Raw genomic sequence first — 241,114 nt, 5'->3', positions numbered from 1 at the left:
GGTAAAGAAGAGGAACACACTTATGCAATAAGATGAAAATCATCATCATTATCATTAAAATGTTAATCTTTCCATTTCGAGCTTACAATCTATAAAGTCTCTACACTCAGACGAATTCGTAAAGGTCCAGTCTATATCGTTTTTTCTGGTAACAATCAGCAAAATTTGAAAATTTGCATGTGTAATTTCAGTGTCATTATGAAGTATCCTACATGAAAACATCGTGTTTTTACAGCGAAGGTTACTGTCGTGGAACTTGAATCCCATTTATATATATTTGCATGTGCAAAATGGTAGTAAATTATTTTCAATATAAAATTGAACCATGTACATGTCCTAACTAAAATATCATACAATATGACTAGGATGAATGTTCAAGACTGTGGAAGCGCAATTGGTATGTTACAAGCTGGTTCATCTATCCGACAGGTACGTCACTTTATGTATAAAGTACACAGTTGAGCGCATTTGATTGGTATTTGATCAATATGAAACATAATTATTTACAATAATACAACTTTCTTGCCCCGAAGGAAGGAAAATATTTTCTAACTGTCCATTTGTCCTTGGGTCCAACAATCAGTCCGAAAACCTTAACACTGACCATAAGTGACTAATTAAACAATAAATTACCTCCTGCAATAATACCTATCCCTCCTATCCCTAAACCTGGAAAGATACGACCCACCCTACAAATTATACAATGATAAATAATCGCTTAATTTTGTATCTAGAATCTAATGGAATAATCACTTATTTTCAGTCAGATTTTCGTAAACAACGAAGTACAAACGACAATCTTGTATGACTTGAAACTTTTATTAGAGAAGCCTTTGTAAATAAACAACACCTGATATTAATTTTCTTTGATCTTGAGAAGGCTTATGATATTACTTGGGTATCCTAAAAGATCTGAAGGATGCTGAACTTAAAGGCAGACTTCCTCTTTTCTTTTCTGGATTTTGAAATCGATAGACACTTTATAGTAAGACTTGGTTCAACTTTTTCTGAGGACCACCAGCAAGAACAAGGTATTTCTCAAGGAAGCATACTTTCTGATACACTTTTGGCCTTAAAATAAACAATATTGCTCGCGCTCTTACACCAGGCATAGATTGTTCTCTATATGTAGAGGATTTTCTGCTATCGGTCAAAAAGTATGAGAACAATTAAAAGGCATCTTCAACAAAATGTAGATAAAAATCAAAAATGGGCAACAGAAAATGGTTTTAAAGTAAAAAAACTCAATGTGTTAATTTTTGTCGATTACGGAAACATTATAATGACCCTGAACTTTACATATGTGGTTCTAAAATTCCAGTAGTTGATGAAGCTAAGTTTTAAGGAACTACATTAATTTTGATAAAACATTTTTTTATACCACATATTAAACAACTGAAAATTAAATGTCTAAAAGCTTTAAATTCACTTAAGGTTTTATCAAGTTCAAATTGGGGATCAAATTCTTCCACATTACTGAAATTATACAGAAGTCTTTTCCGATCAAAAAAAGATTATGGTTCTGTAGTATTGGATCTGCAAGAAAATCATATCTTAAAATGCTAGATACCATACATCACCAGGATTTACGATTAGTTTTAGGTGTTTTTCGCACCTCACCTGTAGAAAGTCTATATGCAGAAGCTGGGGAACCGTCACTTCATCTTCGTCGAAAAAAGCTATCACTTCAATATGCAACTAGAATTTCATGTAATAGCAAAAATCAAGCTAAATATATTTTTTACAAGTTATACTGAAAAAATTGTTAACAAACCAAGCAAAATTAAACCATTAGGCCTTCGTTTAAAAAATTATTTAGATAATTAAAACTTAAAATTAATCCAAACAGTATTCTTCAAAATGACGAGGAGGATGTTCCACCTTGGACATATAATTCCCCGAAAATTAATATTAGCTTTTCAAATTAAAAAAAGTCATCAAATTCACCTGAACATTTCAAAGAGAAGTTTCTAGAAATTAAGGAAGAACATGAAGATTTTATACATATTTATACGGACGGTTCAAAAGAAGGTTGCAAAGTTGGTGCAGCTGTGTATAGTATGAGGTTACCAGATGATGCATCCATTTATACCAAAGAAGCAAAATCTATATAGCATTGTCATACATAGTACAACATACCCATGATAAAATTGTGATATTTTCTAACTCGCTTTCTGTTTTAATATCCATTAAAAAAATAAAAACAATCTGACAGTATCATGATTCAGAAACTTCTTAAACGATTTCATGATGTACATAAAACCTGTTAAAATCTGTAAAATTATATTGGATTCCGAGTCATGTAGGTAAACTAGAAATTGAAAAGAAAATGCTTTAGCTAAACCATTATTAAATTTTCAACAAACTGACTACTTGTTTCTGCTTCTGATTTTAGACCGGCTATAAACAATTTCATATCATCTGAATGGAAAGCAAATTGGGACAATGCCGTTTTTAACAAACCTAACGATATAACCACATCTCTTGATGTGTCACCATCTCTATCTATGTCAAACCGCCATGATCAAAGTTCTTCTTCGATGCCGAATTGGACACACTAAAATTACCCACACGTATCTCCTCACGAATGACAATGCCCCTTTCTGTGTAGCTTGTAATAAAAATTTTACTGTAAAAAGTTTTCTTCTTGAATGTTATGATTTTTCACAGGCCCGTAATAGATTTTATTGGGTAAATTCACTCAAATAACTCAAAAAACATCATTGATTATTTAAAAAAGATAAACTTGTATTCTAGGATCTAATCGACTCATTTTTATTGTCATTTACAAAAATTTTATATAACTTTTACATAACTTTTTAAGCCTATAAATTATAGCATTCGGCACGAAATTGCCAGTTATGTCTTGACGTGACGTAAAAAACCAAACAAAAAAGTAAATAATAAGGTATACTGCAATGATGACTTTATACTTCACTGACTTGTAGACGCTGAATGTTTGACCCCATCATCTCATTATATTAATAAATGAAACACACAAAGTCATTTTCGAAATATTTAATATAATTCATGTTTCCAAATCATAACACAATGAATGAAGAAAAGAAAACACTTACGCATAACCAACCCTAGAACAAACCGTATCAGCTTCTTCTCCCCCCCCCCCTAAAGAAAAATAAATCACAAATTGTTCCCACGTGTCCATAACATTTATCTCAACTCGATCATTACTCGGCTTATTCCCATATTTTAAACGAATATCAATTATGTCTAAAAGGAACTCTGTAACAGAGTAAGAGTAGAACATTTGTGTATGTATATGTTCTGGATTCACTGCTCTCTTGGTATATGTTTGCAAAATATTTCCGAAGTTTTCAATTCTGTTATTAATGTCTATAAAGCCATAGCTTTGAAACCGTCAGTGGTTGATTTGGTACATGAGAGTAGGAAACAAACTGATTGAATTTATTGTATTTCATGTATTTGCTTTAAAAGTTTTATTAAGGTCAATAACTGTAGGTTAATAATATTCATCTTTATTAGCACATATTACTTAACAAAGCAATGAACATATAAAGGATATTTTAGTTTTTTTCTATAAATACACAATTTATTTCTATCGAGTTGTATCAAAACATATATTTCATAAATGGCGTTAATAAATTATGTTTATGTAAGTATGCTAAATAACAATAAGCATACTGTATTCCTGGCATTCACCATCAGTCACCCAGGACTTTGTTACGTTATCACATGTCATTTTCAGCGTTCCTATGTATGTCCTGTAGTAAGAACAATCGGCATAAAGTGTTGTTCCATTGTAACTAAAGTAACCAACATCCCAGTAGTATATCTCTGGCTGGCCACATTCTAAAAGACATGCACATATGAATGAACAACAATCAACTAATTTTTTTTCACTAATTTTGTGTTATTTGATTTAAAAAAATACCGCTCACTTTACGTGTAGAACAGTGATGTCTCAAATTATTATTATGGTTCAAAGAGCTAGCCGGATGCTGTTTATGAAGTTACATCATTTGAAATATAGAACTAGAAATATAGGTAAAATGCTATAAAATAGTATTACAAAAACATTGTATTTGGTATGGAAACAAGTTTGAGATAAGTCCTTTTGATATAGAGACATTTGATATAAAACAAGTGCGTATTTATATAGTTAACATGTATACTCGTAAGAAAACAAGTTTACTATAAAGTGCATTTAATATAGAAATGAGTTTGTGATTTTTTAATGTATTTGATATAGAAATGAACTTTTGTTACAGTATATTTGGAAATGTCTTTTAATAAATAACGTTCACTTGACTGGAGATTAGCCAATGCTTTATATTCAAACTTGTTTTTATATTTTATATTAACAACTTTGACATTATCAGGTTTAAGTCAATCAACGTTGTAAGAGCAGGTCTTTGATGTTCAAAAAAGAAACAATAGTTTGTCAGCAATCTCAGTCATCAACAATTATTTATTAGCAGTAAATAATATTTCTCTCAAGAAGAACATTGAAAATTTACTACTGAGATTATGTTCCCTTTGAACTCAACAGTTCGTACTATTAAAACGTCAGTCAATAATATCTCATTCTGGTTAAGTATATAACTTGCCGGTTAAATGTTTTACTTAAGCATGTGTCATAAATCTAAGACAAAGTACTGTTACAAAACATTTTAAATAACACCAATATAAAGAAGTTGATGTTATTTGCATAACGATAAAAAAAAACTCCGTGCAAATAAATATTTTGTTAGATGACACAAGCATCATGCAATCAAAAGTTTGTCCGTTTGAACTCATTTGTTTGATTTAAAGTACGCTTGTTAATACTAAGACACTTACTGATGTCGGTGTTTAATTATTTATGGCAGATGAATGTATCATATTTTTTTGATCACTTGAAGAGGCGATTGAAACAAATATTTACGGTGATAAATATTTGTAATCTTCAATCGCTGAATATATAACCATATTTGGCCATCATGAATATCTATTATAAAATGTTCTAAAAAGCATATTCTCTTCCTAGTTTTACAGAAGTGAATAAAAACCTAAGCTACCACTACTATATTTATATGTCAGAAACGTTGTCTTGTTGATGACTTTGTTTTTTTTATTGTTTCTTTTCCTTTTGCGGTTTTCCTTATTTAAGAGATCTTTTTTGAGTTTAATGGGTCTTATTTTGTTTGCAAACAAATTATAATGCCAAGGCAACATTTCAAAAATATGATTTTACAACAAATGAACGCATAAAAACGGATTCAAGTAACATAAGCACATACCATTACAGACAACAGACACGTCTCTTTCATACGAGCATGAGTTCCTAAACAAATATTTACAGTTACTTAGATCGGTACCTTTCGCAAATAATTCATTAACACACACTGGACCTGTCCCTTAACAATGTGTTGCACCGATGAGATATTGTTCACCTCTGAAGTGTTAAATAAGTTTTCGTTAAATTTATTTTTCTCTTGATATAATTGTTTTTACTGTCCACCTTTTCAAATTATTATTGCAAAAACAAAATAAATTGATTATACAGAATTAATAAACTCTTTGAGGGAACGATTTGCACCACCAAATCACACTGAACTATACAGAGTTCAGCTGAGGGAACGTAGACAGACAGCAACTGAGTCCCACGGCATGACATCAGAAGGCTAACACATTTAACCTGTAGATGTTAGACACTTGCAAAAAAGCAATTTGTTGATGTCGTGATCTCTTCAGATATGTGCCTGCGGGTTAAACGAGCAAGGCCTGTTGCTTTAGATTATGCCTGAATTGAATGAATTTAACAATGCAGAGAGGAATCAATCGGGAGGCCAGGGCTATATGAGAACTTCTTCGGAACGGAAAATATTTCAAAAGTTTCAACAGAAACAAAGAGACCAGTTCAGTAATAGATATAGAGAACTACAAATAATCTAATAGCCAAGGTTGTGTAATTGTATAAAATAAAACTTTACAAAATGCAAAGAATCGTTTTTTAATATAATTTAGAACACACCTGATTGCTACATTTTTTTGTTGGAAAATGTATTAACAGGTATTGTTGAAATGCCATCAATGTCTAAATATTTAAATGAATTTAAAAGTAATGAAAGAAGCAAACATTATACCAAGAGCTTGTAAAGCATATACAAATAGTTGTTAACTATCGAAATAATGAATTGACCATTTGTGTTTTCAAGACTTGTGCTATTGTAGAGAGTTACAGGAGAATTAAAGAGCTTAAAGTGACTTTGTCATGTGTTGTTTGCAGAGACTTTAATTTGATCTAAACATTAAACAAAATGTCTTTTAAACAGAAATAAAATGATAACAAAAACGTATTGATTGCTTACGTATTATGTGACTTTACATAGAATATACAGTTTAAGTAGCGTTCTTCTATCATCTTTCAAGAAACATGTGCAAGTTTAAGCAAATACTTGTTCTATTCAAGTGTATACAGTACAAAGAATAAATCGCAAGACTTGATTTGACGGCAGCAGACAATTTAAGAGATTATGAAGTGTCACAAAACATTCATAATAGTCCAGTCTCCATATAGATAAGGAAACTGGCAGAGCAGGTACACTGAAATTATTAATATACACTAACTGATTATCTTATTGGGGGCTATTTGCATGAAGAGAATATTTCATTTATATTGTAAAAATATATTTGATTTGACCTTTATGTAAAGAGGCATACACCATGAAAGCTAAATTTAGGGCTGATTTAAATCATATGATTTAAAAAATAAGCATATTTATTACTAATAACACTTCTAGGTACATTTTCATAAAGATACATAATTACTATATATGCTTCAATTTTCTATTTTTATTTTTTTGAGTGATGCAGCATACATTACACTCCTGTGTACGCGAATGATGTACATGAGAGTCCTTTCGGTTTAAAATGGCACTAATTCTATTTCTTCACTGCTTAGCACAGCACAAAGCGAAGCAATTCTTTTTCAAATGTCGCAGCAATATGGTCAAATTGTCGCAGCATTATTGCAATGCTTTTATGATATTGTCATTGTAATATGATCAAAATGTTGCTGGCGTATAAAAAATGTCGCATAAATATGATTCAAATTTTGCAGTGATATGATAGAAACGTCAAAGCAATTTTTCCAAAATGCGCAACGATTTTATAAAACATAATGCATGGATATTATAAAATGTTGAAGCAATATGACCCAAATGTGGATATTATAAGAATATAGCAGAATATTATATATACGTCGAATCAATATCATAATAATGTCACAGCAGTATGAAAAAAAAATGTTGAAGCCATACATTCACAATGACGCAGTAATAATTTCAAATGTTGCTAAAAACTCTCTGTACTGATCCATGATTTTGTCAACTGTACCTTCATATCCTGGAATGTCGTTTGGAACCGTCGATCCTTGCTTAACATTATTGAATTTCAGAAAATGTAAAACAAAAAATATAAAAGGATGTTTGAATATGTCCGTTCTCATTGTTCAGGGTCATTTAGGATTGTTGACTATTGCATAACAATGTCACGTAGTTGGCAGTGCAATCGACGAAGTGACAGTGACATAATGTTCAATGTTATTGCGGCATTAGGTTTATGAATGAATGCATAGCAACAATGTGCAGTGACATTTTAATGATGTAACCTGTTTAATGCAACACCACAAAACGACAGTGCTTTATTTAAATAATGCATCGCTTTGCAAATTCGAGAGTTTGTATATCCTTTATCGCGACGGACGACATTAAAACAGATACAATAGGGACATCGTTGTTTTAAAAATAGCAAAATCTCTAAAAATGGTCAGAATTCGGAATAAATAGGGTAACATACATGTTACAAGGATTGAACAGAGTTGTTACAGAGTTGTTACAAATGTTACGAGAATTGAGAGTGAAATATAAATGTCACACTTAATTGTTGCAGATGTTAAATTGGCCAGAAATAGGAATTAATGGAGTAACATATATGTTACATGGTTGTTATATAGTTGTTACAGCATTTTTAAAAATGTTACCAAATTGGGATTAATTAATTAATTAATTAATTCATTCATTCATTCATTCATTCATTCATTCATTCATTCATTCATTCATTCATCCATTCATTCATTCATTCATTCATTCATATGAACATAAGATATGTTTTGTATTTTTCTTTAAGACATTTAAAGTTATCAACATTGCATATTGAAAGGTATACTGTTCCAAATGTTCATGGCATAATACGAAAATGTGTCTTTAATATAATTTGTTTTAGGTATTATCAATAATCTTTTCGTGACCTAGATTTTTAGTTACGTATATATTTTGTGGCCTGATAAAGTCATCAATTATGTCATATAAATTGGTGTGCGTGTGCTTGTGTGTTTGTGTGAGTTTATTTATACTCGCCAGCGGTTGCCCTTATGGGCAAGTCCTCCAGAAGAGTGTAAGTCATTTTAGATTTTGGAGGATAGTTTAAGATACAGATACAGGAAGATGCCCCAATTCAAGAAGCTTCCCTTGGTTCTTTAACGTGCCAAGTGTTTCAGCACTCATACTAGGGACCTCGATTTAAAGTCTCATCCGAAAGACTGATTATGAATTTTAGTTGGTCAGCCCGAAATCGAACCCACAATGTCGAGAATACAAGTCTCGCGCTTTAACTGATTGAGCTATGCGTCGGTGCCATGTTATTTACAATTTTATGAACAAGCAGTGCCGTGTGGTATTTACATCTGTCAATGAACGGTTACCAGTTAAGAGCTTCGAAAAGCTTCATTGACGGAGAACTTTGTGGTTTGCTGTCACATGATTTTAGCAATTCGTTTTTCTGTTTCATTTACAAACATTATAAGAGGTTTGTGAGTCCTTTTCCCAATATAATACATCAATAGTCAGTTATGGGCAAATATATATGCATTGTTAAATATTAATTTCGTATCAAAGGCAAAAAACACGATTTTTTCCGATAAAGCTATTATTTCGTTAAGTTGTTTATAAACATAGTTAATTTGCAAATGCCATTTTAAATTGTTATCTATGCAAATATCCAGGACTTATTTATCAGTCACATTTTCAAGAGCTATAATATTTATTTTAAGATACAATTTTCTCATTATTTTTACTTTTGGTATTGTTCCTTTTACCAAACATTTTGATTGTTTCGGATTTATGGCCATATTATTGATTTTGCACCATTTCTCAATGTCATTTAAATGATGTTGACGTTTTACTTCTACTTTTGGTATATTTTTTCCGGACTCATAAAGAATCGTCTGCGAATAGATCAATGTTAATATAATGAACAATGAAAGCTAGGGCATTTGTCTATATGATAATCAATAAAGGTCCTAATATTGAACCTTGTGGAACACAAGAAATTATTTTATTTTCATTGTCTATGATTGAATATTACCAAGATTGAATATTATCTATCTGAACCAGTTGTATTCTGTTAGAAAGATATGACTTAAGAAATTTAACGACATTTTCAGAAAATGATAAAGCTTAAGTTTATGCAGAAGTATTCCGTGATCAACCAAAATGAAAGGGTTTCTTTAAGCCTAAGAATATACAGTCCCGATAATGTTTCTACTGTCCGCATCTTTTAAACATATATCTATTAAACTAAAGAGTGCAGTATTACAACGATATCTTGATTGTTTATTATGAAATATCATTTTTTTCTTCAAAGAATGAGTGTATTTGTTTGGCAATATGGCGATCAAATAGTTGGATATAGTTCACAAAATTTATATCGGTCGATAGTTGTTTGCTTCATTCTTATCCCCCGATTTAAAAGTAGGTAAAGCTTTTTTAAAATCACCTGGGAAAATATATGCTTTAATACTATAATTGATAATTAATGCAATTATTGGAGTAATTTAATCTCCACAATGTTTGTTAATGTTTGGCCCAATTCCTCGTAATCCTGTAGATTTTTTGATATCCAGTTTTTCATTAATACGCTTTACTTCAAACGGTGTAATTAATCCATTATTTAATCAATATAAATCAGCTTTTGTTCTAAAGAGTCTTTCAAGTTTGCAGACATTTGTATTTTAAAACTTTGATTTTTGTATGACATTCGAGATATTGACAAAACGCTTTGACGAAGAGTTTACAATATATATATAAATGAAAACACTTGACACTTGATTTTGGCGGCATGCACTACTAGCTCGAAAGTAATGATAAAGCAATTTACCGTATACCTCCGAAAGCGGTAGCTCTAGTATCAAACCTGTGTTGAGAAAATGATTAGAGAACTTCAATTCTTTAATAGATAAATTATTTCGAGTGTAAGGTGGCACCATAGACAGATATGCCATTTCCAAAAGTAGACGTATGTGTGTCTCATCCTTGTAGTAGAAAATTGATTTGGCTTGTTATCGGGGTCAAGTGTTGCTTTATCAAAAACAAATAAAAACTAGAAAACAAACAAGCATTATACAGGTTTTAATTATTTGTGTACTTTTACACGGATAGTTTCCTTGTATTTAACAATTTGTGTTTCAATAAATAACCCTGCTTGAAAAATAAACATACAAAACTGTGACCAAAGTTTAAGATTTAAAATTAATATTCAACAAAACTATTTATTTGCTTTCTTTATATTGTTAAACCTGTGTGATAACACTTTTTTCAGTTGAAGAGTCTATAAATGTAACAAATTCGATAAGACATCGACAGATAAGTATTCAAAATTCGATGTATGCTTTTCTATCTCTTTCTATTCATACAAGGTATATACAAATCAATGCCGTACACGGCAAATATTTGTAAGAAATAAGAAAGGCAATAGATCCTAATTATCATAATTTTCTTCATTTTTCTTAATCCAGAAGATTCTGTGATGAAAATAAAGAAAATTAACTGAAAAAACGCGCTGCTAAATAATACCTGTAAAAAATTAAGTAATTAAAACAAAGATACACTACTAGTTAAAAAAAAATACTACCAAGAAATGAAGAATCACACTGCCATAATAAATTAAGTAACCACAATATGTTATATCAAAGGGCACTTGTAGATTTACATATCCATTTATATGTGTATACCAAAATACGAGTACCTGCGAAGAATAACAATATAAATATATACATGAACGCTAAAAATTGCATAATACCCTCGGAGTATAACAATATAAAGATACACATGAACGCTAACAATATCATAATGCACGCGGAGAATAACAATAAAAAGATATACACGGACGCTTGCAATATCATTAAACACGCGGAGAATAACAATATAAAGAGACACATGAATGCTAACAATATCATAATGCACGCGGGGAATAACAATGTAAAGATAAACATTGGCGCTAACAATATCATAATGCACATGGAAAATAACAATAATTTATAAAGATATACATGAACGCTAACAATATCATAATGCACGCGGGGAATAACAATGTAAAGGTAAACATTGGCGCTAACAATATCATAATGCACGAGGAAAATAACAATTTAAAGATATACATGAACGCTAACAATATCATAATGCGCGTGGAAAATAACAATATAAAGATATACATGAACGCTAACAATATCATAATGCACGCGGAGAATAACACATAAAAAATATACATGGACGCTTGCAATATCATTATACACGTGGAGAATATCAATATAAAGATACACATGAATGTTAACAATATCATAATGCACGCGGGGAATAACAATGTAACGATAAACATTGGCGATAACAATATCATAATGCACGTGGAAAATAACAATAGAAAGATATACATGACCGCTTACAATATCATAATACAGGCGGAGAATAACAAAATAAAGATATACATGGAAGCTTACAAAATCATAATACTCGTGGAGAATAACAATGTAAAGATATACATAAACGCTTACAACATCACAATACAAGCTGAGAATAACAAAATAAAGATATACATGAACGCTTACAATATCATAATGCACGCGGAGAATAACAATATAAAGATATACATGAACACTTACAATATCATTATACACGCGGAGAATAACAATATAAAGATATACATGAAGTTTACAATTACTTCAATAGCTATGACCATTTAAAATAATTATTTTACGACATTATTTTTACGTCATTATGGTTACGAGACAGTGTTTCATAACATAACAAAATACGTTTGTTTCAATACAAAAATTTCCTTTAAATCATATTTTGTTATCACTTTATGTCAAAAGTTTTTGTCAGTTAAGATGTGGTGATAAACAATTTAAGGGACTATATTCAGTGTTAAAAAGGCAACATAATAAATACAATAACATTACAGTAACAAGTAAGTGTTACAAAGCACATAATAAATAAAGTTACAGTTACAATTAAGTGTTGAAAAGGCAACATAACAATTAAAGTTACAGAAATAATTACAGTTATATTTTTTCCCAAAAAGTTACTAATTGGCAACATTGACCTGTAATTAAGTATTTTGTATCAATAGAAGTCGAAATAGCAGTTTGTTCACATTTTGCTACTTTATGATAATATTTTTTCATATTCATAGTTATTTTGTTCATTTATTTTGATAAATATTTGACATTTTCTTAATGTATCATTTAACGTTGCAAAACGCATGTTTTCACTTTCTTTAGACAAAAAAAGGTTTTCATTTCTAAGACAAAATTTGCTTTTAATTGTTAATGTACATGAACTTAGGCATTTGAGTTTTAGTTTTATATTCAACAAATGATTTGATAATTTTAATTATTGTTAAGCCTGTTATATTAGGCTTATGTTTTAAGAAATGTTTTTTATAGTTTACCGTTGTATAAATGAACACAATTTTAAAATTAGATAAATATGGTGGCTGATTTGTGTTCTGGTTTTCGCCCCGCGATCCCGCTGAGCACAAAGTCGAGAATTAACAAGTTAAAATTTTATTTCTTGAATCTCGCTACGCACCCGGCGATGTTTTATTTATTAAATCGCGCCCCCGCTAATAAGCGTGTTTTTGCTCCGCGCCCGCGCCATTAACTTGTTACTTTTCGACTTTTCACTTGGCGGGGGGACGCTGGGCGAAAATAGGAATGGCACAAATCAGCCACCATATATGAAGGATCAATAGATTAAATGTCCAGAAAAACGGTCATTCTATTTATTATGTATAAAGCTACATTGTAAATCTTACGAAATATTTTGATAAAATTTATCAACAGTAAATTATATATTATTTCCATAATCTAATGGTCTGTTATTTAAAGAGTTAAAACATAAAATATATATGTTATTTCATGCGCATAAATATAACACATAAAGAGAATAAATAGTTAAGGGACAAGTAATTATGGTGTTTTTTTCCTAGTTTTTTTTACAGTTTAGCAATTGTTTCGTGAACGTGTTTTTCTCTTTTTCTTTCTTACTTGATTAAAGTTGTATGCCTTATTTTTTTACAGCAAATAATACATTGTAGCTTAAGACACTGTAAGAATTTAAGAGAACAAGAAAATCTAAGAATCTTTAAACCCTGCACATTTTCTTAAATCTACTCAATTCTGTGATCTAAAGAAAAAAAATATATCCTAAAGACATACATAAATATGCGTACAAAAACACCACACAAATGGAAAAATAAAACAGTCAGAATTAATAATAAGAAACCTTTGTATAATTTATGTAATTTAATATTATACTTGTACCCGTTTCACAATATCATCAAAAGGATAATTAACATTAGTAATGTGGAAGCGACGTCAATGACGTAAACGTAAATAAATACGAAATATGCCACTCTTATTGACTTCAACATACAAAACGAAGGAAAAAAGGACGCCACTTTAAGTGACTTCAATGTAAAAAGATACAAGAGACGCCACTCTTTGTGAATTCAACGTAAATATATATATAAAGGACTCACTTTTAGTGACTAAGTTTTTGTTGTTGTTGTTGTTGTTTTTGGATTTTATGAAGGCAAAATTGATTTATTAACTAGTAAGAGAATTTAAAGTGTAAACACATTTTGTCAACAAATACATTTTAGTCAAATATTATAGCAATACATTAAAATATGATTGTTTGGAGAACAATACATTGCACAAATCATTGATCAAAATACAATATAATAAATAATGGAACAATTTGTCAAGTGTCATTTTGCTTTGTAATTGTGGAAATAGTCAGAAAAACATGATTAAAATATTCTCACGTTAAATGAAATTTCTTTCATACCTCAAAAAAGTTTTACTCTTCTTTTTTGTATCCCTTTCCCCGTGCACATTGGTTTAAACACATGCATAATTTGATGATTTGTCAATTCGTTTCTTATCTTTATTTAAACTGTACGAACCTTCTAAAATGAAACAAAGTATAAGTACTTACACTACTCGATAAAACAAATATAATACAGTACTTAATTACATTAGGCTGTCTGGTGATCACATATTTATTTTGACAGCAACGAAGTTGGAACAATGATTTGCTTTCTTTCTGCTTTATTTATCGTATTGATTGTTTAGAATTTATGTACCATGATGAGAAGACGATCGTGTTGTCTGGTGATTAAATTGATAATGCGGAAGTGATCAAAGTTTATTCAGAGAGTTGATCAATTTTAACCCTATACATGCCATTTATCACAAAGATTTTGAAATTTAAAATCCCCAAATTGATAAGAGTACTAGCAACAAAACTTTCCAAACTTCCTTGTTCAGATAAAATGCTGTCTCAAATCGATTTGATAAATATCTAACTTTTAAATTAGTAGAGTATAGCAACAAACTGAGATATGAGAACAATTATTATCTACTATATTACAATATTCATTATTTTACAAACTTTATGATTAATGATGTTTTTATAAGGTGGACATTAAGGCTGTGAGTGTCAAAATCATTACTACGATATACCATTCATTAATAAAAAAGAAATTATTTGTTTTCACTTATAATCTAGTGATTAAAATTTATAATATACTTATAGATGAAATATTGAGAAAAACGGAAGAGCAATTGTGCCAGATGCATGCTTTTTATCAACTCGAAATTTCGAGTTACTTACTTGAAATTTAGACTTACTGACTCGAAATTTCGTCTTGCTAACTCAAAATTTCGACTTACTTACTCGAAATAGCGAATTACGTAACACGAAATTTCTACTTACATTGCACGACTTTCATTGGTTGTCAGTGAAAGCAATGATTGAATTCAAGATACTTTCTTTCGTGTTCGTGTGTAGCTGATGCACATTGACAGAGCCCCTATATATTTAACAGAACAATTTAAAAGGGTTAATTGTCCACACATACTGAACATATCCTTAGCTTTTTTTGTGGAGGGGTTGGGGTGTAAAATCACACTTTCCACATTTCCGTGTTAACCGGATGTTTTTTTTTCTAAAGCACGCATACAACCATCAAGTAGAAATACAACAAGTCCAAAACCCACCCTATTGTAAACTGTGCAATATTCATGCGTAAATAAGTTTTAAATGGCGTGTATACGCCAGTTAGTCTGTCACGTTTCTTTATACTAATAATGTTTTTGTAACATTATTCATTATTTACTAAGAATTTGATCCATACTGTGTTGATAAAAGTTGATAAAAGTGCAACTTGTTGTTATATACATGTTGGGAATACTATAAAAGCATCTAAGTTTACAAGAAATATAGTCCGTCCAATTAATTTTACAAAGGCCTCAGCACGCCGTATTTTAGCCGCTCCGCGATAGGTTCCTCAGATGTCCCACACGTGAAGTATAGGATCGTTTTATTCACAGGGGTGAGAAGAATATGATTAGTGAAAAGATATGTTCGAACAGGTGGGATACAATACAACGTCTGAAGAACGCATGAACGTACAAATTAAAGGAAGCCTTGTGTTTTTTAGGTCCGGCGTGTACATGCCATTACTAAGTTTAACTTTAACTTTAATAGTTTGTCCAGATACACGCTTCTCCATCTCCATCGTTCAACCGCACTCCGTACCATATCTTATATTATCTAAACTCTTGGTAACTCATAACTTTGGCCATTCTAGTAATGTTAATAAGTCGAAATTTCAAGTAACTAAGTCGAATGTTTTAGTAACTTAGTCGAAATTTTGAGATAAGTAACTCCAAATCTCGAGTTAATATGTCGAATTTTTGGGTTAGTAAGTCTATATTTCCACTTAGTAGCTCGAAATTTCGAGATAAGTAAGACGAAATTGCCAGTTTGTATGTCGAAATTTCGAGTCAGTAACTCAAAATTTCGAGTTAGTAAATCGAAATTTTGAGTTAAAAAAATACACACCTGACACTAATGCTCGTCCGTTAGAAACATTGAACAAATAAAATGCATTCTAATTTTCGTATTTTCACTGATTTTTAAACTGCAGTGAAACATGTTTTCCTTTTTTCACTGGTGTCTTGCCGGACTACATTATTCTACATTCAGCCAAGACCTCAATTCTAATGGAAAATTCTGTCAAATCGTAAGGTCAAAAAAAGAGAAAAGTATATAATAAACAGAAGTTCATGTTTCTTTTTCTATAAATAGAGGATTTATTTCCATTTCATGGTATAAAAATTATCATATTTCAAACAGAAAATTTGAGTTTCTTTTTCTATATATCGATGATTTATTTTCATTCCGTGGCATTAATATTATCAGATTTTACGTGTGGCTACTTTTTAACATTGGAATTAAAAGTCGTTGCTATTTTCAGTCAACGGGAATGCGGTACATTATTTGCTTAAATAATATCAATTATGACAATTTCTTGGTATTGTATCGGATATGTTCTTACTTGACAAAATAAAACGTTTGTTTTATCAGGTAATCTCCAAAATCATGTTGATAGAATATACTTTCAAAGAATACTAAACGAGCTTTAAACTATTAAAGTGAATTACGAGAAATTTATTAATTAAAAATTATTCCAATCTTTCTGATAATGTAAATAATTTGTATTAATGTTTACACAGAGAATTTGTCATAATTCTACAATTTTTTTTGCTGTTGTTTTAAAGATGATGCTGTGCTGAATAAAATAATTAATTTACCAAAGGATATTGTTTACATTTTAATTTTTGCATATTAACGTTTTAACCATTAGAATTATGCAAACTTGGATAATTGACTTTTGTTCATTTTGTCCAAGAGAAAATATGTTGAAGCAATTTGATTTTGAAATCTCTTTAGCCTCTTTTTTCGTATATCACCAAATGTCTCGGTTGTTTATTTTTACGTTATCTAGATTATTGAATAAAACCCATTTCGGTGAAGAATTTACAGATGTGCCTAGATCTTTTTTTGTTTACTTTTCAACATAATAAGTTTGGTTTGAGAAATGGATTTTATTTCGGCTGAAAACCGTAGATAGCTATATAATTAGCTGGCATCTATGTGTCGGACAGTCAAACAAAAACATTTTTGTGCTATATCAATAAACATTGTCATATTTAAGAGTGTGAATATTTTAATAAGTGGCAACGGCAACGCGTTTTTTTTAATTAAGTTATACCTGTGGAAAATGATAAGACGAGTCCTTCAAAATATTTACCACGGACCTCTATACATTTTTCAAACCTCAGAATCCTCTCCGAAAAAAAAGCATTTTTAAACTGTTCATTGGGTAAACTGTTTATAAACTGGTAGAGAGTGATTCCAAAGGCAATACGGGCGTCGGACCGGCGACCGCCAAAGCTAGATTTGATGTTTGGAATTAACCAAAAGTCACAAGGAGACAGGTCAGGACTGTAAGCGGGATGTAGCAAAACTTCAATTATCTGCCCCTCTAAATAAGCTTGAATCAAGACTAGTCGGTACGTATGTGCATTCTCATTGAGTTATTTAATACTGTGCATCCGGACCTTGGGTTCTTTGAAATGTAGTGATTAACTACAATAGTGAGAACATGGTCACGGTTAAATGTTCAAGTGATACTACCTCCCTCTGGCACAGCGACACAGGCCACTATTCCATCACTGTCAAAATATAGCATACATAACTTTTCTGCTACGTCGAGCAACAACTGGGCTGGTTTTCACCTAGTACCTACATTTTCTTACTGAATTTACAGTCGGACTAAAAAAACATAAAGCCACGTTTCTTTCCCTGTGACAGTTACTCTCAGGCGTCTAGGGTCTTGATCTTTGAACCAAAGCAATTAGGCATAGGCTTTATCAACTTTTGTTAACTTGGTCCCTTTTCTGGTCAGAAATTAGAAAACATGGGATCCAACGGGTGCACACTTTCCTTAACTTTAACTTTTCTTTCAAGGTGTAAAACAAATATGAGGCACAAAGGCCCGATATGTCACTCCACAGTATATATTGCATCTTCATCAACTATGGTTTTGGCAGTGCTGATGTTATTTTTTCCAGGGACAGCAAAAATTTGTCTCACAGGGTGGGATCATCCTTAACATTACTTCTACATTCCTTAAACATTAACGCCCACTTGGCAACTGATCGATATGGAAGAGCATTTCCTCCATAAACACAATACAATCTAGATTCGTCCTTTTTTTAACGCGCATTTACGCAATAACCCACGAATTTTGCAATAAGCTATTTGCTCTTCTTTCAATCTACAGTGCAACTCAGACATGTTAACAACCAGTATACAAAACCACACGTATCTAAACGACCTGCTAAAATTTTATTACACGTGCAAATCGTGCGATAATCGAGTGTTGGATAAAATATTATCTTTCCAACGATATATAATACGTGTACTTTCACGTGCAAATCATTGTTAAAAGGAGTTGTTGCATTTACAGTGAACATTATTCATGTGCAATGTTGCGAATAATATTTATTTATTTTCCGTTTAATATAAAGACAAAATATAACTTCCAGTTCAGTACCACTGTGGAAATAGTTGTATCTAGCTTTTTAATATCTTATGTTCGTATGTTTGTTTGAATGAAATAATAGAGGAAACATTAAACCGATATGTTTGCACTTTGTGATGGGTGGGGAAGAAACAGACATCACCTATTTACTAAATTAACATTACGTCGATCTAAGCTTTCTATAAAAAAAAGTTGAAAGTCATATACTTTCAACATCCATGAATCAATTTGTCGTGTTGTCATGGAGGTCTGAATCACAAACAATAAATCATACATTAAAGGGGCATGAGTGCATCATTTAAGCATTTAATTCACATCTTTAGGTATTTCTGCATAACAGTTGTCAACATTTGCTTTGCTTTTACCAGATGAACTCATAAGTCATTTTTGCTGCTTAGGTTTTTCGGACTTTACATGGTATGACTTCTTTTACATTCTGGACTGATTTTGATATAGCCTAAGAAAATAAATCATTATGATCTCTTTTGGCAATCAATCTTGTGAGGCCCATGGTGAATTCTCCGTATTAAGGAGATTTTCAATAGAAGGTGCTAAAGTTTAGAAAAGAATATTCTTGTATTTCAATTTTACCAGAGGAACTCATAAGTCATTCTTGCTGCATAGATTTTTCAGACTTTACATGGTATGACTTCTTTTACACTCTGGACTGATTTTTGTCAAACCATGTTTCATGTTCTGGACGAAGTAGTTTACTTTAATCAACTTTGTCCTTTTGATCATTCCAAATGTACATCTATCATATTGACACTTGAATCCATTTTTTACGCCATTTCGATACTGTTAAAATAATCTTAAGTATTTTAAAGCTTTATTTGTATCCACTCAATCAAACTGATCATATGATGCGTATTTGCGACATTTCTGTTCCTATAAAAAACCAAAATGTTATTAATTTTTCAATTGCTGTGTCAATATTAAGAAATTTAAAACCTCTTTTATGTAGGTTTAGGTATATATTTTATCTTTTTTATCAAGTGGTTGTCGCGAGCACTCCACATTGGTCATGTTCATCTAAAACTGGTACCATATATAAAGGGCCGTGTAAGAGCATCGGTATAACCGACGAAAGTTTTGTTATAAGAAAGTCTGTGATAAAAATTTCAAATGTTCATTGGAATAAGAGTTTAGAAATAAGTTTATATCGTTAACTATATTAATAAGACTGTACGCTTATTTTTGTAGCCTATTTTCAGATGTGGGTGTTTATATTTTTATAATTTAAAATGAACTTAAGAGCACTTGTAGCTCTTCTCGTGGTACTTTTCCTAAAGACATCACAAGGTATGAAATTTAATTTTTTTCATATTAAAACATTGTTCTTATTTTAGATAATCTCCCTTTTAATCCGTTTAATCCATTTTTTTCATAAACTTAAATAAGATAAAATTACTTGTTGAAAACGAATAGCTGAAAGTTGTCTGAATAAATATTTTAAATGTTTTTTTCGAACGATTGGTGAATGCACGAAATTATTGTAACATGAACCTACTTAAATAGCAGCTTAACATTTTTTCCGGAACATTATAAGCTATTCTATTTATATGTGTTAAATAGCAGAGACATTCAATGTTTGGGGGATATACTTAAGAGTATGGAATAAACATAAACTTGCCGATCATAATTTGTATAATTCGGAGGTTTGTCAGCATTAATTAAAGATTCATTGTAATGTGTTTTAGAGACATTTTAAGAGAGAGTATTGTATAAAGAAACATTATTAAATTGATTTTTAAACGTCTATACTTAGGTAAAAATGCAAAGATAATACTTTTAATTTAATTAAACTTTTCTTTTCTTAAAAAAAATAAAATCATTCGAATGAAAGCAACACAAAACAAAATTACAGAGTGGACTTGATCTATTCCTTATTTCTATATATATTTTTTCAACTGTACATGAGTCTAGGATAGATTTTGGATATTGAAGTGATCATTCTATTGTTTGCCTTATACTAAAAGGTAATACCATCAAACGAAATAAACCCTTCTGGAAATTTAATAATGCTTTATTCAAAGACATCAAATACATCGATCAAATTAAAAAAAAAAGACTTTTTAGTAATAAAAGATATAAAAAAAATTTATGCGGAAGAAAACCAAAACTTAAAGATTATTTCTGATACTGACATAAAATTAAAAATAAACGATCAACTATTTTTCGAAACATTACTAATGGAAAAATGCGGTAAATCAATTTCATACTGCAGTTTTTAAAAGAACTTAAACAAACTACAGAAAAACGAACAAAATAATAAAGAAGAAATTCAAACTAAAACAACGGAACTGAATAAATAAGAGAGAGGAAACAAGAGAAAAACCTAATAAAGAAACAACTAATACCAAAGAAAAAATTATAAAAAAAGTTCGGAATTTTCACAAAGATCTTTATTCAGGAAGAAATGTCACAGATATAAATCTTCAAGAACATTTGAAAACCAATGATATTCCCAAACTTTGTTAATTAAACGAACTTGATTGGCGTAAAATTTCGAAAGAAGAAGCATCTCTTGCCCTTTTAAATATAAAAAAATCTAAAAGCCCCAGTTCAGATGGATTTACAGCTGAATTTTACAAAGGGAAAAGGGTTAAAGATTCATTAAAAATTGGCGCCCAATCTCCTTATTAAATAGCTTTTACAAAATTGCGTCTGCTTGTTTTGCAAATAGGCTTAATAAAGTTCTTTCTTTTTAATAATCGAGGATCAAACTGGTTTTATTTCTGGTCGCTTCATAGGAGAAAACACAAGGACCTTATATGACCCTTTTCATTATACAGAAAAGAAAATAAAATACCAGGCATATTATTGCTAATTGATTTTGAAAAAGCTTTTGAATCTTTAAAATGGTCAGTCATATATAAAACGTTAGAATTTTTTTAATTTGGTTCCTCCATTAAAACTGGCTTAAGGTTTTCTATGCGAATATAGATTCGTGTATTTAAATAAACTGGCAAATCTCAGAATGGTTCATTATAAAACGAGGCTGCAGTCATAGAGACCCCCTATCCCCGTATATCTTCATAGTCTATGCAGAAATATTGAACCTCTTAATACGTAAAATGAAAATATTACTGGTATCAATATTGGCAATAAAGAACACCTAGTCTCACAAAATGAAGACGACACGTCTTTGACCTTGGATCGTACAGAAAAATCTTCGCAACATGCGATTTTGGTATTGAAATTCTATGTCAATGCCTCCGGTCTTTGCATCAATATAGAAAACTTAAGGTTATTTGGTTTAGAAACATGAAGGGTTGTGATATTTAATTTAAAAAATATATCATGGGAAAATTAAAATTTCAATGTTATTGGAAGTAAATACTCGCTTAATTTGATTGAGATGATCAATCTTAACTTTAATGATAAAATAGCAGATATGAAATCAAAAATCAATCATCTACTTATTTCTCTTCCAAATCCGCCCAACGACATAATCAAAAAACCAGAAACTTTATTTTTTAATTTTCTTTGAAATAACTCAAGAGACAAGATTAAACGAGAAGTTATTTTTAGACGATTTGTGAAGGTCGCTTAAACATGATTGAACTAAAATCCTTCATTCAATCTTAAAATTGGATTTGATCAGACGTAGACGTATTATTCAATGAAAACAAAAATGGAAAAAACATCATCGAACATTCTTTTCAGGATATATATAAACTTAGGTCCTGACTTTATATAAAAAAATCGGTAACATAGAATCGATAACCCATTTTGGAAAGATGTTTTCTTATCATGGTCTATGTTTTATCCGAAGATTCAAATAACTAATTTGGAACAATATCTTAATCAACAAATCTGGTTAAATCTAACAGTGAATGTCGGAGTCGATTTTTTTTTATAAATTTTATTTTCAAAAGGGTATAAAATTTGTTGCTGATTTGATATATAATGATGGTCAATTTCATTGTTTACAATCTATACATAATATTCTACAAATAAACATAAAAGTCCTGCAATACGAGAGACTTTAAAGATCCCTAACAAACTTGAAATATTTACTGAACAATTTAATGCTTTGAAACCAATCATTCCCAAACAAATTAAAAAAAAAACACACAAAATATAAAAGGCTGTCATCCTATTTTTGAAATATTAGTTAACAATAACAAAACCCAACATCTCAAAATAAATGGAACCATGAACTATTATTACGCAAGACTTTTGAATGGAAAACAATTTATACAACAAAATTACGTCAGATACTTACTTAAGGTAATTCAGGATCAAATTGATGAATAGAATCCTTGCAAGAAATACTTTTTTTAACTGAGATTGGAAAAAAAGATTACAATACGTGTTCTTTTGTAGGGAAAATAACGAAACACTCTTGCATCTATATTATGAATGTCGGTATGTTAGTCAATGTTGGCAGAAGAAAAATCATCAAATCTAAATGTCCGAATATAACAGATTATATACTCTCAATAAATAAATTCTTTTCGGTAAAACTGATCCAAAGAGAACGGATAAAACCTTAAATTTTATTTTTTCTTGTTGCAAAAAGATATATTTACACGTGTAGGTGTGATAACCAAAACTTCAATATACAAACTTTCCATAATACGTTAGTTTTTCATCATAATGAAGAAAAGTATATCCAATTTTCTTCCTGTAACTGGGATAAATTCAATAATACATGGTCTCCTTATCAAACTCTGGTCAATATAACAGCCCCTAATTGAGTAATTATCTGAATTAACTCTCAACTCCAAAGTACTCACTAGCTTCATTTAAACACAAGGAAATTTAATGTTTATAACAATCTTAAAAATAATAATAATAAACTTTAATACCATCCAGTGTCAGTGAGGTTTAATATACTTGTACATGTAAAGTATTTTTCTTGCAATCTTCTTTCTTTATAATGTAATACATAAATTTCTGTGACACATCATAAAAAAGGTTTCGGGCCACCAGTACATACATATTTAACACTATACTCTTTATAGGCACTTTTTAGAAGAAAAATGTTTTAATTTCAAACAATTACAGGTAAGAAGTTTTACATCAAGATACAAAATTATATTGAGATTGAGATTGATGGAGCTTTCACATACATGTTTTACGCTTCGTGAAGTTGGGGCTATTCCTGACTCCCCTCCTTCATTAGGGGTCGAGAATTTGGAGTGCAACTGGCACGGCCTTGGGCGCGCGTTGACCGTTTGAGCTTCCAGGCCCCAGGTCGTGCTCTGGTTGAGTTGAGGTCCACAATGGAGTAGGCGGAGACAGTTCTTGCTGATTTTAATATAATTTGTTTAAATAGTTTTATGTAATAATATGTATTTGTGTACACAAAATATCTTAAACCAGGAAGAAAAACTCAGCAATTTTGTACTTATAATAAAGGGAAGTAAATGTGTTAACATATGTAAGGTAAACTATAGCAGTTATCCTTCTTAATCAGACACGACTGACACTATTAATACATATAAATTTTTTCTGATAATAGAAACATGTCTATAAACTATTCTGTTAGGAGACATGAAATTGTGGTTTATTTTTTAAAGATAACCGTTGTCCATGGTGTTAATAACTCTACCTACTATATAATTCTACCTACTATATAATTAATTATGTGAACTATACAGTCACATTATACTTTTTTACCTATTTTCTAAACCATAATCCAAGGGAAGACCTGATCTGTTTTTCGTATACACTTTTCGTTTAGGTTTATGTAGCTGGGGGCACTATGGTGACAAGGATGAGAAAATAATAATATATAAATGAATGTAAAAACTATCTCATAAAATCGTCACTTTATAAAAATTATGAAATAGAATTATTAATCAATAAATAGAAGAAGAATTTTTATTTCAAAATCCACATGTAAACAACAACAGTCTGGTTTAGGCTAATAAGCCCTTGACCTGACACAAAATAAAAATTACAACATTCTCAGAAATACAATACATTACACAATACATTACAATACAATGACGGACATTGAATAATAATATTACTCACTTTCAACATATAGTTACATTCGTATATTATCAAAACTATATGATGTCATTTACATTTTAATTCATATCAATTATAATTTCATACATATTTATCTCTTTGATTATTTGGTTTGTTACCTTGTTCTGTATGTGTTCTTTTTACTAAACATTAATGGTTATAAATATTTACTTGTTTTATCATAATATGCTCATATATAAATATTTATAATATTTGGTATCAAATTTATATATATATATATATGATCGCATTTCAAAATTATATTGTAATGTAATGTGAATTTTTTAAAATTGTATCATATCACATGTTTCCTTTTCTTTAAGTTTTTTAACTGCTCGTTTTTATATGATTGTATGATTATGTACAATTGTATAATTGTATGTAAGTCTTTCCAATAAATGGGGTTCCACATTTGTGGACCCGAAGCTGAAAAAATAAAACAATAATAAAATTAAAATAACAATAATGTTTTGAATATTAAGGGGACCAAAGGCTTAACGTAACTGGAATTCGACTAACTGGTGGTACTGGTGCATTTGAAGGACGTGTTGAGGTGAATGTCAATGGAATTTGGGGAACGATTTGCTCCAAATCATTTAACATGAATGACGCGATGGTATTGTGTAGGACGATGGGACTTTCGTAAATATTTTTTTATTATTTACTTCCATCTATCCTATTTGACACATCTTTTATAATTAATAAAAGAAGTGATAGTTTTGAATTTTGAACAAATATGTTTCATGCACTAAAGCTGAAATGTTGGAAATATATTTTCTCTTTTTTACGTATCTCATAAGTTTTAATGGCAAATAAATGATTGTTTACTTTCCTGCTCGTAATATACAGTATTGTTATGTAGTGAATTATATACAGAAATTAGCCGATATATAAAAATGCCAGTTGTGTAAACATGAATCAAATAAAAGAGAACTTGGTGAAAACATTTGCAAGCTGTAAACGTGTGTGTATTGAAACATAATAACCAATGACCTGAGATGTATTTCTTATAAAGGGGAGGTTTAATGTTCAATTTGATAAAGATCTAGATCACTAACTTGTGTGCAGAATTAAATTTGCTCTGTTTACCCTGGATAATAATTTCAATAGTGAAAAATGATTTATTGAAAAAATATATTGAACATATTTTTTTACGAAAGTGTGACATCGCTTTTCGCTGAAATCGGGATAAAGTAAATACGACATTTGCATATTCTTCTGTTTTAAGTCCCCCAGCTGATCTATGTAAGAAATTAAATTTTGATTTAACTTTTGGATCTCATTAGAGTTGCTTTAATATCTTATATTTTACTTTTATTTCGTTATATTGAAAATTCAGGGCGACGGCATATTTCTCCGCTACTTCATTTGGACAGGCATTCGGTCCTATTTTTGCGGAACAACTGAGCTGTTACGGACATGAGTCACATATAAGTCAATGTCAGTATTTTCCACGATTTAGTTGTGTACATAACCAAGATATCGGTCTCATCTGTACAAGTAGGTATTTACGTGATAATAAACTTTATTTCTGCAGATAGAACATATTGACAGGGTAGGTAAGAAATACAATTCAGTTGTCAATATATTTTGATGAGAGCAATAATAAGTGTTTCATTTCAAAACTTAAAGTCACATTATACTCATATTTTCATACTCAAGTTGAAGAATTGAATTTTTATTTCAAAAGATTGACTGTTAAAATGGTGTTTGACCAACAGTTTATTTTGGAAAATGTCAAGGATAAAATTTAAAATCTGCCTAAATATAAAAAAGACTGCCCAAGTCTTTTTATAAACTGAACGTTTCGGGTAAGTACTTATTTATATTTACAGAAATTCCGCTTCTATCCAGGGGTTATTTATTGTATATGTAAAGTAAATTATTACATTAAAATTAATCATGGCATTATAAAAAAACTTATTTTGACTTTCACCTGTTCACTCACTGTACATACCCTTGAATGGACGTAATGTCACTTTAAAATTATCATTTTGAGATGCAGTATAACGCTAATTAATTCTAATGAAACATTGCTAAAGATAAACATTAAAATAATAAATGCAATTGACATTAAAAGAGTGTGGACAGTTTACCATCACAAATGGAAAAGTGACTTCAGTGTCGAATAACGGACAAATATTGACCACATCGTGCAACAGCGGATACAGAGCTGACACAAACACTTATACGTGTAGTGACAATGGCAAATGGTCCCAGCAAAGCGTTACATGCTCTCAAATAGGTTCGACTAAACACTATAATAATCTATTTCTCATAATATATATGTATATGTTTATAAAAGGTATAGTTATTAGAACACAATTTCACTTAGTTATATGCATCACGTCTGCATAATTGTTACATTTCAATGATAAGTTTTTACAGAATTTATGTAAAATATGTTAACCTTGTTTTGGCTTACGAGATCAATATTTTTGTAGACGAATAGTGCAAACTGTTGTCATGTCCTCTTCAACACTACATTTTCAGGTTATCCACTGAATGTCACGGATATTAGATTAGCCGACGGGATAGGTATACATGATGGAAGAGTAGAACTACTTGTCAATAATACATGGGGGACAATATGCAGCCGTAATTATTTTGGTAGTAATGAAGCGAGAACAATTTGTTCAATCTTAGGATATAGGTAAAGAACCCTTGTCGTGATTATTATCAAATTTTGAAAAGTTAGTTTTAAGAGTTAGTTAAGTAAAATGCTTAATAACAAATGACAGCAGACCGAGATGTTTTTATTCCCCCAACACACAATGTGTGTGTGTGGGGGGGGGGGCTATAATGGATTCGCTTTGTCGCGTCGGTCGGTCCATCCGGCCGTCTCCATAATCGTGTCCGCTCTATAAATCCTATAAAAATTGAAGGACTTTCTTCAAACTTGGCTCAAATGTTCACCTCAACAAGGAGGTGTTCAGAACCCATATTGCACATGTGTCAGCTCCATGTCAATGTCACAATTCTGAAATAATATGCTCTTAATATTTGAAATATTTTGTAAAAAAAAAAATAAGAAAATTAATATGATATATAGAGGATCTTGCATGAGTGTCTTTTCATATTGAATTTATTAAACGAGTTGAATATGATCAAATACAAGGCTCTGCCATCAATCTGTACAGTATCGCCGTCGATAAACGCACGGTCCGCCATGTTTGTTTAATTTTTTTTGAAAGCGCGTATGAATAATTAAACATAGTGATCAGACGCTTAATTTGCATAGTTGTTACACTAGTGTAATATCGGTTTTATTAAATGGCTTTATAACACTCCTGCACCGCAGTTTATGTGATACACATTTGTAAGAATAGTTTTTTATTGTATACATTTAAGCGGCATGTACACATATTTCACGTCATCATCACCATTTGGATATGGAAAGGGTCCAGTTTATATGAACAATCTTGACTGTACTAGAATCGAAACGCATATCAACAACTGCAGTTATACAGTTAAAGTATCATCGTATTGTAGTCATTCTTATGACGTAGCAGTTATTTGCCGTAAGTTAATTTAAAAAAAAAGATTAAATGCATTAAACTACTGAATGTTTATATCATATATAAACAGGTCGACCAACGTTAAAATGTGCATTATACATGGAAATATGATGGGAATGAAAGTCATTATATTATAAATAAATCAAAGAAAATAAAAAACGTCTCCATGATGATGGTGTGAGACAGATTTGAAATATTCCATGGTTTAAAATTAAGACATAACCATAAACATTTCTTTGGATATTTTAAATAGTAATAATTTGATAAAGTCAAACTGATTTGTAATCTTTCGTGAATGAAGTTACTGTGTGAACGTGTATTTTATCTATATAAATAAACAAACATTAAATTCCATTATGTTGGAATAAAGAAGTTAAATGGGCCAAACGCATAGTAGTTTAGTATTGGCACTAGTTCTTGTAAGTTGTCTTTGTTAATTACAGCTGTACATTGTAAAATGTATAATTATGTTATGCTAATATTTCTTTCATCTAAGGATATGACCTAAACGTCACAGATATTAGGTTAGTAGATGGTACAGGGCCACATGATGGTCGGGTAGAAATCCTGATGAATGACACCTGGGGAACAATTTGCAATAGAAATATAGATGACAATGATGCAACAACGCTTTGCAGGATGCTTGGCAAAAAGTAATAACTGTAATTGTTATAATATGATTTCAATTGAAGGACATTGATTTTCTTTTCTCCTTTATGGGGCGACCATGTGTAAAATAATGCTTAAGTAATAGTTTTATTGCAAATTAGATTCTTATCACCGGAATAAAATATCGGTGATGTAAAATAATTTTTCGTAAAAGTAGCATTTTAGTTAGTTTTTTTTATTTCCAAACAAAATGCTCAATCAGTTTAATTGGGCTAATGGTTAAAAAGCATAAAAAGTTCATATAAATGGCCAATATGTACTTTGAGGAAATTATCACAGGTCACCAAAGAAATAAAAATAATAGCAGTTTAGAGGGTTTATTGAGCCTTTATTAAATTATTTTAGACTGTCGAGAGATTATCAAAACAAAATTCACAGTTGAATAATGTGGCACAAATAAAGATCTGTTCACTTAATTCTAATATTTGTAGCTATACCCATTTCTTCAACACGGCTAAGTACGGAAGCGGATCTGGTCCAATGTATATTGCAGACCTAAGCTGCTCAAGTAACAAGAAGCATATAAATGAGTGTGCCTTCAATCCACCAAATCGCCAGACTTGTAATCATCAAAACGACTTGTCATTAGTTTGTACAGGTATCAATGTTGACATTGACTTACATCAGTGCTTCAAACAACAGTTAATTAACACTACTAAATACTGTTTTAATACTATCAAACCCATTTTGAGCTGTTGATTTTAAATTACTGACTCAATAAAGCACTGTGTGATTTTTTTTTCAAATTTGTATTTTCTATTTGATTGATTTTTACTCGTGCCAATGCTTATATCGGTAAGAAGGTGGCAATAATAGTGTTATGTCTTTTTCAAGTATGTGGACCTCTTACCTTAACAAACGCTATTGTGACGTCGTTTAATGGTTCTATTTTGACTGCAACGTGTTATGATGGATATTTACCAGGGACATTAACGTTGGAGTGTTCGGATGATGGTACTTGGCAAGGAGAATCCATTTGTAAATTACCATACGGTATTGCGACATTTAGCTTACACGTTTATATAAAGTATCGGTATATTGTAGGATCACAAGGCGTTATCATTAACATGAAATATGAAAATGTATGAATGCTATTTTAAATAAAGTATTCTACATCTTAAGTTTGTCTACGACGTTTCAAACTTTATAAAACTAATTAAGCCTTTAATTTAATTTGATACTTAAATTTTGCTGTGAATAAAATTCAACGAAATTTCACGAGAAGATGAGTTTTGTTGAAAACATATAACATATATAAATAAAAGTATAAACAACCAATTTGATTATTTAAAATCAGAATACCCCCTAAATATAACTGGCATTCGCTTAACTGGCGGGAATCAGCGAAGTGGTATGGTCCAGTTGAGATTTGACAATAAATGGGGTTATGTTTGTGGCAAAAGTTACGATCAGCATACTGGGAGTGTCATTTGTAACATGTTAGGACTGCGGTGAGTAAAGAATCTTATTAATTGATAGTTTTTAATAACTATTGATAAATCTTCGTTTGTCCTATTGTTCTTTTATTGTTGTTGTTGTGTGTGTGCATGCATGTGTGCGTGTATGTGTCTGTGTGCTTTGTTTTTTATTATCATTATAAATGACCAAACATATACCTGAATGAAATAAATCATAATTGTATGTGACTATTCATATATGAAACAGATTTCAGTCAAGTAGTTCAAGACAGTACAGTGACCGCAAACTTCCAGAAGTTGTTGATCAACTCCAATGTAATGGGACAGAATCACATATTAACAACTGCAAATATGAAATACCGTTATCGTGTTCATCTCCAAGATATTATGCTACAATCCAGTGCAAAGGTAAAGCCTTTCGAGAACAATTTAACTTTCCTACTCTATGTTTTCTCGTTTAGGAGACACTCCTTCTCTTACTTGGAACTATACGGCGTTGTTTTATTACTCACGTCCGTAAACGTCAATTAGACCGAGCCTACATTACATGTTTTTTAAATTTTATTCTGCCTTTGACTTTATATATGATATTATTTATCGCTTTCCAGATTGTGGACGGCCTAGCGTTATAAACGCTGCTGTTTCATTATATAACTCAACGGACGCCATAGCAAACTGTTTCAGTAGTTATAAACCAGACGTTATTTCACTGCATTGCTTAGTAAATGGAACTTGGGCAGCAGACACAAAATGTTCATTGCCGGAAGGTATTTCCTTTCTCAATAAAAGGCGTTATTAGCTGAGCTCATTATTTTATTATAAGTTGTGAATAAAATTCAAAATATTGAAAAAAGCGTATGGTTACCAATATTGATATTTATTCTCAGAAATGCTCTGCTTAAGTCGTATCTTTATGAGTCTCTACAAAAGCTCAGTCAGTGTACAATAACAACTTATTTGCTTTAGATTAATATTCCTATAATTTCTAAATAATAAATGAAAAAAATATATATATCTTATTTATTAACTAAGTAGTAACGTAATATGACGTAAAGGTATCAGCTACCGTGGTAAAGAAGATGAAAAAATGTATTTTGTCGCAAAAACAACAACTATACCCTTTAATATATTTTGCCTGTCGTTTAAGATTATCCGCTCAATATCACCGATGTTCAGTTGATCGGAGGATACGGGCCTTATGAAGGAATTGTTCAGATTAAAGTAAATAACCAGTGGGGTTACATTTGCGGCAATAACTTTGATCAATCTGCTGGAAATGTAATATGTCACATGTTAGGATATGAGTAAGTTTAGTATTCTTATTATTCGCATTTTTTTCAATTTCATGGATGTTAAGCTCGGTGTTTCTATTTATCGACTCGATAAAGCAATATCAAAATCTTTTCTTTAATTTTAAATGAATTACAAGGAATAATTATGTGACAAAAACAACAATAACATGGAATTTGACATTTGAGAAATATGTTGAACACACGAAAGTACGGTCTTCACGCAATTCATTGTTTGACATAAAGAGTGAATGTTACTTCCAGATTGAAAGTAGGACAAGTCCATTAAAGATATTTAACGTGATGAGGGTTGATATGGTTACATATATTACTTTATTTACTAACTGATGCTTTATAATGCTGTTTTATAGGCTTTTAAAAACGCAGTCCACGTACCTCTCACGTTCAAATATGCCCGAATACATTGATAGCATCCAATGTAATGGAACAGAAACGCACATCAATGATTGCAATTATGAAGTACCGCATTCCTGTTCTTCTTCGAATACTTATTCTTACTATGCATATGTTGAATGTACAGGTATGATATTTTAACTCAGGTTTAACTTAAATATTTTTTATGAAACCATCTTCTGAAAACGAAGTAGATATTTCATATGCGTCTGTTTTAATAATAAAATTAGCTACTCTATGAATTATTTGTTTCAAAAGTTTGCCTGAGCATTTTGTTTACATTAATTTATCCGAGTTATCACTTATTTTTCAACCATATCAGTCAATAGAGATGTAAGAAAACAACCCAGTATCATCCGATCTCGAATTTCTTATTGAACATATTTTTTATCATTAAAAGTCGCTATTATTATATTTCTTATTTTATTGTTTTTAATTGTTCCATTCGTCTTCAATTTTAAGGCTACCAACTTAATATATCGGGCATCAGATTAGCAGGAAGTACCGGGCCATATCAGGGTCGTGTGGAAATTGAAGTCAATAACACATGGGGAACTATATGCGATTCTAATTTCGGCCGCGATGAAGCCATGGTCATTTGTAAGATGCTTGGACTCAAGTGAGTGATTACAATTAAATCTGGGTTGATGTGTGGTGCAATATTGGTTACATTGTGTATTTTATATCTTTTTCTGATTATTTATAATTGATCATTTTTTTTTATTTTTTTTACAGTCTCTTCACCCATTATAACCGGGCCCATTATGGTCAAGGCAGCGGACCAGTGTATATTGCAAAACTTGAATGCTCTAGCTCTCATAATCACATCAACGATTGCAAATATTTAACAGAACACAACTGTCAGCATCAAAACGATATCTCTGTAGTTTGCTACGGTATATATTATTATCTACTAAATAATATATACTGCTTAGTTTCTTAATATTGAATTATTGTTTAATAAAATATATGGTGCTTTGTTTCGTCACATTTTAACACAATAAAATGGCAGATATGTTATAATCTCATTTCTTTACTTGAATACATAACTTTATTACGCTTAATATTTTCAATCTTAAATACTCTCATTAAATATTTGTTTAAGTCTCTAATACGGATAAATGCATTCAACGTGCAACTACAGCTAAATTTCCTCAAATGTGTCTGCTATTCACATACGTTTACTAAATAAGGAACTAAATATTAATATCTAAATGTGTTAGCTACTTGTGCGAAGAAGATGAATAAGTAATGCGTTTTGTCTTTAGCAAATGTTTTTATGCACAACCTCGTTTACTGCCTGAATGCATTAACGTTTGTCACACAATCTATTTAAAACTAAATAGAACTATATATATCCTGTTCGTAGTTTAAAACATTATTGTTTGATTGTGTGTATTATGAAAAATAAAGCTTTTAAAATATCAGTTTGATAAAATACGTATATATATTCCCTTAGAGCGAATGACGCATGCACAAACCGCTGCTAAACGTAAAATATAAGTAGCATAATATTTTGCTCCGGAACATTTTGTTCTATTTACATAAAATATGCATATGAATTAATCGTTCATGATTTTAATAAAAAAAAATTTCTAATATAACATTAGACCCTTTGATATGTTGCTTCTCGTTTAAGATTATCCGCTCAATATCACCGATGTTCAGTTGATCGGAGGATACGGGCCTTATGAAGGAATTGTTCAGATTAAAGTAAATAACCAGTGGGGTTACATTTGTGGCAGTAACTTTGATCAATCTGCTGGAAATGTAATATGTCACATGTTAGGATATAAGTAGGTTTAGTATGTTTTAGCTGTATCGATTAATTATGGCACTATTTATCAGATTGATTAAACTGATATCAAATGATTTTCTGTAAATAAATCGTGAATGAAAATTAAACGTACATAGAAATATAAAAAAGTGAACATTTGACTTTTGAAATAATTATTGAGCACACAAAAGTTTACATGCATTTAGAGTAAAATTTGTCTGCAATATTCATTTATATATATTGACAAATATTTTTCTGAATTGATTGGTCTTCCTTATTGTTTTCTTTTTTAACATTTTAACTTAACAACATTTTAATGTTGTTTGAGATTTATCTTTCAATTATTTATGAAAAATATTTCATAATTCTCTTAACTAGCCTTTCAAACAATTGCTTAAAAAGTACCAAATAATTTGCCTTCAACACTGTGGGGAGGGTTGTTGCTAATGTTGTTATAAATTGTAGCACGAGCCATTTGCACTATATCTCTTTGTGAATATTTGTTTTTGTATTATTAATGTAACGTAACCTTAAATTAACATACTAGGTTAGTGACAGCGCGATCCAAATATCACTCATCAAATCTTCCAGAATACGTTGATAATATTCAATGTAATGGTACGGAATCGCACATCAATAATTGCAGTTATGAAGTACCAACCTCATGTTCTTCTCCGAACTCTTACTATGCATACGTTGAATGTACAGGTATGATAACTTAACTCGGGTTATTATTTTTCATGAAAACGTCTTATTTGTATGTCACATATATCTATATCTGAAATGAATTGTTCCCTCGGAAGCAAATTAAATGAAAAGTGCAGTGTCGGTTTGATGAATACTGTACATGAGGGAAAATGAAGAAGTGCAACATCCGTCATGCCCACTAGCATCAGCTTGAGTTGTACTCAATTTTCAACACTAAAATGTGCTTGAATCAATGATCCTGAATGACCAGAAAAATATAATAACACTGAAAGTGAAAGCGTCTTCTCATTGCTCAATAAAATAATTTACAATACTAATTATCAATCCACTACATTTCCTTACGCATTTTTCTTACAGTGTTTTGTGTCAGCAATCATATATTTTTTCAACAGGATCGATTGAAAATGAAGAAAAATATTCAGTATTGTCTTATATCGAACCATTTATTTGAATATTTTTATCATTTAAAGTTGATGTTAATGTTTTAACTATCTTTTCATTGTATTCGTCTTCAATTCAAGGTTACCAGCTTAATATATCGGGCATCAGATTAGCAGGAAGTACCGGGCCATATCAGGGTCGTGTTGAAATTGAAGTCAATAACACATGGGGAACTATATGCGACTCGAATTTTGGCCGCGATGAAGCCATGGTCATTTGTAAGATGCTTGGACTCAAGTGAGTGATTAAAACTTAAATCTGGATTGATGTATGGTTCAACCTTGGTGAATTAGTGTATTTGTGTACCTTTTTCTGATTTTGTTTTTACAATTGGTCAAGTCATTATCTATTGATTTTTCTTTTATTTATTTATTTATAATTATTATTCTTTTTTTTGTTACAGGAGCTTCATCCAATATAACCGGGCCCATTATGGTCAAGGCAGCGGACCAGTGTATATTGCAAATCTTGAATGCTCCAGCTCTCATAATCACATCAACGATTGCAAATATTTAACAGAACACAACTGTCAGCATCAAAACGATATCTCTGTAGTTTGCTACGGTAATCTTTACTTATTTATTTATTGATTATTCGTAGACCTTTGTAGTCATTTTACTCGGTTCATAAAAACAAACTGGACTGATATGAATCGAAAGAGTGTCTTTATTTCTAAAAGACATTTTATGGTTTTACAGTAAAATTGTATTTCCTTTACGAAATAAGTGCACTTTAATGACCTTGTCAGGACGTTAGTAACGTCAATTGCAAAAGAAATACTTAAAGATGGACAGTTTGAAACGTTTGTGAGCTTTCCGGCATGTTTAATGTCTGCATTGAGTCGGCACATTCAATTCTGACCAAACAAATTTGTTTAAACAATATTTTATTTATTCATCAGGATATATGCGTATTTCCAACAAATAAATGTGGTTACTATTAGTATTTACCTTGATTTGTTTGTTGATAAATGCTAACCGGTGTACTGTAAATTAACCGTAAAGAATAACTGTTTGTTGATCAAATATTCTTTCTATTGTAAATATTAATCGTAATGTTTCAAAACATCGGACGATGGCGTTTTTAAATTGAAACTATAAATCCCCAATTGAATTACTACATAAGACTGCCCGTTAAACTATAAATGAAGCACACGGATATAAATTTGAATACTTAATTATCCGAATGTATGTTAACTATATTAAGCAAAGTCTCAGACAAGACACAACCACGCAATGTGTTGGATTTATCCGTTCTTTTCCCTGTATTGTATTAGGTAATTATTATTGATACGCCCAAACAAATTTTTACACCTTATATAATCATTAAGTGATGCACTCACATGTTTAAGTGACTGTCTATTATTATTTATTATTACAAAAGTATTTGTCTCATATTTTTGCATTGTAAATATGCAAATTAGGATATATATTCAATAAAACTGTATGAAAACTACATATAAAGTGTCGAGATGACTAGAACATTTCGATACAGAGCGGAAAGTGGCCGGCTCTCAAAATGGAGCGAAAAGGTGACTTTCTTTCTCGCTCATTATTCGAACAGAACAAGTGTTTATGGTTATATGATGCGGAGACAATGACACCCGGAAGAGTACGCTCAAAAATATTGACGCTGGTGACATTTTTTTTAAAATTATATTTGGACTTCATGAAATCTTTAGCGTGCGCCGGGTGGCGCACGCTTTGAAATTTGTCATGTTCACAGTAATGTTATTTGTTAACATATTGTATTATTTTTTTCCACTTTATATTCAGGACAGGTTCCAATATTTGGCTCTTGTAAAATCATGTACGCAAATTAAAAATTGTGATCAGTAGAGCCGCAGTCCACGAACTTTTTGAACACCCCTCGTATTTACACAGCTTATTTTCGTATTTTTATTTTCTAATTTACTTATTATTTAAAGTACATGATTTCGTAATCTTTAATTATTTATTCATAATTAATAGCGTGTATTTTCTGAATATTGGTTGCATTTCTTCACCTGAAATTAAATATCAATTAATTACGCTTTATATTTTCATTCTGAAATACTCTCATTATATATTGTATGAGTCTCTACCATGTCTACTATGCGCTAAACTAAAGATATTCTTGTCGAGAATTGACAAAAATAAAAAAATAAAAAAATAAAAAAACGATTAAGGAAACAACATGACTTAACCGTTCATACTGACACGGAATTATATAATAAAAATCCTCAATAATGATAATACTTTTTTTCATTGAATATAACCGTTTACCCTTTAACATATGTTGTTTCTCGTTTAAGATTATCCGCTCAATATCACCGATGTTCAGTTGATCGAAGGATACGGGCCTTATGAAGGAATTGTTCAGATTAAAGTAAATAACCAGTGGGGTTACATTTGTGGCAATAACTTTGATCAATCTGCTGGAAATGTAATATGTCACATGTTAGGATATAAGTAGGTTAAATATTCTTATTATTCGCATATTTTCTGTTTCAATATGTAAAGCTCGGTATTATTATTTAACAACATGATACAATATCCTTTCAAACCTTCAAGAGAATACATTGATAAATGGAAAGGTCCATTAAAGACATTTAGAATAATTATCACACAAACTGCAAAACAGGAGTGTAATAAAACCATTTATTTAATAAAAACGAAATTACACTTGGTTTAAACATATTTTATTCAAGGTAATATATTCATGCTTATAATTTACAATTTAAGCAGAAAGGAATTGGACTGAGAGCTACAATAGCTCATGGTAGCTCATGGACATTACACTTGTGTAATAACACTGACGTGAAGCTTTTTGCGTTATAAACATACGTAGCGTTAAAACGCGCTGATGTTAGCGTTGCACTATAGGCGCGTCCATGAAAAATACTCTTTTTTACAGTTAACCATTCTTATTTTAGATATGTGATAAATAGAATATCATATTCGTGTACATTCAATATAAATTTATTGAACTCATTGAACAAAACAGTATTATGCTCGCCAGAGTCTCGCATACTATGATTTTATTTAACTCGTTCAATGAAATTAGTATTAAATAAACTCTCATTCAATATCATCTATTTATATGCTTTTAAATAGTATATGTATTTCTTTCTTTATAACCTACATAGGTTGCTGAGGACGCAATCCAAATACCACGTAGCACATCTTCAAGAATATGTTGATAAGATTCAATGTGATGGAAATGAATCTCACATCAATAATTGTAGTTATGAAATACCATATTCGTGTTCTCCATCGAATACTTATTCTTACTATGCATATGTAGAATGTACAGGTATGAATATCTATTTCTTATTATGTCTTCCGAATGTTTTCATTTTGCCGTCTGTCTGTCTGTCTGCCGGTGTCAAACTGCTGCCCAGATTTCATTAAAACTTCACAGTTCCCTGGTTGTGCAAATTGCTGGCACGATCCACTTGGCGGCACAAAATGGCCGCAAAGCTATGAATACAAAAAAGAAATATTGTCCAGCTATCACAAGTTTAACTGCAATGTGGGATTACAATGAAACTACACAGGAATGATCAGTACCATAATAGTTGTGCATATCGCCGGCACGTTCCTCTTCGCTGCACAAAATGACTGCAAGAGCTGTTGAAAGAAAAATCTTGTCCGGCTTTCACATGTTGAGCTGCATGTGGAATTCTAATGAAACTACACGTTCAACTCCGCTGCACAAAATTGCCGCCAGATCTATAAGTATGAAAGTCTTTTCCGGCTTTCACTGGTCAAACTGCTGGGATGATTTAAATGAAACTTCATAGAAGTGGTCATTGGTCAGTACCATCCCTAGTTGTGCATATCGCCAGCACGTTCCATTCCGCTGCATACAATTGCCGCAAGAGTTAAAAATAGATAACTCTTGTCAGGCTGTTACAGGTTGAACTTCCTGTGGGATGTCACTGAATCTACACAGGTGTAATCAGTATCCTAGGTGTGCATAAGACCGCCAAGTGTGCTTCACTGAACAAAATTGTCACCAGATCTATAAATATCAAAATCCTATCTGGCTTTCACAGGTCAAAATGCATGTTGAATTTCAATGAAATTTCAGAACTATCCCTAGTTGTGCATATAGCCGGAAAGTTCCTCTTTGCTGCAAAATACAAAATAGCCCCCAGAGCAATTTATAGAAAAATATTCTTTCGACTTTGAAAGGTCAAACTGCTGGTAGAATTGAGCAAAATTTACAGAAGTTGTCAGTACCATACATTGTTTTGGGGAACATATGTTTTTGTGACAAAATCCGCTTTAAGTTTTCTTTTGATATTGATTAAACATGTCTGTTTTACAACTACTTGCCAACAGTTATGACCATTACATCATTTCATCTATAAATTCGCATTTTGTTTCAGTAACCGCTTAGTATTTTAACGGCATTGATTATATAAGGTATATTATCCATCAAATCTTATTCAATCGTGAAACTTTAAGCAGCTGTAAAACGTTGCTCCGTACTTCACTTCAGTGTTGTTATATTTTTCTGGTCATTCGGGATAATTGATGCAGCACTATTAAGTGTTGAGAGTTGAGTACAGCTCAAGTCGGTGCTAGGGGCGTGAGGGATGTTGCACGTATTCATTATCCCTCATGTACAGACTCATTCAAACCGAGTCTGCAATTCTCTAGTAATTTTGTTGTGATTAATGCTTCCGAGGGATCACTTTGTTTCCAGATTTGTAATGTAAAACCTTAATTATTTCAAAATTTCTATTTATATGTTCATTTAAATGCGAAAATATTTTCATTGTTTTGAATTGCTCTATTCGTCTTCAATTCAAGGCTACCAACTTAATATATCGGGCATCAGATTAGCAGGAAGTACCGGACCATATCAGGGTCGTGTGGAAATTGAGGTTAATAACACATGGGGAACTATTTGCGATTCTTATTTTGGTGGCAATGAAGCGATAGTCGTTTGTAAGATGCTTGGACTCGAGTGAGTAATTTTTCTAAAGCTGAACTGAGGTTCAAAATTTGAAAATATTTCGTGCGATTTTTACAAAAGTTTGAGTTTGTACAATAAAAAATACTTTTCTGGAAATACTGAGTGGATGAATTATCTGAATTTTTGCACACATCTTCTTGATAAAAACGGTTGCAAAATTGGTCGATAAGCCCCATAATTTACTAAACGGTCTCAACATTAACCAGTCCGGTGCTATTTCAATTGCTTCATATTTAATTTTATTTCATTGTTTTGCTTTTGTCAGTGATATAAGTAACATCTATTAAGTTCATAGTATAGAACAGTCACAGTGTATACACATGTATAGGAATTATGATTATGTTTAATGTCTTCAAAAATCCTTGTATTTGCAATGTTTTTTACTAAATGTTTTTTACATATATTTTTCTATAATGTATCTACATGTATTTGTTTTATGCAATAGCACAGAAGTGAATTGATTCAATTGTGATCAGAAAAACGCGACAGACAATTAGAAGTCAATTAATAAATAAAATGTAAGGTGAAAAAAACAACAAATGTTTCTCTCTTTACAGATCCTGTAACTCATTTTTTATGGTTTTATATCCTACGATGCTCAAATTAAGATTGATCTTCTATAAAGTCTAAGTCAGATTTTTCACAAATATTTTAATGATTACATATAATGTGCACAAATATTTGCAGTACATGTTTTACATATTCATATTGATATAATATTTCACTTAAGTGTGGTAAGAACCTCAAATACAACATGCATGATTTTTAACGATTTTAATGTATCCGTTTTCTAAGTATTAACTAGATACTTAGTTCATGTATGGATATTGTGAGGTTCTTATACATTGTTGCGTTCAATATTGAATTTTATTGAACGAGTCCATAGTTTTCAAACATATTTTGCACCTGTAAACAAGTCCAATTGATTTTATTAATGGCCAATTTATTTCACATTTTTGATATTTTGGCAGAACACTTTTACTTCAATACAATAAAAAATTGATATAAAATTTGTCCGTGAAAATTTAAATGAGGCTAGATGGGATACGATTTGAATTTGATATAGATATTTTGGATTCTGAAATTGAAAACGAGGCGATATGGTCAACTTCACACTAATAGGTCAAAGGTCAGTACTATGCATCTTTTGTCCTGTAAAAATGTTTAATTAACTTGGCACAAAAGGGTAGCATGGTGCGTCATGCACAATATTCAAGATCAAGGACATAATTAGAGGTTATAGCTCAGTAGTAAAATAGTAAAAATAATACATTAAAAACACCATCTTGAGTCTTATGTGCTGTTTATTTAGATTATTCAAACACATAAACTGAATACTTTTAAAAGTTCAATAGATCAATCAAGAATAGATTTAATCTATTGCATACAGTATCTTGTATGTTCCCGGGTGTTGGTCATAATATTTTTATTTAACAACACCTTTTTAATGAGGACCACAATAATGAAAATAAAAATATTTGGCCGGATCGACTTTGGACCAGATTGACTTAATTTTGACCTATGTAACTTGAGGCTGGAATGATATTTGTCCGAGGTGACTTGTTTCTGTCAAATGGTATAAAAATATTGAGAAAAAAATATTGTCAATTCTATCATGTCAAAACAATTGTAGTATCTCTTTTATTATATGCAATATTACTTTTATGTATTTTTTGTATTATTTCTTATTTTCTTATCTATACTTTTTGTTTTAGGAGCTACACATATTATGGCAATGCCTATAATGGCCAAGGCAGCGGACCAGTGTATATTTCAAAACTTCAATGTTTAAGTTCTTTTAATCATATCAACGAATGCAAATATTTAACCGAACACAGCTGTCCCCACCGGAACGATATCTCTGTAGTCTGCTACGGTAAACATCAATTTTCTACTTATTAATTTATTATATATTGTATTATTATTATCATGTGTTATTATATATCTAATAAAAATAAAGAGCCAACGTAATACACGGAACTAGCAGACGACAGACTTCTTTGTAGAATTGCGAGTAAAGATAACCAGTTGTGTATATCACTGTATGAAACGTATGCAAAATGGTATGACTTGTGGTAGGTTTAACCGTAAATTTAAATACATTCAGTGTCAAACAATGTGTTGAAATATATACTAAGACGAAGCTAAGATCAAAGCTTTTCATTGGTATAATACATGTAGATTTTAAAATCGGACATTAAATCGCCACAAAAGATATCGATTTTACTCGAAGATAAGGGAAACAACTCATGTTTTTTTTTCACTCGATATACCTAGGTTATTTACGTAGTTCATATAGAAACTGTCAATGGATGTATTTGTCTCTTAGTGCTGTTTCGGAAATCATGTGGGATTAATAGCTGGAAACGTGCGGAGAAATTTGTAGTTACTGGTAAGTTATCCAGGAAAGCCTTTGTTGAAATATAACCATAACATTATTAAAATCTGTGTAAAAAACAGACAAAGAATACAGACAACCGGACTTATTTCTTTGAGAAAGACATTATCTTATATTTAGCTAGTCCTGGTGTAGGGGAATTATTATCAATTATAACATATTCAATGTGAACGTTGTTTTTAAGGTCCTAAACTTAACATTACCGAAGCTCGTTTGTCTGATGGTACAGGACCTTTTGATGGTCGAGCTGAAATTAAGGTCAATGATACATGGGGTACTATTTGTGACAACAACTTTAACATAAACGATGCTGATACGTTTTGCAAGATGCTTGGTTTAAAGTAAGGTTTAAAACTGAATATTAAGCCACAATTACTTCAATGTGTGTCTGAATCATAATGAGTTGTATAAAATTCTATTTTTAAAATATTTCAATCGCGACTTAATTGCCACTTGCTAACGAAATATCAATTTTATCACACTCTATTTCACTTCAATGTATTATCTTTACTATTTGAAAAGGAATTTTGTAATTTTTGGTTTTTGTGCGGTTTGTAAGTGTTTAATCATTTTACTTCTGTTGTCATTTTACTGTTTCTGATTAATCATAAATGCATAAACAAAACATATTTTGATCACTTCAGGGGAGCACAATATTTCACATGAGAAAAGTATGGTGAAGGAAGTGGTCCCGTACTCGTGGACGAGTTCTTTTGCAATAGTAATTACAACGATCTCAATGACTGTAAATACCTGTTTCGTAACTCATGTAAACACGACAGGGATGTTTCGGTTGTTTGTAACGGTTGGTGCTTTTTTATTTAATCATTTTCTTCAATCTTTCTGTACAGTCTTCAATCCTTTTGTACAAATGCTAATCGTTGTATGTTTTTCTCAAGTCTGCACATTTGTTTTTTCTTATGTTTTGTAGATTCATGTAGACTATAATTTAGGGTTCATGCTATCTTTTATGATAAGTTTTTTTGTTCTATAAACAACTCATATACGTATCTGTGAAATATAACTTTTTATTTAACTTTATGTCTTATATTTTTATTAAATCTTTTCATTAACTAACATCTATTTAAATTTGATACAGATACAAATCATAAGAATGCAATTTAGAGGGGACCTTTAAATACAAAAAGGTACTGATTAAGTAATCATTAGGATTCGCCGAAAAAAGGTTTTCAAATCATTTCCATATAAAACTATAGATTCATGACATACACTTTATTTTGGTAGAGATAGTAATAGCGACAAAATTGCAAAATTAGGCACTGGTTCCGTTTAACCATTAAATAATGAATGTTCTTTATTCTAATCATTTGTCTATTTGTTTCAAGAATGTGGACAACCAAGCATATATTACTGGGATGTTGGTTACTTTAGTTACAATGGTACAAGTTTATACGCTGATTGTTCGTACTACAAGACATACATAGGGACTCTAAAAATGACCTGTGATAATGAATCAAAAACATGGGTGACTGAAGGTCAATGCAAGGAATACAGTATGTGAAACAATTTCCCTAAATATCGTCGCTTAATAACTTAAAAAGCGTGTTCTTTGTTTAAAACTTGCCTACAGTTTATTAAGGTAACATAATCAAGCAACTTTCAAGGGGTTAAATGACATTTGATAATATAATATTATTGAAATATTGACAATTCTAAAATATGTGTTATAGTGAAAGATTTATATTTAGCATGTTCGATATTGTATAAAACACACTTTCATCGTTTTGTAGCTTTTCCATTGAATATAACGGACATTCGATTGACAGACGGAACTAAGTCCAGTAATGGCCGAGTTGAACTAGAGGTAATGGGCACATGGGGAACAGTATGTGATAATCATTTTGGAAAACATGAAGCTGATACAATTTGTCGGATGATTGGATATGCGTACGTAATAGTGCAATTGTTATATGCAAAAGGCATATTAATGTTGTTGAATCATGTTAGAACTACACACATATAATTATAATTATAGTAAATTGTTTGTTCACAGGGTATGAATACAAAAGCTGATTATGTATACATTAAAATGATTTATCATATAAACCATGACATAGGAGTGTAATAAATATTTAATAAAAACGATTAAACAGTAGTGTAATAACTCTTTGACGTAACATTATTTGCGTTATATACAAATATAGAGCTAAAGCGCGCTACTTTTAACGTTAATCTATAGGCGTATCAACGAAGTAGACTCCCTTTAATTCTGAACAGTTTTTATTTAAGATATGTGATTTAAGCAATATTATATTCGTGTAGATTTAAAACTAGATTTTTGAACTCGTTGAATAAAGCTATATTATGCTCGCGAGACGCTCGCATTATATGGGTAAATTCATATTCTTTTTCAATAAAGTTAGTATTAAGTCTCTCATTCAATATTCTCTGATTTTAGTTTACGTCCGTGATTTGAAGTATTGCAGGACTGATTGATCAGTTGAAATAACAATCTATATTGTCAGATATTATTCTATTTTTAGGCCTGCCTTTGAAGTTTATTCTGGTGCTTACTTTGGAGAGGGAAAAGGTCCCATCTTTGTTGATGATCTCAAATGTTCACCGACTGCTTCTCATTTAAACAATTGTACATACGTTACCTACGATAATTGTCAACATTTAAATGACGTGTCAGTCGTTTGTACAGGTATGCTGTTTGCAACTTATACAGTTGAACTGTCTCTTGTTTTCATCATACCATTCAAAGAAATTAGTGTGGGTATATTTAAATTAAGGATTTAAATCAAAGAGAGATAGGTAGATGTTAACTTTTAAGTCCTCTGTTCAATTTCATTATCTTATTATATATGTTAACCGGCATATAGCTTTTAGGTTGTTTATATGTTTGCGGCTTTCGGTCAGTCTGATATGCCTGACTGTCGAAGCAATTCGAAAGAAAACTTAAACATTTTCGTTCGTCTTGTAAACTTAATTGTCACTCTTATTAAATGTTTCATTTTTTGATCCCAATTATTTTCCAAAAAGGTGTGTTACGACAATAATCTTAAATATATTTAACAATGTGTTGAATAAAAATGATATTCAAACTGTTACAGTTTTTCAAATTTGAACTGTTGTTATTTAAGTTACTTGTAATAAAATAACATATACATAACTTACATTTAATGTATGCTTTCTCATTAGACTGTGGGGATCCAACACCAGCAAACGGTCACATAAATTAGTCTGAATCAAGCTATGGAACTGTGATAGAAGTGATCTGTGATGACGGATATTTAATCCTTGGTGATGCAGTGATTATGTGTACACTTGATAACAATTGGACCGATAACCCATCTTGCAAATTAATAGGTAAACTTAAATTGACAAAATGCTCAATTGTTTGTTGTTATGTTGAATGTTTCAAGATCTTCTAATAACTTTGCATGACCAATAATTGACTAATGATTAGATAATCAAAAGGCTCCTGCAATTTATCTAGTCTGCAACATTGATAAGTCTGTTGTTTAAGATTTCCAGGTATTCAAGTGCATAAGTAAATCAAGGTTTAGCAAGCCTGTTACACAGTTTTTATAGTAATTAATTTATTTATTGTATCGGAACTGTATCAGTTGATTTGTAAATGAATTATCTTCAGATTGTCAAAACCCAGTTCCAGCAAATGGACAAATTAACACTACTGAAACTGCAAATGGGACAATTGCTAAGATAACGTGTGATACTGGCTATAATTTGTTAGGAAATGACATTATTACTTGCCAGTCAAATGAAACATGGACAGACTATCCGTCATGCAACGTAGTCGGTGAGTACTTTGAAAATATATTTGATTGCAATATTGCATTTTTTTAAATTTATTTTTTCTTTGTTAAGGTAATCTATCATTATGGTTTATGTTTATCTAAAATTGCGTGTAATTATAAAGTATTTAAGATGCAATAAATGTTTTTATTTACAACGAAAAAATGTACGAGAGTTGTCCATTTTTTTTTCCAAATTATAAAAGATACACACCATACATTTTAATGATTGTAATTTTGATTTACTACAGTTCTAACTTTTGCTTTGTTTTATTTTTTTAAGATTGTGGAATACCATCGCCAGATAATGCAAAAGTCGCACTCTCAGATAACAAAACAATGTACGGTGATGTAGCTGTTATCAGCTGTAATATAGGTTACAGACCAGACGGAAGCACGCCTGTTTCTTGCTCAGCAAATGGCACGTGGGGGTCATGGCCCCCGTGCAATATCATAGGTACTTGTTTCTTATATCGTGTCTTTCTACATTTACATAAAACCATTTATAACCATTTATATCATTAATGCCATGTTATATTATTGAAAATTATGCCTTAGGAAATGAACTTGCTGTATACAACAATTTTAATAATGATAATAACTGTTCTAACTTAATTGTTAATTTTCATTCAGATTGTGGTGATCCAACACCTAATAACGGTTATAGAAATTCCACCGTCACAATTTACGGCTCAGTAGTATCAATAACATGCGATCATGGATTAAACATCACAGGGAATTCAACAATTATATGTCAAGCTGACGCTACATGGAGTGATAACCCAGTTTGTGACGCTTCTGGTAAGTATAAATTGACAACAGATACTTTCCTTGTTTTGAAGGCATTAAGCAATGGGGTCCTTTATCCAAATCTTCTATTGCCCCACTATTTAGGACTGTCTAACTGAAGTATGTATTATGAATAAGATCAACAAGGCACGACGACGTTCACAGACCCACATGTACGTCATTTGTTAAATTGATTTTAAAAGGGTATCACTTAGATATAAAGACGGTAATTGTCTTTTGAATAACATACGCAATCGCTGCTAGAGCAAAAATCAAAATTAAAGCATATAAGAATATAGAGCCTTAAGAATGGCGACCTTCCCGAAGGCCTACCGCTGCTGCAAGCTCAGAAATAAGTGAAGGATAATGTGATGGGTGACAGTTTAATTGACATACAGAGGATGTACGATAAAGATTAAACAGAGTATTATTCATTTTTGCCGATTTTGGAATATGAAAACTCCGACCGTTGGGTACCAACAAATTCTGACTGTCAGTTAAGCAAAAACATTATATTATGTCAATCTAAAATTTATAGAGACATATCTTGTTAACTGGTGACTAGATTGAACGTGAGTTACTTTAAAGATAGGCGAGAAAGCATACAATGCAAGTACCTTTGTTCACCCTTCAAAACACCCAATGGCTTTTTTTCTGACAGATGATCATATCATATATGCACAGAAGAACCTTCTGGACGGGTTAGACATTGACTTTGGCATATCTGTCCTGAACCATTACTTTAAATAGAATATTTGTTCTGAAATAATTATAAGAACAAGTTATGCAATTTGTCCGTCAAAGAGACCTACGAGACTACAGAATGTATAAATCTTACTTTCCAAGATGACATTTGAAAGAAGACGTGTTTAAAATGTTTATTATTCAAATCTTACAATTAGCCATGGGTTTCGAAAATAAATATCTTTATCTAGCCAAATTACATGATTATCAAGTATTATAGATAAAAACCATAAAAGTTTAAATCTTTGAAAATTATATTTCAAAAGAACAAAATTAAAAGAAATCAATCAGTATAGTTAGTTTGTATGTGTCACATTATAACTTTAACAGCCTGCTTTTATGGTGCAAGTTTGCAAGCATATGAAGTAAATCATTTGAAATTTCGGATATTTATAAGAATTTTTCTGTTATCAGATTGTGGTTTATTGTCGGTACCAAACGGCAAAGTTAATGCATCTTCTGGTACAACAGTTGGATCTTCAGCTTTTGTGACATGTAACAAAGGTTATAGTTTAGAAGGGCCACCCATTGTTACATGTATGTTGGACGGATGGAATAGTAGCGTCACCTGCCAAAAGCAAGGTATGTCGGGGAATTTCTTTAAAATTACATCATTGTCAAGAAGCAGTTGTGGTTTGAACGCTTATTTTATACTAATGATATTCATGTTACATTTTGTAACACAATTTTTAAATATTCCATAGATTGTGGTGATCCAACACCAGAGAATGGAGAAAGGGTTGACAACGGTGGAACTGACTTTGGCAGCAGTGCAACTATACAATGTAACACAGGGTATGAATTGAAAGGGAACAACATTTTAACATGTGACGACGGTGGTGTATGGGGCGATAATCCGCTGTGTGAAATTAAAGGTAAGCGAGGAAGGATATGTTTTATTTTTACACTCCATTATATGATTTTGCGTTAAAATCTTCTATTACATATACTCAATGGGAAGCAATTATATAACGAAGTAGATTTCAAAATTGTAAACCATAAATTATATACATCGTAAATAGTTGTTGGCTTGTCAATCAACATAGCTTCAGAACAACTGCTTATTTACCTCTATCAGGTTTATATACTTTGTAAATTAACAAACATGAATATTGAAAATATGTTCTTGACAAACTGATTTGTACGCATCACAATATAAAAATAAACGACTGATCTAAAGCAGGGAATAAAGTTCCAGAAACTCGCGAAATCCTTGTAAGGAAACCTTAGCCAATATAGCCAAAATTAAATATTTGCCACAAACATAACAACTGCAATACGGTATTTTGGTTTCAAATACTATGAATTTCTTTCTAAAATGTGGCATTATCTCCAACATAACTAATCAATATATTTTGTATTGAATTTAAGTGCAACTATTGATATATTAAAGATTGTGAACAACCTAAGCATCTACCGGAAAATGGGAAATGGGATGATGCAAAAGGGACAAAGTACGAAGCGACAATTACTTTTCTATGCAATGAAGGATTTCTTCTTGTTGGGAATACATCGATCAGCTGCCAAAACGATGGAGAATGGAGCTCATTACCGCCTTTATGCGTAGAAAAATGTAAGTTGTTTTGATTTTAATATGATGTTATACACGTGTCGAATATTTAGTTTAGTATTGTTGTGAGGCACTCCGTAAATAAAATAATACAGAACTGATAAGTAATGTCTAAGTTTTAGGAAAAATTAAACTCGTCATTTCTATATATGTTTATAATAAATTTAGTTTCAATTAGTAAAAGCATTTTCTATTAGATGAATATTCTTTTGTTTTGATAAACCCATTTACATGATGTATGATGATATTAATTAGGCAATCAGTGACACACTTTAATAAAAAACTCATTAAACGATTAGTATTTCAAATGATTGTTCTGTTATATAGCAAATATAGGCGGTGCCTGTGTTACACGAGATTATTGTTATACGGAAAAGGCCAAGTGTACCAATCAATTGTGTTCATGTGTGTCTGGAATACATGATAAAAAGGCAAATAAATGCGATACAAGTAAGTTCAATCTGTTTGGTACTTTTTTTCTCTCTTTCAGATTTAATACATTATTTATGAACATTTTCTTTTCTTTAAATGAAATAAACTGCATTTCAAAAACGACGATCGCCAATCTTTTTTTGACTATTTCAATTTTAGAATATAAACATTAAAAGTTAATTTCAATTGTATCCTTCTTTGCAGATGTGATGATCACAATAATACTTACTTATAGCTGTAAATAACATAATAACATACTACTACATTTGCTCAATTCTCGTAAATTTCTTTTTTTTTCTTTCTTTAGTGCCACTGTTACCATATGGACTTAAACATAAAGATAAAGAAGTACCAAAAAGCAGCGTTTGTGGGGAGAAGATTTTATTTTCTCCGGGTATTCCAATGTTTGATAGAATACATAAAGAGTTATATGTAAGTTGTAATCAATCAAAGGTCATATGTTGGTTTAATTAAATTGTATTGTCAACAACGAGTTGTAGCAGATCTATTAGTGAAATTATAACATTTCTTATGATTTTAAGACTTTTAGCCCTGTTGAATTAGTTCTTTCAAATTTTTGATTGCCTGCTATTTTTCTTGGTTTTATGATTAATTATTATTTAAAAAACTGTATGTTCTTCCTAGTATCTAAAATGACAATAATACTGTATTGTAACATTACATTCTACGGAATAATTTGCCTTTATAAACAATTGTTTTTAGTATAACGTTGCGTTTTAGGTATGTTCAAATGGTATTATAAGCTTTGATAGTAAATATACAAATCCAACACCTCCGAGGAACAGAGACGGTGTTTCTGAGTTTGCTAATAGAACACTTATAGCACCATTCCATGCACCAATCAATTCATCATCGGGATCTGTTTTCTTCCGCATCTATGACATTCAAAACAATTACAAAATGATGAAAGAAGATAGGGAGTCTCCGTCTAGTTTGGTTACTTACCTAGAAGACATAGTGACAACATTTTGAGACATCGACAAGTTTGATGCCAGTTTTGTACTGCTAGCAACTTGGGACTCTATGAAGGCATCTAACAATGATTACGATAAAACACAGGTACGTTGTATTACCTTATCGATTAAAATTTAAGATATTGAAGAAAAGATTATATTCGGGCAACCCCCCCCCCCCAGTGTAGATCTACAAGAGAGAGATATTTTTCTTAACGTAACATTTTCCATTGTAACAGTTTAGTAATACCGCAGACAGTATTGATTTCTAACACGCATTATTTGTAAAATAATACCATAATTCCTAAATATATTTTAGTTTTGAAAAAAAAAGAACTGAGATAAAAGTAAAGATTATGAGGTTGTTTGAAAATTGAACAATAATTAAAGAAGTCAATACATAATAACTGAAAGTAACGAACAATAATGAACCAAATTTAGAAGTAATACATTCATGTCGGTATATATCTTCATATTTTTTTCAGGCCGTTACATTTCAAGCAGTACTTATTTCAGACGGTTCTGTAACATTTTCATTCTTCATTTATGGCCATGATGTAATGCAGTGGAGATACAAGGGAGCCCAGAACCCCACAATTTGGGTTGGATATGCGATAAATCAAACTAAACCATATACCCACCCATTTTCATTCTCTGACTCATCATTGGGGCTTGATAAAGTAGAGCAGAGTTTGCCTTCATCGTTTGACGGTACTGTCATTATCATTTATGTCTAATGTTGAACTAAAATGATTTACAACAAACCTAGACATTTATGCATTATAAATCGAAAATATATAGTTATTGGCATTAAAACATTAAAAGACTTATTACGAATGAATATTTAAAAATGAGGTGATAGAGGCACATAAACGATAAGAGATAATGATAAAATTCTAAGAGGGTCACTTATATTTTAATGTATTTTGTGTTTTAGGAGTAGCTGGTTTGGTATTTAAACCATTGTCAAGTATGACTGATTCCAAACCAAACTATGATGTTGAATGTATCACGTGGTACAACACAAATCTAGAAGAGAAACAGAAAAATGACATTATAGCAAGTGGACTTCCTGATTGTCCTTGTGACATAAGGTTATCAAGGACTGATCCATGGTTTTGGAATATTAGACGGTGGTCGCAGACACCTTACACGTGCGTCGATATGTTTCCTGGACAAATATATCAACCGTATGGAAAGGTCAGTATTGTTCAATCCGCATATTTATCAGTTAATTCACGTCAGAAGAAGGGGTGATCTAAAATGTTGAATAGCACAGTCTTTTTGTAGCTTTATATTAAATGTTGAAAATATATTCTATATAAAATCAAGATTATGTATTTGACCATGTATTTGAATATTCATCAATCGCATTATATTTCAGTCATGTTTTATTTCAGTCATGCTGTTACGATCTTTCAACACAGCTTTGGACGGACAGAAGACCTGTAGCAGGCGGCTTTTACCGATACCATCCAGACCATAAAGTGGATCATTATATAAATGACGTTCATCCAAGAAAAGTATGCTGTGAGATTTCGAACTACTGCAATCTTTTCTACGATTTACGTCCAACTGGTGCATGTTACGGGAAATCACCATATAATTTTGGTACGTAAAATATTATTTTAGCACAGGCATAGAAAAAAAATGTTTTTCATGTTTTTGGGATGTTTTGTGGTTGTTATATTTTTAGTTGTTGTTTTTTATGGGTTTTTTTTGTGATGATTTTGGTTGTTTTTTTGGATTTTTATATGTTTTTGTGTTTTTTTTTTATTATATTCTTTGTTTGTTTTTGTTTTGTTTGTGTTTGTATTTTTAGTTTTAGTTTCTGGTAACAGAAACAAATCAGAATATTAATAAATTAGTAAATCATTCAGGAAAAGATTGGTATATGTTTATCTTATTTTTTTTCATATTCACCACAAACGTATCCGCTACTATCAAGTTTTTATTTTGTATATTATTTATTATGCTCTCATTATTTTTAAAGGAACATTTTGGGGCGATCCTCATTTCCAAACATTGGATGGTCTTAACTTTACATTTAATGGCCTTGGAGAATACACTCTTCTTAAAGTTCAAACAGAAAATATTTCCTTTGATCTCCAAGCAAGAACAGAGCGGGCAAGGAAACAAGATGGGTCGCTGTCTGACGCAACACTTTTTAGTGCGTTTGCTGCAAAAGATTCATCCAATGCTTCATTCTATGTGGAACTGAACAAGGCCAAGAATGGTAACTTCCATAAAAATCTTGTATGCAAAAAATGACTACAAAAATTAAACATTGGTTTGAAAATGTGCTGACCTTGATTATGTAAGGATATGTAATAGAAAGAGCATCGAAACACGATGCCAGCTGGTTTGTAGCCCCCAAGTATTAATCAGATTGCAGAATGTTTTGATGTTCTCTGTCTTTTGTATCATAGTCAGACATAAAATCACGTTCCATGCTGTACAAAATGAAACCCCAGAAAAATAGAACCAATGAAAGAGCATATAAATATGATATTTCTCTGTCGTCACTGTCAGTAAACCCCAGCTAAAATGAGCCAATCAATGGGCATGCTCTAGAGTGCGGGTAACTAATACCTGAACTCTAGTTAACGCACAGTACATGTATATGTGTATACGATTTAACTCAGACACATTTTTAACAGAAAAGTCCTCAAACTATGATACAAATAATAGAAACATTCTGCAATTTCCTTTTTAATGATATACTATGCTCACATTTGATTTTTGAAAATATTGATAATTGCTACACAGTCTCTTTGTTTGTATAAAATAAACATGTTTCGACTTCATTTAAAGTAGATATGTTATGTTTTGAACTTTACACACTATTGGTGGTCTCAATATGAATATATAGTGTCGTTAAAAAAACTGGCAGTTTTTTCTAAGAAGAGACCAACTTTACTTGACCCTTAATAAAGAATGCAGCTTCCCATTCATAGTTTATTCATTCTTTATTCAAATTAAACATATTCAATAATAATTCATGGATTTCAATGCATTTCTAAAATAAAAAATATTTCACCCAAAGATAAGCATAGTATATCTTTAAGTATATAGAGTAGTTTTTGGTGATTTATGGGTATTCGTGTCATAGAAATTTAAAATATTCCTATTGTTTTTTTATCGATAATGGCATAATGTTTAAAGTTAACGTACATTGCCTCTTTAAGATTATCATAAAATGATATTAAGAAATCATAATTAGAGCTAGTTAAACTTGATTCATCAGATACTAACTATAGTTATTTATTTCAGGTCTTAATCTTTACGGAAACAAAATAGATTTGACTGATCAGTACATTTCCCATGATGATAACGAAACACCTTTTTCATATACAACCGAAGAGAAAAACATTATCATATCTAAAAGAGACGATACGCTAAGTGCACTGTTTACATTGAGTGGTAACTTGGTTCAGATATTCTTATCATTAACTTGATTCATAAAAACTCCTTTTTAATTATAATTTGTTATGTATACTTTACATACCAATTATCGGTTCTTTATTCAAAAATATTTTGTTTTGATATTGTTAGTGTCTTATTCCAAAATCTAGAATTGTCATGTAATAATGAAAGATGCTAATGTCCATATTTTTTCATTCCGCCTAGGCATTTATAAAAATTAAAACAAACTTGGCGAATTGTTTTTATATTATTATACTAAGATATGGTCAATACGAAAATTCGTTTATTAGTTTATCGAAATGATTGCTTTCTCTATTAAAGTGAAAACGAATGGCACATGTTAAAGTCTGTAACAAAAAACTTAAATGCTCACAATTTGTTGTTTCTATTGTGTTGTAGGCATAGAGTTGAACATATCTTATAGTGCAGGAATGTTATCACTGAACACAATAGTTCCTAAGACGTTAATTAATGCAACAACTGGTCTACTTGGTAATTATGATGGAATATCCAGTAACGACTTCATGATGCCAAACGGGACTGTTCTGTCTTCAAACGTATCAGAAAGGGAAGTGTTTGCTTACGGAAAAACATGTATGTTTTTTAATTCTATACGAGATATCCATTATAAACTTTCTTAATGATTTAAATGAGGATTCATGTTTTAAAGGTATACTCAGGCAAATTAATGACAAAATAATAAATGATCTTATGTACTCCAATCACGCTTAAATGACGTTTTTTTAAAGTCCCAGTATGAATTTCTGTATATATTCTATATATTTTTGGTTTGAAGCGTAAATATATCAACATATGTTGATAAACATTTAGCTGCCGACAGAATCATCGAGTTGTTTTAAAACAAGCATGTGACTTAAAGAAACCATGGAAGCTATAATAACATATATTGTGGATATTTTATGATTGAAACCAGATTAAGCCATTCATTTGACATGTTCTTTAATAAATTAACGTTTCCAGAGTTCACTGTGACAACAATTGTGACATCTTAACGTTCTAACCTGATCCACGCGGGTCAAGTTAGGAAACCACCATTATATTTTTTTAAGGAGAAAAATTTTGTTCCTGTGACTGCCTAGTGTATTCATTTTGAGGACATTTACAGAATAATGAATGAAAAATTCAAAAAGAAAAAATGAAAATTTTGCCTGTGTCTCCCTTTAAGTTTTAGGCCACATATAAATTTGATCTTGCTGTACTAATATAATACAAAAAAACGAACAACGTGCTCATTATTATTTCTTTTATTCGATCTTTGAAACAAGATCTCAATTGGAAAAGGAATAGCAGTTTAAGCATTTATCCATTTTATCGTTTTTAGAAATGTGAGTTAATTTATTTTAACACAATGTAAACTACTAATTTTCTTTTTTCAGGGGCAATTATCATGAATGATTCTGCATTTGTATATGAAGACGGAACCACCCATTTTGATTATCATAATGACAGTTATGTTCCAAGATTCTTAGATGAAGTTGACGAAGAAACAAGGAAAAATGCAGAGAAAGTTTGCAATGGATCACAAAACATTGAGTGTATATTTGACTTTGTTTTCACCGAGAAGACAGAAATAGCCGAGGAAGCTAATCGTATCAAGGGACAGGCTGATTCAACTCGTGTTGAACTAGGTAACACCATTTTACAGTTTGGGGTACACTGCATGCTGAAAATGTACTGTCTCATATATTTTATTCACTCTTGTTGAATTTATGAAAAGTATTTAAAAATTATATACATAGTGTGAGAATTGTTCATTTTATATAGTAAGTGAGATAATTGATACATTTTTATTTTCATAATACCTAATACCTTGTATATGTTCTCTTTATCTTTTAGACGAAACAGTGCCTTATTTGGTTGGATGTGATACACTTAATATAACAAAAGGAGATGACGTAAATTGCCAAGTGACTTTTGATGACGAAACAGAACTTCTCTTTATTGAAAACAACGTCGATGCTCAGATTGATTCTGAAACTTCTACTGTATCTTTCAAACAATTTGATGAAAACCCATCAGTAGTGCGGTATATCATATCTCACATTTCATTTAAATTTTAAAATTGTAAAATAAGTTACAAGGAGAAACATGTACACATATATATTTTCTTTTTATATCAAGCATCCTCACATAATCGGAAATGTTTTATAATGTATAGCTTGTGAAGCTGACAGAGATGTTGCACTTTTACATTATCTGTCATGAACAGGCTTATTTAAACAAAGTCTGTATTTTTTAATATAGAATTGTTGCTCTTTCAACTTCTTCCAACATATAACCTTTGCTTACTTTACAGGCTCAAAACGCTTAGTACACACAAATCTACATAGTAACTGTTTTCAAAACAAAAACTATAATTAAATAGAGCCAGCCAGATTGACAAAGACTAGCTAGAACAATTGTGATGAAAATATTTTTAACTTTTCAAATCATAGTTTTATGCAATTTAGGAAGTCAAAAAAATTTAATTTGAAAATACAGGTATGCTTAATGGAAATGTAGATTAATGCTATTGCAAACGTTAGGAAGGTATTTGACATTTGATTAAAATATTAACATATCGTTGCAGGTTTTATGCCAAGAATGCAAAAGATAGATCTTCGCCTTCATTTATTGTAAGTATCATATTATGCACCGGTTGTCATGGAAACGGGTACTGCACGGACGAAATACGTGAGGACACTCGAGAGACAGAATACTTCAAATATGCAACTTGTGTCTGCAATACAGGATATGAAGGTTAGATTATTTGTATCTCACATATGTATGACCATTTTTTATTGAATATAGATACAAGGTCGTAGAAGATCTTCCTTGTCATTTCATATTGATTATTATGATATAGAGGATATTTGTTTGTTTGTGTGTAAGATGAAATTTTATTTCATCGAGTGGGCTTTAAAAACAGTATTCTCACGAGTTTTTAAAGTTCACGAGATGAAATAAAATTACATCTTACACAACAAACAGACAAATTTTCTTTTTATTTTATGCTTAAAAACAAGTTAAAACGAAATTTCCATAATTTTAACGTTAATATTAAAACTGTTTCCCCCATTGAGAGCCCCATTTATTCGGAAATTCTCATTAAAAAAAAGAAGTCTTGAGCTGAAAAATAAGTCCGCCAATCAACATTAAATGACGGTGATATTTATTAATTTTATTAAAAAAATATGAATGATCGCTTGTTTTGATAATAAAAACAAACAATTCTTGTAGGAGAAAAAGTCCAACCATCCATCCATATTTCTGTTACTTAGTGCGAATTTATATTAGACCTGGCTTTGTAAATTGTAAGCGGCAGCCATTTTTTAAAGTTGTGTATTTCATGGGAGGAAAATAATTGTGTAAGATTCAGAGGATATAATTTGGATTTGTTAGTCATACACATTTTTAAAAGAAAGAAAACTTATTTGAGGATTGTAACAGACAAAAAATAAGTGTTGACAGATGTGAAAACATTCAGAAAAGGAGCTAGGAAAATGGAAAACTTGGAAAACTGCTCAAGAACGCTGGGTTGATTTAACTTATTCTTCGAGTTATGGCTGTCAATGCTTTCAATTTTTCATAAAGCATACGGCAGTTATTGCTCGTAGGATACTTTAATATGCCCAAATGTCATCAAGAGCAGTTTTTGCATGGGGAAGGAATGTATTTTTGAGACTGTCAAAATGAAACAAAAAAACGAAATTTGGTGATTGGAATTTCATGAATTTGAATGAGTAGAAGTAAGTTTTCTTCTTTTTATTACTTTTGACATTTAAGTTATTAATCAATTTCAGTTTTGCTTTTTCTTTAAACAGCCTGACATTGTCAGAATTGTCAACAAAAATAAAATTGAGGTACCACATGGGGAAAGTCTTAAAAAAGTAGTTTCGTCATTGAAAAGAGTGAAATTATATTTTGATAATTTTCACTGTGAAATTACCAAATATAATTTTCACGGATAAATCAGTAATCCACTGAAAAGCATAAAATAAATAGATATATATTTGGGTGCAATTGTCATTTTCAATTTAAATAAAAAGAAAATATTGCATTTTTAAAAACCATTGCAAAAAAATGCTTATGCAATTGGTTCTAAAAATGTCATCATACGATACATTTTGAAGAATGTTTTAATATTTGAAATATGATGAAATTTTAATAAAACTCTTTATATGTCATTCTTTAGGATCGGATTGTGAGAAAGAATTTGATGCTTGTTCAGAAAATCCATGTTCATTAGGAAGAAATTGTACAAGAATTCCAGTTTCAAGCCCGTTAAACAATGGTAAAGGTTATACGTGCGGTAAATGTCCACGTGGATATCATTCTCTCGATGACGACAATGAAGAGTGTTTAGGTATGAAAACCATGGCACTTGTCCTTACTTTTATAAATGTCTATGCACGTGTAAATATATTAATTACATGCTTTTCGGTGGTTTATAAAAATATATCAGTAATATAAAACTGATAATTTCACTGTTTTAAACAGTGAAATTATCAATTTCACTGTTTTGAATTTAAGCCCCTTACGTTGTTTCAGTGAAATACCAGCGTGCACAGTACTGGGAACCAACTTAATGACAAGACGTCGTAAATGTCGTCACGTGGTGTTATTATTTGGCGCGCTTTTATGCATGTGTATATATATGTATGTATACGTGTTACAAGATGACACTTATGTTGCATTTTTTTATCCTTTTTCTTAGGCAAATACGGAAAAACATCTTCAAAAATATCTATCTTTGGGTATAATATACATAATGGACTAAGAAAAAACGTTCAAAACCGTCGGTTTTACAAGAGTAATTACGCTTGGATTTAAAACAACTAACTGAGTATTTAATCTTACATCACTGTTTAAAAGTTTAAATGGTTTGTTGACAGGGCTATCACACTGTGAGTTTTTAACAGGATCAAGTACAGAGACACTTAAAGTATCTTTCCTGTTTATTTGTTTATAGATATCGATGAATGTAACCATAATGTGTGTGACCATAATTGCATAAATACTGACGGAAGTTACATATGCAGTTGTAAAGCAGGATTTAGAGTAGATTATAAAAACATCAGCATATGCCGAGGTGAGCGACTCTTTTACAACACGTATATTAGACACAGGTTTTAAGAAAATTCAGATGATGATTTTGGAGTTTTGCTTCGATATAAAATGCTAAGTCTTCTGATTTTATTTTTATTTAAGCTCAGATGGTACGTTAAAATCTGTTTTGTTGCTATATTGTGTAATTTTGAAACGCTCATTACAAATTATTTTTGCCTAAACTTTTATCTGATTTAAGTTACGTTCATTTGAAATGTATGTAATTCTGCCAAAGCACCATTTCAACAAGATCTTAACATCAGGTAGTTCTTCATTGTATATATTTAGCCAATCGCATTACCTTAAAACTGCCAAAGACGTTAGTATGTATTAAATTATTCCTTTTATATTTCAATCACACGAGTGACACATACTTAAATTAAGCACAACGTCATTTTTATCGACGACGTCAAGTGACGTTCGAGAGTGTTTCGTGCAACCAACCATGAATGTGCAATCAAAAGCATTGTAAATTCGTTTATATGTTTTTATAGTTCAAATGTTTAAAGCATTTAATAGTAAACAATATTTATAATTTTCTTATCGTACATTTTCCTATCATACATTTTTATTTTATTTCGTGCTTTCGCGTCAGTTCAAAATATTTTCAATAGCTCCTACTACAAAATATTTGAGTAAATGTTGATAAAAAATGTAATTCTATTTAGTTTAGCGACTAATACGAATTCAAATCAAGTGGCTGGTTTACGCATCATTATATAATATATTTCGTGGTTCAAAAGTTTGATTGAAGCTAAATTAACTATAGAAGTAATACGACTAGCATCACTGCCCTTATTGCTTTGATTTCACTACCTGAAGTCTTGTGTTAATAACTTTCAGTGTTTTATAAATATTTCAGACATCAATGAGTGTAACGAGGCCAGACACAACTGCTCACACATTTGTAACAACACAAATGGAGGATTTACCTGTCAATGCTTTCCTGGTTATATTTTCAACACGTCTTCGTGGAGATGTTATGCTAGTCCCGGTATTGTTTTATTGTTTGCGTAGAAATTGCCATTTCATCTACTTCTCTGACTATATGAATTGTCAGAATCACAATATGAGTTTAGATCTCAACCATATTGCACATTGTTCTGCTTAACAATTTATAGAAATCTTTTTAATATAATTTTACATTTTGACAGCGTCTATGTCAGTCATGTTTCATATTATTATATAAGGAGAATTATTTATTAAGAAACAAACTTTTGTGCGCTTTTTCACAACGAATTCAACAAAAAATATAGTTTTATCTGATTTTACATACTCTTAAAATGGTAGATGTTTGCACTAATCTAGTAACATCACTTATAATGTTATATAAATAATCGGAAACAAAATGATCCCTCGGAAGCATTAATCACAACAAAATTACATAAGAATAACAGACTCAGTTTGATTGAGTCTGTACATGAGGGATACTGAATAAGTGCAACATTCCTTACGCTCCCTGGCACCGGCTTGAGCTGTGCTCAATTCTCAACACTTAAAAGTGCTAGCATCAATGATCCTGAAGGACCAGAAAAATATAACATCACTGAAGTGAAAAAAAAAACCGATAAAGTGTTGGTTTTTTTCTAAGGTTCACCTTTACCATTTTGTTGCTATTTTTGATAACCTTACGAAAATAACCCTGCATTAAGTTTTATTCTGTCTTTTTGGGAGACGACGTTTAATGCTTTCTGTTTAAAAATTTTATGGTATAACATGTACAGTGTTGTTTGTCCCGCATCCATTACCAGTACTTTCAATAACAGAGTGCATATTTCTGCTCCTTGAGGGTCGTTGAGCACCAAATTCCTGTTGCAATGTAGTATATTTGGCTATTTCAATTACAATTTTTATTGCTTAATTGTTCCATTAATCCTGCATGAATAATGTTCAGTCACACGTATGTCCGCATTTTCAATTTGTTTTTTAAACACTTAAACACTATGACAGTTAAAGTTTAGTGTGTTTTGGTTGAGGGCGCATTAATAAATAACGTTTGGAGCAAATACCGCTTTTAATGATTCTAATCATTGGCATCTGTAGATGTATCTGAATACCATTTCTTTTATAATTATTTAGTTCTATGATTCTATCGGAGTTAAAGGAAATTTATGGTAGCAGGTTTTTACAAGTGTCGTTCAGGAACATACTGCAATAAAGCATTTTCATTATCACCGTTTTATGCGACTTCTCAGATTTATATTTTGTCTATTATTCTTATGCATGTTGAAATTGTATCACGACGTCAAATTCACATTGTCGGTGTTTTTTCTCTAACTCTGTAAATAAAAAAGGTATCCTATGGGAAGAAAGTTTGACCTGATTAATGATTATATCGAATGTAATATTCTTTAATTGTCAGATTAAAATCCTTAAACATAGGTTTACTCCTTTCTATTTTGACAGATGAAAAAAAGTCATGTAGTAAAAATGAAATTGCCACTTGTTATCAAACTGCCGGATGTGTTAAAGACAACAAAGGCAACTTCAGTTGTTTCTGTGAATCTGGTTTTGAGCTAGATGATACGGGCAAGCTATGTAAAGGTAAAATAGTATAATATCTATGAACTTATAATAAATGAAATGTTTTCAAGTTTCTTGAAGCCGTATTGTTGAATATTTCTTGCCAAGGACATTCATAAATAACAGAAAAAAAACTTACGTAGTGTTTTAACATAAAGACACTGGTATACTACAGAATTGTGAACTGTTTATACTTTAAAAGGAAGAAGAAATATTTAACAGGAATACAAAAAGTCAAGTCCGACAACGCTATTTGCAAAATACGTTTTGTAAACCGTTTTGAAAGCTCACAAATGTAAACATAATAGACCAGCTGAACTTGACTAACGTCACTTAGTATTAATTTCGATTATTTCTACTTATACATCAGAAAAGAATACATTATTTCTTCATTAGTAATTGAAAACATACATTTCATTAAGTTTTAATAATTATTTTTAATAATGTTTGATGCTTATCACCTGAATAATCATTGCTTGTGAAATGTTTTGGCAAAAAAGTATGTATAGAAAACAGTTTTGTCACTTTGAAAAAGAATCTCAAAAATGATTTATCAATTCTCAAATAATTTTTAGAAACATCTAATACATTGTTACGATCAAGCTCTATTTTATATTTTGATCTAATTACTTTTTCTTAGATATTGATGAATGTGAAAGAAGTGTCTGTCCACAAGATTGTTTGAATACAAATGGAAGTTTTAAATGCCAATGTTTTATTGGATACCAGTTACAAGAGAAAACAACATGTAAAAGTAAGTATATAGTTGATCAGATATAATTCATATATAAACTTCAATCTTTAATATAATATGCAACTTAAAGAAGCATGAAGTTGTTGTATCAACTGTTTATCAACTTCTTACTTTTAATTGATTTGTATTTGATGTATGGTGTTAATGAGTAATTATCAGATATTATTACGCAAACTACATGTACTACAACTTGTTATTCTCAAAATTTATTCAATATAAAAGGTGATATAATCATTACCGTATCAATACTGTGCTTAAATCTACAGTGTTTTTAAATCTATTGTTGTTGTTGTTTTTTGTTGTGTGTGTGTGTTTTGTTGGTTTTTTAATTCTTGTTGTTTCTTCTTCTTTGTTCTTTTTTGCTGTCGTTTGCTTTTTTATTGTTTTGTTTGTTGTTGTTTTAATATTTTTTTATTTGTTTTATTCCTTTTTCTTAATTCAATTTAACGAGATTTGCATTATTATTTAAGATCATATCATGATATGGCATATAACAGCATGTAAACACATAGGCTTTAAGCTATATTGGAAGCTATATTGTGACTGCCATAAGATAACATTTGTCTTTTATTATAAACGCCCTTATCGTAGCAAGTTCATTTTTCAGTTGTGAATTTTGTTTAAGAAAATCCACTGAGGCTTTTGTTCTTATCAGCTGATAATTCGAAATGCATCTCATATGGTAAATGTTGCGTTAAAAGATATAAATGATAATTATTATAAAACGTTAAATAGAATGCGATATCCCAAATTGGGGAGAAAACTGTTCCAAGAAATGTGAGTGTACTGGTCAAGGTGCCGATCGATGTGACCCTGTTAAAGGTTGTATATGTTTACCTGGGTGGACTGGTAAAAAGTGTAACATTGATGTTGATGAATGTAGAGACATTGTTGGTGATATCTGCAAAGACTCCCGAAAAGAATGTGTGAACAATCAAGGATCATACAGCTGTAGATGTATAAAGGGATTTATTGAATCATTCGACGGAACTTGTACAGGTATTGTCTGTTTGTGAATATGACTTGATTTAAAGCCTATTAAAGTATTTTAAACAGCTTATCTTTTTAATGTTTGCATTTGGTTTAAAAAGAAAACGTAGGTCGATATAAAACATTTTTTTCTTCAAAAGTCATCTTTTCATTTCGTCATTTTATAACCATGAAATTAAAAATCATAAAAAACCTATAAAAGTCATCTTTTCATTTCGTCATTTTATAACCATGAAATTAAAAATCATAAAAAACCTATAAAAAAATGCATTCCTTAAATGCATAAACTTCTTTTTCCAACAACAGATTTTGATGAATGCTTAAACCCTGTTACAAATGATTGCACGCAATCGTGTTCAAATACCATCGGTGGATATACGTGTGGGTGCCGTAAAGGATTTTCAAAAATTAACAAAACACACTGTGAAGGTAATTAGTTTTCAAGTATAACTAGGCTTTGAGCTATATCGGAAGCTATATTGTGACTGCCATAAGATAACATTTGTATTTTATTATAAACGCCCTAATCGTAACAAGTTCATTTTTCAGTTGTGAAGTTTGTTAAAGAAAATCCACTTAGGCTTTTGACATGTCGGGACTAGACTTTTTTTCAAATTAATGCGCCATTTGGTGTTGATCTTGACAAATAACTTGTAAAGAAATTTCAGATTATTCGCCCAATACTTTTTTCAGAGTGATTTCTTAAACTGGGAACTTAAATCGGGATAAGCATATCACAAAACACAATTTATTTCTGAGAATATAACTTTATCATATATTGTATATGTTTTTGTGTTGATATATATTAGTACTTGTAAATATATATTTTTAGGTTTTTCCATGTATTAGTCTTTTTAAAGGCTTGAATGTTCACGAGGAGAAGGATTTTATAAGACTTAGTCTTTCGTTCTCATCCTTTTCTTTGAATATATTATATATTTGTATTCTGATTGTATTGTATTATGTATATCATGTAAATATTCGGGAAATAAATATGTTTAAACTAATGTTCACGAGAAATTAAAACTTGTTAAACAGAGAAATGATAAAGTTTTTATCAGGCTTATTATTTACTCTGTTGAATGATTGAATTATTTTAAAATTGCATTGCGGATCATTTTTCTAAAACTTGTTATTTTATATTGTTTCAGATATCGACGAATGCACACTTGGAACAGCAGGATGTGAACAATTTTGTGAAAATAGTCCCGGTCACTACAGCTGTTACTGCTATTATGGTTACACACTTAATGATGATAGAAAAACATGCTTAAAACGTAAATTTACTGTTTAAACATGCTTTGATTAATAACATTATTTAGTTCACAATGAACAAGTACTATTTCAATTATAATTATCTTTCTGTAAATGAATTAACATTTTTTGGTACGGCAGTTACTTTACTATTTAAAATACTTTATTATATAAAAAAGTTTAATTTTAAACAAGAAACAACAAACAATAAAAAAATTCTTACACTTCATATGCATACATGTATTTACCTTTTCAATTAGTTGATACAATCCATTACTGAATTGCTAGGCTATAATAAATGTTGTTATCGTTTATCTATAGTATTATTTTATGTTATTAATCAATTGTTGTTTTTTTTTTGCTATTTTTCGGGGGTTTATTTTTGCAGTAAAAGATCCATGTAAGGATTTAAACGACCTTGACTGTTCTCATTATTGCTATGTGAAGGATGGTACATTTTCCTGCAAGTGCCGTCAAGGCTACAAACTACTCCGAGACAACAAGACATGTATAGGTAGTAATTGTTCCTTGACCAAACAATTTATATGCTTTTCTTTTATATGATTTATTTCTATATAGCTGTGTCTTATGTATCTCTTACATGTGATGTACAAGCTTGATTAAATAGGGAGGAATAAATAAAAAACAATCCCTGAAGTTATTTGTTTAGGGAGAATATTTTTCATTATGACGAAAATCATACATTATGGATAAATTACAATAACATTTTTGACAATTACGTTTGTCAATTACCGAATGAAGAAGAAACAAATCTGCTTAATCATAATGAGATAATATTTTCAGTTATAACTGTTAAATGAAGATTTATTTCGTTTGTTTTGATTTGTGGTTTAGTTCGTTAAATAGCTCATGAATAAATTTTATAAATTTATAGATATAGACAATTAAGTATGTAAATATGTAAACAATGAAAAAGTGTTTCAATTTCTGTATTCTGCTGGAAAAATTTGCCCCCAGTCAGAGTTGTATGTTTTGTCTTCATCATTTAGATATAAACGAATGTAGTGTTAATACCTTAAACGGATGTTCAGGCGGCTCCACATGCAACAATACCAATGGTTCATACGTTTGTCAATGTCCTATCGGAACAAAACTTGAAAATGACGAACGTACTTGTTCAGGTGAGTTTAAAGTACTGTACTTTTAAGAAAAGTACAACAGATATATCAAAAAGAATTAAAATATTTTTATTGATGGCAACCCAAACAGAGTTTTGAACAATTCAAGCTATTTTGAATTCAAAATAAAGCTAACTATTGTGTTTTAAACAAACTGTAACCATTTGTATTTTATAGTCTATATTAAAATCTGATTAGTTTTTCATTTTAGTATATAATTATGATTTAAAAAAAAAGAAATAATTATAATGTTTGGATTAGTGCTTCTTTATTATTGTTTAGTATTTATGTGAGACAATGTTTAAGAACTGAGCGATAATTTAGTTACAAAATAATCATATTCATGCCAATGTTACGTTCTGTTTGACTATCAATTGCCATTTTTGTCATTATATTTTGAAGTATGTGATGAATTTCATTTTGGAGCTGGATGTTCAAAGAGTTGTAGTTGTCTACATGGTCATTGCGACAAGATAGAAGGTATGTTAGCAGCAGGGTCCTTTATTTCAACCGTTTAATCTTATTTCATACTTCTACTTTACTTGTGCAACAATTTTATTGATTCTATTGCACAATCAAACTAAAATAAAACCAAAATGTTTGGATGTATTTTAAAATAAACATGTTTTCTTTCTGTGATGACAAAATATTATTTTATATTCAAAAGGAGACTGTGTAGCAAGTATAAATAATTAAGAAAATTTGAGCATAGTATATCTTTTGCCGTAAATTTATCGCCAATTTGGAATTGTTTGTACCGTTATATTATGTCTCAGTACTTTATCAGAAAGACACGAAGTGTTAAGAACTTTTTTGAAGTTATGGAAAATCACTAGCTACTTCTTATTGATATTTTTCTGTTTCTTCGGAATCATCGAGGCCACAACATAAGTGTTGAAGCCTTAGAGGGTCTACGGATTTAAGGGATAAAGCATCTTTCTAGACTTTTAACAAACATTATTAAAGTCGATTATTGGGTATATTTGCAATGGTCATCTATTGTAGAATCTGTTAAAATTGGTATATGGTTTGTTTGTTGAATTTCTATTCAACACTATTATAATTCTACTTTTTAATCAAATTGTTACTTTCAGGCCCTTTGCATATTAATAACCTTATAGTTGATTTATTCATATTCCAGGATGTATTTGTTCTCCTGGTTGGGAAGGCGCTAACTGCGACATTGATTTAAATGAGTGTACAAGGAAGGCCAATGTGTGTAAGGGTGATCACATTGAGTGCGTTAACCTACCCGGAAGTTCTGTTTGTAGATGTAAGACAGGATTTCAAAACGTCTCTGGTCATTGCCAAGGTAAATCTTGATGTTTCAAATGAAGGTTTCGTATCATGTTAATTCTAATTGTCCACTTTTTCTCATAATTATAATTCATGAAGAATTTCCTATATGTATTTTAGAAGTAAAAAGCTTTTAAACGTATGGGCGTTACCAATATTATCGCGATGAACTAGTTATTTAATGATTGTTTCTTCAAACGCTGTTAGGGCAATCCGTTGTATCCTACAGAAACACATTACACTTATTTTTAATTACTTGGTGCCAAAAAAAAAACGAAAAAAAAAACAAACAAGAATGTGTTTACAATCATTAATCACATGCACAATCGATTTTAATCAATTTTAAATATATTTTGTATAGACAAACGATAACGATTCCTATCAGTAAACCTCTTTTGGTAAGGAAGCTATCCAGCTAGCTTACGGAACGTCGGTGGTTCTTCTCAGGTGCCCGTTCGGAAGGGCACTGAGTTCTTCCTCCACCAGTAAAGCTGGAACGTCGCGATATGACCTATACTGTGTCGATGTGACGTAAAACCCCCCCAAAAAAAACAAACAAACAAAACTCTTTTGTTAAACCGATTTTATTAAGCAAGGTTTAAAAGATGTTTTGCAACCACGGTTCACCAAGACAAATCCAAGCTAGTATTTTAAACGTATGTTTTGTTGTTTTTTTTTTTGTTGTTTTTGTTTAATTCCGTGTCTTTTCATTAAATATACATTTTGTATACCATGTTATGAAATCACATCTATCAATCAAGCACAAGTCAAGAGTTTTCAATTTTCATCTTATAACATTTGGTGCAGACATTGCGAAAGGTTTTTAAAGTGCATCTATTTTACAATGTACATACCATGCTTGCTTTGAAACGTTATTAACGGACGTTGATAAGTTACCTTGTTATGATCCACAGCATTCATATGAACAATCTTATAGTATTAGTTCTCCGATGGTGATTTTTTGTACACATTCATGCATTGGAAGTTAACCTTTTACATGTTTTACTTGATGGATGTTCCATGATATAATTGTAATATCGGTAAATTGTAACTATAATTCAATACCTGCTATTGTAAAAAGTCAGGTTATTGCAAAATATGATCTAATTAATAAAAGGTATACAACATATGTGATTGACGAATGGCATGTTCATAAGAAATGTACTATTAGGAATCATGTTAAAAAAATATTGAAAAGGAAATATAAAGAAATGTCATTGATTTGTCAGTTGTTAACTACACTTATATAACCAGATGTGTAATTGATCAAGTTCCTTTCTAGACATAGATGAATGTCAGAATAGCACCTTAAATACTTGCGATCAGAAGTGCATCAACAAAAATGGCAGCTACGCATGTGCCTGCGAGACTGGCTTTGTATACCGTGATGAACAATGTGAAGGTAAAACACGTACAATACAAATCTGATTTTGTTTCATTGTTCACTCTCATTCAATTACTATTATCATTTGTCATCGTGACATCTTCTTATCCTTTACAATGTACCTGATAAAACTAGGCAGACAAGTCACTGCACGTTATTTTTCCATTTAATGTTCATTCGAAACAGAGGTCAGTGACACAAAAAATATGTATAATATTTCTGTAAACGTGTTGTAAAACTATGTAAAGTTTAAATATATTCTATAATACATGTTTCTTTTTGCTTTATAGATATATACAAAAAATATGCCTTTACGTTATAGGATACAAATAACATTCATAAATTGTCATAGAACAAATCACTTTGTTATATATAAACTTGGCCCCTATTCGGTATTGTGTCCTGTTGGGTTCATTGCCGTTGGTCCTGTGTTGGGGCATGCGTTTATAAAATTCCACCCTTCCTTGTTGAGCTTGTTGTTTTAATTTTAATTATAAACAACTTTATCTTTACAATGGTATTGACAAGTTGATAAATTCGGGAAAGGGTTAGTGACTTCTTATACGTGAGATAAAAGGTATTATAGTAATTAAACAAAATATTCGTTTTCAAACCTGTTTGTATTTATATTCTATATTTTTTAACATTATTCTATCTAAAAACTTAATAGAATGGTGTAACTATAAATAATAATAATGCTTTAATGAAATATTTTAAAATGAACAGATTACACGATGTTTGTTATATTCATTGTTAACTGTAATTTTAATTATATGTACTTTTTCAATCTTTAACTACCTGTCATATGTCCATCGAATTAAAGCTTGAATACAATATATTGTGTAACTGTAAATGTTATGTAAAATTTAGAACAAATGTTTATATTTAATAGATATCAACGAATGTCTACAGGGTGATAGATGTGACCAGGTATGTGAAAATACAGTTGGAAGCTACAGGTGTATATGTGAAGAGGGATTCGGCCTGGATCTGACGGATAGAAAGTCATGTAAAGGTAATGGTTCAGTTGTAATTTATTTTATGCATGAACATCATTATCTTTTGTAACCTCATATTATTAAAACCTTGTGTTTCAAAACACCTATACAAATAAACAGAGAAAAAATAAAACATAACTTGTAGTTTTGAAGAATCTTAAAATAGATAAACTCATCAGAGGAGAGTGGAAATCCCAAGACAAAATTAATGTCAAAATTTTAAGAAAGACGTTATGCATTTGAAAATGTCAACATTTACTGAAGTAAGACTGACCAAGCGTCAAAGGTACAACACAAACATTACATTGCAAACCTGTACAAGAAATATAAGGATTTAATTTTAATAACATAATTGAAATTTCAAAAGCTTTTAAAAATCTTGATTTCATCAAATTTAAATAACCAATAATGACGTTATTGAAAAACAAATAAATTGAACTATAATTTGTATGACTTTGTCCAAAATATTTCTACAGTAAACAACAAATGTACAAATGAAACCAATACGTGTGGGGATCATGCAACGTGTTTTATTGAAAACGACAAGCCAAGATGTATCTGCAGCAAAGGTTTTGAGAAAAATGGACCAACTTGTGAAGGTGAACATGATAAAAGTCAATAAATTTAATGTGAATGATCATGAGTAATACAAACAAATATTTCTGAAAGTGCTATGTAAAACTTTTTTTCTATTTTGAAATGAAATGAATTAAAATGCTTTCACATGTTATCACATTATTTATAAAAATAGAATATATATGTGCCATAAGAATACAAATTACTTAAAATAAGACCATGAATTGAATTTTATGTTTGTAGTTTGTACACATGTTCTGTCCGTTTTATGACGACGTTTTTTTTCCATTAAAACTATTTAGATGTGTTATAGTAATATGTTATATTTAGAATATAATGAATTTAAAGTCAAATTTACTCCCACTATAATGAATATTGTTTTGTTTTTCTCTGACAAACTTTCAACAATTGTTTTAAAATATACTAATAATGAACATAATACCTGCTTACTGCATCAGAAAACAACTTTAAATGAGAAATATTTTGTCAAAAAATAGCGAAGTAGTCTTTTGTCTTTTACACATACTAAATCACTGATAATGGCCAAAATTCGTTTCCATTTAGGGAAAGATATCAGATTTTTTTTTCAGAATTAAAGTAGCCTAATTGGCCATTTATAGAAATAGCTAGTAACCTAAATGTTAATTTGATATGTTTAAAGACATGTGAAAAGATGAACGATCTCTATTTAGGAAGAGGAAGATGACCCATTTTTTACAATACATACTTTACGATGTGCTAGATTTTATTTATTCTTTTAGAATAGTCATGACAATATTTGCATTTTTAGATATTAACGAATGTGAACATTCAAATGGAATGTGTACTCAGATTTGCGACAACACTCTTGGTAGCCACATATGCAGTTGTAACGTTGGCTTCGTTCTGCTGAACGATGGAATAACATGCCAGGGTAGTTAAATTTAGATGAATATTATACAATAACAATCAATGTTTTTAGATTATATGGCATTTATAATTTAGGCATAGGTCATGATGTTATTACATGTCATTTAAATTAGGCTATAACATGGGAACACTGAAAATAGGCAAATATGCTTTCTTTTAATTTCTAAAAGAATCGTGAGGATTTTTATTTAAGCTATACTTTGAGGGGTTGTAATATTTTATGAAAATGTTCAAACCACATCTTTTGTGTGTGACGTAATACAAAAGTCCCAATAAAAACACTATTTTCATTTTGTAAAGGTATAATCACATGCCAAAGTGACACACTTATTAAAGTTCATTACAAAATATGTCTGCTTAAAACATTTTATAAATAGAGGATCACACACCGTTTGCATCGTTTTAGTGTTAATGAGTTGAAAATAGACGACTCAAAATATACGTGAAAATTAGCTTTTGAAATGTCTTCGAAATGCTTCAGAATGCCCAGAGGGGCTGTTTGGAGAGGGATGAAAGCACAACTGCTCTTGCAACACATTAAATACAAACAAATGTGATAACGTAAATGGAAGATGTATTTGTCATCAAGGCTGGGAAGGCAAATATTGTGAGAAAGACATAAATGAATGTACAAGTAACAGTGACAACTGTCCTGACAACTCAAAATGTGAAAATAGTGTAGGGAGTTACAGCTGCAAATGCAACTCTGGTTTCATAATGGACATCAAAGGATTATGCAAAGGTAGTTATTGCTATTGTATTTTTATAAGCCACACCATGTCGGCTTTTCGGCAGTAAATTTATCTTTCTCAAAACTTACTTATGAAAATTAAATGCGTGTTATTTTATTCTTCTTATTTTTAAATCTCACAAGTAATTAAAAAAATACAGCATTTTCTTAAGAATTTTTAAGTCATTTTTGGAAAAAAACAAAAAGAAAATCTACTGAAGTCCAAAAGCCTAAATTTGAATTTCTTACATAGATAAACTATGGCACTTTAAATGGAAAGGTATACAACAAATGATAAAGAAACATGATCTAACTTTTGTGCTATACCTTTATAGTAAAAACATAAAAACGCTTTTCATTTCTTTTGGCATTTTTGGACAGTTTAAATAAAATTTGCAAAGAAGTATTTGGTGCAGTTCTTCACCAAATGGTACATGAATCTCAAAACAAGTTTTCCGTCACGTCATGTCCAAATAGATCAGTGGAGTTTTAAATTGTTATACCCCCGAAACGAAAGTTGAGGGGTATATAGGAGTCAAACGGTGGTCGGTCTGTTCGTCGGTCAGTCGGTCGGTAGGTCCAGAGGTCCGTTACATTTTCCTTGTCCGGAGCATAACTTGAAGACTGCAGTGCACAATAATAATAAATCTATCTAAAGTAATTATAGAGTCACTGCCCTTTGTTACTTTTCCATTGCTTTGCCGGAGCATAACTTGAAGACAAATGATTGGAATTCAATACAACTCCATACAATGGTCAAGCACATTGGGACAAAGGGCAGTAAACAAGACCTATTACTCCATCTTGATAAATAACATAGTTATTGCCCTTTTTTACATTTCCTTGTCCGGAGCACGACTTGAAAACTACTAGTTTGAAATCGATACAACTTCATACAATGGTCAAGTACATTCAGAGGAAGTGCAGTGCACAAGACCATAACTCAATTTTAACAAATCACACAGTTATTTTCCTTTTACACTTTTTGTTGTCCGGAGCATACCTTGAATAGTACTGGCTGGAATTCAAAACAGCTTCATACAATGGTCAAGCACAATAAGAGCAAGTGCAGTGCACAGGAACCATAACTAATCATAGAGTTATTGCCCTTTGTGACTTTTCCATTGCTTTTTCTTGTCCAGAGCATAACACAATAAGAGAATGTACAGTCCACAAGAACCATAAATCTATCCAGAGTAGTTGCCCTTTAATACTTTTCCTTGTTGCAAAGCATAACATGAAATCTATTAGTTGGAATTCAATACAATTTCATACAATGGGCAAGTATATTTAGTGGAAGTGCAGTGCACAGAAACCATAACTTTTTCTTGACTCATTTAATAGTTTTTGTCCTTTGTAACTTTTTATTGTCCAGTGCATAACTTGAAAATTAATGGTTAGCATTCAATGACACTTCATACAATGGTCAAGTGCAGTGAGGTGTAGTGCAGTTCAGAAGAACCATATCTCTATTTGAACTAATTACATAGCTAGTTTTTTTTCCCTTTTATTGTCCAGTGCATAACTTGAAAACTAATAGTTGAATTTCAATACAACTTTATATAATACTCAAGCACAATAAGAGAAAATGCAGTGTTCAATAGTCATACCTCCATATTCAGTATTTAGAGTTATTGCCCTTTGTTTTCCCTTGTCTGGTGCATAACTTAAAGCCTTATGTTTGGAATTCAATGCTACTTCATACAATGGTCAAGCGCAAAAAAGGAAGTGCAGTGCTCAAGAAACGTAACTCTTTCTGGGCTTATTACAGAGTAATTCAACAAACCTTCAACTATGGTCAACCACTGTGACAGGAAATTCAACGTACAAGAACATCAACTATCTTTAATTGCCCACAACCATGACTCATATTCTGTTACTTGTAACTTCCTCATTTCCGATTCAGTCTTTCGGGGGTATTAATCACATTAAGTGATAGTTCTAGTTTGAATTAACAAAATTTGCGAAACTTGTTCAATATTTTTATTCAAATGTGTAAAACTCTTTAATTAACATTGTTGACCGATGAAATAGTAATTGTTTTAAACATACCACGTAATACAATCAGGCATATGGTAAAAGGGGTCAAATAATTATCCTTTCTTATCACTTTGCTCTAACGATAAGTGAGATTAAAAAACAATCAAATGTATATTTCCAGTAACCTTTACAGATACACTTTTCATACATCATGACATTGATCTTTCATACAGATATTAACGAGTGTGAATCAAATCCTTGTACACTAGACGTCTGTGAAAACATTCCTGGAAGTTATAAGTGTAAATGTGACACTGGTTTTACAGAGATAGAAAACAAATGTGCGCGTGAGTATTAAATCTCATTTGTTGGTATCGGACAAAACCATTTGTGTTTTAATTAGGAACTTTTCTTGCATTTATTTTTTAAAAACAAGTTTTAGTCCGGTGTTAGTTCATAATTGATTTTAATGTCCTATGGAATCCACGAGTTTGATGAGTACATACAGATCAGGCTAGTATTAGGAGTCACATGAAATGCTGTATCTTTCAATATTTCTCATCAACTAAGTATTTGATTTCACGATATTCTGTGTTCATTGCCACCAATGAAGTATCTTTTTTCCAGTATTTTTATGTTCATGGTTTGTTTATTGAATTTCAACATGCTTTTTAAAAATTGACATACATATCTATGTTATGTTTAATTGTCCTGTCCTTTTTAGAAAAAAAGATAAATTATTTTTGTATTTTGCTACGTAAAATGCTGTACGAACAATAAATTCGGTGTAAACTGCTCGGAAACCTGCCGTTGTAAAGGGGAACATTCAGCTAACATAATACAGACTTGTGACACCGCCACAGGCAAATGTATGTGCCAGCCACATTGGCAAGGTGATACGTGCAGTGAGGATGTTGATGAATGTGAGGACAAAGCGGCATGTAAGGATAAAGATAACACCGTCTGTATCAATTATGACGGCGGATATTCCTGCAAATGTGAACATGGTTACAAAGAGTATCCAGGAATATCGTGCATTAAAGGTATATTTATCTATTAGATTTATATTTAAGATATTTTCTAGAAACAAAACACTGCTTCATTCTCAATTCAGTTGATAAAGACACACGTTATAGTAAATATGAAAGAAAGAAGCTAGATAGTTAAACTTAACTTAAGTAAGTTTTGAATGTAGAAGCACAGTTTTTTAAAAGACAAACAACTCCTGATAGAAAAGGCCTATTTATACTGCAAGTGATTAACTAAATTATTACAATGAAAGTTATTTAAATAGCCTTTGTTTGTCTCTATAGTACAGAAAAGTAAGACCGCTATTTATCTTTTATGGAATGAATTTACCTGCTGCGTTCCAAACCTGATGGAATCACTTAATTTTTTTTCCAGCTTTGAAGCTTTATAAAAATTATAAAACACTTAACATAATGTCTGCCTACGTCAAAAAAATAAAACACTCCGGATGAAATGAAAATATTGTAATAATTAGAATTAATAGAATCCAAATAAATAAAAACCTGTTGTTGAATATTTCATTTATGAAAAAAGCAAAGAAAGAAAAAGTAATGAGATAATTGAAGATGCTTCGGTAAATAAGTTAATGACATAGAAAAACATAAATCAATTAAAGTGACCACCTGCACAACACTGAACAACACTTAAGAAAACATATAAAAACGTCCATATGGCTTGGTTTCTAAATCAGAGGTCAGCGTAAATGACAATTAGACGCGATGTTCGTGATCAGTCAGTTGTCCGGAGAAATATCATTTTGAACCAGAGACACTTTAATTACTTAAGTGCGATGCTTTCTCTTGTGAGCAAAGCAGACGGGCTCAAAATTGCACTGAATGCCAATGCAATCGTGTAACAAAACGTTTTGTTAACAAACAGACTTTTAAAAATTTGTTTTTGAATAACCGATTTTGATTTGAGATATATGAAAGAAAACAGTAATATTTGATAATCTTTACTTCAGACATAATTACAATATATAAAAATGGCACTGCATTTATTTGTAGGTCCATTCTTTATTGTCATGCAGATGTACATTTTATGTTGAAATAAATCTATCAATGACTCCCACTAAAAGTCATAATCATCTATTAGAATAATGTTGCTTATTGAAATAAAACTTAAACTGTGAGATAGAAATTTGAAATAATAGTTTTGTCTTGTAGACTCGCCTATCATGATAGACCTTACGGTCAACCTGAATGTAGACACTTCTGATAAAACAGACCCTGAAGAATTGAAACCATTTGCCACTGAAAGTGTGAGTAAATATTTCATGTTCAAATGTAAATAAAACAATTGTAAGAAAGTTGCTGTTACTAATTTAATATTATATATGTTAAGGTAGTACACCCCTAATGCACTGTCTCCACTTTGAAGTGTATTCAAACAGGCTAAAATCACTGTAAAGTGTATTGAAACTGAGGGGGCGTGGGTTCAAACCCCAGAAGGGGCAATGTTTTTTCTTTCTTTTTTTTTTCTTTTTAACATTTTTTATTAATCTCTCAGATCCCCTATGGAAGAAAAAATTGTTTTATTTTAATTATATAATTATTATAGGTATTTATTTACTAAATAATGCCAAATTTAATAGCAAATATGATACCAGATATTTTCAAAGTTTAATAAAATAAAGACTAAACGGTAAAAGTTTTTTATATTTTGCAAGACCAACCAATATACATTAAAGAATATTTAGATAAACTTGAAAATAGCCCCTCATTTTGGAAAATTTTAGGGATATTTTAAAGAGGCTTTTTACATAGGGAAATGGTCAAATTAGTGTTAAAAGTAGGTGGGGTAGGGTTACATTTTTATACATATTAAAAACATTTCGTTTAAAAACAATCTTTTTGCTTGTTTAATTTGTTACCTATATGTCATTGTTTATTTCTTAACAATGAGCAAAAGGAAAACATTTTTTATAATGATGATATTATAGATTATTAAGAGTTTCCTCATTTCTGAAAAATCCCTTCTAATGGCAAAGTTTTAGTTTATTAAAATGTCCATAACTCATAAACCACACGGTAATTTTTGTTTAAATTTTGCATACAGGTGACATTAAAGGCATATAACTGTCTTATGTTGTCAAATTTACAATTCCTTATAGTGCCCATTAGGGGTGTACTACCTTAAGTGAAATTTACATTTTTCTTATTTATTTTGAATAATGTTCGGCAGTGTTGTCAAACTATTTTGACCAGTTTACTTGTAAAAACGTTTTCTTTCCCATTTCCTGTATTTTAATGAATCTTAAACGTAACATATATTGTGGTCAATTTATTTATGTTTATGTATGTGCATAGAATGTTTGTTTATTCCACAATTCAGTCCTTCATAGTCTGCTTAGATGGTTATATAGTAATTAATGAATAACAATGTCATCTACTTGCTGTTTGTGTTAAGTCCTTGATTTTAAGGTGATATCATTTAGGATTATGACTAAATTAAGAAAAAGCAATTCAGCAATTGTGCTGTTTACGTTATCTTTCTTAGTTTATCTTTTCATATAAGAGAGCTCATAAAGAAATGAATATCATGTTTGTTTGTTTTTCGTTTTTTTTTTTCTAGCTAAAAGAGTTTTATGGTCAGTATACAAAGGCTGACATTGAGATCTGGATCAGAAATATAACGTTTGCCAGGTAAGTTATTAAACTTTAGATGGATTGAAAGATTTATTTCTGTAATCTGTTTTTATGCATTAAATTGGAAAACAATATACAGTGCATGATATAAAACATGTATGAAAAATGGAATCACATTAATGACATCATACTAAAGATATCACAGACAGGTTCAAAATAATTTATTTTCATTGTCATGCTAAGGTAATGAGGGTACTGCCAATGTGACGCATGTAATGGAGAACACATTCATTCCCAGTAGGAAAACAAAACTCATGAAACTTTTTTTAAATAAAAGAAATAATTAAAATAAATGATAACAAATTAAGGAAAACATTACCTTGAAAGAAATAAAACATTGTTTTGTTCTGATAGAAGAGGGAAATTACTTCCATCATTATGTCCATAGGCGACTGCTTTTTTATGCAAAAAAAATGGCCTCGCATTCGTTTTACCTTGTTATTTACTAATAATAATTAGGTATCAAAGATTCCATTAATATATTCTGCAGCAAGACCACACTTTATTTTTAAGTTCAGTAGGTAATTTGTACCACTTTTCTCACCAATTTTAAACCTTAAAGTGATGCATCATTAATATGTGACCTATGGGCAAGATTCAATTCGAACCATATTGATATATTCTGTAAGACAATGAAACCAAAACTTTAACATGAATAATTAAAATGACACAAGAATGGAATGTAAAATAATCTAGTTTTTTTGCATAAGCCGTTAATCTTCGTCCTTTTTATTATTTAACATAATTTTCCATTTAACTCACCAGACTGAGACTAATCCAGAGTAGCAAATATGGCTCTTTTTCTTAAAACTATTTTAGTAGAGGACTTGAAGTTACATCTAAATACTGTTGTCTCAGTTCTACCTAGGTGAAGAAAAAATATATCAGTTACCCACTGACTGACAGATTGTATTATTTTTTTAATTCTTTTATCAATAAAATAACTTTTTTTCCTGCAACATAAATGTCATAATCTTTTGCATATAGACGAATGTTGTTTAAACCACACCCTGTACACACCTCTGAAACATGAATGCCATTATATTTTCCATATAGGAAAAGTTTGTTGAAATCACACCTTGCATTTTATTCAAATGAATTCACATGAATTAAAACTAGCTATGTGTCCAAAAATTCCAAAGATTCTTAATAAAATTTGCATAAAATAAAAATTCTACAAGTTGCTTAATATATGTATTACATGTAATACTTAATTTTCTTTCATTCCTTATGGGATAATTTTAGTCTAGGTTCATGTTATTCAGTATATGTATTTAATAATAATTTAGAATTGTACTGAATTATTAAAATTTTTATTTATAATTGTTTAATATATACGTGCATTTTAATTTATTCTTTATCCTCAAATATTTTTATTCTAGGTTGATGTAATGTAGTTGTATATAAATACATGTAATATTATAAAATTGTTTTGAATTATTTTTTTAGTTCCACTAAAATCATTCGCCGTAGCACATGGAAGGAGTTAAAAATTGATTATACAGTGACTTATAAAGAAGATGATATAAGTGTAGCTTCCGAGCTGACAGTCGCTACTATGGATCTTTCAAAAGGCGCATATCTTAAATTTGACGGGCATACAGTCGTTGTTAATGCAGGTATGATAGTGTGCAAAGTTGTCGTCGAACTGTACTAATTGAAGTATATTGTTACACTGTTAATAAAACGTCTTTAATGACATGAAAACTTTTTCACGACCTTAAGGACCGTAAAAGACCGACAAACTCGGCAAAACATTAAAGCTGAAAGTAGGTTGAAATTCTATCCTATTTCTGTCGCATTATACATAGTAATAGTATAACAAGTAGGAGAACTATAAGTAGTAATATTGTTGGGAGGAAAGAGGTGGAGAAGGAGTAGTGGTAGTTTTGTTTAATAGTAGAAGTAGAGTAGAAGCAGTAGCAATAGCAGTAGAAGTAGAAGAAGTAGTAGTAATTGTTGTTGTTGTTTTTCTTTAGAAGTATTAGAAGTAGAAGCAGCAGCAGCAGCAACAGTAGTAGTAGTACTACTTTTAGTTGAAGTAGTAGAAGTAAAAGCAGCAGCAGCAGTAGAAGAAGTAGTAGTAGTAGTAGTAGTAGTAGTAGTAGAAGTAGTAGTAGTAGTAGAAGTAGTTGTAGTAGTACTAGTAGGAGTAAAAAGTAGTAGCAGTCAGAAGAAGTAGTGGTAGTAGTATGATATCATTAGTAGTAGTAGTATTTAGAGTAGAAGTTAGGGGCAGTAGTAGTAGTAGTAGTAGTAGTAGTAGAAGTAGTAGTAGCACTAGTAGCAGTAGTAGTAGTAGTAGTAGTAGCAGCAGCATCAGCAGCAGCAGCAGCAGCAAAGATAGCAGTATATTGAAATATCATCTCTTTATATTGCCTTTTTGGATGTCTTCCCTTTTATACTGCAGTTATTATGCAGTTATAATAGTTTGATTCATTTTATGCAGTAAATCTGGAAGGTAAGGAACCATGCGATATATATGAGGAGACTGTAGGCAGATGTGTTGACGGCTTCAAATGCGAAGTTGAAAACGAAAGACCAGTTTGCAGGTAAAAATGAAATCGTTTATTATTGTTATATTTATTCTTAGCACTAATTCAATGCTGCATATGTAAAGAATCGCTACCATATGAATTGCTCAGTGAATGAAAAAGCAAGAACGATTTAATTTTCAAAAAAAAAGAGATTTAAATAACGTTCATTGTTCATTGTATTGCATCTCGAAGTAGAAAACAGACGAAAAACAAATTATTTTCTCCTTTGTTCGATACATTAATCAATTTTTGACACATTTAGATTCGTCAATATACATTGTTGCGGATTTGTTTTGCCAAAAGTACGTCAAATAGTACGCCAAATGTACGTCAAATAGTCGTTTATATAATAGCATTTGCTCACTCGTGTGTTATCTCATTTTAGAAAAAGTACCTCCGAGGGTGAGTACTTATTTTTGCTGATTTAATTTTGAAACAGAACAATACTGTCTAGTATTATTAGTATATCCAAGTATTTCACTTATTTAATTAAAACCTATAATTAAACAAAAGTTGTGTGTAATATTTTTAAACACTAATTACCTTATTCATCTATAAATAAATGCTCTACAAATATCAATTAAAAATATATAGTATGGATTTTACATTATCACTAAAAAAGGACCCGAAATATAAAAGAAGGCAAGTTTTAAATTAGTGTATACAAATATGCTTAAAAACTGAGAAAAATGTTTTTTGCAGTAAACCTTGCATTGATAATAGGAGTGTCGTGTGGTTGCTTTATTCTGTTGTTGCTCATCATTATTGTAATAATGTGTCTCAGACAACGAAATCAAAGAAAGAAGGAGGAATTCAGAATGCAAAGGGAGTATGTTGTTGTCTATATTTTATTAAGATTTTATTTATCTATAAATTGATTTCAAAATTTATTTTAGATTAGTTCGATTTTGTAGGAAACAACCCCTACAATGTTTTTATCAAGTCGTCTGTTTTGGGCTGCTTCATAACAAAATTTATGTTCCGCATTTATGGAGTTGGTTGTTTTGAAGTGTTATGGACCTACCTTTATAAAGGTATTTTTCATTCAGACCAGTATGACACCTGTACACACGAGTTTATACAAATAACAAACCGCAATAAATTAACGCTATTGTCAACCACATTAACATTATTTTGAAATTTAAATCAAACACTTAATCTTACAGGCTTACAAGTGCTTCTGACATGGGAATGAAACTTGAAAATATAAACAGTCGACAGGGGAACATCTACAACGTGTTAGATTGGCAGACCGGTAAGACAAGTATTACTAACTGTTTATTCAAAACAAATTTAATCACCTTTTGATCAAACCAATGTTACGGTAATTGCTTTACACACAGTCGCTTTGCAACTTTTGCAACTATTGCACTTTAAATAAGTAAAACTATTATACATTTTCTGTATTTATGATAAATTGATTCATACGCTGTATTGTAGACTTATTGTAAATGAGAACATCTTTTAGATGTATAAAGAAACAGCCAGTTTGTTTGATGACTTTAGTTTATTTTCAATATGCGAAATATTTGCACTTTTATACATTATTTTCTTTAATTTTATAAAACTATGTTCTGTCTACTGGCATATTGTTTTAATTTTGTTAATTTCCGTTAAAATTGTGATTTGATATTGTGATTTGTTAGCTTGAAGCAGGGTGAGTTGTTGGCTGATGGAAGGTAATTTGTCGATTGTGTTAAATATATATGGTGTCAATTTGTGAAATTATGATCAAAAACGGTTAACAACGTTCACAGAACGCAGCCTTCACCTGTCTGTGTATACTATAAAAATACAAAGCTTTGTTTGCGTGTGCATGTATAAACGAAACGTTGTCTATTTATAGCAGCAAACATCGGAGATAAGGGCGATGACAACGAATCTAAGTATATGACTTGGAAGTCGATAGCTTCAAGATTCACCATGGCATCTGGAAATGATTATAGGGTAAGATATATTTACTTAACAAACACTAAATCTGCGTCATTCGATACACATCTTGTAGAAAGCACTTATTAATTAACTACACGACAAATAGAATGTTTGTATATCAAAGAAAAAACAAAATCTGATTTTTAAAATTAATATGATCATGAAGATTGCTTGATAAAGGGATATAAGAAATACATTGAGATATCATAAACGATTTAATCTCTAACGTTCTTTTCTCACCACGATAATACAGAAGGTGACTTGTCAACTTTATATATAAGCAATAGCTGTGTTTCGATATTTCATAGGTACTTTACAATTCCATGAAGAACTAGATGTATTAAAACAATTATATCATTAGATTAACTAGTCAAAGGTACCATCATTTTATGATAAATGAGGGAGACTAAAAAAGTGTAAGAGCGCAAAACTAAATATCGTTTTTCGGTAAATATATCGGGCAAGAAGAATACTTGAATGATTAAATGCTAAAATATGACACGCCGAAATGCACTTGAAAATTGCTGATTCATCTCCTCACACCAATTTATATACGATTATGAATGAAAAATTAATATAACTTTTTGCTCTACATGTTATCTTTCAAGCGTCTAGAGGTATAACTTTAAGACTGCAGTGAGTTTAATCTAAATAATGCATTTTTGAAGAAGTTTAAAAACTGCTGCAAAATGTACATGTTATGTTTTCATTCAACTGCCGTATTTCGTTTTCTTATTTTGAAAAACATATTCTTTGTTTCTTCAGAATGATGGACACTATCACATTCCCCGTGCGAGAATGAAGGCATCTCCTAGTCCAAATCCAGACTACATACTTCCAAGGGAATATTAACTCGAAAAATGGAATCGTTTAGTTGATGACTTGATCTTTACGTGGTGAAATGATTTTGTGTTAATTTTTTCCATTATGCTATCATCCAGTGACTATCATGTGCATGGCTTCCCTTTTAGATTTTAAGATGTCGCTGTCTTTATTAAAATGGTTCGTTCTTTTATTTTCTACGTTATAGATATTGAAATGAAAAAAAATAGACACTGGGCTAAAGCATATTAAGATTATTATCAGTCCGAAAATTAATCTCCTCAAAAACAATATTATCTTCCATTTAAACTACTGCATACAATGGATGATTAAAATCTTTCTATGCAACAATGTTCTGAAATTTAAATTTTCAATTATTTTGATTAGCACGACATGTATCTATCATTGTAGTCTTTAAATTGTAGATAAACGCCTACGTTAAATGTATACTTTCTGCGTTAATATGAAGATTTCAACTTTTATTTTATATAAGACATATACAAAGGAAAATCTAAAAAAAGTACATAAGATGTAGAAATGATTTATTCAAGGTTAAAGAATCAAAATTCAATTTGAATGGTACGTTCGCTTGAAATGGAACAAAATAAATCATGAATAAATTATTTATTAATCTAGATTCGTACGTTTAAAAAGGACTGAACAAATCATTTTAGGCGTCATTATTTTTTCTATAGCTACTCCTTTGTAAACATAAAAATAAAAAATGTTCTAGTATGTGTAGAATAATAATAAATCGGTGTACTTATGCATCTGTATTGTGTATTTATAAAAATATCATTGTGTGAGTCATTCTTTCCATGTGCTAGTATCAATTCATTTGATAGTTTAAGGTCCTGATTGTAATAATTTAAGGTTATTACCACACTGAAGTGAAATTGTATATCTGTATATAATTATGCTTCTAAAACGATTTTCAAACATCGACGAATATGTAAAATATATAAATATATATATATATATATATATATATATATATATAGAAAAATCGCACGAAAAATCGGCACGCCGCAGCCGGGACTCGAACCACGGGTCTCTGGATTGCCGGTCCAGTATGCTAACCACTACACCACAGCGGCCGTTGCTTTGTCTTCGTGCTAATTGGCCTTATATATTTAAGTTATTTTTAACTTTATTGTGACGTCATCACTTTTATTACCATAGCGGCGAGCTATTTATAGCTTCTTTTACCGCAGTTGGCTGACTCAGTCACTATTAATTTTCTTATTACAAATATCTTATGGCAAACACATTTATTGTTTTATAAGACCATTCCCGCCCAAGAATGAATATATATGAAAGAAAGAAAGTCATGAGCGTGAAATTATACATAGATTTTTCTATGTATAATTTCACGCTCATGACTTTCTTTCTTTCATATATATATATATATATATATATATATATATATATATATATATATATATATATATATATAATATATATATATATATATAAAATATATGCAAATCCTTGTCCACATTATATATAATCATTAAAATATATGCATTCATTTCTTACTTAAACATTTGACTAAGACTTAATAGAAAATAAATTTCTAATTATCTCTCTTTATTAACATGAAATGTAAATTCGGTAATATCATAACAAATAATGGGTTTTTTTTTAACTTACAATATTGATAAATCTTCATTTGAGCATTATATTTTTGATATAAAACCATGATAAACAATTGAATTACAGGATCTTTAAGTTCTCATAATAAAATAACTGGTCACTGCTTTAAGCTGTTTTTTAAATTAAATCTGTGATTCACGCAAACCGCACACCGTATTCCGGTATATACCGAACAAGGCGCTTGAATGATATAATGCTAATACTGCGTCTTTTCGCCCGACGGAATAAAATTTAAAACGTGTAATTCATCATTTTTATAACGATTTATATTATACGATAATGAATGAAAAATAAAACAATCGACGAAAAAAGAGATATTTGTTTATTTTGTTATCATGAGTTCTGCAAACCTCTAGCGTTATTGAGTTAAATCACCAAAACTAAACGTACAATTACGACAATATATCCGTTTAATCCTACCATTGTTTGTAAACATAAGCATTGTAATTAATTTTATGTTTGTCTAAATTTTTATAGCTATCATTTATGTTATAAAACAGATTTGTCATAACTATTTTCTATTTAAAAAGTTATTCAAGTTCGATTATTTAATCACCTCTTTAAGAAGAAACAAGTGGAGCTATTGTGATGACTCTGTTATTGGCGTTGACGTCGTCGTCAGAGTGGGCGTTTGTTTACCTTCTCGTTTAGGCTCGTTTTCACGGAAAATTGAAAAAATAACTTCCAACCAAGTATTTATCTAAATTACTGTAAAAGAACATCATTTCAAAAGTGCGTTATATCTTATTTTTCGCAAATGAATCCATTTTCGTTTTAATTTAGTAGAAAATCAGATTACCGAATGTTTGATTTTTCTTTGTGTCATAGCCATTAACCATGTCATGAAAATGAATAAACTATTAATAAATGTAGCAACTCTGTAAAAGTTTTGTTATCTTTATCATTCCTAGCTAATATTTTGGTCAACGCACTCAGACTGACAAACATGAAATCTTACTAAATTGTTTCTTGAACGAACAGTTAAATGAAAGAAAATTATCTTTCACAAAGGTTGCAGAAAAGAAACATAGATAATTGCATTAAATTCCTGTCGGTTAGGCAAACAGCAAAAGCGAAAAATCAACTACTCAATGCTTTTGTACTATACATATATTGCAAGGCTTTTTTTTAAATTTATACCGACGCTAGGTTCTTTGAAAGATATGAAAAATAAATATAAACTTGCTTCAAAAATGCAGGGCACTGGTCAGGGTAGCAAAAGTATTTTTATATTGCATCAGTCTATGGAATAGATAATAGTATACACCATCAATTTCAAGCGACTTCACAAAGGGAGTAGCCATAACCAACTTATAGAAACTCGGTTAAAACTCCCACCAGAAATAAAGGTTAATCATTGATGGACACAACCAACCGCCTGAAGAATTATAAACGACATTCATGACATACAGATTAATGACTCATTGATGAATAGCATTAACCAAGATAGAAGTTAATATAAAACTTCGTAAGCACTTGAGTTATCTACTGCTGTCATATCAATCCATAGTTCAGTTTCACCATTCGAAGACATTTCTTAAATGTATTTTAATCCTGTTAACCCATTACTTCATGAGCATTTTGTGAAAAATGGCTGTTTTCATTGAAAAGTCTCCCGTTACAAGTTCAAATTGCCATAATACTATAAAAACTGCTTCAACACTAATCAAACTTGGCACAAATGTTGACTGGACCATTGCCCTTTCAACAACATGCTCAGGCTTAAATTTTCTGTTACCATGGCAACGAGGGGACATCTCAAAATTGCCAAAAATCACTATTTTGCGTTGATTTTTCCATCAAAATTGATTCCAAAGTGCTGCAACTTTTTAATGGATTGAGATAGAGTCAAATGCTTTTCAGCGTTGGTTACACGTTACCTTATGATCCATCTGGGGTCATCTATAGCCTCTCACATGTCCAAAATTTTCTTGGCGATGAGGGGGACTCCACCCCCCTTCAAACCCCCCAAACAGAAGGGGGCACATCCCCCTTCTGGCAACCCCCACATGTATCTTTTGGATGGGGGGCTGCGCCGAAAAAGAGGTCACTTTTTAACAACATTTCTTAAACAAAAACAAGTGTTGGGGGCCTAAATGAGGCATGTTTTCATCGTTTGAGACAACAAAAAGGGGGGGGGGCGTTAAAAGGCGTGTATATAACGTAATGGGTTAACAGAAAATGATGAAAATACTAGAAATTACCCAAAATCGCGTTTTGTCATGTTTAAACATGGCCTGTCATATAAATTTGAAGAAAAATTGTTGTTTTGTAGATTTTTTGATTTTTTTCATTTACCCATTACTTCATGAGCATTTTGTGAAAATGGCTGTTTTCATTGAAAAGTCTCCCGTTACAAGTTCAAATTGCCATAATACTATAAAAACTGCTTCAACACTAATCAAACTTGGCCATATATTGACTGGACCATTGCCCTTTCAACATTATGCTCAGGCTTAAATTTTCTGTTACCATGGCAACGAGGGGACATCTCAAAATTGCCAAAAATCACTATTTTGCGTTGATTTTTTCCATCAAAATTGATTTCAAAGTGCTGCAACCTCTCAATGGATTGAGATAGAGTCAAATGCTTTTCAGCGTTGGTTACACGTTACCTTATGATCAATCTGGGGTCATTTATAGCCTCTCACAAGTCCAAAATTGTTTTGGCGATTAGGGGGACTCCGCCCCTTCAAACCCCCCAAACGGAAAGGGGCACATCCCCTTCTGGCAACCCCAAATGTATCTTTTGGTTAGGGGGCCGCGCCGAAAAAAGAGGTCACTTATTTTAACAACATTTCGCAAACAAAAACAAGTGTTGGGGGCCTAAATAAGGCATTTTTTCATCGTTTGAGACAACAAATAAGTGATAGGGGGTGAAAAAGGCGTTAAAAGGCGTGTATATAACGTAATGGGTTAACAGAAAATGATGAAAATACTTGAAATTACCCTAAATCGCGTTTTTTCATGTTTAAACATGGCCTGTCATATAAATTCAAGAACAAAATGTTGTTTTGTAGATTTTTTTGATTTTTTTCATAAACCCATTACTTCATGAGCATTTTGTGAAAAAATGGCTGTTTTTATTGAAAAGTTTCCCGTTACAAGTTCAAATTGCCATAATACTATAAAAACTGCTTCAACACTAATCAAACTTGTCACAAATGTTGACTGGACCATTGCCCTTTCAACAACATGCTCAGGCTTAAATTTTCTGTTACCATGGCAACGAGGGGACATCTCGAAATTGCCAAAAATCACTATTTTGCGTTGATTTTTTCCATCAAAATTGATTTCAAAGTGCTGCAACTTCTCAATGGATTGAGATAGAGTCAAATGCTTTTCATGGTTGGTTACACGTTACCTTATGATCAATCTGGGGTCATCTATAGCCTCTCACAAGTCCAAAATTTTCTTGGCGATGAGGGGGACTCCGCCCCCCTTCAAACCCTCCAAACAGAAGGGGGTACATACCCCTTCTGGCAACCGCCACATAAATCTTTTTGGTTGGGGGGCCGCGCCGAAAAAGAGGTCACTTTTTTAACCAAATTTCTCAAACAAAAACAAGTGTTGGGGGCCTAAAAAGGGCACTTTTTCATCGTTTGAGACAACAAAGGGGGGTGAAAAAGGCGTTAAAAGGCGTGTATATAACGTAATGGGTTAAAATATCAAGTGTCTGATATAAATACATGTTTCACAAATTTATCGTCGACATGTAATTATAATGATAAACAATACTATAAATGAATTATCGTCAGTGACGTAATGCGTATGTTTAAAAACATGATAATTGTATGACATGTTTCTATGTTTTAACTCAGATACAAAGTTAGTAAAAAATTTCAGGAATCTATAATTTTAAATAAAAGGGACATTAAAGGGGCCACACTTAGGTTTTCCGTTATAACAGGAATGAAAATAATGTTATTTTTCGATTTGATGCATGTTCAGAGAAATAACGTGTGTGCAAAATTTCAGATAATTGGCTCATTGATTTGTTCCACAGTAATCACTCTAAATTCTTAATTATCTTTTGCATTTCTTTTTGTTTTAAAGAAGCATTTTAACTTCTTAAAAAGCGGAATCATGATTTTTTTTATTTATTTTATGTTAGATGCCTGTTTCCCCTAAGAAAGTAAATGTGAAATTATTTGTTATTAAAGTAGCAAAATGTAAACAAAGTAGTATTCTGACTTCCATACAAAATACTTAATCCATTAAACTGTACAAATTGCCAAAAAAGCAAAGACAGAAAATGATGGTAACCTTTTCGCATCTATAAATGTACGCCAAGAATTAAAAACTTTGAAGAAATAAAAAGGAAGTATTTATGGGGGGATTAATTTGCCTTTAAGCCTCCAAGCTTACATATGCAAAGAAATTATTTTTTTGTTACTATGTTTTTGAGCTTCGGTGGAAATCCTTTAAAACATGAAAAATAATCCGCGTTTTTAATTATACATTTAGGAGATATAGTAATCATATCGTTTTGGAGTTTGCCGAGCCATTATTCTCTGGAGTAACTTTAAAATCCGTTTACAAATTCTTCGAAGTTTCTTGTGAAATAAACAGATCCATCGACACGGCTTTGAAAAACCTGCATTATTGTATGAATAATTAATTGCATGTTATATACTTATACACTTTTCTGTTACATAATATATTATCGATTTAATGTTTTGACGGTTGTCTCACCTTAAAACAATATACCCCAAACAAAGATTGTATCGCTATATAAATTCACTGTTTGGAGTTTGGATTGGAGGAATTATATCACGAGGGCATAGCCCAATTGATATAACGCTGAGCATCCGAACGACAGTGATTTTATAAAGTACAATTACGTTTGTTCACTTTGTTTTCATGGTATGATAGTAATATCAGTGGTATTAAGAGAGAGTTTAGGGTGATACGGGTCGCTGATATTTAACGCACATTAATAATCATTGAATTCTGAAAATATTGAATTGTTTTTAAATTATTCAAGAGATTATAAAGCAGGAGCGACAATTTATGTCACATAAAGTTCAGCCTCCGTTATCTGTTTCCACGCCACAGTATATTTCTATAACAACATGAGATCTCCATAAAGAGACGCTATAAACTCCACTTTTATTCGCATTGTTTTGATGACGTATATCGTAACAGTCTTTGGCATTTACTAAAAGAAGAGAAACGTAACGTCATTTTCTTTTCAGACTTTCATTGTGCCTAACAAATCAATGTTTTAAAATTCTTTTGAAATGTCAAATAAGTGATAAATAATGTTTTGATAATTCATTTAGTCAAGAGCAAATTACATATATAAAATCAAATGTAGAACACGTACAATGTACTGCATTACCTCTCCTATCTGCGTAAATAATTGTGGTAGCGTGGAGCAGACGGAAAGATGTCACTGACAGAGTTCAAGAAATTGAAAGAATTCCATATGCTGCAGTCAAACTCAAAACTTATTAACGTTTCAACCACTTTTATTTGTTTATCATTTATAAAACATTCGCAACTATTTCATAAAATATATATGAGCAAAATAATGACGAATTCTGGCAAGCCTGGATGGTGATCGACGAGGCCTTTCCCCGATAATAAGGACTAAAATGGTCAGACTGCTCTAAATAGGCTATTAATCTACAAAATCTTCACAAGGAATAGGTATAAAGAATAATTTACCAAGTTTATCAAAGTCTGGTTTCAGCAATATGAATGGATCTTTGCCAACTGATTGCTGGTCACGGAGTGGAGTGAGGAAACGCTGAAACCTCCGTTTTTATAGGGGCGTTTCCTCACGAATACACACAAATCCTCAGTTCCGTGAGGAATTCAGGAGGAGACGCCAGAACAAATTTACTCAAAGAGTTTACCGAATAAAAAAATATGCATAATTGTTTCATTTACAACCATTGGAAACAATTCTTCCCACATCCCACAAAACTTGCCAGATAACAAGACGTTAAACAAATACTAATATCATTCTAAAATAAACTAATTGTTTACATGTGAAATAAGGTCAAGTGGAGGAGTCTTATAGCGCATGCGTGAACTACCGCTAAAACATACAATGTGCAAAGCAGGACCACGGACAGCAAAGTTATAGACTTAACATGTTAAATACACAGAATATAAATAAATGATTTATGCAAACAAGCGATGAATGTAATTCTCTTATAATTTACACCGATAAATAATAATGACATTTCGTATTTCTACTGTTCTCAGGTGAAAACTCTGGTGACTACAAAATCGTACCGAGAAATTCTCGATACAAACAATTACAATTTAATTAAGTCAGACAATTATGATTTTGTTAAAAATGCAGGTGTAAACAGTATTTTCCCGGTAATATTTCTATATAAAATTATGTAAACATGACATAACAGCATTATGAATCAGCGCTGTAATTATTAACAATAAGTAAATAAATAAAACAAATGCCAGACATTACAGTACATTATAGAGAAAAGACAAATTCATTTGAATATAGCTCAAGTTTAGTTTATACGACTTATTTTAGTTCGATTGTACTGGAAACTATATTTATGGAAACAATGGGCTGCTCTGACCGGGTTGAAACATGCGCCAGAAATCTTAAGATTGATAATCCGACTCGTTAACGATTTGGTTATGCCGCCACTTGTATATATTGGTAGAACGATGCAAGGTTTAACTATTGAAATAATTGTCTTATATACTTTATAATCGATACACTAAATATAGCAACATAATAATGAAGGCATTTTAGTTTAAGAAACAATTTACTGCTAATAAAATCATGCTTTTGAACAATGAATGTTCTTACCTGTCTTATATTTGGCCACCTTTTCAAATTTCATTTCATTTTACAATTAAACCATTTTTTTTTGTTATAAGAATTTATATTTATAAAGTCACATTTTTGCTTTATATATACAATACATAGAGCTAGTAAAATTTCTTAACATTTAAATGTATGACGTCATCCAAATGGCTGTGAGTCTCCTAGACAGCAAGATTCAGGTTACATAATAGTGAAAATCCTACATATACATTGTATAATTTTGTAATTTAGAACCGTTTTCTTATCTCATACTAACTAGGATGATTCAGAAAGAATAAATTATTGCTTCTTTAGAAATTGCAAACATGAGTTGTTTTAAAACGTTCAAATAATGGTTTACGAGCATGTTAGATGCTTATTACCAGATGAAAGTAGACTGATTGTGACATCATTTCTAATAAAGTAACATGCTGTAACGGAAGCGAAAGATTAATCAAATAATTGGCAAACATTTTGGCAAACTATAACGGAACTCCAGATAAAGAAAGCTTTAGAAAAAATAAAGCATTGTTGTGGCATAATGAGCCTTTGATTTTTACAAATTGTGTCGAACTACTTATAGGTTGATTATAAACGAACAAATTGTGCCAAAAACTGACATATTCTATACATTGGCTCCCTCTGCCTATTGATAAACTCACGTGAATTACAAATTAAAATAACTAATTGAATAACTTGTTTATGAAAGATCTAAAGAGTTAGCATAAATGGCAAATTAACAAGAGCTGTCATGCAAAGATGACGAATGCCCTCCCAAAAGGTTTCTTAAGCATTGCAGAAAGGTAATATGAAAAGAAAAGAGAATGAAAGAAACTAATTTCTTAATATTGTTCTTGTGGGATTTATTTGTGACAAGATGATTGTACAGATTCTTAGGGACACATCTTTCCATCAATTTTCCGATACAGCCTATCAATAAGATAACAATTGCAACTTTTCGGCCCTTTCCGTCAGTCTTCGGATAAGGACCTCGAACACAAGTGTATGAATACACAGAACGGATACGGTATTCCGGTCTAACCTACGTTTAGAAATTAAACAAAGAGTAATGTAATGCTGGGAGTTGTTTACTAGTTTTTTCCCAATATATCAAGTAAAGTCAACCCAAAATTTGTTAATTCATAGATATAAATATCAACAGTACAATATTAATATACTTATACTTATGATAGAAGAAACCGTACAAAATGTCATCCCATTAAGTCTGGTTTGTTTTAATTGTACATCAGTGGTAATATTTAAATTAAAAATGGTTGTCAAACATATTTTCAATCATAATTGTACCGAAACAGGCTTTATTTTTCTTTGGATGTCAAATATATACATTCGTTTACATTTTTTAAAATTTCACTCTCTGTTTATGTTGACATCTGCAACCACGTGGTAGAACTCCCTTCATTCAGTATTGTTTCCGAGGTTATTATAGATAACAGCCGTGGACGCTCCGATTGAATGAGAAAGGGCACACATTTTCGGGACGTGTTGGATCTGATTTTTAAAAAATGGGAGTTACATGAGCGAGTTTCCTGGTGTTGGAAAGAACGAAGAACTAATAAGTTTTTTTTAACAAAATGCGGCGAGTAGACTGGTGCGGCTTCCTGAAGTAATTTAGGGCTAAAATGCTCTGGGTCACATGCTAATGAGGGATCTATTAATGGCTTTTATTGTCACGCCTTCTTTAAATTTTCGGACAAAAATATCAAAATAATAGTCTCAAATGACGTTTCGTTCACTCTTTCAGTCCGCAGACCTGAATTGGTTTCACACTTGTTAAACAAACAGGAGATATAAACACAGTCAAACCATGTTATGTCAGTAACAATTATTTGACAGTAAATCCTGTTTTATTTTATGCTGCTCTACGACAGCATAAAGTTAATTTTCTTCTTTTGCTTTCCTGCACGTGGAAACTTGTTTCTTTGTGTTAATTGCAAATAATTTTGGTTGTTGTTTATTATTCCTAATATCGTTCTTTAATTATTAAAATGACATGCGTGTTGTTTTTTTTGATATTCAATGTTTTATACTTGTTTCCGTGTCATAAAAGGCCTAAACACACCATCTCAATATCATAGGCAAACCGTTATATAGTTACAACACCAATTACTAAATAAATTTAAAAGTTGAAAAGGTATGACATCCGAATATTCCTTCTTTATAAATGACATATCCCTCTTATTATGTGGTTCTGTCTAAATCAGGGAAACATTTGAGAATGCTTATGAAAAATATACGAAGCACAGATTTAATTAGTATAAACTTCAAGTTCATGTTTATAAATACCAGCGTAAAGATTGTAATTGCTTATGCAAAAAGAAACATTTTTCAAAAACGAGGCTTCGTAGAGATGTCAAATTGACAAAATATTTTAAGGTGTATATTATATCAAAGCATATCTGTCCATGTATGTAATCATGTTTTACTATACACGAATTCAACACAATATCCTAAGGAAAAGTTGTTTTTTTTTTATTTTTTGTATCATGTTTAATACATTTGTAACAAAAAAAAAACTTTAACCAAACTGATGTATCACAACACAATTGTCGTATTTGCTCGGATATTAGCATTACAAACGTCGGAACATCATCTTCGATGATTTCAAGGATTCGTGGTCTTTAAATGCATAGTAATTCATTCCTAAGTAACCATGACTTGGTCCTGGTTTCAAATATATTCCATTCAAGTCGTTAGCGAATAAACAAAAATTATACCACCAACCACCACGATAATTTGGGACACAGTTAAACGAATACCCATTGTCGAATGTATGAAAGGGCTGACGGTTATTATAGTACGTCAGTCCATAATAGGCATCACCTACAAAGAGTAAAAAATATTTTATACACAATAATACGGTGTCCTATTTCGTTAACAAAATTTGGTTAACAATTTATTAATGAAATTATATTCATAAAATACATTGTAACAAACAAGTACGCTATGCGGAAAGTGTTCAAAGTTATGGTACAACTGTCTTTTAACTTTTACGATAAATTTTAAAAGAATCACAAGGAATTTTAAAACATGACAGTTACAATTCTTTTTATGAATCACCATTCGCCTATGTGTTCTCATATTAAACAAAATTACCGGTAAGGACGACATAAAAAACAACAAAACAAAACAAGACCGCAAAATTACTGAATTAAGTGGAAAAAAATTGTTTTGATGAGCGCTTTGATAGCCGCCGACGATATCTTATAAGAGCAATATTTTCAGAATTTATTTCTCGTTCAGTAAAAACTATTAATGCCCGCGGCATCGATTAATTTAGTTTGATAACTCGTTGAAAGTAGCATTCATTCATTCATTCATTTTATTCTCGTAGATTAACATTAACTGCTTTTAATGTACACTTGAGATGGCATGTTTAAGAAATTTTAAATGTCAACAAGATATGCACGTTAAACAGATGATGAAAATCATGAACTTGATTCTAAAATTGATCCTTATTTTTATCCGGTTATTTTTGTAATTGTATTTTATCCCAACACAGGTTTGTTTCTTTGTAAATCAGAAATATTTTACATTTTGTTTTAGCACCATATTATTTAAGCCTACATTTTAGTTACATAAATATGTTCATTCTGATCCCAATCTTGATCTGAAGTTTGTGAACACGGAGCCTTGAACTAAGTGTTTGTTGTGTTTGTCAGGTTATAGTATAAGAGGAATATTTCGTACCTGCAATGCCAGTTCCAGGGTCTATATGGAGTGCATACCCGGGAGATGAACCAAGATGGAAGTTTGAATAAACCTCGTAAGCACTGGAGTTATCTGCCGCTGTGAGATCTATTCTTAGTTCACTTGGTCCATTTGCGGCCATTTCTTCTATGTATTTTAATCCTTTAAATATATTTATAGTGTACATACAATTTATCTCTGAAGGTTCTATGATAAAAAATATATAATAATTTAATTTAATTGTTTGTTTTTAATTAACCATTTTGTCTCACAAAGCTGCTCACCATAAGAAACACTTTCTTTTACTAACTATCATAACATGTGAGAGTAAGGCACTGGTATACGCCTACATACTGGATAATACTTTAAATCAAATATACCAAATGTAACATTCCCTTTCTCCACCCATTCCGTTAAGTGTTATTTAAAAGGCCACCCATTTCGTCAAACGTTATTTGAAAGTTTAATATGTTCATCAGAATCGCAGTAGGGTTTTTGTAAAAGTGCGCTCAGTTACATCACGATTACATTCTACCGACACTTTCCATGCTGAAGTATTTTTTTGTAAATCTGCATCGCCTGTCAGTAGCAGCCATATTGAAAATTCGGATGACGTAATAACATGTTCCCGATTTAGAATAATCCGTTCAGTGCAAACCGGGAACCAAAAACACTATAAAAACAATTCCGAGTTTTGGCAAAAGTGATTACGGACTAACATGGAAAATTAATATTTACACGATATTATACAAAGTGTTATATATGGCTCATACCTTAACTATGCCTTATATGCTTACCAAGCCAAAATTCTCCCGAGTAGTTTCCAAATCCATTTGTATATTCTTTAAAATTTCGAGTGAAATTAACAGATCCATCGAAACGATTTTGAAAAACCTGTAATAAACTTGCAATATATAGGGAAATGCTGCTTCTTGCGTTTTATGTTTTCATTTTTGTATTAGTATTGCATGACCTAACAGGCTATCTTGTGTGATGAGTTTGCAGTGTAGCCAAGGAACCTTATTTATTAGGCACATTAGAAAATAGTTGGAATAATGCTTACTTTGCATTATATCTTTACAGATCGGACGGCCATTTCAGAGTCCAACCTATTTATTATTTGACAGATTGTAGAGGATAACCCTAGTAACATAACAATTGACATATGAATGTGCGGGTTTGAAAAGAATATATTATAAAGAACAAACAGACATTATAGCAGCAGATAAATCTTTTTGAAAATTTAACTATGTTGTCATATCTATGTAACATGATCATCTATTAACCATTGGCCTAATTTTAACCAAATTTTGCATAAACTTGGTAAAAATAATTGTTGAAAAATATAACCATTGTGTAACAATCATGACGCGTTACGGCCCTTTAATACAGGAACGCCATTTGCAGGTAAAAAGGTAAACAAAGGTAGACAACACGTTGCACTAAAACTATTTTTTAAGGCTAGTTTGCTATTATTTTGTTGTAAATAATAATGTGATCATTTCAGGTAATTTCAATGAAATGTACAAATAGCTTCTTGTCGTATTTTAAGTTAATTCGCCAATCATGAATAGCCGTAAGAGGGCGTTGTTGTGCAAAGCCTATATAAGCAGAGGTATTCAAGGTGAGTTTAGTTGTGTTGGTGAAAGTCAGATTGTCAACATCCAATCTTGGAGCTTCGAAGTTATACCTGCTATACATTGTCTTTTATCCGTGTTTGTTTGGGGACAACGCTACCGGGAGGATTGCAGGCTTTTATAAAGTAGAAAGTTAACCGGGTTGCAGGATGTGTGTTGGATAATTGTTTGGAGATAAATAAAGCAGAAACATAGAAAATACGAGCTTACTGGTAGTATAATAGGTAGGCAGCGAGACGTTATATGTTAGAAAGGCATCGAGACTAGGCATCGATACTTGGAAAATCTAGGATTTGGGATTGTTAACAATTATACCCAATTTGTGTATTGTTTATTTAATATTTGTTTAATTCAAGTTGGTTAATTTATATTACAATCATTTTGAAATCATTGGTCTTCAATCATTTAGGTAAGGAAACCTAGAGGAAAATTATAAATGTAATATATTGAATACAAATACGTATATTTAAGCTCGGTACACGTTAGAATTGTTAGTAAAGAATATGTTTAAATGTGAAAGTAAAAATAATACATATTTATTTAACTGTTATAATTATATGAGTCAAACGATTATTTGCTGAGGTAAAACATAAAAGTATTAGCCGAAAAGTGAAATAACCCAAGCTGAGCAAAAATTATATTGCCACTGAGTAACGTGTCTTCCGTAAAGATAACTGTAATATTATTTCATATTGGAAATATCTGATAAGTTCTGTTGCTGTTTTCTTACAATTGTATCATCAGTAATAGGATATGCTACCTTTATTTATTTAAATATGTTTCCTTATTTATATTTTATTAATGTTTGACTGTTTATTATTAATCTTGTGAAAACATGAAACATAATGTCACAAACCGTCCAGCCACCATTGTCTGTATCCATGTCACAGTATATTTCCTTAACCACTTTAGATCTCCAAAGTATGACGTTATAAACTCCACTCTTACTCGCATTATTTTTATGACGTATAGCGTAACAGTCCGTTACATTCACTAAAATAATAGAAATTATTTTTAGTGTTTTTTTGGGGGACAACCATGTGATGTACAGTAATTCAATTTAAGAAAGATGCAGCTACGAAGTTATTTGCGATGTTTTTTTTTTTTAAATCAATCCTCTTTTTGGAGACCTAGACATGCGCTTTAACTTACTCTGTAAAAAAACGCTCTCTGATCGACGCAAACAAGAGTCAGACAAGTGGGATTCGAAAGAGAATTAGAAAAAAAGTCATTTACATTTTGACTCAATGATCAAGATTGCCAATTCCTAACCTGCATCTCTTTACAAGATTTCAGCCTGAAGTCAAAATGTAAGGAAAATTACTGACCGAATAAGGGTACGCTCTAAGTACAATATAATACCAAAAGGATTGGAATAAAACTTACTAATGTCACACTTCCTTCCAACATAACCGTCGAAACAGTTGCATTTTAAACCATACATATCAATCATACATGTTCCATGACTGCACGGATTTGGATCGCACAAATTATTATCTAAAGCTAGAAAAGATATCTTAGAAAAATGTTTGAACAAACAAAACTATTAGGTCAATCAAAACTGTCAATATCAATATCTATTTTTTCGGAGTTGATTTCTTTAAATAACAATGATAAGTAGTAGTAAGTAGTATTCAATATTTCCATTGGCTTGCTTGAAAGAAATGATTATGTGTAGCATGTAAATAACGACATGTATAAATATATGAATATGAACAGAGAAAACGAGATAAATAACATGCTAACTAATTAATGTTCAGTTTCCTTCATTCTTAAACGTGCTGCTTTTTCCTTTAATTAGATAATAATATAAAAGCTACAAGTGACAAGTTTTTTATGAAACCATAATCAATACTATACTGCAATGTTATCATTACAAAGTAGCAATGAACAACTTTATAACGTTAATTGAATAAGTATAAATATTTAAACGTAAAGACATACATATATTACAGTATCGACCAGCGTAACCAGGTTGACATAAACAAATGAAGTCATGAAGAACATCGTAGCATTGACCGTGTACACATTGATTGGTCGCACAATGTGTTGTTTCTGTAAAGAAAGATATGACAGTTCTACAGACTGAAGAAAAATGCGAAAATAAATAAAATAAATACATATACTATTAGTTGTTATGTCAACATACTCGAATTTCCATCGATATGTTTGTATTTTATATTTTGAGTGGATAACTGATTTATTCGTGAGCATTATATCTGACAATTTTACAGTGAAAATTATGAAAATAAAATTTTTCACTTTTCAATGAAGACACTAAATATTAAGGAATTTGAACATGTGGTACCTAAATTTTATTTTTGCTTACAATTCCGAAATTGTCAGGGCTGCAAAAAGCAAAACTGAAATTGATAAATAACTTCAAACGTAAGAAAAAAGATGAAAATTACTACAATTCACTCAATTTACCAATCACCAAAATAATATGTTATCTATCATTTTTAATTTCATATTTAAAGTCTAAAAAATATACTTTCTTCCACATGTAAAACTGCTCTTAATGATATTTGGCATATTTAAGTACCATTCGAGCAATAATTGTAATGCAATACATAAAAGCAATGACAGCCATCAGCCTATTAAACATATTATTTGATGTTTTGGAAATTGTTTAGAAGAATAATTATATACATATAACATATAAAATTTCACTTAAGTGTTGTTACATCCTTAATTACAATTGTAGAAAGGATCTTTAAGCATAAAATAAATAAGAAAATATGTGTGTTTGTTGTGTGAGATGTTATTTTTTATTACATTCCGTGAACTTTAAAAACAGTGTTTTCACGCGTGGCAAGATAATTCTGTTTTTAAAAATCTTTTGATGAAATACATTTTCATCTTACGCAAAGTCAAACAAATATTCTCTATACATTTCCATATAAGCAGATTATGGTATGATATGATACATGTAATTTCCTTACTAAACAAATTATATGAAAATGCATTATGACGATGATATCACAGAAATGACTTAAATATTTTAGGAAAATCAAACTTGACAAAAATATACAGAGATTTTAAAAACAATAAAAGGATTTAAAAAGAGATTCCTGGGTTCTATGAAAATAGGTATTGTATCTGCTAACTATGTTGATATAGCATTTAAGAAAACAAATAAAAACAAGTACCACAGTTATTTTTAGAGCAAAACTCTACTCTGTCATTTGATCCTACACATATTGTCCATTGGCGACGGGGGAGGATTGGAACATGACCTTGTTTGAGACCGTACTCCACCACCACAAGTTGCACTACATGTACTCCAGTGTGTCCAGTCACTCCAACCACCATCTACAAAAAAATCGCAGAAATGATGTTGTATTATACAATTTATAGTTTGTTACTTTGTTTTCTTTGTTGTCAACACTAGATTCATAGCTAATCATATCGTTTTACAAGACTATGCTTTTTCAAAATGTATTGAATGACAAGCTCCATATTTTAAAAGTATCCATTAATATTTGTTCAACATAATGGTATATTAAAGCACCATTGTAATACTCATCCTGTTTACTTGTACAGTGTTTGCAAGTTATTATTTTATTATATGATTTTATAACAAAGCTAAACACACATAAGATATGATTTGTTTTGTCCAATTTAATTGACAATTTAAAATCGCTTTCTGTTCTAGTCCTTTAAGTATTACTTTGTTTCATGACACAATTTCATTAACGAAAATTGGATAGTCCAAGAGAACGGCAATCATTGCGATAAATGTTTATACATATTCAAATTTCAAAACAGTAACTAGTTGTTTTTACTCACTTGCACATGGTGCAGGCATGCACAGTTGTGAATCCGTGTTATCTCCGAAACAGTGGTTTCCAGCACGACTTGGCGGCGGATTAGAGCAGGTCCTTGTGCGACGCTGCATTCCCATGCCACACGTAACTGAACATGTACCCCATTGTGACCAATCACTCCATCCGCCATGCACTATGAATTGATCGAAAAAGTAATAATCTTATGAAAAAGGTTAATCATTATTTATTGAATTATATTTGAGCTTTTTTTACTTTTATCATTATGGAGAATACATAAACATTGATATTGGAATTGTAGTAACCTGGACATTGCTGATCTTTCCTGCAAACTTTTGTCACCATTCCGTCCCCAACACAGTCAAGACCGCCGTTTAGTGGTGCCGGATTCGTACAGGTCCTTGTTCTAGTCTAATGTCCGTTTTCACAGGTAACATCGCATTTGGACCAAGATGACCATAAAGTCCAGTTTCCATGAACTAAATAATGGAACAATAACTAGTTTTGAACAAATATTGATACAACAGTTTACTTAGTGGTTTGTTATTAATTTAAATGATATATGATTAGACGTTAGTGCTCCAATATAATAGAATTAATGTTTTAATTTCTCACGTCTAAAGAGAGGAAATACGAAATACGAGTATTCTTACAAAGAAAATTGAAAGGTAATGGCAAACCTACTGTAATTGCCAGTGACATAATCCTCATCTTAATCTCAGCACTTATGGAAAGGGTAATAATGAATATAACATCACGGATATAAAATTTAACTCGTGAAATCGCCAGGATGAGACATAAATGAAGTGCAAGACAAGATTAAAAAAATGCTTGCATCATTTTAAAACTAATGTTAATATGGTCATCCGAAAAGAAAAACTCAATACCCATACAAAGCCCACAGAATTTTGCGCAGACTTTTTTTGCATGTACAATGTCACTACAAATACTGAATAATGAGTTCAGTTGTGCACAATCTACAGATTCATCGTCCACACATTGATTGGCTGAAAAACACATGTTTCTTTTCAAATAATTACATACTGGCAAAAAAACAAGCACATCCGTGTCGTGATTTGTAGCAACAATATTTTTTATGCTAACATTTAAAAGAGTGCTAACTCTACATTATCGAACACGTTCGTTTCTGTAAGGGTAATATACCTACCTCCCAAAAGCTTACGTATTATTATTTTTATAGTTATCAGTGATCACTTTTGAAAACAGATTAAATATCTTTGTTTGGATATCATTGTTAAAGCATAAAATCATTTTGTTCCTTAAGTATATATTTTGTTTTATCTAACTGTGTTTTGAAATAAAAAAAGGCAAGGCAATAACCGCCGTATGTACAGCACAATTAATTATCTTGAAAACACATTTCATTAGTTATTGTTGCTATAATATCAATGGAAAGTCGAATAACCATTACAACAATTATATTATAGGAACAACAATAATACAAGAATAATAAAATAACAATGATGACTCCAACGACAAAAATAACATGACAAATGAAAACGTTTTTTTTCCTTACAACCAGGATGGTGGCAAAGAGCGGAGTTACAACGGTCGGTGGAGCAGCATTCGAAACATGATGACGTTTCCCTAGATACAAGATCTCTTCCAACAATTGTAGAAACTGCAGCATGCGAATCACAATCCTGAGAGGTTATATAAAGGAAGTAAAAAGAAGCAGCTGCCACAGCAACATAAGTAAAAGTATAAATATGATGCCGGATAGAATATATAATGATTTATTTATAACAGTCAAACTAGTAAAAATTAAAGAATCCGTTCATTAAAAGTTATAAATAATATCTCAATTTGTGAGACAAAACTGTATACTTTTGAATATTAACGTGATTGTTACTAAGAAAGTAGCAAATGCATTTTAAAACATGTTATAACAGATATTCTCTGTTGTTTGCCCACTTTGTTACGCGAGGATTCATATATATCTTAACCTCTCAGACTAGACACGTGCTAAAATTTAAAGTAAAAAAAAAAAAAAAAAAAAAATGAAAGTTACAGTAATATCTATTGAAATGTGCCACAAATTATACGATTTCTGCATACATTATAACAACAACTAATGCTACAATGACTTTTATGATATTGGGTAAAATGATTTCGTTGTTACATTGTATTTACATTTTTCAAAAATCATTCTCTTATTTGTGTTGGTCACACCAACGCTGTATAAATCATATAGCTTTACTGGTGGAGGCGGTGGAGGAATACCTCAGATGCCAATCTGCACATTAATTCAGGCTTTAGCGGGCACCTGACTAGAACCAAGCTAGCTGGATAGCACACACAAATAAAAGTTAATGATAACACCGGAATAAACTTTGGATTAAGTACTTTTGGATTATCACTGGACAAGAGGATTACCTTATTGTTTACACATCCAAGAGTGTGACGTCCGGAAGTAATATTGTGATTACATGACTGAAATGCAAATGTTATGTTCATTGTTATTTCACAAAGAAAACGAAGATTCTACTAAAAGGTTAAAATAATAAATAAAGTACAACGTCATTTTTCATTCCATAAAGAAAAATAATTCAACGAACAAAAGTAAATGTGTCAATGTTTTTGTTTTCTTAACCGAGCATTACTCATTACATCGACAGTCCATTATCTGTTTGATACAAGCAAACCTATTGAAAGTAATATACATTTACTATTATTATATTTGTTCTGTAAATATTGGCACAATACATGATGTACATGTATTACTTTTTTCTATTTGCCTTGTATTTTGATAGAAATCAACATGTCAATTTCACATTAAGCTTGTTTTATCTATATTTCTACGTTATTATCTTATATCGTACGTGGAACAAATTTGTTTTTGTCAGGTAGGCGTCTGAAATCCTCCCTAGCGCAGGCAAGGTTACTTTTTGTTTACCAATTCGTTTATTATAATGTGTCATTTTTATACCATTCGACTGGTATGTAAGGCTCCCACGTTTACAATTTTTGTAAACGTTTACACGATTGCTAATAACCGAAACGATACCGTTTAAACGGTGGTACCTCTATGTACTATATACACCATATATATATGTCGCCAAATGATGTCTTTCTTTCTATTTTTTACACATGTACAAATAAAGAATGTTCCGGGCTAATCACGATTGAGTCAGCACACACTTTCTGCATTGTAACTCCATTTTTTACCAAAAATGTATTATGTCACGAGCAATTTTGCACCGTAATGCTGTGTGGAGGGTTGTAAACTCATATTTTCCGTTTGTTTACTTTGGAATAAACAACTAGAATTGATAAAATCCATGATTACAGGCAATGATTAAGAAATTTTGTAACACAATATGGTCATTTCGATTAAACGGTAAACAATATCGTAAACGTTCATGAATGAAAATCGAAACGAATCCGTTTAAACGTGTAATCGTGGGGGCCTTACAGTGGTATGCAATGATGTTTTTTACCTGGCCAGTTGAACATGGTGCTGTGGCATTGCATCGATCTATATTTGCAACATTTGAGCAACTATAGCACTCAAGAGATTCTAAAAATATCAATAATAAAACATTTTCAACCGGAAATATATCAATTTAAGTCCAAATATTACGAATAAACGACCATTGCGATTCGCAACATGTTTCCAAGTAGCCGTATGCACTATAGTAATATTAGAAATGTTGACATTTTCAAGGCAAAAGACTATTTTGGAATAGATTTGTTATATAAGATATTTTAACGATATTTTTGTTTACAATGACTTGTCTGACAGCTAGGAAAACAGACCGGACTTAGTTCATACATAAAATACCGCCGTAGACTTAGCCAGGCGTTAATTTGTGTAAAGATGACCTGAATGGATTGAAATAAATGAAAATAATCTTTTTAAAAGTTTCGTACAACGAATTGGATTTCATACGAACCTGAGTATCCAGCCAGAGTTACCAGGATAATCACATAAAGTGAGGCATCTGAAATAAAACAAAACATAAAAATAGTCTGTACCTTATATTTCTGTTGGAATATTACATATGTATGACCAAACCAAATACTGGTCGGATTTTTATACTATACTTGAATCCCTCAAAACTTAATCGCACTGCTCTTATGATGCAAGACAATTTATAACACATTTTCAGTTGTAAAAATGTAAACTTAAGTAGATGTTTTATTTAAAAAGAAAGTATGTATTCTTTAAGTGTTCTTATAAGTTCATCCCAAACACGCCTGAAATAAATAAAATCAGATAAAAATTATAAAATTTAACATTATTAAACTAAGATCACCACCATATAACATCATAATATTCACCCATAATTTGTCCGTTTCCGAACTACGACGTCTATAATAATTAACGATTTTGTAATAAGTCAATTTACTTTACGCTAAATTTTGAAATAAAGTGCTAATTTCCGTTTAAAGTTTTATGATAAAATATGACCGAGATGATTTTTATCTGCTCTTATCGTACGAGGCAGGTTCAAATATGAATAACAATATAGTTCCTTATCAAAAATGTCTGATCAAACCAACATGAACTTTCAGCTGAAAATAATTTTTGTCATACATAATGGACAGAATTCATATCATTATTTTAAAGGCTCAATTTAACCGAGCTTGCAACAATTTTAATTTTCTTGTTTTAGCCGTTCTTTAGGGATTCTGTTCTTTTCTTATTTTACTAAGTTTTTTTTTCATGTGTAATGAAAAGTTTCCTTTTATAAAACAAGCTACTTATTTAACATTGTTTTTGCATTGCAACAGTCAGTTCATGGCGTCTTTGGACGATTGGTTATAGTCGTTCACTTCAAACCACACACAATTTCGCCGCTGTGGGGTTTCGTACTGTAAGAGATTTTGGATAAAGATTTGCAGCTTTTCTAGCTGTTTTACGGATCTTTGATAATGCTAATCCTTCTCAGCCCTGAAGTAATCATAACCGAGTGAAAATAGTAAATTAAAAGTAAGGATCTTGATCTTGTTAACATATTCTTTTTAACGTATCTTTTTTATTTGTATATTTTCGTATACGAGAGGTAATCAGTAAGTTTATGGACTATTTATAAATTATAAAATTGTTACCCTTTACAGGTGCAAAATAGTATGTAACAATTTTCACGATTTGTCATTTATTAAATACAAAATTGTAACCCTTTACAGGTGCAAAATAGTGTGAAACAATTTTCACGATTTGCCATTTATTAATTATAAAATTGTTACCCTTAACAGGTGGAAATATTATGAAACAATATTGACGATTTGCCATTTTTCCATGACATAACATTTAGACTATACATGAAACGTTTCAGGCAATAACAAAAGTACAGTAATTTTACCCCAAACACACAGGTACACAACAAGTACCATAATATATTTAATCACTGGTTGAAAATGCAAAACAAAATTCACCGAGTTAAAGAAACAAGCGATTTACATAGTTCCCTGTATGATAAAATAAAATATAAATTTTAGCCAAACTGGTGACAAGATGTTATGCAAATAAATATCTCATTAAACCAAATCTCGGACAAGATTTATTATAACAGTTCATACTCGTACATTGTAAAGGAACCATCGCAAATTTCAACTGATAACAAGTTCAATTGGTAAAAAAATCATGTGTTTGTCTTAAATATGCATATAATTTGATAGCATGTTTAAAAATACTAATAAAAAGATTTAAAAACGTAAAAGTAAAGTTTTATTCTGCCTTTCTTTTCCTTGCGAAAACTTGGGCTAACGTGTGTTTAAAAAAATCATTTTACTTGTCTATGATGATAGTCTGAAGTGTTGTTACAATACCACGGTCCTCTTATTACAACTAACCAGTACGGAAACTGGCGTAATAACAAAAAAAGAATTTGAATCTACATTTATACTTGAAATATGAACAATATATCATATACATGTATTATTATAGAAGTTATTACATATAGAATGATTATACTGTTTTATGCACTGAAGCTACCATATACACGATATAACTATACGGAAAACGTACATGTATGCATACTGTATGTGATGTTTAATATTACGTCAGCTCTAGTACATCAAACATGATGATATTCAATAAAACAATAAAAAAGAACATAAATTATAAAAAGTTATTTTTCAATATCCTTCTAGATTTTGGCTGCACAGAGTCTGAGCAAATAAAAACCTCTATCTGTGACACATGGCGTATATTTTAGCAAACGATTCATTTTGTGTTTATATTTGATATAAATATTACCCGTTTTTCTTTACATCATTGGCTCGTCATGTTTCAATGATTTGCTATAAAAAGCAACTACCCCCTTTTATATTGATATGAAATACAATTTTAAACGAGTAATATATTATAGTTCAACAGTTATATGATATGATATATGTATTATAAATTTTGTTAAAGCAAATTTTGTTATACAAATCACTAAATAGTCATTTAATTGTGTTTCTTCGGCGATATGCATTTAATGTTTTCATTAAGATATTTCAATAGTTTAAACTCCTTTATTCTTATTGCGTAATCCATAAGGTCAAAACCTTTTTCCTATTAAGTAATAAACGAGTGGTTAACGCGTCAGGCTAGTAATCTAGTGACCGCTAGTCGCATGTGTTCAAACCCCGTGAGAGGAAAGTCGTTGTTTCAATGAGCAAGAAACTTTACACTCATTGCTAAGTACTGGTTGGTTCCAGGAACAGATTCGAAAGTGTGTCTATAACATTATAGCTTCCTACATAATCGAACTAAAATATTTTTTTATAAACCAATGTAATAAGAGCAATTTTAGTCTATATTCATTGTAGTGCAAGAAAAAGACACACATTCAGAAGTTGACGGCCTCGCTTATGCTGCACAAAACAGTAAATCAAGTTTGAAGTCATTATTGTGGAAAAGTACAATTTTAGAGAAATTATAATATTTGAATCGCCGAATATGTTATTTAGAACTAAACGAAACAATTACCTTTTCATGTAAATTTACCATTTACAGCCAATAAAAATTCAAACGTACATAAAAAATAGTTCGCCAGAGCATACAATTAGCAATTATAAAATTAACATAAATAATACCTATTGTTATAGCAAATATGGTCTTAAAGTTTAATTAAAGAGTGTCCCGATAAAATAGTTTTATGACAGTCTGAGTAAACGTTGCTACGGTTACCGTTGCCAAGGATAATTAACCTTTTAAATGTTTGTAGATGCAAAGTAATGGCTTAAACATTTATTTTCATACACAGTAGTCGATTGTCATGGAAACTGACAAATCTCAATGTAATTCCGGAAATATAACTCTATACCATTGACCTTGTCGGCCACCCGAAAGATTATTAAAACTATTTTGCAAACGATTTAAGCCAATAGAAATAGAAATGTAAAAATAAAAAAATGCACACTGTCATACTTAAATCATATATTAAATAATTTTTCTTCTTTATTTCCTATTTGTATTATTTTTTTTTGTCTTAATACAAATAAGGAATAAAATAAACTTTAAACTTAAACGTAAAATATTTAATTTTGTATTATATAGCTGGTACTTAAATTTGAAAAAAATGGTTGATCTTTTTGACAAATGTCAAGAGAGTAAAAAGGGAGAATTTCTGAAGTTAATTGCCCTTTTTATATGACAGTATCTGTGATTGCAATAAAATATTTATCATTTTATAGAGAGCACATTAAAAATGGCAATTTTTTATTTTTTTTATTTTCATACTTCAACCTTCTTTTTGGAAAGCTTTATTGCAGCTTGTATAAAAGCATTATTTGTATTGTCCTAAATGAGAATAAAAATGAATTATCTTAACCGATTTTTGTTTACATATTAACAAACACATTAAGGTTATAGCAAACTTCCTCATTGAGTATGACGTTGCAAGATTATTCATATTACTGTTTTATATCAATGCTGTGCTTCTCATTTGCTGTTCAAGATTAAAACAGTGTTAAGTAAATAACCAAGACGGCTGTTTATACTCAAGAAGATAAATAAGGACTTGTTTTATTCTTAAGACTTCCTAGTTGAGACATTACGAAATAAGTGTAAGATACTTACACTTTTTAAATTGTACTTAAACTAGATTTACGATATACACAATGCAATAAAAAGAAAATATTTTATGTGAAAAACACTTTAATAAAAAAAAAAATCAGTTTCAAAATTTCAAGTGAAGTCAAACTGAAGAGCGAAAGACATGTGACATCAAGACGGTAATTTTATTTTCATAAAAACTTAACTCCCGATATATTTTCATCAGTTTTTGTCGTTTACTGCATTTTCAAAATAGAGAACATAAGGATCCCTAAAGAAAGTCCAACACAACATAATTGAAAATGTTGCAGGCTCGGTTTGATTGAGCCTGTTCATGGACGGTACTGTAAAGTGCAATCTACCGTCCACGCCCCCTAGCACCAGCTTCAGCAACATTCAACATTTAACATGAACTGGTACAATTTTGATTTTTGAAACATTTAAAGTTTAATGTAGCTAATATCAATCTTACTGATATAATCAATTTTAAAGTAACTTATGTCATACTTGATTTTTTAACCTACCACAAATATAATTGTTTTTAATGTAGCTCATGTCATAATTGATATCAAACTTACTTACACAATCAATTTTAAAGTAGCTTATTTCATACTTGATTTTTAACTTACCACAAATATAATTGATTTTAATGTAGCTAATGACATACTTGATTTCAATATTACTGATATAATAATAATCAATTTTAAAGTAACTAGTGCCATACTTGATTTTTAAACTTACCACAAATATAAAAAATGTTAATGTAGCTAATGGCATTACTTTTTTACTAACCACTTATATAATTAATTTTAATGTAGCTAATGTCAAACGAGATTTAAAGCTATTCAATTGTATTAACACAGCTAAGTGTACCTCTACCATTCTGGACAGTTCGATTGTGATTGACAATTGTCATAAATTGTTTTTCACTTAAAAGCCTTTTCAATGAAGCAAATGTCAGGCTAAATATTACTCTAACTATTGACATGATTGACTCAACCATGCAGGATTTTAACCTAGCTAAGGGAATGCGAAAATGATATTTTATTTCGATCTATTTAGAGGCATAATCAACTATAACATTCTTAACATTCAACTGGCCATTGACATATTTCATTTTATTCTGATCGCCATGACGTCCTGAGAGATATTTACGTAGTTAAATTATTTATTAAAACGTTATAAAAGCATTTATGTCTGAATTTATGAATTAAACTTAAAAAATCAATGTACGTTTTTGCTCAGATAACAAAAAGCATCAGCAGCAACAACAACAACAGAACCGTCCCCACGACAAAAAAAAACAACAAAAAACACACACAAAAAAACACACACAAAAAAAACAACACAAAAAAACACACTAGTTTTCAATAACAAAAAGGATTAACTAAGTTTACTGAACAGCTTATGTTGAACAAACAAAACATGTTTTATTGCAAATCAAAACGACAATTCAAATATTTTTATAACAAAGATATATGCTACATGAGTATTTTATGACAAATAAGGCTGAAGTGGAGTCATTTAAAACACGTATAATATGTATAATATGTTGCCACTTATTGTGGAAAATTTATAATATCGTGGGGATACCTGCTTGAAAACAGCTCAAATGGACTCGTTAATTGGAGTATATATAGAATGTCGCGCATGCGACAACAACAGAACGATCTGAACAATCTATGTAGCAGTACAATGTTTGCTTAAAATTGTTTTTAATTGTATAAATTATTTAAATAACATATTTTAGAATAAATGTTTTTAAATTCATTTTTGGAATATGTAAAGTGGCATAATGGAATACATAAATATTAAATGAAAATATATTCAGTTTGTTTTATTTCTGTTGCTTTTCTTTCTTCAGATATGTCCTTTTCCGATGTGATTCATTGTGACTAATATAAAGATGAGTTTAAGAGAGGCTGTAGCTCTATTGTTGATATTCTATTTGGCACAGGTGGACGGTAAGTGTACCATATTATATTAGCTGGAAGTTTTATTATTATCTAAAATCGTAATTATATAAAGATAATTTTAGATAGGAATGAATTGTTGTGATATTCTAATTATAATCAGGGCAAATGAAAGTCATGGTTTTCGTCTATTTCTTAAAAAAATGTCCCAATTAACCAAAAGCGCTTCTTAATCTATAGTTAATTAATTGTATTTCATTGTGTTTATAAAATGGTTACTGGCACATATATTTTTATGTTAACTTATGAATTAATTTCTATTGTAAAAAAATATTTTTGTTCATGGAAATGCGATACAATTTTATGTCCGGTAGTCTCAATGTATATTTAATATAATACCTGCCAGTGTTCGAAATAGGTTTTACATTTTCATCGCCAAGTAACATCATTGTGGTTAATATACATTGCAAACAAAGAGACTGTTTTACAGTATTTGAGCATCCCGCTATATGCCGTATTCCGGTACATCCCGGACGGGCGTCTGAAATATTAAGAAAAAAAAGCCCTTTAAACGTCAAATTCGACTCCTTTTACCGATTTAAAAACGGTTATGAATTAGACAAAAATAGGAATCACCGCAAATTGTTATACTTTGATCATAATTTCTGCCATTCGTCTGCTCAAACACTCTGAGGAGTTAAAACAAATTAGAGTTTATTATACATACATATTTTCATTGTACATGAAAGAAGATTGTTTCAAGCAAAACCTGACGGTGTCCGAAAAAGGTTTTACATTTTCATCGCCAAGTAACATTTTTGTGGTAAATATATACTTTGCAAACAATGAGACGATTTTAATCTACGTGTTGAAATGTTTATTTGCATCACTCAATATATACATTTTGCTCAAATTAACAACTATATTTTGTTTGAACATTTCATTATTGGTATGGATTTATTTATTTTAAGTCATGAGAAACGGTATCTAGACAAAGACGTTTTTCCTCCAATCATTACATGGAATGCCTATCAGGAATGATATTCAGTTTCATTTCCAGTTATATTGATTTCTCATTTCAGGAAATTCCGTGTTAAATGTTACGGGTATTAGACTACCAGGAGGAAGTGGGACATATGAAGGACGTGTGGAAGTAAATGTGAATGGTGTTTGGGGAACAATATGTCACAATTCGTTTGATATGAGAGACGCTAGAGTTTTGTGTAGAATGATGGGACTATCGTATGTATTGATTTTTTTCCATTTATTTTTATCCAAGCAAATTTTATAAAAACATTGGGGTAATCAGTATGTGTAAGCTTTTAGTAAGAATTTCACTATTAAAATCAGTATATGGAATACTTTTAAAAATAATATTTATATACAGAGCGACAACATTTTTCACCGGAGCACATTTTGGACAAGGCATTGGTCAAATATTTGCACAAGAGCTCAGATGTGGCGGACATGAACATCATATAAACCAATGTTCTTTTGTTTCTAACGTGCATTGCACACATAGCTCCGATGTAGGAATCATGTGCACAGGTTTGATATTGACCTACTTAGTGTTTTAGTGTATTTTTATACTCATGCGTTTGCACTGACCGAATAGCCGTATTCCTGAAAAACATTAATTTATAGTTGAGAATTCAAATGCGTACCTTTTGAAAAGCTTATCTTAATTTTGAAAACAGAATTAACAATTTATTTGTAAATGTTACAACTGTTGTATGAGATCCTTTGAAATAAAAATTCCAACAACAAGAAAAATATAAAGAATATAAGCTCATCCAAACAACTCATATAATTAAACATAAATTATAAGTTAGTCTCTAACTACACATGTATTTCTCTTCTGAAAGGCTGTGGAGAAATAGGTATTACAAATGGAAAGGTAGAGACCATATCTGCCAATGGTACAGTGTTGTCAATATCTTGTTATTCCGGGTATTCTTCAAATACAAACATGTCTTCGTGTTTGAGTAATGGAACTTGGTCTGTATCTAAGATAACCTGCATATCATCAGGTATGTCATGAGTTTGGAAGTTATAAAGCCTTAGCAATTATAATTTTGATCAGTGTTTTGACTGTTTTTGTTCAATGATGTAGATAGATATTGTAATTAAATTTTAAAACAACTTTTGTTAACGTTGAGAACAATATTATTTTCTGCTATGTATGTATGCTTTCTGTCTATATATTTAAAGGTTATGTTGATTCTTTATATTTACCCATTTATAAGGTTTAGTTATCCTATCTAAAGTAAGCCTGCCTACTTCAAACATATCTCTTCTTACAATAATGTTTTGTAACTTCAGCCATTGTAGCTAAGTAAATTTATTTGTAATTGCAGTTATACGAATCATCCGAATATTACCTTTTAGGTTATTTTTATTCTCAAATGTCAATATATAATTATTAACCTAGACTGTAAATTGTTTATCAAGTATAAGGGAAAGGTTTTAACAAAGGATGGTAAGTTATCGGGCCATTTGTTTTAAGTGATATATGTTATATATTTTTTGTGTGAAAAATACCTCTTTTAAATTATACAGGTTACCCATTAAATATATCTGGATTAAGATTAGCAAACGGCGTAGGTTTCCATGATGGTCGTATAGAGATTCTTGTTAATGGTGTTTGGGGAACGATATGTGGTAACTCATTTTCAACTAATGAAGCTGATGCATTATGCAAAATGTTGGAATTTAGGTATGTTATGTTTCTTCAACTTTGTAAAAAGCATTTCATTTAATCTTCTGCAATTGATTTAAATTTATAACTTCTAACTTCTTAACTATGATAATTTTATGTAAAAATAAATAAACAATTTTGTTCTAAATATAGAAAATTGATAAGTTAGCTAAACCATTTCTTTAAGTTCTTGTGTAAACGAGTTGTTATCACATTTGAGTCCTTTTCCTGGTACTAACATATTTCAAAAACATGGTCGCAACACAAATAGGACACAAAACACTTAACCACCTGCAGGTTGCTCCCAAATCAAAGATTAATTACTTGCTTTTCTGTCATCTGTTCATTATATACACGACCTTTAGCTCTCCTAAATAATATCATTGAGTTGTCATCAAAGTAAAATGTCAAAATGAAGTCCAATAACTACCATAAAGTTTTAACTAAAAACCTGGGTTAACAAACATTGCATCAGAAGGTTAGAAAGATTTATTTTAGAACTGATAGAAATATATAAACATTTTTTATAATAAAAAAATAAATATATATATTATGAATCTTAAAACAAACATTCCTTTGCTTTTTTCGTTTAAATGAAAATGGCATTCTTTATTACTCTATTAATTTTGTTTAAAATCAAACCATATTTTCAACATCTAGTTTAAAACTGTGTAATAAATTTACAAATCATGTTTTCACAGTATGGAAAGATATAGCTTTCATTATTATAGTTATTCATAATTGATGCGGAAAGGACCGGTACATTTGAGTGACCTAGACTTATATTTTTGTTTTTATTTTAGTGGCAGATTTAGACACTCTTATTATAGTTATCCATATGGGATGGGACAAGGGCCGATATATCTGAGTAACCTTGATTGTTCAGGCACGGAAACGCACATCAATAACTGTACATATACAGTAAACCACTCGTGTCCTCATTATTATGACGCTTCTGTAGTATGTAGTAAGTAAAATCTTTTTAAACTATCGCTATTACAATAAATAATTTATTAGCCATCAATTATAGACATGAATAATATTTGTCGTAATTAAGCTCTACTTATGATTAAATTCAAACATACAAAATGTTACCAGTCTCGATCTTTATTTCATGATACAAATTACTTAATTTCCATGCATTATTTTAGGGTATACCCGAAACGTCACGGATATTCGTCTAGTAAATGGAACTGGGCAATATGACGGCCGATTGGAAATTAAAATGAATAACACCTTTGGAACTATTTGCAATAGATACTTCGACAAATACGACGGTGCTGTACTCTGCAAGATGCTAAATCTGAAGTAAATATAACCATTTTTTTATTAAATGGCAATAAAAGTAAACATTCAGAAGAAGAAATTAAAGAAATAGCAATTCAATTATTAACAGCTATCTGCTTAAAATATAAACTGATTAAGAATAAAGGCACTTTGAAATCATTAAACAAATGTTAATATATCTAAAGTCATGTTAGAAGGTGCAAATAATATAAACTAGACATATATATATATATATATATATATATATATATATATATATATATATATATATATATATATATATATATATATATATATATATATATATATATATATATATATATATATATATATATATATATAATATACATATATATATATATATATATATATATATATATATATATATATAATATATATATATATATATATATATATATATATATATATATATATATTGTTTCACCCAATGATCAACGGCTGCTTAGAGTGAATTAAAACAAGATATTTTCATTAGGCTTGAACAGGCCAAAACAATAATCTGAAACGTTAAAGGAGAGTGATAAGTAGAGATGTTGAGTTACTTAAGAGATAAATCAAATATAAAATACTTTTGACATGCATGAAAGAAATAGTTCAATATATGTGTGTTAGTCTAATTAAATATATTATGTTTTTGCTTTAAAATGGAACTTATAACTATAGGTATACACACCACTTCACAACTGCTTTATATGGGAGCGGCACTGGTCCGATATACATAGAACGATTATTTTGCTCAAGCAGTCATAATCATATAAATGACTGCTCTTTCTACCCAGCTGATCGTTATAACTGTGCCAACAATAGGATTCTATCATTAGTATGCACGGGTACATTATTTCATTATTTTAGATTTAGATACCATTTATTAAATTTTCTGTACATTTGTATAATTGTTTGAGTTCTATGTAAGAAAATAGAAATCGCGTTTCGTGTTCTGTCTGTTACCTGCATTTTACTTATTGATTAATTTTTACAATTGTGTGTAGAAAATTAATTGTGTTTTACATACGACATGTTTATCATGCTGTTTCCTTAAATATTTTTAGAATGCGGTGTCCCTGATATAGGAAACGCTGTTGTATCATCATTTAATGGTACAGTCCTGCTAGCGACTTGTGCAAGTGGTTACGTTCCAGATACAATAAGATTACAATGCCTAGAAAACGGAACATGGATACGGGACGACAGATGCAAACTTCCTTACGGTTAATGTGATCTTATTTATTTCTTTATAGTGCTCAAGAGTAAATACACGATTTTTAAAGGCGTAATACTCCTCAGTAATGCTACCAGTAATTAAAAAAAACGTATATTTCTTTTGCCATCTTGTTACGGTTTTAAAAATCAATACTGATTACTGATTTGCCATGTACATTGACTATCTTTTGCAACTTTAATATTTTTATTTAATATTTTGTATGAAGTCAAAATACCACTTTATTTACCTTTTGCTACTTTTATGGTACATAACTGAACGTTCAGCCCTAATCTCTGCAGAAACATTGTTGCAGTAAATCTTTTGTTAAATATTAACATATAACATGCTCAAGTTCATTATTCAAACACTGTTTAACACATGTTTGACATTAAAAATCAACTACGTCCGAGACATAATGTTTTAAATGATGATTAATTATGCAGTTATTGTAAATAACTCCAGTGTTAACTAGGTTAAACTAGTATAATATATATTACCAAACTTTATGTTTGGTTCCAGCAAATAGAATGTTCATTACGATAAATCAACACACGTTTGAATATCTAACCAATCGAAAATTTGTTTTTACACTTTCGTTTTAAAACATTTATAGGTCTTTACACAGAGTTAAATATGGACAGATAGTTGCCTGCTTAGAAAGCCAGCGGATTTTATAATTTGTTCAGTCGTATGTTTTGTTAATCCATTCAATTATGTTTTCAGATTTTCCACTTAATATAACAGACGTTCGTCTCATTAACGGTTATGGGTCATACGAGGGAGTTGTACAGTTTAAAGTAAATAATCAATGGGGATATGTTTGCTACAACGACTTTGGTGACCCTGCTGCGAAAGTAGTGTGCAGTATGTTGGGTTATCAGTAAGTAACACATCTTAGTCTGAATGATTTCTATTGGTATTCTAATTTTGGTTTGTATATTTTGAATACCGTTATCAAAATTCCATTACAACTCATAAATGATTCAGTATGTTATACTTGTAAATCGATATCAAGATACTTTTCTTATGTAAGTGAATTGAGATCTTGTATTAATAAAATCATATTTAAATAACTTAGGTTTGTGAGGAAAAATGTATGGTCAACCAGTACTAAAAGGTACCCAGAATATATCGATCAGCCCAAGTGCAATGGCACAGAATCACATATCAACGAATGTACTTATACGATACCATATTCTTGCCCATCTGTTCGTTATGCTCACGTTGAGTGTACAGGTAAAATAACCTTAACCTACAGTTATAAAAATATTTACCGGAAATAAATGCGTTCTAGGACGACTCATAATACATGTTTAAACATGATTGGCATCACTGACTATTCAATTTCCCGAAAATAGAATGCATTCAAAGCAACATGACGCTTAAGTGTGACCATCTTCTGTCTTTAAAGTTTGGCTTAGTATCACTACTGAATGTAAGTAATATCATTAATTTTGCATGATTAATTCATATATATTTTTTTAGATTTTGTGTGATGAATAAATTGTTTGTTGAATAAATAAATATCAAATATTTGTCAATTTATTATCAGGTTATCAATTGAACATTTCTGGAATAAGACTGGCAGGGACTTCAGGACCTTATCATGGCCGTGTTGAAATAGAGGTTAATGGTACATGGGGAACAATATGTGATCGATACGTTTACGAAGACGAATCATATGCGATATGCCAAATGCTTGGTCTTGAGTTAGTATAGTAAACTCTGTTTTATCTTGGACAATTTCATGCATTTTCCATTACATATTTTCAACTAATTCTAATAAGACGCAATGACTTTATGTAGATATTCTGTTTTTCATATATCAAAGTATGGATAAACGTAATAACAACACACTTATTTCCTTAATGCCATAATTCTATATTTAAAGGAGTTACAACTATTACCACAATGCATATTATGGTGAGGGTAGCGGACCAGTTTACATTGACAAACTAGATTGTTATAGTCGGCAAAAACATATAAATGATTGCAGGTATGTTACGGAACATACTTGCCAACACAGAGACGATGTATCCGTGATGTGCTACGGTATGTAGAAAACTCAATTACTTTTCCCGTTCTGATATTGTTAATTATAATCATAGGATTGCTATATCTGCCAAACGAAGACATTCAAATACAGTCCGAAACAAAATACCACATCCATCAGCATTTCTTAGATCTAAGAGAAACCAATAAATCTATTGTACATTAAAAGATGTATTAACTTGCTATAAATATTCAAATATAACAATAAGACAAAGTTTTCATTTAAATTCGTTGTAAAGCAATGATATTTTTTAAAAAAAAGTGTTATGTTGTTGTTTAATAGCATTCTTGCTATGTTTAAACCGTTTGCACTATTTGCACAATTTGAACTTTTTCTATTATTTTTTTTTCAAAACAATGACATACGAGTACATAAAATCACATTTCAATAAAGGTCCGAAACTTAATATTACTGATGTGCGACTGGCCAATGGAACTGGACCTTTTGATGGTCGAGCTGAAATCAAGGTCAATGATACATGGGGCACTATCTGTGAAAACAACTTTAACATAAACGATGCTGATACATTTTGCAACATGCTTGGCCTGAAGTAAATATTTCTTTTGTAACTTTCGCTGAAAAAAGACGAGTCTTGGTTCGATAGTTGTCAAGTGTCGTGATACGAAACAAAATTGACTTTATCATTTTTTAAATAACAAGAAGTTTAATTTTCAAAGTATGTTTGCTTGTCTCAAATGGAAATTCTATGATTTAAAAGACATTAATTTGAAAAGGACGAAATAAAAGATTGAATTTCACGTTTGTATCATTGTGTAATTTTGTTAAATTTTGTTCAAATATATCATTTTTTTGCAACGTTTTTAACAAATGATATACATGTATAATACGGGAACATAATTTCATTATGCATTAATTATGAGTAAAAACATTTTAAGGCAAAAACATGTACTAATGAAATTATAGGGGCGCACAATATTTCACCGGTGCAACACACGGCGAAGGAACAGGTCCTGTGCATGTTGACGAATTATTTTGCAGTAGTAACGATATCAACCTGAGTGACTGTAGATATTTGTTTCGAAACATGTGCAAACACGACAGAGACGTGTCTGTAGTCTGTAATGGTATGTACTTGTTCTATTTGCAGTGATAGTTGGTTTGTTTAAAAATGAATATTAATTACTTGCTTTGGAGATGTTATCAGTTTGCTTTTTGAACAACAACAACAACAACAACAGGGGGAATCAACAAAAAGGCAAGGACAAGTACATTACAACAAATTTAAAGGACAATAAGCTTCATAAATAATTATTATCAAATTATTTAATAGAATAAACATTGTTTTTTGAGTTTCAATCGGAACAGAAAACCTTTGAATGTAAATTATTTGTGACTAAGTGATATATTCGTGTGCAGATAATTTTAAAGTTTTGTAGAAGCAATTGAAATTATGGATACCCGATCTTGCGGTATTTGTAGTCAATCTTTTTTATCATTAATCTAAATAATCGAACTGATCAAATTGCAATAAATTTTAGCATAATATATTTTCTTAATCTTTAACAAACATTTTGAATGTTTTCGACCAAAGTTTTATATTTCACATTTATTGCGGCACATCATAGAATGTTATATTTGCTCAACGTGTTCATTGATCGACAGGTGAAATATCAAAATATATGTCCCTTTATAACAGTATTTTGACATCATTATTTGCTATCAGTATTAAGCTTTAAGTACCATTATGATCTTACAAAAATACTCATGCAAAAGTAGGTCTTCTTTGACAAGTGGTTGATTTAAAATAGGGCGAACCTTTATAGATGTTTAAAAACTTCCTCCTATAAAATTCAAAATGACATAATCTCAGTGCTAGTGCAAATCCAGTTAAATAAACAAAATAAATCTTACAGCGATCATAAGTTGCCATTTCTTTCTTTTTATAGAAAGATGTATGCTAATAAATAATAGTCGATGACTACTTAAGAGAAAGCTAACTTATTTTACTGACATAAATGAAGACAAAAGGAAGTTCAAAAACAGTACAAACATTTTTATAAGACTTAAACAATCTAGGCCCTATATATTTCAATTTTAAACCAACTACACTTTAATTTCAAAATAGAACATAAATTTACTTGTTTTTGTGCTCTTATCAGTTTGCCTTGAACAACATAATCATCAACATCAACTACAACAAAAGTGGGGAATCAACAGCAGGGCAAAGACAATAAATCTTAAAGGACAAAGAACTTTAGAAATAATCATTATAAATTTATTTAATAGAGAAAACAAACATTGTAGTAATGATTTTAAACATGAAGATAAAATCTTTGAATATAAAGTAAATGTGACTTTGTCAAATGTTCGTGTGCATATATAATTTTCGATGACTACTTCAGAGAAAGATCAGATTGTACTGACATAAATCAAGATAAAAAACAGTTCATAAGGAATACACTACTTTTCATGAGACTTAAACAACACAGGTCCTAAATATTTCAATTTTAAACCAACTATACTTAACTTTCAAAATAAAACATAAATTAACCAGAAGAAATGTGAAGTGTACTTGTCGTAACAAAATTTGTTTTGATATCCGAAGAAGCAAATTTTCCCACATTCTATGATTTTGCTTTTTATCCAAATTGACGTTAGGCATAATGGTCTTAAATCTATGTAACAATTTATTTTTCTATATCAACTTAACTATGTCAACGCATCTTAGTATAAATGTATTATAAGCTCTCTTGTCTATCAATAACGCTGCTCAAAATTGTTCTGATATTCATTACACTATACCGTAATGTTTTTTTATACAATTTATGTTGTTAACACACCAGTAAATAATAACGAACATATTTTCTATGACATCTTTAAAATACTGTTTTATTTAATATTTCACTTTAACGCTTCTATCCTAAACCACTCATTCTCACAATGTTCTTCCTTTATTTTTTGTGTGTGAATGATCGTCATTTATTAGATAGTTCATTTAGTTTTAAAACAAAATAGAGATAAGGAACACTCAAACAGTTTGTGTTGGTAATTGATATATACATCATTCAGATTGTGGACAACCGGATATATACTACTGGGATGTTGGTTACTTTAGCTACAATGGAACAACACTTTATGCCGATTGTTCTTACTACAGAACATATATAGGAACGCTGAAAATGACATGTGATAACGTAACAAAATCATGGGTGACTGAAGGTGAATGTAAGGAATACAGTAAGTGATACCATATTTGGCGAATGATATTATGATGTGGTGCATATACTTCATTTATAGCTAATGACTGTAAAGACGGGGCTAAAAGGCCTTAGAACCACTTGCCCATCACAATTTTAGGTTACAATTTCGTTATGAACTTTGGATTTCTTAATGTTAGGAGTCTATGCAAAATGCTTACTGCAGGTCGGTGATTGATTTTCTTCCATTGCTAAAGCTGATAGATCATTGTGACATAAAACCCAATAAATTAAATAAATGAATAAATAAATAAGTAAATAAATAAAAAAACATATGAAATTAGATTGGTTTATTTCTTTTTTTTCTGTCTACTGTACAAATCATTGTCACAAAATTCCGATTTTTAAGGTTTCGTAACCATTTGATGTCTTTTAATACAATTATGAGCTCTCCAAGAACTTTTATTTACATTTAACCTACCTATGAGAATGTAGTGATAAGACACACAATTATATATAAAAAAATGAAATATCCTAATCCGACAAATATTTGCACCCTTTTTGTTTTACAGAATTTCCTTTGGATATAACGGATATTCGATTAGCTGGTGGTACTTTGCCAAGTAATGGTCGAGTTGAACTTAAGGTTATGGACACATGGGGAACAGTTTGTGATAATTATTTCGGAAAAGAAGAAGCTGATACAGTTTGTCGGATGATTGGTTATGCGTATGTGTTTCCACACACAATTTTATCATAAAATATAAAAAAAACATAAACATAAAAAGTTAAAATCAAATCCTCTTGTATATAAACTATCAAAATAATGATGTACGTGTTCAAAAAGCCAACTACATTGTGCAGAAACTAACTTCAAACTGTAATGTTTATAATCACGTGAATGTCTTATAGGATATGCAAATAAAGATGAAACAATGAACATAATTATGTCATTTGGCCTTAAAGCAGCAGATTTTAATTTCATTGAGCATCATTTTGTATTATACAGGCCTGCATATGAAGTTTATTCTGGAGCTTATTTTGGAGAAGGGAAAGGTCCGATCTTTATTGATGATCTCAATTGTCTTCCAACCGCTTCACATTTGAATAACTGTACATACGTTACCTATGATAACTGCGATCATTCCAATGATGTTTCGGTCGTGTGTACTGGTATGTTCTTTCCACCTCAATTTTGTAAGATTATTAATGTTAAGCAACAAACACACCGCTATTGATTTTTATTATGCTATCTCAATGATGGCTTTTATGTTTACTTTTTTTTAATCTTCCAGTACTCATTTAAGATTTTAATTCAAATTTATTTAAAAAGTATCGTCATGATATTTGTCAAATAAAATAACATATACATTACTTACATTTGAATTATGTCTTCTCATCAGATTGTGGAGATCCAACACCAGTAAACGGGAACATCAATTCGTCTAAAACAAGCTATGGAACTGTTGTTAAGGTTTCTTGTAATAATGGATATTTGCTTCTTGGAGATGCGGTAATAACTTGCCAGCTTAATAACAACTGGACCGATGTGCCGTCTTGCAAGTTAATAGGTATTTTGCATTAATGCTTCAAGACAATCCTAGATTCTCCTTTATCAAGTAAAGATGTTGTTAGGACTTTATTGCTCGCCGAATTCAGGAGGTTTAGACGGTATCTTGCATTTTCAACTTTTTTCTATAAACGGGCTAACAGATCGGACTTGAACATATTTCAAAGCTGTCGTGTCCCGGTTTAGTAAATGTATTCTAAATATTAAACATTTTAGCAGCGCATTAAAACAATCAAGTTTTAGTTCAATACAGTAGTTCTCTTTCTTTTTTGATGCATTCTTAATTGATTTGCACACAAACTTCAGATTGTCAAGACCCAACTCCGCCAAATGGACAAAGTAACACTACTGACACTACTAATGGAACAGTAGCTAAGATAACGTGTGATACTGGCTATAATTTGTCAGGCAATGCCATTATTACATGTCAGTCTAATCAAACATGGACATACTATCCATCCTGCAACATAGTTGGTAAAATATTTTTTTAATCATCAAGTACTCAAATATAAGAAATTGAAGTATTTCACTATCAACATTGTTCACCTTTCTTAAAAAGGATTGCATGTGCGAGAAATATTCCTTTCATTTACAATGCGTACATAGAATTCACCATATCACATTGCATAGAACATATATCTGTATATTTAAATAAAACATATGTTTGAAGAACATACATGTTTGTTTTGCTATTCACATAGTCGCACCTTAGGTACTTTCGTGCAAAAATTATGACAGAAACATGCTCAAGACATATAAATATGTATTAAATTTTAATTCGGATGAATAGTTATACAAACCATTTTTATCATTTCTAGACTGTGGAATGCCCTCGCCCGTTAATGCAAAAGTCACACTCTCAGAGAACAAAACAACATACGGGGAAATAGCCGTCATCAGCTGCAATATAGGCTATAGACCAGATGGAAGCACGCCTGTGACTTGTTTAGCAAATGGCACATGGGAGACATGGCCCCCATGTAATATCATAGGTAAATGCTTGTTTATACTATCTACATTAATATCAACCTGTTTTTAAAAACTGTGTTAAAAACGTTTTTATCTCCCTTTCAATATAAACGAGAGACAGTCTTGTCTCAATAAATGAGTTTGTTATCATTAATTTTCAGATTGTGGTGATCCAACACCTAAAAACGGTAACAGAAATTCCACCGACACAATTTACGGCTCAGTAGTATCAATTACATGCGATCATGGATTGAATATCACAGGCAATTCTACAATCATATGTCAAGCTGACGGTACTTGGAGTGATAACCCAGTTTGTGACGCTTCTGGTAAGCAAAAAGTGACATTTTCATATACATCATTACTATACATTCGTCCGGGACTAATTCCAAGGACGGATTGATTTAGTTGTGAGCCAGGTATTGAAAGAATTTAACAGGGATGTTCTTTTTCAGCCCTTCTATTCACTATTTAAGGCTGTGTACCAGAATGCTTATTTCGTTTGTTCAGTTTACATTAAAGAAGAGATATATTTTATGAACAAGAAAAGTAACTTGTGATAAATGAACAAAGTCGCTGAAAGAGTAGTATATTGATTGCGTAAGAATTACTTCTGTTTAAGACCTAATGGTATTCATATTGTTATGACAGCAAAACTAGGGGAAGATGCTCATTTAATACAGTTAAAGAGGGGTAACAAAATTTGCGAACATCACACAGCAAACTTCAGTTAGACTCCCATCCAGGAAAGCTTTTCGCTGTTGCAACCTCAATTATCAATGTCAATAATAATGACACTTAGATTTTTAATGCCGAAAATCGGGTCCCAAAGAGATAAATAGAAGAAATGTAAGGATGTTACAAATACATCTGAACCTGTTAGAAGCAGATCCTGCTAACTACAGGTGTTTACTTTCCAGTACAGTTCATATTCATCCAGGCTCATTCAAACCGGGCCTGTAATAATTCAAATTTTGGCAATTAAGGCTCACTCTAGAGCTCTCAATATTGTGTTCATCATCAAGTTTGCACTTATTGTGGTTTGTGTAGGTCGTATGAAAAGAAGTCAACGAAAATTATGGTTATAGTCCTCAACATTATTATGATTATTTTATTATTGATTTCGTTCTTTACTCATACTACAAAAAATAGGAAAAAGTAATTTTGTATGTCGCTTATTAAACACTAAGAATAATCTAACAAAATTAAATAAATGTAATTAATAATGAACATATTGAAAAAAAAAAACCAAAAAAAACCACACACACACTTTACGTTCATTTTTTCATCTTTACATCAAAGGAAAATTACAACTAGGTTTTTATTTGCTACGTAGAGAGTTTGAAATTTCGGATTTTTTCTAAAATGATAAAGATTTTTTTCTGTCGTCAGATTGTGGTTTACTGTCAGTACCAAACGGCAAAGTAAATGCATCTTCCGGTACAACTGTGGGATCTTCAGCTTTTGTGACATGTAACGAGGGTTATACTTTGGATGGGTCCCCCATGGTTGTCTGCACGTTAGAAGGGTGGAATAGTAGTGTCTCCTGCCAGAAGCAAGGTATATTATGGGTATTATTTAAGATAAAATCATTATTACTTTCAAGAAGCATTGTGTTTTGTACATGATAATGTTAATAATTATATTAATATACTGATCATATTTGTTATCCAATCTATAACACTTTGATAGATTGTGGTGATCCAACACCAGACAATGGAGAAAGAGTTGATAGCGGTGGAACTGACTTTGGCAGCAGTGCAACTATAGAATGTAACACTGGGTATGAACTTATAGGGAACAACATTATTACATGTGACGACGGTGGTGTATGGAGCGATAATCCTCTGTGTGAAATAAAAGGTGAACAACGAAGGAAATTTATCTTACACTAACTTCATAATTTTTATAATCTAACATTAATATTTGTATTTTAATTGACTATATAAATGAACCTTGTCTTTCAAATCCATATTTTTACGTTAAGGTAATTTAGAACTGAAACTGATTTATAAATTTGATTTTGAACTTTGCATTTACTTTGCTCTAACAAGTGACCCAATCTAAAATTAAACGAATCAGTGTCATCAGATATGTAATAAAACACTTTTTCACTTTAAGATTGTAAAAGTCCTGAAAACTTACCAGAAAATGGAAAATGGGATGACTCTGAAGGAACACAGTTCGGAGCGACAATATATTTTGTATGCGATGACGGATTTCTTCTTGTTGGAAGTACATCAATTACCTGTAAAAGTGATGGGGAATGGAGCTCATTACCGCCTTCCTGTTTAGAAAAATGTACAGTGAGCTTATAAATGATTATTTTAATACATTAATTATTATTTAATGCCATAATGATGATGATTTACGTAAGATTACAGCTTAAGAATGAACCTACTGTTTAAAGAATTGCATGTATAACATTAAACAATCACATTTTGTGTTTTATCTCATTGTCAAGCCATAATACATTTTTATATTTTCTATTTGTATCGTTTGAAACCGAATGGGATTCAAATATACTGATATTGTAGTCGGTTACTTAACGACCATGTACATGTTTTGTATAAATAAATGAAGAATAGAACATGAGTGTTTGAATATTACAGCAAATATAGGCGGTGCCTGTGTTAACAATGATTATTGTAAAACCGAGAACGCCGAGTGTATCAAACATGTTTGCTCATGTGTGTCTAGAATACATGACGAAAAATCAAATAAATGTAATATAAGTAAGTACATATTTCTGTTTATGTCGGAGATATATTTCCTTTTAAAATAATATTCATAAAAATGTTGTAATGTCAAATGCGACCGAAACAAAATAAAAAAAAATGAATTAATTTTAAAATAAGCACTTATTTTAGTTTTAACCTTATAAGCAGCCGGTACTATTTTGGCTTGATGATTCATATTTGGTTTAAAATGATCATTACACAATTACAATGTTTTTTTATTCTTCTTAGTGCCTTTATTACCGTATGGACATGAGTACAAAGATACTGCAGTACAAAAGAGTAGCATTTGTGGAGAAAAGATATCTTTTGCTCCGGGCATTCCATTGTTTGATAAAATGCATAAAGAGTTATATGTGAGTTGCTTTGAAACGAGTGTTATTATGTAAACAACTGTTGTTCAGAAACAACCTAAAGAGAGACTTTAATATGATAATTATACGATTACATTTATTACGCATATTGCATTTCCCAGTTAGAAGGTTAAATATTAGTACTTTGAAATTTTCTAATAGAATGTTATTACGGATTATGATTCGTACTTTTTGGCTCTTTGAATGTTTTTGAAATAGATAATGTAAAGTCTAGTTCTGGTCGTCTCATAAGTTTAAAAAGTTATGATGAAATATGATAATTAATTTACAATCTTTAATATATTTTTATCAAAAATATATTAAGAGATGTAAATTAGTTATCATATTTTATAAAGCATTACATCCTAGGCATAGTGTGCCTTTAAAACACTTATTAATTAATCAATTTGTAGTATAACATTTCGTTTTAGGTATGTTCAAATGGTATTATAAGCTTTGATAGTAAATATACAAATCCAACACCTCCGAGGAACAGAGACGGTGTTTCTGAGTTTGCTAATAGAACACTTGTAGCACCATTCCATGCGCCAATCAATTCATCATCGGGATCTGTTTTCTACCGCATCTATGACATTCAAAACAATTACAAAATGATGAAAGAAGATAGAGAGTCTCAGTATAGTTTGGTTACGTACCTCGAAAACATAGTGACAACATTTGGAGACATTGATAAGTTTGATGCCAGTTTTGTACTGCTAGCAACTTGGGACTCTATGAAGGCATCTAACAATGATTACGATAAAACAAAGGTACTTAAACTTCACTAGTTACATTCTTTTATTGCAGAAATCTATTGAAATCTATAAAATATATCTGATATGAACAATGCACAAACTACGTTTTGAAAGCTGGCTAAGTGTATGAGGCATTTTCTAAAAATAAATGCCATTTCTTTGTAGCACTACAAATTCACACTCTGTTTGCCTATAGTGTGTCGAGTTTAAATGCAACATGTCTTCTCTGTGTGTACATTTTATATAAAAAAGAGACTTTTTAGTAACTTTCAGTATTTTTAATGTCAAACATGAGCAAAATATACATGTATCTTTATTTGAAAAAGTCGGAAATTGTTAAGTTAATCCGAGTTTCTTTATCTAGTTAACTTTGATATAAAAGTTTTGATATAATATCTATACGACAGTATTTTTCACATTTATTTGCAGGCCTCTACATTTCAAGCAGTAATTATTTCGGACGGTTCCGTAACATTTTCTTTATTCATTTACGGCCATGATTTAATGCAATGGAGATATAAGGGAACCCAGAACCCGGCAATTTGGGTTGGATATGCAATAAATCAAACTAAACCGTATACCCATCCATTTTCGTTTTCTGACTTATCACTTGGACTTGAGTCTGTAGAGCAAAGTTTGCCTTCATCGTTTGACGGTATTGTAATTATTATTCTTGACTTGATTTTGTATTTATTTTACAAAATTATTCCTTATTATAAGTAAATTTGATTTTTTTAGGAAGTACAACATTCGTACAAATATAAAAGGCAGTTTAAGCACTGGATCAATAAATAATTCGCCTAAGCAATTCAAATACATCGGATTCACAATTATATTAAGTAAAGTTGTGTTCAGTTTTTGTAAATTTCACCGAGACGGAGATGCTCTATAAGCTTAGATTCGTGTCTTAATATTGTTTTATATTTAGGAGTATCTGGTTTGATATTCAAACCATTGTCAAGTGTGACTGACTCCAAACCAAACTATGCTGTTGAATGTATCACATGGTACAACGCAAATCAAAAAGAGAAACAGAAAAATGACATTATAGCAAGTCGACTTCCTGATTGTCCTTGTGACATATGGTTATCAAGGTTTGATCCATGGTTTTGGAATATTAGAAGGTGGTTGCAGACACCTTACACATGCGTTGACATGTTTCCTGGACAAATATACCAGCCCTATGGAAAGGTCATTATCAATATTTTGTTAAATTATTTAACTTCTGAAATAAATTAAAGGGTAATAAGCTTTATTCAATATATATTATCATATTTGTTTCTAAAATGAAAATCAATAAGTTTGAACTGCCTCTAAAAGTTTTTTTCCCGATACTTGAAAGAGTTATTACGATGAAAAAGAATATCTTTTAATTTAACATCATTAAAGTGTTTGAGTATTTTATAATGTTCCGGGGCCAGTTATTGTGGTATGCCTCTCAAAACACATTATTTCATAAAGTTCTATGGACGTTAGTTCATAAATCATGTACTACTTTTGCTATATTATCAGTGTTAATCTTAATTGTGCCTTGATTTTAAACTAAATGTGTCTGTATTTCTTACCATCCTTTACTAGTTTTAGATTATCATTATTGTTCAATAGGTTTACTTAATTTATGTTGTACATTATGTCTTATATATATATATGATTATGTTTTATCGGATTTATGTAAAGCACTCTTGAACATTTATTATTTATGAAAAGAGTGCTATAGAAATGTGGTATATAATAATAATAATAATAATAATGCCTTTAAACATTGAGCAAGAATGCAGTTTTTGCTTATAAAAACTAACGTGTTTTCCTTATACAGGTATTTGAAACGTTTCCTTTCCAAAACTCGCACAATAATTTTTAACTGCAGGTAGCACATATATAGCTTTATACACTTTCCAAGCGTTCCCCATCACATGTTAGAAACGTACATTTATTGATTTATATCAAACATTCTTTTTTCTAGAATTCTTTAAAATGTGACTGATCAAACATAAAAATGCTTACAAACATTTTAAATAACTTAAACAACATGCCCCGTGATTCATGCTAATTTTCATGAAAATTTTGAAAATGTATTCAAAATTGAAATACTGCGAAGTGTATGAAGGAAGTAATTTACACATAAGCCACGAAAATTACCAAAAAAAAGAGGTCAACAAATTCGTCATGCAAAAATAATCCTTATTGTGTTTGTCAGTTAGTGTCAACTTTAACCGCACAAAACATGAAAGTTCTTATTTCAATCTTAAATCGTTTAAGATCTCAGTACATTTCAATCAAGTTTGATTTTCATGAAATCGTTGGCACATCTGAAGGCATGCATCTTTATTTTTTTTACCTGATCACTAGCTGACTGAAAGGTTTATCTTTTTATTTTAGTCATGCTGTTACGACCTATCAACATGGCTTTGGACGGACAGACGGCCTGTGGCAGGCAGCTTTTATCGGTATCACCCAAAACATAATTTGGATCATTATATAAACGACATATATCCAAAAGAAGTCTGCTGTGAGCTGTCCAACTACTGTAACCTTTTCTACGAATTACGCCCTACTGGAGCGTGCTACAGACATTCGCCCTATGACTTTGGTATGTTTTATATACTTTTTACATGCAATTGGTGTGCATCAAATAGAAGAATTCAAGCTGAAAAACAGCATTTAGTTGGATACAGATTCATGTTAGTAGTAACTAAATTGATAAATCTTCATAAACTTGTAAATTCTTTAAATTCATAATAAACGTGTCAATAGTAAATATTGTTAAATAATAAAAGAGTAATAAAAATGAATAGGGATAAACCAACAGCAACAGCAGGTGAATATATATCTATTGATATCTGTTAAATTTATGTTTTATTTTCAAAGGAATATTTTGGGGCGATCCTCATTTCCGAACATTGGATGGTCTAAACTTTACATTTAATGGCCTAGGAGAATACACTCTTCTCAAAGTTCAAACAGAAAATATTTCCTTTGATCTCCAAGCAAGAACGGAACGAGCAAGGAAACAAGATGGGTCTCTGTCTGAGGCTACAGTTTTTAGTGCGTTCGCTGCAAAAGACTCTTCCGGTGCCACTTTTCATGTAGAAATGAACAAGGCCAAGAATGGTAATATCTGATGCACATGTGTACACAAATAGATAAAAAGATCTAAAAATATATGAATATGTGGCTCTTTGAAAAAATGAATACAGTAATAAAGTTAATGAAATAAAGGAATTAATATAATAAATGAAGCAACATTTTGTTTAATTGAAACAAACTACTGAAGCACTTTCTGATAAAATTTGAACATTTTTGGGAAAGAGGCGTTGCTGGCGGCATTTACAGATAGAAGACGTTACAGATAGCTTTAACAAGAATCATTCGAGAAATATATTTACATGACCGTTACATTATGTATATCTTTAGGTACAAAATAAAAGTTAACATAATTTAGCCTGATTGTTGAATATTCCAAACGTAAACGAAAATGGAAGGTAGATATACTTGCATTTCATTTGACTATTTCAGGTCTAAATCTCTACGGAAACAATATAGATTTGACTGATCAGTACAATTCCCATAATGACAACGAAACATCTTTCTCATATACAACCGACGAGGAAAACCTTGTTTTATCAAAAAGGAATGGAACACTTAGTGTATTGTTTCCATTGAGTGGTAATTGTTTTCGAAGTTTCTAAACATTAAAAGCTTTATACATCATATATTAATATATGGTTTGTTTTTTAATTCATCATTAATTTTACGATTTCGATGATAAATAGTACCATATGTCCTTGCTGCTATCTTTAAGGTGGACCACCCGTGAAAAGATGTGAATACTGTTTACAGGATTTTACATCCCCTGACACTTACTTTTTACAATGAAATATTAAAAAAGTATTCTTTGCCATATATGAGCTAGAAATAAAACTTCTTTTTTTAGATACTAGAAAATGATGATTCAATATAGTCGCAAATTGTAAATATTCTGTAAAAGATAAAGTTAGATTGATGAATTAATTTAATTTCTTTTTTATGTTTTAACATATTCAAAAACATTTGAACTGCGTTTATGTGTCAACTTAACAAAGTATTTTTTGGCATTAGTATTTTATGCTGTGCAAGATACAACATCTTAATATTTTGGATCAAGCAAATAACTTTCATACCTGTTCTTGTTCTATAGGTATATCATTGAACATATCCGCTAGCGTGGAAATGTTATCCCTCAACACTATAGTTCCTCAAACCTTACATAATGTAACAACTGGCCTACTGGGTAATTATGACGGATTATCTAGTAACGACTTCATGATGCCAAACGGGACTGTTCTGTCGCAAGATATATCAGAAAGAGAAGTGTTTGCTTACGGAAAAACATGTATGTAGTTGCCTAACTATTTATTTCTTAATATTAATTTTTAAATGCCAATTTATTTACTAAAAACAGATACAGCAAAAAACTTAGCATATATGTACGCCGAAAATGTTACCACGTTCATGGTAGTTTAGTCCTAACAGTTAGGCACGGACAGTGAATGTTTTAAATGAACATAAAACAAATCATCGAATATCTTATATATCATTGTTGTCATCTCAGAAAAAATGATATTTGATAAATGTTTCTTTACAAGGTTATTAAATTTGATCAAATGAGCTTATTATTTTCAGGGTCAATTAACGTCAATGATTCTGCATTTATATATGAAGAAGGAACCACACATTTTGATTACCATAATGTCAGTTATGTTCCAAGATTCTTAGATGAAGTTGACGAAGAAACAAGGAAAGATGCAGAAAAAGTTTGCAACGGATCACAAAATATTGAGTGTATATTTGATCTTGTTTTCACCGAGAAGACAGAAATAGCCGAGGAAGCGAATCGTATCAAGGGACAAGCTGATGCAACTCGTGTTGAACTTGGTAACAGTATTGTAAAATCTGAATAAAAAAAACTTTTCTAAACTCGAGTAGCATACTATCTAAAGATTTCAAATGGAAAACATGTAATGTAAGATAATTATCATATTATATACTCATATTTTGTTTCTGTTACTTTCTTTTAATAAAACAATTTGACATCGTTACATAACTTTTTGAAACCTCTATCATCTTACTGTTATAACTTTTAGATGAAACAGTTCCAAACTTACTGGGATGCGCTATAGTCAATGTAACAAAAGGAGGTGACGTTAGTTGTAAAGTGACATTAGATGAAGGGACAAACATTTACTTCAATGAAAATAACGTCAATGCTACACTTGATAATGTAACATCGACCGTTTCATTTAAGCAAATAGATGATTACCCATCATTGGTTCGGTATGTTAATTGATTGATTAATTGTTTCATTCAAATGCATCTAATCTTATCTAGTCTTTTTCGGAAATATTTTAAATCGTTAAAGGAAGTCACCAATGCTCTTACACATATATGCCACCATTGCCTCGTGGTCAGTTCATAATGATAAAACTTCAAAACAAATAAAGACATGTGCATCCTGTCTTACATGTATACTGTGAACCATTTACTTAAGTACATAGTCATGTTACGAAACAAAATTGCATTACACAAAGACTGAAAAATGTTCACTAAATCAAACTATGAAAGCACAAGGAGTTGAAAGAAAAAAATAAAAGGGCTAATAAAATTCAAATTGCTTGTGACATTGAAGAACATGTACCTACACAATTCAGTGAATAATTAATATTATTCATGTTATTACAAATGGACGTATTTCTAAGTAGGTAGTTTAAGATATTGCAGTTAGCGGATTGATATCTGATTTTTGTTTTAAATATATTAATATTTTGCAGATTTTCCGCCAAAAATGCAAACGATAGATATTCGCCTTCATTTATTATAAGTATCATATTATGCACTGAATGTAATGGGAAAGGCTACTGCACGGACGAAATACGTGATGATCCCCGGGAGACCGAATACTTTAAATACGCAACTTGCGTCTGCAAACCAGGATACGAAGGTTAACCTATTTGAAACTCATATATGCATGCCATTTTCAAAGCGCGTTAAATTTAAATGATATTCTAAACCGGGTCGTGATATTTCCTCGTCTTATAATCAATTGTTCCAATACATATAATTATATGAATTGGTTAATTGATATCATGATTTTTTCTATTTGTAACTTCATCTTTTATTGTGTTTTTCTCCTCTTTCGTTTAAGATTGCATTAATTTGTTTTCATGAAAAACAAAATATGACTATTAATTATTTCCTTCATGTAACATTTAACTTGATTGATTATAAGATTTAAAGTTAGGGTTAGGGTTAGGGACAATGTTTTTAAATTAATATATCATTTGTATTTAAAATGTGTTACATTCTTACATTGAAAGTGAAAATATTATGATTTTCTCAATAGGATTGGATTGTGAGAGAGAATTTGATGCTTGTTCAGAAAATCCATGTTCATTAGGAAGAAATTGTACAAGCAATCCAGTTGCAGAACAGTTAGAAAATGGAAAAGGTTACACGTGCGAACCATGTCCACTGGGATTTAATCCTCTTGATAAGAACAATGAAGAGTGTTTAGGTATAGAAACATATATCTAGATTCCACAGTTTAATATATAACCTATGTGACTGTCTTAAACTCGTATAACACAAGGTTTGCTTTTTAAATTGAAAAAATATAAACATTGTTGAATGTTAATTTGCATTATCATTATTTTAAAACGTATAATGTCAAATGTGCATACGTTTATTTATTTGGATACAACACTAAATTGAGTTTGTATTAAATATTACACATAGTATACATCTTTTTTAAAGATATCGATGAATGTCACCATAGTGTGTGTGATCATATTTGCACAAATACTGACGGGAGTTACCAGTGCAGTTGTGAAGCAGGATTCAGAGTTGATGTCAAAAATATGAGCAGATGTCGAGGTAAGCAACCTTGTTTATTGGACTAATTAAACAATCTAATTTGTCATTGAAGTTAATATCATTAATGACTCTACAGATGTAGTTTAGCTGGGAACGTAGGGATTGTTGTTGAAGGATTAAGCAACTCTTGGCATCTCAAAGTTTTGTCATATCTCAGTCGGATAAATCTTATCAGTATGTTTCATTATTATTTACGTACCTCCATTTATTTCATTCCTTAAAGCAAATATTAGAGACCCAGCAATGTAAGAAGCCTAGCCTATGCAAATTTAGAAAAAAGTTGCAATGTTATTCAAATGACGTAACCACTACAAAGAAAATGAAAATGAATTGAAAGTTAAAGGACAGTTGTATTTTGGTAAACTATGAAAAAAGAAAAAAAAAAAGATTTTTTTTTGCTTAGATCCTCAATAATGTGTATAAATATCTATAAAAATGTAATTTATTGAACTTGTAATGCAGAAGAATTATCCAATTCGGTGGACTGTTTTAGATGTTACCTCTAGACTTCAAATTAATATGAAATTTGCCGAAACGTTATTACTAAATATGTTGTTCCGAATACTTATAAATATTATTGCATTTTGGCTCTGCTATTGTTCAACTATTGCTTCCTTAAAATCTTAATATCTAATTCTCAGTCTGTATTCAATTTTTATAGGTGTTGATAAATTTTTACCTTTTTCCCGTTTCAATAACAATGTCTTTTGTTGCTTTGGTAATAAAATAGAGAAAAATTGAATCTTTAAAGAACGCCCAAAACGACAAAACTGAAAATGTTGCAGGCTCGGTTTGATTTACCCTTAATACCGTTTGCATCAAAGCTTAACTAAATCCAAGAATGTGTGAACGTTTCAATATCTTCAATGTTTGATATACATTTCAGACATAAACGAGTGTGACGAGGCCAGACACAACTGCTCACACATTTGTAACAACACAAATGGAGGGTTTACCTGTCAATGCCATCCTGGTTATATTTTCAATACTTCGTCGTGGAAATGTGATGCCAGTCCCGGTATATATGTTTGCCCTAATGTCTAGATTTTGCTATCACTGCTATTATTGTGACAAGCCAAATAGTCATGTATACACGTGGTTTGGTTGATAAGCCCCCCTTCTTTATATTTCATACATATTCCGAGCCTTTATATCTTTGCCAGGTATTATCTAAAATATACCGGTATTATTTGGTAATATCTTTATTTCTTTAACGTTTAAAGTTGTATGTATATTTTAACGGTACTTTATTTGAGCCAATCATACTTTTATATTTTTTAATATTGAAATAATTAAATATCAATATGATGACATAATATAACAATTCACCCCGTCTGCAGTAAAGAAATTACTAGAAAGATACTTTGTCAAACTTTCTAACATTTTTGTCTAGCATCTTTAAACGACATGGCAATGCATATTAAAAGTAAAGATCATTTTCAAAGCATATCTTCTCCTGTTAACTTTGATTTGAAATTATTTGAAATAATGTTGCTGAATTGCCAGTGAATCGTAACATATATATTTGGGTGCATCAGTCTAGAAAAAAATGTTATGAAAAATAATTGCAAACACTTAATTGTCTAGCACAGGTCTTGGCCAATATAATTGTGTGAATGGTTTTTAATGAAGACTCACCTTTACATAAACAAGAAATGCTTGTGGTTGGTTTGATTGCACGAAGTTTTAACTTTTAATATTAGACTTATAAGCTGAATTGACGTTTCGACTTCCAGTCACACTATATTTTACTCAAAAATAGTAATTCAACATTGTTGTATGTTTGACCAGGGACGTAATTTAAGAAACTATTCGAATTTTTAAACTATAAGATAATATATAATTGTTTATTTTAACAGACGATAGTGACTCATGTAGTGAAGATGACGTAAATAGATGCAATGAGACTTCCGGATGTGTAAAAGAAACAGACGGCGTTAGTTGTTTCTGTGAGTCTGGGTATGAGCTTGATGAAACCGGCGAACGATGTAAAGGTATAATATGATATTTACAGTCAACTTATACAATGTATATTTCACATTTTATTAAAACTATTATGGGTAATAATTGTCCAGGACAATCTAAATAACATAAGGAAAATATTCATGAAAAAGGTAATGTTAATGCACTGGGTCCATCGTTTGTTAAAAAACAACATCATTTTATCGTACATTAACGCCATTGATAAAAATGGGTTCCTTCATGTTTTGATAGATTTATTATCAGGTTTTGAAAAAGTGAAACATCTCATAATAAAAAAAGAAAATATTGAACATGGCTTCTGCGGATGTTTCGTAATTCAAAATATCTCCATTTGTATGTGTAAATGTTGAATTTACACCCCGCTGGGGTTAGGGGACAGGAACGGTAGCTTATATTTACCACTTACCGTATATGAACAGACTCAATCAAACCGAGCCTGAAATGTGTTCAGTGATTCGGTATTGGACGTTCTTTCTCTATGTCGGTTAACAAACCAGTTGTTCCCATTTGCCTTTAATGTTAACATGTCATTTGGGTTTTGCTTATTCATTTATGGTTCTCAATTTATTGAAGGTAGTTAAGATATTTTAAACATTTATTAAATATTATTGTTATAGTCAAAGATGTTTTATCAATAGTCAATATTATGTTACGACATCTAAAAAATTAAAGCTTGATATAAATAATGATAGGTGCGTTTTATTGACATATATGCAATCAAAGCGTTCTAAATATTTCCTCTTTAGTCATTTTGATTATCCGTTACACTTTGTTAACGTCATACAAACTATAAGGATCAATTTCCTGTGTTCCTTATCTTTTCATTACTTTTTGCTTATTTTTAAGATATTGATGAATGCGAAAGAAGTGTCTGCCCGCAGGATTGTAAAAATACAGATGGAAGTTTTGAATGCAAATGTCTCATTGGATACGAGTTACAAGGGAAAACAACATGTAAAAGTAAGTATATAATTAAACAGATATAATTTACGTTAAATCCTAGATATTTGTCTTCACTTGTCGACATTAATATATCACTTTCTTTCGATGGTTTTACGATTAAATCATATCATTCCTATGAGAATAAATCAATTTTATTTTAAGGATCCGTATTTTGAAAAACATACCTCTTGTGAAATTAATATTTTTAGATACCATTTTCTTATTTAGGCTAGGGTAATTGTTTTATTATATTTATATGCCAATTTACACCATGTAATCGTAGTAATAACATAGTATAATCTAAATAAATTGATCGAATTTACGATACCTTTAAAATAGGGTGCGTTGTCCCTAATTGGGGTGAAAACTGTTCAAAGAAATGTGAATGCAGTGGTCAAGGTGCCGATCGATGTGACCCTGTTAAAGGTTGTATATGTCTACCTGGATGGACTGGTGAAAAGTGTAACATCGATATAGATGAATGCAGAGATATCGTTGGTGATATCTGCAAAGACTCCCGAAAGAAATGTGTGAACAATCAAGGATCATACAGCTGTAGATGTATAAAGGGATTTATTGAATCCTTCGAAGGAACGTGTAACGGTATGGACACATTATTAACTAGATTTTAAGTAAAGTTAAGTTATAAAGTTAATTTTTCAAATGTTTGTAAAAATAACAAAGGTCGATAACACAATTTTCTTTTTCTTTAAAAGCATTCTTATCTTTTTGTCATTTTCATTACATAAAATCGAAAATTAAACCTGAAACTTATAGAAAAACTATTAATTTAAGATGAATTAACTTCTATTTCAACAACAGATTTTGATGAATGCTTAAACCCAGTTACAAATGATTGCACACAGTCATGTACAAATACTGTCGGTGGATATACGTGTGGGTGTCACAAAGGATTTTCGAAAATTAACGAAACACATTGTAAAGGTAAACTGTTTACAAGTTTTACTAGGCTTTTCGTGTCATATTGGAGCCCAAATGATAACGTTCACAAGAAAAAGATTTGTGTTTCATTATCAACTTCCTTATCGTAACAAGTTTGCAATTGTGAATTTTTATAAAGATATTTCACTGAAGTGTTTTGACATGACGGAACTGGATATATGTTTTTCTAAATTAATGCACCATTTTTTTTGTGTTGATCCAGACCAATAGCAGACTTGCAAACTTTCAGATTATTCACTCAGTATTTTTTCCATACAAATTTCTTTAATGGGGCTAAGAATAAGATCAAAACACAATTTCAATTTATATCCGAGTATATAACTTTATCATACATTGTTTTTCTTTTTTCCGGTTAAAAGTGTAAGCAGTTCAAATTATCTATTTCACCTTCGTTGTTGGTAATCAGAGCATAGTCGGTTTCTTGTAACACTTTTCTCATAAACCACTGCGGTCAAGGAAAACCAAATCTACTTTTTTATCTTATTTTGCCGTTTGCCAAATCGTTTATTTACATTTAACTATGAAATTGTGACTTATTTTCTTTTAAAATATCAAGCAAATATTTAAAGATTATTTTATTCTATCAAAGGCTTTAATGTTCGTGAGAAATTACAAACTTGCTTAACAAATACATGATACAGTGTTTATCGGACTTGTTATTATTTACTATGTTGAAGGTAGATAAATTCTTTTAAAATAACAATGCCGATCATTTTCTCAAACCCTTATATTTTATATTGTTTCAGATATCGACGAATGCACTCTCGGAACAGCAGGGTGTGAACAGTTTTGTGAAAATAGTCCCGGCCATTACAGCTGTTACTGTTACTATGGTTACACACTTAACGATGATAGAAAAACGTGCTTAAAACGTAAAGTTTTTGTTTAAATATGTTTTGATTAATAACATTATTTAGTTCACAATTAGTTGATACTGTTCCAATGATTATTATCTTTCTGTAAACGAATTAACTTTATTGATACATTAGTAACGTTATTGTCTTAAATTCTCAAGAAAGTTTAATTTTAAACATGCAACAATAAAAAAATACTTACCCTTCATATACGCATTTATCTTTTCATTTATTTGATATATTCTAATTCTTTAATAAAATTTTATTATTGTTTTTATATAGTAATAAGTCATTTTATTAAATACATTTTTGGGGGTTTAATTTTTCAGTACAAGATCCATGTAAGGTGATAAATGGCCTTGACTGTTCTCATTATTGCTATGTGAAGGATGGTACATTTTCCTGCAAGTGCCGTAAAGGCTTCAAACTACTCCCAGACAACAAGACATGTATAGGTGAATAATTGTTCCTTGACCAAACAATTTACATGCTTTACTTGTTTATGCTTTACGGGTATATAGCTGTGTTTTATGTATCTAAGGTACTAAATAGAGAAGAATAAACAAAAAACAATTTCTGAAGTTTTTTAGGGAGAATATTTTTCATTCTGACGAAAATCATACATTATGGATAAATAACAATAATATTTTGGACAATCACGTTTGTCAATTTCCGATAGAGCAAGAAACAAATCTGCTTAATCATAATGAGATAATAATTTCAGTTAAAATGGTGAAATAAAGATTTATTTCGTTTGTTTTGTGTTTAAGTTTGTTGGATAACTCATGTTTAAAGTTTTATAAAGACGCTGTCCGGATGACAGGTATGTAAATATGTAATGGGAAATTATGAGTTTTTCAATTTTTGTATTCTGCTGGAAAAAATATGCACCATGTCAATGTTGTATGTTTTGTTTTTCATCATTTAGATATAAACGAATGTAGTGAAAATGTCTTAAATGAATGTTCAGTTGGTTCCAAATGCAACAATACTAATGGATCGTACGTTTGCCAGTGTCCTATCGGAACAAAACTTGAAAATGACGGACGTACTTGTTCTGGTGAGTTTGAAGTAATGTATTATGAGGAAAAGTTAAGAAACATATAAAAAAGCATTAAAATCTTGTTATCGACGGTAATCCAACAGATTTGAAACATGAATATGAAACATACAAGCTGTTTTGAATGAAAAAATGATATGTAAATTGGTTACTATTGTTTAAAACAGTCTGTTACCGTTTGTATTTTGTAGTCTATACTAAAATCTTATTATTTTTGCATTTCAGTAGGTAAATAATTACAATTTAAAGAAATAAAAGAATATTATGTTTAGATTAGTGCTTCTTTATTATTGTTTAGTATGTATCTAAATCAATGTTAAGAACTTAGCTATAATTTAGTTACAGAATATTCATGCTAATTCTACGTTCTGTTTGACTATCAGTTGTCATTTTTGTCATTATATTTTGAAGTATGTGATGAGTTTCATTTTGGAATTGGGTGTTCAAAGAGTTGTAGTTGTCTACATGGTCATTGCGACAAGATAGAAGGTATGTTATCAGAACAATGTCAGCAGCAAATCCTTTATTGCAGCTGTTAAATCTTAGTTCATACATGTAAATAAAATAGCAATGAGCCAACAGTCCTTTTATATCCTTAGGGTTTTAACATGATGCTTTTAAATTGATTTAAATTGTAAATATTTACAATAAATGTTGCTTAAATGTAGGTTTAAACACTACTCTTGACGATTTGCCGTCAATTGGTCGCCAACATTCTATTCGGTAGTTGTTTGAACAGTTATATTATGTACCAGTTCTATGTCTGAAAGGCATTGTTTGTTAATAACTTTTTTGAAGTTTTTGAGAGTTACTAGGTACTTCTTATCGATATTCTACTGTTTCTTCGGGGTCATATATGCCAAAACAAAAGTGTTGAAGCCTCAACCGCTCTAGGGTTTTTAAAAATATGGCATCTTTCCAGATTTTTAACAAACTCTTTTAAAGTCGAATTCAAATTTGAAAATTGGAATTATACATAAGTATTAATATAATCAAACTAGTATTTTGTTCAATGTTAAGTTGCATATATCTGAAAATGTATTCATTTTTTTTCTCAATATAATTTTATATACTGAATGTTATATGGAATGTATTTTCAAAGAAATCAAATTGCCAAATTATTATTATAACTATTATTGTTATTATTATTTTTATTATTTTTACTATTATTATGATTAGGTAGATTTGCAAAGGTCAGATATTGAGGTATCTCGAAAAATTGAAATATCTTTTGTTTGAAATTTTCTTCAGTACAGTCTAATTATTCCTTCAGCACAGTCTAATTTATAAACAAATAGTTTCATGTCAGGCATATTGATAACCTTATAGTTGAGGTTTGTACAATTCTTTATTTATATTCCAGGATGTATTTGTACAGCTGGTTGGGAAGGCGCTAACTGCGACATTGATATAAATGAGTGTACAAGGAATGCCAATGTTTGTAAAGGTGATCACATTGAGTGCATCAACACACCCGGGAGTTCTGTTTGTAAATGTCAGACAGGATTTCACAACGTCTCTGGACATTGCAAAGGTAAATTTTGATGTTTCCAATAAAAGAGTCGTGTATTTTTACATAATTAAGAAAAATTTGCTTTTTATGCATTTTAAAATTATAACTTTTAAAAACAAGATGTTTTATTGATTAATTTCCTTTTTAGACATAGATGAATGTCAGGATAGCACTTTAAATAAGTGCGATCAAAACTGCATCAACAATAATGGCAGCTACTCATGTGCCTGCGAGACTGGCTTTGTATACCGTGATGAACAATGTGAAGGTAAAACATGATTTATAAGTATGATAATTTTGATCTTTGTTTCCCTAAATCAATTTTTTACATTATGACATCTTCGAAAACTTTACAGTGTACTTAATAAAAAAATGACACATAAAACTGCGCAAAGGCGTCATTACACTGTAATTTCATTTAATATCCATTCGAAAAGCGAGGTCTGTGACACAAAAAATGGCTTTAATTTGATATCGTATTGTAAAATCATGCAATGTGTAAAAATATCATATTATACAATTTTCATTTTGCTTTTTATGTATATGTAGCTCTAGCATATGCCTTACATTTATACGATACATTTTGTTATATATAAACTTTGTCTGAAAGTAAGCGTTGCCTGTCCTGTTTGGTGTCGTGCTGGACTCCTTACCGGTGGTACTGCGTTGGGGAATGCGTAATAAACAACGTAATAAAAAAGTAATAATGATTTTATAAGATATTTACAGATAAAAAGAATACATGATGTTTGTGATATTCATAGTAAACTGTGATTTCAATTATATGTATTTTTTCCAGCTTTAACTGTGTGCATCAGTTTAAAGCTGGAATATTGTAATAATAACTATTTATTGTATGATTGTAATGTTGATATTTTATAGATATTAACGAATGTATATTGAGTGATAGATGTGATCAAATATGTGAAAATACCGTTGGAAGCTACAGGTGTATGTGTGAACCAGGATTCAGCCTGGATCTGACGGATAGAAAGTCATGTATAGGTGATTTTGTATAACATATTACGAGCGCGATTGATGTTTTATAATAAATTAAATTTCCTTTTCTCTACAAATGCATAAACATATTTCTTTATATATTTTGTTTTACATTTTGCATCTATTAAATCCCTCAATATATTTAACGTCATAAACCAATGTATAAAAAAGAAATAATAATTAATAAAACGTACGCTACAGTTTTATATAATCTGTTATGAAGAATTAAAGTAGCTGTATAATAGATTTTATTTAGATCTTGAACATACAACTGATAGATTTATGCATACGGAATTCGGTCACAAATCTTATGTTTCAGCCCTCCTTTAATTTTATTAGATTCTTTCGTGGATCTCGAAAACAGATTCTTCAGTTTTGCTGATTTACATAGAAAAACGCCTATAGTTTACAGAATCTGCAGTCTCCAAACTGTTTTTTGCATTAATACCAAATATGAATTTAAACCTTATTTAATTAAAGTAAAAATGTTATCTGCCCTGGCGATGTTCATTTTCAAAGGCGAATAACTTAAAAACACGATAGTTGACGTTCAGTTTGTTTGAACGAAATATTCATATTTATTATACCTCAATATATCCTTCAATGTTAAACTCCCATGGCCTATTATGTGTTCTGATTGAATATCACCCTCCTAGGATATATTCCCGTTGGATATTTCTTATATCAACATGGGGACATAACTCTTGCATAACTCCATATTCAGTTAATGTTTAAGTTTAACTAGAATTATATAACAATATGTTTTTGGTGTAAAGGAGATAACACCAACATACCTCCATATTTAATATTGTACTAGTTAATTCCCCTCGACAATCTTTTTCTATTTTGTAGGTCTTTTGGTATAATAAAATATATAACAAATGGCTGTCGGGGTGATATACCTGTACTCATGTTGACAATATCAACTATCACCCTGACAGCCATGCGTTATTTATATAATATTGCAGAACATTTCAACACCGTATTCTTAGAACGAGCAAAGATCAATTGCATTTTGTTATACGGTTTTCATTCTACTTGAATGTCTATCAGAAACCTGTAGCGTACATTTTTAAAGAAAATACAAAACAGCTGATGCGATGTATTTAAAATCAAAGCATCATTAATCATTTGAAACTCCTAGCATTGAATATTTATGGCAAAAGTGTTTAATTTTAAATTTTGTACAGACTCAATCAAACCGACTCTGCAATATTCATGTAACTTTGTTGTGATCAATGTTTGCGAGGATTCACCCTTTCTCCAGATCTTAAACTTAAATTGCATGATAAAATATGTGTACCTTTTAAAGGAGATGCAATAAAATGAAACGATATTTTAACACAGGGATTGAAATTTAATAACTTTACCCAAACTATACCTGCAGTGAACAACCAATGCAGAAATGAAACCAATACGTGCGGGGATCATGCAACATGTTTTATCGAAAACGGACAGCGGGATTGTATATGCAGCAAGGGGTTTGAGAAAAATGGATCAACGTGTGAAGGTGAATATATATATCATTTTAGGAAGACATTTCAGACAATTGTGAGTAGTTTTTAAACATAAAAGAGTTAAGGACCCTGCGAGATAATAGCAGAGTGTAAAGCTTTTTCAATGGGTTAAGTCAATTAACAAATTGAATGTTTTTTACATTAAACACATGATTAAAATATGGTGAAAATAATTTAAAACCACAAAGATAAAACAAATGGAAATAAAATTAAGAATAACGACTATTTTTGATATTTTTAGATGTTCTCACTATCTGCTACAACAATAAATGGTGTTTTAACTTAATATTAAAATACCATAAGTTTTTATGTGAATGTTTCATTTCAATTGTTCTATTGCAAGTCATTTCTCGACAAAAATGGAAAACACGTGACGATATTCATTGAGTGATATGCTTGTATCAAAGAGTTTGCATTTCAGAAATAATTACAATACAATGATTCATTTGGAGAATATAGGATTAAGAGCATGCTGGATTCTTATCTAATAATCATATTTATTACTAAATGTAAGCAATTAATGATTTAAACTAACTCAGTATTTTTTAACTAGTAGCAAGCAGCTGTATTGCCACTGAGCATATCTTGTATAATATTCAACCTTTCAGTTAGATGAGAAGGAAATATCTTTTGAGGAGTAAGAACGTTACCTATAGTTATTCTTGACTTAACCTTTATAAAATTAATTAAAAATAAGAATTGCTCTTATTGGCAAATCCACATACATTCATTTGTTCTCCTTACAGTATTTCTGTATTTTACTTTCCGTTTTAAGATATTGACGAGTGTGAAGATGCAAATGGAATGTGTACTCAGATTTGCAACAACACCCTTGGTAGCCATATATGCAGCTGTAACGTTGGCTTCATCTTGATGAACGATGGAATAACATGTCAAGGTTGTTTACTTTAGATGAATATTGTACCAAAATACTTGTCTAAACTTTTCTATTTTAGATGACCATTTTGCCAATAACACACTTTTCGAGATAAAAGAATTTCACAAATTGAACAGAATAATAATGGAATATTTTCAAGCATATACTAAAACGGGATAATTCATAAGACTTCAACAGTTTCTAAATTCTTTTGGTATGTAAGGTATCGTCGGTGTTACAGTATCCAATATTATATCCAAGAAAAAAGTACTTTGTAATATCTGTCCAGAATATTGTATACTAGAAAAAAAACAACTTTTGAATTGGTCTTGTGCTTCTTTAAAAAGGTAGTACACTTTTCGTGATGGCATTTAATTCAAATAGATATTAAACTGGTTAATACTATGTGATTATAGCTTTTGAAAACTAATATAATACAAACACTTGGATATTTTTTAACGATATTAAACAATTCAAGTCGAGATTGTATATATTTTCAGACTGACATTGTTCCATCTTGTTTACATTATATTTTTATCTTAAACAACTGCCGAGCTATAACGTTTTCAGATACTTGAAAGGTCGCCGATAAAGAACTAAGTGTTAAAGTATTACTAACTTGTGTCAAAAAGTATTCTTAATGTAAAGTCGCATCATTGTTTGATTATTTTATGCATTTTATGTCCAAATTTTGTATGTTACACGAGATGAATCAATCTGGTTGAAATATATTTTCTTTTCAATAAGAAACTATTTAAGGGCTTATATGATGATATTGTACTTTCCGGATTTTGAATAACGATTTTGAAAATATTAAATAATTGTCTATTTCTGTCTGATATAATACAAAGTGTACACTGAAATAAATTACATTTCAAACATATGAAACAAAATAACATTTACTATTATTATAGTTGATTACACTGTATGACACTATGCTTAAAAAGATTGCATACATTGCTCAACACAAACTCTTTATCATTTGATTATTAGAACATAGTCAATACAGGACAAGCAAAAGACGTTAAAATTATGGATATATCTTTGTAAATTTCATTCCGTGATGTTTATTTATGTCTCAGCATGTTCAGAGGGAATGTTTGGACAGGGGTGTAAAGAAATATGCATATGTAACACAGCAAATACGAAAACATGTGATAACGTAGATGGATCTTGTACATGCCATCAAGGCTGGGAAGGCAGGAAATGTGATGAAGACACAAATGAGTGTAAAAGTAACACTGACAATTGTCCAGAAAACTCGGAATGTGAAAATAGTGTAGGAAGCTACAGCTGCAAATGCAATTCTGGTTTCACAATGGGAAGCAATGGATTATGCATAGGTAATTATTGCAATTGTTTGTAAATATTTTTGTAAGGACATGAATGACAAAGTTTTGGCTTTAAAAGATTGAACTATTTTTGACAAATAAAAATGTAACAGTTATTTCATATGTCATTTTGGAACAGAAAAACTGTTGGCCCGAGGTGGAGGGGGTAGGTTTTTGAACCTTTGCCCAAGGCAACATTTTTTTCATGACTTGATGAGTTCTAAAATATAATAAGGTGTTAATGAAACGTTTGATTTGCTTATCAAACGGCATGAAAGTATTACATCTTATGTGGAAAACTGTTCATTGTATTGTATGTACATTTGTTTTAAAAGAACTGTGACAGTACAAAAAATGACAGCCAATGGAAAAAAATACATTTTAAAGATCCTGTATGTTTTGTGTTACTGTTTGTATACCACACTTGCAAAGTATACTAAATGTATGTAATTATGCAAATAAAACAATTTTCAAACATCCAAGAATATGTAAAATGTGTACTGCAAATATTTGTGCACATTATATTTAATCAATAAGTTACATGCATTCATTTCTTATTGGAAAATTTGACTTAGAATTTATAGAAAATAAATTTCTAATAACCTCCCTTTATTTACGTGAAATGTTAAATTGGGTAATATCTTTATAGATAATGCTTATTTGAACTTACAAGATTGACAAATCTTAATTTGAGCATCATATTTATGAAATAAAACCATGAAAAAAATGTGTTACAGGATCTTTAAAATTACATGTCCGTCAGAAAAAAGTTACAGACATATATATTAATATATCTTATCTTATCAAAAGTCTTTATTACGATTAAATAGCACTGCTTTGATAACAGAGGTTCAATAATGGCTGGCATACTGGTGATATTAGCATCACGATTACACAATTAAATCTCCCTTACAACTAAGAAGAATACTGATGATTATAATCGATTGATTTCAATGACACTCTATTAAACACACTGAACATATCTTCTGACAGACATTGACGAGTGTAAACTGGAAGAGTATCCTTGTACACTAGACATCTGTGAAAATACTGCCGGAAGCTACGAGTGTAAATGTAACATCGGTTTTGCAGAAATAGAAAATCAGTGCTTACGTGAGTTTTGTATCAGATAAATAATTGTCGTTTAGATAATTTTTGTACATTTTCTCCGTAAAGGAGCGCAAATTTTACTCTTGCGTGCAAATCATGTCAATTTTAATTTGTATATTTCAATATTTCTCATAAAATGACAAAATATAGTAAAACATGTTTTTATGCCTCCCACAAAGTGGGAGCATAAAGCGTTGCACTTGTCCGTCCGTCTGTCCGTCTGTCCGTCCGTCTGTACGTCTGTCTGTCCGTACGTCCCGAAATCTTGTGACCGCAACTTCTCTTAAACCTGATGGCAGATTTTGCTTAAACTTACAGGGATGAACAACCTAAATGTATAGATGGTAGTAAAGGAAGGAATTTTTGCTGCGACCAAATTTAACAGAATTATGGCCCTTTGTTGATTTTTTCACTATATACTATGTAGAAATTTTGTGAACGCAACTCCTCTTAAACGGGATGGCAGATTTTGTTTAAACTTACAGGGATGAACAACCTTAATGTGTAGATGGTAGTAAAGGAAGGAATTTTTGTTGCAACAAAGTTTAACAGAATTATGGCCCTTTGTTGATTTTTTCACTATATACTATGTAGAAATTTTGTGAACGCAACTCCTCTTAAACCTGATGGCAGATTTTGCTTAAACTTCCAGGAATGAACAATCTTAATGTGTAGGTGGTATTAAAAGAAGGCATTTTTGCTGCGACCAAATTTAAAAGAATTATGGCCCTTTGATGATTTTTAGTTTTCAACTTGTGACACATGTAGTGCAAAAAATACTTGACCTAGAGTCATTAGATTGACAGAACAGTCGCGTGTGGGGGCATTCGTGTCCTATGGACACATTTCTAGTTTTTATCTGTCTTTGTAATATAGCCCCTGAAGGAGCGCCTATCCATAGAAGTGTTCCGCGTAAATATTAAAATTGATTATTTTGCAATATGAAATATACCGTACTTATACATGTCGAATACTTGACTCTCCTACTTGAAAAATAAATCAAATAATTGCCTTATCTTTTCGTATTTTATTTATAAATGAAAGGGTGTAAGAATAACACGTTCGGTGAAAACTGCTCGAAAACCTGCGGATGTAACGGAGAACATTCTGTGAACAAATCCCAGACGTGTGACATCGCCACAGGCAAATGTATGTGCCAACCAAACTGGCAAGGTGATGCGTGCAATGACGATGTTGATGAATGTGAGGAAAAATCGATATGTAAAGATAACGATAATACTGTCTGTGCTAATTATGATGGCGGATATTCCTGCAATTGTGAACACGGTTATAAAGAGTACCCTGGTACAATTTGCATAAAAGGTAACATTGTCTGTATGAGTTATTCAAAAAGTGTTAAGTATATCTATTTCAAAAGATATATACTGCTTCATGATAGAATAAAGCTTACACTACAACATAAAAACTATAGACCCGTTTTTAAAAGACGCAAATTATTCACGTCTGAATACTCTATTTATGTTACGACGTTTACACAAATTATAAAACAATAAAACTGTATCCACATAATTCAAAAAATTTATACCACCAACATTGGTCGGCTTAGGATCATAAGTGGTATAAGCAACAATGTTTATATTCTTTCTAATGGAAATGACTACATCAATTACTTTGCTTATGAAGCAGAAACAAATGTACTTATTTTAAAAGATAATGTATAATAATGATAATATTAGAAATTAGAAATAATATTAGAAACAAAATGTTACTTTTGTTATTACTTTTATATAACAACGTTTTAATATCAAAGAGTTACCCTCAATAACATGGACTATCGTCATAACAACGCAGTGTTTTCTTCTTTAAAGAATCGGATATTAAATTCATTGAATACAATGATATTATTCAAGGTCATCAAAGAGATGATTTGGATATACATTTGCATCAAGATACAAGATAATTACGAAAGGTAAATGAAAAATATTAAATATTTCCACTTATGTGATAATTGTTTACTTGCAGAATCGCCAATAATGATAGATCTTACAGTGAATATGACTCTTAAAAATCCACCTGTAATATGTTCAGGTAACAACACGGATCTTTACAATCACGCGACGACCAGTGTGAGTATATGTATCATTTTAGTGGTGGGCCTGTCCGTGCTCTGCCTTGCACCCTGTCCTGTTTTTGTTTGGAGACCTCCTGGGCTCCTTCACGATGGTTCTTGTTGCTGGGTCATTAGGGGATTGTGTCCATTGAACACCGCCTTTCCTTGTTGATCTTATTTGTCATATAATAAGATATAAGATGTAAAACATAACTATTTCTATATCTAACGTAATAATTTATTTTTTGCACTTCTAACACATTGCTTCAAATCTTGTTGAACCATCATTTGATTGGAGATGTGTAAGACAGATGTACGTTAATATTATTTTAGCTGAATAACCATTTGATTGGAGAAGTGTTTCAAATATATGAAAGCCAACGCTGTTTTATTATTTATGTGCATATCGTTTGTAGGAAGTTTTTTTGTATAGTTATGCTGTTCTTTCTTTGTTCTCGTTCATTTATGACAAATATTAAATAAAATCAAGGTTTCCTTTTTTGTATCTGGATGGAAGGGTTATATTTATTATAAATAAGTATGAGTTCTTTATTGTGAGTTCTTTTATTGTTTGGTTTTCATTATCGGTTGGGTGGGGATGTTGATTTTTCATTCGATGTAACATTGATTTATAAATGTAAATATAATATGTGCTTCTTTTTTTCTTTCAGCTTGGTGAATTCTATAGCATGTATACAAAGGCTGATGTCAATATTTTTGTGACTAAATTTAGGTAATGAATTGTACGTCATATCTTAACATTATCAAATAAGTTAAGTTTAAGTATTGCATATCTAAAGAACACGTTAATCACCGATCGAATCTTCCTGTCTTTTTTTTTCTCGAAGAAAACTGAATATTAATGCAATCATATTACAAATTGTTCCAAGTTTTCATATTCCAGCTAGCTTTATGTACGGATAGACAATGTTACAAGTTAAGTCAATACTGAGTGTATTGTCAGAATAATCCCACCATATCTATATGATGTACGTGGACGCAAGCATGATCTATATTCGTGTTTAGTACAAATGCTGTAATTGGCAATATACTTTATGTGTGATTATTGCTATGAAGTAAATGACATTAGATATGAATATTAGATAATGTTAAATATCCTTTTTAAAATAAAAAAGAACATACTTGCATTTTTATAAACAATTGTTTTATTTGCGATAAACGGTAAAAAATGAAACATTTAATATAACCCTTTATTGCTAACTTTAAAGTTTGGATCGGTTCACCCTGTACATAATTAAAGTGCAGTGGTCGTAAAAGATCCCTGTTCAACCTTTCAGGGGATTACGCATAAGTTAAACAACAACAAAAACAAAACCAAACGAAAATAAAAATAAATACAATGAAGTCAATTATTTCAGCGGTATGTAAGTGTTAAATATCCTTATTTCAATAAATAGTTGCAGTCCAGATGTGTCCCGTAGAATAAAGACTATACGTTCAAAGATATTGTTGGAGATAAGTTACACGGTGAGTTACAACGTAGATGACAAAGATGTTGCTTCGGAACTGACAGCCGCCACTATTGAACTAACAAATGGAGCTAATCTTACTTTTGGAGGAGTATTAGTCTTTGTTATAGCAGGTATTGTCAAAGGGTGCAGGCAACTTAAAGTCAAACTATTTTATATTATGAACATGTAATATTAATATAAGACTGGTCACATTTATTTTACATTTTAATGACTCTATTGGCAAGTTACTAACATCTAACGCACTGTTGATATTTTGTATTCAACTGAAAACTTAGTATACGAAAAACCTTATGTTTACTTAGTTTATTAAAAGGAAAACCACCAAAGAAAAACAAAATATATAATTATTTGAAAATGAAATACCCTAACATATACATAATGTGTTGAGGAACTATCTTTATAAAATATCTGAATGATTGTACGGGGAAAACATGTTTCCACACAGCACAGACAACACTGGTGTCAGAAATCTATTGATAAACGCCAAACACTTCAATATTTTTACGCTAAAATTATTTACTTTATTGCTAACAGTAATCTATTAACGGTGTTATTAAGTAGCATGTCATATCTTTGATATATGCAAAATAGTTGGATTATTTAATATTTTCCAGTTGTTGTATGCACATTTTACATGTATGAAATTAAAAAAAAATGAAAAACATTTGATAATCAATCTTTATGTGTATTAAACAGTAAATGTGAATAGTAAGGAGCCTTGTGATGTTTACTTAGAGACTCTAGGAAAATGTGCTGACGGCTTCAGATGTGAAATTGAAAATGAAAGACCAATTTGCAGGTGAAAATTATTTAGGATTGTCTTGTTGTCAATCAACTTTTCAACAACTCAGCAGTAAATTGCTATCGGAGAATCATGAACGCCGCCTATCCTTGATCGTCTTGTTTTTCTTCTTTTAAATAAAGCAACAACAACAACAATAATAATAATGAAAAAAAAAATACTAGTAATAATGGTAATGATGATTATGATGCTTATGAGTATAACATGTTAGGAATCGATGAAAAGTTACACCATTTGCTAGTTCAAAGCATTTGATAAGATTTCAGAATATCCATTTTTAGCTTGTTTGGTTTGTACAAAACGTCAAATTATTATGACCCGTGCGACGTCATTGCTGTTGTCATCGTGCAAAAACATTAATGTAGACCATTTCTCAAACGTTTTTAATTGTGTCAAATTGAAACATTGAATACTTTTCATCACAAGAGGCAGTTGTTAGGCATTGCGTATAACTCTGAAAGATATGGTTTTGGAGCTGTAGCCCTTTTTAACTTTTTTTGTTAAAAGTAGTTATTTCAACAGAAAAGTGTTGACACTGCATGCGGTGCTCTTGTTATACGTTATTCAACTCGTCAATTGATGTATGACACATACGATAGTCAACCGAAACTATTTAGTCAAACAGTAATGTTATTATTGATGTTTTATGATGATTTATTATATATTTCAGACCAAGCAGTTCAAGTGGTGAGTACAAAGTCTTTGATATAAATCTGATAACTTTTTACCGGCCATTAAAATGCATTTACACGATTAAAACAGTTACTATATCTAAATATACGCCAATATTAATTATATCAATTACTACTGTGCAAATACTTCTATACGTACAAATCAAGAAAGATTATAAAAGATAATAATCAGATAAATGAATAATACTTCGGTTATTTATGTATAAAAATAATGCGATAACGAATTAACGATGTTATTAACAGTTAACCTAGCAATGATAATCGGTGTTGCATGTGGTTTCTTCATTCTGTTGTTGGTAATCATTATTATGATCAGATGTCTTAGACAGCGAAATCAAAGAAAAAAGGATGACCTCAGGATGCAAAAAGAGTATGTTAAGTGTCAATTGTTTATCACAATTAACTTATCCACGGTGCATATCCATATCGGTACCCTCTTTGCGAAATCTGCTGAAACGGTACCCTCTTTGCACATGCACAGGCCACTCTCTGCTAAAAACAAACCAGCGATGGATAACAATACAGTAAAATTTCAATATAATGAGGAAAGAAGGTATGACATGTAGAAAAGATGTATACCACGGAACACTAGAATGTTTTATCTATGTGCTGATTTGTAATGTTCCCTTTTTTCATGTACTACAAATTCACAATAAGCTACAAAAAATCGACATGTCTTGCTTCGCCCATCACCTCGACATATTTTTTTGGGCTGAAATGAACCTGTGGCTTGATTATATATGCATCATACATATTTAGTATGTTCATTACCTCTCTTCATTTGAATTTTTATATCACAGGTACCCTCTCATTTTTTTACACATAGGTACCCTCAAGGCAGGACATATGCTTTTATTTGCGTTAATCGTTAAACTTGTATGTAATATTTACATAAATAAAGAAATATTACATACCTAACGATTAACGCAAATAAAAGCATAGTCCTGCCTTGAGGGTACCTATGTGTAAAATAATGAGAGGGTACCTGTGATATAAAAATTCAAATGAAGAGAGGTAGCCCGTGCCGCTGCAAAACTGAAAGTAGGGTTTTTTTATGAATTTTACAATTATTTTTGACAATGTACTGCCATTTGTCCGAAGATGATATGTAAATGAACATACTAAATATGTATGATGCATATATAATCAAGCCACAGGTTCATTTCAGCCCAAAAAATATGTCGAGGTGATGGGCGAAGCAAGACATGTCGATTTTTTTGTAGCTTATTGTGAATTTGTAGTACATGAAAAAAGGGAACATTACAAATCAGCACATAGATAAAACATTATAGTGTTCCGTGGTATACATCTTTTCTACGTGTCATACCTTCTTTCCTCATTATATTGAAATTTTACTGTATTGTTATCCATCGCTGGTTTGTTTTTAGCAGAGAGTGGCCTGTGCATGTGCAAAGAGGGTACCGTTTCAGCAGATTTCGCAAAGAGGGTACCGATATGGATATGCACCGTGTTATCTTTAATCAAGAGTATGTTTGGGTCTGTTTCTGTTGCTTCAGATATTAGTATGCTGTAATTCAAGCCAATATCTCATGGTTTTCAGAAAAAGAAATGCTAAAGCACATTTTATGGTATTAAATAATTATAAAGACTATATCGCTTATTAACTGATTTGTCGTTTCAATTGAATAAGATACATATACACAGATAAGTGTTTGAAAATTTTATTTTGGTCGCTGTCTAGCGTATTTATTTTCAATCAGTCTTAAAATTTAAAGCATTATGTTTTAGACTGACAACTGCTTCAGACCTTGGAAAGAAGCTTGAAAACGTGAACAAACGGCAGCAAAATGTCTACAATGTGTTAAATTGGCAGACTGGTAAGACGGGTTAGAATTTTGTTTGATAACATATATTTCAGTCTTATTATACTGCACGTTTGTAACGTCACTGTTCTTTGGAAAATGGAGACATGTGTATAATTAATATACACGTCACAGCTACTGTTAAATTTTTAAGTAATTTAATTTTTCACAAATTAAACATTTTACCATATGACACTCATTTGTCGATGTGGCATCAAACAGTACATAAAACAACTTTAAAAATAAAGGTTTTAATGAAAAGAAGTGGTAATCACAAACTGATTATTGTGTTATATTGTTTTATTTGTCGTTTAACATAACAATCATTATGTGATAAAACAGTTCTTGATAGAGCTACTACTATTGTGATATAATTATTATAAGAGATCTATTATGATAATAAGAAATGAAAGTTTGTCATAGTTCTACATCCTTTATACTTTTTAGTGTTGTATATGTGTGTCGCATGGCATATATTGATAAATTGTTATGATATATGGCTATACTTGGATTAGGATATGATGATCAAATGACATGTTGATAAAGTTATTTTTGTATTACATAGGAGCTTAAAATCAGAAAGGTAAGCAACGTTCATGGAGGGAAGCCCTTACTTCTTAACATATTAAATGTTTACTATAGACTTTAAAGATTGATAGCTCTAAATGAGAAGATTAACATTTTTATTAGAATGTTGATAGATTTTTATGTTATGACATACATGTTTCCCTCTTCTATTAATGTTCATATACCATACAGTCATGTTTATTACCAGTGGCAGACATTGAAGATAAGACCGATAACAAGTCTAATATTTACATGACCTGGAAATCAATAGCTTCAAGATTCACCATGTCATCTGAAAGTGACTCTAAAGTAAGATCATACATTTACATAGCAAACAAATGTACCATACAATTAAGTCTTTTGAAGCATAAAATGTAAAACAAAGACTTTGCAAAAATATACTTTACGATTTATTATACAGGCATATGAAGTAAAAATCCATCATTGTTGTATCAAACTTTATACTCAAACTGGATGAATATGACAAAAATATGTTTATACGAAAAAGTTTTCAACTTTTTGTTTAATTTGATTTATGAATCATCAATACGTCACCTTAGTCAAATAATTGTTTATCTGCTAATCAACTTAGGACAACTATTTCTAAAGCGACTAATATGCGTTTCATATTTTTATCATTTTCCTTACAATTACAAATTTTACAATTCAACCTCTTTAATGTCTTTTGAAAAGATAAGGAAATAATTCTTAAATGTCTTTTTAAAAGAATAATCGCGTTTTTTAGATGTCTTTGTTGTTGTCAACATCCATGGATGCATTTTATAATATGTCCTGAAAAGTCAGCGTTTGTTTTTTAATTTGTAGAGTGATGGGCAATTCCACATTCCTCGAGCTAGAATGAGGCCATCTCCTTGTTCAAATCCGGACTACATAACACCAAGAGACTTCTGAACCTGTTGGAACCTGTTCTTTTAATATGAGTTCATGAATATATAGAGGCTATTCAAGGTTTTTTTTAATAAATACAGGATTTATTTTTATTGGGTGGTACGAAAAATAAAATTCATAAGTGGCGGTCAATTTCGTATATTTGTTGAATTTTGAAAAAATTAGTACAGAAGGCCATCAGCATAAAAAACCGGAAAATATGTTTACCTGCATTGAAAAGTGGTAATTTTTACACTGATAATACGGAAAAAGAAAATCAATATTTCGTAAATATTTCTAAATATTTTATCCGTAAATATATAATAATTTTCTTTTATTGTTTATTCTCTGTATTTTTATTTAAATAGGTAAACCAATATAACTATTTTTTCTGAAAAAAAAAGCCACATCTATAATGGAATAACAAATATTCTTAATTATGTTACATTGATATTTCTAAGATTTTGTGTTTCTGATTTATATTTTTAAATGAACTTACATTGCTATATTTAAACTTAACGGTCCTTAAATTGAAAACAATCCTTTAGTTTATAATGTATACAACTTCTTTCTTTTTTGAAGCTAAACATGCAATCACTGTCAATAAGAAATATTAAAATGAACATTTTTTTAAAAGTATAAAATTATGAAAATATGATAAAAAGGAAATGCTTGTTAAAATATGCAAAGGCAAATTCATGTTTTCAAGCTGCAGATCTGAGTTTTTCCTTTGTTATTAAACATATCAACTAATAAAGCTCATTTAAGCGAAACATGTTTTGATAAACTGTGTTGGTTTGTGAATCTTTTTATCATAATTATAACCTTAAGAATACTATGTTTGCCATGTCACTTTCATAAATATGTGCATTTGGACGGACAATTATCTTTGCAATATATTCAAGTATAATTGAAAACTTGTACAATATATAATATACCCGACATCTTTCCTGATCATAGTTATTTATTCACATGCTTTATTCTAATTGTAGTATTATATATGTCATATTTTTATATTTTTCTTCACTTTATTTGACTATGTTCGATAATTTGTATTGGTTGTTAAAAAGGCAATGTTCTATTTTATTTTTATTTTTAAGGTGTAGGAATAATCTTTAAATGCATACTTAATCGGAATTGTCATATCAACAACAAAATCTGTTGATAGTCATTTTAATTTGAGTCCTTTGATAATGTAACTTTCAAGAACAAATCTGTTATTGGTATTTTCTTTTCACATTGAGTGATAAAACACCTGTATTCCTTATCATTTACACAGGCGTATAATTATGTTGAAAGCAGCAGAGTGGAACATGCACTTTTGTTCCTTTTAATGATTGTTATCACTTGAACATTGTGTTTTTCTTATTGCCACGATGATTTACATAGACTTGATGTATTTTTATTTTAGAAGTTGTTTGTTTTTAATGTTATCGGTGTGTTAAGATCACGTAATCAATTTATCATATTAAAACAATTATTTCCAACAGATACATAGAGGTTATGTTATTAGTGTAGGTTCAGTATTGAATTTTTGAACGGGTTGAATAGTGTATGTTCAATACTTAATTGAATGAAATCATATTATGCGAGCCTTTGGTAAGCAAAATATTATTTTATTCAACGAGTTCAATAAATTCAGTAATGACTACACTGATATGATATCCTATTATCACATACCAAAAATAATGTGTAAAGTACAAAAAGATTTATCTTTCGTTACGCTAATATTTGCGGGTATTTACATTAAATTTATATTAAGCAAATGATGTCTCTTCAAAATATATTCACAGTAGTGCTATACCATTTTTTTACCGAGTCGCAAAACCGGCACGGGTATGTGATATAAAACAAATTGTACATGTCATATAAAAATAATACAAACAAAGGGATTATACTGGTAGAAACATTTTTCTTATTAAAATCTTTGTCATTACCAAATGAAATGTGTATAAAATATAATTCTGTTTATAACTGAAATTTAACAATATTTGTAAATTATTGTCTTGGAAATAAAACTGGTTATACCAAACATAAAATAGCGGGCAATGTATCACAATTTGCAGTTATTATCTACCTTGAAATCATTAATGCTTACATCATTTTGATTGCATACATATTTTTAAGATAAAAATTTAAAATTTTTTAAAGTAGGGGAAATTTGGGGAGGGAGTTTTTATATTGGGTTATTTAAATTTTAAATTTTTAAAGCAGAACATTGATTAAAACACAAAAAGTAAAAAAATGTTCGGCTTTTATTTTCATTTGTATTCAATTACATACGTTTATATTTTTAACTTGATTTCCATTTGTAACAGACCTTGCAATTTTTACCAATACTAACAAGAGTAAGCAAGCGAGGTTTTACATACGCGTAAACTAGGTGCAAAGAAATGGTAAACTCTGTGCTGCATACGTTAAGAAAAGGCGAATAAAATACAACCCAGATATAATCTGCGCAGTTTTTTTTAAAAAAATATTGGAAAGCTTTACGACACGAAAATTCCATGACGCCCGTACTGGAATACTCTGTCAGGACGGGTACACTTAAGTCAATTTCGTATTGTGCCAGGAATTCGAAACAATGTGTCTCTGTGCTGACACATTCGTAATCGTTTATCCAAATACCTTTGAAGCCCGATTAAACGATAGATAACTGTTTTATAAGCAAATGACCAAAAACATCATATTCAATAATAAACATAGTTCATAAGACATCAGGCATCAGACCAATTAGACCAATTATCACATCTTACCAAAATAATAAATCATACAGTCATGACACCTCGCTTTTCCATTTTAAAGGCGGTTATTTAAGTTTTTGAAGCCAGACCTTTGTCTGTACAGCACTATCCAAATCATCGCAAAAGCAAAAAGACAAAACTTTAAAAGATATATACATTTAAATTACGCCCAAAAAAAACTTGCTTGTAGTTTCTAAAAGTAAACAAATGGATAGATTAAATAGTTCGATGTTTTATACCAAGCAATGCAACAGCTCTGACACCGATGTTGTTTGTCCAAATGTAAAACAAATCATCTTTAGGTGGAGACAATGTGTTTACGCATGATTTAATTTTAGCCTGGTTCCGCGGTATTAAATCTCGGTTATTTACAGTCAGTTGTACAGGTCATTGTTTGTATACGTAATTCAGAAAACACTGTTTTTGCGCTTGAAGAAAATGTAAATAAAAATGCTTTGCAACAACAAAATAAATTTAAAATTGGTCTTGCAGTGTCCGTATGTGAATGTTTTAATGTACTTTTTTTTCTGACGACTCGCTTATTCCGCACAATCATGCGTTTTATTCAAAATAATTTGAGACTCGGACGAATAAAAAACAAAATAACTGATTGAGAATAGCAAATGTGGATTATAAGAGTAAAATCAGCAAATTGGGTTATTGGTTAGTTTATTTCAAAGCGATAGAATTATTATTTTTACAAATTTACAAAGCATGTACTCAGCCCTCTAATATGGTTTGAAATAAAAAGTCAAAACAAGTATGATTATAAGAAACTCAAAGATAAAATAAGATTATAGCAAATGATCATGTTGTGACGTAATGAAAGTAATTAAAATATCTAAAATAGCGTAAAACATAGTAATTTATGTAAAAATAACTCATTTTACTTAACAAAAGAACACAAGCATTATATTTACAAATGTTAAGCAATTTACAAGAAGCAAATGTTGACATGTCCGGCAAATAAAATCATTCAATATTGCTCATTATTATGCTCATATATGGGAACTAAAATACTTTAAATTGGTAATTGTATTGTTATCTAGGAAAATCTTTCCTAATATGTCTAGTTTGAAAAGATGAATGCAACAACTATGTACTTATTCCCTATTACTGGTCGCATTTATTTGTTCATTTCTTAAAGCATTTTAGCATAATAGATCCTTAGATTTATTCACACCGTGTAGGAACTTATTAATTTTGATACGAAAAGCAAATTATAATTTAAAATTTGATATGGTTAGAATATAAATTACCTAATGCAATTCATGACAAACAAGATCAAAAATTGATTTCTACTTTACAATATTCATGAATCCGATCATAATATCATATTTATTTTACCTGCTAAATTTACAGAAAAACACTACAGAATAAGTCTGTAGTAGTAAACATATGCTATTTGATTGTCCATTCTCAAAATAAAGTATTTTGCTTCTTATATACAGACTATTATCTCACAGCGAATTAGTGTCAATAGTTAAACATAACTATTTGGATGTAACTACATCTCTAAACCATTTCATGTATATCTTCAACAGCCAATGTACACTCTTGAGTATTGCGTTCAACTGCCCCATTGCTTGTAAGAAGCGCCTTTACTGATGTGTCAGAAGATAGAAGGTGTAACAAAGCCTCGTGAAGGAATTTGTATTGCTCCTAAAATGATGATAACGTTAATATTACCAAACAGATTGTAACAATATAAACTGACAATTATCTCTGCATGCAATCTTATTTTTAAATCATGAAAAAAAAAACAACATATATGTTACCTTTGTTAAAATTATGCCCTTAAAGATGTAAAGGAATAAATATCAACGAGGCTGAGTTCGTTCAATACTTTTAATTGAAATGTCCATTCATTGTATGATCTCAGTATATTACTATATCAACATAAAGATCAAGTAGATTTAACCCAAGAGGTTAAAGTCACATCACATTCACAACTTCACATCAAGCACTTGTAAAAGCACCAATCAATATATAATCAGTATCAAGAAGATATCAATATGTAGATCAATATGAAGATTAATATGTAGATCAATAAGTAGATCAATAAGTAGATCAATAAGTAGATCAAGCCCTGAAACAAACAAATATAGCAATACTAAATACATGTACATACTGAGATCATTAACACACATCACAATATATACAATTTAAGTCATAGCATGATTATAACAAACATCTCACATCAAATAGCCAATATAACAGTCATTAAACCATTACATCAATTAATTACTTCTAAATTAATAACTGGACATTCCAAGTACTGTTTTCTGTATTATATTAAATATTAAATAATTCAATCCAGTGGCCTATTAAATGAATATAGTAAACTTATAAAATAGTAAAACAATAATATGACTTGTACAATTATACATACCAATTGTGGATTGGACTCAATGACACTCATACAAAAATCCTCTCAATCTTTGTGATGTTACTGCAACATACTGTAATTAAACATGTGCACAATAGAGAATGACAGTGATTTATATTAATTACTGCAAATAGATATTACTTTAAATATGCTGCCATTATCAGATGCATTGTAAACAAATCATGTACAATATACATGAATATCTTATTTAATAAACTTTAGACACACAGCTCATTTGTAACTCACTTAAACAAAGTAAGCAACCAATATTAAACTTCACCAACCTCAATCCAAAATCCAAAATCCTATTTAAGAATTAATAACCAATTTATTATTTTAAACAACTGAAAAACATGTCTGCCTTCTACCAAAAACTGATGACAACTCAGAAAACGGCGGGAACAATTACACGCATGATTAACTAATAAAACAGCCAAGGGAAATCACTCCTACAGATTTTAATCAATAAACTACAACTGATTATTTCCCTTTGGTTACACACTTCCCTGCTTTGAGAAAATGACGTCCCGTCATTGTCATGTCAAATGTCATTGTCATGTCAAATAGTAATGTCAAATAGTCTGTCAGTTAAAATATATTTAGCAACATTTCATGGAAGCAAACATTCCCCTTTATAAAGGTTATCCTACAATTATGAACAAAATGTTTGTCCTTCCATAAAATAACTATACATCATATCATTGTAACAGCATCAAAAATACAATGCTGTATTTTTAAACAATATACATTTCAATACAAAAAAATGGTTTTAATTTAAAGCATATAAAATCAGTATGTTTGCATAGTGTCTCAAAACGACATCAATTTTCTCTCGCAAATATCGCGATCAACGTGCTAGCATATAACGTCGCGAAAAAACAATTTCAAAGCAACAAAATAATCATACTTATTGCGAAAAAAACATATGCGTCATGTCGCGAATTATGATCAATAATCATATTTCCTGCAAAAAATATGCTCAACTTCTCTCTTCTCGCCCCTTCTTTGGAACATATGCGTCCTCGCAATAAATCAATATTAAAACACATTTAGTTATCTCAAATTTGTATTTATTGGTACAGTAAAGTACAATTTTCAATTCAATATCAATTCAATATAGCATTTATTTCATAATAACATCAACAATTTTCCTTGCAGTGTCTATTTCTATATTCTTCAACACACCTGAAGCAATCATAGATTCCAATGCTTGTAATCTGTGATCATACTGTGGTCTAGTGTTAATAATGCTATGCATATGATAGTCTTTGTATTTGTCTGGTACTCTCTTCGTTCTCTCTGATTTTCTAGTCGGTTCTGGTGGTAACTGTCGCTTTCGTTTCTTCACTCCAATTCCTTCTGTCTCCTGCTTCTTTACTGTCTCTCTGTCTATGTCTTGTAATGTTCTATCTTCTCTACATGTATTTTCTTCTGTCATAGTTTCATCTGTCCTACTTTCAGTTAAACGTTCTTGAATGTTGGTTTCATCTTCTGTCTCTACACTACAGGTTATATCTGAATCTTCTTCTATTAGGTGAAGTTGTTCTAGATGGTCAGTTTGAACATCTCTCTCCTCCTCTATTTTCTCTTCTTCAACCAGTGATTCTGCTTCTTTAGAATCGTTTGGTTCAGTAACTACTGCAGGTTCTTCTATTACTTGTACGCTGTCTTTGATTACGCCTGTTTCTTCAACATTTGTATCAATGAAAGGTACTTCTGTATCTACTTCCGATTCTTTCTCACTTTCAGTATGATTACATCTTGACTGATAGGCGTCCCCATCTATTTTTGTTTGTGAAACAAATATATCATCAATTTCATCATCTGAATCTTCTGAGTCTGTGACGTCACATGTTTTCTGTCCGGATGCATCCCCTTTATCTCTATCTTTCTCCTCTGCAGATTCTCTCTCTTCTGTCTCATTCACCTCTTCTATGTTCTCATTTGTTTCTTCTTGGTATTCAACTAGGAATAGATGATTTCTGTGTAGTGTGCGTTCTTTGCCGTTGTTTGATTTGACTAAATACACTGGAATGTCTTTTCTTGGTTGATCAATAACTTTATAAATGTCTTCTTCGAACTTGTCAGCTAACTTGTGTTTTCCTTCTTTATGAGCCAAAATCTTCACTAAAACAAAATCTCCTATCTCAATCTTTGCACCTCTAACTTTCCTATCATAGTATTTCTTCTGTTTCGCTTTTGCCAAATCCATGTGTTTCTGTACAATCTCCTTACTTCTATTCATTCTTTCTTTTAAGTCTTCTATATATTCCTGAGTTGTTTTGTTGATAGTTTTATCTTCTTTAGCTTGTTCAAAAGTTATATCAATGGGAAGTTTTGGTTTCCTGCCGAACATAAGCTCATATGGTGATACTTTGGTTGTCTCATGTGGGGTACAGTTGTATGCGAATACTAGTGAGTTGATGTACTTCTTCCAATCGCTTTTCTGTGAGTTTTCGAGAGTCCCTAGCATATCCAAAAGCGTTCTATTGAACCGCTCTGGTCCGGAATTACCTTGTGGGTGGTAAATTGAAGTATGAGATTTCTTAATGTTGGTGATTTCACAAAGTTCTTTTACAAGTTGAGATTCGAAGTTAGCTCCTTGATCTGAATGAAGTCTTGTCGGAATTCCGTAATGAATGATGAAGTGATTGTAGAAAGTTTCGGCAGTAGTTTTGGCAGTCTGATTCTTTGTTGGAATAGCTAATGCGAATTTAGTAAAATGATCCGTTATGACAAGTATGTTTCCATATCCTCCTTTTGATGATTCCAGTGTCAGATAGTCAAAACAAACTAATTCCAGTGGATAGGTTGTATGAACATTAACAAGTGGAGCTCTTGTGTTGGTTTGACTTTTACTTCTCAGGCATCTGTCACATTTTGAAACAAAACTATCAATATCTGCTGTCATTCCAGGCCAGTAAAATCTTTCTTGGATCAATCTTCTGGTTCTTTCTTTTCCTGGATGTCCTACATCAGTATGTAATCCATGTAAAATTTCTTCTTTATAAACATCTGGTATGCATAGTTGCTCTTTCTTGTTGTCATCTTCAGTTGTTTCTCTAAATAGGATTCCTCTTTTGATCTTTAAGTGGTTGAAATTCTTCTTCATAATCTGGTCTTTCTTATCAAAACATTTATCTGGAATGGTCTTATCTATCACTGCTATTCTCCATCTGTCTAGTAAAGGGTCTTCTCTTTGCTTCTTCCTTATTTCTCTCATCTCAATCTGGGCCATTGGTTGACTGGGGTCTTCTGTTGCATCTATGATGTTGACATTCATTGTTTGAGTCTCTGCATATGGAATACTTATTACACCACATATTGCTCTCACCATGCTGTTATCTATGGTTGTTCTTTCTTCCTGATCTTGAATGGTTGTATCTGTAGGATATCTGCTCATGGCGTCAGCATCTGTATTTTTCATTCCAGGTCGATAGTGTATCTCGAAGTCAAATTCTCCAAGCGCTGCTGCCCATCTTTGACCGGTTGCATCCAATTTAGCTGAAGTCAGCACATAAGTCAAAGGATTGTTGTCTGTATATATGGTGAAATGATTTCCAGTCAAATAATCTTTAAATTTCTCAGTTACTGCCCATTTTAATGCCAAAAATTCTAGTTTATAAGCTGAGTAATTCTTTTCCGATTTCGAAAGTGATCTTGAAGCATATGAAATAACTCTTTTATGTTCTCCTTGTTGTTGGTATAGTATCGCACCAAGTCCTATTGTCGAGGCATCCGTGTGTAGCTCAAAGGGTTTGGAGAAATCCGGATATGCCAATATAGGTGGGGATGATAATGTTATCTTCAGCTCTTCAAATATGTCTTGCTCTCTCTTTGTCCAATTCCATGGTTTAGTTGCCTTTTTCTTGCATCCTCTCTTTGAAGTGTTGTGGGGTATAAGTTCTGCTAGTGGTCTGGTGATTTTGCTGAATCCTTCAATGAATCTTCTGTAATAGCTGGCAAATGAAAGGAAAGAATGTAGCTCCTCTGAATTATTCGGTGTTGGCCAATCACGTACTTTCTGGATTTTGTCTGGATCTGTTTCTATGCCTTCACTGCTGACTACATGACCTAGAAATTTGACTCGTTGTTTGAAGAATTCACATTTTTCGGAAGCTAGTTTCAGGTTGCATGACTTCAGGCGAGTGAGTATGATATCCAATCTTTCGTTCGTAAGAGTCGCTGAAGATGATTAAATCGTCTAAATAGATGACACAGATTTTCAGGTTAAGATCTCCAAGACATTCCTCCATTAAGCGTTGATAAGTTGCTGGTGAGTTAGTTAATCCGAACGGCATTTTGTTGAATTCCCACAATCCTAACGGCCCTACTGTAAAGCATGTTCTTTCTTTATGTTCTTCTTCCACTTCTATCTGATGATATCCTGATTTCATGTCGATGGTTGAAAAATATTTGGCTCCATGTAGACAATCAAAGATCTCTTCTATTCTGGCAATGCATAGGAGTCTTTAATGGTTCTTTCATTGAGCATCCTGTAGTCAACACATAGCCTTAACTTTCCAGATTTCTTCCTAACTAGCACAATATTTGAAGCAAAGGGTGATTTTGAAGGTCTAATAATACCACATGCCAATAGTTGTTCTAGATGTTGCCTTACTTCATTTATCATTGATGGTGGAATCCTTCTATGTCGTTGCTTGAATGGTGTAGAGTCTAATAGATCAATTCTATGTCTCACCCTGTTACACTGTCCTATGTCTATGTCGGAAGTTGAAAATATATCCCTATGTGTCATTAAAAGTTGTCGTAGTCTTGTTCTTTGTTCATCTGTCAATGAGTTGTTATTGTCCAGATTCAATTCTAATACTATTCTGGCTCTTGCTCTGTCTAACTCTTCACCTTCCAATTTGTGTAATGCTTCATCTGTAATGTTAACTGGTTGTAATTCGCAAATCATCTCTTTAGGTGAAATTGTAGCCGTGTTGGTTGTAAGATTCGATAAGGTAATCTTCATACAATGGTTATTCCCATATTCATACTTGACTAATGCTGGTGTGACATCTATGAATTCTGGTATAGAAGCATCCTCAGTTTCCTGAAAAATGGCATTTGTCACGGGATGATCTATCTCTTTATCAGTATAAACATCAATGGTGATGGTCTCATTTGGCCTTATCAATACTTTATAGGGTGCGGCACTTCTTACAATGGCGATTCTGTTTTTGTTATGTTGCAGTTTTCTCTTTCTAAGCTCAATGGTTCTGAAACACAAATACCATGGTATATACAGTTTGCTTCTCTGTAAAAATTGGTCTCCAAAATTGTCCTTACATTCCTTTAGAAGTATGTCTAAAATGTTGGTTCCTAAAATGACTGGTGTTCTAGCTGAATAATTAGTATCCGGTACAATCAAAAATAAACAAGTGTGATTCTTGGACTCTGGAATTCCATTCGGTATACTGATATCTGCTTGAATGTATCCTAAATATGGAAGTGTTGATCCGTCAGCACATTCAATATGAATAATCTCTGTGAGTGGCTGTAATTCAATGTCTGACAAGTTATTCCTATAAAATGATTCCGCAATTAAGCTGCAACTGCTGTAATGTATTTATTGATGTTAAATTCAAATACAATAATGTGATATTCGTTTTTGGATTTGTCACTACTGCGCTTCAATTTAAAATTTAAAAAAAATCCATAAAAAATACAGAATGTTCATTACTTATAAATAGTTTTCGTAACTTTTTATGCTTAAATTGACACACACATTACATGAAACGGTGAAACGAACCATAAAACCTTTCGTGTTTTAATGTAAAATTGTAGCCAATTACACGAGAAAATGTAAACGAGGCGTTTTCTAAATCTTGATATTATTTTTCTTTGTTTCTTGTTTCTGGATAGTTTAATTAAAACCTACCTCTGTCTGTACTAAATTAACTCGATCTTCTCTTAAGTTTCTGACACAAGCAAATATGTCCACGGTCCCCTCAGCAACTCCCTCATTGGCTAATATATCTAATGCAAGAAATGTCCCTGTTCGTCCCACACCGGCACTGGAAAGAAAGTACATGAGTGACAATCATTTCTAAACCTGTACTCACAAATTTGTAGTTTCCTGAAATTGCTAAGAAACACAAACAGCTATAGTACATGTTTTACAATATTCTTATCATTGTGGTTTAGCTGTACAAAATGTAAAACAGGTTAAAATGTGTTCCAAACCATATTCAATGCAAGATAATAGTTTTTTATTTATTATATTTCAGTTTTAATATGACAAAGTATAGAAACCAAACCTGCAATGGACAACTATTGGTCCCAGTTCAAATCGAGGTATTCTTGTCAATTTCTCCCAAAACTCGATCATGCTATGGACATCCCGCGGTGTACCCTTGTCTGGCCAGGCTGTGAAATGCATCTGATAAAGTATTCTCTTTTCGGATTTCTGTAAGAAATTAAGCCATCCATTTCTAACATATAATTGCATTCAATAATCTCCTATTTGTATTTTCGTTCAGATATATTTTCTTATATTTTGTTTATTTTGCTAATGTTACTCGTACCTTGTTTTCAAATAAAGACAATTCCACGAACTACTGTGATATGACCATTCTGTAAACAATGCGTTCTTTAAAAAATCTGTAAGAGATTTTGCACTTTACATGACCTCTTATGAACAGATTAAATAAAACTGAATGAACAGTTTTCACATTTTTATTTTATTTCTTTTGTCTCGAGTGACATAGACTTCTACATTTTCCATGTTTTCTTTACTTCTGTAAGTATTAAATATTATTGTTTCGTTTTTTGAATTAAGCCGACTAAACATCTTATAAATATACCTCAACAGAGAAAATCCTGACTGTGAAACAAGGATATATCTCCTCAGACTGGCATTTTACTTTCACGTCTTCATACATGATGCATACATCTTTATCCGGCCAGTATTTGTCACATTTCTGAACCTGTGTTAGAATTTAGTCAATAAAATAACTTCAACATTACAGCGCAATAAAGCCAAAAGAGTTAATTTAATGTCATGTAATTAAATGTTTATACATTTTACTACATTTATATAAATATAACATGCTCTGACAAACATAAATAAAACATATTATACACGCTTTTCTGTTACAATGATCCAAATTATAATGTAAATCAACCCTTTCAACTACCTTGTTCTGTTAAATATATTACAAGCATATATACAATGTGCAAATAAATCAAAGAAAACAACTTAAGGGTATGAAAAGTGTTATAACGTACCCCAAGTTCTTCTAGATTTGTCAGCATGACTATTTTACAAACTCTTTCTTGCCAAACCATATTCCAGAATACACCAAAATCAGCTCCCATTTGCTTAACTGTTGGTCCTGTAAATTATTTATGTTATATAATTGAAATCCTTCTCGATACATTATGTGCTGTAACATTATGTAATTAATGACCACTTTAATAAGATACTACGTTAATATGCAACACTGGAATATACTCGAATTTCCAACTATTATTACAAAACTGTTTATGGTTTATGTACACTACTTAGATTATTTCAAGGTTGATAATCACAAAAATTAGTATGACTGGACCGGACAGTATGTCAAGGCTATAAACTGTTGGCAGTACATTTTTCTACTTTTTTAAAACCCAGATAAATTAGAGTGACATGTTCCAAAATCTAAAGCAGGCAAGACAATAACACATTGAACAGAGTAAGGTTTCAAATTATCGTAATTTTACTCTAGAGTTTTCTTATATGACTTTCAATAATGGTTTAAAGGAATAGGAATGGATGGATTGATGTCTGTCTAATATAAATATTCATCATTTAAAAAGAGGAACCATGACAGTTTTCCTATTGACATCAACCCTATAAGAGAGAAATTCGTGTTTTAAGACACTATTTTTTACTTGAGAAATAAGTTCATGGGCGCCGCCATTTTGGCGTTCTGTCATTCTCGCGAGACAGACGAGACCGAGATTGTGACGTGTAATACCCACTTCCGGTATAGGTGTACACGCTGGTACAACTGAAATATATCTTGATGAAGAACTTATTAATTTTATTGCGTACATTATATATTATTTATGAAAACATCATATGGAACTGAATTGCTTTAATTAATTAATTGAAGACGCCGCGACATTAATTATTATTAATTTTCAAAGATAAACCATAAATTTAAATTGGGTACTATGAGAAACTTCTTCAAATTGACGATATATCCTTTTATTTTGTACTTAATTTTCGCTAGACAAGCTGTCCAAATAGGGTACATCGCCGGTCATGTATCTTTTTTTCAGGTAAAATATCAACTAAATCCAATATATATCTACTTACCAAATTCCTTTCCCCGACAGATACGCATTTCTACTACCGTAAATTTAATCCAATAAAACAAAAAAATCATAAATCTACTTAATATTTAAAATGATTATTGGTAACTGAAAAAAATGTGTTGCTATTTTATGACGTGCTGTAATTTACTACAGTATAATTTGACAGGTGTGGAACCTAATTCCCCCTAAGGTCATTCAGTTCACTGATGAAGCGTAAAAAAATAGATGTCTATTTCGTCATTAGAATATTTGACAAGGGTGATTAACCAATCAGGGCAACATTGTGCATGATCAAAAGGTCTGTCGGCACAGAGGCATACAAGGAGCAATAAAAATCGTCAGTACACAGTGTGACAGGAGCATTTGGTGCAAATTAGGAACAATTAAAATGGACAATGCGCAGTATTAGACATAAGTAGTAAAAACCAGCAATTGTGTGAATAAATTATGCAAATTAGACTTTTGAGCAGCCAATAAAAATGATTTGCCTGCAGTTAATATTAGGCTACGATTACGATGCGCAGCATCATACGTTGACAGACATGTTAACAATTTACTTTTCAAAAGAGTTGCTTATATTTTTGAAATGTGTACATCAATTATAACATATGTTCACACCTTTAAATTTGAAAGTCAGAATCAAACTGCAAAAATTTAATTATATGTACTATTAAGAACACGTTTTAGTAGGGTTTTTATAATGGAAGTGGCTAGCGTACGGGCCCGTACGGCTAGCCAAAAGTTTTAGCCGTACGTGAGTCACGTACGACTAGCAAGGACACGCTGTATTGGCTAGCCGTACGGCACTTTTCAAAATTTTATGGAAGTCGAAAATGCATATATGTTATTTTATGACTTTAAGCGAGGATTTTAACCAAGAAACAGCATTAATTGTCTTTGGATGTTAACTTTTTAGAGATTAATCGCCTTGATCGCTATATATATCGATCTTTGTCATCGCAAGATGTCGAGAAAAAAAATCCTTTGCTTGCATTTACACCAATTGAAATAGTTTACAAAATTTTGATAATAATCCTTTTTTGTTTCATTAAGTTTAATTTTCGACACCTTTTATATGAAAAAAAAAAACAACAAACACTGAAAATGATTGTTGTTAGGCTCTTGATAATTGCGACAATTACCGACGGTACTGTATAGAAGTTTGTCCATCAAGGAAAGTTTGCATGTTCCGTGAAAGGCATTCTAAAATTCTATTGTCAGTCCCTGGATAGGTTTTAATAAAGGCTGATTAATTGATTGACTGTGCTTTTATGTTCGATATTTATCTACTGTTTTGAAAATTATATAATTATTTTTGCATTTCACCGTTTTTTTTTTCATTCAATGTTCTTTTTATTCATTTATTCCACTCCGATCATTTTTTATTCGATCCATGTGCTTAAAATTAACAAAAATGATTTAATAATTCATACAAATAAAACAACAAATGATAAGCATGAAAATCAACAATTTTATAACGTTCGACTTCCATATAATTTTGAAAAGTGCCGTACGGCTAGACAATACGTACAGTGCGTCCTGGCTAGTCGTTCGTGACTCACGTACGGCTAGAACTTTTGGCTAGCCGTACGTTTCTTTATTTTTTATTTATTTATTTTTTGATATTGTTACGTATTTTGAACCATAAAAAATCTCCTCTACACCTCCTGTGAAAATTAAATTGTCTGGTCATTAATATTTCCTTACGATTCAACTATATTTATCATGAATCTATAGATGTTGGGAAATGACATCACGCGCACCTGTTTTTATACGGCCAATACACAAACATGGCCGCGCTTACTGATTTGTAGAAATCGGTGATTTAGCGATTTAAATTTTGTTATCATTCGTTTAATATTATTATTTGGCGGCAGAAAATTTGCAGATTTATTATTTATAGTATTCTTTTTCTGAAATCAAGTTTTTATTCTAACCTTGTCTTTCCCTTTAAAGGAATTGTAAAATACTTACCTAAAGATGCTATATAAACCTTCTGTCTTTTATAACCCTAGAAGCAAAAAACAGATTTAATAATACATATAACACAACAGAATGTAGTTGACTCCAAATAAATATAATAGACGTAATTGATTGGTCTGTTAAACCCTATAATTTTATATATAATGTCGAGAAATCAAAATTTCTTACTGATGATTATAGAATTAATAAAAAAATGTAGCAAATCCTCACCACATTAAATAGTCCGTATAGGTATGAAGTATGAATAAATTATTCCTTTACCAAATTAATATAAGTACAACTTCTCAAAACAAAAACGCATTAAGTCGTTAGTTTAACGACCTAGAGCTTTGAGATAAGACAGCAAATTATACGGAATCGCATCATATGTAATTCATTTTTTATATCGAGTTGCATATAAATATAAAGAAGTGGAATGTTTAAACGAAAATATGTTTTAAACGGCCTGACTTACGTCTATATAGCTGGCATTGATGTAGTCTGATTCTCTGTCGTTAAGAATAACTCTTTTGTTGTCATCTGAAACAAATGATCATACAATGCGGTATTTAATCACATGTCTCTGCTGCCTGATTCCATGAAAACTGCATGGTGCGGTTTAGCTTATGCAAATATTATGCGAGCAAGCCTATTTTCCGCACGTCAAAAGGGAAAGCATAATATCAGTATCAGTTGATCGCTTGTTCTATTTCTATGTGACAATTGTTCTCTGGCCTGTTTACAAATGGTCATATGTCTTTCAATACTAGTTTAGATATCATGTGGAATTAGTAATCAGTCACTAGCGGATAAAGTGGTAAGTACTGAAAAGTTTTAACTGAGAGGCCATTTACGTTGATTTACAGACGATATAAAAAGAAGACTGTTTAAAAAATTGACATACAAATCATAGAAATAAAAGAGATTTGACGAAGCAAAGACAACGGACATGTTTTGTCTTTACAAAATAAGTGATATTATCCGTAAAATTAGAAAAGATTTTTTAGAAGAATTCAAAAATACTATATGAAAGTAACCACACATTGTATTGTTTTTCATATATATTTTGTTTTCATACAAGCATCTGAAAGTAAAGTCGTTCTATATAGTAAGAACTGTAGTTCAATGTAATAAATAGCGGCATAAGTCTTAAAAATTAGGGACTTTGTTACTTAGACACATTTCATCGAAAATAAATTGAGATTAAAGAAGATTTACACATTTACCATAATTTGATCAATGATATAATGAATTTTAACCAATATGAAAGCAAAATGAATGATTCTAATGCTTTGTTTCTTTTAGAATAGGACAAAAAACAGGACGTGAAAAGAAAGGTTACAACACCTCCACTAAATTTGTCATTTGTATGCATTTAAACAGAATGTAAACTACTTTGATAATGTAAAAAATTCCGCTAGTAAGGCAAACAACATTAATTATTATCAATAAAAACTTCTATAACACATAGCTGGCTCAATATTGTAATTTCAGATTGTCTTAATTTGATATATTTGTATGTTAACTTACAAGGGTAAATATCTTTATATCGATTTTTCAATACGTTTTCTGCCTTCTGTGAGTCATGGAACGGTTTAATGAGTCCATGCGGTAAACTCTGAAAGTACAAATGTAACTATTTTGATATATAAATATTTCTGTACTTCAAATGGTATGAAACTATGTCTGACTCAACTGGTATTCAGAATGACGTTAAAAGATAGCGGGAAATAAATGTTATTCAATATATAGCTTAGTCAAAGATGTGTTAATAAATAATATAGAGTCAGCATTGTCTAAAACAATACATTTCCTGCTTTTCTGTTTCCTGTTTTAAAGCAAAGGACACGCGAAAGGAAGTGTGGTATCTACAATTATCATTTAACTTCCTCTTTGTGCTACTGAAATCTATTCATTATTTTGCTGTGCAGCAATGATAATAATAATATTTTTATTAAAATGAAACTTAACACTCTTTTGCATGTCAATGAAAATTGACTATGGATATGAACAAAAAAATATGTATTGGCATTTTGTATTACGTTAACTTTCTTAAAATAAAAGAAACTGTTTATAATGTGTTCTATGCATTTCAAAAAATAAAAAGTTTTAAAAAATAAATTTATTTTCTTTCTTAGCTAAACTCAAATAATGGTACACGCATTTAGTTCATAAATGCCCCTTAATACATTCAAAACAAAAATAATGATTCTAAATCACTATATGCCTAAAGATATGAGAAATAAACATGAGATAAAGCTATTTTACAACTTTACCATAAATTCTTCTATGTACTCAATATCCGTTTTGCTCTTAATAAATGCTTTGAGTTGATTAACTGGGACTCTTCTTCTCAAATAGTATTCTGCATTGGCGTATAAACAGTCGTTAGCCTAAATTTTATAAATCACAAGTCTTAGATTATATTTTAACAAGTATCAATATATTTTTACAATATTTATTGGCAATAAATATCTCATTAAAAAGCTATGTTAACTAACTAGTTTTTTGCTTTTGATACAAAAACTTTAAACAATGTTTGAAATAAGAATAACAGAAAAACAAAGACCAAACAAACACAAAATTTCAATACACCTTGCTGTAACAGAACTGAATGGAACAACTATTTAATTTTTATGTGTACAATGGAGATGATTGTATTCAAATATTTGACTTTAAACAATATTTATAGGCTATTTGACAATGAACTGTACAATGTGGAAATATATTTGGATGAGTTGGTGAAACATTATCGCATGACTCGCCAGGCGAGTCCAAGATAAGTAGGAGTAGTGCAATGTAACCCCATAATGTACCTGATCGATGTTTAATGTTTAATATGATTGTCGGTTCAGAAAGGTTTTATTTTTTCCCAATATTCTTTCAAAGCTCTTAGTAAATTTTTTTATCCAAATCTAATATACCGTTTCATTGATATTAGCAGCCTCAGTCATGTCGTCTTCTCTGTCATCATTAATATCGGGTAGTTGTTTTCCCTCAATAAATGCATATTCGGCACCGTTAACAGTTCCCAGTGAAGGTAAATCACCGGCATTTATTGCTACATCCCCAATATCATCTAAATTTGCATACACGTGTCTTTGTGGGCTGTTTTGTTCTCTTCGGTTAGTCTCATCTATATTAACAAAACGAAAGGTGAAACATGAAATTTAATTAAATTCAACATAACCATTCTTTACTGTTTCCTAAATAAAAATCGCAATTACACTCAATTTTGTTGCTAGTGATTTTCTTCTTTTACCTTGATACGTTAGTCCGTCGACCTCTTTTTTTTTGTTGAATCATGTTGAATATATTATTTATTGTAAATGCATTTTATCTTCTGTTTTTTAAAATACATTTACAAACCAGAATATTTATTTAGTAAATAATATTTTCCAATAATAATTAGTCTGGATACGACCCAATTTCCTTTTAGATCATATAACATAATATTACGTTCCTTATGTATTTTCTATATTAAGAGGTCAATATCACTATACAAAGTATTTCGTTGGAATTACAGTTAAGATTTTTATCATGGTACAAAACAAATGACAAACAGAGTGTATTAATTCTACAATGATTACTTAAGCGCCATGTAAAAAACTCTATTCACATCGGGATGTTAAATAAAGAATTTTGGAAAAATTTCCTCCTTTCGCATTTTGTTCTTGTCCGCGATATATTTTTATATTGCTTAATATATTATTGCTATATTATTGCAATTAAATTGTTTTAGTAATACTATACGTTCACAAAGTAACATTTCCTCTGCTCTTCTCGCTTGTTTATAAGTTATGGACTCTCCTAAACTCCTGGTTATACGATTTTTCTGATGTATATACCTGAAACAACAATGAAGCTTCCGATAACAACATTAATTACATTTGGCTTATTTTCCTATTTATCTATCTAGATTTGTGATATAATATATGAAAAAAAAAGAAATGTGTAGAAAACATAGTATTACATAAAAATAGTTCAAAACGAAGCATAATGCACATTAGATGTAACGAAAAACCAAGAACACTTAAGTTTTATTGGTTTAACACACGAAATGGTTTTGTATCTCCCTCATCATTAACTAGGATTCAATCACTTTTAAGAGCATATGTAATGTATATTTTTCAGGATAACAATAATTATGTAACTTATACCTTTTACGAACAAATATCCATATCAAGCCAGCCATTATTATCAGAATAAGAAGCATAACAATCATCAAAACTTTATGTATAGGTTTTAATAGGCTAGTTGAAAATCCGTCTTCATGATCTGTAAAAATAACAAAAAATAAAGATAAACCTTTAAATTAACTCATACAGATGATATATATTAACCACAAATCTTCTTTCTGGTATGTTATTGAATCAAAGAAACACAACTTACACATCATATTATTATTTCTCTTCTAGGTACAGATATCAGACTTTCAATTGAATCTCTAGAACCTGTTAACAGTTTCGGATACACTATGCTAAGTATTTCAGGAATCACATGAGCCTATTACTCTATCGCATGGTTAATTAGAAAAAAATCTTCTGCACGTACTGTCGCATTTGTTTGCTAAGTATCCCTGTTTGCATCCTTTATTACATTTTTCTGTTACAGAATGGCAAGTTAAACTTAAACAGTTTTTGCTACAGTTCTGTTCATATGGTGGCCAATAAATGGATAATTGCAACAACCATTACACTGCCCTGACTTACCACAAATACAATTCTTTGAACAGTCACACTTGTCATCAATACAGCCGCTAATGCAAATCCCATTCTCCTTATTGCATGTGCCATTCAAGCATTTACTGGAACATGTATTATTACAATAGTTTCCCCAATAACCTTGTTTGCATCCTAAGTCGCACAAACCGCTCTTTACATTGCATGAATCATTTAAGCAATTCGAAAGGCAGTTTTGAAACTCGCATTTACTTCCATACATTTTGTCTGTGCACTGTTTACAGTTACCAGTTTTTATGTCGCAAGATGTATCATCCTTACAGTAACCACATTGCTCGCTACATGTAATACCAAAGAAACCAACCGGGCATGAATCACAGATGGTTCCATTCGTACATTCAAAGCAATGTGAGTAACACCTTTCATTACATTGAGGGCCATAAAACCCACTAGAACATTTTGCACAGTTTCCATTCATAAAGCAATAATTGTCTTTACAGTAATATGGACATTTCTTGGTGCAATGTTTGCCATAATATCCTATTTTGCAGTTGTTGCAATTACCTGCCATATCACATGAATCTAAACAGTTTCGAGGACATGTAATGTTACAATATTTTCCGTGAAATCCTGAAACACATGAAAAACATGATTGATCCATATGACACTGTTTATTCAAACATTTTTTTGAACAATTATATTCACATTTTCGACCCCAAAGTCCATCTTTACATGATTGGCATTCCGCATCTGATTTGCAAAGTATGCAGTTTTTCAAACAATTCATTTTACAATCAGTGCCATAATAACCAGGACTGCAGATTTTAGAACAGTTTCCTTTTAGACATTTTGGTTCACAAATACTACCATAATACCCATCTTTGCATTTCGTGCACTTAGTTTTTGATGAGCATGAAATACAATTATCCGGACAATCAATGTCGCAGTTCTTTCCGTATTTTCCGTCCACACAATGCGTGCATGGCCATTTGTAAAATGGCTTACATTGTAAGCATCGGCCCGTCCATTTGTCACATTTGTTATCAAGGCAACCAGGAGAGCAGTTGCCTGTCATTCCAAAAAATCCAGTATTCCAAAAAGTGCAACTGCCATTAAAATCACAAGTCAAGCATCCGTCAGTGCATTTTGAATTACAGTCTTTTCCAAATGTTCCCGGGATACACATATTACAGCTAGGTCCTGTATAAAATTCCGTGCATCTACAATTACCAGTTCTGAGTTCACAAATACCATCCTTGCATCCGGGGGAGCATTTCCTATCACATACTTTACCGAAAAACCCTCGCTTACATGTGATACATTCATTTATTATTGAACAAGTTGCACAATTGTCTAGACAAGATGCACATATAGAACCGGAGTTAAATGAACCTTCCGGACATTTCTGACAAAATGTACTATTCCGAAACAGTCCTTTATCACAGGTTAAGCAATCATTAAACGATGTGCAATTCTTGCATCCCGTCGCACATTTTGAACATGAATCACCATGTCTGAAATACCCATTATTACATTGGAAGCACTCATCAGGTGATGAACACATTTTGCAACCAAAGGTGCAATTGTGACACAACACGTTATTGTCATTCTTATGTTTATAATACCCAAAATTACATTCTTCACAAGTATCGGCTGATGAACAAGCATGGCATCCTTTTGTACAGCGATAACATTTCTCATTCTGCATGAAAAATCCTACTTCACAATCGTTGCAGTAACCGTTTGATTTACATTTACAGCCTTCCTGGCAAAACAACTGCGTTGTTACTAAAACGACAAAAGTTTTAACTAAATAAATACTCTGATTAATCAACTGTTGCAAGTTAAGGATAACAAACCCTGGGCATGATTTGAAATCTCTTCTAATTACTTTTATTTTTAGGTAGTATAATGCATTTATTATTCATATGAAATAAGCAATTTTTACCATCTAATAGAGTAACACTATGAAACAAGTGCTCGATGCATTTCTTCCGAAACTAAAACCAGTGTCCATATTAAGGGCAACTAAAATACTTAATTCGAAAACATCTCCAGAGATATATTAATGAGTTGTATAGTTCAACACTTTTACCATCTAGTTGTTTGGCTACAACAATTTAAATATGATACATGTACGGAATAATGCTTGGTCGGACAAACTTGCATTAGCAAATCATTCTAAGTACATTTTCATTGTTATTTACACCAAGGTACTTTGTCTTTGCATTCCGTGACGAATCGTTTACTAACTTAAGAAAATAAGTTGCTCATACTTGCATTTGAACCTCAGAACTCTCGCATCCTACGCGGGCAAATTACCCATTGATCACAACAAGCAATAGCTTGTTCAAGTCAAAAACAACCAAATTAGTCCTTATTTTAAAAAAAAAATAACAGAGAATTTAATCCTTAAATTTAGGATTACATAATCACTGGTCTTAAGAAAAATTTAACAGGAAAATACCCACCAGTGCATTTTGTGACCAAAAACAGAACTGTCAATAAACAGTAAGGCATCTGAAAAATATTAGAATACTGTTAAATTATATTCTTATTGTTTTTGCAGAGTAGAAAACACGACATGTGATATTGATGTGTTAACCAATTTTTCTATTTTTGTTTTACAATGTTAAAGTGTTAACCACGTAAAAGAATAGTAACGCTCAAAATACGAGGGGCGATCAATATAACCGTTGACTGTGCTTATATTTTTGTTAAGCAATCATAATTCATAAAAATCAAATGGACGGAAACAACAATTTAATTTACACTTGTACAAGAAATGACGTGTCGTGCAACACTCACTACTTGTCGAAATAGCTTCAGTTAAATTCAATACATCTCTGATGTCGATAATCCACTGATTAAATATGGTTTCGTACAACACTTGGGGATACTGCTGTTTAAATGATTCAAATTTATAACATTTTAAATGCTTTTCGATCGTAGGAATTATAACAAAATCAAAAGGCGCGAAGTCAGGTGAAACGGGCGGATGCTTAATAAGCTCAACTCCCCAGAAGATTTATTTCTAATTGTGTGGACGTAGCAGTTTGAGCCGGAGCGTTATTCTGGTGGAGTAGAAACTCATCTTATTCTATTTCGGGCCGTTTGTTCCGTATGACACGCATAACGTCACTTCGAAGAAGCTGTATTAAATGCAACAGAAGAACGTCGATGATAAAGTGAAAATATTATATTCTTTTAATTTGTGGATTATTCTTTTCAGTTAATTGGTAGTTCAGTTTTTGTATAAATATTACCAAAACTCATAATATAACAAGCTGCTTATTTACTATATTTCAATACAATCATATAAGCTGGTTATACAACATGAATGGCAATCATTTAAAATAAGTATTAAAAGAATACCTTTGAATAATAGTTAGCATTGAAGGTAGATCGATTAGGTATTGGGTGGCAAAGTATCATTCCTCTCCTATTACAAAACATCGCATGCATCTGTTTCCCAGCGGATATTGATACTCTTGACTTTTACGTTGCAGTGTGAGCCGGAGCGTTATCCTGGTGGAGTAGAAATTTATCTTATTCTATTTCGGGCGTTAAGTCAGGTGAAACCTAACGTTTCCCCGGATTTTTAAGTGTTTCTAAGTGTTTATAAAAAAGGGTTGTTTCTTTATGCGCTTAATAATAAGTTCATTATGAAAATTTGGACTGAGGCGCGTTACCATGGTTATGAAAATGGTTGTCAGTCTTAAAGTTGCGTTATTACCAATTTGAATTCTCATTGTTTTGAAAAGGAATAAAAACACAATCAAATGATACAATTTCAATAACAATTGCTTCTGAAATGTAAAAATGAGGATATTACGAATATATTGAACGCAATTCGTACATCGTACATATTTATATATCGCATGTAAGCACTTTCACAGCAATTTCAATTAACGATGTTTTGTATGTACCTTAATTAAACGAACTAATGTATTGCCATTATAACGAAGTACAAAAATAAGCCCATGTCAGTATTCTTTAAAACAACTGACTTCTTTTTTAACAAATACTGACTCCCTCTGAAAGAAATGAATTTCATCGTAAACTGTACTATGTCCCACCTCGCTCCCATTGTTTCTATCTCAAACAGATTATTAACTTTTATTGTTGTTGCAACATTAGTGGTACATTTTCTTTTCTGTGACATTTACCACACCTTGACATGTTCATCCTATTCTTTGGTTTCAAATCTTTAATCCAAGTTGAAGTATAAACATAAGCTTACACATTATATTTTTATCATTAAGACTATTTAAGAAATATAATTAAAAGACACAGCATTTCGCATCATCCTCTCTCTATAAACTGAAGTTAAGACATAATGTGTCTCCATCTTATCTGAAACCTTATTATATCGACGCGGTCAGATTTCAAGAGAAACAGGTGTTGACTATAAAACAATCTGTCTGTAACATGTATCTGTTTTATTTCAATAAATGCCATAAGAAATGTGATTTATAAATTTTCAAATATCATTCTCTAAATATTATTGAAATATCTCTGCCTTTACAAAAAAATAAGGAAGAAGTGATGTATAGATTATACAGCGAATTGTCCGTGACAATATCTCGATACGTTTTGTCCTTACCATTGATTACATATAATAAACATATTTCAAAATATTTTAAGATATGTTATGCCTTCCTGTGTTGTTAACCGAATAATTTACTTATCATGAATTATCCTATATAAAGATATGCATATCATTTTTAGGGAACTAAAATGTGAAATAAAAACTGTTAAAACTTTACAAACTTGGTTTAGATTTTAAACTGAAAATGTTAAAACATAAAACCGAAGTTGAATTTGTAAAATGAAGAACATACACAGTTTTAAATGGTTTATTAAATGATTGAGGCCTAGTAGATCGAATATCTTCGAGTCAGACATATAATTAAATTAACTTACCGTTCACTTTTCTATGTAGATGTTATCCGAAAAAGTTGAAGTTGCTTAAAGCTTTTGTCTTAGAATCATGCTATATTTTGTTTGATAATAACAGATATACGAGTGTATATTTAATTAAGCAAATTGATATTGTGTCTAGATGTAAGGGTTAACACAATTTAACAACTTAAGCGAAGACGAAAACAATAGTATGTATGATTAATTATATATGACCAATAAAAGGAAGAAAAAAATGAAGACATTTACATATATATAAGAATGACACTTGTATCTATAGTACACTGTTTAGAATTAAAATTTCGTAACTGCCTCACTGGTTTTTTTTTATCTACTACGTTATTATAATAAAACTGAAAGCCATTGATGCATCTTTACATTAAGCAGTTAATTTTGCTATAATAGGTCAATCAATAAATAGTGGCTGATTTTGTGCAGATTAACAGACTTTTTAAACTAGTTAATTATGCAATTTATTTCATATCCTTATCTACTTTCGTAATTCTTTTCATTGTGTGTCAAATTGTGCATGAAACTTGCATTGCGGTATGAAAGGTCGTATATTGACAATAACGCCTCATATTTAGCAGATCTATGGTTCACAAACACTCTTACTGACTAAAGGAATATATTACCTATATAACTTTCATTGCAAGGAATAATTCATTTTGATAATCAAAAAAAGAATAAAGGATGGCTTCTTATTATTAGACAACAAACCTAAGAAAAGCCAATTCGGGTAACATTAATCATTGTGAAAGCAACATTGTCGTGTTAGGCGGTTCAGAAAGCTAAATAATGTCAAATCATTTTTTTTTCATTATAGTGTGAACAGAAGCGATAACATTTTCCTGGAAATACGTTTTTTTAGCTTTGAAATATACTTTTATGACGATATGTTTAGCACTCATGTTACACTTTGATATAGAAAATACAATAAAAAAGGAAGTTAATGCTCTGAAAGATGACAATTGTGAATAATAATATACAATATATACAATGGATATTGTTTAATATATTTTATAGAACAAAAATACAAATTTTGTAATATAAATATATAAGTATTAGTTAAACAATAGGTTGAAGATCGTGACTGTCTTTATGCATCGCTTCATATGTTTCTTTTTACTGTCTAAATACCATTGCTTCATTACTTTCAGAAAATTTCTTTACTTAATGAAAACCTTGAAAATATTGAGCTGATCTGTGCATCTCATGCACGACCCGAAGCCGACCACCAACTAGCAAAAATCTCTTAAGACGATGAAAACGTTTATTCCTTGAAAAAAATGAAATGTTGTAGTTTTATGGGATTTGTTTTCAATTATTCTTCATTGAAAACTCACAGTCTTTTAAATTATGTTACACAATCTCTCTCTTATTTGTATCAAAATAGATATTGCTTTATGGCAGCTGCCTGCAGTGACCATATCTTGATTGAGGTTTTATAAAACAAAAGGTTATAGGCAGGGCAATATACTTCCAACGTTAATTTGATTTTGTAATCAAATAAATTTTTTAATGTAATAGTAAAAAAAATTCTTAACTAGAGAAGATAACCATTAAATATATGGTTGTAAGTTACCCTTAATGCACAGAAATTTATAACCATGTATGCATGATTATTTTATTAAACTTTAATGCGTTGAGATCTATAGTGAAACAGGCAAAATAACAAAGCCCTTGTCACACGAAAACAAAGAGATACTTACGAATACAAAGAGAAGTATTACTTTGTACCATTTATATATACTGACTGAAGACAACAATTATGTTGGTTTTTAAATGAGTAAATGTAAAGAAAGCTACAAATAACATTATCTTAGTTATTCAAATGCACAAAATATGTGAAATAAGAGTTATCGTAGTTAACAAATAAAGTGAGACCCCCTTATTTTACACCAGGGTTAAGTAACTATATTGTATTATTGCCTGTCTAGGTGACATCTGGGACAGGGAAATATTGACGCCAACATTCATAAAACTTTGATAGGATTCTTCAAGGCAATGTTTCATGTCAAATATCTAAGCTAAACATAAAATATTTGCGGGCACATGCAAATATGTTCTTATTACGTTACTACTTTGATAGGATTCTGCAAGGAAATTCTTCATGTCAAATGTCTAGGCTTAACATAATATTGTTACAGTAATATCTTTCGGGCATATGAAAATGTATTTATATATGTAGTAGAATGCAAAAATGGGGCTTCTTGACGTTGACGTCGTTATCGAGAAAATGCGAGATCGTTGACGCCATGTTTTCGTCGTTATTTTTCCGTTGATCTGGCAGTAAAAACAGCGCTTAATTATATAATTAATGACTTGTCAACACATGGGGTCCTGATTCATACAGAGTAATAAAAGGCAAAAATAATTTGCTACCGTTCATCCTATGACAGCAAGTAAAATTATCACAGGGAAATTTTTTTACGAGGACCACTGATTACGTCATCTGACAGTGACTGTTGATAAAATATTGTTGAATGGATTCGATGTTTTTCGGTGTTATAAAGAATATTGTACACTGACAATGTCTGCTTTTGACAAAACTTATATATAACTGGATTTATCGGGTTAGGTGAGTATTTATTTTGTCTAGTATTTTTGCTAAAATATGTATTTTATTGGAAAATAATTATACCCGGAAGTAGAAACAATTGCAGTTCCTTGACAACGGTTTGTTGATAGCAACATGGAAAATGGCAGCCAAGTTATTATTCACTCAAAGCAATTAATACCAAAACTCATGTAATTAAGATCTTAGAAAAAAACAATCATCAAAATGAGAAAATTAAAGATTTTCAATAATTTTAATCTTGACTTTCTTCCATGCATACTGTACTATAGGTATATACTGTACATCATGTATGAGTATAAAAAATTGAACTGTTGAAAACTTGTATCCCAAAAGTGAAAATATATTTCTGGCTCCATTGTTTGAGCTGTTTAAATTTTTCAGATCTTTAAAATTAAAAATATGGAGATGTTGCAGTTTCCATAATTTCTCATAACCAGGCTCAATAAATGGAGGATATTGAATGAGTATAGAATCTATAGCCTCTAGATTCAATACAGTATTAAATTTATTGAATGAGTTGAATAAAATTATATTATGCAAGCAAAGTATTATTTTATTCAATGAGTTATATATATTAAGTTAAGAACCTACCTGAATATAATATTCTATTAATCACATACCCAACTATAAGACTGTTTTAAATTAAAAAGAATATTTTTTCATTGACACAACTAGACTATAGTATAGTGTAACGCTTACACTTAGCATATATTTACACTATGTTTCTGTAAGGCATATAATGTCACATCAAAATATCAAAATGTTTTTTCACACTTAGAAGCACATTAATGAATACCTAAGCCTGAACTTGTATGAAATGATTTAACTAAATATTTTAATAAAAAAAAGTCACAGCCCTATGACAAGCTTTTTAGAAAGGACACATATTAAAGGAATCATATTGGCAGATGCCTTTTTGGCAAAACTTGAGGACTTTAGGAAAATCTGACTGTTATATAAATTGTAAAAACTGTATATCAATTATACATAATTTATAAATGTAACTACTGTACATTCCAGGCACTCCACCATGCACTCTTGATGTAAAGTACTCCAACCCTTGGGATTATGCCCAGCATGTGCACTATCCCCTCATTCTCAACAGGTTGGTCCCATATGTTTTAGGACATCAAGAAAAATCCATGTTTTTGGTGTTTGTGCAGAGGGATCAGGTAAGTTTGCCAATAACATTTTTTGACATATTTTTTATGTGCATATTGTAAAAAAATATTTACAAATATTATCAAGGTATATTTTTTTCGTATGTCAGATGTGTTCCTTTGCCATGATTTTTATTATTATTCTCCTGTGTCATAGTATTTTCAGTTGCAAAAAGAGTTAAATATAATCTTTATTTTGAGTATTCCTAAACAAACTTTTTAAACTTCTAATTTATATGTATTTTAGGACTTCACTTCATGGAAGTGCTTGGTACATTTATATCTGGAAAGTGAAGAAACAATGCAACAGGTTGCCAGTACTGTCCTTCAGTCATTGAGACATAGGCACAATATGCCAAAAGCTTATAGATGATCCAGAAAATTCCTTGGAAGTCATTTCTTGAGTAAACCCCTCAAACAGTCATCCAAATACCACCATTTTTGTGCAATTGCAATGGAGCCAGGTGTTATAACATGTAAAGAATATATTAACTCTGTGGAGGTAAGATTGTATTTACTCAAAGAAATGCCTCCAAGAGGTCTTTAACCTGAAGTCTAGTAATTTTGCAGCAAGACATTAGTATGTATTTGAACAAATTGGGCAGTTCTTCAAATCTGATATAGCTAAAATACTGTGTTGCCAAAACAGTTGTCCCGAAAACAGTTGGATATTGACAATAATGTGAAAAAGGTGGAAAGAGAAAGAGCAGTCTATTACTTCTAAATGGAGTTCCTATAACATAGTGATCATGTATGGACTGTCATTATTTTCTTCATTTCAAATATAGCTTATGGTACAAGTAGAAGTGAGATGATTGCCTTTATACTTCATAAAATAGACTGCAAGTGTTGTGTTGCATAACTGCTGCTCTAATGACTAATTAATGCTATATTAACAAGTGTGTGGATCATTGATGTATAGATATTAATTAATGGTTGCCTATATTATTTTTGGATGTTAGCCTACTAGTTACTAATTTGCATCATTTTTATAAAATATTTATGAGAGTTAGATTATTGTAATACAACATTTGTCATTTTACTTTGAAGTTATAGAATTCTATTGAACCTATGCATTTTATGAATTGATCAACTGTAATTTTATCTTATTATAATAAGCTTTGTCCTAGATTGAAAATTACTGTATGAAAATGTAAAGTAATATGCAGTTTCAGTACTTGTTGTCAAATTTTAAACATTTTTATAGTTGTAGAATATGAAAAATACTTTTATCTATAACAATGATAGGTCAGTTGATTTTTTTGTTGATATTAGTGTAAAATCACTTTGTAAGATTATCACAAATCAGAAAATTTGTTAAAAGAAGCAGCAAAATTAAAGAATATTCCATGGTAGCTAGGCAATTAAAATTCCCTTCAGTTGGGAAGGATTTTAAACAGGTGCTTCTTAAGTTCAGTTACACACTATTTGTGGTATTGTTTTCATTTTCTTTATAATAGCACACGTGGTTTTTTGTAAATTAATCTCATATATGCCTGTAAAAATTTGGAAATTTAGAAATTTATAAAAAAATAATAAGTATTCATTGGTTGCTAAGAAACCTATCCTAATTATATACAGAGACACTTTTAAGTTAGTAACATTTTTGCAGGAGTTATCTGTATGTCATTTTAATTATGCTAGTCAATGCAAAGTTCTTACTTTGTTGTGAAACCACAGTGTAGTTAACACCAGATGTTCCTGGAAATACTTTTATGAAATTATGTATATTATCTTCATAAATTAAAACCTATAGTAAAGTGAGTTTAAGGATAATTTGATCCAAGAACTATTATTAAGATTGAATTTGAAGTTTTAATATTTGAAATTTGTTTTTTTGCAATCATGCTGCTTTGATCATGATATTTTGAGATCTTAAAATTTGTAAAATTTAAAAGAAAATTATGGAATATATTGTGTTTGCTTGGCAACACTGATTGATTTTACTAATTGTTTAGGTAAACCAGTTATACAGCAGATTGATATATTTATGCATGGCTAACTATCACTAGTCAAGTGTACAGAACATGGAATGTATGCAAAATCTTAAATGGAAAATCATTGGAAAGTAATAAATAGGCATTGTGTATAATTTTATTAAAAATTAATTTATTTCTGCTGCTTTGTTAGCTGTATTTTACCAATAAATTTGTATATTTACAAAATGAATTACAAAAATTTAAAATATTCCATGGTAGCTAGGTAACACAATATAGCTTCATTTATGTTGTTTTTGTGTATTGATGCCCTTTATTTAGTGTTACCATCGTCGATGATGTTTTACTTGAGTCATCTTTCATTTACTGTGTATTAAACTGTTGTCTGCTGTCACAGTAAATATCTGAATAAAGTTAATAAATGTATGATAAATGGACACTGTGTTTAGTTATTTTGAAGTTGTATTATGATATCACTCAACAGTAATATGCCCTGTTCACACTGTAGAAATGCAATAGAACCATTTATACATGTGAGAAAGAATATATTCGTATTGATAGTTGCAAGTGTTATAAAATAAACCTAGCACATAACTTTTTACACGAAAAAGGCTAAGAAGAACCCAGGACTTGGTCCGTTGCTAGGCAACATAATGTGAATGATGCTTTAATTATGGTGGCTGTATTCCAAAAATATTCTAAATCATTTATTTACTTTAATAATATAAAGCAACTTTTTCACAAAATTCATTTTAACTTTAGAAGTTGTTTTCCTCATGCACATTTAAACATCACAAATATCAAAGATTTTTATGTGTATTTTTAATTACTTACTGGACAGCATACACACAATATTATTTATATCTTTGTAAATAAGAAAGACACGACCTTCAAATTTTCCGGAATTACTTCTTATATTTTATAGATTCAGAAAAAAAAATAATAAAAGCCAAAATTTGGTCAAGAAAGCCTATTTTTGCATTCCATGACACATATTATATTTTATTGTAAAACTTTTAAATTTCAGCCTTTCAGAGAAGTTGTGGTAGTCAACGAATAAAAGAAACTTATTACGTAGCTATTTCTACTTTTGAACACCTATGTTGTGGTAATGTATAATAAAGCAGATACGGCAACTCAAAATAAGCCCATCAACCCAGACCAGTCTTTCATATTCACCTAAAACATCAAATAGATAATTGATATTTATCTGTTTAGAAAAGTCTAAAAATATTTTGTTTGACATAAAAAGAACAAGTTACTAAGAAGAAAGTAAAGTGTTATGACATGCAAACGATCAAATCTACGATTTGCACACCGTCTCATTATGATTAACATTATCGCAAGAAGTGTCAATTGCATTTCATTGGTTCAAAAGATAATACAGAGCAGAACTTTCCTAACATAAGAATGGTCGGACCGCACTGACAGACGACCAGAAGCATAACAATATCGTATAAAAGAATCATTCAAAAATTCATATTGTACAATGAACAACATTACAGAAGTCGCAAAGCGACATAAAATATCGCATTAGGTATAGCTCAAACGCAGATATTTGATTTGTGAGGGTGGGTATATTTGGACCTCGGCTCCGTTCAGGTTGGCCTTCAACCTGCTGATGTAAAGGCTATATTAGAGAAGGATGCAAGTTTGGCAGACAAAAAGATACCTGATTGTATTGGCATTCCTTTAATTCTGACGGAGCATTTTGGTTAAGGAAATGTTTGAGCTTAGTGGGTACCCCATTTGCTGACGAAGAAGCAAAAGACACAGCGCCATACACTTATGTGTGCCCAATAACTTCTTAACACAAACAAGGACTGTCATATTCAGGCTATTTCTAGCTTGCTGACAGGAAATGAAAAGTGCAAATGTTGTAGAATCAAAGAAGGGTTTATAGCCAACAGTGGTTGCTGATAGATAAAAAACTACAATATATTTCAAAAAGGACAATCAGTTACAAAGATGCGCTTTCTTTTTATTCCATTGGACTAGGCCTAAATGTCTTGTCCATCTGATCTCAGAGTCACTCGATGATCTGCAAGGAATATATATAATTGGAAGCATCCATGCAAATGATGATCAGTGATAAATGACTATATGAATCTTACACCGGCTGCCGGTACAGACCGGAATATCTAGCTCGAAGGTGACTGTTTACAGCGGAGCCTCGTAACCGTCGCTAAAAAGTTACCCAAGAGCTAGATCTTCGACTGCCGGTTTCTGATTTTTTTTCTTGCATATTGCATATCAATTATTTTCAGAACAGAAATTACGAACATTGATATTTTCATTACGCACTTTTTTTCTAATAGTAGCGTATAAACTTACAACTTCATTCATAGCGGTTAAGTGACGTAATTCTAAGAACGCAATTCATTCATAAAAGGCGCGCAGCAACGACGTCATTTAAAGCATGCTCTGGTCTTACATGGGGTGTGTGAGACAGGGTTTTCTAGCACTGGTGTAAACGGTAGATCATCCTGTCTGATATGCAAGAAAATACCTTCTTACACAAAAGCAATACTGATCAATAGTTCTTTACGTCAGAAAATGTTAAAGTTGTAAACAATCGGCCTTATTCTCCGGACTTAAGTTCCTGCAACTTCTGTTTGTTTAAATGGCTACAGGAAATTATTTCTAGTAAAACGTATACGTCCAGGAGTTCCCTTGACAGCGCAATTTTCTAGTGTCTGCGATAAATTCCAAAAACAAATATTTGTCAGCTTTGAATATTTTAAATAGGAACATTTTTTTTTATAAAACATAGCAATTTCAAGTTACATATTTTTTGTTGAAAGACATTTGTATGGCGGTATTCTTTCTTTTGCTATTTTTTGTTACTATTGGTTCTATTAGTAATTACCAATGTTCCCAAAGTCAAACTTCAAATTATGAAACTTAGTCATATGACGTAGATATAAACAATAGCAAGTTGACCATATTATTATAGAAATTATTGACAATTTTATTTAACATCCTTACTGGTGATATAAACAACAACATATTTGTGTTCGTCAGTTTAAGAAAAGTTGTACTAATTTTATTATTATTTTACTTTAGAAGATGTAAGAAACAGTGGTAATTTTGAAATAATAATAACCAATACCAAGGAAAGAATATCTGATTTATTTGTTGTGTTCTTTTTCCATTATTTATTTATTTAATTGACAACATAAACAAATGTATGCCTCTGTTATAACAACACAATAAAAAAAGAATCTGACAGCACAATCCATCTGACAAGAAACCGAAATAAAAAAGTCACATTGGATAGAACAATCGAATATCAACTGCACATCACCGCACATCACGTTCAATACTTTACAACTATGACACATGTTTGATCATTTCTCTTGACAACACACTCAAATACAGACGACAACATTCGATCATTTAATATAAATTACATCAAAGAATACATTGCAATTAGACTCTGTGCTGGAAACTGTACAGCAAAAAGCAAACATGCCGTGTTGCATGTCACGTGATTTCCTCATATTCAGAGGTTGCTTCGGAGTCCGTTATTTTGGTGACAGCATATATAGGGTGAATATACATATTTCTAGCGTCTGTGGAATCATTACTCCTTCTTGTCTGTTTGTTTTCTATTTGTATTAACGGCACACTCCCAGCAGAAGAGTCAGCTGGCATTGCATAAAGATGATCTGTAATAAACAAACTAAATAAAAGTTAAGAAATATATATCATTAGAACATTAAAATTACAAATTCAGTGTGGTAGATACTAATCTTATTATTATTTTCCTTCACATTTTATACTTATCAGTGGCATAATTTTATAATTGAATTTTATTTAAATTGAATATCATGTAATGAATGTAATGGTGCAATGTCATAGAATACTGTATACTTCAATAGTAAACCTGAGATAAATGTGCTTCCACATGCCGCTGGGTCGACATTTGTTTCAGAATTTGGTACAAAACTCGCATTTGCTTCAATTTTATGCCTTCTATTGCGTCTAAAATACATTATGAAACCATGTCGAAATAAACTTAACAATGATATTTTCATATTAAATTGATGTAATTTTTTAATCTATTGAATTGTTTGATATACATCTAAAGTTTGTTATCATTAATCTTAATAGCTTTACTTTATATCACACATTTCCGTATCTTAAAACGTTAAAATGACAGAATAAATGCATTTCTCACCAGATACAATATTCTTTAGTCAATATGCTTAATAAAGTAATTAAGTTAAACATATCACAGTTAGATTAAACTTAACAGAAATATAAAGTAATGTTATTCTATCATGTATTAAGCAATTGTTACTGCTACAGATGTAAAATTCATTTAATTTATAACTTACCCTTTTCTGATCAGAACAATAGTTATTGCAATTGAATATACAGCCAAAGCGATAACGAACGACGCAAGGATGATGACGTCCACTGGTAATGGTTTAAGGTCATCAGTATCTATAATGAAAAACAAAATATTCTTGTTGTCCTATTAATAACTGTTGCCATGATTTAAATAAGAGGAAGAAAATACGTGTGTTTTTAGATTTTAGCAGTAAATGAATGTATACCTTGTTATACAAGTCCTGCTGTATTATCTGTAACATATGTAAGGAATAAAATGAGATATTGTGTTAAACTACACTTATTCATAAACGATCTTCTTCATTAAGATATAATAAACTTGAGCAATATTCAAAATATTATGTTCATTTTTTTCATTCAGAATTACAACATTGTACAATTGTTTTTAAATATTATTTGCAACATCTAACCGAAATCACATGAGCCTTTAATTCTATCACATGGTGAATTATGACAAGTGCTGTCACATGGTAGGTCGCATTTATTTCCAAAGTATCCCTGTTTGCATCCTATATTACATCTTCCCGTTACAAAATCGCAAGATTGACTTAAACAGTTTCTGCTACATATAAGGCTACATAGTGGCCCATAAAATGTATTATTGTAACACTCATTACACTGCCCTGACTTAACGCAAATGCAATTCTTTGGACAGTCACACATGTATCCATGAAAATCATCAATACAACCGTTACTGCAAGTCCCATTTACCTTATTGCATGTGTCATTGAAGCATTTACTCGAACATGTATCATTACAAAAGTTTCCCAAATAACCTTTTTCGCATCCGAAGTCGCACACACCACTCGTTGCATTGCATGAATCATTTAAGCAATTCGATAGGCAGTTTTGAAACTCGCACTTACTTCCATACATTTTGTCTGTGCACTGTTCACAGTTACCAGTTTTTATGTCACAAGATGTATTATCCTTACAGTAACCACATTGCTCGCTACATGTAATACCAAAGAAACCAACCTTGCATGAATCACAGATGGTTCCATTTGAACATTCCAAACACTGTGAGGAACACGTTTCGTTACATTGAGGGCCATAAAACCCACTAGAACATTTTGCACAGTTTCCATTCATTAAGCAATAATTGTCTTTACAATACTGTGGACATTTCTTAGAGCAAAGTTTGCCATAATATCCCATTTTACAGTTGTTGCAATTACCTGCCATATTACATGAATCTAAACAGTTTTGAGGACATGTAATGTTACAGTATTTTCCATGAAATCCGGAAATACACGAAAAACATGATTGATTCATATAACAAAGTTTATTCAAACAATTTTCTGAACAATTATATTCACATTTTCGACCCCAAAGTCCATCTTCACATGACTGGCATTCCGCATCTGATTTGCAAAGTTTGCAGTTTTTCAAACAATTCATTTTACAATCAGGGCCATAATAACCAGGACTGCAAATGTTAGAACAATTTCCATTTGGACATTTTGGTTTACAAATACTTCCATGATATCCATCTTTGCATTTCGTGCAGTTAGTTTCTGATGAGCATGAAATACAATTATCCGGACAATCAAAGTCGCAGTTCTTGCCGTATTTTCCGTCTAGACAAGTTGTGCATGGCCATTTGTAAACTGGCTTACATTGTAAGCATCGGCCCGTCCATTTGTCACATTTGTTATCAAGGCAACCAGGAGAGCCCTTGCCGGTCTTTCCAAAATATCCAGTATTCCAAAACGTGCAACTGCCATTAAAATCACAAGTCAAGCATCCTTCAGGACAATTTGAATTACAGTCATTTCCAAATCTTCCTGGGTAACACAAATTACACCTAGGTCCTGTATAAAATTTCTTGCAGCTACAACTCCCCGTGTTTATTTCACAAATGCCATCCTTGCATCCGGGGGAGCATTTCATGTCACATGTTTTGCCGAAAAACCCTCGCTTACAAGTGCTGCATTCATTAATTATTGAACAAGTTGCACAAGTGTCTAGACAAGATGCACACCTAGGACCAGAGCTAAATGAACCTTCCGGACATTTCCGACAAAATGTACCATTACTAACTAGTCCTTCATCACATGTTAAGCATTCATTCAGCGAAGTGCAATTCTTACACCCCGTCGCACATTTTAAGCATGAATCATCATGTTTGAAAAACCCATTGTTACATTGTAAGCACACGTCAGCTGATGAACAAATTTTGCAACCAAAAGTGCAATTGTTACATAAAACGTTATTGTCATTATTGTGTTTATAATACCCAATATTGCATTCTTCACACGTATTGGCTGATGAACAAGCTCGGCATCCTTCTGTACAGTGGTTGCATTTCTCATTCTGCATGAAATATCCTGTTTTACAGTCGTAGCAATAACCGTTCTTTTTACATTTACAGCCTTCCTGGCAAAGCAACTGCGTTGATACTAAAACGACAAAAGTTTTACCTAAGTAAATACTCTGACCTTAAGTTAATACAATTTTATTCATTAAGTAAACATAAAACATCAAATTTCCGATTGATATATTTTGTAGCAATGCGAATAATTAGTATGTGTGGGGAAATTATTTATAACTAAGACATATGCCATCATGCTGCAAGTTAAGAAGAAGATACCCAAACAGCTTCGAATTGAATCTGTTTTAATCATTTGTATCATTTCTGGGATAGTTTTAGACATTGACAGTTCATATATAAACAGTTTCTACCATAAATCTTTATTTTCTTCTTTCACAAGTCATACACAATGTTTTCATTTTTACTAAAAATCAATCACAAAGGTGGGTTCAGAGGTATTTTTTTGCATATGAAATAAGTTTAGTGTTGAATCAAAAATCATTTCTGCTTTTTGTTTTTGTTTTAGACCTATATAATAACTAATAAAATAGAGTAAATAAGAAAGTAACATATTGACATTTTTATCTTAAAGATTCTGTAACTCATTTTTTTGTAATTTTATATCAAGGGGGATAATAAGAAATTCATTTTCTATAAGGTCTTAGTCATTTTTTTCCAATAAGAATTGAGTGCATATATTAAAATGATTACATATAATGTGAACAAATATTTGCAGTACATATTTAACACAGTCTTCGGTGTTTTAGAACTGTTTTAGAAGCATAATAATATACATATATATTCACAAGTGTTGTAACTATCTTTAATGAAAAGCATAAAAGTAAAATAGAATCCCCAGACTCAAGAATGGCACATTTTTTCCGACAACTTAATCCAGTATCTATATCTATATGTGAGAAACCAAATAAGACTTAAATCGAAACCATCTGCAGGGATATACAAACGAGTTTTAAAACACTTTTACAATCTTGATTTTAGACAAATACGGTTCATATGTCCAGTATATCAAACTTGCATTAAAATATCATTTATTCACATTTTCTTTTTGAGTTATTTGTTGAGAAAAATGATAACATCAGTTAAAAATTCCTGTAGCTTGGACCGGATTTTAACCGCCTCCCTCATGCACACTAAGTAATCATGTTACCAGTTAACCACAGGCTTGCAATATACATTGCAGTAATGAGGAATATGTCAGAAGCAAACCAAATTATTTTTGTATTTAGAATGTTCACAAGGGTTTGTTAACCTTAAATATAAAATACGTATTGATGTGAGGAATTCATAAACACTTATCTTAGAAGATTAGACAGAATAAATTACCCACCAGGGAATACCGTGACCATAAACAAAGCTGTCCATAGCGAGTAAAGCATCTGAAAATATAAGAAAGACTGCAATATTAATCATATTATATTTTCTTATGTGGAATATTTTGAACGTGACATGTCTTGTGTTAACCAATTTTTCTTTTTAATATACGAGGGGTTATCCAAAATTTCGTGGACTTTCTTTGTTGCGTAAAATATATTTGAGATATTGATTTGAAATTCTTACACTGTTTAGAAGAATAAGTAACAAATAAATACAGAAAAATTCATGTTAGTAACTTCTTATATTACAACAATATTTAATTTTACATAAACACATGTCAGCGACAGCGGCACACTCCAAAACGTTATTGACGTCAACGTCATAATATTTAACGTACAACTTATGCTTAAACGTTACGCAGTCAATAACCATTACTGCTTAACAAAGTAAAGTCCATCACTAATTTGTATGCCACTTAAACACTAATGATAGTGAAATTTTATTTTCTTTGTTCGCCTTCTGTTTTTTTCCACACGTGTTTATTAGTGTCATTCCCAAATTACAACAAAATTCTATGATCACGCTATTTTCTAATAACTGCCTGTCCATCATTTTCCCGTTGTAAACAATATCGCCGTCTGGCGTTTCTGGCGATTTCAACAAATATTAACGAAAATGACATCCATAATTTTAAAGAATTACTTAAATGAGATCATAGAAGAAATATGCGATGTTTAGCGGGTTTTCTACGTTAATTAGTAGTTTTTTAGCAAAAAATATACGATGACTAATTGCGTTTTTCTACCGTGCGCCGGGTGCCGTGTATGTACTTATTTAAAACTAATATAATATCATTATTTATTGACGCAGTTAACTGTTCCTTTCAAAACATGTTGATAATATTCTACAATATATGCTGATAAAATTTCATTACAATATACGTTGACGTTCAAAAGATATTAAAGAAGTCCACGAATTTTTGGATAACCCCTCGTATATTATAACGTGGTAAAATCAAAACAGAAGGCGCTGTTGTGAAACTATTTTAATTGAATGCAATGATTTGCAGTGGTAACAAAGTTACTTTACCCCTATTAAAAAATGACTTTTTTATTTCTTAGTTTGTATGAGATGTTTTTATATTGCTTGTTTTTAGGTAGAGGGCTCTTTATCGGAAATTGGCGAGAAAGACATGGCCACAATTGTTGCTATAGGCTACTTTAGTTCGTTTGTAGGGGTCATACTATTACGTTTAGTGGGTCAAAAGTCGTGGGTCATGTTACTTACTCCCCAGTCATTATTCTATAGAACCTTTTTCTGTAAAATAATATGAGCGTAAAATATTGATCAAAGTGGTGACTTAATTACATTTTAAATTCTTTTTAACTATTGCAAAAGTTGTTTAACGCGCTCTGTCTTTATATTTAACAGAAGGGAAGTAACAAAGAGTGTAACGAAATAAACATACTAACAACCCTGCCATAATTGTTCATAAAAATGACCGCCTCAGAAACTCGAGTATAGACAAAATATGCCTCCATCTTATCTGAAACCTGAATAATATTGACCCGGTCAGATTTCAACAGGAAACACCCCCCCCCCCCTTTATATAAAAAATCGATGTGTAAAGCACTCTAATATCTGTAACATGTATTTCTTTATTTAAGTAAATGCCAAAAAAATATGTTTTGTAAATTTTCAAGCATCGTACTCTTCACAAAATATAAATGAAATATCTGCCTTTGCAAACATTTTAAAGGAGGTTGATGTATAGATTATACGGCGAGTTAACCGCGACTATGTATTGATACGTCTTGTCCTTACAATTGTGTACTTAAAGCTGCAGGCCTCACAATGAGCAAAATATTTTATTAAATAATTACCTGTGAAAAAAAGTTTTTAGGAAAGGTATAAAGATTCAAAATTCTAGTAAAAATTATATGCGATTATTGACCGATTTTTTTTTCAGTACGTATTACTATATTTCTAATGCGTAAATAACGCAGTAAGGGCTATTTTTGCATATTTTGACCTCTTTATAGTAATTTACGTAGGTTGCATGTGTAATTGATAATGTGTAAATTGCATTCTTTCGATAACTTTACAATATTATACTTTTAAATACATTTTAAAATGTTCATGAAAATCAGCATGAATCTGCAGGTGTGCTGTCTTAAATATTAAACGTATTTAAATACCCGTTTTGAATTGATAGAATGAAGAACATCTTATGAATATTTGTTATGATTTATTGTATGGTAAATGATTTGTAAATAATTTATATTCGAGACGAAATATAGTAAAAATTAACTTACCTTGTATTTTTCTATTTAAAAGCTATTCGTCAACATAAATGTCCCTTTATGTTGTTGCCCTAAAATTATGTTATATTTAATTAGAAAATAACAAATATATGTTGCAGCTTATTTTCGTGATAACATGTAAGAAAGATTAAAACACATTTGTGCAAGTATTACACTAGTCTAGAAGAAAACAATAGAACAAGTATAACTATATGATTAATTTTATATGACTTATAATTGGAAAATAAAAATGGAGATTTACCAGAAGTTAAAAATGAAAACTGTCACGACCAAATTACAAACGGAATCTGCCTGTATATACTCGGGAAGATTATTTTCTATTAATAAAACAAGTTTAGTTGTACAACATGCTTTATTTCCGCTTTTAACACTAAATAAGAAATGATAAAGAAATAGAAAGCTTGACATTTATTTGAATCATTTTCGTGTCGCCTAATGTGCTAGTGTGGTTGAACTTTAATCTGTATTGTAGACATTCCAACATTAATTTGATAGACACTTAATTCACTGGTTTTATTTATTTACTACGACACAACGCCAATCATGAATTTGTAGGGTTATAAGTCAATTTCGCTTTCCAGGCAATCGCAACTATTCGGCCCTTTCCGTGATCGGATAAGGACCTCGAACACAATAGTATGAGCAAACAAAACTGACCGATACACAAAACTGATACGGTATATAGTCTTACCTCCGCTAAGATACTAAACTAAACATGTAAACAAATAGTAATTTAATACTAGGAGTTGAAGGATATATCACTATACATTATTTATATATTTTTAATTGTGATTGCAGAAACAGACAGTACAAATTGTCTTTCTGTTGACATTTATTCGGATTTGGTTATAACTGTACACCAGCGAGCATTTCTAAAATGTTATGATTGTTAGACATACGTTTTATCATGATTTCAAAACATAACATTTTCAAAACATACACTATGTCAAATATACATGATCAAAGATAACACTCTCTGTTTGTGTTTACATCTAAAATCAAGTGGTAGAACTACTTAGTCCGAGGCTATTATTTAGTATGTTAAAAAACCTTTTTATTTTTGTTTTTGTTGTATGTTGAATTTCTGCGTAAAAATACTAAATATTCTAAATGGGAGAATGTGATAAGTTTTGAAATTCCTGATATCACGTTTTAAGGCAATTAAAGACTAGTAAAACAATAACAACAGGAAATTTAAAAAAAAAAACAGGGAAAAGAACTGAAGAAGACAATTATTTATAAACACACAATGAGCTCTGTAATGTCCTGTGTCATAGGACTTTTCAATTGTCGATAAACTCCTAAATGTTTAGATACTATACAGGACTTTGGACATTTGCAATAAAAGTATGTTTAAATGAATTCTCTATCTCAAAAGGTTCCTTCTATCGAAAATGCAACTGTAATACCACCTCCGAACCGTCTAAAATTTTATTTTGTTTTGTCTTTTATCGAAAATGCAAATGTAATACCACCTTCTCTCCACCTTAATTTTATTTTATTTTGTCTATTTTGCATGATGATGCTCAAAGGCAGTTCTGGTGCTCAATTAAACAACATATTTGATAAACTGAGCTGCGGTTTTGATGACCCCCTTTGCTTAACATTTTGGTGCAATATTTTGTAATAAATTAGTTTATAAACATTCAATTTCAATTGGTAGGAATTTAAATATTTATTAATAGGATCATTAATTTTAGAAATAAATGACAATTATTTATTCAGGTAATATTTACTTATTTTTTGCATCCCAAAGCAAATGAACTCTCTCTGCGCATCAGTATTTATTTAGTCATGGGTACTAAATATGGACTAACACATTCAATTCGAAAAAACTCTTAATTGTTTTCTTGGCAAAAATATTTTAGTTTATCTGCCTTTCAAGCATGATACAAACAAACACGTATCTTATTTTCTTCTCACAATTCCAGAAAAAATGAAAAGCGTGCAATGTTCGCAAGTACTTTTTAAAGCGATGTTCTCCTCTAAGGTTTCATTTAAATTGCATTAGTAGTGATGATAGACGTTTTTTCGGACAAACTTTGAAATCTTTACAGACCCATAACTCTAAGTAGTTCTGACAAGTTTTGTGACAGACGAACTTACGGACAAACGGATGGGTGGACATACGACAAGAAAATTATCATGCCTTATTTGTTGCACTTTTATTTGGCCTTATACTCTCAATTCAAGCTTATATGAGCAGAGATATGTATAACTTTTAGTTGGGAACACTAATAATAACAAATAATAAAATCCGCATCCAAAATGTTTCATACGATTAACAACGTTTCGTTGCATAAAAACAACAACAACAAAACGCCTTTTGCAATATATACGATAAACATTTAGTTACTTATTTATTTGTTAATCACTACAACAGTTTACCAACACACATGCCTAAAAATCCAAAACCAAGTTGTTTTGTACCATCGAAATATGTAGGAAAGCTATTCAAATCGTCTGTATAAAGAAGGGGAATTAAATTCTAGTTCATTTTTGGGGAAATTGATAATGTTATAAAAGGAAGAGTAGAAATCCCGAAGTTACAAATGCCGATGTACAATCTGACTAGGACCAACCTTTCAAACTTTGTTTGCAAGGTATCACAAATTTAAAGCAGCAGGCATATACTTTCATTCTTGATTATGACTGAATGAAGGCGCTAAAAAATCAAACAATAAAGCAATCAGCTCAATAAAAAAGCTGTCTGTTTAAGTATTGCCGAACTATTAAGAAGTCCAATTAATTCTTTGCTAATTGATTTTGTTGAATTACCACACTTTAAAAAAATAAGCGAATAAAGTAACGTCGTTACAGGTTATAATAGTGTACCTTAGATAAGAATTTGTCAAGTGTTATTAATACATTGCACTGAATCGCATCATTGGAGTTGAAAGTTTAATAAAATGGACAGAAAATAAATGGCCAAGATTGGTATTAGATAAAAAAATTTTGAACATCAAGTGCAGGTTTAAGGACTATCAAATAACTTCACTGTTTGCCTTAATGCCTTGGGTCTTCCGTTATTTGTTAAAGTCTTGGTAAAATAATATATGTTAAGAAAATGTTATTCATATTATTTAGCATAGCATATATATCCTTCATTTTTGTTGCTGATCAACAACCTGCATAAATAACTATTGACGGTGGAAATCTCCACAATATTATAGTTATTATATCTTTGTTCAAAACCAACTTCATCAAGAGATCCGAGGATACATTTCCCTTAAAGAAAACAAAGAGAAAGGATTGTAATGTCTAGGGCAAGAAACTTATTCATCCTTATCAATTTACTTAATAAATCTAAACTATGAATGAGACTGCTTCATGGGGAGTTTGTAAAACTGTTTTACTTTAAATTCACGTATAAAAAGATAGTTTCATATTGACTAAAAGCATCAGTTACATAAGTAAGTAACAATATCATTTTCTTTAATTCACGTTCAAGTTTAGAAACATCATATTAGTTCGATGATTTGATATCTATTCATCAAAATGGAATCAATGTCAAAATAGAAATTACTACTCAATATAATATAAAGCAATCATGGGCTGTATATGTTTGAATTGTTTTTGTTTGTCTTGTATTTCTCATGCTATCTCATCTGCTTAAGACATTGTTTTAAGGGTCTGTACCTGGGTGAAAAAAATATCCCTTTGCCCTGTAGCTTGCACTTCTGCTGGCATTGCAGACACATGGTCTGTAAAATAAAAGATGTATTGTTTATATTATGGGTAAATTATTTAGCTAAAAATAGGAACAATTAACATTAAAATATTTTCATTTATTTATTTTTGTTTTTGTTATTTTTTACTTAAATTGTATTGTACACTGTCGGGCATCTTTAAATTGAATCGATATCTTTTTTTGTGATTTACCATATGCCTATTGTTCTTGTTATATTATTAACAAACAATTAAAATGGAGCGAAACTTGTAAACAATGATTTCGCTTGAGTCACTTCGTCTAATCATGTTTACTAAGACATGAATTTATTTCAGAATTAAGACATCGCATTCATTTACATGATGTGACTTTATTATTTATTATCAGACAAATTATTTCCAACTGATCTATAAACTGTTTATAAAACATTCAAAATTATACATGAACAGTTTATTGATGTATTTTCATAAATTGAATTGCAATAACATAAAATTGGATAAAAGAAAAAACAAAAAACACACAAAAAAGCAACAGAAAATGGTGAAAGAAAACTACGAATAATAACTAAAATGAGCAAATGAGCAAATTTATATTTACTTAATAAATGTCAAATTTAAATTGAGACACAAATCATTGATTTTACCTGAGTCTGTCATGTTATAAGATCTTTCGTTCTCGGAATTTGCCACGACATTTCGTCTTGAACTTGCATTTGCATCTTTATGACTTCTTCTTTTGTTACTTAATCACATTATGAATAATAAATAAACGTACTATGAATGCAATGGAGAACTTAGAATTTGATGGAGTATCTTGTACTTCATAACAAATAACTTCATATATCCAGCTAGGGTACAGAACGTCGGTGGTTCTTCTCAGGTGCCTGTTTGTGCCTGAAATAATGCACGGAAGGGTACCTGATGTATTCCTCCATCAGAAAAGCTGCAACGTCGCCATGTTGCCTATACTGTGTCGGTGTGACGTAACACTAAACAAACAAACAAAAAGAACTTTATTGGATGCTTTAAACATTACTTTGAAGCCCGTCTAGTTTCAGTTTTGTGTTCCTATTTAAAGATAACTAAGTGGTGTTACACAAGATAAAATGTTTAACAGAGATAAGATATTATAAAACTTATTTAATATTTCACCTTTTCCTGATTAGAACAATAATGATAACAACTGCATTTATAACCAATATAACAACTAAAGTCGGAAGTATCACGACATCCAGTGGCTTTGATTTGAGGTTACCCACATCTGTATTATCTAAAATAGTATTGAGATCTATAAAACACATTTGCCAGAAAGTGGTAATTCATTATAAATATCCTACATGTGTTTGCGTCTTCTTAAAAGTATGTTTACAATTGAGTCATTCCTCTTTTTACTTCGTATCTATGGTTTAAACACATGTTTTATGTGGCAGCATAACCGAGTGGTGAATGCGTGGCCGAGTCATGAACACGTCGGACTAGTAATCTAATGATCGCTAGCCGCATGGGCTGAACCCCCCTCAGGTACAAGCCGTTGTTTCACTGAGAACAATGACCGTTCTTGAATTAACTAGATTGACATTGTAAATCTCACCTTCTGACAGACAGTGTTTACATGTCTTTGCACATGGACGACATAAAATGCTTTCTTCATTTTCATGTTGTTCATAAATACCCATCGTCACATTTTTCACACGTAATATTTGATGAACAAGCTAGGCAACCTGTTGAACAGCTCTTGCATTTCCCATTCTGCATGTAATAACCTGTTTCACAATCGTAGCAGTCTCCACTTACTTTACATCGACAGCCTTTTTGACAATGCATATGAATCGATACTAAAGTAGGAAAAAGGTTTTTTGTTGTTGATTTATAGTTATATATTATATGATATTTCGTACATTATTGTAATGAATCGAAAATAGCATGTACCGCTAAAAATGATATTAATTAAAACGTTGCTACCAAGTATAACGATTATTTTAACTATTAATTGTAAACATACTTTATTACTAAGAAATGTTTGTGGAAATGCAATCATTTATTTTAACATTCAACAGGAAAGTTACTTACCAAAGCTCGTTGAAACCAAAAGAAAAACGGGTAATATCGAAAGTAACATCTAAAATGATAACAGAAATGATACTGCAACTCTTTGAGTATTTATACATATTCGAAGTTTCGAAAAATCACAGATATAAAAACATGTTTAAATGAAATATAAATTTGTGCTGACAGAGTATATGTGTGTGTATATAGAGTATACAACACTTTATTGCTTTAATCTAAATTTCTAACGGTCAATTTTATCCTGGGTCACACTTAAATAAGAAGCCTATACAGATAATTTCCGGGTTATTTGCAAATAAATTACTGAAGTCGTTGCTATTTAGCGATTTCAGAAACTATCAAAACTGTGACACTCAGAACGTATATGACCTCAAAAATACTGTCAGACATTATATCAACAACAACAATAAAAGTTGTCATTTGTCATTTTTCCATATATTAAGGTTTTTTATTTCCTTTTTTCCTTATATTCCAGATTACTTTTGTTGGTGCAGAAGTATATAAGATTTTAATGTTACTTTTATGATCTATCAAAATGAAAAGAAAAACATTTGCCAGCCGTTTTGTTTATCATATTGACATGTATAAGTACATTCAAGATGCGTATCATATATGTTTATATTAAGTAATTATAAATACTCATATACTTAGTAATTCAAGTCAATTAAAGAGTTGGTGACTATTTGTCTAATATGCAATCGCTAGAAAACATAAAATATTCTCAGACGGAATAAACAGGTTGAATTCCATTAAAAAATAAATTATCGATATGCCATGATAAATGATTAGAAATACTTGAAAAGATAACTTACAGTTTATGTTTTCCTTAATATCCGAATTATTTTCCGCGTTACACCAGTAATTAAAAGTGAATGTACAAATCCTTGAAATATCAGTTTAATGTTGGTGTCTCAATTCAAGTCTGTAATTGGGCGAGTATCTAGAAGAACACAATATGTTTGCAAATATGCATAATACAGTAGAATCCCTACTTAAGACCACCCTTTTTCTATTCTATATGTCATTGGTTACATAATTCAGAATTAAGACCACCCCGCTTATCCACTTTTAAGACCACTAGATTCAGTCCCAATTCTTTGTTTTATTCTTAATTTGACCCAATTATTGAAACCACTGATATTACAGACAACACCTACCTTAATCTTTTTTGTTGCCATTATCTGCTAGAATGCTCTTAGGTAAGACACTTGATATCCCAAGGTGCCAAAAACTGTTTTTTTCGGGTTATTGTATGAAAAAGGTGAGAAAGTAAATCTAAGAATAGTTTAATGTTGCTTTCAGCATTTTTGTGAAGATTTACTTTCTTCTTTTATAGTTGAATAATGTACATCATATTATAGTTATATCATTTGATGAGATTAAAATCAGACCAAATAGAATGTAATATTAAATTTCAACAAAAATATGTTTTCCTCTTATTAGATTATTTATTATAACACACTTTACTATTGTTTAGCAGGTTAAGAAACATATTGTGTGTTCATACAAAATAACTGAATTAGACCATGGTCATACAGTAAGCAATGATATGATAATTCATTCACAGTATTGATTCACAATTAAGACAACCCCACAATTAAGGCCACTTTCGTTCAGTTCCAATGGTGGTCTTAATTGAGGGTTTGTACTGCATAAATATATCATCTTTTGTTATGATACATAATGACAATATAACAAGGAAGGAAAAATAACATTCATATAATAAAAAGAAACCTTTATTAAATGATTATTTGTATACTGACTTATGCAATGACTTAGTTGATTAAAGCTTTATCCTATAATATTATGTCTGGCAAATTGTGCATTTTTTATTTAAATTATAAATAAAAGTATGACATCACAAGGAAGCCCTGATGGGTCCTTCTGGTTTGTGTCTATTATCTTAATACTTTCAACTTTAGGGGAATTTCGATCTAAATTTCTTTTATTTAATTTTATTAATTAACGCATCAAAAGTATCAGATCAAGTCGTTTTTAAGAGCATACTGACATTTTGTGGAGGCCCGGTTAAGGTGGATGAAAAGATTAATAACGTAATGCTATAATGATGGTAAATAACAGATAAATAAAGTTACATAAAAGTAGACACGAGTACGAAACTGAACTAAACTTTGGAAAACCAGATTCTAATGGAATGTTTGATACGAAAATGTTATGACCTAGTTATTGACAATAATGATATGAGACTTTCATAAAATTCTTCTTACATCGTTGATACGATTCAATCTCAGGATAAGATCAATCGTAAATGTAACGAGTGATTTTTCACAGTATACAAACGAAATCATCGTACCCTGTCTTGAAAGCCTATACAATTCAACGTGACCTTATTTTTATTATAACAGGTGCGTGTTACGCCTTATCACTGTACCCTTCATGGAAGCCTTTATATTTCTATTTAAATCTTGTGATAACAGGAAATAGACTTATTAATATACTGTGCTTTTATCAATGCTGTAGCAAGGGCTCCGCAAGACACTGTTTATTAGATCATTATCCCATTAAAGGAATGAGACGGGAGTAAAGTTTCACTCTAGATTTGGCTTTAGCAACAAAATAGTATATATTTACTTTTTATGTCATTTATTTAATTTTTTTTTTAATTTTATTTATTTATTTAATTTTACAAATGGGGAAATATACTTTCTTAACGTTATGTACGAATAGCGTTGATGTTCCATGGCTTTTTTTGTTTCCAACCTATGTATGGTGTAAAGAATTGTTACCAACGTGACATGGCAATATTTATCAGTTGTAAAAAATACAGTTGTACTACATCTCCTAAATTGTAATTATTCATCTTCACAATGATATTTATTTGGGCATTTGTGTCAATTGTTAAAAACTTATTAGGCTAAGCATGTATAATGTATAGGACAGGTTACCATACTTATTTCATTTCTAAGATTTTTTATCAAAGAAGCTGTATTTTATGTCATATGCAATATTCGATGTGCATGTATTATCTTATATGTACTTTTATTGACTAAGTTTTGTTTGTGTATTACAAAGTCATTTCAATCATGTCGATTATTTCATCGAATTATTCATATTATCAATTATTACACGTATGTCTAGTATAGCCATTATTAACACAGACTCAAGTAAGATCATACCATAGTCGCCGCTTTGTCCATTGTAACGTGTTAAAAATTCAAATGTAGCTTCAGCACCCCAACTAAACGCTGGCTCTCTTACATTTCGGTGATCTGTTTAAATAAGAGCCATTGATAGTTATGTTAAAGAGAAATGGCTCTCATTTAAACAGATCATCAAAATGTGAAATAGCCAGTATTTAGTAGGGGTAAACAGGAACAGGAACAAATTTATTTGAGATCATTTATTCGTATACTTTAATTTGGTTATTTTTCTTTAATATTATTAAAAGAACAATAGTGAGACCTCCGGTTTATGTGATGTCTTTCATGATTCTAGACACGATGCTTAGAACCTCATACTGTGTATTTATATAGAAATCATAACAGCAAGAGATGTCAAATCTTTGTTGGTAGTCGAGGCCGGTCAACCAAACAATGTTTAACTAAGGTACAATAACAATTATGACGTCTTGCGGAATTATTATTTAAATATGGCCTATATGCAAAAACCGCTGCTGATATAAACTGATTCGCTGCTTTTAAAGTCAAAACAAGATACAGAGATTTATAAGCATATTGATGGCAATGCTATCTGTGGTATTTGCGCGCTGTTTCTGTGCAGCTTGATTTATTTGTCTCTTAAGAACGAACTCACTGGATGTGGGACAAAATCTTTTAACTTATAAAATTGTTGTGATATATGACTTGGTGTGTGTAAATTTATAATTTTATTTATATGTATCGTTACTTAACGTTAGAATTCTTAACTTTAAATGACTTATCATATAAATAGCACACAATCTCAACAACAATTGAAGATTGGATACGCTCTGAAGTATTAAATATATGTATGAAAATAGGTTTGTTAGAACTACGTGGGTTGTCCTAATATTCTGTGACATGGGTGTTTAAAGGCTAAATAATGTTTGTAAAAATGTGACATTTTTAATATGTTATAAACATATATAATGGAAACGTTTTCACAGATTTACATAGAAAAATATCAACGAACAAAAAATACCATGGCAACTACAATGTATCTGAATCGCGGCACACGTCAGATGTCAAAGATGGCGTTTAAGCTATATTAGGTGCCTTTCTCAAATATTCTCCATGGTTTTTAACGCAAAAACGGTGCAGTTTTACCCATAAATCATCACTTAAAGACTTAAATAAAGTAATTGTTGAATGTTTGGATGGCATATATTAAAGTTTTGCTAAAAACGAACTTCCGGTCTCGTTGTACCTTCCTTAGCGGAAGGAAACAGGCGACAGAGTTCGGTCTTTTTATTCATTTTTTCGCTTTCTGTAGTGTGGAAGTCTGGATCCGTTCATGTATCTACAAGCAAATGCTCGGATATGTTGCTATTCCGTACATTAGTTGAGAAATATTAACAAGATGTCGTTCCGAAATACTCACGAAACCTGATAACTGTTTACTGCGCCGCAAATTCTTCTGACGTCGCCATTTTTACTTTCCTATTTTGTATGAGATATTTTCATTTTTTGTATCATGCATTTCTTAAGTTATTTAACTGAAAAGCAAATTATTCGACATGCGCTGGGAAGACAAAACAATGTCTTTTATACTGACACGTTTTAAGAAACTAGATTAGATACTTTGTAGATGTTTTGTTGTAATGTAAATTAATAAACTTTTAGGTTGTATGTGTGAATAATCATCTATTGGCGTTAAAAATGAACCGACTATAAAATTTGTCACGAACTTTTGGGACAACCCTCTTATGTCTATTGACATTTATGTCGCTACACAGTTTGAACGTTTTGACTGGGCAGTTGTTGTATTAAAATGACGTTCCTTGAGATGCCCATTGTAAGGCTTATGTTTTCTTGATTTTTTGATATAGTAACAAGACATTTAAAAATTTGGTTCTTTATTTCAAAGCGATAACATTATATATTTAGTTAATTTAGTTAATTTATAAATCTGGTACAGTACTGTACAACAATGCACACATTCAGCTCTCTAGTGTTCTCGAAATAAGTGGAATATAGAAAACTTAAAAATATAAGAAGATATTTCCAAAATAATCATTATTTTCTTGTATCAAAATATAAGTAATTTCTATATATGAAATGTCTGTATAATAATGAAGTATGTAAAAATAACTTTTTTACGCAACTAAAAACATAAAAAAATAATATGATGCATTTTATGTACAATTTTCATACGTTAGCAGTTCATACGTTAGCAGTAACGGAAAGTGATTTCTGCTATAAAATAATTATGTGTAATGAATAATTAGATTAATTTATCTTACATGCTACATATACATCCATGATTTTCCCTTTTGAATATTTTACAATATCAAATATTCTAATTACAATAATGTTACTACACTATGTTGTAATTGATAGTCTTCCAATTGTCTATGTAATTGTTCTTTCTCAAAATAATCTATTTTGTTTTTTATCTACAAAAAAAGACTGTTGAAGATTCTCTTTTTGTGTGTTTTATATCATAAATATAAAGATTTATCAATATTGTAAGTTCCAAATAGCATTATTTGCAAAGATATTACCGAACTTACATTTCATATAAATAAAGGGAAGCAATTAGAAATTCATTTTCTATAAAGTCTAAGCCAAATCTTCAACAACGAAATGAATGCATTAATTTTAATGATTACAAATAATGTGAAAAACTATACACATTTGCAGTACATATTTAACATAATCTTGGTTGTTTGAAAATTGTTTTAGAAGAATAATGATATACATAAAATTATATAAAATTTCACTTCAATGTTGTTACATCCTTAATTACAACATACAGGATCTTTAACTCCTAGAATGAATTAAAGTCAATATATAATCATAGCTAAATGACTAGACCATTTCATGTATATCTTCAACAGCCAATTTACGCTCTTGTGTATTGTGCTGAACTGCCCGATCGCTTGTAAGAAGCGCCTTTACTGATGTGTCAGAAGATAAAAGGTGTAACAAAGCCTCGTGAAGGAATTTGTACTGCTCCTAAAATGTTTATAACGTTTACATTATAAAAGAGATTGTAATTATAATAACTAACAGACATCTTAGCCATGGGACTTTATTGTAAAATCATGAACAAAAATGATATTCGTAATGCAAATCAGATGTAAAATCTTAATACGATAATTCATTTCTGTCTCGTTTCTATGAATATTTAGTTTTATGAATACACGTTTAAATAGATTTTCAAGCCAACAGCTAAAATATTATACCGAAATGTTTTGTTTTTAATTGAAGTTGTTTATAATGAATGACTCAGTGTACTCACCCATTGTATGACACAAACCGTACAAAAAAGGTTGTTATTAAGTATTGGCATCAATAAGTTTAGTCTCTTCAGATTGCAATTAAAAAATTAATGAACATTGTTTAGAGTTTTAATAAAATTTTGTAGTCAATAACACAAACAGATGGACGTATGCCTCAATTTCGATGTTTTTCCTTTTTATTATTCGAGATAGTGAAATGACAACCTACCACTGTTTGTACTAAATTAACTCGATCTTCTCTTAAGTTTCTGACACATGCAAATATGTCCACGGTACCCTCAGCAACTCCCTCATTGGCTAATATATCTAATGCCAGAAATGTTCCTGTTCGTCCTACACCGGCACTAAAAAGGTAGTACACGAGAGACACTCATTTCTTTACATGTACAATGTATTCACGTATTCGGAGTGTCCTAAAGTTTCTTAAAAACACAAACAACTATAGTACATGTTTTACAATATTCGTATCAATGTGGTTTAGTATAAAAAAAATGAAAAACAGGTTAAAATGTGTCCCTAACCATATTTAATGCAAGATAATATATTTTTTTACTTATTATATTCAAGTTTTGATATGACACAGAATAGGAACTGATACCTGCAGTGGACAAGTATAGGCCCCAGCTCAAATCGAGGTATTCTTGTCAATTTCTCCCAAAACTCGATCATGCCATGGACATCCCGCGGTGTACTCTTGTCTGGCCAGGCTGTGAAATGCATCTGATAAAGTATTCTCTTTTCAGTTTTCTGTATGGGATAAAGCCAATACACAATTATTTTCCAAATATAAAGGAATGTTTCAATAATCTCTTATATTTGTCTTATGGTATTTATTTTTTTTAATTTTCAATTTTTAAGATTTATTTATTCTTATAAATTACAGTTACTGTGCTCATATTACTTATACGTTGTACTGGAATTAAAAAAAGGAAATAACCATTCCGAATACATCTATGCGTTCGATATGTCACAAAAAATACTTTAGAAAAAACAAACTATAATTTTGATATGTAAGAAAAGATTTTTTGCTTCTTTTGGTGGTTTATAACTGCGTTAAAGCGCTTTTGCTCTAGTTGGTGGTTCAAAAATGCCTAAAAAGCGTGTGGTTCAAAACTGCCAAATGCCGGGGCTATGGTCATGAGAGTTTTGAATCTACCCCTCACAGTAACTTTTTTTTTTCATTTTGATTTTGCGTTCCATTGTTTTAAGTGACCTCCTTTTTCAAGTTATGTTAACTATTGTAAGCAAAACAAATAGTTTGGGTTTTAGTTTTTGACTTATAGCAATAATACAGAACGTCTTTACCTCGACGGAGAAAATCCTGACTGTGAAACAAGGATATATCTCCTCAGACTGGCATGTTACTTTCACGTCTTCATACATGATGCATACATCTTTATCCGGCCAGTATTTGTCACATTTCTGAACCTGTGTTTTATAGAAATAAGTTATTATAAGTGATATTTTTATTACATGTAATATATCTTTCAATCGATGTCATTTGATAATAATGCAATGTAACGTTGTCAATACAATTTAATAAAATCATTGTTTTTTATTTGTTTTCAAATTGAAAGTGACATTATGCCAATCAAAAAGTAATTGGTCAGTAAAGAATCAAAACATCTTGACATTTTTGCCATAATTGTATTTACAATGAAAAATAATATATTACGAACATTTCTATTAATATCGTGGCAACGTATCATAAACGTTATCAATTATTGGTCAATTACCATTATAAAGGATAATCTTTTTAAATATGCTGCTAGTTTAATTTAACTGTACAGCGAAAGAAATGAAGATATTGTCTCCTTAAACTTACGTAATAAATGTTTATACTTTTTACATTATCAGTAAAACTAACATTTTTGCAAATATGAATAAAATAATTACTGTACACGTTTTCCCTAAAAAATAACGAAATATAAACAGGTATTCTTCCTTAAACAGACGCCTTGTTCAGTTGAATGAATAAAGATCATAGATAATGTGTCAAATAATCAAACAAACAACAAAGTTTGGAACATTACCCCTTGTTCTATAAGATTTGTCAGCATGACTATTTTACAAACTCTTTCTTGCCAAACCATGTTCCAGAATACTCCAAAATCAGCTCCCATTTGCTTAACTGTTGGTCCTGTAAATGATATTTGTTACGGTTTTAAAATAATTTTTGATACATTCTTTTTCGTCATTTTATGTTATTAGTGACACGTAAATAAGATTATACTTTGCTATAATAACACCGGCATATATTGCAACTACTGACACAAGCTGAATATAAACGCTTATAAAGTTTTAAATAATGTAATTAATCATTCATTTTCGATACATTCTATTTCATTACATTAAGTAATTAGTGACAATTTTAAAAAAAGCAACACTGAGATAAGATACTACGTTAATATATTAATATCGGCATGTATTTCAATTATTATTGTTAACTGTTTATGTACGCTACCAAGATTATTTCAAAGTTCAATGTTGATAATTTCTAAACAATTATAACTGACTGAAACGCGCAGTATGCCACGGTTATGCGCTGTTGGCAGCTCTCTTTTCTACTTTTATTGAAACCTCTATATATAGGACCAAGCGATGTCTCACGCACGCGTAAAATGGCTGCGAAGAAATGGTCAGCTGTGCAATGCTACCTAGACGAATGCCTATTTAGATCTGCGAAGTTGTTGAAATTAAAGGGGAACCATTACGACACAAAAACTTCATTACGTCCGTACTAGTAGTACTCGATTTTATACTGTGACAGTACAGGTACACTCCAGACCAACAAAACAATAAATTTTAAATTGTTCATAAAGTGTATAGCTCATGTATGTGAATTGTGTTTTTATTCACGAATCGCAAAATATATCGTGTTATTCCGCAGTAAATAATATGTCTTATTCAAAATCATATAAGATTCGGCTGCTTCGAAGCCGAATAAACTGTTCCGCAGTCCAAAGCAGGGCAGCAAAAATCAATACATACATTGAGCAGGTTAAGGTTAAAGACCTGTTTGAAGACTCCATAGTTTTTTAACATGTATATTAATTATATAAATAATAAGATAATAACATAGATAGTAAGATGCATACCTAAAGATGCTATATAAATCTTCTGTCTTTTATAACCCTAGAATTAGAACAAAGCTTCAATATTACATTAAACACAATAGAATGGAATTCTCAAGTCTGGAGTACTATATCTATAATAAGTAAATTATTGTCCTCAGTTGTGAAATTATTAAATATTCCATATAAATCAAAGGTATGAGCGAACTCATTAACTAGTACAAATACAACATCAAAAAACAGAAGGACTTCAATTATTTATGTGTATTATTATCACGATTTAGGGCATTTGGTTAAACCATTTTATGACTAAGCATTTTGTTATAATTTTGCGTTTTTGTGTGTATTTTTTATATTTTTACCCTATAAATATGCCTATCTATGTAACGAACTTGAAATGCTATAAGAAGTATATGTCTTAAAGATCTGACTTACGTCTATATAACTGGCATTGATGTAGTCTGATTCTCTGTCTTTAAGAATAACCCTTCTGTTGTCATCTGTAGCGGTTAATCATACAATGACATATTTCATAGAATATCTACGGTGTCATATTTCGTTCACAACATTTCGCTAGTTATCACGCAATAACTAACACATCTACATTAATGGCTAAGTCTTAATTAAATTTCTCCTTTCAGAGGCTATAATTATCGCGTGTTAAATTTCGCCAGTCTCTCATGCAATAATTAGCGCGTGAAGAACACACAACATACGAAAATAAAGACGATAAATATCAAGGCGTAGTTTTCATATTTCGTAAGCAAAAAATTATCTATTTTCTATAAAGGCAATAATCATCATTGTCGCTAGTCACTCATGCGATAATTAGCGCGTTAAGAACACACAACATACGAAAATTAAACGATGAATATCAAGGCAAAGTTTTCATATTAATTGTGCTCTAGAAAAGGCGATAATCATCGCCCGAAAGACTAGCGAAATTTATGAAAAACGAGAGGCGATAACTATCGCGTGTTTCTAGTAAAATCTTGTATAGTAGACGAAATAGGACACCGTACATATCTTTGCAGACTTTCCTTCTCAATAAAGAAACATGGCACGGTTGTGTATATGTTATGCAAACGGAGTTTAGTGTAATAGAATATATATTTCATATTGATATTTAAACTACATTTGAAAATATCATAAAAACTGAAACAACTACATTTCGGTAATACAATCAATCTTTTACCGAAATGAATAAATAATTAAATAATATAGATATTGAATAAATAGATATCTTATTTATTCAATATCTACCCCCGTTTATATATGAAACTCCGCCCTTAGGGCATCCAAGGATCAACAGAAATATACCAAAGAAACAAGTATTTGATGAATTCAATAGAGAATTATATCGCAAATGACAAAATGATGTACTTAAAATGATTCATTCCTTTCAGAAATACGGAGGAAAAATTAATTTACAAAAACTTTTCTAATATTGATTTTGCTTATAAAGCGCATAAAATATAATTTCAGAACATTCTATGTCTGTTATCTTGTTGGGTCAATCTCCGTATTGTGACTTTAAATTGTCTTCGTTTTGTTTTAAAATTGGCATGTGTTAATGCGTTAACTCACATGGACAAACATCTTTATAACGATTCTTCATCACATTTTCTGCCTTCTGTGATTCGTAGAATGGTTTAATAAGTCCGTCTGGTAACTTCTGAAATTACAAACAAACTTTGATGTGTACATGCATTTCTTTACTCTGTATGATATGAAACTATGTATGACACAAATGCTATATGAGTATCTAAACGTTAAGAAATCAAAAGGAAACGAATATGATTAATATCTTTGTTAGTCAAAGACAAATACAAATTGATGAACATAGTGATGGATAACATAACATCATCATTACTTTTTTGAATTTCCTGTTTAGTCGACAAAGGAAATTATAATTTTATTTACGTCCGTATATAACAACTGAAAATGGATAGTATATTTATGTATATGAAACAATATCAGTATCACTGTATTCGTCATCATCGTAATCATCATCATCATTATTATTATTATTATTTTATAGTAGTATTGTTATTATCATTAGTAGTAGTATTAGTACATGTATTGCTATTATTATTATTATTATTATTATTATTGTTGTTGTTATTATTATTATTATTATTATTATAAGTATCCATTGCATTATATTTAGTCACTGTTATTAAAGTATCCAGCGGTCCAAAGTATCTGCTTTTGTCATAATTATATAGGTGGTACAACATATTACGTTTAAATCATCTAAAATTATATTTTCAAAAGTCTTTACATCTGGGGTCATGTATTATGAACCCATTTTTGAAGATACTTAAGGTATTATTTTCATAGTTATAATTCATATTCATTTTGCTAGTACTGGAATATTCTACTGTTTTGTCACAAAAAGCTATTAAATAAGTAATGTATACTATTAAATAAAACATGTACACTGATGGGTATTTGATGGGTTACACGACATGTCTCAAATGCTAGTTCTGCTAAATCGGGGGGGGGGGGGGGTGTCATCATTCACACAGGTTGGCAAAAATGGCAAAACTTTGCCTAAATATATTTTAGGATTACTTGTCTTGTTGATTTTTCTTACGTCAGAATACCCAAACGCGTATGTTCTCATGCAAACAGCTATTCATTTATTAGTTACATGGCACTAGTAGCGACTTTTGTATTTACAGAAGAAAAAAAACATATCTACGGATAAACAGCGTGGTAACAGGACTGGGGAATAATGAAACAAACAACGACCATCCAAAAATGCCATCTCTTTAAAGTCGTGGGGGTAGAGACATAATAAATACATCAACCAAAAAAAACTGTGTTTGAAAGTTACCATGAATTCCTCAGAATACTCTATCTCTGTTTTGTTTTCAATTATTTCTCGGAGTTGATTAACTGGAACTCGTCTCCTTAAATATTCCTCTGCATTTGCGTATAAAACCTCGTCAACCTGCATTTCAAAGTATGAACACATTTTACAACAGACCTTTAAATCTGTAAAAAAATAAACTCATTTTATAAACTATATTAATCTATTTTATTTCTCTTAAACCAATTTTCATACAACGAATGACTAACAAAAATAACAAAATAACATCAATTTGACCGTATGGCTGAGTGGTTTACGCGTCAGATTAGTAATTTAAGGATCTTTAGTAGAACGGGTACCTAGACAAAGGCAGACCAATGTTTCCTTAAGCAATACATTTACATCCCTTCCTTTCCTGGAACGGATTTGAGAATGTGTCTATAACCTTATTGTTCCTACACATTCGAACTAAAATGAATTTTGTATGAACGAACAAAAAACATCTTCGTTCAATACATCATTCTTTTACGGAGGTTAATGTGACACATAACATATTATGAACAATTATAATAAAATGGAACATATAATGAAATTAATCGATTTCATGTTTAACTCGAATCATAAAAGAATATTTTTATAAGTATAAATCTATATAAATATTTGCAATAAAACAAGTGAAATCATAAATAAAACCTTGCAACAAGATGACCATTGTTTCTCGTTACTAAATGGCAAACATGCCTATTGATAAAGAGAAAAACGACTCGATGGCCATGAACAAAACTCAAACATGTATTTTTTATTTTGACTAATTTTGGTGCTTTACCGATTCCTTGACTTCAACAACTTCCTTTAAATTGTCTTCATTTCCTTCAACAATACTAGGAACTTGTTTCGTCTGAATACTTGCGTATTCAGGAACGTTTACATAAACACTCTCCTGTATGGGTGGTTCACAAACATTTATTGCTGCATTGCCTAAATCAGCAAAATTTTGGTAAATTATTCGTTGTGCGTCTTGTTGTCGTCGGTTATCCTCGTCTGAATAAACAAAACAAACGGTGTAACTTGTTTGATAAAAAGTATAATAAAGTGTTGTTTATCTTCAACCTGTTGCTGATTGCGGTGATACATTGTATCATTATCGATGGTAAGTTTCTTTTGTTTATCATTATCTTTCTTTTTTATAAATAAATTATTTCAGTACTTAGCCGCTGAAATATAAGACATAATACTTTTCATAATTATATCTTTTCTTCACATGGACTGTAATTAAAAATAATATATACTATCAACCGTGCCAAATAATTGATCTAATTTATGTTTTTATTATTGTTACAACGTTGAGATATTCATGTGCAAGTGTAATACTTATTTGTTTAATTCAACTTTGATTTGTTTGGGTTCCAAGTTAACTTTAACTCATTATATGACTTTAACAGTACCGGGATGACAAAAATTGTCTTTAAATTTAATAAATTAATTCAAATAAAATCAAGGTATTAAATGAAGGAAAAATGAATATGAATTAAATAATATTGAACTGACACATATCATAAAATATCATTTACTATAGGTTATCCTAATTTGTTTGGAAAGGAAATAATTTTCATGCATTTTTCTTGCAATTTACAAAAGTTCATAATCTGTATACGTATACGAAATATTACTCAACTAGAATAATATATCAGAAAAGATCAATCAGTGAGGCTATTATGATAAATGACGAATATAATATATTGCTTCCTCGTGTTATGATTAAGCGCCATGTAGAACAATGTCTTATTCATCTCAGGATATTAAATAATATATTAAATTACAATTGTTACACCAAAATTTAGTTTCCTTATTTCTGACTAGTTAAATGAAAAAGTTGTGCAGACTATTAAATGTTAAAAAATACATAATTAAAAGATTCTACTATTACGTTCAGAAGGTAGTATTTCTTGTGATCGTCGAACTTGTCTGTAAGTTAAGGAACCGCTAAAACTCCCCGTCACGAGTTCTTTCTGTTTTGTTATATAACTGAAAATGCAACAAACATGCAAGTTCAACTTTTATTAGCTAGTCATCTCCTTTTTTTCAATTAATTTTGTGTAATTGTTATAACAGAATAACATTGTTTATGTTGTTGAAACAGGTTTGTAGAAAGGTAGAGAAAAACGAATACAAATATAAGTAAACTAACACTTTTAACTCAACATACTGTGATGTTTTAATAATTCAAACAAACAGTTTGAAAATATTTCATTATATATACGTCAAATGCACAATATGCCTAAAAATGTGTATTTTTCCATCCCTAGAACAAAAAAAAAAAAACGTGGGTTTTATAACGTTGAAAAAATAATAAAACAGCATGTTCGATATAAATTAGCGAAGAATATGAAATTATTTGTCATGAAAATAGTTAAATGTGACAAAAGCAGTATTTTTATTTCCATACAAAATACTAAATCACTATCACCGTACTAATAATCATAAGGCAACATAATCAAACAATGGTTCCGGAGATTGTAATAGTTACCTTTAATAACAGTTGTTTTGATTAACAAACTATTCATGATTATACGGGTTTTAGTTATGTTTTGATATAACTAACTCAAACCTTGTTATTAGAAATATTCCCATAATGACCGCGACAAGGATCAAAATGACAAGAGAAACAATCAGCAAAACAATATGAATAGGTTGTAATAAGCTGCTTGAAATTCCGTTTGGGTTTACTGTAAAAGAAAACAAGAAATAGAATATCTTATATATAAAGATTGAATATCATTAAAGGAATCGTAATCTTTGTTTAAAGATGAAGGTACAATTATTTTGATAATTATTTTTACAAATCATTATTTGTTCATCTTAAATAAGCAAGAATACTTCTTACAACTTTATATTTATATTACTATTATAATATTATATTATATTTATATTTTTTACATGTACTACTCGTATGTTAAGGATTTGATTCATGAACTTTCTTACTGTATACACGTTTTTTTTCTACCGCATATTAAAATTAAATAATGACAATTGCTTCTACCTGTTCTGTTGCATTTGTTTCCAAAGTATCCCAGCTTGCATCCTTTATTACAGTTTCCCGTGAAAAAGTCGCACGTTCGATTTAAACATAAATAACTACAAACCTGGTCACAAAGTGGCGCATAGAAATTATCATTGACACACCGGCTACAATTGCCTGAACTGTTACAAATACAATCCCTTGGACACTCACACGTGTTTCCGTGGTATTCATTAACACAGCCATGACTGCATGTCCCATTCTCTTCAGAACACGTGTTATTGAGGCAATTATGTGGACAACGCTTATTGCAATACTTTCCCCAATAATCTTTTTTGCAGCCGTTGTAACACATGCCACTATCTGCGTTACATGACACATTGAAACAATTCGAAGGACATTTATGAAACTCGCACTTGCTTCCATACATTCCATCTGAACAGTGTTCACATTGACCCGTTTTGATATTACAAGAAGTATTATTCTTACAGTAACTGCATTGTTTGCTACAATTATGACTAAAGTAACCATTCGTGCAAGAAACACAAAATGCTTTACTTGTGCATTTCTGACACTGCAAGGGACATGTGTGTTCACATCGTTTACCATAAACTCCAGCAGTGCATTGTGCACAATTTCCATTCATAAAGCAATTATCTTGCAAACAACGTTTTGAACATTTTTTGTTACAGAGCTTCCCATGATATCCGTGTTTACAATTATTGCAATAACCTGAACTATTACATGAATCTAAACAATTTTGTGGGCATGTAAGGTTGCAGAACTGTCCGTAAAACCCGTCTCTGCATTTCGTGCAATTTGTGTCTGATAAACATGAAAGACAATTGCTAGGGCAATCTCTTTCACAGTTTACACCGTATTTTCCGTCCACACAATGCGCACATGGCCATTTGAAGAACGGCTTACAACGGTAACATAGACCTGTCAATCTATCACATTTGTTGTCAAGACACCTATTTGAACATTTACACTTCACTCCAAAATATCCAGTATTGCAGACAGTGCAATTGCCATTTATATCACAGGTCAAGCATTCTTTAGGGCAATCAAATTCGCAGTCATGTCCAAACTTTCTTGGAACGCACATTTTGCAATAATGCCCAACATGTGTTTCCTTGCATGAACAGTTACCAGTGATCATGTCACAAACATCGTCCTTGCATCCCGAGGAACATTTGTGATCGCACAAATTACCGTAAAAACCATATTTACATTCAATGCATTCATTTGGGGAAGAACACGATGCGCATTTGTCTGGACAAGGTATACATCCAGAATTAGACACAAAATAACCTTTTTGACATGGCTGACAATAAGTATCATTTAATTGAAATTCCCGTAGGCACGAAAGGCAAACCATATGCGATTCACAAGTCTTACATCCAGTCGAACATTTCGAACATACATTTATATATGATCATCGTTTCTGAAATAACCAATATCACATTCTAAACATACATCAGCTGGTGAACATTTTTTACAACCTTTCGTGCATGACTGACAAACAATCTTGTTTGTATTATCATAGCGGGCATAAAACCCAATGTCACATGTCTTACATGTTTTGTTTGATGAACAATCCTTACAGCCTTTGGAACAGCTCTTGCATTCCTTATCCAGCTTGTAATATCCTGTTTCACACTCATAACAGTAACCGGTTGACTTACATTTGCAGCCATTCGGGCAAAGTGGTTCAATTGATTCTAAAATGAAATAATATTTTTTCTTAGAATTGTTAACACTAATTTTGTATATTTTAAATTAATTCAAGACACGTCAGTTCCATCATTTAATTATAAAATTCTTAAACAGAAATTTACGATCTTTGTCAATAACCAATGCTTCACGTCAAAGGGATTGGAATAAGACAGTCTACACTCCTTTAAAATAACAAGCAAAATAACAAGCACTATTTCTGTCAAATCACAAAAGTTGTATTATTCAAACATTTTAACAATAACTTTTGAAATACTTGATTATTAGGGAAATATTTACTTGTATTTGAATATACTTAAACTTTTATAAGCACGATAAATAAGTTACCTACCACAGCACACTATAACGAAAAACAAGAATGTTAATGTTGAGGATAACATCTGAAAATAAAAAGAAATACGATAACAACGAAGATAATGCGTTATTTCTTAAGACAAACAGTATTTCATATAAACACGGGAATGTCACTGACTTTCTTGTTGTTGTTGTTGTTGTTGTGGTTGTTGTTTTTGTTTTGGTTTGTTCAACATATTTTGGACAAAAGTAGCCATTTTCATACATACATTTTTTCTTGTGTTTAAATTCCTGAAAAAAAACCATATACACTCGAGAATGTCAATGATTTTACTGTTGTTTTGATTTATAAAGCTTATTCTGGACAAAGAAGTCACTTATTATACTCCACAATAGCAGGTGCGAAGCTGTAAACAGTTGCCCGTACTTGTCTTTAGTCTTGCTATATTTTTTTGTCTTTTGGATTCATTAATTCCAACACTTTTGTGTGTTGAACGAAGATACAGTACTGCTCAAGCCGGTGCTATGGTACGTGAGGGATGTTGCACTTTTTCATTCCCCCTCCTGTTATTACTCAATCAAATCGAGACTGCATCCGAGATATCACTCTTATTCTAGATTTTCATTAACATATCACGTCCCGCAAAAGCTTCTAAATGACACATCAGCATTCTTAAAGGATACTGTGTTAGAGAAACGATTCAGTTTATTTCCTCCTATCTTTTCAATTTTTATTTATTCGAAGGCAATTTAGATTTATTGGGATTTAACATAATATTTAACAACGAAGCATAGTGTCCAACAATAAATGCACTTTTTGGAATTCTTAAGTATTTGACACGTAAATTATATGTCAAAATATCAGATATAGTCATAATATATAATTGATTTGTTGAGACCGAAACCGAAAAATTCAATTAAATTTTTATACCATATATGATTGAGGAGCCTATTTTGTTTGTTACTCTCGTTTTTTATACATAACGAGTAAATAATATTAGGAATAATAATAAACACAATGATATGATTTCCTTGATTGTTATATCATTTAAGTGTTGAGATACAAATGACATACTTTTTGAATGAATAATCAATATTAATCAGTTTCATGATTTTCAAAAGTTTTATCGGTTGCATGTAATGCTCCAATGAAAAACCATTATAGGATCAAATTTGACCAATCGTTTTTTGATTGTTTTTTTGTTGCTGTTGTTTTTTTTTTGTTGTTGTTGTTTTTGTTTAGTACAAAACTCCAAAATGTATATTTCACTCCATCTAGGTTCGTTATAATTTTCGACTCGAAAATATCCATTTAAAATCCAAAATGTCCTCAGTTTTCTTCGTTTTCTAAGTAACTGTACATTGTTTTATACAATATTAATGCTAGTTGACTATCACCTATCTCGGACTCGGCTGGTGTTCGGTTATTTAAGCTTTTGATTCAGGACTTTATTACAATCTCATAATACTATCTTAAATGTCCAATAAGCATTTCTATCCTTATTTAAAATATTTATTTGATACTGAATTCTTATACAAATCAAAGCTTAAATTTACATAACAAAGGAAAAAACTATTTCCAACAGAACATTTATAATTTCTTTCAACATAATTATTAACTTTTATATACTCTTTGGTATCATATTTTACTATAATAATAATACTTTAAACAATGGCCAATTAACATTTAGAGTTTCTTTTATACAATCATACTTCATGTTTCCATTTATTATAACATCCTTTTATATAAAATATCCAAAAAAGTCCATATCAAATTCATTTTGATTTATATTGTATTGTAATATATGGTTTATTTTCGTTGGAAATATATGATAAAACACATATTCAAATCAAACGTCGTCTTATCTTTCTTTCAATTTTCAGTTTTATAATTACTGTTAATGCTAAGCCGGTTCTAGAGGAGTGGGATGTAACACTTTCATTTCGAATAGATTCAATTTAAACGATTCTGCAATTTTACGTTTTGTTTTCATTGGTGTTGAAAAATTTTCCTTTTGAAAATGTTTAACATTAAGTCACCCGGTAATTTTTTTACATTTCCGTTCATTAGATAGACATGTTTTTGTGCATACATACATATATGCGTATGTAATGACTGATAATTCTTTACATCTTTTTTTATTTTAGAAAATCAATATCAACCTATATAATAGATATACGAATAAATGGATATCGAGAACTTTAAAGACTGACTCAATACCATACTTAAAAATAGTGTATTATTTGTTAAAGATCTAATGGTAGGGCATTCTAAATACAATTCGGCAATTTTTTTACCAGCCCAGTGAGTCAATATCATTGTTAATCGAAAACATAGGAAATAAAAACTTACGTTTTGGGTTTAATGTTCATGTGATCCAATAAATGAATAAATAATATTACAGTAAATAAAATACTGTCACCATTTACAAACGCGCGAAGCAAGAAACCATACGTTTGGCGCCTTCATTGTATATCTACATTGTAGGTTTAACAGCATTATATACATTAGTACAATTTCTAACGATTCTCTGACTTTCCATTTCAAATGTATGACCAAGTATGAGGAAGAAAAGAGAATGAAACAATAAGATTATTGTAGAACTAACATGAACTTTACCATTCATAAAAATGACGGTTGAAGTAAAAAATTAATCATGAATAAAACACAAAATATCCGGACTTTTTACAGTGTAATGTTGTTTTAAAAGCATATATAGTCTGATATTATTGACGAATACTAGTGAGAGGAATTCAAAGTATGAAATGAGTATCCTTACATATCATTTTCCTGTTTTTATGCTCCCCGATGGGATAACATATAGTCGCCGCTTTGTCCGTCAGTCCGGATGTCCGGCGTCCCATTTTTTGTCAGAACGTGAACATTACGAAACGTATCAACAAGAAATGTTGTAGGACGATAGATCTCATAAGTAGAAGTGCAGTGGAAAAAAACTGTAACTCTGCCTTGACTTATTCAGGAGTAATTGTCCTTTGTTCAATTCTACAATTAGAACTTTGTCAGCGACATAACTCTGAAACTACAAAAGATAAAAAACAAGAAATGTTGTAGGTTGATAGATCTCATTTAGTAGAAATGCAAAGCAACATAACTGTAACATTGCCTCCCTTATTTTTTTTAATTATTTCCGTTTGGCCTTTGTTGATACAAACATTTTGAATTTTGTCCAAGACATACCTCTGAAACTACAAGAGTTATAAACAAGAAACTTTGCAGGGAGATAGATCTCATTGAGTAACAGTGAAGTGCAAAAGAACAATAACTTATTTTCCTTTTCTGGAGTTATTGCTCTTTTTAATTTTTAACATTTTAAATTTTGCCATGAACATAGCTCTAAAACTACAAGAGGTGTCAACAAAAACTAAGTAGTTTGATAGATCTCAATTGGGGAAAGTGTAGTGCAAAAGACCAGTAACTCTGCCTTGTCCTATTTTCGATTTATTGCCTTCTTTTAGTGTTTTACTATTAACATTGCCCCGTAAATAACTCTGAAACCACAACAAAGATATCATTTAGAAACGTTGTAGGAAGATACAGCTCATTAGTTCAAAGTGCAATAATCTTAACTCTGTCTTGCCCTGATTGTTAAGTTTGTGTTCATTTTTACAATTTGAACTTTGTCCGGGACATAACTTAAGTTTTGATTTTCCGGATATCATGTTTTTAATAAATTTAAAAATAAAACAATACGAACGGGAAATTTATTTGCATGAAGAAGACAGGAAGTGAATGTTGTTTTATTATACACAATTTATAAACACTTTATTGTACTTTGTCATAGGATATTACAATTGATGTTGTCAATTTATTGGTCACGTTCATAGATAACGTAATTTGCACAAAGTAAGATTCATTGTGCACTTGTTGATTTACAATATTTTATCTTATCGTATATTTACATATGCATGGTGATACATTATTCTGTAAATATGAATCTATTATTACAGGTAGACAAAAATATAACAAAGATGCTAATAAAAAAGTTTAGATTGCTATTATAAAGAACACATGTGAAGCAGAAGGTGACATGAAACTATTCATAATTATGTTAAATGCAAATATACCAGAGCTAAGATTTCAGATGTCAATTTCAGTACTGTAGAATAGATCATCAAGTTAAAGATAAGCATATCATATTAATGAAGTGCAAATCTTAACGGTAAACTTTCAGTTTAACAACCCGCACTGCACTTTGCGCGTATATTCCGCTATTTGACTTCAACACCAAGACCATCACGTTGATATTATAAAGATGATACACGGACTACCGGTACAAGCCGGAATGTCTAGCTCGAGTGTTACTGTTGACGGAGGTAACGACAGCTAGATATATTTCCGTCTGTGACGACCGCCGATGTTTTGTTCTTTTTCTTACATATAAAATATTATTCATATTTCGGAAGGAAATTATAATAACTAATATCTGCATATAGCACTTTTTTACTATAGTAGATTATGTATTTGTATTTTATTATGAAACGGCAAAATGACGTCATCTTAAGGATGTAATCAATTCATAATGGCGTCATTTTAAGCACGAGACCTGAGGAGAAACCCGTGTACAACAGGTTTTTCTAGCATCGGTTCGAATAGTAGATAATCCTGATATTCAAGAAAAAAGCATTTATACACACAACCATTGAAACTTCTGAAAGGATGCCATTTCGAAGCTCCTCATTTAGTTCATATATTAAAAATACAAACGTCACAACGAGAAGCAACCACAATTATTATGCTTATGTCATTTATTACATCTACATGTATAAATGACGATTCCACAAAATTATCATTATATATAATTTGGTGGATAAAACAGTGAACTAACATGTAATTTACACAATGATTGAACAATGTAATCAATTAAGCTTCACCCAGCCAATATACCTTTTATACAGTATGCGCATACAAAAGCAAAAAGAAAAGTGTTGCATGCAAAAACATAAACTACATGATAAATAAAATAAATTCTAATATCAACTATGATCAGTTGAAAAAGACACGAGAAAAAAATGAGTAGCCAATGGTTGGTGTGTTATTCAGTATGTGTAACACGATAATTTTCTTGATATTTGGAACTATGACACAAAGGGGGGTAACTCAAATAACATTCTAGATTTTGAAGTCATCATTATCTCCCTTGATAGAGCTACAAATACAGTAGTTTTATATAAATTATTTTAAACTTAGCATTTAAAAGTTAATTTATAAACACAACCTCCTGAAAGGATTTCATTTCGAAGCGTATGCTCTAGTCTATAAATTTAAATTAAAAATATCATTACGGGAAGCAACAACACCAATTGATTTGTGCTTATGTCATTAATTTACATGTATAAATGAAGATTGAACACAATAGTTATAAATTTATTGGCCGGGTAAAACAATAGATAAAATGTTATGTACACAATGACTTAACAATATAATTTATTAATTAAGCTTAATCAAGACAATATATATTATATGCAGTATGTACAAGAGAAGGTGGTGCATACAAAAGCCACAAAGTGTAGTCTGGTATTTTGTCAACAGTCCGATTAACACCAGATGACACTGCACCATCCAAGAAATAGCATCATCTAGAAACAGAATAATCTGTCTGATATGCAATAAATAGCATATTGTAACCTACGAAATGTAATACATATGTTCTCTTCATCTATCCCCGACTACTCTCACGTTATCAAAATTCATTGGTGTATAATGTCAGTGTCACATTAATTTTGTAAAATAGTAAATAGTATTTATAATGTACAATACATACTTTGTGTGTTTAAATGTACTACATAAATCCACGAACAACACCAATATAAACTTGATGAAGCATTTTTCTATTATCCTCAATCAAACCGAGTGTGAATCGTTTATGAAATTGTTGTTTTCATTTCTTCTGAAAGATCTCCCAATTTCCATAACTTTACTTTGACTGGTAAACAAATTTAGGTCAAAACATATATATGACATGAAACAATCGACCCTCTCCGGTCTTCTTCCTTTGACTGTCACCGGTTTCAAGACCAAAGATCTTCTTCAATTGACCGATTATTGTCAACGAATTCTCGATACAAACCTTTTTTCAAACAATTTTGAAAATATTTAAAAGAAATATCTTAAAGTTATTAAAACTTTCTCCCGCCGAAATATTTTGAACTTGTCTTAAATTGTCAAACATTTTTCAAAAAGTCAAAAAGGTTATACAATTTCTCATGTTATCTCCTCATATTCGGGGTTATATTTGGTGTCAGCATATATTGGATGTATATACATATTTCTCGTCGCTATAGAATCATGGCTGGTCCTTGACTGCATGTGTTCTATTTGTATTAACGACTGATTTCCAGCGGAAGTGTCAGCTGGAGTTGCATACAGATGATCTGTAAGATACAAAAATCATATAACAGTGTGTAAATATGGTGATGATTCTTTTCTAAAATTGAAAATGATATTAAGAAATAACTGAACTTTATAATATTTTAGTTTCTGTTTTTTTTAACATTCTTTTATTTTTCTTTTTTTTTACGATTTAGAGCAGGATTATTTTGCTTAAATGAATTTAAGAATTCAAATTTTAAAGAATTATATATAATGAAACATCGGTATGTTTATTGTTTTGCTTTTTTAAACGAATAATAAAACGGTGGACATTATCTTCACTAGCATGCCATGATATAACCCTTAGCTAAAGGCAACTACTTGTGTAATGAAATTAAAGGGGAAAATTGACTCTGTAATTAAATGGTAAAATAAATCTTAGGATACAAAACTCAACAAAGCTGCGTGTTTCAATATTTTTACCCGAATAAGACACACTCCCATATATTGCAGGTTCGACGTTTGATTCGATATTTGGTAGTGAAATCGCATTTGCATGAATATGGCACGTTCTTCCGCGACTAAAAACAAAAAGGACACTTTATAGAAAATTCATGAAAACAAATCCGATATTAAATGCAGAGTCATTTATCAAATCTTTTGAATGATATTTTCTTTTCAATTTATTTACCTTCAGTTTCAATATATTTTGTTGTTTTATACAATTTAACTTAATTATCAAGTAATGTAACTCTGATAAAAGGATAACCTTTTTATCATGGTATATACTCTTGGAACAATATGTTTTATAAAAACAATATATTTTTAATGGATTGAAGTTAGATAAAAGAGTGAGATGTTCATTAGAAATATCTTACATTAATGTGACAACCAATAACTAGGTGTAATAGCTAACTAGCTAAACATGATGCAATTTAACGTTATCTTACTGAATCAGTTGCCATTTACTTAACATAATTATATCTTACCTTTTTCTAATCAGAACAAACGTTACTACAGCAGAATATATAAGCAATACAGCAACAGATGTCGCAAGAATTACGACGTCAATAGGTGTTGATTTAATGCCATACACATCTGAGTCATCTAAACAAAATTAGAAAAATGAAGGTATGTTTGCTTTTAGAGAAAAAAAACACTTAATATGATTATATTCTATGTTACTAATTAAATACAAAGTGATAATAACCATTCAAGTCAAAATATTTCAGGCTATTTCATAAAGGTAAAGAACTCAATTGAAAATCAATTCAGTAGCCATGTTACTATTTTGAAAACTATATCTTGATACAAGTGTTTTCAAATGCGTTATAACTAAGTGTAGTAAACTATGAATAAGCAAAGGCATTTGTGTAGTCTTTAAGAAAACCTTGCCTGTTTCTATTACTTAATTATAACAAATGACAAACATTACTACACTAGTTTTGCAATTCTCAAAACGGATTCCCTAATTCCTGTATCTTCTTAAAAAATAAAAACAAATGGTCAGGAAAGGAAAAGAAGACTATAAAATGAGTAATTACCTTAACGGTTACGTTTACTTAGGTTTATAACAAATAAAAAACAAAGAGTTAATTGATTGAGACATGTGGCATCTTCGATCATAAATGCAACAAGAGTTTGTTGAGAGTGTTAAACAAAACGCCTCTATATCTTACCGAAATCACATAAGCCCGTATCTCTATCACATGACAAAGCGTGGCAATTGCTGCTACATATTCTGTCACATTTGTTTCCGAAATATCCCTGCTTGCATACTTTATTACATGCTCCCGTCAAAGAGTCGCAAGTTCGATTGATACATGAAAAACTACACTCCTGGTCACAAAGTGGTCCATGGAAAGTATCATTGACACACTTGCTGCAATTGCCTGACGTACTACAAATACAATTCTTTGGACAGTCACACATATATCCATGATATCCATCAACACAGCCATGACTGCATGTCCCATTCTCTTCAAAACACATGCCACTGAGGCAGTTATTTACACAGATATTATTGCAATACTTTCCCCAATAACCTTTTCTGCAGCCGTAGTCACACACGCCACTCGCTGTATAACATGACACGTTATAACAATTCGAAGGGCATTCATGAAATTCGCATTTGCGTCCATACAGTCCATCTGCACATTGTTCACAATGACCTGTTTTGATATTGCAAGAAGTATAATTCTTACAATAACTGCATTGTTTGCTACAATTTTGACCAAAGTAACCATTCATGCAAGAATCACAGAATGTTTTGCTTGTGCATTTTTGACACTGTAAAGGACATGTGTGCTCACATCGTTGACCATAAAATCCACTTGTGCACTGTGCACATTTTCCATTTATAAAGCAATCATGCAAACAACCTTTTGAGCAACTATTGTTACAGCTCTTCCCATGATAACCGTGTTTACAATTATTGCAATAACCCGAACTATCGCATGAATCCAAACAATTTTTCGGGCATGTAAGGTTGCAGAACTGTCCGTAAAACCCTGGGATACACGATACACATGATTTGTTAGTCTGACACCTTTTATTCAAACAATTTTTTGGACATTTATATTGACACTGAGAACCCCAAAATCCATCTTGACATGAGTGACATTCTGATAGTGATGTACAAAGATTGCAGTTATTATAACATCGCCTTTCGCAATTTTGACCATAATACCCAGGACTGCAACTGTTAGAACAGTTCTCATTTATACAAGTATTGTAACAATAAATGCCGTGGAACCCATCTTTACATTTTGTGCAGTTTGTTCTTGACAAACATGAAAGGCAGTTGTCAGGGCAATCCCTTTCACAGTTTTGACCGTATTTCCCTTCTACACAATGCTTACATGGCCATTTGAAGGACGGCTTACATCGTTCACATTGACCTGTCCATTTATCACATTTGTTATCAAGACACCCATTTGGACATTCACACTTAAATCCAAAATATCCAGGCCTGCAAAAAGTGCAACTCCCATTTACATCACATGCCAAGCAACCTTCAGGGCAATTCAATTCACAATAATGTCCAAACTTTCCTGGAAGGCACATACTGCAAAAATGTCCAACATGTGTGTCCTTGCATGAGCAGTTACCTGTGATAATGTCACAAACATCGTCCTTGCATCCTGAGGAGCATCTTTGATCACATAACTTACCGAAGAAACCCTTTTTACATTCAGTGCATTCATTTGGTGAAGAACAAGCTGCACATTTGTCATGGCATTGTACACAGTCAGAATTAGACAAAAAATAACCTTTCCAACATGGCTGGCAATTAGATCCATTTAATTGAAAATTTTTGAGACACACATCGCAAACCAACTGCGATTTGCAAGTATTACAGCCACTCGAACATTTTGAACATACCTGGTCGTTTTTAAAATAACCAGTATCACATTCTAAACATCCGTCAGCCGATGAACAATTTGTACAACCTTTCATGCATGGCTGACATACACTGTTTTTCGTGTTATCTTGCCATGAATAATACCCAATGTCACATATTTTACACGTTTTGTTTGATGAACACTCCTTACAACCTTTGGAACAGCTCTTGCATTCTCCCTCCTGCATGTAATATCCCGTTTCACACCCTTTACAGTACTCGTTTGATTTACACTTGCAGCCATCAGGACATAGCTGCTGAATGGGATCTAAAACAAACTAACATTTTTTCTAAGAAATGTAAACGCTAGTTTTGCCTAATTTTATATACCTAAAATTAATTCAAGACATGTTAGTTCCATCATTTAATCATAATATTGTTTCAACAGAAAATTACGGTTTTCGTTATTAACCAATGCATCATGTCAAAAAGATGAAAATAAGTGATCTAACTCTCCTTCACAATAACAAGCAAGAAAACTGTTTCTATCAAATCAGAAATGTTGTATTTTCAAACATTTTTACAATAACTGTTGAAATATTAAATTATTAGGGATTTTTTTACTTGTATTTGATTTTACATTTTATAACATTCGATAAACTAATTACCTACCACAGCACACTTTAATTACGAAAAACAAAACTGTTAATGTCGAAGATAACATCTGAAAAAAGAAGGAATAAGATAACATTTTGTGTTGAGACTTGAGTACCGTTCCATGTATTTTTTATTGTCTTTAATGCTTCAGAAGGATCAGTTGTTTTTTTCTAGATATTTGTACTCAAGACATTATAATAATTTCATAATTCTTACCTAAATGCCAAATAAGCTATTTGTATTCTAATTTAATGTATTAATTTGATTATCATTTTTTATACAAATCAATGCTGAAAGTTAACATAACAAAAGTAAAATTCTATTTAAACATTAAAACAGTTGAAATGTGGCAAACAGAACATTTTTTATGATCTCTTTCAATATTTTATAAGCGTATGTAATAACTGATAACACACTTACATTAATAATTCTTTTTTGAGATAAAGTAATCAAAAAATAACTATAAAATGGATATGAGAATAAAGGGGTATCAAGGACTTTAAAGATTGACTCAGTACTGTATTTAGAATTAATGTGCTATTTGTTGAAAATCTTATTGTAGGTCATTGTACATGTTGTAGGACATTCTTAATACATGAAATAAAATATAATGCAGCAGTGATATATATATATATATATATATATATATATATATATATATATATATATATATATATATGTGCCTAGTCAGTCAACATTATTGTTGATCGAAAATGTAGAAAATAAAAACTTACGTTTTAGGTTTTAACGTTCATTTAATCCATTAAATCAATCAATAAATGGTATTGCGGTTAATACTAAATTAATGCAATTACTATTTAAAAAAACGATGGTAAGAAACCTTATGTATGGCTTCTTTATTGTATATCTACATTGAAGGCGACATTTGTGTAGTCTTTGGTTATACAATAAACATTATATACACTTGCTATGATTATATCGTTTATTCTTTAAGTTTAGATGTAAAGTGTATGACTAATAACGAGGAAGATAAGTAAATAAAACAATAAAATGACTACAGAACTAACATGAACTTTACCATTGATACTAATTACGGTTGAAATACTTTTTTAATCATGAATAAAAAACAAAATATCAGGACTATTCGTGTTATATAATATGTCAAGAAAAATACAAATTAAAGTAAATCAAAATTCATAATTCAAGTTGACAAAGTATAAGGCACTTTTAAATGCTTTATCTTATTGGTATCGCAATAAGTTTTGGTTTTTGAAGCATACGAAGACAAATGTCATACGAGGAAATACGGTCCTAACCAAACGTTAGCCTTAAACCCACAGTTTCGGAATGAATAGCCAAACAAGTTTCAAGTAAAGCAAATATCAAAATTTACCTGTTATTTAATTTATTAATATGAATAATACTACATTTAAATTTTCAAAATATATAGTTGAACATTTTTAATGATTATTTTGTGTATTATAGTGGCATTTTGTATTAAGAGCACAATGTAGTCTAATATTATTGACAAAAACTTGAGAAGTCAATGCACAGTATGACATGAATATTTTAAGTTTTGACGCAGCCGAAATCAAGTTTATAGAAAATAAAAAAATATAAAACAATGTCAGCGGGAAATTTAATCGCATGAAGAGGACATGAAGTGAATGTTGTTTTATGAATACAGAAATAATGAACTCTGTATTTCGTCAAAGAACATTTCAATTGATGATGTCATTTAATTTGTCACATTCATAGATAATGAAATTTGCACTTAGTTATATTCATTGTGCAAAAGTATGCACTTGTTGATTTACAATTTTAATCTTATCGTTTTTTACATGATGAAATATGAATCTATTATTATAGGAAGACAAAAATGTAAAACAAGGTGATCATCAAAATGTTTAGATTGCTATTATATACAGCAAATTCGAGATAGAAGGTGAAATAAAACTATTTTTAATTATGTTAACTGTAAATATATATGGCTTAACATTACCTTGAGCTCAGATATCACTATCATATTATAAGGATTATAAACACTATTATTTCTATGTAGTACTTTGTTTTCCTATAGTACATTATGAATTTGCAATTTCATTTGCAACATAAAAAATGACGTTATCCTAAGTATGCTTTCTCTTCATAATGGCGTCATTTATACCACGTGACCTGTAAGAAAGGATTTAGACAGGTTTTTCCTAGCACCGGTTTAAATAGTAGATACTCTTGTCTGAGATGCAAGAAATAGCATGAGTACACACATCCATTTAAACTCATGAAAGGATGCTATTTCGAGTTCAGAGATTAAAATACAACCATCATTATGAGAAGCAAACACAAAAATGAAATTGTGCTTATGTCATTTATTACAATTGTCATTATATAATTCGCTGAGTAAAAGTGAAATACATATTATTCACGTAGTGATTAAACATTGTAATAAATTAAGCTTAACCTAGCCAATATCTTTTCCGATATGTACAAAGACAAGATGGTGCATACAAAAACATATACGTAGAAAAGTTTAGAAATTCTTTCATGCAAAAACATAAACAATATGATAAAATAAATTCTAACATCAACCCTGATCGAGTGATTATAATACAAATACAAACAACATTACAAGAAGCAACAACAACAATTGTTTTGTGCTTATGTCATATTATTAAATATTATAATTGGCCGGTAAAACAGTAAAATAACATGTTATGTACACAATGACTAAACAATGATATCAATTAAGCTTAACCCAGCCGAAATGTCTTATATACAACATGTACAAGAGAAGATTGCGCATACAAAAGCCACAATGTGGAGTCTGGTATTTTGGCAAAAGTCCTATAAAAACCAGATCACACTGCACGATCCAAGAAATGGCATCATCGTGTAACAGTATGACCCTGTCTGATATGCAAGAAATAGTATAATGTAACATACTAAATGTAACACATATGTTCTCTTTATCTATACCCGAATACTTTCACGTTGTCAAAATTCACTGGTGTATAACTTAGATTTACATGAATTTTGTGACACAAAAAATGTAAGAATAAAATGGTTTCGGAAAATTTATATTTATACATGGGTTTGTCAACATAATATATTTAGTAGATAGTATATACAATTTACAAAATATACTTTGTGTGTTCATATTAATTAATATGTAAATCCAAGAAAAATACAAATATAGACACGATGAAGCAAATTTCCATTATCTTTAATCAATCCGAGTCTATATATTTTATGCAATTGTTGTTTTCATTTTTTTCTGAGAGTTCTCCAAATTTCCACAACTTTACTCTGACAAGTAAACAAATTTAAGTTTAAACATATAATAAATGAGAAGAAAATATTATTGTAATCTGAATCATTTGAAACGACGTCTGGATACAGTGACCAACTAATCGACCTTCCCCAGTCTCCGGTCTTCGACGGTCAAAAATGCTGTACAATGTCCCACAGCATCACGTCATGTCACGTGATCTCCTCATATTCGGGGTTTGTTTTGGTGTCAGCATAGATTGGATGGATATACATATTTCTAGCTGCTACAGAATCATGGCTTGTCCTTGTCTGCATGTGTTCTATTTGTATTAATGACACATTTCCAGCTGAAGTATCAGCTGGCATAGCATATAAATGATCTGTAAGATACAGACAATTATATTAGAGTATATAAATACAGTGTTGAACATAATGTTATATAGTTACAGTTTTGTAATTTACATTAATTTTTGTTTTTCTTTCATTCTTTCTTTCTTTAATTTTCTTTTATTTTCCAGAACAGGATCAGTTTGCTTGAATGAACTATAAAAAATGCAAATGTTACAGAAGAATTATATATCATATAAAAATTAGTATGTTTAGTTTCTTGCTTTTTGAAACGAATGACAAAACCGTGGATATTATCTACACTAGCATGTCATGATATAACCCTTAGCTAAAGGAAACTATCTGTGTAATGAAATTAAAAGGGGAAATTGTCTCTGTCATTAATTGTCTCTGTAATTAATTGTTGAAAGAAATCAAAGGATACAAAACTCAACAAAACTGCGTGTTTCAATATTTTTACCCGAATAAGACACACTCCCATATATTGCAGGTTCGGCGTTTGATTCGATATTTGGTAGTGTAATGGCATTTGCATGAAAATGACTCGTTCTTCCGCGACTAAAAAAACAAAAAGGACACTTTATAGAAAATTCATGAAAACAAATCCGAAATTAAATGCAGAGTCATTTATCAAATCTTTTGAATGAAATTTTCAATTTAAGTAGCTTCAGTTTCAATATTTTTGTTGTTTTATACAATTTAACATAATTATCAAGTAATGTAACTCTGATTAAAGGATAACCTTTTTATAATGGTATATACTCTTGGACAATATGTTTTATAAAAAAATTATATGTATTGTAACAGAATGAAGTTAGATAAAATAGTTAGACGTTCATAAGAAATATATTACATTAATATGTGCCAACCAATAACAAAGTGTACTAACTGACTAGCTAAACAAGATGTAATTCAACGTTATCTTACTTAATCAGTTGCCGTTAACTTAACATATATTTTACCTTTTTCTGATCAGAACAAACGTTACTGCAACAGAATATATAAGAAATACAGCAACAAATGTCGCTAGAATTACGACGTCAATAGGTGTTGATTTAATGCCATACACATCTGAGTCATCTAAACAAAATTAGAAAAATGATGGAAATTAATTTAATAGCCATGCCATGTTTCTATTCTGAAAACTTTATCATACAAATTTTTCCAACAAACGCATAGTAAACTATGAATAAGCAAAATAATTTCTGTAGTCTTTTAGAAAAACGTTGATATCTGTTAAAAACAATCTTGAGCTAAATTTAAGCCTAATGTATAAATAATGTCAATTTAGGTATCGTTATGTCGAACCCCAACAAGGTCCTAAAATACGATCACATGCTCTTTCTTCCTTTTTGTAGATTATTTGCAACGTCGCAGTCAATAGTAAACTTAAATCGCACGTGCCTCTTTCTATTACTTAATTATAGCAAATGACAAACATAACTACACGACCTTTTACAATTTTCCAAACGGACTCCGTAATTCGGTATCTCCTTAAAAATAAAACAAACTAGCCAGGAAAGATAAAAAAAGACTATAAAATGTGTTATTAAGTTAACAGTTACATTTATCGAATGTTATAAGAACTGAAAAAAATGAGTTAATCGATTGAGACATGGGACATCCCCTGTCATAAATGTAACAAGATTTTGTTGTAAGGTTTAAAGAAAACGCCTCTGTATATTACCAACATCGAATAAGCCCGTATCTATATCACATGACAAAGTGCGATAATTCCTGCTACATATTTTGTCACATTTGTTTCCGAAGTATCCCTGCTTGCATACTTTATTACATGTTCCTGTCACAGAGTGGCACGTTCGATCTATACATAAATAACTACAGACCTGGTCACAAAGTGGCCCATAGAAATGATCATTGAAACACCGGCTACAATTGCCTAAACTGTAACAAATACAATTGCTTGTACACTCACACTTTTTTCCATGGTCTTTATCAACACAGCCATCACTGCATGTCCCATTCTCTTCAAAACACGTATTATTGAGGCAATTATGTGGACAACGCTTATCGCAATACTTTCCCCAATAACCTTTTTTGCAGCCGTTGTAACACATGCCACTATCTGCGTTACATGACATATTAAAACAATTCGAAGGGCATTCATGAAACTCACATTTGCTTCCATACATGTCATCTGCACATTGTTCACAATGACCTGTATTGATATTACAAGAAGTATTATCCTTACAGTAACCACATTGTTGGCTACAATTTCGACCAAAGTAACCATTTATGCAGGAATTACACAATGATTCGTCTGTGCATTCCAGACACTGCGAGGGACATGTTCGTTCACATTGTGTACCATAAAATCCACTTGTGCATTGTTCACAATTTCCATTCATTAAACAATAATCTTGCAAACAACGTTCGGAACATGTTTCATTACAGCGATTCCCATGATAACCGTGTTTACAATTATTGCAAGCACCAGAAATAGTGCATGAATCCATACAATTTTGCGGGCATGTAAGGTTGCAGAACTGTCCATAAAACCCTGGTAAATACGAAACACACGATTGGTTAATCTGACACCGATTATTCGAACAATTTTCTGGACATTTGTTTTCACACTGATAACCCCAAAATCCATCTTTACATGAGTGACATTCTGTAAATGATGTACAAAGATTGCAGGTATTATAACATCGCCTTTTGCAGTTTTGACCATAATACCCAGGGCTGCAAGAGTTGATACAATTTTCATTTGAACATGTAAAGTTGCAATTAATGCCGTAAAACCCATTTTTGCATTTCGTGCAGTTTGTTTCTGATAAACATGAAAAGCAGTTGTCAGGACAATCCCTTTCACAGTTTTTACCGTATTTTCCGTCTACGCAGTTCTCACATGGCCATTTGAAGAACGGCTTACATCGTTCACATCGACCTGTCCATTTATCACATTTGTTATCAAGACACCTATTTGAACATTTACACATTTTCGATCCATGATATCCAGGATAGCATAAAGTACAATTTCCATTTAAATCACATGTCGTGCATCCTTCCGGGCAGTCAAATTCACAATCAAGTCCAAACTTTTCGGGAACACAATGATTGCAATAATGACCAATATGTGTTTCCTTGCATGAGCAGTTACCCATGATCATGTCACAAACATTGTCTTTGCATCCACGGGAACATCTTTGACCGCATAAATTACCGTAAAAACCATTTTTACATTCAGAGCATTCATTTGGTGAAGAACAAGCTGCGCATTTTTCTTGACAAGGTGAACATTTAGAATTAGACAAAAAGTAACCTTTACGACATGACTGGCAACTAGTACCATTTAATTGAAATTCTTGGAGACACAAATCGCAAACAAAATGCGATTTGCAAGTCTTACAGCCACTCGAACATTTTGAACATAAATGACCGTTTAAAAAATAACCAGTATCACATTCTAAACATTCGTCAGCCGATGAACATTTTTTACAACCTTTCGAGCATGGCTGACAAACAATTTTATTTGTAATATCATGTCGAGCATAAAATCCAATGCCACATGTTTTACACGTTTTGTTTATTGAAAAATCCTTACAACCTTTGGAACAGCTCTTGCATTTCTCCTCCAGCATATAATAGCCCGTTTCACACTCATAGCAGTAATCGAATGACTTACATTTGCAGCCAATCGGACACAGAAGCTGAATTGATTCTGAAACAACATTAATATATCTTTTTTAGAATTCTAAACGCTAATTTTGTATACTGAAAATTAATTCAAGACACTTTAGTTCCATCATTTATTCAAAACATCTGAAACTTTTTTTTATTATAACTCATTTCAAAGGGATTCGTTATTAACAAATGCATCATGTCAAAGAGATGGAAATAAGATATCTAACTCTCTTTTCAAATAACAAGCAAGATATTTTTTTTGTACAATAGCTGTAGAAATACTAAATTATAAGGCAAGAATGCACAGGTATTTGATTTTACAATAATGCACGATAAACCAATTACCTACCACAGCATACTATCACGAAAAACAAAAATGTTAATGTCGAGGATAACATCTGAAAATAAAAGGAAATATGACAGCAATTAAGATAATATGTTTATTCCTGGAACAAACAGTAATTCATATAAACTTGGGAATGCTACTGTTAATCCTGTTGTTTTTAATTTATTCAACGGATTCGTGACAAGGACAGTCGTTTGCAGCCTTGAATACGTGACTTTTGAATATTTGTTTCATTCGACCCGTAAATTATCTGTCGAGAAATTAGATAAAGACATGAAATTATTTTCTGTTAAGACATAATTATAAATTCATGATCATTGAGTTCAACACTTTAAAGTGTTGAGAATGGAGTATCGCTCCATATAATTTTGATGTATTTTATGCTTCCAAGGGATAACTTTGTACTCAAGCCATTTTAATACTCTCATAATTATATCCTAAATTGGCAATAAACATTTATATCCTAATTTAAGTATTAATTTGATTTTTATTTCTTATACAAATCAATGCTTTAAGTTTACATAACAGAGAAAAAAATTACTATTTACAAACATTAAAACAGTTGAACTGTGGAAACAGAACATTTATAATATATGTCAACATATAAATATATAAAAATGCGTATGTAAAAACTGAAAACACACTTACATAAATCATTTTATGACATAAGTAATCAAAACAAAACTAAAAAAAAATAGATATGAAAAATAAAATGATGTCAAGGACTTTAATAATTGACTCAGTACCAAATTTAGAATTAATATGTTATATGTTGAAAATCTTATTGAAGGTCATTCTGAATATATGTAATAAAATATAATGCATCAGTAATATATTTTACGGGTCTAAAAAGTCAATATAATTGTTAATCGAAAATATAATAAAAATAAAAACTTACATTTAAGGGTAAACGCTCATGTAATCCAATAAATAAATAAATTTATTCATAAATACTGGTATTACCGTAAATAATAATACACTCACTATTTACAAAAGCGTGAAGTAAGAAACTTTATGTATGGCTTCTTTATATCTACATTGAAGGCGACTTATGTGTAGTCTTTGCTTATAGCTTAAACAGCATAATATACACTTGCAAACATTATATCGCTTCTTCTTCGAGCTAAGATGTGAAGGGTATGACTAATAACGAGGAAGATAAGTAAATAAAACAAAAGAATATTGTAGAACTAACATGAACTTTACACTTGATATTGTTTGTTGAAGTATTGATTTAATCATGAAAAAACAATATATCCGGATTTTTCTTTTTATACATTTTGCCAATAAAAAGGCATATCAAAGTAAATCAAATTATTTAATTTATCGATGCCATAATTCAAGTTATCAAAGTTATACCACAATGCTTTATGTTTATTTGTGTCGCAAATTAGTTTGTTCTGAAATTTATGAAGACAAGTGTCATGTCAGGAAATACGGCCCTTAAGAAACGTTAGACTTAAACCCACCATTTCGAAATGAATGAATAGCAAAAAAAGAAATAGTTATTGTTATGGAAGTAAAATTAATTGATATGAATGATACTTCATTTAAATTGTCAAAAAATTATAAATGAACATTTTTAATAATTCTTTTTTTTTTATTATATTGGCATTTTATTTTAAGGGACAACAATCACAATAGTCTAATATTATTGAGAGGAATTCACAGTATGATATGAATATCTTTACATATTATTTTTCAATGTTTATAGTTTGATTGATGTAAAGTAATGGTTGATTACTTGAAGTTATATTGTTTTTGAAAGAAGTGTTGTATTTTAAAGCGATATCGCGTTTATAAAAAAACTAAGAAAATATAAAAACAATATCAACAGGAAATTTGATCGCATGAAGAAGACAGAAAGTGAATGTTTTTTTATTAATACACAATTTTTATACCTTGTATTGTACTTTGTCATAGGGCGATTCAGTTGATTATGTCAATTAATTGGTCACGTGCATAGGAAATGTTATTTGCATTAAGTTAGATTAATTGTGCAAAATAATGCAGATTTACAATATTAATCTTATTGTACTTTACGTCATAAGCATGGTGATACATTTTTCTGTAAATATGAATCTATTATTATAAGTAGACAAAAATTAAACAAGATACTTACTGCTTTTATATAGAACAAATGAGAACAGAAGGGGACATAAAACTTTTTATAATAACGTTTACTGCAAATATCAGGAAATACGGTCCTAACCAAACGTTAGGTTTAAATCCACCATTTCGGAATAAATAGCAAAAAAAAGAAAGTGTCAACTTAAAGCAGTTTATAGAATTGACCTGTTCCTCAATTTTTTGTTATGGAAGTAGTGTGGAAGTAGAATATATTGATATAAATGATACTACATTTACATTGTCAAAAATATAATTTAACATTTTTAATAATTCTTTTGTGTATTATAGTGGCATTTTATTTTAAGGGCACAATGTAGTCTAATATAATTGACAAAAACTTGTGAGAGGAATTCGCCGTATGACATGAAGATCTTTACATCTTATTTTCCAATATTTACAATTTGATTGATAAAAATAATTTTTGATATTTGTTTAGTTTGAATGATGTCAAGTAATAGTTGATTACCTGAAGCTTTTTTGTATTTTGATATTGTGTATAAAAGAACTGTAATATCTTTAAGCGATATCACGTTAACTTTATAAAAAAGTAAGAAAATATAAAACAATATCAAATTGAAATTTAATCGCATAAAGAAGACTGGAAGTGTATTTGTTTTATTAATACACATTAATTGAACTCTGATTTTTACTTTGTCATAAGGCACTTCAATTTATGATTTCAATTAATAGGTCCTGTTCATATATAATGTAATTTGCACTTAGTTAAATTAATTGTGCAAAATTATTCACTTGTTGATTTACAGTATCAATCTTATAGACTAAGTATTTTACATAAGCATGGTGAAATATGAATCTATCATTATAGGTAGACAAAAATGTAAAAAACAGAGTGTTAATCAAAAACGTTAGATTGCTATTACATACAACACATTTTAAACAGAAGGTGACATAAAACTATTTATAATTATGTTAAATGCAAATATATATGGCTACACATTAACCAGAGCTTAGATTTCAGATGTCAATTTCAGTACTGTAGAACATATGATCAAGTTAAAGATAAGCATATTAATGAAATGCAAATCTTAACGGTAAACTCTCAGTTTAACAACCAATCCTGCAATTTGCGCGTATAATCCGTTATTTGACTTCAAAACTAAGACCATCACGTTGATATTTTAAAGATGATACACATACTACCGGTATAGACCAGAATATCTAGCTCAAGGGTAACTGTTGACGGCGGTCTCGACAGCTAGATATTTCCGTGTGTTGTTCTTTTTTTTACATATAAGATATTAATCATATTTCGGAAAGAAATTATTAAAACAAATATTTCCATATAGTACTTTTTTCCTGAAGTAGATTTTGAATAAGTAATTTCATTAAAAATGGAGAAAATGACGTCATCCTAAGGATGCAAACAATTCATAATGGCGTCATTTAAAGCACGCGGCCTAGGGTGTAAGGCAGATGTAAAACAGGTTTTCTAACGCCGGTTTAAATTGTAGATAAACCTGCCTGATATGCAAGCACACACAACCATTTGAATCTCCTGAAATGTTGCCATTTCCTCATTTAGTTCATAAATAAAAAAAACAAACATCATTACGAGAAACAACCACAAGAATTGTATTG

The 241,114-nt window shown here is 30.8% G+C and overlaps 9 protein-coding genes and 1 non-coding gene across 11 annotated transcripts; 4 read left to right on the top strand and 6 right to left on the bottom strand.

The window, feature by feature from the left end:
• The first annotated feature begins 19,845 nt into the window (after window positions 1-19,845).
• On the top strand, window positions 19,846-50,657 carry LOC132756413 (deleted in malignant brain tumors 1 protein-like). Its single transcript, XM_060747484.1, has 38 exons — window positions 19,846-20,061; window positions 25,230-25,389; window positions 26,087-26,247; window positions 26,828-26,992; window positions 27,241-27,400; window positions 28,099-28,268; window positions 28,762-28,918; window positions 29,366-29,532; window positions 29,769-29,927; window positions 30,232-30,385; window positions 30,600-30,760; window positions 30,961-31,119; window positions 31,500-31,656; window positions 32,013-32,182; window positions 32,518-32,674; window positions 32,791-32,951; window positions 33,695-33,851; window positions 34,380-34,540; window positions 35,062-35,218; window positions 35,385-35,545; window positions 37,275-37,431; window positions 38,109-38,275; window positions 39,784-39,940; window positions 41,665-41,825; window positions 42,532-42,681; window positions 43,015-43,152; window positions 43,694-43,861; window positions 44,099-44,255; window positions 44,852-45,015; window positions 45,967-46,134; window positions 46,413-46,586; window positions 46,763-46,930; window positions 48,077-48,244; window positions 48,367-48,537; window positions 49,056-49,235; window positions 49,560-49,682; window positions 49,972-50,096; window positions 50,406-50,657. Exons 1-38 carry the CDS (start codon window positions 20,004-20,006, stop codon window positions 50,655-50,657), a joined length of 6,060 nt encoding a protein of 2,019 aa, XP_060603467.1. The 5' UTR covers window positions 19,846-20,003.
• On the top strand, window positions 50,557-74,055 carry LOC132756403 (mucin-like protein). 2 transcript variants are annotated; one of them, XM_060747471.1, is made up of 28 exons: window positions 50,557-50,744; window positions 51,124-51,349; window positions 51,576-51,838; window positions 52,039-52,249; window positions 52,632-52,874; window positions 53,912-54,061; window positions 54,464-54,658; window positions 55,462-55,713; window positions 55,922-56,111; window positions 56,655-56,824; window positions 58,260-58,430; window positions 59,037-59,156; window positions 60,036-60,167; window positions 61,580-61,717; window positions 62,337-62,450; window positions 63,186-63,449; window positions 63,747-63,869; window positions 64,592-64,717; window positions 65,083-65,208; window positions 65,705-65,836; window positions 66,236-66,313; window positions 66,975-67,145; window positions 68,412-68,531; window positions 69,406-69,528; window positions 69,988-70,110; window positions 70,878-71,000; window positions 71,478-71,738; window positions 73,940-74,055. In XM_060747471.1, exons 1-27 carry the CDS (start codon window positions 50,709-50,711, stop codon window positions 71,507-71,509), a joined length of 4,152 nt encoding a protein of 1,383 aa, XP_060603454.1. In that variant the 5' UTR covers window positions 50,557-50,708; the 3' UTR covers window positions 71,510-71,738; window positions 73,940-74,055. The 2 variants fall into 2 exon arrangements, with proteins under 2 accessions (XP_060603454.1, XP_060603455.1); XM_060747472.1 differs by lacking the exon at window positions 63,186-63,449.
• LOC132756412 (complement component C1q receptor-like) lies at window positions 73,918-83,640 on the top strand. The gene is made up of 11 exons (XM_060747482.1): window positions 73,918-74,053; window positions 74,570-74,749; window positions 75,902-75,996; window positions 77,310-77,380; window positions 78,833-79,002; window positions 79,833-79,935; window positions 80,306-80,322; window positions 80,623-80,749; window positions 81,087-81,175; window positions 81,767-81,867; window positions 82,618-83,640. Exons 1-11 carry the CDS (start codon window positions 73,918-73,920, stop codon window positions 82,702-82,704), a joined length of 1,176 nt encoding a protein of 391 aa, XP_060603465.1. The 3' UTR covers window positions 82,705-83,640.
• Window positions 83,641-83,698: 58 nt separating this feature from the next.
• Window positions 83,699-83,771, bottom strand: Trnaa-ggc (transfer RNA alanine (anticodon GGC)). The gene has a single exon. It is a non-coding gene; the product is annotated as a tRNA-Ala (tRNA).
• Window positions 83,772-93,592: 9,821 nt separating this feature from the next.
• LOC132756405 (microfibril-associated glycoprotein 4-like) lies at window positions 93,593-100,706 on the bottom strand. The gene is made up of 9 exons (XM_060747474.1): window positions 100,565-100,706; window positions 100,264-100,434; window positions 99,624-99,786; window positions 98,416-98,526; window positions 97,858-97,974; window positions 97,328-97,464; window positions 95,632-95,728; window positions 94,835-94,996; window positions 93,593-93,967 (listed from the first exon to the last, which is right to left on the bottom strand). The coding sequence occupies exons 2-9, from the start codon at window positions 100,429-100,431 to the stop codon at window positions 93,717-93,719; spliced, it is 1,206 nt and encodes a 401-aa protein (XP_060603457.1). The 5' UTR covers window positions 100,432-100,434; window positions 100,565-100,706; the 3' UTR covers window positions 93,593-93,716.
• A 9,143-nt stretch (window positions 100,707-109,849) lies between these two features.
• Window positions 109,850-155,458, top strand: LOC132756411 (uncharacterized). The gene is made up of 66 exons (XM_060747481.1): window positions 109,850-109,967; window positions 110,135-110,234; window positions 111,266-111,425; window positions 111,571-111,731; window positions 112,049-112,213; window positions 112,743-112,899; window positions 113,685-113,848; window positions 114,033-114,189; window positions 114,853-115,019; window positions 115,239-115,397; window positions 116,114-116,270; window positions 116,469-116,626; window positions 116,943-117,099; window positions 117,282-117,442; window positions 117,837-117,993; window positions 118,368-118,528; window positions 120,474-120,641; window positions 121,174-121,330; window positions 121,611-121,774; window positions 122,005-122,172; window positions 122,478-122,645; window positions 122,990-123,163; window positions 123,302-123,469; window positions 124,533-124,700; window positions 124,833-125,003; window positions 125,262-125,441; window positions 125,753-125,875; window positions 126,110-126,234; window positions 126,663-127,001; window positions 127,416-127,641; window positions 127,915-128,177; window positions 129,366-129,576; window positions 129,855-130,097; window positions 130,503-130,652; window positions 131,164-131,358; window positions 131,649-131,900; window positions 132,110-132,299; window positions 132,794-132,963; window positions 133,366-133,536; window positions 133,776-133,895; window positions 134,782-134,913; window positions 135,755-135,889; window positions 136,725-136,838; window positions 137,160-137,423; window positions 137,643-137,765; window positions 138,530-138,655; window positions 138,967-139,092; window positions 139,566-139,697; window positions 140,109-140,186; window positions 141,061-141,231; window positions 141,359-141,478; window positions 142,093-142,215; window positions 143,597-143,719; window positions 144,502-144,624; window positions 145,686-145,946; window positions 146,928-147,047; window positions 148,089-148,367; window positions 149,028-149,131; window positions 149,787-149,848; window positions 150,534-150,718; window positions 151,305-151,407; window positions 152,081-152,097; window positions 152,346-152,472; window positions 153,852-153,940; window positions 154,701-154,801; window positions 155,318-155,458. The coding sequence occupies exons 2-66, from the start codon at window positions 110,177-110,179 to the stop codon at window positions 155,402-155,404; spliced, it is 10,188 nt and encodes a 3,395-aa protein (XP_060603464.1). The 5' UTR covers window positions 109,850-109,967; window positions 110,135-110,176; the 3' UTR covers window positions 155,405-155,458.
• A 4,432-nt stretch (window positions 155,459-159,890) lies between these two features.
• LOC132756410 (uncharacterized) lies at window positions 159,891-176,187 on the bottom strand. The gene is made up of 16 exons (XM_060747480.1): window positions 175,498-176,187; window positions 174,946-175,063; window positions 174,539-174,633; window positions 173,710-173,921; window positions 173,062-173,178; window positions 172,316-172,403; window positions 171,261-171,325; window positions 170,798-170,834; window positions 167,750-167,856; window positions 167,326-167,448; window positions 166,780-166,928; window positions 166,401-166,536; window positions 165,101-166,016; window positions 160,798-164,698; window positions 160,517-160,586; window positions 159,891-160,213 (listed from the first exon to the last, which is right to left on the bottom strand). The coding sequence occupies exons 1-14, from the start codon at window positions 176,126-176,128 to the stop codon at window positions 161,637-161,639; spliced, it is 5,856 nt and encodes a 1,951-aa protein (XP_060603463.1). The 5' UTR covers window positions 176,129-176,187; the 3' UTR covers window positions 159,891-160,213; window positions 160,517-160,586; window positions 160,798-161,636.
• A 31,035-nt stretch (window positions 176,188-207,222) lies between these two features.
• LOC132756409 (receptor-type tyrosine-protein phosphatase epsilon-like) lies at window positions 207,223-214,894 on the bottom strand. The gene is made up of 10 exons (XM_060747479.1): window positions 214,834-214,894; window positions 214,456-214,616; window positions 213,201-213,288; window positions 212,049-212,113; window positions 211,638-211,674; window positions 210,573-210,679; window positions 209,845-209,967; window positions 209,138-209,286; window positions 208,748-208,883; window positions 207,223-208,252 (listed from the first exon to the last, which is right to left on the bottom strand). The coding sequence occupies exons 1-10, from the start codon at window positions 214,892-214,894 to the stop codon at window positions 208,106-208,108; spliced, it is 1,074 nt and encodes a 357-aa protein (XP_060603462.1). The 3' UTR covers window positions 207,223-208,105.
• Window positions 214,895-216,287: 1,393 nt separating this feature from the next.
• On the bottom strand, window positions 216,288-219,150 carry LOC132756408 (multiple epidermal growth factor-like domains protein 10). The gene is made up of 4 exons (XM_060747478.1): window positions 219,058-219,150; window positions 217,472-218,777; window positions 217,040-217,157; window positions 216,288-216,456 (listed from the first exon to the last, which is right to left on the bottom strand). The coding sequence occupies exons 1-4, from the start codon at window positions 219,148-219,150 to the stop codon at window positions 216,339-216,341; spliced, it is 1,635 nt and encodes a 544-aa protein (XP_060603461.1). The 3' UTR covers window positions 216,288-216,338.
• Window positions 219,151-235,291: 16,141 nt separating this feature from the next.
• Window positions 235,292-236,519, bottom strand: LOC132756407 (multiple epidermal growth factor-like domains protein 11). The gene is made up of 2 exons (XM_060747477.1): window positions 235,529-236,519; window positions 235,292-235,296 (listed from the first exon to the last, which is right to left on the bottom strand). Exons 1-2 carry the CDS (start codon window positions 236,517-236,519, stop codon window positions 235,292-235,294), a joined length of 996 nt encoding a protein of 331 aa, XP_060603460.1.
• Between the last annotated feature and the right edge of the window lie 4,595 nt (window positions 236,520-241,114).

Source organism: Ruditapes philippinarum, unplaced genomic scaffold, assembly GCF_026571515.1.
Source record: "Ruditapes philippinarum isolate M1 unplaced genomic scaffold, ASM2657151v2 ctg277_1_1_1_1, whole genome shotgun sequence".
In the NCBI taxonomy this organism is placed as follows: Eukaryota; Metazoa; Mollusca; class Bivalvia; order Venerida; family Veneridae; genus Ruditapes; species Ruditapes philippinarum.
Note: the sequence above shows the minus strand (reverse complement) of the source record. Positions and strands in the feature narration are given on the sequence as shown.

Bases quoted from the DNA above. Each gene is read 5' to 3' on its own strand.
- LOC132756413 (XM_060747484.1), top strand. From the start codon at position 20,004: ATGAACTTAAGAGCACTTGTAGCTCTTCTCGTGGTACTTTTCCTAAAG. The intron at 42,682-43,014 runs GTTTAAAGTAAG...ATTTCACATGAG, and splicing joins TACGTTTTGCAAGATGCTTG to AAAAGTATGGTGAAGGAAGT. The intron at 48,538-49,055 runs GTAAGCGAGGAA...GATATATTAAAG, and splicing joins TCCGCTGTGTGAAATTAAAG to ATTGTGAACAACCTAAGCAT.
- LOC132756403 (XM_060747471.1), top strand. From the start codon at position 50,709: ATGAAGGCATCTAACAATGATTACGATAAAACACAG. The intron at 56,825-58,259 runs GTTAGATTATTT...GTCATTCTTTAG, and splicing joins CTGCAATACAGGATATGAAG to GATCGGATTGTGAGAAAGAA. The intron at 69,529-69,987 runs GTAATGGTTCAG...ATATTTCTACAG, and splicing joins GGATAGAAAGTCATGTAAAG to TAAACAACAAATGTACAAAT.
- LOC132756412 (XM_060747482.1), top strand. From the start codon at position 73,918: ATGACATTGATCTTTCATACAGATATTAACGAGTGTGAATCAAATCCT. The intron at 79,003-79,832 runs GTATGATAGTGT...CATTTTATGCAG, and splicing joins TACAGTCGTTGTTAATGCAG to TAAATCTGGAAGGTAAGGAA. The intron at 80,750-81,086 runs GTATGTTGTTGT...TTAATCTTACAG, and splicing joins GAATTCAGAATGCAAAGGGA to GCTTACAAGTGCTTCTGACA.
- LOC132756405 (XM_060747474.1), bottom strand. From the start codon at position 100,431: ATGGCGGATGGAGTGATTGGTCACAATGGGGTACATGTTCAGTTACGT. The intron at 99,787-100,263 runs GTGAGTAAAAAC...ATTTTTTTGTAG, and splicing joins CATGCCTGCACCATGTGCAA to ATGGTGGTTGGAGTGACTGG. The intron at 95,729-97,327 runs GTTTGTGACATT...AGTTTATTACAG, and splicing joins CAGACAATGGTGGCTGGACG to GTTTTTCAAAATCGTTTCGA.
- LOC132756411 (XM_060747481.1), top strand. From the start codon at position 110,177: ATGAGTTTAAGAGAGGCTGTAGCTCTATTGTTGATATTCTATTTGGCA. The intron at 137,766-138,529 runs GTAAACTGTTTA...ATATTGTTTCAG, and splicing joins TAACGAAACACATTGTAAAG to ATATCGACGAATGCACTCTC. The intron at 140,187-141,060 runs GTATGTTATCAG...TTTATATTCCAG, and splicing joins TCATTGCGACAAGATAGAAG to GATGTATTTGTACAGCTGGT.
- LOC132756410 (XM_060747480.1), bottom strand. From the start codon at position 176,128: ATGGATCAATCATGTTTTTCATGTGTTTCAGGATTTCACGGAAAATAT. The intron at 170,835-171,260 runs GTAAGTCAGGCC...TTTTGCTTCTAG, and splicing joins TCAATGCCAGCTATATAGAC to GGTTATAAAAGACAGAAGGT. The intron at 164,699-165,100 runs GTATTATTAGAC...AATCATCTTCAG, and splicing joins AGAACAACTATTGGCATGTG to CGACTCTTACGAACGAAAGA.
- LOC132756409 (XM_060747479.1), bottom strand. From the start codon at position 214,894: ATGTGTAGGAACAATAAGGTTATAGACACATTCTCAAATCCGTTCCAG. The intron at 209,968-210,572 runs GTAATGTTCCAA...TATAAAACACAG, and splicing joins CAAATCTTATAGAACAAGGG to GTTCAGAAATGTGACAAATA. The intron at 208,253-208,747 runs GTAGGTTGTCAT...TAAACATTTTAG, and splicing joins TTAATTTAGTACAAACAGTG to GAGCAGTACAAATTCCTTCA.
- LOC132756408 (XM_060747478.1), bottom strand. From the start codon at position 219,150: ATGGCTGCAAATGTAAGTCAACCGGTTACTGTTATGAGTGTGAAACAG. The intron at 217,158-217,471 runs GTAGAAGCAATT...TTTCTTTTACAG, and splicing joins AAACAAATGCAACAGAACAG to TAAACCCAAACGGAATTTCA. The intron at 216,457-217,039 runs GTTTGAGTTAGT...TTGCATTTTCAG, and splicing joins GGAATATTTCTAATAACAAG to TTATATAACAAAACAGAAAG.
- LOC132756407 (XM_060747477.1), bottom strand. From the start codon at position 236,519: ATGGGTAACTGCTCATGCAAGGAAACACATATTGGTCATTATTGCAAT.